The sequence below is a fragment of the Dysidea avara genome, chromosome 5 (assembly GCF_963678975.1).
Source record: "Dysidea avara chromosome 5, odDysAvar1.4, whole genome shotgun sequence".
Classification (NCBI taxonomy): domain Eukaryota; kingdom Metazoa; phylum Porifera; class Demospongiae; order Dictyoceratida; family Dysideidae; genus Dysidea; species Dysidea avara.
Window position 1 is genome coordinate 21,019,679 of NC_089276.1, and position 280,769 is coordinate 21,300,447.

Genomic DNA, 280,769 nt, shown 5'->3' on the forward strand with positions numbered 1-280,769 from the left:
CTCGTTACCTACCCCTCGCTAATACTATAAAGGAAGCAAAGGGGTGTTACGTTGCTCACTTGGTTCCGGCACGCCACTGGGCTCCAGCCAACGGCGAGATAGGTAAGTGTACTGTGGATTTCATGTCTGTTGAAAAATCCCATACTACACAACCACAAATGTTTAGCCAGACTAACAAATATTTACCTGGAACTTATTCTTTACTATCGCAGTACGGAACTTCTCAACAGGCATGAACTAGGCAGTACAGAAAATAGTGCACCTTAAAAATTGCCGTTAAATTTGACATTAAAAATTGCCCCACCAGTGGGGAATTTGACCATTCAAATTGTTTTGGAAGGTGCTATTGTTCCGGCAGCTGGACGCAACTCTCACAGGCTATTGCTCTGGCATGTCATCACGTGGTCACTTAAGTAATTAGCTAACTGTTTTTCTATGGACTGAAGAGTTAAAGACTGACATACTGGTACATTGCCTTTGTTGTTGGAAATTTTACTTACAAGGTCGATATGCAATACTGCCCAAGTATGGCTACTACGGCGTCTAGTGACCCCAACCTGATCCCCTCAGTTGCCCAATTCCATTTGTGGCTGCTGCATGAACGTTACTATTGCTTCATGTGTATCATGGCCCCAGCACAAAAAAATAAATAAATAAATTATCGCCACTTAATGAAACATTATTGCGGCCATGTAGCTAAATGTAATCACTGCTGTGAGCTTAAGGGTGCCACTATTGCATGATCTACCGAGAGTGCGGAGACTAGCAGAGTACTGTGCGATGCTCTTGCTGCTGCATGATATGCAACCTTATGATATACCAAAGCGCTGCTGCATGAATTTTATGGCTCCTGCATGTCTGCTATTACTGTTTCCACTGCTATTGAACTACAATTCTGCCGCAAGTAATTTACTTCTACTGTTTCATTGCTAGTATTGCTGCCACGGCATACATGCTCTTCGCTATAGCCTTGCGAGTTATCACTGCTTCTGCAGACAGGCATGTCCTAACTGTTACTTTCATGTAATACCATGCTTATGCGACTGCTACACTATTTAGTGATCACCTCAGTTGTCTAATCCCACTCTAATCTTACTAGCTCATGCATTATCATTAGTGCCACTGTCACTGACACCATTATACTTCCATGATTGACCTACTACAAATGTGTAACCACTCTCCAATCCCTTCTACACCAACCCCCCTCCCCCACTCTATGCTATTAATTATGTACCTAGTGGGTATTTGTATATATCCCTATGGTCAAAAGTGTTTTTTCTTTAGTATTACTATTATCTCCTTAAACATGGCAGCTCTTAGACGTGCTTGGGCTATTCCATTTCCACTTTTGCGTACGTGAAATTGCCACCCGGGTTAGTTACATTGCAGTAACTTTTTGTCAATGAACATGCATATGTGACCACTGCACTTCAGCTGTGTTACTCTCTGCAGGCTTGCTCCGTGCCCATGTATATGCAGGTCAATTGGTGGCTACAGGCAGTATCGAGGTGCGCATATCTACACCAAGGTTGCACGTCCCTTCACCGTGTACATAATAACACCTTACTATAGGGTTTCCTTTCCCTGGTTTAACAGTAGGATAGGTGTCATTGTCTAGGGCCCCTTTACAAACTTTCCATACCTCTGCAACCTATCTACGTTCTTATGCAATTAAATATTTCGTTCAGTTACTATAATGTAACTTGTAATATCTCCAGCATAGGCGGTGGAAAGGGGGGGGCTAGGTGGCTGAAGCCCCCCCCCCCTCAGAATGATATCACACCGAAATTATCTTTCTTGGAGTGGGGCTGAAAACCGTGATAAAGATCGAGATACTCTAATAGAGCAGTCACTCTAATAAAGTAGTCAGTGTGTAGCGAGCTATGTAAGGATTTTTATGTACTTTATCAGCTAGAAATGGTAGCTGGTGAGGTGGAAAGCTCTTGTCAGTTGGTTGTGACCTTTTTTTTTTTTTTTTTGGTCTCACCTTACCAAACTATAGAAATAAGTCTGGGTCAGCCCAGCCCCCCCTCATATCAACTACTTCCTCCGCCGCTGATCTCCACCAACTGTTGCATACCTATATAGCTCAATGGCTGTTGCTTTCGCAGGCATGCTCCATACTCATGTATATGCATGTTCATTGGTTACTGCATGCAGGTAGGAGGCTGGGTGCATATATCAAATAATTAATGACATGGTAGATATTAATGTGCACCAACAGTTTAGACCAAGCAACACCACAACTAGAGGTCACCATCAAAGATTTCTGCAGTTGCCAACAAGGGTAGATGCTTATATGAACTCCTTCTTTCCTTTTACAATAAAATTATGGAACCAACTAGATTATTGTATTATCCAAGCTCCATCTCTTGATTTATTTAACAATTATAAAAATTTGTAAATAAGTAGCTAACTACATATGTACGAATATACTCATGATTGAGTTTGTACATTAACAAATATATATATATATATATATATCAACATTTACCAGCTTGTTTTGGGGATACATACCTCCAATCCTCAGTTGCACTTGCCTTCGTCAGTACATAGTATCTGTGTGCACAAGAGTACTCTTGTACTTTAAACTTGAAAGCATCTGCATACAATATAAACTGCTACATGTCTAAAATCATTGCAGGCTTTTATACTACATAAGTAACCTCTTTAGCTCTAATTGCAAGTTTACTCGTGCTTATACCAATGTCTGTATGTATAGTACTTGGCTGTATTCAGACTTGGAATACAACTGTTACTGCTGCTTATGGGCTTTTACATTTTGTTCTGCTTACATGCTTGCAAAAATGCATATCAGTATTTACAAAGTCACTTAATGCTCACTGATATGTGCATACATTTGTTGTTGCATACAGGTAGTTGGCACTCGCATACAATCAATTGTCAGGCCTACTATTTACATTGCATTCATGTCATATTTACACACTCCTTTATACTTATGCTATACCTGCACACTCCTTGGTAATCACAGTCCAGGAGACACATGTACATTCACATGTGATGATGGGTTCGAAATTAGTGGTACTCAGAGTAGGACATGTCAAGATGGTGGAACCTGGAATGGTGTAGATGATACTCTGTGTACAGGTACAGTAAGTTACACTACTTGTAGATTTCAAAACAGTTAAATGCGCCAAACACTTTAAAATACACCATGAAGAAAAGATTAATTGAACAGGAAATCAAGTAACTAGGGCAGTTTACTGGCAGCAAGTGAAAATCTTTGAAATGTTATTGAGTTTCTCTATAACATGCAATTCACTTTCTATTTCAAAAAATCTTGCAATAAAATTGTCCCATTTGCAGGTTTGGTAATACTCACAGAGCTCATAATAGGCATTTGACAACCCAATTTTTGGTGTTACCTTATAGTAAATAAAATTAAATTGTACTAATTTTTGCTACAAAAGTGTGGTTATGTCCAAATGACTCAATGTTACATCCTACTACAAGAGAGTCATGACATAATGCACATGTACGTGTGTGACACACACCCACAATTGCTCCAAGTGTTTTGATATGAAGATTTTTTATTGATGTATCTTTGTTTGTTCTATTAGTTATAACATGTCTGGTACTTTCTGCTCCTGAAAATGGAATGATTAGTTGCTCACCAGGAAATGATAGTCCAGGAGACACATGTACATTGACATGTGATGACGGTTTTGAAATTAGTGGTACTCAGAGTAGGACCTGTCAAGATGATGGAACCTGGAATGGTGTAGATGATACTGTGTGTACAGGTGAATTACATGACCAGCAGATTGCAAAACTGATACAGTATAAAGCCACTAACATAAAATCAATGCCAAAGATATCATATCAGTGATCATCACACACACACACACACACACATACACACACACATGCACACGCACGCACGCACACACACACACACAGTGTTACTAATAAACTGGTGAAGTTCAGGCTAGCCAGTTATGCTTTGAAAATAGCCTGTTGTGCTTTTGAGCAGTGCTAAAAATCCAGCTCAAAATTATGCTGGCATATTTGGAGAAAGCCTGGTTCCAGGGTCAAGCACTGTCTAGTATCTGAGAGCTCTAAGCCACAATGCATTTATAGTGTATGTTGAATATCCATCTTTCTACACTGTAAACTGCTTTCAATTCGAAATTGTCAGTTTGAATAAATTTACAATAATAATGATTTGCTGTTGCTGTCTGAGGAGAATATAATCCTGCATTCACAATATCCTTAAAAACACAATTGTTTTGTTTACAGCATCAAAATAGTATAATGCTTATTTTAATATTAAATGTGAATTACATTAACAAGCTTGTTAAGTGGCTTTAAGTGCAAAATTAGATTCTTCTTCAGTGTACTGTACATTATAATTTGACTAAATGTTATATTCTGTTCATTGTAATTACATTATCACATATTGTCTTAGTTATAACATGTCCGGTACTTTCTGCTCCTGATGATGGACAGATCAGTTGCTCACCAGGAAATGATAGTCCAGGAGACACATGTACATTCACATGTGATGATGGGTTTGAAATTAGTGGTACTCAGAGTAGGACATGTCAAGATGATGGAAAATGGAATGGTGCAGATGATACTCTGTGTACAGGTACAGTAAGTTACATAACTTGTAGATTTCAAAACAGCTAAATGCACAAAACGCTTAAAAATACACCATGAAGAAAAGATTACTTGAATAGGAAATCAAGTAACTAGGGCAGTTTACTGACAGCAAGTGAAAATCTTTGTAATGTTATTGAGTTTCTCTATAGCATGCAATTCACTTTCTATTTCAAAAAATTTTGTAATAAAAATGTCCCATTTGCAGGTTTGGTAATACCCAAAGAGCTCATAATAGGCATTCGACAACTCAATTTTTGGTGTAACCACAGCACCATTGCATTTACAACAAATTTTACTAATTTTTGTTACAAAAGTGTGGTTATGTCCAAATGACTCAATGTTACATCCAACTACAAGAGAGTTACGACATAATACACATGTACATATGTGACACACACCCACACTTGCTCCAAGTGTTTTGATATGAAGATTTTTATTGATGTATCTTTGTTTGTTCTATTAGTTATAACATGTCCGGTACTTTCTGCTCTTGAAAATGGAACGATTAGTTGCTCACCAGGAAATGATAGTCCAGGAGACACATGTACATTGACATGTGATGACGGTTTTGAAATTAGTGGTACTCAGAGTAGGACCTGTCAAGATGATGGAACCTGGAATGGTGCAGATGATACTGTGTGTACAAGTGAGTTGCATGACCAGCAGATTGCAAAACCGATACAGTATAAAGCCACTAACATGCATATCAATACCAAAATAATCATCGGTGATCATCACACATACACGTACGCATGCACGCATGCACACACACACGTAAGCAAAGCAAAAGAAAAACAAAGCCTCCGGCAGCCATGCGAAACATAGCTATTACCACCCCACTGGGATGCCTGTGCACCACTCAGGCACTTAAGCCTTGTGCAGCAAATCCTCCTGGGGCAGGGCTAGTAACCCGCAGAAGGACTGTCCAGGTATCATGGAGAGAGGTTGTGGAACCTTCCACAACGACCTCAACACCACTAAGTGAGACAAGGACACTTGGGCATTTGCTTTCCCAGTTTACACCAGGTACCCATTGATGTTACAGCTGGGTGGGCTGCTTCCCCAGTTGACACCAGGCCACCAGGTCCCCATTTAAACAGCTGGGTAGACTGGAGCAATGTGAGAAAGAAAAGTTTCTTGCTCAAGGAAACAACAAAAATACCAAAGTGGTTCAAACGGGAATCGAACCTAGGACCTTCGATTACCAGGCCGATGCCCTAACCACTTGGCTATGCTGCACACACACATATACTCATGCATGCATACAGTGTTGTTCAGTATTGCACCAATTATGCTTTGAAAATAGCTTTTGAGCACTGCTCAAAAATCCAGCCTATTATACTCAAAATTATGCTTTCTAGAGTTGGCTGTTTTATTAGAGTATATCAGTGGTTCCTTACTGCATGCTGAATTAGAGTAAATGACTAGAGTATGCCAATCTCATTTCCATGAAGTGTGAATAATCAGCCAAGAAATAATAATATTGCATGCTTTCTTGATATGAAATGCAGTATTACAATGTAGTGTGTTAAGGTGTGCATTGCAGATTTTAAACAAAAATCTTGAAATCTTTAAACTTGTCCTATTATGCTGGCATAATTCCTGTTGCTTTTGATAGCCTATTATGGTCAAAATTATACCAATACAATTGGTGCAAGCCTAGTTCCAGGGTCAAGCACTGTCCAGTACCCAAGAGATCTAAACCACAATGCCTTTATGGTGAATGTTGAACATATATTTAGCCCATGTTTCTACAAAATGACCTACTATAAACCACTTTCAGTTGGAAATTGTCAGTTTGAATAAATTTACAATAATACTGATTTGCTGTTTCTGTCTCATAATACCCTTAAAAACACGATTATTTTGTTTACTGCATCAAAATAGTATGCGTATTTGTGACTGGATCTGTGAAAACCGGTCTTATCGCCCAAGACAAGAAGTTTGATTTTTTCACACAAACACAAAGCTTAATAAATGCACTATTAAATTTCACTGTCACAGAGTAAAGTGGTCTACTTTTTTTTCAAGCTCAGTGGCGAGCCGTATGGGTGGTCTGGGGTCTTGATGGAACCCTGGCCAACCAGGAGATGGCTGTGTATGGCTGTACAACTCCATGGTATTGGACAATGACCTGTGCTGTAAATTTCCTTTCATTTTAGCCAGTTCTGAGCCCTAGATGGTCCATAGCTTGGCCTAATTCATCCCAACATACTCCTTTTCAATTTTTGAACACCATCTTTCCCGCCTTCCAGGCCCTCCCTCCCCTTTTGGAGCTCACCGATACAGTCAACCTTGGTTTAAAAACTATCTAAAATGACGGGAAACTAAGCTGTTGACTACTTCTTCAGTGGATGATCTGGAAGATATGAAATTGTTGTAAAATGTGTGAAAATTTGGTATGCGTAGCTACCACCAATGGCCAGCTACAACACTCTGAATATTTAAAACCGGCATTTCTCGATACTTTTTAATGGGCGATAAGACCGGTTTTCCCAGAGACAATCACATTTTAATATTAAATACAAATTAAATCAGCAAGCTTGTTAAGTGACTTTAAGTGCAAAATTAGATGCTTCTTCAATGTGTATAATAATTTGACTAAATGTTATATGCTGTTCATCGTTATTAATTACATTTTCACTTGTTGTCTTACTGTAGTTATAACACGTCCGATACTTTCTGCTCCTGATAATGGACAGATTAGTTGTTCACCAGGAAATGATAGTCCAGGAGACACATGTACATTCACATGTGATGATGGGTTTGAAATTAGTGGTACTCAGAGTAGGACTTGTCAAGATGATGGAACCTGGAATGGTGCAGATGATACTGCATGTACAGGTGAGTTACATGACTAGCAGAATGCATAACAAATACAGTATAAAGTCATTAACAATTTAACATACATATCAAAACTTTAGTACTAATTTTACCACAAAACAGTTTTGCTTCTGTCCATGTACAACAAAGATACAAATGTGGAAAATAAATCTTTCCAGGTTGTACATTAATTTTATGTGATGAACACTCAATATGGTTTTCTTGATTTCCAGATATTGTGTCTTAATATGAGGATAATTTGAATTTGATATATGTAGCTAGCTACCATTTATCCATTCCATTAATCACAACATGTCCGATACTTTCTGTTCCTGGTGATGGACAGATTAGTTGCTCACCAGGAAATGATAGTCCAGGAGACACATGTACATTGACATGTGATGATGGGTTTGTAATTGAAGGTACTCAGAGCAGAACCTGTCAAGATGATCTGACTTGGAGTGGTTTTGATGATACTTACTGTTTAGGTAAGTTACAAAATTAACCAATTGTAAAACACAGGCAATCCCACTAGTGCATTAACATGGATAAGTAATTCAGTTTGCTGTGCTGCCCACAATAAAAGTGCTGTTACAAAATTTATTGGTGATGCATGATGAAACTGTAGTGAGTATCTGCATGCCATGCTTGTTGGCTGGGTGTAGCAGTAATATTATTATACTAATATAACTGTATAATTTGATACTTTTGCATTCAGTATTCCTATAATTATTTTAATGCTCTTTCCTTTAAAGGTAACTGTGCTGTCTTTGTAGTGATGAGTATACTAGTTTGTTTAATTGCTAGGTAGACCTAAAAAATGGTACATGTCAATGATTCAGTACCACTGCATGCCAAACTACATTAAGAGCATTTGATACTCTCTTAGTACCAGTCTGTGGTTTGGATATAACCTGGAATTTCACACAGTCAACAATGAATTCCAGTCACAACAATTTAAATTAACATCTGTAGTAGTTTACTACACAACAGTGGTGGTAGAAGTGGTTGATGTGAAAAGGGAGGCTGACCAGAGTATGGAATTTCTGGTGTAGCCATTGTGGCTTTCACAATGTCTCAAAGTTCAATTTTTAGGTACAGTTTGAAGCATTTCGACTCAAGCACCAACTTTTTAGTCAAAAAGTATTTAAAACAGGCTATTTGCAGTAATAAAACTGGTTTTTAGACAGGGATAATAAACACAAAGCATTTATAAACAGTACAAAGCAGCCTTTAGACACCTGGAAACACTTGGTGCAGTGGTAAGATAACAACTCTCAAAAGTAAGAAGTCAGTGGTTTGATTCCTGCCATATAGGCAAAAAAAATTTCATTTTTATGGAATACATTTTATGAAGCACTTTGACTGCTCTATTAGGGTATTTGAGCATTCTATTAGAGCTTTTTCATGGTTTTCAAGAAAACAATTTGGGGCGAGATATTGTGAGGAAGCTTCAGTCCCCAAGTCCCCCTCTTTCTGCTGCTTATGCTATGCAATAATAGTTATTACAATTTTCTGTACACAAAATAATGAACTATGGCTCTCACTGTCACGATACTTTATAAGGTTCCTCCCTAAAATAAATGACAACTGATAAAATACTACCTTTAAAATCCATCATAGAAATATCATACATTATGAAATCATCTTTACAGAATAGTCTTGGTCAGAGACAAATGTAACAGTCGGTCACCAGACATTTGCCGTACAAATAGCGTGTCTGACCATAACTCAGTTTGCTCAGACATGATGTCCCAGCTATCAAAAGAAAAGGGATGGAGCCTAAGGAATGTTTGGTTTATGGCTTGTACTGTTAATTATAACTACCACTTGGTTGCTAGGAGACACTACATTCTTACAACCCAAGGGGGTGGCCATGAATGTACTAGGCCTACTCCCATTCAATTAGGGCAATTGGAAACAGTGGAAACGGAAACTGTAAACGGAAAATGGAAATGATCAAATTGTCATAATTTTTTTATAAACGTACCCTAGAGTAAAACCCTTGCTTGGTGGCCACTTCTTAAAGACCACCTTCTTATAAAGACCACCTCTGTACAAAGACCACTTTGTAACTAGATCTCAGAGATGGCTAAGACATACTGACCTTATAAGACCACTCCATGGTCACCTTTTATAAAGACCACCCTCTTTACAAAGACCACCTCTCACATTGTAATAATACCTAGGTTCCAACCATCTACTTCATGACTCATCAAAACAGCTAGACTCTTACGGTCCTAGGGTAAAACCTCACTTAGTGTCACTTTTAAAGACCACCTCTGTACAAAGACCACTTCTATACAAAGACTACATTGTAATTAGGTTTTGAAGATAGATAAGGTGCCACTTCATAGTCACATTAAAGACCACCTCTTTACATGATAATATTTGATAAGCTTCAAACATGTATTTCATGACTCATAGAAAGAGGTAAACCCATATTTTGGTCCACACTTCATTCAAGTCATCTACCATTATCACTTAGTTTGTACCAAAATGTGTTAAGTCCTTAGTCCATGCAAGTGAAATGTGACTAGTACACTAACCTACTGTATCAACAAAAAATAAGGTCTCATGAAGAGATGATGACCTTAAGAATGTAGTATTTTTAGCTGACCTAGCTGTCAGTTTTGATAAGTCATGAAATATATGCCTGGAACCTAGGTATTATTCAATGTGAGAGGTGGTCTTTGTAAAGAGGGTGGTCTTTATAGAAGGTGACCATGAAGTGGTCTTATAAGGTCAGTATGCCTTAGCCATCTTTGAGATCTAATTACAAAGTGGTCTTTGTACAGAGGTGGTCTTTATAAGAAGGTGGTCTTTAAGAGGTGGCCACTAAACAAGGGTTTTACTCTAGGGTACCTTTATATGACAATTTGACCATTTCCGTTTTCCATTTCCACTTTCCATTTCCGGTTTCCGTTTCCACTGTTTCCAATTGCCCATTCAATTAGCAATGTTACAGTAACTCACAACAAGAGCAATGAATGATGTGAACAGTTGATACCAGAATTAATAACCATATACAATCTAACTATTAGTTGAAATGTTCCACTCTGTTGTACCACAACCAATCAAGCCTGTACATGACAGGACATTATGACCAGTCTACTGCAAAACATTATATCTGTATCTGGTCTTGGTGTACCTACAGTAGCATCAAATTAATATTAAAGGCCTAATATTATTTTTTTAATGCCAGAACTCAATTTTTTGTCTACTTGAAGCAGTGAACTGCCACCATGTTATGCCACAATAACAAACTCATATGTGACATATGCCTTTTCTGCTACCAATAAGTGCTTTCCTTATACCTTTTTATCTTCAGTTGCGTGGTCATCTTTTTCTTCATCAAGGAAACCATACCAAGGTGTTATTTTTGTATTGACACTTTCTTAGAGGAGGGTATTTAAACACCACAAAACTATTTGAAGCACTTATGAGAGAGTAGATGCCTATATAGCCACACTAAAAAAAAACAACAATCATGTGGCAAACCTCAGAACACACCGCAATGCTCTTAAACAATCAGATCTCGCCCCTTATAATCTAATGTAGCTGCTATCATCTGCAGTTTTTCTGTGAAAATAAGACATGGCAATCATGCCCCTTAATCTATTGTGTAGCTCACTTGAGATAAACAGTAAGATCAAGATACTCTAGTATAGAACTCACAGCCACAAGTGTATAACAAAAAAGTTAACAAACTACTGCAATTAAAATTTTTTAAATGAAGTAGCTAGAATTCCAGTGATAAAAAGTAGTGAAACTAAAACTCAACAACATAGCTATGTGGCCACTTTGGCATTACACAACATGCCAGTGTAGGGATTTTTGCACATACTGTAACTATGTTGTCAAGTCTTGTTTCACTACTATTTTAGTCCTAGAATTACTTGAATACATATGTGGTGTTGGCTTCAATCGTTTCTTTAATTAAGCACAACTACACTTTTGCTGGCCACAAAAGATAGGTTATGGATTATATGAACAAAGGCCCAGTGTCTAAACATATATATTCATCCTGTATATATATACAGTATGTATATCCATAACCATTTAATAATACTTATATTAGGTTGTATTGATATTGGAAGCATCACTGTTCAAACCAAGGCTAGAGGTGATAGAGCTACCGTAACATTTTCATCACACCAGGATGCCACTTTTACATGCCAGTTAGATAGTGGAACAGCAGCCACTTGTAAGTTGAACCTTAATTGATATGTACAGAACACATATATTATGATTCCATACATACAGGGTAGGTTAGGAATAGTAATGCATTATACTTGATAACATTGTTATACATGCCTACAACTTTCTTTAGTTAAGCAGATGAAGCTGCACAGCTTCTTTAAATAATAAAAAGTGAATGATACCAATTGCAGTAGCAACTCTTAATATACACCACATACACAATGATTTATATAATTGGACACCATTTGTTTTTGCAAGATGTAAATCATTGGAAGTAACAAAGAGCTGATTACTTGAAATCATTGAACTACTGATGTTTTTGCTAAACTCCACCCTAAACTTATAAACTACAGTACATAATGAACTGTGTATATATCTACTCTTTAAATTATATAATTTCTCTAGGCACAAGTCCTATAGTGTACACTGGACTAAGTGTTGGACGTCATTCAATCACTTTGGTGTCCACATGTCCTGGTGAAACAAAAGGAATATCCAATACATCAAATTTCAGAATCCGTGGCTAGCTAACTGGATTGATGTACTAGTAGTCTGGACTGATACTACACTTTACACTTTGTAGACACACTTAACTTTTTATGTGCTGTCTCTATGCATACGCAGCATTATACCAGTAGATATAACTTACAAAATTGTGTTGATTGTACATTGTTACAATTATACAATTGGTAGTTACAAAGTAAATTGGATAACATCCATTGATTGATATGGCATATACAGTGATGTAGTTAACATACTGTACCTATTATCATTAGATTTTTATACTTGTACAAATTGTAGTATGGTACGTGGGCGGATCAAAGACTGCTTCCAGTGTTGTATACCAGCATATAAATGGTCAACACCTTTAAGCCACACAGTCTGGCCTCTAATTGGTTCAAAGGTAACAAAAGAGATTAGCCATTCCCTTGATTTTTCTACCTTTTCATTGCACTGAGAAAAAAGAGGGATATAAGATGGTATTTCCAGTGGTTTATTGAATACAAAAAAGCTTGATATAACCTGTAGTATACTAACAATCTCATGTAAGGCTTTAGTTAATGTGTTAAACATACTGAAACCACATATGTGATGGTATAGTGTGGGAATTATATTAGATATAAGCTATTTCAGGTAATGTGGTAAATAAACTGAAACCATATATGTAATAGTATAGTATGCATTATACTAAAGTATAACATGAGTATAAAACAGGGTTTATATTAAGGCTTATTTGTATTCAATAAGCCACTGGAAATACCATCTTATATCCCACTTTTTTCACAGTGTTGTCTACTCTTGAAGAGTGCAATATTACACCTGTTGCTTCTACTAGCTTCCAAGCTAGCACATAGAAAAAGTTCAGAGGGAGTGCAAGAATCCCCTAAATTCACTTGTCTGCTGCCTACATTGTACTGTACTCAAAATGTGGTAGGCTCATTCTAATCTCATCATCAAGTTGCTTATACATATCAACTTTAAATTATAGGCACCGGTCCAGTGAACATCCTCTTGTCCAGATTATAACCAAAGTCTTGGAAGCATTGATGGGTGGTGATGACTATACAAAGGCAATTATTATGCCATTATGCCGATCATGAAGCTATAATGTCAACTTTTGCTAGACTGGAGAAACAATATACAGTGTCAGTGAAGTATATCTCTTCCTACAATCTCTACAATGTCTCTTAACCATGTCAGCATGAGCCAGTTATGTTAACATGAGTCAGCACTTAACAGTGTGTTTATATTCATTGTTGCATGGCACTGAGCGTTTTGCCAATTTTTTCTTCACCTTAAAAACAATTGATTAAGTAACATATAAAGTTACTTATATACCAAAAAGTATGTTAATATTAATTACTTGACTAACCTTTGACGTGTCCAGGGAGGTGCAGCACTGGTCGCTCTTCGCCACCGACCAACTGTTGTTGGTAGTGGTGGTTTTGGTATGTGTACTTGGTCCCGGTTGCTGGGTTTGATTTAAAGAATTTTCTGTCTTAAGATTTCTTTTTGGGATCAATTGCCTACCGGGTCTTATATTTTTATTTTTCAGATGTGCTGATACTTGGGCAGGGAAGGACTTTGGTGCCCAGAGGCATTCTACGCACCAAAGGCCTTCCTTTAAGCCATGATTGGGTCTAAATACTAAAACAACCATCCTAGAGACCAGGTACTATCACATTCCCTCTATCAGGAATGGAGATGCTGCGAATGCAGCTAGAGCTTTTAAAAAGCTCTGTTTTTCAGAATGGCGAGACCAGCATTGGCACTGGGCGGCCGAATGCTGATCTGGATTCTGAGAAGTGTGGAAGAGGCAGCATTTGCTAAGAAGCAGTGTGCTACACTCTTCGCAACGAGGGGCTGACACTGACCAGCTGTGGCAGAGCTGCGTGCCAAGACTCCTGTTGGGGGAGGTGGCATTGACTCATGAGGGGGGGGGGGGGGGGTCACATGCCAGGCACTCCCGTTCTTGTATCACATCTGTTGGGGGAGGTGACATTGACTCATGAGAGTCGCATGCCAGGCGCTCCCTTGCTTGAATTACACCTGTTGGGGGAGGTGACATTGACCCATGGAAGTCACATGCCAGGCACTCCCTGCCTGCAGTGAGCAAAGGAGTGCATCGTGTGTATCAGTAGCTGTAACAACAACAAAACAAAAAATACAGTATGCAATATTGGCTAATAACTGCAACAGATTTGGCATGGCAGAGCTGTGGAAGTTCTGGTATTGGTCCGTGATACAGTCTCCTGCCAGGCACTCCCTTGCGTTTGGCATCGCTGCTTGGTAATGGTCCATGATAGTCTCCAGGCTATACTACCACTTAGCATTGGCAGTATAATAGGTTCACCTGCAGGGAGCTAATGAGTACATCAATGCACAAGTATGATAGTATCATGTGATGACAATACAACAGAGGCGCAGTACTGGCTAGTTGTGTCACCACCAGTGTGCCTGCTCGAAGGAGTGCTACCACTGAAGCGATTAATAGAGGGTGGAGTGCAATGTATATGTATATATATGTGTGTGCTATACCCTGTATGTGGATCAACCACGTACATTTTTATTGGAATTTATTGTTGTAGGCATGATGTTGCTGTGAAAACTGGTATTTGTGCATAAGAGGGTTGGGATGGGAGGGTAACACTTGTCTAACAACTAATGCCACGTGCTACTGCGCATGTGCTAGGATTCTTATTAGTGCGTCGTTATTCTTATTAATGTCTCGTGTCTAAGAGTGAATGCTCGAGGCCGCCATCAAGTTCAACATTAACTTTGTTTAAAGGTATTTTAAACTACATTTAATATTAATTACTTGACTAACCTTTGACGTGTCCAGGGAGGTGCAGCACTGGTCGCTCTTCGCCACCGACCAACTGTTGTTGGTAGTGGTGGTTTTGGTATGTGTACCTGGTCCTGGTTGCTGGGTCTGATTTAAAGAATTTTCTGTCTTAAGATTTCTTTTTGGGATCAATTGCCTACCGGGTCTTATATTTTTATTTTCCAGATGTGCTGATACTTGGGCAGGGAAGGACTTTGGTGCCCAGAGGCATTCTACGCACCAAAGGCCTTCCTTTAAGCCATAGAAAGGTGAGCCCCCCCCCCCCCCCCTCCCCCCCACCAGGCACACAGGTGGGTGGGGGGAGAGACCTTTCAACCAAGTATCTAGATTATGTGTTTTGGAGATACCGGCTGTTTGGGAACAGCACTTATGGCAGGTGTGCATGCCAACAAATTGTGTAGGTCAATCGTTATAGCGTGAAGCCACTTTGCGGTAGTGTCAAGACAAGCACGGTAGCAACATGAAGTGACTGTACAACACTATCAATATGACATATGCAGTACTAGTAGACAGTCCTTAGTACATATAAATACACCAATTACATGCTGAGGTTGTCAAAAAGGAGTCAGTGATGACCAGCTGCGATGATCTTGGACATATTTGCTACCTCACTGGGAGGAGGTCAGATATACCTGTTAAATGCGTTGCTTTTCCAGCGGCCAAGAATTTGTATGTGAGAGTCAGGCAGTTTGGCTAGAGATGCAGACGTTGCTGCCCCAATCCGAAGGCTATGTGAGTTATAGCGGCGCTTATCGAGTTTGAGGCTGACCATCAGGGACTGGAGGCCTGCACGAAACATGGCTCCCGTCCAGCCATTTCCTTCTTCAGTGATGAAGAGTGGGCCTGGTTGTTCACTCCTTCTGCCGAGGTATGAAATCATTGCTTTTATTGGACATACCAAGCTATCTGTGGCACCCATGTGCACCTTGGCACCCTGCCTGAATGGGTCTGTTTTGGATTCTTTGAGGGACAGTTGCAGGAGACGGGGTTTCTTCCTGTTGTCAACTGCAATATCCTTGAGAGATAGGTGTCGTGATGGATCATAGGAGCCTTCTGTAGGAATTGTAAACTCGCTGACTCTTAAGAACCCAAAAAAAAGGCAAGACAGCACATAGCCCAGAGTGTGGTATTATAATAGTAAGGAGGTTTCTTTGATAGGAGGGCTTTTATGTTATAGAGCATCTGGATGGTAATCGGCAGTCGGGTTTTTCCTCAGTGCATGCCTGCTTGGCGCTTTTTGATTCCCCTTAAGATGAGATGGAGCCTAGGAGTGATTTGGCGGTTGAAGTGGTTATGAAGCCCCTTGCATACATGCATGTGTCTAACTGCTGATAGATACACCTTGATAGTTCCCTGCGAGATGTTGGAGGTAGCTAGGTGCGATATGAACAGAGTTAGGGTGCACTCGGATGTTGGGATCGGGTGAATCCTTGCCATTTTGCAGAAGTTAACATATCGTCTTCGTCCAGCCGTGTAGGTGTTTCTGCTGGATTTGGCCAGCCCATGATGTAGTAGCTTTTGGGCTTTGTTCAGTAGATTGTTGAGGTGAGTACTCCTTGGTAGGTCTACAAATGGAATTTAAGTATATATGTGTGGCCTTGTTTGCAAGTGTCTATTGGGATTTTGTAACAAGAATGGCAAATAAATTATCAACTAAGTTAATCATACAGCAATTACAATGAACAGCATAAATCAATTACACTGAACAACAAGTGTGTGGTCAATTATGTTGTAGCATTGTTTTATGTGAGCTCATTAAGTATGTGGTTTTTTATTTCTTGCAGGTGGAGACCCTTGCAGTGTATTGATGGTTCGCTTGAAGTGACGAAGAAAGGAGGGAGAAGTCCAGTCTTGTCTCCGGGGTGATATGAGCTTCAACAGTGACATTAGGATTGATGCAGGGGAGCGGCAGGTGTGAGGGTGTAGCTTTAAGAATTCTGTTGATCTGTTTCTGGATAACTGGTCTGCGGCAGTATTCGACGTGCCTGGAATATGGCAAGCTGAGATCTTTATATCAAAATGAGCTGAGAAGAACCAGAGACAGCGTAAGAGGTGCATGACCATTATTTCCTTTGAGGATCCTTTGGTAATGGAGTCAACAACACTGCTGTTGTCACGGTGGAATTCCACTCTGCTGCCTGATAGTAGTGGTCCCCAAATAGCGCAGCTTAAAACAATTGGTGCTAACTCCTTCGCCATTACGGTATGTCGATTTGTGCCCAGTCTTTTGACCATGCTAGTTGCAGCCACTGAAATCCAAATACTGCTCCACAGCCCCAGGACCCTGATGTGTCTGAGGAAATTATATAGTCTGGAGTGGAGCCGTTGATAAAACTGAGCCTGTTCCAATGTGTGATGAAGAGGTGCCACCACCTAAGATCTGCGCGGAAGCCGCTTGTGAGACGCGTAAAGTGAGATAATTTTTTGAGGCGAGCTGCTAGTCTGTACATTCTGGACACAAAGGTCCTTCCTGGTGTTACCACCTTAGTGGCATGCTGCAGCAAGCCTACCAGGGATAAGATATCCCTTTTTGGTGTTTTTCTGCGAGATAGCCAAGCTGAAACTTGGTTCTGGATTCTTGAGAGTTTTTCATCAGGTAGGCGGGCCAGCATGAGTTGAGTATCCAGAGAGATTCCCAAAAAGGTTAGAGATTGGGGAAGGGGCTTTCAACCTTCTCTAGGGCAAGAGGGTAGTTCTCTACTGTGTTAGGGTGTTGAAGAGCACAACTCAGGTTTTGCTTGACGGATTTCAATGGAGTTAATTGCTCTTTGAAGCCAATGCGAAAGCCCTCTGTGATACCGGAAATAAAAAAGTCGACCAATGGTCTGTTAGGGTGATCTACCAGCAATTTTTTCCAGTTGCTTGCATCTAGTGGTGTGTTGACTGCCCTGGCCGCAGGTGGTACTTTGACATCAGATAGCTGGTGGCTCAGGTGATTGGTCCAAGATGAGATCCAGTCACTGTAGTTACAACGCAAGTCCTTAGTGTGCACACCAATAATATGTTGTTCCGACAACACTGCGAGGGGATAAGGTGTCGATAATTAGACTGTCAGCATTGTGCATACTTATCACCACACATAATATTGCATAATATTATATTGACTAAATAGTGTTATTGCACAACAAATCATATGGAAAGAAAAGAAACTACTATCAGTATTGGCCTAAAGTCAGTTAACAAAGAAAGGAAAAAACAACAAATCAATCAAGTCAAGATTGGTTGTGCTGCCTGTCCTTCTGCCTGTATGGACACTGGGAGGCCTTGTGATTCTTGTCTTGGGCTCTGGGATTATGAACATATCGGTAGCAAATATGCTTGAAGCGGCAGGGCGACCGAGAGCATCCATTAGGATTTTCGTTCCAGTCCAGGCAAATTGGTTGGTATTGATATTGGCGTTGTGACCGTTGGGAAGGTTTGAAGCATAGGGGGTGGAGCCTGCCTGCTGACGACTCTGAATAGCCCTTTCTGGGGAAGTCATATTCCAGAGTGTAACATCTATAACAGACCATAGAGCATTCTGAGAGGCCGATGCTTTTAGGCGAAAGCGACGATCATAAATAACCCACTTGCCTTCGCGACAGTCCATTGATGCCCCAATTATTAGGCTCTGGTATCCTAGGAGGTCAGCAATTCTCTAGGGTTTATGGTGGGAAATAATTGCCATATATACTGCAAAGCACTGGATCCAATCAATTATATCTGTCACTGTAGGAAGTCGCTTGCATGATGCGACCTGCCCTTCATTAATGTTGAGGTCAGCTGAGTCCAGGTGGCTTGGCAGAAGTTCTGCCATCTCAACAAACAATCCATCCTCCACGCGCTTCATCAGTCTGGATGGGATGGGAGGGAGGCCATTACTTATTAACACTAGTGGGCATGACTTCTCCGAAGGGGATGTATCATCCGAATCATGGCTGTCAATGCTAAGGAGATCATCGGAATCTGGATGGACTTCCAACTGCCGGATATGAGGGAGTTCACAGCCATCAGTGGACTCGTCTGCAGAACAGGACACAAGAGACAATGAGAAGGGTGGGGGTGGGGATTGAACAACGTCTGATTTTTTAACATTATATGGCCTGCATTAAGTAAACATAGTAAGAGGCTTAGGCATGGTATTATGAGATACCCCTTGAATGAGGCTAGAGCATGGTGCATACTACAATTGGAAGGCTTTTTTTTTTTTTTTTTTGGAGGAACAGTAAGAGGCTTAGGCATGGCGTAATAAGGATGGCTATTAACTGAAGGCTAGAACATGGTGCGGGCTACATAAAGTATGGTGTACATATAAAGCATAGGCTTGTGCATGGTGCGCCTTACAAGAAGCCTTTACATGGTGCGCGTTATAAAGAAGGCTTTGCATAGTGCACTTTATTATTTTGTAAAACGAAACATTACACGGACATAACACGCACTACTACATGACTTACCAAAATCCTCGTGGTCGGCGTCTCCTTCGTTGGAACTGTCGTCCGTCTCAGGAGTAGGCGTTGTGCGAGTAACGCGACGACGGGTTGCTTGGCTAGGCTGGTCTGTGTTCTTCTGCTTGTGACGACTTGCTCTCTTCTGGCGTGTAGAGGAACTTGGGGTGGCCTCCCTCCGCAGACTGTGGCATGCCCCTGACCACTGCCGACACGATGTCCGGAATGTCAGCAGTTGTTAAGGGACGCGTCTTTGATCTCTTCTCTCGTCGGGCTCCGGGACTTTCAGCTTGTCTTCCCCGCTTCGTTCCTGCCTTAGCGGAAGATTCGGTGGCGGGCGAGACAGCGGATGATCTAGTTTTTAACAGGAGGCTTCTTAGGCGGGGATTTCTTCTTCTGCTGAGCGTTTTTTCCTGTTCCATTCTTTACGGACGATTTCGATTTCTTTCCTACTGCCTTCGTAGGCATCTTGATAACTTAGTATTCATTGTAATTCTAGCACTTATTGTAACTTACCACTTACTGTAATTTAGCACTAGTTGTAACCTAGCACCTATTGTAACTTAGCACTTATTGTAACTTAGTACTAATCATTATTGTAACCTAAATTATAGGCACTTATGTTATTGTAACTTAAACTAGGCACTTATGTGTACGTACCTTGTACATTAGCGTAAAAACCCTGTTGGGTGTTTGCTAATCAATAAATAAATAAAATAAAAATAAAACAATTGATAACACTTGTCTAACAACTAATGCCACGTGCTACTGCGTTTTGCCAATTTTTTCTTCACCTTAAAAGCAATTGATTAAGTAACATATAAAGTTACTTATATACCAAAAAGTATGATAAGTTGTAGAGCTGTTAGGAAGAGATACTTGACTGAGCTTGAGGCTATTGATTTCTAAAGTTATAATAAAGTTTCATAGAATTTGACATAGCTTAGAGCCATAATGGCGTAATCTTCACATCCAGTCTTGTACCACAAGTTAATACTCCCAAAACTTTGGGGAATGCTTGAACAAAACTAGATGTAGAACCACCAGATGGGCGCTTATAATAACAGACTCAAGGTAGGGTCTAGGTAATACTGTAGGTCAAGATTCATTCGTTCAAAATAGGGATGTCATGGAACTTGTGAGCCCTCTCCCAAAAACTGTCACTCCCAGTAAAGTTATCATTACAATGCTGTGACAGAATTGATGCAATTTGACAACAATGCTCAGGGACAGATAAGCCGCAGATTTAGGATTTACAAAAGGGGGGGCTAACTCAAGGTGCTAATCTCTCATGTCATGTGAAGGTATGTGAAGCACACCAGCATGCTGGAACTAGGTGCTATTTTGGAAGACATTTCCACAAATCATTTAAAGCATAGCCTTGCTCGTGCTATATGAAAAATAAAGCACTCGGCGCTTGGCCTTGTGCTTTTATTTTTCATATAACACTCGCGGCTATGCTTTAACATAATACGTATTGCCATACTTAATGACTGTACATGCAAGTAGACAAATCAGTTATTAATGAAGGCCTTTTAAATAGATCAAAGTATACTAACTGCTGGCTACTTGCACAGTGGGGGCACGGAAGGAGGGCAAGAGGCTGTTTTAAAAATTGCAAAGGAAGGTGTAGGGATGAATTAGGCCAAATTATGGGCCATTCAAGTCTCAAAACTGCAATATTAAGGAAAATGCCTACCTTACCATTATAAGACCATTGTTAGAGTATGCTGGGACCCCTATCATAAATACTTAATATAATTGTGACATCAAAAATCCAATGATGTGCTGCAAGATGGGTTATTTCCGATTATACAGTAGTTATCGTAGATATATTACACTTTAAATGGCCAACCCTATACAAGAGAGAAGACATATTAATAGATTAAGCCAACTCCATAACATCAGCTCACTCCTGCGATAAGACTGATTTATCCACATTTATGGTTGGGTCCCAATGTATTATTATGTCACATTAGTTGTCCTACATGTAAAGCAGGTATACCAATGCTTTTGTTTGTACAGCGCGTTGAAGGCACTGGTAGGGAAGATTCACTGAATAATTGAGCTACATTCCTGTCAAAACCACAGACAAACAATTAGTGTTTGCATCATTAATTTGCAGAATGGCATAAGCAAAAATTCATGTTTTTTTTTCAAATTAACATCACCATGTATGCTACAGGGTACATAGCTACTGTACATGGTGTCTTGGCCTCTGTTTCCCACATTAAAACATTTACTGTGGAGAATGTCCTGCATGTAGGGTAGGTACCAATATTAGCAATTGCACACCTCTATAATGTAGCTATTAGCAACAACAGTGTGGTGAGTGTAATGTGTCAAAAGGTTATTGATAAGGCTTGATTGCAAATATTCTTGATTGTTGGTAATAATAGAAATCAAAATGTAGGTGATGTTTACTTGAATTCTATTAAAACAAATAAAATTCCACCCTGGAACACTTTTAAAGTGTACCATGACACCTCAGTACTCAGAGAGCACCTTTGGGAGTATTGCAACCCCTTTGTAATACCTTTCAAGTGGTCCTAGAATATTCATAGGGAGTACTATGACACCTTTCAAAGGAATTTAAACAGCCATTAAAACACCACCATAAAAATGTTTGGGATACTCCCTATTTTTAACAGTATAAGGAATTGATTTGTGCTCCATATAATTATATATAAATTAATTTTCACTATGTCAAATATGGTTGTCTATACTAATAATAGATACATGATTTCACTCAAGGAATAGCATCAATTAGCCAAACTGCTTTGAATATGTGTGTGGCACTTCAAGTGTCAACATGACCACGTAAAGGATGTATCACAACCACTATAGGATGTGTCATTACCACAATCAGGATGTATTATGACCACTATTAGCATGTCCCGAATTGCATTGATAGTAAACAATTTAATCACAGGAATTACATCAATAAAAAATTACATCAATAAAAATTTACATGCATATATGCATGGTGCTATTATATGCATGTATGCAATTATATGCATGTATGCTAAAACTCATACATAACCATATCACTGGCTAATTGCACACCATATTTGCATGGAGTGTTGTTGCTGTTTACTTAGTGCAACTATTTTACTAGGTAGTTGACTATACAGTAAATTAACAAGGACAAATTAAAGATGGGAGAAGGTGCAGATCAACTGGAGCTCTTCACTCCAGGAGCTTATGCCTGCAGAGTAGTTATAGGATCCATTCCAAAACTAATAATACTGGTATGTATAACTGCTTAATGTTTATTGAATGTAGAGAGGATTCCCGATCCTATTAAAACCCCAAAGGAGTCCTCTGGGATTTTCTTTCTGCATTCCACAGATAGGGTCCGCAATCCAAAAAATCAACTTCTACAAATCAATCCCCCTACCATTGTGGGATGTTCATTGTAGTATCCCATTGCTTGATCCACCATGAAACCGTAGGCACGATTGTTATCTTCACAGAAATATTGTTTTCAGTATCTCGCAAGATGCAAACTTCATTTTTAAAATTTCGTGCTCCACACAAAGGACCGGATGAAACTTGCTACTTAGCCAAATCGTATCCAGAGTTGTTGTAGTTGAAAACTACGCACAGAAATAAGTAAATGATTTGCTGGATGCCCGGCACAGGGTTGCTTTCTTTGAAAAAACAGACAAAGAGATACGAAGTTTCGAATTCAAACTACCCTACCACCCAGGGCAAGAGAAGCCAACTCTTCCTCATAGTGTTTCGATACGGTTGGGTGCATAGTCTGTCTATGCTGTTAGTTTGGAAAAGATCTGAGACTTCTCACCATCTGGGTGACGAGTGTCAAAATTTTCTGCAGCATTAAAGGATTGTGTCACGCTTTCTAGCCATTTCCAGCGCTCCTGCAACCACAACAATCATCAATTATAAACTAAAACTATGGCAAAAGATGTCCCTGAACGTTTGGTAGCAGCGGTTGTCAATTATTATTTCATCCACGGCTTCCACGCCTCGTTCTAAGCTATGCATCAAGGGAGGCAGCAAAATCGTCCAAATTTGACTTCACCTCTCACGCTCCACAGCAGCTTCAAATCTTCACTAGATCACCCTACATCACTATTATGCTGCAAAACATCCAAAAACAAACCGAAAAAAGTACAAAATCTTTCATTTTTGATTCGAGCTGGGTGGAGCTCCTGGTGAGCTGCTGGTATACTGCATCATATGAAATCACAGAAACACCAACTACTACTACTACTACCAAACGTTTTGATCCATCATTCTAAACAAAATTAAGTGACCAGTGTGGCATCAGAAGTACTGGAAAGCGCTTTGGTACCGTTGAGAGAATCCCTTGAAATGACGCACGAAAATTTTGACGTTCTTCACCCAGATGGTGAGAAGTCTCAGATCCTTTCCAGACTAACAACATAGACAGACTATGCATCCAACCTTATCACATCACTATGAGGAAGAGTTGGCTTTCCTTGTCTTGGCTGGTAGGGCAGTTTGAATTCGAAAATTTGTGTTTCGGTTTCTGCTTTTTGAGAGAAAGCAACCCTGTGCCGGGAACCCAGTGAATCATTTGCTTATTACTGTGCGTACTTTTTAACTACATTAACTCTAGATAATATCTAGCTAAGCAGTAAGTTCTATCCCGTTCTTTGTGTGGAGCACGAAATTTTAAAAACAATTTTTGCATCTCACGAAATACTAAAATCGATATTTCTGTGAAGACAACAATCGTGCCTCCGGTTTCATGGTGGATCTAGCAATGGGATACCACAATGAACACCCCACAATGGTAGGGGGATCGATTTGTAAAAGTTGATTTTTCGGATTGCGGACCCTACCACAGAGTTTAGTTGCAAGATTTGACTGGTGGGGACTATTCTACGGAACGTAACGGAACGGAACGGAATGATGGACTAAACCACGGAACGGAACGCTTTCTCAAATTGAAGCTTGCAATTTACCATTGCTGAAACTTCCCTTATAAGTTAGCAGTGACATCTCCAGTGGGTGGTTAAACATAAGATTAAAAGAATTAACGGATCGATTGTGGGTTTTTGTTGGTTGTCATTAGTAACGAAGTATTATTGTGGGATGAGCTGTATCAGTGATGTTCATCCATACGGAAGGGAACTTTATGTGAGCTGTTTTTCTTATTTAGACTTTAGAAAACAGTTTTGGCCGGTCTTTCAAGTCATAAGTCAGTGTATAAATAAAGCAAGCAGGAAGATACTGGTAACAGGAAAGAGCCAGCTGAATTAAACTTCAAGAATTTTGTGCAGTGTGTGAGGAGCAAATATTTTGGCAGACCGCAAGGAGGGTATATTCTGCAAACATCACTGAAGTGTAAGCATGGAGTTATTTATATATTAACAGCTGGTGCAGTGGACTAATGCCGTATTCAATAGTGAGCTGATTTTATCTGTTGCACAATTCAAGGATGTGTCTGACTGCTAGCCTTGAATCAGGCTAAATGCCAAAACTCCAAGATCAGCCAAATCTCTATTATAAGCCGCATGTGAAACCATGCCCGTAGCCACCAGGCAAACGTGATTTGGACCAGGATGTGTGTGTAATTTCAATGTATCTAGTCAGACCTGAAATGGAACACTCACATTAATTACATACCACCTAAGAATCCTAGGATTTCTTAAGTGTAACATTTCACATGCTTAACTTCAAACAAAACAGGTTAAATTTGTTCGTCTATTTTCAAGTGATTCCCAGTCCAGCTGGTCCATGAAATTACAATGGGATCACATGTATTTGTTACAGTGCGGGCTGTCCTGTGTTGGATCTACTCTAGAGTTTAGATTTCAAGGTAGACTCACTGCCAATGTACTGACACTAGTACTGTTGTAGCATGTTTAAGTGGAGGACAAATGAAATAGTAATGCTAGATTATTTATGTATACAAATTTTTCATAATGAAATTGATATCCCATTTTGATTTGTACTTACACTTTGCAACATATTCAAGAGCAAGAAGCTACCACACTTAATCTCCAACCACTGTCATTAATTAACCAAGATCTCACTAGCCTGTAATCAAGACACACGGTAGTGTGTCGTGCGGCCCAAGAAGCCGGTGCGTAAAACCCGTGAGTATATTGACAGGAAGAAAGAAAACGCAATTTTCGCACCTCCGTAGCTCTGTGCTTCCTTGGTGAAACAAGACGATTTTTGCTGTGGACATTCCCTCCAACTGCAGCACTCCACATTCCAAATTTGAGCGAAATCGCTTAGCGCGTTCCCGAGATATGCGACTTCAAAAATTGGCTCAGTTTCTTCGTTTTTTTCTTTTTATTTTTCTTTTTCTTGTCGCACACTTACAAAAACTGCTATAAAACGCGAACGCGTTATCCGATTGCCTTGAAATTTGGCACACAGAAGGGGATATAAAGGCGCATCTCGGTACCAACTTTGGCTGGAATACGATAAACAGGCAAAGAGTTATAAGCGATTATTAACGAAAAATAACACCAATATGTTGTCACGCCTACAGGGTAAACCGCCTATGGGAAGAAGCTGAAAATCGGTGGGTGGATAGGTTAACTATTGAACCTCAAACCTTTTGTGGTTTGAAAGAAATCGAGCTAAAAACCAGGAAGATACAACGAAAAAACCAACAGTGTGTAACAATTACGCAATCGAGATTAGCTAATAAAAAAACGACTGCTTGTCACGCCTACCAGATAAACCGCTTAGGGTAATGCTTTGAAAATCGTTGTACAGATGGAGTAATCATCTTAGAAAGGCTCATCAATGGTGTAGAAGAATCAGACTTAAAGCCACGGAGTTATAACACGAAATCCAACTTGGTGCGGCAAGTGCGAGATCGAGATACTCTAATAGAGCAGTCATCCTAATAGAGCAGTCACCCTGAAGAGAATTCAAGAGATCAGCTAGAAATAAGAAACCTGTATAGAGATCAGCTACACACAAGTCACCCTGTAGAGAGATCAGCTAGAAGAAGTTACCTTGTAGGGAGTTCATGCAACTATGGAAAGAGATAGTTCAGCTAGAAAAAATCACCTTGTAGAGTTCAGCTACAAAGAAACCACCATGTAGAGAGTTCAGCTACAAACAAATCGCCCTGTGGAGAGATCAATAGAAGAAGTTACCTTGCAAAGAATTCAGCTACAAAGAAACCATCATGTAGAGAGTTCAGCTACAAACAAATCTCCCTGTAGAGAGATTAGCTAGAAGAAGTTACCTTGTAGAGAGTTCAGCTACAAAGAAACCATCATGTAGAGAGTTCACCTACAAACAAATCTCCCTGTAGAGAGATCAGCTAGAAGAAGTTACCTTGTAGAGAGTTCAGTTACAAAAAAACCACCATGTAGAGAGCTCAGCTACAAACTAGTGACCTTGTAGAGACATCAGCTAGAAGAAGGTACCTTGTAGAGAGTTCAGCTACAAAGAAACCATTCTTTAAAGAGCTCAGCTGCAAACAAATCACCTGTAAAGAATTCAGCTACAAATAAATCACCCTGTAGAAAGATGAGCTAGAAAAAGTTACCTTGTAGAGAGTTCAGTTACAAAGAAACCACCATGTAGAGAATTCGGCTACAAACTAGTGACCCTGTAAAGACATCAGCTAGAAGAAGTTACCTTGAGAGAGTTCAGCTACAAAGAAACCATTATTTAAAGAGCTCAGCTGCAAACAAATCACCTATACAGAATTCAGCTACAAACAAATCACCATGTAGAGAGATCAGCTAGAAGAAGTTAACTTGCAGAGAGTTCAGCTACAAAGAAACCATCATTTAGAGAGTTCAGCTTCAAACAAATCACCTGTAGAGAGTTCAGCTACAAACAAATCTCCCTGTAGAGAGATCAGCTAGAAGAAGTTACCTTGTAGAGAGTTCAGTTACAAAAAAACCACCATGTAGAGAGCTCAGCTACAAACTAGTGACCTTGTAGAGACATCAGCTAGAAGAAGGTACCTTGTAGAGAGTTCAGCTACAAAGAAACCATTCTTTAAAGAGCTCAGCTGCAAACAAATCACCTGTAAAGAATTCAGCTACAAATAAATCACCCTGTAGAAAGATGAGCTAGAAAAAGTTACCTTGTAGAGAGTTCAGTTACAAAGAAACCACCATGTAGAGAATTCAGCTACAAACTAGTGACCCTGTAAAGACATCAGCTAGAAGAAGTTACCTTGAGAGAGTTCAGCTACAAAGAAACCATTATTTAAAGAGCTCAGCTGCAAACAAATCACCTATACAGAATTCAGCTACAAACAAATCACCATGTAGAGAGATCAGCTAGAAGAAGTTAACTTGTAGAGAGTTCAGCTACAAAGAAACCATCATTTAGAGAGTTCAGCTTCAAACAAATCACCTGTAGAGAGTTCAGCTACAAACAAATCTCCCTGTAGAGAGATCAGCTAGAAGAAGTTACCTTGTAGAGAGTTCAGCTACAAAGAAACCACCATGTAGAGAGTTCAGCTACAAACAAATCGCCCTGTGGAGAGTTCAATAGAAGAAGTTACCTTGCAGAGAGTTCAGCTACAAAGAAACCATCATGTAGAGAGTTCAGCTGCAAATAAATCTCCCTGTACAGAGATCAGCTAGAAGAAGTTACCTTGTAGAGAGTTCAGCTTCAAACAAATCACCCTGTAGAAAGATCAGCTAGAAGAGGTCACCTTGTAGAGAGTTCAGTTACAAAAAAACCACCATGTAGAGAGCTCAGCTACAAACTAGTGACCTTGTAGAGACATCAGCTAGAAGAAGTTACCTTGTAGAGAGTTCAGCTACAAAGAAACCATTCTTTAAAGAGCTCAGCTGCAAACAAACCACCTTTACAGAATTCAGCTACAAATAAATCACCTTATAGAAAGATGAGCTAGAAAAAGTTACCTTGTAGAGAGTTCAGTTACAAAGAAACCACCATGTAGAGAATTCAGCTACAAACTAGTGACCCTGTAAAGACATCAGCTAGAAGAAGTTACCTTGAGAGAGTTCAGCTACAAAGAAACCATTATTTAAAGAGCTCAGCTGCAAACAAATCACCTATACAGAATTCAGCTACAAACAAATCACCATGTAGAGAGATCAGCTAGAAGAAGTTAACTTGTAGAGAGTTCAGCTACAAAGAAACCATCATTTTAGAGAGTTCAGCTTCAAACAAATCACCTGTAGAGAGTTCAGCTACAAACAAATCTCCCTGTAGAGAGATCAGCTAGAAGAAGTTACCTTGTAGAGAGTTCAGCTACAGAGAAACCACCATGTAGAGAGTTCAGCTGCAAAGAAATCACCCTGTATAAAATTCTGCCACGAACAAATTGCCCTGTAGAAAGATCAGTTAGAAGAAGTTACCTTGTAGAGAGTTCAGCTACAAAGAAACCATTCTGTAAAGAGCTCAGCTGCAAACAAATCACCTGTACAGAATTCAGCTACAAACAAATCACCCTGTAGAGAGATCAGCTAGAAGAAATTACTTTGTAGAGAGTTCAGCTACAAAGAAACCACCATGTAGAGAGTTCAGCTGCAAACAAATCACCCTGTAGAAAATAAAGCCACAAACAAATTGCCCTGTAGAAAGATCAGTTAGAAGAAGTTACCTTTTAGAAAGTTCAGCTACAAAGAAACCATTCTGTAAAGAGCTCAGCTGCAAACAAATCACCTGTACAGAATTCATCTACAAACAAATCACCCTGTAGAGAGATCAGCTAACTTGTAGAGAGTTCAGCTACAACGAAACCATCATTTAGAAAGTTCAGCTTCAAACAAATCACCTGTAGAGAGTTCAGTTACAAACAAATCTCCCTGTAGAGAGATCAGCTAGAAGAAGTTACCTTGTAGAGAGTGAAGCTACAAACAAATCACCCTATTGAAAGATCAGCTAGAAGAAGTCAACTTGTAGAAAGTTCAGTTACAAAGAAACCACCATGTAGAGAGTTCAGCTACAAACTAGCCACCTTGTAGAGACATCAGCTAGAAAAGTTACCTTGTAGAGAGTTCAGCTACAAAGAAACCATTCTGTAAAGAGCTCAGCTGCAAACAAATCACCTGTACAGAATTCAGCTACAAACAAATCACCCTGTAGAGAGATCAGCTAGAAGAAATTACCTTGTAGATAGTTCAGCTACAAACAAATCTCCCTGTAGAGAGATCAGCTAGAAGAAATTACCTTGTAGAGAGTTCAGCTACAAAGAAACCATTCTGTAAAGAGCTCAGCTGCAAACAAATCACCTGTACAGAATTCAGCTACAAACAAATCACCCTGTAGAGAGATCAGCTAGAAGATGTTACCTTGTAGATAGTTCAGCTACAAACAAATCACTCTGTAGAATGATCAGTTAGAAGAAGTTACCTTTTAGAGAGTTCAGCTACAAAGAAACCATTTTGTAAAGAGCTCAGCTGCAAACAAATCACCTGTAGAGAATTCAGCTACAAACAAATCACCCTGTAGAGAGATCAGCTAGAAGAAATTACCTTGTAGATAGTTCAGCTACAAACAAATCACGCTGTAGAAAGATCAGTTAGAAGAAGTTACTTTGTAGAGAGTTCAGCTACAAAGAAACCATTTTGTAAAGAGCTCAGCTGCAAACACATCGCCTGTACAGAATTCAGCTACGAACAAATCACCCTGTAGAGAGATCAGCTAGAAGAAGTTACCTTGTAGATAGTTCAGCTACAAACAAATCTCCCTGTAGAGAGATCAGCTAGAAGAAATTGCCTTGTAGATAGTTCAGCTACAAAGAAACCATCATGTGGAGAGTTCAGCTGCAAAGAAATCACCACTGCCCAAATTTCAAGGCAATAGCTCTTTCCAATCTGAAGTTATCAATTGTCAAAGTTGGCAAATTGGATGTGTGTGGAAGGCCCCTTTTTGCAAATCCGGTCACATATGTATTATATATATAATTTGTACATTTACTGATAAAATATTTAAAGTATATCTACTTCATCTTTACTTCTTCCTGTAGTAAAGAAAAAAAACATAGGTTAAAAAAGTCCCAAAGCTGGCCATAGGCCGGCTTTGGGGTATACAAATACAAAAAGAAATGAAATCTAATCCAAAACAGCCAAGCTGTAAAAAAGTGTGCGGCCCTCAGAAAGGCTATGGTGAAAAAAGATGTGAAATCCAAGGTGGCGGCCAAGAAATGGCTGTGATGGTAGGTTAATGGTAAAATTTTAATAACGACAATTCAGGTGAATTTTTGTGCCGCTTCACAAAATTTACCTGAATTGTCATTATTAAAATTTTTACCATTAACCTACCATCACAGCCATTTCTTGGCTGCCACCTTGGATTTCACATCTTTTTTCACCATAGCCTTTCTGAGGGCCGCACACTTTTTTACAGCTTGGCTGTTTTGGATTAGATTCACCTTACTGTAGTGATTTTATTGATTCATCTGTATGTTTTCTTCATTTTCCTTTGAAGTTGTACCAAGAGTTCATAATAAGGTGGAGAGTGTCTAACTTGAATGCATTCACCAAACACCCTGCTTAAAGTAACACCTTGGCCTTATTTCAGAACAAAGGCTTTACCATCTTCAGCAACACTAATCAACAGTTTTCTATCCCCCAGTAAAGGTGTTGATTTGATGAAAGGTGAACTTTACGCAGGGTGTTTGTACAGGCCATACTGAGAGTTAGACACTCTCCCCCACACAAATCAGTATTACGAACTCTTGGTTGTACAGTATAGGTAAACAAAGATAAGTTTCTCTCCCATCTTATTCTAGGATTTCTATTGACAAGGAAAATTCAATTATTTGTATACAGGCTCAAAATTGAGAAAATATAAAGAAAGTGAATTAATATTATACAGTCAGTTTGCTTTTGGATATTTAATGTCTCCAACCACAACAAAAATTCGATGAATCCATGCATCTCATCACTGGTCATCTGAACATTCTGAAAGTGATACCTCACTCAATCAACCATATATTCTGTTTATTAGACTGAATAAAGTCATGATTACCTAAACAATCACTTAAGTTTTATAATTATCCTATTCCATTTTCCTGGAGGTTCCACTGATAAAATGCAATTTCAGCAATGATAGCAGCTAGCCAAGCTGCAAGTTGATTCAGAAAGCATTCCATTCTGTATAATAGACCCCATCCAGAATAGACCCCATCCAGAATTCAACTCAGTACTCAGGCTGAGATATCTGACAATAGTCCACTACTCTGTTAATGAATCATTGATGTTCACACAATATAGCCTCCTTGAGGTATCTGAATGTTTGCTCCTCACACACTGCACAAAATTCCTTTAGATTCTGCTTAGACTGAGTTGATTCAGCTTGTCACCATACTTGTTTCCTTTGTAGTGTAGCTATACACATACTGATTTATGCCGATCAGAAAGGCTGGGCCTCAGACTGTACATTCTAAAGTCAAGTAAGTAAAAATAACTCACATACTAGTAAAAACAAGTCATGCATTAAGTTCCCTACTTGATATATCCGAAGATGAACACACTGAGTCAGCTATTCCCACAATTAGTACTTCGTTACTAATGACAACCAACAAGAACCCACAATCGATCCTTAAATTCGTTTTATCTTTCTTGGGGTACGTTTGATTACCTGCTGGAAGTGCCACTGATAACTTGTACAGCAATGGTAAGCTGCAAGCTTCAATCTGAGAAAGCATTCCGTTCCGCAGTTTAGTCCATTATTCCGTTCCGTTCCGTTCCGTAGAGTAGACCCCACCGATTTGACTCCCTGTGTTAACCTTCTCACAGGGACATGACTAAAACACGGAACGGACTTGGAAAACGGACTAGCAAACGGACTGGAAAGAACTTACCTGAAAAGGTTTTTTGGCCGTAGAAATTCACTGTACAGGTGCTAGAAAGAATATAACACGCAACAACGACCTGAAACAAACCTCTGAACTGCTCTGAACACGATGTCGAAGTTTGCTCAAGCCGATATTAAGCCCTGCGCTTAAAGATAGTCTGAAATTAAATTCATTTTGTGTTTAATTAAAAGCGCACTTTCGTTTCGCATGTGTAAACAAGACAAGACACAAGCTTTAAGCCTGTTAAGACACTATGTTACTTGGAATTCATGGTCTGGTTAATTGCTGCAATTAGTTTGACGGCTGATCTTCAGTTTTACAGGTGACAGCCAGTGTTGGGCAAGTTACTTTGTAAAAGTAACTAGTTACATATTACATATTACTTGCAACAGAACTATTTAGTTACAGTTACATATTACCCATAAAATAAAGTAACTGTAATAATATTACATATTATATTACTTTGTGTCCACAGCCTTAAGCTGTCACGTGTGAAACTACCACCTTATCACGTGACATGATTGCGTTGTTGGACAATGTACAAATCTTGGTTATAAGTAAGAAGCTAGTGAATAAGCTTCATTCAATAGGCCTCGTTACTCCATTGTGGTTAGGCGTTACTCAGAGGATTACTAACGAGATTAGTAACTTCTTTACTTTTAGTGATAATATTACGTCATATTAGACTCGTTACAGTAATTATATTACTTAGGTAACGCGTTACGTTTGTAAGTAAAGTATCTTGCGTTATATTACCTGTTTTCATAGCGTATTTCGTTATAATACTTTGTTACCACAAAAGTAATAATATTACGTAACGCGTTACTTATGTAACGCGTTACTCCCAACACTGGTGACAGCTCGTGACAGGTAGGCTTCGTGGCGGCCACGTTGTATTTAATCAGCTGGCAAGAAACTGGCTACTACAAATCTTTGTTTGCTTAAACTGTTAGTAGCTAACCGACAACTTCGCTGTCACAGGCGCTCAAACTGGCAGACTGGCGCTTTGTAAATTATCTCAGGGTAGTAATGGTGGATCGAGCACACGTTTAGAGGTTTGTTTAAGGCTGTTGTTACGTGTTATATTCTTTGTAGCAGTGATTTAGTGAGTTTCTATGGCAAAAAAAACGTTTTCAGGGGAGTTCCTTCCAGTCCGTTTGTGAGTCCGTTTTCCCAGTCCGTTCCGTGTTTTAGTCATATCCTTCTCACAGTGAGATAACATTCACTTTTGTTTTTCTTATTCTTAAAATTAACTTACAATTTTAAACCAAGCTAGCACATGCCCACAGCTGGCCGTGGGCGCGTGCCTGGTTTACTGAAATAGTTTTTGTAAGTGTGTGCTGTGTGTGGGGGTGTACTGTGTGTTTGTCAAGACCCTCACTGGAAAGACCATCACCCTTGAAGTAGAGGCCAGTGACACTATTGAAAATGTGAAGGCCAAGATCCAAGACAAGGAGGGAATCCCACCTGACCAACAACGTCTGATCTTTGCCGGAAGGCAACTTGAGGATGGCCGCACCTTGAGTGACTACAACATCCAAAAGGAATCCACCCTTCGCCTGGTGCGTGCGTCAAAAATGACGAACGATATGTGAACGATATATATTAGTTAAATCAAAATCAATGATTTCATGGGGTAAATAGCTAATTGTTCCAATTGCGGATCTCAGCCCACAATCGCGAATCACAAATCAACGAATCCCGAGCGATTTCACCCACGCAAATAATTAAAACTGTTTCAAATCACGTACAGATTGTAAAGCCAAAGGTGTCGTACCCCTCGTCAATCTACCCAAGTAGAAAAAAAAAAACGGGAACGGGACGGGGACCGAAAGCGGGACAAACTACGGAAAATGTCTGGTTGTGGTCGCACGAGACTGAGGTCTCATCAATATTGTAATGTATTTACATGTTTCCTCATTTAATAATGATGGTTCTCTCTCTTACATGCAGGTTGGACAGGTTAGATTTTATAGCACAATGTTTCTTAGCAACGTTGTTTGGATATTTTCGATTGAAACACTCTGACAGAGCAGTCAGCTGAATTAAAATATACTATAATAGAGCTGTCAATGTTTTGTTAACTATCCCACCAGGGACCCACATTGATGGCCTGTGAATTGATGGGCTATAGCTGTCATAGATTAGGTAGCTATCGTATATACTAAGTCATCAACATTGTGAAAGTTAGCTAGTCCTTGAAATCATAAATAATATTAAAATATTCAACCATTATCTGGTAGCAGTAGATGCAGTTTTTGTAGTCTATAATATAGCACTGTCAGTTAACTAGAGTACCTTGTGATTCAGTTTTCATCAGTATAGTGAGAAGTCATATGATGGGAGTATGTATGCAGCACTGGTATGCTTGTCAAGCTGAAGTGGCTCCCCAAGAGGAGTCCACATGCATAACTGTCCTCAGTCTCCTACTTTGGAACCATACACCTATATACACATACTGCAGCTACCACATATCCATCATGTGAATCTTTTCCTGAGGTTGCAGGTGCAGCTTCCCGCATCTATGTTCATGCAGGCACTGTCAGTTCTACCTATGTTTGTATACATATACACTACGTGAGAAAAATTATTAAATGGTAAAAGCAGCTTGCAAGTAAGAAGTAAAAGCAAAATAAGGTCTGTATTAAATTTTCACACAGGTATAACTCAACTTGAAGAGCAGCTTTGACACTTTGTTGAGAGAATTTGCAGGAAAAAACACAGTCAAACTATAAAAACAGTTCAAAAGATACGTACTTCTGTGTGTAATATGCTGTTAAAAGAGGTTTGTTTAACCATAGATCCTTTATACCCCAGATGTATAGGATCTAAGGTTTAACAAGCACTTCCTTAGCTGTGTATAACAACATAATTGAAGAATTACAAAACTTTTATGAATTTTATGAAATCCAAAATAATTATGTATTGCAAAACCAAAAAATCTATTGGCTAAAATAACATGGTAAAAATACATAGTTGGTTTATTCCAGATGAGAAAGATGGTGTCTGGTTTTTAGAAGTAGCACAACATAAATGTGTTCCTTACACTTGTAGTTTAAATTCAATAAATGCTGCGTAGATATTTCCTTGGTTAGCCCTATTTGACATTCAAAAACTGCGTGATATAGCCTAGTGACAGACTGACAGTTTCAAATAAAAAATTTCCCTCCATGGCTGCACAACCATTGATTGTGTAACTGTCGCGACAGTTACACAATAGAACTAACTGTAGAACTAACTGTATTAACTATAGTCATTTGGATACTTATTGTTGTACGCCTATCTGTAATGTACGTGCACACTACACATTAAACTTTGAGTATGACACGAGGTGGTATTCTACGCAAGTTGAATCCCTCTCTACTCCGCCAATCCTGAGTCGAACCTGGCCAAGATAGGAATGCTACTAGGCATGAGGCTATTATGCTCCAAAAATTGAGCATTATGTTTTTGAGCAGTACTCAAAAAATCACCCATTATGCTTTTGAGAATTGCCCATTATTCCCAAAATTATAGCTACCATAATTGGCTAATAATGCCAGTTCATTGCTGTATCAGGCCATTTTTAAGCTACAAATAGTCTTGAATTCTTTAGCTGGTTGCTGTATTAGAGTATTTCATTTCAATGTGACTGCTTTATTAGAGTAAATAATATTCAGTGACTGTTCTATTAGAATTTCTGACTGCTCTATTAGAGTATCTCGATCTTTTTTAACGGAATTGTGCAATCTGCAGATTTTCCTACTGTTAAAGCTTTATAATCACCTCAAAATGCTAGCATAATTCTTGATTCCCACACATACCTATTATGCCCGAAATTATGCCGGCATAATCGCCGCATCCCCAAATGCTACCACAGCATTTGGATGCTGTGACCAGATAAATGACCATGTACTATTATTTTCACTCATATAACCCCCCCCCCCCCCCCCCCCATTACAATAACTACTGGAGGCAAGAGTTCATAATAATTATCAACAGTGAATTTAATAATAATTTTTATTATTATAAGAGGGTGGATGGTGTGGTTTCGTTCAAATGGGCTAATATACTAACATCCAAGTACAGCAATCATGCATGTTTAATGCAAATCATCAGTATTAGCTATAGCCCTGCCATTAGCTATTTCAATATATATTAACATCATTGTGGCATTATAGCTATAGTCTTGTCTATAGTTTTGCTTTTAAAGGCTACTTTTATAGCTGCTTTAATTGGTATGGTTGTGTCATATAGTACTATATATTGGTGCATGGTTAATCTTTTCATTTCATTGATTTTAGGGGCTATCATTGATTATTATAGCTTATCAGGTGGAGCTGAACATGGCTGTAGGTAGGGCTGCTGAGGTTGAGCCAACAGCAGTGTGTTACTTTTTTGATGAATATGATGATTACTATGGCTACCGTATTTGTGTTAACCTGATATCTGCTGGCATGATTAACATCCTTCTGTGTATCACCTTGCTGATCATTGACCTGTTTATCCCATGTCTCAATTCTGGGGTAAGTTTATATACATTCAGCTACAGTACTGCATAATACATACCACTGATCAGCTGCCTATATAGCTACATCCATTGGTGCAAGTATCTGGATGCATGTAGCTAAGTCTTCTACAGACTGTTGTTAGTCCTTGCTGTATCTACTAGTATACTACGTATTTCTTTACAGTACACTCGGCTGTCCCAGTTGTTCATAATGATCTGGGCCACAGTCATGGCAGTCTACATGTTGATCACTAGTGCATTGATAGCTAACCTCTACACCAGGTTCTGTGATCGTGAATGTTGTGAATGTGCAGAAGAAATATATACAAAGTTCATTATATTCCCAGTTTTTGGATTTTTCATCATGGTTGTTTGGGTAAGTTAACTGTACTGTATGTGTAGTCACATAATATAGATCTGCTGCAGTGAATGTATGGGATATTATTATACTTCAGTCATTCAGGAAAAAGAACTAGTCAGTGATAAATATATACACAAATGAGCTATGTACACCTCTGCACTAAGATATGTTATGTGCATACAACTTTCTCTTGCAACTAATTAAGAAGTTTAAACATCACTTTAACCAGTGTGGCACTGGAGGGATAATTGCAGAACCTTTACAAGGTGGCCAAGTGGAAGTCTTTGAGTCAAGTGTCAGTCATGGGTATAGAGACTGATTAAGGGTTAATGTCTCCTAGTATATCTTTCAGTGTAAGTGACCTCTCGTTTCACAACTTTTTATGAAACTTAAAAGTCCCTTGTACATACTAGTAATATTTATAGTGGCAATAAATTCAAAGGAGAAAACATGGCTTGATTTCACTACAAACTTTAGCTATATAATTTACTCAATTTTGTACCATTTGTTTGTTTCCACAGAACCTTACTGCAGTGTTTGTTATTATATAGAGTGCTTCGATTAACAAGTTTATACAGGCTATACATTAACAGTTTTATCATATCAGGGGCAGCTCCAGTAGTGGGGTTTTGGAGGTTTCTAGAAACTGGTCAAGCAAAATTGAGATACCCTAATAGAGCAGTCACCCTAATACAACAATAATCTCTGGGGTACATGCTCCCAAACCAGCATGTTTCACATGTTAGTGTACTTCTCATGCTAAGGTACAAGTGTATACAATCCTTTCTACAAAATTATGTACTATAAATCCATGTAGCTATGAGCCCTGGCATCACAAAGTCTGGATTGGAAATCGGTCAAAATTCCTGGAGCAGGCCATACACATAGATATGACACTTATTGAAATTGTAAATATCAAGACACACGATAGTGTGTCGTGCGGCCCAAGAAGCCGGCGCGCCACACCGTGAGTATATTGACAGGAAGAAAGAAAACGTCATTTTCACACCTTTGTATTTCGATGATACCTTATCCGATTGGAACTAAATTTGCTACAGAGTTGTCCGCCAGCTAGGGGAGTTTACATTCCACATTTGAAGGAAATCGCTCCAGCCATTTTCAAGATACGAGCTGCCAAAGTTTCGTTTTTTTTCTTCGTTTTTTTTTCTTCTTCGTGTTTTCGCACACTTGCAAAAATTGCTATAAACCGAAAACGTGTACTCTGATCGCCTTGCAATTTGGTGCACAGAAAGGGAGTCCAAAGGTGAATCCTAGTATCAAATTTGGTGCAAATTCGATGAACGGTTCAGGATTTATTACCGATTATTCGCGTAAAACAAGATCGATATGTTGTCACGCCTACAGGGTAAACCGCTTCATGGAATGAGTTGAAAATTGCTATGTAGATGGAGTAACCATCGTAGGAGTGCCTTTTGGTGGTTTGAAAGGAATCGAGATAAAGACCATGGAGATATGACACAAAACCCAACCTATGTCACAATTACGCGATCGATTTTTATGAATAAAACAGTATAAGTTTTTACGCCTATTAGGCAAACCGCTTAGCGCAATGAACTGAAAATCGGTGTATAGCTGGAATAATCATCATAGAAAGTCCTTGCAGTAGTACAGAAGAATCGGATTACAAACCACTGAGTTATGATTTGAAAGCCAACTCCGTGTAGCAAATGCGAGATCGAGATACTCTAATAGAACAATCACCCTAATAGAGCATTCAGCTAATTTATTTACTCCATTGTAGAATTCTATTACATTGCAAGTTATTCTGTAGGGAGTTCAGCTGCAAACAGTTAATCTTATAGACAGTTCAGCAAGAAGCAAGTCACCCTATAGAGAGTTCAGCTACAAATATATCGCTGTAGTGATTCAGAACATTACAAGTCACACTGAAGAGAGTTCAGCTATAAACAAGTCATGCACCCTGTAGAGAGTTCGGCTACACTCTCTAGAGAATTCAGCTACAAACAAGTCACTGTGGAGAGAGTTCAGCTACAAAGAAACTACCCTGTAAAGAGTTCATCTATACAAACAAGTTACCCTATAGAGATCACCTGCAAACAAGTAACCCTAAAGAGAGTTCAGCTACAGACAAGTTACTTTATAGTTTATACAGTGTTCAGCTACAAGTAAGTCACTCTGTAGAGAATTCAACTACAAGTAAGTTACTCCGTAGAGAATTCAGCTACAAACAAGTCACTCTGTAAAGAATTTTGCTACAAACAAGTCACAGTGTAGAGAGTTCAGCAACCAAAATACTACTCTGTAAAGAGTTCAGCTATACAAACAAGTTACTCTGTAGAGAGATCAGCTAGAAACAAGAGAGAGCTCAGCTAGAAGAAGTCACCCTGTAGAGAACTCAGCTGCAAAGAAACCCTGTAGAGAGATCAACTACAAACAAATCACCCTGCAGAGCGTTCAGCTATAAACAAATCACCCTGTAGAAAGTTCAGGTACAAACAAATCACCCTATATACAGTTCAGCTACAAAAAAAAATCACTCTGTAGAGAGTTCAGCTACAAAGGAGCCATCCTGTAGAGAGTTCAGCTACAAATAAGTTATGCTACAGTGAGATCAGTTTGAAACAAGAGATTCCATCTACAAACAAATTAACCAGGTGTAGAGAGTTCAGCTATGAACAGATCATCCTGTAGACAGTTCAGCTAGATACAAGTCACCCTATAGAGAGATCAGCTAGAGGAAGTCACCTTGTAGAGAGATCAGCTAGAAAAAAGTTGTCTTGTAGAGAGTTCAGTAACAAAGAAACCATCCTGTAGAGAGTTCAGCTACAAACAAATCACCCTGTAGAGAGTTCAGCTGCAAACAAACCACCCTGTAGAGAGTTCAGCTACAAACAAATCAACCTATAGAGAGATCAGCTCGAGGAAGTCACCTTGTAGAGGGATCAGCTAGAAACAAGTCACCTTGTAGAGAGTTCAGGTACAAAGAAACCACCATGTAGACAGTTCAGCTGCAAACGTATCGCCTGTAGAGAGTTCATGCAGTTAGAAACAAATCACCCTGCAGAGAGATCAGCTAGAAGAGGTCACCTTGTAGAGAGTTCAGCTACAAAGAAACCATCATGTAGAGAGTTCAGCTGCAAAGAAATCACCCTGTAGAGAGTTCAGCTACAAAAAGATCATCCTGTAGAGAGTTCAGCTAGAAGAAGTCACCTTGTAGAGAGTTCAGCTACAAAGAAACCATCATGTAGACTCTGAGAGTTAAGCTGCAAACAAATCACTCTGTAGAGAGTTCAGCTAGAAGAAGTCATCTTGTAGAGAGTTCAGCTACAAAGAAACCATCGTGTAGAGAGTTCAGCTACAAAGAAACCACCATGTAGAGAGTTTAGCTGCAAACAAATTACCTGTAGAGAGTTCAGCTAGAAACAAATCACCCTGTAGAGAGATCAGCTAGAAGAGATCACCTTGTAGATAGTTCAGCTACATTTCAAGTCACCCAGTAGAGAGATCAGCTGCAAAATAATATCCTGTGGGGAATAATGGGCATGTAATTAATATATGTATATAATTTGTATAATTACTAATAAAATCAAAATTAATTGAAGTATTAAAAATCTTCTTTAAGTTCTTTTCTTCTTCCTGTGGTAAAGAAAAAAACACATGGGTTAAAAAAGCCCCAAAGCCAGCCATTGGCTGGCTTTGCAGTATACAAATACAAAAAGAAGTGATATCTAATCAAAAATAGCCAAGTTGTAAAAAAAGGTGCGGCCCCCAAAAAGGCCATGGTAAAAAAAGATGTGAAATCCAAGGTGGCGGCCAAGAAATGGCTGTGATGGTAGGTTAATGGTAAAAATTTTAATAACAACAATTCAGGTGAATTTGGTGCCGCACAAAATTCACCTGAATTGTCATTATTAAAATTTTTACCATTAACCTACCATCACAGCCATTTCTTGGCTGCCACCTTGGATTTCACATCTTTTTTCACCATGGCCTTTTTGGTGGCCACACCTTTTTTACAGCTTGACTGTTTTTGATTAGGTTATCTTAACACAAATTCACTACAATTTTGACCTACATAGCATGTTAAATGGTATTGTCATTTATAGCACCGCACATATGAACATGCAAGAGAGAATGTAAACCACATAAGACATGGGTACATATATTTTATTTACACATGTATTGTATACATACGTAAGTCAAATTCTGTACAATGTATATACAAGTGTGTTTTTCTTATATTTAGGTAGTTATGGCTATAATCTCACTGATAAGGTTGATCATTGGCAAATAAGATGTTCAATATAGACCACTACGACAAGATACAAAGAACTACTCAACTTTATATTCAGTTATTACTGCTGTATCATGCATTGCTATAATTATTTTAATTATCTGTATAGTAGCATTAATTTTGTTGACATATTGAACAACAGTATAGAAGCTGCACATGTTGTTATAACGTTTTATTGTTGTTGTAGAATAGCTACCATGGCTATTACTATTACAAAGACAGGCTCACTCTATTGACATATTTTAAAATGTGTTGAAAAATTGATTGTATTAAATTTGCTGTATGTTGAAATGATAATTAATGCCTATCAACTAATTATATGTACCTGCAGGGGAGGATCCAGGGAGATTTCTGAGGCTCCGAAAACTGGTCAAGTATATTCAGGAAATTAAAACTGATCTTGTAGTGATTTGCAAGGCTGTCAAAGGTTCAGATCGAAATACACTACAGTAATTATAGAGCAGTCAACTAACCTAATAGAACAGTCATGTTTTGTAATCTTTTAGACCTGTACCAACAGAAAAACTAATCTAAAATAATATTATTGTATCTCAGAATGTTTGTGAAAAATTTCCTAGGGGCATGCCCCAGACCCCCACCTGTATGTCCCCACCGGCATGCCCACCACCGACCCTCACCGGCATGCCCCAGACCCCTAAATTACATGTAGCTCTACCTGTTAACTCTTTAGCCTGCTCCTGATGCTGTGCAGCAGAAACAGTCTATAACTGTCAATCAATTCCTAACATATGCTTAAAAATGTCTGCTTTAAAGATTTTTAGTCAAAATTGTTACCTGATTCAATCTCAAAGTACATAAATTTTGAGAATTTCCTGGGGAAGCATGCCATCAGACCCCCCATCAGACCCCCCATCAGACCCCCCATCAGACCACCCATGGTTTAAGTGTGCATGCAACAGAAAATTTGGAAACTAGTCACCAAAATTCCTGAGCCACCCTTGACCTGTAGCTGCTGCATAATCACAGGTTATATGTAGAGATGTAGCAAGCTGGGCTGTGTTTGTGTACTCATTGGCTTAGTATCATGATATATTTGCATAGCTGTTTTATCAGCAAAAATAGGATAATTAGCATCTAGTAAAGATTTCTGAGAATTTCTGAAATCTAATTAACATAACATTATCACTAATATCATATAGTTTGGGACATGTTGCACTCACATTCATGCACATTCATGTACAGGGTGTAGGTATGGTGAAAACAGGTGAGCAAGTATGTTTAGGAAAGTGTAATAGCCAATGTGCAGTGCTGACCAAAAAAATGAAAATATGAAGCAAAAATATGCCAGTACTGGTAGAAGTCCAGTCCACTGTTTGTACCTTCCAGCTACATGTAATACTATCATACTATGTGTGGGGTGGTTTTTGTCTTTTGGGTGTAGCAGACGACCCTCCCACACAAATAAAGCAGTGCTTGCTTCTGCTGGCACAATATGTGGTGTGAGGTACAGGGATAACTGGGGCCATTCCTTAGGAAATATTTGAGATTTTAAACACCCTCAGATAGAATTGTGAACTATAACTAACTACATAGTTAACATATGTAGCTATAAATGTGACTGTTCTATTAGGGTAGTTGACTGCTCTAATTATCTTGATCTGAACATTTGCACCTCTGCAAATCAATACAAAACATATTTTAATTGCCTGAATGTACTTTACCAGTTTCTGGAAATCTCAGAAGCCCACTGGAGTTGTCCTGCATGCATGAGCTGCTCTAGGAATTTCAATAACAAGTTTCTGATGCAGATTCTTTGTAGCTATTTCCAGAGTTTATGTATGGCTACTGTGGATAGCATCAGTTAAGTAGAAAGGAAGGCATACACTATTAGTTAAGTTATAAGTAGTTAGTTGTAATTAATTTGTAACATGTGTAGTTATTTAGTACCATATATGTTATGGGCTTCGGCTCAGACCATTAATGCAGACTTGTTGCATTAAAAAGCCTTTAATATAAAACAAAAAATAAAAATACAATACTGTTAATAGTTGCATACAAATCTAGGAGGTCTGGGGGGGATGCCCCTCCTGGAACGTAATATAAAAGTTACACCCTGTGAGTAATACTACTATGTAGTGTTACTATGTTGACATTAGAATATAAACCATCATTAAAATGTTACAAAACACATACAATTACGACACACTGATGTGCAAAAAGCACAGTACAGGAAAGTATGAAATAAAAATACTTAACCACTATATACAGTAGCTACTGCACACATAGTGACACTCAAACAAGAACAAGACAAATCAAAACTTACACTACTTTAGTGTTAATCAGCCAATCTCATGCTAAAAATATTCATTAGGAGCAGCTATACTAATTGCTTTGTAAGCAGCTTCATCCCAACGTGGTTCTACAAATTTGCTGCAGACTGTTGAATAGTTGTTGTTTGTAGGGCTATATGTAACAGAGTCTGAAAGATAATCACCCAAGCAATCGATTTCAATAGACACTATAGACTAACATAGCCTAACTGAGCTAACTATGAGATTAACAGCTAGCTAATTGATATTCACTCTTTCTGAACTCAGACTTGTGTTCATGAGTGGCATGGAGGTGCTCAGCAGAGTTGAATGGACATGTAGGTTCCCACTACCAGAAAAATGCCTTTCCCTTTGCCATGACAAGTTAAATCACCCCCATGGAATGTACTATGCAAGTAATTTCATGGGATATCATCGATTGCATCAGACTTTCATGGTATTTTCATGCCACTGTAGAGATTCCATGATTACAATATCATGAAATGCTAAAATTCAGTGAAAAACCATGGGAATTTTCATAAATAGCTTGTGCCAATTTCAAATATTTGGTAGAGTATGCTCTATAGCTAATCAATTCAAAAATAGCCAAGCTATATGAAAAGGTTGTGGCCTGTGAAAAAGTTGTGAAATCAAAGGTGGCAGAATGGCTGCACTGATGTTAATGATAATAATGCCTTTGTGCATTATTAAAAATTATTATCATTAACATCGTTGCTGCCATTTCATGGCCACCACCTTTGATTTCACAACTTTTTTGTCCAGGCTTTTTGAAGATTGCACCCTTTTATACAGCTTAGCTATTTTTGCATGGATTTCACTTCTTTAAATACTGTAAATATACCCAAAGCCAACCATAAACTGGCTTTGAGGTTTGTTTTACACAAATTTTTCTTCTTATCTACAGATGTAATGAAGATAATATAAGACTTCATATAAAGTTGTATTATAGTGCCTGTATTTATTTGCAATAGTGAAAGTAAATTCCTTCCAAGTTAGGTGTACATGCATATGACTGTACTATTTGTCTAATAGGATTTAACAGTGGCTATTCTATTAGAGTATCTCAATTTTTCATGTAAAAAATGTTATAAGTTACGTACAGTTGCTCAATTTATAGCAAAGCAAGTCCTGCACCTTTTATGCTAGAATACAATTTTCAGCCTGTTGTAATACAGCAGAAAAGGCATATAGCCTGTGATCCTGCTCGTGTAATTAAAAAACTAAATCATTAAAGATAATAATTATCAAATTGAAGTTATTTTGATTCAGTCAATACTACTTCTGAATCATTGGTATGTTATTCCAAGCATTTAGCTATTGATCTTATGGTTACTTCAAACAGTTCTTTGAGCATGCAGCTTGAATAATTTGAGATTTTGTTTAGGGTTGAAATGATCATGTACTTTCTTTAGTTAATGATCAAGCACTCACGGATACTAGCTACTTGTAGTCGCCATTTTACATGTTTTATACTGACTTTAAGCAGTTAACTGCTTTTTCAAGTAACAACAATGATACACACACTGTATTGAAGTACTGATGTTTGTGTTCCTGACAAGAAATTATGCCAATCAATCTTCATTGTGTCATTACCTGATGGCAAGTGCATCATGTAAGCTGGGTCATGTGATCTTAACTGTTACAAGTACTTGATTATATACCAATTTTACTATACAAGTACCAAAATCCTTAATGAGTACTTGCAGTAATTTGTTTCAGCCCTAGTTGTGTCCTCTTGTAACACTAGACAATTGCTGGTGAAAAAACACTTTGGGCTGTAAACTGACATTGCCATGTAAATATTGTTACATCATCACAATGTCTTCAGTAAGATAGTGAAGGGATATCTGGAGCACTTTGACAATCATCACATTTTAAATTGAAAAAAAAGTTCTGGAACATATTTGATAGCTATAGCTCTTCTTTGTAGCTACCCTCTCCAACATCTGACATGCAGTCACCATTAAAAACACATCTCTGTACCATAACACATTCAGTGGTAACTCTTCTTTGTACCCTCTTTTCCTGTTTCTAGCTTCCACTTCCCTTGACAATGTCCCCGTCGCTGTTTTTATCCCATCCTGACAGGTGCTGGAGTTACCTTTTTTGGGCACACTTTTGTTGTTATATAAAATTAACAGGAATTGGTTCCATAGATTGTAGAGGGCGCTTTTGCACCCTCTACTATCTATAGAACTAATTGTCATGATTCTAGTAGTCCAAAGTTAGAGTTAGGGTTGGGATTTGGGTTCAGCTTTATCTTCTTTAATATAGGCTAGATAATTGTTTTATATTGTCTTGCATTTAAAATGGTCAAAATTCATGGAGCTGGCAGCTAGTAGTGGTACCACAATGGGTAGGACTCTGAATCCACATGAAAAGAAACGAGATCACACACAAAATTTAAAAAAAAATTTTTTTTCATGTTAAGTTAAAGTCAAAAGTGTGTCCAAAAAAATAATATGCATGGCCCAAGAGTATTTTGGGAGGCACACTTTTGATGTTAATTTAAAACCTGAAAAACTAAAATTCTTGAGAATTGGGAGCTTGATATCACCACAGATTTATAAACCCCAGGTACCTGGAGTTTATAAATCTATGATCTCTTAATACATCAGAGTGCTAACCGCTCTGCTACCGCTGCTAGCTGCCAGCTCCCTGAAATTTTGACTATTTTAAATGGAAGACAATATAAAACAATGATCTAGCCTATATTAAAGAAGATATATATTTTAAAATGTTAATTTAAAAATGAAGTAGGAATCTATGCAATAAAATGTAGTGAAACAAGAGACGAATAGTGTATGTATACATATAGGTATGTATTTTTAAATGTACGTATGTATGTACATTAGTCATGCTGTGTATAAAGCATTCCACATACTTACTATACTATATCATAAGTATGTATGTTTTCTGCAACATTTAAATTGCTTGTAATTCTATGTATAAACCAAAGTGGCCAAGCTTTTAAAAGGGTGTGGCTTTTAAAATTATTTAAAAGTTGTGAAATTGAAGATGGCAGCAAAAAAATTACTGCAACAATGTTAATGTCAATCAACTTTAATGATGATAATGGCGGTACTGTCATTGTTAAAATTAATATCATTGCATGCAGTCATTTCTAATATATGTAGTACTTCCTCCGTCAATTACAACTCAACCTTCTTCGCAGTCTATCAATGTTACTCAGATTGCTAGATTTATTTGTCGTGCTAGTGGCTACCGTATTTTGTATCAATGGAGAATTGGGTCCGGATCATTTCCTAGTAAAGTGACTGGTATAAACACCAATACCCTGGTGATCTCAGATGTGAGATCATCTGATGAGAACACATACACTTGTATAGCAAGTAATGAGGGAGGAAATGCTTCATCACGGACAGTTAAATTGACAGTTAAAGGTAAGATTGATACAGTAAGCAACTGTTAAATGCTTATATGCAATTTATTGTTCTACAAATTGCTTGTTTAGGAAATGTAGATCCTCCAACTATTTCAAGGCATCCAACTAATATGACAGTCAAACTAGAGAACAGTACTACCATGGTGTCTCTGCGATGCGAGGCAAACGGAGCAACATCATATAATTGGGAGAGACAGAGTGGTAGTATTCCATCTCGTGCCACATGGATTAATACTAATACTCTTACGATCATTAACCTCCAAATAAAAGATGCTGGTTACTACCGATGTGTAGCTATTAACAACAATGGCCAAAGATATTCTAAATATTGTAGGATAATTATTAATGGTACAAACAAATCAAATAGTTGTATTACTTGTGCATATATAGCTCCTCAATAACATTATCTCTACTTGTACAAGTAGATATTGCACTACACACAACAGTACTACTTAGCTAGTAGTATATGATAGTTTGGGGGTTAGAAAATGTAGGGGGTTTCTTAGGGGGTTGTAGTTGAGGTGAGAGAAATTTTGTGTTATTTTGAAAGTGCATTACAGAATAAGCTTCACTTCATCTAACCAATCAGGAGCATGGGTTTCAAAATGTTCAGGAAGAATTTTACACAGTGCTTTGAACATTCAGACATCAGGCCAGGATTCCGTTATGGAGTAGTACTCTTATCTCTAGTTGTTTTCCAAGTAATTATATTATTGCAAGGAACAATACTATATGATGATACCATAATAAAGCAATCATTTATCTTGTAGGCAGACTGGCCAAAGATTTATTACAAGAAGGAGAATATCTGAAGTCTTATTATAACATACTGCATAGTCCCTACCAATACTACTCAACATCTCAACATATATCCTAGAATATGTACATGTGTGATTTTAGTTGTTACCCATACTATTGTAAATGTTACTCAAATATGTATCAAAACCTATTGTACACCTGACTGTTTTGTTGGATTTATATTAGAATATCTGGTGATCCAGATCATTTTTAGTTAGCTAGCATGCAGCTGAATAACTAAGACTTTTAATATTGAGGTGAATATGTGTTATAACATCTCATGTTTATACATAGTGGCATCTCCCAAGCTGATAAAAGATAAAAGCTCCTGCATCACAACATGTTAAACTCACACAAACTGCTATATTTACATATTCAGCTACTGGTTATAGTGTTCAGTATGAATGGACAGTTGGGATCATTTCCTAATAAAGTGACTGGTATAAACACCAATACCCTGGTGATCCCAGATGTAAGATCATCTGATGATAACACATATACTTGTGTGGCAAGGAATGAGGGAGGGAGAGTTTCATCACATATTGCTCAATTGACTGTTACAGGTATATGATGGCAATATGTCAATTTAGTTTAAGTCACATTTTGGCTTTTAATTGTATAGGATTACCAGAGGTGACTGTAGAGCCATCTATCCAGAAAATAAAAGTGACACATAATGCTACATTCTTTGCAAGAACCAAGGGCATAGGCATGGAGAATTTTGTGTATCAGTGGAGAAGATCAAACCGAATCGTTCCTGGAGAAACTGATCCCACTCTTGTCATCCATAATGTTGCAATCAAGTCTTCAAATTATCATACATACTGGTGTGAAGTGAGAAATGAGTACGGGGACTCTGTGACTTCTGAAAGGGTTAAATTAATAGTCACACGTGAGTATTATTTTATTGACCTACTTATTGTGAATTTGCATGTATACAATCTAGGAAACGTACCACATTTCTCTATTCAACCACAAAGTCAAACTGTATTATTTAATCAAAAGGAAAAGTCTGTTTCTTTACGTTGTGCTGCTATTGGAGCTAAGTCATATGCGAGGGAAAGAGATGGGGTGGTAGTACTCCATATCGTGCCATTGGAGTGAACACTGACACTATCACTATTGTTAACATACAACCAGAGGATGATGGCATCTGCCGATGTGTAGCTACCAATGCTAGTGGTACTAGTTATTCCAAATATGCCACATTAAACGTTACTGGTATGTATGTCACTGGAACTGTATGGTAGCTATTGCCTTGGAAATAAGTACCATACTGTCCAATGCAGTGTGTAACTCTCACCTTTAACACAATAGTATCACTATAAACAGAAATGCATACACTAAGTATATTACAGTCGAATTCTTAGTCCTTCAGTGTCCATTTCATTATGAAGAGGCTAAATTGTACTAGTTTTCTAGCCCTTGTTTTGATACAGGTGTAGAGTACTTACTATAACAAATCACAATAGAATGTACTATTGCATGAGTATGTTTAAAGGATGCATCTACACATAATTTCATTGTTACAGTACCTGTACCGATAATCACAAGCCATCCAAGAAATGTAACAACCCCAGTTTATACTACTGCTACTTTCACCTGCAAAGTTAAAAGTTCTGTAAGAGTGAAAATTACATGGAAGAAGCACCATTCTAGTCTTCTGCCAGTAGCAGCCAGAATAAAAGTTAAGAAGTCAAGAAATGAAGTCACTAGTACTCTGAAAATTACCAGTGTTATTGGCTATTATTCTGGAGAGTATTACTGCATTGCACAAAATAAGTTTGGACGTGTCACTTCCAAATATGCCAATTTAAATGTTGAAGGTAATTTTAAAAGTGTTTGTGTGTCATGAATAGCAAGCATTGCATCCATACTCCATTTACTTACAGTTCCATGTCCAGTGCTACTTGTAGCACCAGTAAACACTACAACACTAACAGGAGGAAGTATACATCTGAAATGCTTAGCTTTTAGCCTTGGTAGTTTGAAGTATGCTTGGAAGAGGATGGAAGGCAAGAGTTTACCAGCAACTGCACAAAGGATCCCTACTATAGATGGCTCACACATTGTGGATACATTAAGCATTACAAATGTACAGCATGCTGATGAAGGATGGTACTGCTGTCTTGCTAGCAATGAATGTGCTAATATAACAGAAATATGTGCCTGGCTGGAAGTGGAAGGTTAGTGTTTATTGGATGACCCCGTTATGTAATGTAGCTAAATGCTCTTGCAGGAATATCCGTTGTTCTGCAACCAAACTCCGGAACATTTAGAGTGGGAAGCATAAATATCAGTACACTACACTTCTCTGTTGTAGAGATGGGTCCGACATTCTATCAATGGGAGAAGTATCAGTTATTTAATAATAGTTGGATAAAGCCTTCCAGTCGAGCAGTTAATACCACATCGCCTAGCTTGGTGTTTAGTGTAATCACTGAAGAAGATGAAGATGTCTATCGTTGTGTTGTTACTAATGCAAATGGTGATACAGTGGTGTCAGAAAATGCTACTATTTCTGTATTTGGTAAGACATTTGCAAAGATCTTAACTGTTAAATGATAGTGACTATGACAGATTGTATGCACTGGTTAAAATCATATGCAGCAGTATATACAAGTATAGGAATTTTAATTTCCCATAGGAGTCATCATACAGTACAATAGTACTGTACAAGTACACAAAAAACTTTGGAATTTTCAACTAGAGTAGGGATCATAGCACATCGATAAAAAGTATCGAAACAAGCTGGAGTAGTGCAAGATATTAAATCACAGTAAACAATAAGAAGTGTCATGTCCCTACTGTGCATTTCCATTATGGTATCTTGAGCACAGTAGGGATATAACACTTCTTATTGTTTTACTGTGATTTAATATCGTACACTACTCCAGCTTGTTTCAATGCCTTTTCTCGATGTGCTATGGTCCTTACTCTAGTTGAAACCTCTAATTTTTGTGCACTTGTAATGAAACAGGAGAAGTTGCCTATACACCTTCAACTATACAGTGAATGTTTTAATCCTTACTTCAGTCCTATAGCTTGTCAAACATTGTATACAGCCTTGACTAAAGTGGTTTGTAATGTAATCGTGACTGATGAACCCCATTAAAGGATCAAATTGAGCCAGACATATATATATTGATTAACAAATTACTGAAAGTGAAGTAGCTACACTGTAGTTAGCTTCATTTTCAGCTATATTCTTCCCATTATACAGCATAACAAACAAAGAATGATATGAGAAACACCTCAGCAATGAAGCAATCCAGTGACTAAGGAAATTACATACAGTTTCCATTATAAACACAATGCTCACCACCAGAAAGCCATTATACACACTACTGTGAATCAACACCTATGCAGTAGCAGAAAAAAGAATTTGGACACAAAAGAGGATAAAGGTAAATCCATGAGGCATCCATTGTAGCTGCTGCAGTAGGCAAAAGCTCACAGTTTGTGCCTAAGCAACGGTGAACAGTGAAGAAATCAAGCCTGTAGCATTACCCATAGTTGAGGTATGCTTGGCTGAAAACATAAGTTAGTTAGACAGTTATACTTAGCCTATGAGCTCATGTGACATATTCACCAAACGTTAAGTTACCAAGTAGTATTTAAAAGTACTACAAATTATGCATGCATATTCTTTGCTTTGTAAAATATGCAGGTTAGTAAAATTTTCAAAGTGAAAATATTTGAGGGAGTCAACACATAAAGTAGTCACACATATAAATGTTGTACAGTGATTAGTACCTACTGTATGTATGTACATCTAGATCCTCCTAAGCCAAGAAAACATCCCAACTATACTTCATATCATGTTAGTATTGATTCACTGGTGACACTGAATTGTACAGCAGATGGATATCCCACTCCAACCATAACATGGTATAAAGATGGCATATCAATTGCAGAACCTGAAACAGCCTATTCTGCAATAACCATTAAAACTGATCTTGTGAATGTTACAGAGTATAAGTGTATAGCTACAAATGTTGCAGGAGATATGAAGTACAATGCAGAAGTTAATATCACTGTGAATATTGAAAGTATGCGTGTATTTGTAGTATTATAAAGTCACAACCATTTAATTAAAGTATATAAATAATCAGCAACAGAGTATCCCACACATCCAATTGAAAATTATTTGGTATATTGCAACAAGCCATGGTTAAAACAACTGCAATAGAGTAGTCATTATTAAAAACATACTCTAATAGTACAGTCAGGTAAGACAATCCAAACTGTTGTACTTGATAAACTCTTTAATATAGTTAACAGGGGAAGAAGAGACACCGTTATTTAGGTGGGGAGGGGGGCTTGGGTGTAGCTAGGTTTATCTAAGGGATGACATGTCTTTTGCACACTAGCATGCCAATTTTGGGGGGGGGGGGGGGGGTCTGTGGGAATTTTGAAAATTATGCCCTCAGAGATTGAATGAATTTATCCGAATTCTATTAATATTAGTTTGACTGTCATTTAGCAATCTTGAGGTATTTATATTATCAATTATTATCCAGTGTACCTATAAAGGGGTCTGGGGCATGCCACCCTCCCTCCAGGAAATTTTAGAGATTTAGACTCTCAAAATTGAATCTGAGATTAATTTTAGCAGTCATCTTTAATATTATATGTGTTGACTGTTGTAATAGGGTAACTGCTCTATTAGGGTATATTGACCTTAATTCAAATAGAATCCAATTGATTCACTGGGATTGCGGGTAGCTAAAGCATTTTATAGTTTGGTGTAATACAATCAGCACAATTGTTCAATGACAGCTATAGATAATTTTAGTGGGGGCTAAGCCTCTCCATAATCTTTTTGACAAGGGATACAGCCCCTCTTTCCCCTTCTCTGCCACCCCTGATAGCTAATAGTTTTAAGGGAATATTGAAAAGATTAATGAAAAGTTTTTTTTTCAGCTTTTGATTCAGAATGTTTCATGCAAGGTAATTAATTTCCTGTGTTTGTAACTGCAAATAAAGTAACAATTTTCAATATTAGTTCCAGCAATTCATCTACAAAATACGTAATAGTACATAACTAACTCTCCTTCATGGTTAACTGCTACACATGACATTAGTAGTGTAATGAATGTAGATTGATTGATAAGGCCACGCAAAGTTAATTATATATTTCTGGTCCTACCAATTTCCCAAAATTGACCAGGTGACCAGATTGATTTTATTTTTGCAACTTTTTCATGTGGTACACTACATTTTGACATAGCAGTACATGGAATTACAGAGAAAAACAAAGTAATGCATAAAGTTACTGCATCTTTATAAGAAAAGGGTGTTTACAAGACATGAAAACCTTTCAACAGATATAAAATGTGACCGGGCCTGCGAAAACAGGGCATGTGGGCACAAACTACACCCAATAACTCTACAGGTGATATCTTAGTACTGGAAAAGTATATTTCCATTCTGTAACTTGCATCATGATGCCAATTAAATGCTTACTACAAGCTGAAAATTGCAATGCCATAGCATAATGGTACAAAAAGTTATGAGTGATGAAAGTGTGAAAAAGTAGGCAAAAATCATGTGCCCACATGCCCTATTATCGCAGGCCCGGTCACAAATATTACAAAGTATTGTATGGTGATTGTGCAATCCAGTCAGCAAAAATGACCAGGAAGGGAACCAGAAACATATAATTAACTTTTCATGGCTAGGGACCCGCCGATTATGTTGGCATAATAGGTGCCTGAAAGCATTGAGCATAATAGGCAGGAAACTTGTGCAATGCTATAAATTCTTGCTTATCAAAATACATAACCAACAAAAAGATCGATATACTCTAATAGAACAGTCAGTAACTCTAATAAAGATTATCAGGTAGCTGACTGTTCTATTAGAGTATATCGATCTTTTCTGTTACATGCATTTTGACAAGCAAGGATTTACAGTCTGTGCTTCAACCACTTACTGCTTTTCCATAAAATGCAAAGTTATTAGAAATACATGGGAACTGAGGTAAAAATATTGAGCATAATTTGAGCATAATAGGTAAATATTGAGCATTAATTTAAGTATAATAGGTAAATTTTTGAGCAGTGCAGCATAGCATAATACAGGGGCGGATCCAGGAGCTGGCAAGGGGAGGGGCACAAACAGGCTCAGTTATAGGTGGTTGGGGAGAGCCAGATTCTCTTGTTAGTTGCTGCATTTTGAAGCAGCAAATAATCACCTCTTAGTAGTGTCTCACAGTTGATTTTTGCCATTCTGGCCTTTTTGGATGGTTGTGAAGTCTTAAAAGCTATTTAAAAGGCTCTGAATATCTTTTTAATAGACCTTATTCATTTAGAACAGTAAGCGCCCTCTAATGCCATGTAAAGCCATACAAGGGTCCAAATTCACCATGACGATAGTGTTTTGGACGCCATTTTGACTTCTAAAACTGGGCAAGCACGACCGTTGCTATCATGTTACCATAGTTATGATTATGATTATGATTATGATTATGATTACTGAAAACACAGTTACAAACTGATATGTTCAGGTAAGGAAAAAACATTACAAATCACATAGATGAGAGTCAGTTATAATTTATCTAAAAATACTTGTAGAGATTGGGATTCTATTGTGTCAGTTGGTAAATTGTTCCAATCGCGGATAGATTTGGGGTAATAGCTGAATTTATAATGATCTGTTCTAGCAAACGGAATCTCAAAATGGAAGGGGTGGTGGTGGCGGGTGGGATATGTGGTGTTGGTGAAATAATTTGGGACTGTTAAGACTGATGAGGAGTAAACAATGTTGTAGAATACTTTTAATCTAGTCACGTATCGTCGGTGTTGAAGTGATGGCCATTGTAGATCTGCTAACATAGATGTAACACTACTGTTATATCGGTAGTCTGACTTGACCCAACGAGCAGCACGTCGTTGTACCATTTCTATACTTTGTATCTCCTTCTGCAAGTAGGGGTCCCATACTGCCGATCCATACTCCAACAGTGGTCTCACTATACTGGTGTAGGCTAAACATTTAGTTTCTGCAGAACATCTATAAAGGTTACGTTTAACAAAGTTTAGCATCCTTGTTGCTTTAGAGATAACTTGATTGATATGAGGTGTAAATGACATTTTTGAGTCTAAGAGAATTCCTAAATAAGGGTGTTGGGTAACTCGCTGCAAAAAGTAATTTCTGATAGTATAGTTGAAAGTAGAGGAGGATGTTAGTCTACTACAGGTAAGTACCACACACTTGGAAGTGTTTAATTCCATTAACCAAGTTTCAGTCCACTTTAATATAATGTTGAGGTCATGTTGTAATAATAATTGATCTTGCTGACTATTGATAGTTCGATATAATATGCAATCATCTGCAAAAAGTTTCAAATGGGATGAGATGCCACACTTGATGTCATTAATGTAGAGCAAAAACATCAATGGGCCAAGAACAGTTCCTTGGGGAACACCTGACTGAACTTGTTATGGTACTGCAAATGGCGAATTTGGCGGAGAATTGCGATGTTACCATGGTTTAGATACTGCAAATGGTGAACATTGGCGGACAACTCCTTCACAACGGGTTATAAGTGCTACGAAATTAATTCAGTGAATAAGGTCTATAGCGATGCGATAATTAATTCTAAAGGCGCTTAGTACGCACGACGGTGCTGGGTGGCAATTTACAGCTAGTTTGACTGGTGTGCTTTGGTTTCAGGTGAATTTGTAATTTATGCTAGTAATCTGTGAAATTGTGGAGAGTAAAGATGGGACACAAAGCAGTTAATACTGTAATGTACCCTTCCATAGTGTAATAAATTTCCAGCCTTGAGGTAGTCATACCGGTGAAATTTTTCAGTATAAACTTGCTATAGCGCATCATAATTAAATCATGGTATTGTATAGGTTTGACCTTACCCTTGCAAAATGTACTATGTTCTTCTCTGAAGTACCAGCAGGTAAATGTGATAGATAAACTGGCAGACGAGTCTATAGGGACAGGTACAATCATCATACAGTGTCGATGTATATACCTTATTAAGCTGTTTGTCATCAAATCCTGTAATCAAAAACAAAATGTTTCTGCACACTTCATCAATCACTGGTTTGGGGCACACTTGGGATGCTATGAAGTTGGTGAACTCATTACTGGGAAGAAATTCTGTTCCTCCAATCAAGTTGAAGAAACGCTACACACAAGAAAAGACAGTGGTTATATGAGTAAATGCTGCCACATATATACTCATATAGTGACTTACAATAAACACTTCGTTGTATACAAACTTTGATAAGGGACGAAGTGCCCCTTGGAGATTTGACATTCTTGCCACTGGTGCTAGGGCAATGAATAGTTTCACTTTGTCTGCCAGTTCTGGTTGTGTGGAGAACCCTGCAAATCCCATCATAGTTCCTTGAGAATAACCAACATATACCAGTTTCTCTTGTGCTGTTTCTTGTAGGACATAATTCAACATTGCAGGAAGATCATACTTGGCGTGCTCATCAAACCTGTAGTAATTTTATGAGATCATGTGATCAGGATAACTATGTACTTACGAGAAATCCCAGAACTCCTTGTCAGAGGGAGATAGCCGGGTGTGGTTTCTTGAGTAAGTGTTACCGCGAACGTTACCCATCCATACATCAAATCCTGCATCAGCTAAAATGAACCCTAAGCTCTGATTGGCTAAGTTGATAACCCATTCAGCACTTGAACATACAAGGCCATGTTGTAGGAAGACAACCGGCTTCTGAACTGCCCCTAATAATATTAATATAGAATTTCTCACACATGTATATAATGTCCCTTCACATACCGAGACTGCTATTATCTCCATGAGGAATTCTATGTATTGTCAATATATAACCATCTTGTGTAGTGACTTGATGTGTTTCAGCTGGGTATCCTTTACTAGTGATCAATTCCACCTATTAATATGTAATGGCCACTCCAGCACAACACTGTTGTTGACTACTCACCGTATCTCTGTTTAAGTCGGGATCTACCTCTGTATTGATTGCTATAAAAATATAGCATACATCTTTCAATTGCACAGATAATGAGCTACGCATGCACAACAACTGGAAATAACTAAGTTTTATATGCAGCACAAATCAGTATACATGCAAACATGATGGTAAACATGTACAACGTACCATGTACATTAGAAGTGACAACCAATAGCAGTACAACCACAGTGACTATCATTGTTGTAATATTCTCTTCACCAAATCTTTCTTTAACTTCAACTAATAAACAGCTACATAATATGATGTGCATTTATACACAACACACAGGAAGGCAGTGTCCTGATGTAACTTCCTATCAATTTTCCTTATAAGATCTACACTCTTGCTCTCTACAGCTGCAGCACATATGCTATTATGACCTAGTGTCATGTCATCGCGTGGTCACAGAAAATTTTACTGTTTTGGTATGTACGTAACTATTAACAGATGGGTTTACATATAAATTTAAATTAGTTATCACAAAATTATATGTAGAGCAGCATCTGTTAAACCCATTAGAAAAATTGTGCTCATTATCACATAACTCTGCACAGTTGCTTATTATACTTTTACATGATACGAGACATGATTTAGATAGTTGTAGTTGAACATTTCATGTGACATACTGAGAGTAGTCTGAAGTGATTTTAAGTAGGGCTAAATAAAGTTATTTTAAACATGTGCATAATGTAACTATGTTTGAAGTTGTAGGTTCTTCAGGGTCACCGTTTTGCAACTACACTGTACATTGCATACAACCAAGTAACAATACTATGATAGCTACTATTGAAAAAGTTGTGTTCGCAGGTAAAATGGAATGTTACATTTAGTTTACATGATTAGTTTTTATTCTCCATAATATCATCATTTTTAATTGTTTGCTTTTGATGTCAACAAGTATATCATCCATCCATTAAACAGGTGGAGGATGATACATAATTTGCTAAGTAGACTTATTATGGCTTAATATCTTCTAAAACCATGACCTAGGTTTTCATCATTAGCAGGTCCCTGATAACTGTACATTGTGTTTAATCACTAGCCAAACTGTTACTAGCCATGTTACACATTACAACTGTTCATGTTTAGTACTAGCCAAACTGTTACTAGCCATGTTACACATTACAACTGTTCATGTTTAGTACTAGCCAAACTATTACTAGCCAAAACTATTACTAGCCAACCAGAACTTATTCTTATGTATCCAGTTAATCACTGTATTACTAATAGTACAACTGTGAATTACTTGTTGATACTGTTATTATAATAGTAGAGTGTTGTGTTTTGTTATTGTCATTTTAGCTTTGTATATGCATCTAAGGGCTGTGCCCTAGACCCCCACTGCTGTGATTGCCTGTCATGTCAGAGTAGACCTCCTTGAGGAATCCTTCTTACAACCCTACATTTGTGTTACTGCGTGATAAAGTCCCCACATTATATTATCAAAGCTATTTTGTTAATTATGACATCACATTTCACCAATGGATAAGGTCCAATAGGCTATCAGTATTGTTTAACGTTTGGTCAAAAGTGAGTTACAAAAGCAATTACAGTAAAAAAATTCAGGTTTCTGTGCCCCATTACAAAGCTTATGATAAGAATTCTCTGTTGTCCTGCCACAATGTCCTGGCAAACCAAAATTGATTGGACATGTGGAAGATGGATGCCCAATATGTCCACTGTAGCATAGCAAATGAACATTATAGTGGTAAGATGTCACATGCCTTACTGCAGCTGTTATGTGGTTACAGTACACTAGAGGATTGGCAATAGTACATTTGTGGTCAATCCCTTTTGTCGTAAGAATGTATACTATCTCCTGGCAATCAAGTGACTGCTATTGCTGATAGCATGCCAGCCAGCCCTTAGGCTCCTTCCTTGTACTTTGATGGGACACTGTGTCCGGACAAATTGCATTATGGTCAGACATCTATACAATTTGACCAGATTTTGTCCGGTGTCCAGATGTTATCATAAGCTCTGCATTAAAACAAAGTCAAATTCTTTGTATAACTAGTTAGTCACTTATTATATCCTTTAAAGTTTGCACAATTAAGGTACATAGTAAAGTATTGGTATGTCATATCTAATGAGTCTAAGGTTATTGGTAATAATCAATCCATGTAGTAGCTAATAGCTAAGTTTAAAAAAATATAGCAATATCCCACCACATGACACTTGATTAACATGACACGTCAGAAAATGAATTAAGTGATATCTAGCTAGACTAATTAATCAAATTGCATTCCAAATTCTGCTAGCTCCATTCCATTGAAAAACAATTTCTTATTGCAAATATTTAATGTGAACTTAGTGCGCATATGATTCATTTCATTACTGCAGTTACAGAATTTTAGATGGAAAATACAGTAGTGTGTATAGTGCGGCAATCAAGCAAGTTGATTTTCCATAAAAATAATAAATGTAAACAGAAAATAAAGTTTTTCATTAAGAGAAAGTATCAGTTAATCAGATGAAATTTCTGTGTAGTTTCCAATTGCCATCACATTCAGCTAATCAAAACAGGTGATAATTTGTACCCTGCCTGCACTTTCACCAGTGAGTCATGGTACAGCCTCACGTAAGTTACTAGTCCTGCCTCAGGAGGATTTGCCTGCACTAATTCATAGCACCTGAGTAGTCACACCCTGTGCTGGTTCATGGGTTGGCTTAATTGTGCTAGCACGGTAGCTGAAGGCCTTGTTTTTGCTTTTTTGTGCACAAATGCATTTGGCTATTTATAAGGATGAGTCTATATTTTGCTTTTTTCCACATATTTTTTCTTTCCAGAAATTCTTTTTTATCTGAACTGTTTTGCTGAATATAATTTGCTCAACATTTACCTATATTGCTGAGGATTAATGAATATTTATTCAAAGCTCACAAGCATCTGTGACCATTTTATTAGAGTATTTCATAACTTTATTAGAGCATGTATCTCAATCTCTTTCATGCATGATGTGCTAAGTAGCTGTTCAACAGTATCCACTTTTCAACCCACCTATATCTGCCAGCAATTTGCTCATTGCTTTTACCATCCTATTTTTCTAAATAATATTATTTTGCTGGCAAAATGGGCTCTTTCCCACTAAGAAAGTAGCTAAATACCAGTGGTTTAGATAGTCTTTGCAAGAAAGTGTATTATGCCCCCTATTATGTAAGTGTTTCTAATGAATAAAAGAATCAGATCTAAAAAGGGACTCCGTTCTATGAATTATAGTTTTCGAACTGTACTGTGCACCTGTGAAGGTTAAGTTGCTTCTTGTAGATACTGTGAGTGAGTTAGACTATACTGCTTTCGTCATGTTCACTTTAATAGGATCTTGCCTGCAAACGTTTCATTGAAGTGCAGCCCAGGTATTTGTTGTAGTGGTTAAAGAATTTTTGTAAGAATACATGATAAAAAATGCATGTTGAATATGGCATGATGGGTGTGTGAGATATAACTGCTTTATTGGGAATAACCATAGGTGGCTCCAGGATTTTTGGCGACTGATTTCTGATCAAAAGCACAACTAGATTTTAGGTGAAGACAAAAAAAAAGGTCAACACCTCCTAAGAATGGCTATTCTCCACTAAATAAAATTTTTATCACTGCTAAAGCACATAAAAATCTTTATTCACAACTTCATAGTTTGCTACACTACTTCTCTGAATACTGTGACTGCTATACAGCTGTGTTAGAGTGACTGACTGCACTATTAGAATATCTCGATCTAAACATGACCGGTTTCCGGAAACCTCAGAAACCCCCCTGAAGCCATCCCTGAATAACATGTTACTAGCGGTTTGAAGATGACAACAGATATGGCAATAGCTGTCCATCTTGTATGTATGCGGTCACAAATACAATTACATGAGGAATGCACAACAGCATCTGTTAGATCCATTAGGCAGCTGGACATACTCATTACCTGTACAGCTTCTTCAGTATAGAAATGATACCTCTGATTCTTTTAATACCTATTCATATAGAGAAGATCAGAAGACAGCAAATTGTTAACACATGCACATTGCACTGTGAAGTTATCTATGTACAGTTTTTATCTGTATAGGCTCTAGACTTCAATGTTGAAGAGCTGCACAGGTCTATACTGTTGTGTTATAATAAAAATACAGAATAATATGCTACCAAGCATGCTATACCTACTGTATATTCAGCAGGTTGCATTATATACAATGTACCAAAAAAGTCAAAGTTTACATAAACAATCACAATTGATTTTTTTAATGGTCTACTATTGGCATCAACAAGTGTCAGAAGACCATTAGACAGATGGAGGATATTATATAGTTTCCTGTGTAGTTTTAATTATTAGTATACTTTTTAATGCTCTGACTTACATTGTGTATATTCTTCACCAATGTCATGTCATCATGTAGTCATAGGAAATTGTTCGTCATTTACTGTTTAAATATTTTATGTATGTATCTGTTGACAAAATTAATGGGTTTGCATGTAATTTTAAATAAGTGATCACAAAATTATATGCAGAGCAGCATCTGTTAAACCCATTAGGCAGCTGCACTAAACAATCTATGCTCACACACAACTCTGCACAGTTGCTTACACTTTTATACGTGATTGAGGGTAGTCTGAAATGGACATTACAGCTAAATAAACATGTGCATAAATGTATACCAGAGAGGTTAAAGACATATTAAAGTTTTAGGTTGAAGCTGCTATGCACGGAAACTACACTGTATACAACCAAATGCTAAGATAATAATAGTACTATGATACTATGGTAAAAGTTGTATTAGCAGGTCAAATGGTATGTCAGGGGCGGATCCAGAGTTTCGAAAGAGGGGGGGCACCTTTCTGAAAAACAGTTGAAGACCAAAAAAACTTGCTGAAAACCAGTTGAAGACCAAAAAAAAAAAAAAAAAAAGGTCACAACAATAATAGCTAGTTATCCTTACCTACTATATCTATCACGTCTGTTATGTAAAATAAAATCCTATTTGTAGCTTCATAGGTAAGCTACACTGCCTCATGAACATTGTGACTGCTTTATTAGAGTAATTGACTGCTCTATTAGAGTATATCGATCTTGTATGCAATTTCTTGAAGGGGGGGGCATTTGCCCCAAATGCCCCATCCTGGATCCGCCACTGTATGTTACATTTAGTTTACATGATTAATTTTTATTCCCCATAATATCATCATTGTTAATGGTTTGCTGGTGAAATCAACAAGTGTATCATTCATCATTGTAGGCCATTGGACAGGTGGAGGATGATATGTAATTTCCTGTATAGATTTATTAATGGCTTATGACGATAATCTTCCATTGCTGTGACTTCATTAGCAGGTCCCTGATTTACATTGTGTATACTGTAATTATAGCCAAATTGTATGTACACTGTTTGTGATCGATGCCTTAAGATACTAAGTAGACCCCTTTGAGAAATCTCTGTTAACACATCTCTGCATATGTGTTACTGTGCGATGAGGTATAACGATTTTGTCAATTATGACATCACATTTTGTCAATTGTGACATCATATTTTATTGACAGTATGTGTTAGTGGTGTAAGCATGATAATGTGTAATTTGTAGCACCAAAAGTGGTATATGCACAAAAATGTAAAATATGCTGAATTACTTGACCAGCTAAGACTAAAATAGGGACTGTTCTTGGTAAAAATACTGCCGGGCTGAAAATGACTTGTAATGATAATGAACTAGTTATAACAAAAGCTGATTGAAAGGGCTACAGTATATAGCTACGCTAGTATATTTATACAAGTCAAATTACTGGCTATTTACACACTATTTTTGTGAGTAGCTATTGTATAGGCTGCAGGTAAAATATTTGAATTTTCTGAATCATAAGAACACAAACATACCTTCATGATATTTACATACACATTTTATGGATGAACAAATTGCTTGATTTTTGCATTGTATGCAATAACGTATTTTCCCTCTAAAAACTGCACTAATGAAATAACTTATATGTACAGTTCTTGCTTGCAATAAGAAAATGGAATGGAGCTTACAGAATTTGGAATGCAATTTGGTTAATTAGTATTGATAACACTTAATTCATTTTTGACTTGTTATGCTAATGGTCAACTATGTAAACAAGTGTCATGTGACAGGATATTATTGTTATAATAAAAATTGTAACCTTAGACACATTAGATATGGCATACTATAATGATAAATTCATACTTTACCCCTTTTCTATGTACACTGTGTGCAAACTTGGAAGGATATGCATAATGATAGCAAAGTTTTTTTTCATTAAGAGTAAGTATTACTATGATTAGTCAATGGAATTTCTGTGTTGATTTCAATTGCCATCATGCACATTAAACAGGTGATGATTTGTACCCTAACATGATGTCATGTCAGTTATGCTGTTGTCCATAATTACTATTGCCTGTCATGTCAAATTGAAAAAAAAAATACTGGTTTAGGCTAACAGAGGTCTGTGGGGTAGAAGGAATATTTAACATAAACTGTGCAGCTTAATAATCAGCACGATATTAATTAAAAGCAGAGAATTGCATATTTTATGAGTATAAATGTGTTGTGCCATGGTCATGTGTAGCTATGTCTACATGGAGCTCATTGTGGCCGAAGGTGATTTGTATAATTATAGTTATGTAATAAGTTAGTATGTACCCTGTTAACTTACAGTAAGGCCACTTCAACTAAATCTTTTGTTTCTCGGGCGATATTCAGCCAAATAAGTCGGTAGGTCGGTAAAATAAAAATAGGCTATTTTGCTAGCTGAAGAGTGATATTGCGAGTCAAACAGTGGCTAAGCTACATTACGGTTGCTGTATCACTTGTGAGTAGGCAGATATATGTTGAGATATTTACTTTTTGAGAGCTTAAAGATAAATTTGCAACTCCTTCGTGGTGTTATCACTCTTTGTAAGGTGATCACGTGATTAACATAATTATTTTTGCTGAAAAATACAGGGTCGGTTGGGCCCGAGAAACAAAAGATTTAGTTGAAGTGGCCTAAACATTGTAAAATTGATACCTGGTGCAGGGGATGTCTGTGCTCATGCACACAAAACCTATCTGTAATTTTACAACATAATTGTGTTATAGTGTCGCCACCCGCCCTTTGTGAAAGGCTGGGTGGCACCAGATCTAGAAATTTTCAGAGGGGTTTCAGACTTCAGCCTAGCTGTAAGTCGAAGACCACAAAAAACAACAACTAAAAGGTCACAACCTGCTGTTCAACACCGAAATTGTGATTTCAGAGGCAAAAGTATGAAGTTTCGCCAGTAGAAAGTTCTTCTATAACACCAGAGATGTCAAGGTTCACAATCACTTAGGAGTGAGATTTCCCAGAAGAGATGTAGATTTACAATTAATGTGCAACAGAGCCCCCATTGTCATCTTAGGAAGGCTCTGCACAAGTTAGCTACCATGCACAAAGCAACATACAAGTTAATAGAGTAGTTGTCATTTACAGGATGTAATGGTGTAATGGATAATAGCTGGTAGTTCCCATAATACATAAACAAATTAATGCATCTAATATATTAGTGCAGTTGGATAGCTAAATTACTTTTCCTCAAATTCAGCTGCAGTCAGAGTCACTTCATGGCTAGCTCTCAGCTTTAGATAGAACCCATCACACAATGAATGGTAGTACTGCCACACAGTCCATCCTTGTAATCCCGCCAAACTCGATCTAATGCCTACTTTAGTGCTATTTATAACTTAAATGTTTAAAAATAGAAGCAAGCGCCTATAAGTATAATTACTGTATTCAGTTATAAGCGCACGTAGTTAGACTTGGAGCTTGTAATTGATGGCAAATGTTGAAGAAGAGTATAGCCACTCTGCAATGCATGAGATTAGCAGTTCCAGCGTGTGAGCATGAGATTGCATGCAGTTGAGTGAGACTCACGCCCAATGCGTGAGACTTGGTATGTCTGTAACACACTGTATAACTCGTGGTAATTTTATCACCCACACGACGACTCGTCAATAAATTTGTAGGACCAGGTGTCCTACAGACCTTCAACACTTGTGCTGTAAAGCCTTAATAATAATAATTTGGGGCGCACGCTATTTTCAGAGGGGCCATTGCAACCTCCTGTATCCGCCACTGCTAATTATGTTAGTGTAAGTCGGGGAAACTTTGACGGAGGTAAACTTTAGCAAATAGCCAGCTAAGTTGCACTTGGTGAAACAAGCTTTGACAAATTCATGCAGCTACATGCAGGGGCGGATCCAGGGCCCCCCCCCACCCCCTTCATATTTAGATATTTAGGCTTTACTTGATCAATATGCTGAGTATTATAATGAAATTTTGTTTTAGCATAATTATGTGATCACTAATAATACAAAATTAATACTCATAAAACCACCTTATAAACATCTTTCCAAGGTATTATCAGTGGATTTATGCTAAAGTTTATTCAACAAGGACCTTTATCAGCATTGGAGGTGTACGAGATCGAGATACTCTAATAGAGCAGTCAGCTAACTACTCTAATAGAACATTCACTGGAAACATGTAGTTGGTTGTTATGGAATTTTTCCAAATCTGCCTGCACCTATACATACAATGAAGTGCATTGGTCTGTTTAAAGGGCTTCATTCATCTACTTGTGTAGTTAATATGTATGGCAATATTTAATTCAGGTACACAATTTCCATTGAAAATGCTCTCAGATTCAATCTTGTATTGTTCAAATTTTAAAATTTTCCACTTTCAACATTCTTACTCTAACATGCACCTATTCAGTGTTGTGCAATTGTGAGAGGGGTGCATCATGTACTTGGTTGTCTGTACCTACCTAAACTTTTCCATTAGCAAAATGCTTCAGAGAGACATACCTATAATCTAAAGGCAGTATATAAAATATCTACAGGTATGAATTTTATGTGGAAATGTCTCCAAATTGCAGTATTTTAGCATCTATTTTTCAAAATTTTCCTTGGGGGGGCATACCCCCAGACCCCCCTAGTTCCAGCATGCTTCGCATTCTGGGAAGTGTGCTTCGCACACCTCTACCCAAGAGATTAGTACCTGAGTTAGCCCCCCCCCCCCCCCCCCTTTTATAAATCCTAGATCCGCCCCTGACATGTATAAAGATGCACTTTGTGCACAAAAAGTGTGCTCTGTGACACCAAAGTGTGCTATTTTGGTGTCACAGGGAACACGTTTGTGTGCTAAGCACACTTCATTTTTTACAATGCAAATCTCAGGTGCTATGAGTAATTGGAGGTTTCCTTCTATGCGGTACATAGTTTTGGCCTATACTATAGGTACATGGTAATTTAACTACGGTAGAATGGTATGATATACCAACTACACTATCTTTATTTGGTTAATAATGATAGAACTTTTCGTAATTGTACACATGTGGCACTCATCAATTGGAAAAGTACTGGTTTAGTGTATTTTGCTGCTTCACTTTTATTCTGTGGTGATGTATCTCAGAACCCTGGACTGTGCTTTCAACTCCTCCTGCACTCATGCTTATTCTATATGTCTTGTTCCTCCACAATCTACAATTCTTTCACACACTCTTTTTGTGAACACAGTATTCTTGTGGAACACTGTTCCGGCTTCTGTTTTGATGCTCAGTCCTCCAAAATTTTGTGCTGCTGTGTATCCGTTGTTTTGTCATTGTTAACTTCAGTAATTGTAATTTGTTTTAGTAACTGTAACTGTACTGTTGATATTTTTGTGTTTATAGTGTCTTGTGAAGCACCCTTGTACAGGCATTGCCTCTTGTCTTTTGACAAATCAGATAAATACCAATACATGACAGGATACTGACGTGGTTTCATTAGACTATGATCATAGTATGATGTAACATTGTAAACCAGTAAGCCTTTATCAAGGCTATGTTTGTTGGCGCCTCCTTGTGGTGACCCCTGGGTGGTGTTTTGCAGTGTTTGCAGATATTGACTAAAGCCAACAAGCCACAATTGGTGTTCTTGTGGAGTAGTCCAGAATCTAATTGTGGTTCTCTTTCTTTGGGCTTGCAATCCAAAGAAAGCACTTGTTTTGCATTAGAGTAACTTACTTTGCTTTTTGTTAGTTAGTAGGTTTACATGACTGTGAAATGTCTTAAGAAACATCATGATTTAATTGTTTGTTCTTGGAATGTTCGATCATTGGTAGAAAACACAGGTGATATCCGTATTTGTCGAAAGCAATGCTTTGGTGGTGATTTATTGTGTGATTCAGTGGATAGGAAATTAGATTTGCTGGTAGGAGAGTTACAACATTATAAGGTGTCAGTGGCAGGAATTCAGGAGACCAAATGGTTTGGAGCATATGTTTGGCCAGCTACTTGTGGGTATACAATGCTGCACTCTGGAACTGGTGCTGTTGATGTGGTTGCTCAGAGGGAAGGTGTAGGTATTGTATTGGATAAGAGAACTATTGCTGCATGGAGATCAGCTGGTGAGTAATGGAAGCCAGTTAGCTCTAGGGTGATCATGGTTAGGTTGAAGTGGACTCAACAATGGTGGCAGGGATCAGATGAAACTCTTGTGACCATTATCTGCGTCAATGCACCAACTTCCAAGGCTCCTCCTAATGTTAGGTCCCAGTTTTTGGAACAATTGCAGGATACATTGGATGATGTTCCTCAGGGTGACACCCTTGAGATGTTGGGAGATTTTAATGCTAGGGTGGGTGTGTTTGATCCTGCCAATAACTTGTGACATGGAACTATTGGTAGACATGGGATTGCAGAAAGAAACTTTTCTGGCAAAGAATTTCTTCAGTTTTGTGAATCGAATCAGCTCACTGTGATGAATACTTGTTTTGAGAAGAAGCCAGTACATCATGGCACTTGGGTGCACCCGGCAACCAAGTGTTGTTATATGATCGATTTAATAGTGATGAGGACCAGCCAAAGGAGATGCTGTTTAGACGTGCAGATGATGAGAGGAGCTAACTGCTTGACCAATCATTATTTGGTAAGAAAGACATCGTAAACTTTGAAAGAATTCAATGTCATGCCACCAAACACATCTTGAAAATTACACCAGTTGTTACAAAGACCGTTTGATAAATCTGAGACTCCTTCCTTTAATGTACATATTTGAATTACAGGACATACTGTTTGCTATCAAATCCATCAAGTTACAAACTAATCAGTTCAACATCAATAACTACATCACTTTCAACACTACTAATACTAGATCAGGTGCTAGCAACAAACCCTTGTTACCTCAACATCTTAACAACATATCAAGACATTCTTATTTTCATCGTTTACCGTCCCTGTGGAATGCCATGCCAATTCTAGACTTAAACATGTCAGTTTGTTTGTTGAAATCTAAATTGAAATTGTATCTGTGGGATCATTTTCTGAGAAACTTTGATGAGAATAGTAACATTACTTATGTCCATGTTCCAGATGTCATCAAACAAAACCTCCAATTACCAACTTTAAACACTTATAATTAACTATGTAATTTATAATTAACTGTGTAATTTAAGTAGTTAGTAATAATTGTAATTTGTTATGGCTGTTGCTTGCTACCAACAGACCTTTGGTGTTCTCACACCATAAAGCCTAAATAAATAAAGAGGCAGACTGAGAATGATGCTTCCACAGACAGCAGGTGTTAAGAAATTCCCCTACCATTTGCTGTGCATAGGTTTTGCCATGCCTGAGATGCGTGACTCTTATGCGCAGACAGTGCAGTCATAGGAGGAGAAGTTGTCTGATTGGAGCCTCTGTGAGAATACAGCCAGCAGAAGAGTATTGGAACCATCTGCAATCTTGTATTACAAGCTCTGCTGAAGAGTCTATTGGTAGAGGAGTCCACTTTAACCCAGAGTGGTTTGAGGAGAGTGTCAATGTGCTGAAAACACTGACAGAGGAGAAGAGCCAGACACATTCAAGACACTTGCAAGTTGGTACAAGATCTCATAAATGAACTTTTAGAAGACTACAACGTTTGGTGCAGAAGGCTGTTTCTAATGCAAAAAAGGAGTGGATTTTGAAAGTGGCCGCAGAAGGAAAAGAAGCTGTGAAGGATGATAGAACTAGATGGGACTGTATCCATAAGTTACAATGAGTTCATGGTGGCAGGAGGCCAGTGAGGCCCACTACAGTTCTGAACGATGATGGTCAGTTAACTAAGGGACCTGAGGAGGTACTTGATCATTGGTACCAACATTCTAAGAAAGTATTTAATGTCCAGAGTATCTATGATGATGAAGTGGTTGCTGCTATTCCTGCTCTTGAGCCAATGTTACATCTTGATGATCCCCCTATAATGGAGGAGCTGGAGATTGTCTTGTCCCGGCTGAAGGTGAGGAAAGTAGGTGGACTATCAGGGATCTTTCCAGAGATGATTTTGTGTGGTAGTACTGCTTTGCATAGCAGGTTGCTTACCTTGATGGAGGCTGTGTGGAGGGAAGGAGAAGTATTTAAGGATTGGAGGGACACTTAGATCATACCAGTACCCAAGAAGGGCAACCTCCAATTCTGTGACAACTGGTGAGGGATTGGATGTTGTAGGGAAAGTGATGGGTCAGATTATTCAGGAACAGCTTCAGGTGATTTCTGAAGAGTTCAGTGTTACCGGACTCGCAATATGGATTTCGGAGAGGAAGAGGTTGTGTGGACATGATTTTTGTAGCCAGATAGTTGATGGAGAAGACAAGGGGAACATGAGGACTCACTATTTCTTATCAGTGTTTGTGAATCTGAAGAAAGCTTATGATTCTGTACATAGGAATGCTCAGTGGACTGTCTTGGCTAAGTGTGGTATGCCTCCTACAATGCTGAATATTATCAGGTCCTTTCATGAAGGAATGCAGGCTGGAGTTAGGGTGGGGAGTGCTGTTACCAATTGTTTTGAGGTTCGAAATGGCTTGAGGCAAGGTTGTACTATGGTGCCAACTTTATTTAACATCTATTTTAACGCAATGGTGCCGGCATAGTCAGAGTGGAGAGGCTGGAGTGCCTATTTTGTATAAACATGGTAGAAAGCTGGTGGGAGAGTCACAGTTCGCTGATGACCTTGCTTTGTATTGTACGCTGTAACTCGTACAGCCTTTGAGTCGATTTGTAAGAGATTTGTACAAGTGGCAAGTTTTTATGGTCTAACTGTTAGCTTGCCTAAGACAAATTGTTTGGCATTGGGAGCTGCAGTTGGTGAGGGTGATGATTCCCCAGCGGTGGTCAAAGGTGGAGAGATTGAAATGGTGAGAGATTTTACTTATTTTGATTCAAAGTTGTCTAGTGATGGTGAGATCACTGCCAAGGTTAGTTGTAGAATTTCTAAAGCTTCCAAAGCCTTTGAGGGTACCGATCTTCCTTAATTGCACTCTCTCCATTAATGCTAAGAGAGCTGTCTATAAGGCTGTGGTGATTTCTATTTTGCTATATGGAGCAGAGACGTGGACTCTGAAAGCTCCTGATGTGAGAAGGTTAACCACATTCACAACTGCTGTGTACAAGTAATTTTGGATGTGTCTAAATTCCAACAATGGCAGAATCATATTACACATCCAAGAGTTATCTGGACAATTTGGCCTGTATTGGTCAATAGTTGATTTTGTTTTGAATCAACGGCTACAGTGGCTTGGTCACCTGGGCCGTATGAGTAATGACCGATTACCAAATCAACTTTTGTTTGGAGAGCATAGAAAAAAATGCCATTCATGGTGCCAAGAAGTGATGGAGGGATGAAGTGATGTCTGACTTACGGGCTATTAGTGTTGAAGATCAGTATGTGGTTAATCAAGATCATAAAAGGTGGTCTAACTTGTGCACAATAGCTGTTGATGTGGCACAGTATATATTTTAAAGCAGCAGTCACAAATATTATGGCATCTGTTAGATCCATTAGGCAGCTGGACATGCTCATGACCTTATATTTCTGTATACAGCTTTCATAAAATGATACTCATATGTATTCTTAGTTAGCTCTTGATACATACGTATGTATATGTGGCCAGATTTGCAAAAAGGGGTTTTCCAATTTCCACACACATCCGATTCTATAAACTTGGAAGACCATAACTTTGTGCTTAAAAAAGATACATACCTGAAATTTTATCATCTATTAACCTAAGTTGGTGCTCACTACTGACCAAATTGTACAATGCATTATTAGAAGTTGCTGAACTATCTGTACAGACTCTTCAATGTTGAAGAGCTGCACATGCAGATACCATTGTGTTAAAAATGTGTAATAATACACACTTGAGAAAGCAATTCACCAGTTAAGTATTTAGCTAGTGTCTACGTATATACCTCACAATGGTATAAATTGAAAGTTTACAGAACTAAACATCCTATGTCCACTTGGCCTGCATGCACTACAGCACTACATGGCATGCATAGTTTGGGAATAAATGGGCAGCCCAGGACATGGCCAGATGCTAGGTACTAAATGCACCTGTATTAAATGTTTACAACTTTACATAACAAAATTTCAATTCTATAATGTCAATGTTTTAATGGATTGCTGTTGACATCAACAAGTAAATCATTCATCAGTGTAAGCCATTAGACAGGTGGAGAGTTATGTAGTTTCCTGTATGGTCTTATTAATTTAGTAGTAGCTTATGATGATATCTTCTATATATTGCTGTGACTTATACTTCTTTAGCAGGTCCCTTGCTAGCCATACTGTATAGTACATTTTGAGTGATGCCACAAGATAATTCACTATTTGAAATCTATTACTAATAGTGGAACTGTGAATTACTTGTTGATGCTGAAATTGTGCAGTGCTATGTATACTGTCATTTTTGTATGTAAGACATGCAATGTTGCTGAATTCATTGTCAACATTAAAATGTTTCACCATGCATTACATAATTAATGCTAAGCATGATTTCAGCTACAAATTAACTTTCCAGGTGAAATAAAAAACTAACAATATTCTAATCTACATCAGGTACTGTATGTTTTGTATAATTTATATGTACCCACTTTCACACCTCAGATTGATTGATTATTTATTTATTTATTTAAACTCACAGTACTCGGCAAAGCCGTTCTTCCGTACTGGAGTACACAAAAGACACAACACATACATACACCCCCTGTATGTAGCAACACCATATGTACAAAACTACACACAACACTAAGAACTATAATAGTCATTAAGGTGCTGGAGCAGACCATCACGAAAATTACCAATATCATTAAATAAACTAGATGGCAATGAATTCCACCATATTGTAGCTTGGTGTCGGAAGTAACGCTGACTAAAGTTCTTCTTGTAACGAAAAATGTCTACAAATCATGGTGAACACCTAGTTCTGTACGAATATTTATGACCAAAGTGTATTAGTGGCTGCAGCAAAACACCCTCACCAAGATAATGGCCAAACATGGCAAGAATAGTTTGGTATTGTAAGACAACACTGAACTAAAGAAAAAAGTCAGTGTATTACAAATATCAAGTAAACTCATGCATCTTTATTACGAATACACATATCTCAATACACAGGTTTATTTTAAACAGCTAATGAACAGATATAGTACCATAACAGTACCATAATGGGTACTATATGCTAACAATAATAGTAAAAAAAAACTTTAGTGCTTGTTCAAAAGTTCTATTGATGTAACTAATGGCTATTGTACAAAACACAAAATGATCACAAAAATAGTTGTGGGAACAGTAAATGCTTATGTGTAGAAGTAGCAGATATCAAAAGTTGCAATGTACTTAGACACAAATTGGTGCTGCGTTAGACCATTTTCCAGCTACTCCACAATCAACTGATCTGGGTCCTTGCAGAGTGAACCCATAGTTGCAAAAGAAAATGAGGCGTTTCACAAAGTTAAAATTGCGTGGTTGTTGAGGAAGCATTACTCCATGTTTAGGAGCTTGTAAAGGAGTACATTTCCCTACACAGAATATTAACAACAACAATGTGTAAATAAATAAACACATTGATCATGCTGCATCATGCAACCATTGTGGTGTTAAAATTATGTCAATCCTAATCTACTACACTACTTTAGCAGTCAATTACAATATTAATAATTTCATGCAAAATTGCTCCAAAATAATGCAAAACTAATGTTCATAAACCTTTAATATTTACAAATGAATTGCAGATTTTAAAGTCATAATAATTATATTATGCTTACTCATTATAAAGGTAATAGAAATTGGCCAATATTGTAGATTTTTTAACAATGACAAAGTATTTTAGTATTGCAGTTATAAGTTTACTGACTGCTTTATTGAAATACTCACTTTAGGCCATGATTGCCCATGAAAAGTTAACTATATGTTTCTGGTTCCCTTCCTGGTCATTTTTTGCTGACTGGATTGCACAATCACCATACAATACTTTGTAATATTTTATATCTATTGAAAGGTTTTCATGCCTTGTAAACACTCTTTTCTTATAAAGATGCAGTAGCTTTATGCATTACTTTGTTTTTCTCTATAATTCCATGTACTGCTATGTCAAAATGTAGTGTACCACATGAAAAAGTTGCAAAAATAAAATCAATCTGGTCACCTGGTCAATTTAGGGAAATTGGTAGGACCAGAAATATATAATTAACTTTGCGTGGCCTTATCAATCAATCTACATTCATTACACTACTAGTGTCATGTGTAGCAGTTAACCATGAAGGAGAGTTAGTTATGTACTATTACATATTTTGTAGATGAATTGCTGGAACTAATATTGAAAATTGTTACTTTATTTACAGTTACAAACACAGGAAATTGATTACCTTGCATGAAACATTCTGAATCAAAAGCTGAAAAAAAACTTTTCATTAATCTTTTCAATATTCCCTTAAAACTATTAGCTATCAGGGGTGGCAGAGAAGGGGAAAGAGGGGCTGTATCCCTTGTCAAAAAGATTATGGAGAGGCTTAGCCCCCACTAAAATTATCTATAGCTGTCATTGAACAATTGTGCTGATTGCATTACACCAAACTATAAAAATGCTTTAGCTACAGTATGTGACTAACTAGCTATACAAAATATTCGAGTTTGTTTTAATGGGACATAGAAACCTGATTTTTTTTACTGTAATTGCTTTTGTAACTCACTTTTGACCAAATTTCAAACAATATAATTATACTGATAGCCTATTGGCCCTTATCCATTGGTGAAATGTGATGTCATAATTAACAAAATAGCTTTGATAATATAGTGTGGGAACTTCATCATGTATAGTAATACAAATGTAGGGCTGTAACAAGGATTCTCAAAGAGATCTACTCGGACAGGCAATCACAGCAGTGGGGGTCTATGGTGCAGCCCATAGATGCATATACAAAGACTATAGGAAACCACAACACTTTACTATTATAATAACAGTATCAACAAGTAATTCACAGTTGCACTATTAGTAATACAGTGATTAACTGGATAGATACGAATAAGTTCTGGTTGGCTAGTAATAGTTTGGTTAGTAATAAACGCATAACAGTTGTAATGCGTAACATGGCTAGTAATAGTTTGGCTAGTAATTAAACACAATGTACAGTTATCAGGGACCTGCTAATGATGAAAACCTAGGTCACAGTAATAGAAGATATTAAGCCATTAATAAGTCTACATAGGAAATTATATATCATCCTCCACCTGTCTAATGGATGAATGATATACTTGTTGATGTCAAAACCAAACAATTAAAAATATGATACTACGGGAATAAAATTAATCATGTAAACTAAATGTAACATTCCATTTGACCTGCTAACACAACTTAAATAGTATCATAGTATTATTACTTGGTTGTATGCAATGTACTGTGTAGTGGTAACTGTGCAACAACCCTGAAGAACCTACAACTTCAAACATACACTGTACAAGATCTGCAAAAAAGGGTCTTATATAGCCTTTCCAAATTTCTAAGTTTGATGAGTCATAACTCATTGTGTGTTTAATCTACTGTCTTAAACTTACATTCAGGAATAGTGCTACATATATGTTAGGAGTGTAAAGTGACTAAATTTCAGGCTGGTATCATACTCACAAGTCAAGTTATGGATTGTCAAGTACATGCAATTAGAAAGGCTATAAACCCCTTTTTGCAGGTGCAGTCACATATGCACATGCTTTATTTAGCCCTACATAAAATCATTTCAGACTACTCTCAGTATGTCACATGAGATGTTCATTTGCAACTATCTAAATCATGTCATGTATAAGCAACTGTGCGGTTATGTGATAATGAGCTAATGGGTTTAACAGATGTTGTTCTACATATAATTTTGTGATCACTAATTTAAATTTATATGCAAACCCATCTGTTAATAGTTACATACATACCGAAACAGTAAAATTTCTTATGACACATGATGACATGACACTAGGTCATAATAGCTTATGTGCTGCAGCTGTAGAGAGCAAGAATATAGATCTTATAAGGAAAATTGTTAGGAAGTTACATCAAGGCACTTCCTTCCTGTGTGCTGCGTATAAATATACAACATGTTATGTAGCTGTTTATTAGTTGAAGTTGAAGAAAGAAAGATTTGGTGAAGAGAATATTACAACATGATAGTCGCTGTAATTGTACTGCTGTTGGTTGTCACTTCTCATGTACATGGTAGGTTGTACATGTATACCATCATGTTTGTATGTATACTGATTTGTGCTACATATAAAACTTAGCTGTTTCCAGTTGTTGTGCATAACTTATTATCTGTGCAGTTGAAAGATGTATGCTATATTTTTATAGCAATCAATACAGAGGTAGACCCCGACTTAAACAGAGATACGGTAAGTAGTCAACAACACTGTTGTGCTGGAGTGGCCATTACATATTAATAGGTGGAGTTGATCACTAGTAAAGGATACCCAGCTGAAACACATCAAGTCACTACACAAGATGGCTATATATTGACAATACACAGAATTCCTCATGGAGATAATAGCAGTCTAGGTATGTAAAGAGATATAATATACATGTGTGGGAACTTCTATATTAATGTAATTAGGGGCAGTTCAGAAGCCGGTTGTCTTCCTACAACATGGTATTCTATGTTCAAGTGCTGAATGGGTTATCAACTTAGCCAATCAGAGCTTAGGATTCATTTTAGCTGATGCAGGATTTGATGTATGGATGGGTAACGTTCGTGGTAACACTTACACAAGAAACCACACCCGGCTATCTCCCTCTGACAAGGAGTTCTGGGATTTCTCGTAAGTGCATAGCTATCCTGATCACACATGATCTCATAAACTACTACAGGTTTGATGAGCACGCCAAGTACGATCTTCCTGCAATGTTGAATTATGTCCTACAAGAAACAGCACAAGAAAAACTAGTATATGTTGGTTATTCTCAAGGAACTATGATGGGATTTGCAGGGTTTTCCACACAACCAGAACTGGCAGACAAAGTGAAACTATTCATTGCTCTAGTACCAGTGGCAAGAGTGTCAAATGTTCAAGGGGCATTTCGTCCCTTATCAAAGTTTGTATACAATGAAGTGTTTATTGTAAGTCACTACATGAGTATGTGGAAGCATTTACTCATATAACCACTGTCTTTTCTTGTGTGTAGCATTTCTTCAACTTGATCGGAGGAATGGAATTTCTTCCCAGTAATGAGCTCACCAACTTCATAGCATCCCGCGTGTGCCCCCAACCAGTGATTGATGAAGTGTGCAGAAATGTTTTGTTTATGATTGCAGGACTTGATGACAAACAGCTTAATAAGGTATATACATCGACACTTATGATGATTGTACCTGTCCCTATAGACTCGTCTGCCAGTTTATCTATCACATTTACCTGCTGGTACTTCAGAGAAGAACATAGTACATTTTGCAAGGGTAAGCTCACACCTGTACAACAACATGATTTAATTATGATGTATTGTACTATAGCAAGTTCATACTGAAAAATTTCACCAGTATGACTACTTCAAGGCTGGAAATTTATTACACTATGGAAGGGTATATTACAGTATTAACTGCTTTGTACCCCATTTTCACTCTCCACAATTTCACAGACTACTCCACCAGAATACGATGTGTCGGCTGTGAATGTCAAAACCGCTACTTTTTCTGGAGGCAAAGATTGGTTAGCTAGCCCAGCTGATGTAGCATGGCTACTGCCACAAATACAACAACATGTCTTCCATAAGACGATTGATTGCTATGATCATTTGGATTTTTTGTGGGCCGTGGATATTCCAACAGTTCTCTCCCCAGATATCATCAATTTGATCAACACTCATGCTGCATAACTGAATTTGAATTCATATTCAGTAGTGAAACTTAATTGATTTTGTTTTATGATATATAAATATTGCAATTGCACTGTACACTACCTACGTATTAGAAATTATGATATCAAACCAATTCTTTGGCAGATTTTAGGTGTGCAATTACCTGAGGACATAAGCAGTGTCCAGTCCCCAGATGAAGTCAAAGTGTTCATAATAGTTGATGCTTAATTAGTAGATAAGATGAGGAATGGCGGGTAGGAGAGAGGCCACATCAGTTGTACATACAGTATGGTACTACTATATGTTAGGGATCATAGAGGTTTGGGCTTCCTTTCATAAAAATGTCACCCAGTAGCCAGCTTGGCAGTATTGGTTAGGCATAAACAAGCCCAAACTGATATCTGGTATATAGGAGATGTTTATGTTTCTGATCACTGGCTTTGATGAAAACTGAATTACATCACTGAATACCATAAATCTTTTGAATATACCTGTACATGCTATACTATAGTACCATTGTATACATGTTGCATACGTGTATACGCACACTTCATCTGGTACAACTGTTAAGAGTGCAGTACACTGAGATAACTGGACATGCAGCTTGTGATCATGTTAATGGAAGCAACTCATGTTTAACCTATATCTGTGTATATAATAGCAAAAATAAGAAATAATCATGTGTGCACACAGTACAATCATGTACAGTGTAACAAATAGCCACCAGTTTGACTTATAAATCCTAACTATACAGCTAGTAGTCGCTACACTTTGCAGAAGTCTATAAATGAAATACATGAAGTATATTAGTACAGTAGGTGTTTGTTGTGAGCTTGACTGTGGGATAGAAGCCAGCTACATAGATTGCACCTACTGTATATTACAAGGCATCTAGTTATAACTGCAACTTTTTCGTTATCCTTCTCAGGATTTTGATTAGTAGCTAATTGCAGTAATTGATCTAGTACAGCTGTATACGTAATTGTGGCACATTTTTTACTAAGCACTATCATGACAAATTCCCAAACTAGTAAAACATTCCTGATTCAGAAATACATGAACAACACGGGCTAGAAAAAGGCAGGTTCTGCCAAAATGTTGCCAGGTTAAAAATGATGCATGCAACATTGTAAAAAAAACAGATTGAAATTCACTTGTGAAGTGTAGCTGCCACAAACTTTCTATTCTTCTTTGACATACAGTAGGGCTTCAGTGAGAGGGAATTAGTTGATCAGTAATCATAAGTAAATTCAGTGGATTTATTTATTGCTTTGTCATGGCTAGGAAGAGAATAAACAATGTTCATGACAGTTAATGTAATACAGATTCTGTGATTACAAAAATTGGTTGTGCATGTATTTTGTTTGAATGACCTCATTTTTATAGTATACACAAACAAATCATCCATTTAGCAAGAGACAGAAGAATGATAAAACAAATAATATATACATATGTAGTCCATTAACCAGATGGTGAAGATAATTAATATTTATACCAGTTTCCTGTAAACAGAATATTCTATATAGCTAACATGATGTAAATGAACTGATTATAAATGTTCAAAATTTTGTCCAAAATGCTTTCAGGAATTTCCCTAAATTTTCACCTATTATGCTCTTCAGTGTTCCCATTATGCTTGCATTATGCTCCTAGGTTAGCAACATTTCTTACAATTATCTTGGAATATTTTAATCAATAAATACTCTATTATTACAAAGTGACTGGTCTATTAGAAAATTTGACCGGATTTGCCTTTTCCACACATTTTACATACCAGCAAACAAAATGTCATAACAGTTGACTCTTTATACTGATTGAGTTGTTCTTTGCATCAACATGAAGCCAGATATTGCAGCTTCATTGATGAACAATTTCAGATGATTATATACAATGATTAAAAAGTTAGGAGTTGTAAAGTTTGACAAATGGGTCAAAACTCATGTGTGAAAAAGGTACAGTTTTGTAAATCTGGTCACAAATATTGATCTAGTTTCCATATTAGGGAGTATTGATGGAAATAATCTGCTTTATAGGTTGAAATATCCACCTAATATACTAGCATTATGTTGGCATAGCACTCCAGTCTATTATGCTTTTTATTATACTGGCATATTTGATGCAGGCCTAAACAGTAATACATTGTTATGTACATATAGTATGGCTAGGAATATACACAATGTAAGTCAGAGGCCTGTTACGTCACAGCAATTGAAGATAAATTAATAAAACTACACAGGAAACTAGGTATCATCCTCCACCTGTCTAATGATGATGATATAATAATATTGCTGATGCCAACAGCAAACCATTAAAACCGTTGTTGACATCACAGGAATTAAAAAAATTATGTGAGCTTTGACTTATTTATAATGGAATTGTAATTAATTAAACTTGAATTTGACCTGCTGAACTGTTTTCTCAAGTAGATATAGTGTACTGATAGTTGCATAGCTATTATTATATAACACAGTGGTTTATCTGTGCAATTCTTCAACATTGATGAACCTGTACAGATAATATCAACAAATTAATAACTTTACTAGTACATTGTGCATGTAAAAATGTGACCGGACCTGCAAAAATAGGGCATGTTGGCACATGATTTTTGCCTACTTTTTTAAACGTCTATTGCTCATAACTTTTTATACCATTATGCTATTGCAGTACACTTTTCAGCTCTTGGTTAGCATTTAATTGGCGTTATGATGCAAGTTATAGAATGCAGATATTCTGTTCCAGTACTGGGATATGACCTGTAGAGTGACGGGGTGTAGTTTGTGCCCACATGCCCTGTTTTCGCAGGCCCGGTCACAAATTTCCTTTCTTCAGTATGTATAGGTATTAAGAGAATTATGAGTATCATTTTACGTAAGAAGCTGTACCATAATGAGGTAATGTGTATGTCCAGCTGCCTCTAATGGATCTAACAGATGCTGTTGTGTATTCCTCAAGTGATTGTATTTTGTGACCGCTAATAGAATATATTGCCCATCTGTTTATAGTTACATAGCGTCACATGCAAGACATTTACATATAGCTATGACCACATCTGTTGTCATCTCCAAACTTCCAGCAGACAGCAATATCTTCATACTTTAGTAACATGCTAGTCTAAATACAGTATGGCATGATGTGTGTGCGTGCGTGCGTGCGTGCGTGTGTGTGTACCTTCATCCCTGTGAGACATATTACAGGTTACTAGTCCTATTCCAGGAGGATTTTCCTGCACTGACTGATAGCACCCGAGTAGTGCACAGTTGTCTTCCCAGTGCTAGTTCACTGGGTTGGCATGACCATGCTAGCACGATAGTTGAAGGCCTTGCTCTTGCTTTATTCTGCACAAATGCAGCAGTGGTTATTTGCCACCACAAATATAGGTAAATACAGTAGTTTAGATACACTATGCAAGAAAGTGCATATCCTCTATTATGTAAGTGCTTGAACAAAAGTATCTAAAGGGACTCAATTCTATGTTTTCATAGTTTATGAATTGTTACTGTACATGTACTGTGCACCTGTGAAGGTTAAATTGTTTCTTGTAGATACTGTGAATGATTTAGACTATACTACAGTACTACTTTCGTAGTACGGCTGTGCATGGCCTGAAAATGCTTCATTGAAGTGCAGTCCAGCTGAAAGCATAAAACAGCCAAGAAGATAATCACTTGTGTGAATACTATTGTTTTCGTGGAACTTGTGTACTAAGGACACCTTGGGATTGAAAGAAAGTGATAGTGATTATCAAGGTGTCCTGATTTTCCAGATCACTTTACATGTGAAAGGATACTTTTGGTCCTTTACTATACAAGTGTCCAGATATTATTAATATGTAAGTGTCCTTATTTTCAAGTGTTCTGATTACCAGGATCCACTGCATTATGACTGAACAGTTCAAACACTCGATTAATGTTTACACAATCAGTTGCATAATAATAAGAAAATCTATTAATTTACATAAACTTACCAGTTATAAATGTTCTCAAGATTTAGCATTTAGCTCTGTCACACACACACACACACACACGCACGCACGCACGCACGCACGCACGCACGCACGCACGCACGCACACACACACACACACACCTCCGTTAGACATCACTAAAAGCAATAATAATCATCGTATTATGGACAATAGCACAACTTACCTGATATCATGTTAGGGTGTAAATTATCGCCTGTTTTGATTAGTTGAATGTGCATGATGACAATTGGAAACTACACAGAAACTCATAATACTCCCTCTTAATAAAAACCCTTTTCTGTTAAGCTACATCATTATGATATTACTGCAGATTTTATGAATAAACAAGTTGATCGATTGTTACACTGTCTATGCTAATGCATTTTCCATCTAAAATTCTGTAACTGCAGTAATGAAACAAATCATGTGTGCAGTTCTCATTTGCAATAAAAACGTTTTGCAATTTGGTTAATTAGTGTTGATAACACTTAATTCATTTTCTGACATCATGTTAATGGTCAACTACAAAAACAAGTGCCATGTGGCAGGATATTACTGTACCATAAAAGTTTTAAACCTAACTATTAGGTACCTATGTGCATTGTTTATTACCAGTTACCTTAAACTGATTAGATATGGCAAATCATGAATGTATACTTTTCTATGTACATTGTGTGCAAACGTTAAAGGATATGCAACTACTGTAGGTAGCTATGAAGATTCAACTTTTGCTTTAATGGTCAATAATGGGGCACAGAAGCCTGAAATTTGTTACTGTAATTGCTTTTGTAACTCAGTTTTGACCAAACTTCAAACAATGTTGATTACCTGCGGACCTTATCCACATTGATGAAGCATGATGTCATAATTGGCAAAAATAAATAGCTATGATATAGTGTGGGAACTTCATCATACAGTACGTCACAGCAATAGAAGATATCATAATAAGCCATTATTAATCTACATAGGAAATTAAGTATCATCCTCCACCTGTCTAATGGTCTACAATGATTGTATACTTGTTAACAGCAATCCATTAACAATGATGATATAATGGGGAATAAAATTTATCATGTAAAGTGTACCATTCTAAATGTAACATTCCATTTGACCTGCAAGCACATCTTTTTTCTAGTACGTATGTAGCAAACTTGTTAGCATTTGGTTGTATAATTATGTAATTGTAACTGTGCAACTTAAACCCTGAATAACCTAGCCAGAATTTAGAATAATAATGTATTTATACATATATGGATATAGTCTAACATTTTTAAAATGCATTGCTCAGTGAAAATGTGAGCAAATGATGTAATTATTGATACTCATTAGATGACCATCCTATCACTCATACATTTTGTACGTAGCCATTTGCATACTGAATAGTGTCGCTGGTCAATGGTTATACCTACTGCATTATACAGCACTGCATTGAGAGCAAGGTTGAGAGGTCACATTTGACATTGTCCACACTCAAGCTTGAAACTACTGACTGTTGTAAAGAAGAGAAGATCCCATAAATGATAGACTATAGGGTACAACTACTGTAAATAGTACTAAACACAATAGTTAATTAACTAAGAATTAGTTTGTTTGTAGACATGTCAAATAGTCAACGTATAGCTATACTAAAAAGTAATACCAAAAATAAACTAGCTAGCTGGCTAGCCATAGTCATTGAACAATATACCCCTGTTGATGTGGATAAATTGGAAAAAAATCCAGTGTAGAGCAGCCAGTGGGTCCTCAGTGATTACAACAGAACTAGCTCTGTGACACAAATGTTAAATCAACTATCTTGGCCTACCCTGTGGTCACGACGAAATATATCTAGACTGCAAATGCTCCACAAAATTCTTCATCAAGACATATCCTTATCAATTCCCCCATATTATCAATCTGTATAGAGACAAACAAGACAATATCATCCCTTGCATTTTATTCTGCCCAACATGCAAGATCAGTCAAGAATGGAATGAACTACCTATATTCATTATAGATATGACAAACTATGATGAGTATACAACTAATATACAATCACACTTTACTAACAATCAACACCACACTATTATATAATTGTACCTAATACTGTAATTTCCTTTTTTTCCTGGGCACACCAGCTGTGTTGACTGCCCAGTAATCATAAATAAACACGTAAATAAATAACTAAAAGGCATAGCTACATGACATTCCTGTACAAGCCGGTTAGCTACGTACCTAAAACTCAAGACAAAGTGCTGAAAGAAAATGGAAGACCAACGTCAACCACTTGGAAGTATGTGGTCACGTGACCTAAATATTTATGCCATTTTCGTTATAAAAGGAGAAGATGTGCAAGTAAGTTCACCTAGTGATCAAGTTAACTAGTGCTTGCATTTTGCATATGGTGTAAGCATGATACGCAAATGGACTATACATTTCTTTTTTATCATCGCGTGCTTGGTAGTGCCGCAGCACGTTTGTTCTGTTCCAATTGCTGACTTCTTTATACAGGGACAGGGATCGTTTACCACACTTGGTAAGATACGTCTGAGAATGTAGGATGTGATGGTAGATTTACAGATTTTACTGTGTGTGCTGAAATCGAGGAGTCCGACACTACCCAATAGCTAAGGCCACTCCAAATATATTCTCTGTTTCCCGTCCTGGACTCAGGCATATTTGCATGCGGGCGGGCGGTCCATTTCCATTATTTCAATGTAAGATTGGCTAGCTTTTCAAGCCATTATTTGCCTGGCACAGCCAAAAAGGCTGCAAAAAAGCATGCTTAAGCTTGTTCCTTCTTTGTAAGTTGCAAAAATAACTCATTGACAAATTTGTGCTGACTTGATAGCACTGCTGACACGTGAGCTGACACTGTTTCAAGATAGCTTTTACTGAGCCTATCAGTATGCAAGAATAACAAAAAAAAAACTTAGGTACTTTTAAAAAGTATGCAAGAATAACCGGATAATAATGGAAGAATACGGAATAATGGAATATTTAGAGCTGGCAGTAACCAGATGCGGGCGGTGGACGGGAAAAAAAAATTTATTTGGAGTGGCCTAATCGAGTTTAAGCCAAGATTCCACATCGAAATTTACATAGCTAGCTATGTAGCTACTCGCCTAGCTACCAGACCAACTGGATGACTGGTGAGGTAGCAAGTGCTTGCATATTAACTGCTCGGATTGTTGACACGTTTGCAAAACCGCACAAGAGACTTTAAAGTTCAATTTACAAGAAATATACGGAAATTATCGCAATTATAAATGAGTGGTCGAGATTTCAGAGATTCCAGGTTCTCGATTAAGATTTCAGGATTTCATTTGGTGTCGGACACCTCAATTTTGGTGGGAGCCGTTTTTAGGGAGAGCCCTACAAAATAAGGTAGCTACTGGTTGGCTTCTATAGACGGGTTGCCTATTTAGGGCGTGTCCCTTGTGTAATGCGAGCAAACTCGACTTTCCGTTTTACGCATGATTACAATGTTGGTCAAGAAGTCAACAAAAAACCAATTTTTAAAAAATAGTTTGACAAACGTTTTTGATTCTTCAAAAGTACAAGTTGAGTTAAAATCATCCAGTCTATCATTCTAAGTAGTAGCAAAGTCTTACAAAGAATGTTTTCAGCGGGTTTTATCGCTTTCCAAAAACCCGAGATTGAGAGAAAATCATCTTCTCGTTCAGCCTTCACCTTAAACGCTGGATATGTTATAGCTCGAACCTTTCTCTATAACATACTTTCTGTTCTGAAGGCTGGCTAACTCTTGCTTGCTAAAGTTAACCGAAACGTTCATTTTCTCCATTACGCCGTAAATAAATAACTACAATTTTGACTCAGCGAACTCGGAAAGTAGCTATGTGGAAAATTTACGGTAAAACGTCCACGCCTTTAAAAGGCAACTCGTCTATACTCACGTCTAAGTCTTCCTGAATCCCGCCGGGCTGCTGCAAATTTCGTAGGTAAAATTATTTTGAAAAATCACCTCTCAGTATAAATTGAAACCTTCCTTACATAATTCAAAACAATTAACTAGTAATACTGCAGCTATTAGAGGATATACTGACAAATATAATACTGTATATGTTATGAGGTGAGTTTTTTCAGTTATCGGTGTATATTATACGTATGCAGCTCAACAGTGTTGAACAGGTAAAGAGTGGGGGAAAGCTTTGAAAATGAAACTTACACATTGGCTGTGGAAAGGGTACAGAAAGCCTGCAAAATTCCCCAAACTTGAGGGAGAATATGGCCTATACCAGTATATTCCCCTTAAAAATTTCCACGAGAAATATCACCAAGCATACAGTGTATTACCATTTTTCGTGATGTTTATAGAGTGTCCACAACTGACTGCTCCTGATAATGGAGATATTGATTGTTCACTGGGAGATGATGGACAACCTAGTCTTGGAGACACTTGTACTTTCACATGTGATGGTGGTCACGAGTTAAGTGGTAGTGTCAGTAGGTCTTGCCAGATTGATGGAAGCTGGAGTGGTCCTGAGACTATTTGTACACTAGGTATGTGACTAATGATTACACATTTTAAACCCCTTGTGAATATTAACAATTTTTTTATACAGCTGTATACTGTGTACTGTATACATGTACATACATCATACTGTGTACAGAGTAGTACCTTGGATTACTCTTTTTGTGCCAGATCGTTGTTACCAAAGTAGTAATTTATGTTAAAATTTATCACACACAAGACTGGTTCTACTCTTGTGAATGCATTCAAAAAACATTAACAGCTATATTTCAGCCTGAGACACTCACAACCTGGCCTGCCCAGTAGAGTACTCATGGGATATATGAGACACTTAAATTATAAAAAGCATTCCTATATGACTTGAGACTGCAAGTTGGCATCCCATTATGATACTACTTACTGATAGAGGTACAACCAACATGTATACACCATTTAAAGTTTTCAAAAAAATGTAGGAGCTTGTGGTAGTAGTAGCTTACATTGTCGCGATAGTATATGAAAATTAGTATAATGAGATACTATGAGACAACATGTTTGTAATTTCTCTAAAAATGTGTGGTACAGAAACATATCAGATAATTCAATTATTTTTTACAGTTTTAGTAGGGAGTACAGAGACTGTTACTTTAATGAAAAGTTTTTACACTTGTAAATTATCATCCAACTGGCTTTGTGGTTGACTTGTGATGTCGCGAAGTTATATTGCTCCTTTCTTCCAAAACCTGAAGGATAAATTCCATCCACTGATCTATAAGAGCATTTACCCAGTAATTTTGCTTTTTCCTTGTATTTTACTGCGATTTGTGACCGGATTTCATATAACCTGGCTTCCACACACACAAATTCAAACTTACGTTTTTACCAGAAATGGATTGCTGGTCTAATACACTATCATATTCCACACTGTACTTCCTTCAGGACTGGTAAGTCTGGTTTCTGTAGCAGCTTTCTTCCGACCCTGTCAAAGCCACGAGTGGGAGATTGGCACCATTAGATGGCCATGGCTTTGTGATAATGGTGTGTAGTGAACTGGGGCTTCACGGAGAGCTCGCCAATAGTGTTCTCTGTCAATTTGGAGTGATTTGAGGGCCATGGAGGGCCATGGAGAGCCTAAACTTGGCCTCTGGATTCCATTCGTCTTCTTACTTCATTTTATATCCCTACCACCTGTGATATTATTACCCGTCGAAAAAAGCTGCCCAAACAGGGCAAATTTTGGGTATCAGAAATTTATACACCCACTCAGTGATAGGTAGTGAACAGATGAATAATTGGTGCAAGTTTTGTTCGCACAGCTGTAGGCACTGGGAAGTTATTACACAATGATTACTTAAAATCGCCATATCTCCTAACGAAGCTTTGTGCGTCAAAGCCTGGTTTTGTCAAATTCAGTCACATTTGTTTTAAAGAGAAATTTAAACTGAGTTAAGATGTTTAACCTAAACACAGACCAATTTTCAAGCTATTTCCTTAGGCAGTTTACCCAGCAACCATGACAGAAGCCAGTCTTTTATGCAAGTATATAATTATCAATAGTTCTATGAATTCATCAAATTTGCATCAGACTTGGTATCCATGACATACAGAGAGTTTAAAGGCACATCTTGGAACCAATAAATACAATAAACAGCTATGGAGTCACTAAGTATCATTCATGATACTGAAATAAGACCAATATTACCAGTATTACTGAATAAGGCCAATATTCATGATACTGATTTAAAGGGGAAAGAATACAAACACTTTTATATTAATGACCATAGATATAGCAAACCATTTCACTACTGTAACAATTTTGGCTATATGCAATAGTTCTTGGAATTCACACATTAGAAGGTGTTTTCAGACACAGTTCTAGGGTTTTTTGCAGCATTTTAAAACCAATAACTAAATAATTGAGAAAATAGATACACTCTAATAGAACAGTCACAATAATAATCAGCAAGAGATTACTTATTGTATGATGCGAATAAGACCAAAGCTAAAAAATTACTGACTGTACCTTTAACGAAAATTGTTTCTCTTGTGTATGGTAAGTGCCTCTAAAATAATTATCATTGTAGTATTGTTGCTAAAGTTTCAAATTGTTATAAAGATTTAACAATGATTTTACCAATTGCCAGCTAGTTAGGTTATAGATCTATGTATATAGGCTATATCTAGCGAGCTACCATGCTATATCACAGTAGAACCAAATGTCTGCTTTGTTAGTAAGGGTTGATAATGGCTATAACTTTACATGGGTAAAGCAGGTACTCTTCTAGTTTGGATTTGGAAACCAACCAGTAAACCATTCCTGCATGGGTATTTGTTAACCTTAATTATTGATTTATTCATTCTGTTCAACCTGTAGCCACCAGCCTATTATGCTTTTAATTTTGCCTATTATGCTATACTGCAGTGCTCAAAATTTTTGCCTATTATGCTCATAATTATGCTCAAATTTTTCTGCAGTTCCCATGTTTTGTTACTTCAGTCGTTCTAATGGATAATGATAAACTTTTGCTTATGAACAACTGGTTAAATGTAAAAGTTAACGCTCGTTGTGCATTAAGAATTTGGCTACATTGTAAACTATAATAATAGTCGTGTCAGATAACTATGCTCCACTGCGGCATCAACTGTTCCGTCCACCTTTTTCAGTGGCATGCATTTTTGCTTACAGTATGACATAATTATTCTACCTATTATGCTAGCATTATGCTTGATGCTTTCAGGCACCTATTATGCTCAAAATTATGCCAGTATAATTGGCTGGTGCCTATCAACCTGCTTATTTTTATAGACAATTACATCTACAGAGAATGCAATACACATAATTAAACACAAAATTGTCTCTGCTTTGGGTGTATAGAATAGTAGAAGCTACATAGTTAAGCCCATGCAGTCTATACTGCATGTATACATTTGCATGACATAATGTTTATCACTTCTCCATGATACTGTATAGAGGGGGGTTACTATTCAGTGGACTGGACTACTGGACTGGAACACTGGACTGGACTACTGGACTCAAACTATCAATTTTGCAACATCAAAATATCAAAAGTGTATTATTGGGAGAACCGGTCTTACTTCTTTCACAAATACTGAGAAATCTTAGTTTTATGTATGTGTATTGTAAGCATTCAAAGTGTTGTAGCTTGCCAATAGTCGAGGCTACATATAAGACTTGCACACCTATTACACCAATGTCTTACATATAGTAGCAAATTTCTGCCATTTTTAAATAGTTTTTTTTGTGTGTGGTTGAATGTATCAGGCAGGCTGCAATAGTAGGCACCGGCCGATTATGCCAGCATAATTTAAAGCATAATAGGTGACCAAAAGCATCAAGCATAATGCCAGCATAATAGGGGCCATGTTTGAAATTTTAATTAAAATGTGCAATACGCGCGCCTGAAAGAAAGCAAATATTCACTGTCAATAGTATTATTAGTGAATTTCATATTTAAAAACACGTAATATAACTTATTAAACTGTTTCTTTGTTGGTTATTCACACTTTGCAGAAATAAGATCGAGATACTCTAATAGAGCAGTCACTTACTCTAATACAGCAGTCAGGAAAGGCTGATATACTCTAATAAAACTGTCAGTTCTAGAGCATAATCTTGACTTTGAAAGTATAATTTTGGCTTAATTTTTGAGCAATGCTCTAAAGCATAATAGGTAAAATTTTGGGCATAATAGGCCGGAGCCTATGCAATAGTAGTATGTGGTGGTGAGTGGGGTGGCAGGGAAGCAAACAGTTACTTTGAAATTGAAAGTAGAATGCATGGACATGAATTAGGGGCTATTCATGGCGAGGATACTTACTCCACAGATTTTTACCCAATACTACAGTGCTGTACAGTTATATCCAGACATCTCCGGAGTAGGGGTGTGCGATAATGAAAATTTTATTATCGCGATAATGTACCTCATTATCATGATTATCACAATACTTGACTACACACGTAAATACCAATTAGATAGTGTAAATGTTTCTAATAAATTATCACTGTGTCACTCATTATGCAGTTGTGCATGCTTTATAGCTATATCTGGAAACTAGTATTATGACAAAAAATATAAGTATTTGTTAGAATTATACCTAGAATTGTAAAATTTTCTCATTTCATGTTGGCCACATGTAGTTTCAGAAGTATCCGGAAATTTTCTATTATCATGATAATGCGATAATGAAAATTTTTGCAATAACGATAATGAGTTTTCATGATAATTGATTATTCACGATTATCACACAGCACTACTCCAGAGGCTTCAGACTGTTTGTACAACTTGCCACAACATATTGAAAAATCAGCCAGAAAAAGCAGCAAAACACTTAAATTCATCCCTGATTCGGAAGGAGACTGGAAATCGGGTGACCTGCAGTTCAAATCTTGTGGTCAAAATAATTTATTTTCCTTTCTGTGGCCAATTTTCTGTTTCGCTTTATTGGGAGGAAAACTCAGCACATGTTGTTGTAAGATCATCAATGCTCAGACTCAGGGTTTAGTCTAGTGTCAGTATCAGTCCTGTAGTCACTGTTAAAAGGAAAAGTCAATTTGTCATAGAGGAAGGTGCTCCACCAGAAGTTGGGTGGCATGCAGTACTTGGATCGGTGTCTTTATCTTTTATTTTCTTATCAGGTTCTAGGTATAGCAAGATTGTGCAGTGAATGTTTACACATATCACATAGCTCAGAGTCAGGCTGCTCGTGATAGTAAGGATATTGATTGTTCACTGGAGATGGTACTTTAACTGAATAGGCGTTTGTGTTTACTTATGTGATGAAGGCTTTTAGCTTACAGTATGTCATAGTGGTGTGAGCTGGAGTGGTACTGTACTAGTGATTGACGTAGGACGTTATACGTAACTCCTTATACTATAATTTAAAAATACAATTGTATATAAAATGTAATTGCATGGATAGTTATAACTACTTTATGATAAGGAAAATTGCGATGTGCACCTTCATATGTTTCTTTCAGTGTCATGTCCACCACTTACTGCTCCTGGTAATGGAATGATTGACTGTACTGGTTCACTGTTTGAAGACACTTGTTCCTTCTCATGTAATAGTGGCTATGAACTGAGCGGTAGTGAGAATAGGATTTGTCAGAACGATGGAACATGGAGTGGGGACATTACTACGTGTTCACTAGGTATGTTTAATTATCTGTCTGACAAAAACTTACTCATGATATATTGTATTGCTAGAAATTTTAAAGTAACAAACCTTTGAGCTTTTTGAGGCTTACTGTATTTTAACACTAAGTTTTCATGGATACTCAATTTAGACAAAAATCCTTATGTTGTCATGACCACAGACACAGCCTAATTTGTCTATGCAATAGTATAGTCTGTGATACACTGTGATTAAGTCTGTGGAACTTTTTTTTACACATTGGAAGGTGTTTTTTAACCTTAATAATTACCAATCAAATTATTAAACCATTCTGTTGAACCTAAAAATTTTAATGCTTACGGTAGGCTCATAGAAACTAGTTATTAAGCCTATCCTATGCATGTACATATTTAGTATAAACTCTCCAGGATTAATTGCCTTGGCCCTGGACTTATTACAACTAGTTACATTATATAAGGAAAAAAACAAAGTGTACTGTTATATGCATAGGAGGTGCTAATTTTTTTGGAATTGCAAATGCAACATCAACCTGTTAATTATGTGATTTTCTTACAGACTGTGAAAATGCTGGGATAGATTTGGTTTTTGTGCTGGATCGTTCTGGAAGTATTGGATCTGCTCAATTCCAATTAATAAGAGAATTTGCTGAAAATGTGTCTGCAGCTCTTGACATAGGCCCACAAGATAGCTTAGTTGGAGTGTTAGTGTTCAGTTTAAGTGCTTCAATCCACTTTAACCTACAGCAACACACTAGTGCTGCAACTCTTCTACCAGCTATCAATCCTGGCATACCATACCCACTACTTGGAGGAATTCTAACTAACACAGACGATGCTTTAGAGCTTCTGTTATCCAGTGCACAAGATGGTACAATGGGAATAAGAAATGGACGTACTCAAATTGCTATTGTTGTGACTGATGGAAAATCTAGTATTCCAACAAGGACTGTAGCTGCTGCTAATGCTCTTCATGCAGCTGGTATCTATCAGATTTATGCTGCAGGATTGGGTGATGCTAATGTTGATGAATTAAATGCCATTGCTAGCGACCCCTCACTTGTGTTCTTTTTAAATGAATTTGACAAGGAGAGTGTTATAGAGTTGACAGAAAACTTCACTCAGGCGATTTGTCAAGAACAAAGTTAGTGTTACTGTCTAATCTGTCTTACATAGATATTTATTTGCATGAATGTCTTAAAACTAATGATACATGTTGAAGCTTAAGTTACTGTAGTTCTTCATTAAGATTATATAACACATGTGTGATGGACTGCTTCTGATTATAATATACAAGAGCCTAGCATACATAAATAATTACATATTATATTATACTGTAACATACTGTTAATATTTGGGTCTGGTAATTTCAATTTGTGTTTGAAGATGGCTAGTGATGGTGAAGAGATAGTATCTGGTTTGAGAGAATTCCAAAGCCTTATTGCAGAAAATATCAGGAATCGAACCCAAGACCACTAGAGTGTGAGTTCAGAGTGGTAACCGCTATGCCATGCCCCAGCCAGCTATGCCTGTGGTAGGAAACATTGCTGCTACTATGCTATGCCTCATGTAGGGCCACATCTTTTAATTGGAGACTAGCTAATTATGTTTACGTAAGCAATAGATGTGCCCCTGAGTAGCACCATATGTAGCATGGGCACGAGTGATTTGCCTGAAATATACGCACAAGCACGAGGGCACAGCCCGAGTGCGAGTGCGTATATTTTAGGTAAACCACAAGTGCCCATGTTACAACTAACATATTCCACTTGGGTGATTCACCTGCAAGTGTGGGGAACTGCAGGAATGCTTTGTGAGTGTATTTATATGGGACCATGTGAATTTCGATTGTGGATAATGTCATAAGAGCAATGACAAGGTGCTGCGAGAGGCCCAACGTAAGTGTATTGACACGAGCATGCAGATCGCTTCAATTGTGGGTACACAATTAAACACAGGAAACCCAAATGCGAGCTGAATAGCTAATAATGAAGCTTAAGTGACACTATAAAGTACTTACTATACTAGCCATGAATAAACTAAAGCAGTGAACATGTTTACAGCACTATAATGGCCTAGTCAATTAAACGCCATGCCCATGCAGTCACTACATGCGTGTGCATCGCGCCAGGTTTCAAAACAGCAATATAAAGACAATTCAAGTGCACTAAAGTACTTACTTTACTAGCCATGAATAAACTAAAGTAGTGAGTAATATTGTTAACACTAATGGCCAAATCAATTTAGCGCTACGCCTAGTGTCTGGCTTTGCCTGATATGTATGCCTGACTGCCCAAGGGCTGCAGACCCGAGGGCATTCATATCAGGCAAAGCCCAAATGCCCTTTGTAACAGCTAATGTGTAACACTTATCAAGCTGATATCCTGTACAGGGCAATCAATCATCCAAGCCAATACAAGTGCAGTCACTGGATGTATTATATAGCATACCTAAAATTTTCGATTATGGGTCAGCAGCTAGTACGTTCTGGTTACGTTGAATGGACATATCCTAGAGATATCATGGAGAATTTTGGTTATGTGAGTTTAATGCTTTAATCAGCACTATTGAATCGTTCACGAAAAAGGTATGGAGTTTACTAAAGGTCTAGATAGGTAAGCTTGCTTTTAGAGTGGTTACTCCGTGCAGAGTGGTAGCTTCGTGATGGGGACATGTCCATATTCGAAACTGTGCAGAAACGATCATTGAATAAGCTATAGCACTAGTTCTCACCTTTGGCAAACATTTTTCAACTCGTAGGATGGTGAGGATAGAAAAACATTCTCTGTCTGAGTGCTTTTCATAGCGAAATCCAAATCATGCATCCTAATCACGTGAGTATTAATTGATCCCCATAATCAATTTTGGCCACAATGTCTATATAATCACTTCCCAGGCTGCATTTCGGAAATCATCCAATTTCTTTGATGAAACTGTGATTTCCTCTGCTTTAACACTTCACAGGATCGATAGTGGGTTTTAGTTTTGTAAAGTGAGCCAAAGCATAGATAAGTTGTGGACTTGGAGAAGAAGATAGTTTGTTGTATTGCTGAATGAAGAAGATCACTGAAGAAGGTCACTGCAGGTTAGTTTATATTGCTGTTTTGATTGCATTCTAGTCATGTGGCAATGTCCATACACTGGGTGTAGTGCTTAATTGATTTGGCCATTAGTGTTAACATATTCACTACTTTAGTTTATTCATGGCTAGTAAGTAAGTACTTTAGTGCACTTGAATCGTCTTTGTATTGCTGTTTTGACACCTGGCATGATGTACATATGCATAGTGACCGGGCGTGGCACATTGACTAGGCCATTATAGCGCTCAGTTTATTCATGACTAGTATAGTAACTACATTTTTCTTAAGCAGCTGTTTAGCTCACATTTGGGCTTCCTGTGTTTAATTGTGTACCCACAATCGAAGCAAAATGCACACTTGTACCGATACACTTACATTCGGCCTCTCATCAGTACCTTGTTGCTCTTATGACATTATCCCAATCGAAATTAACATGGTCCCATATAAATACCTTGCAAAGCATTCCTGCAGTTCCCCACACTTGCAGCTGAGTCATCCAAGTGGATTAGTTGTAACATGGGCACTTGTGAGCACGAGGGTGCAGCCCAAGTGCTCGTGCGTATATTTCAGGCAAATCACTTGTGTCCATGTTACAACCACTACACATATTGCTAGTACAATAAGCACAACTACTGTATTATGCCATATTAATTGTTGCCTGAGAAACTACAAAAACCATCAATATGTTCTAATAGAACAGTCAGACCTACTTGGCCATTTTCTGTTTGTATACCAATTGCCCACCCAGGCACCCACCACCCCAACCACCATTCATGGTAACATGCTTGTGTTACAGATATTGCCATGAAAATGTGCTCAATATCATTGTTATGTCAGTAGCTAGCTTGCTATGAATACAAATGACCATGTTTGGCTGCATTAGTGGTCAAAATTATAAACTCGACCTTCCCTAGATTGAAACATTTAAAGTTACATATCTCACAATCTATTGATGTACTTAGATCAACTGTTTTTCCAAATTAGGTCACAAACTGTAGGTGCTCCTGATTTGAATCTGCATGGCTTTCTTTGCATCTGTAGTTTACATGCCTTTTTCTTTGAGTAACTGTTCTGTTAGAGTATCTTAATTGCTTAGTAATTATAAGCAGAAACCAAGCACATGTATACAACCATTATTCCTATCTTCCAAATGTCAAATAGATTAACTATGATGATAAAATTGTCTGCAGACCAATCTTCTAATTTTCTACTACTTCCATTAGAGGTTCATCCTGTAATCAATTGTATTTGAAACTTTATTTACAGTTTGCCATTGCTTTGTCCAATATTTATTATGCAAAATATTGATCGTAAATGAACTTTTATATGCTATTTCTATCCACCAATTGATAAGTACAGTGAATGAAACATGCAGAAATTATGATGATTTTCCTGGAATGTCAAAAAAAGCAATAATGATAAGATTGCATTTGTACTGTATGTAGATAGAAAGCTATCAAGGAAATAAGACAAAAGTCAATGGTGTAACTCAAATTTGGTATGAAAGACACCACAGTATAAGAGAATTTCTTCTGCTACATTTTTTTAGCATGCTAGAGCAATGGATGTGAGAAACTTGCATTTTTAGATTTTGCATTTTTTTGCTCCTGTATAGTACGCACCCATCTGTTGTGTGCCTGCACTGGCTTTCTTTATCTGTATAACACACTATTACCAATTATTTCATCAAGCTTGATATGTACCTTACAATTGTGGCTAGTGCATATGTGTAGTTTTAGTTATACAACGTACTCCACCTTTTCAAACGCACTTATGTAGCAACTTTAAACAGGCTGTAGGACCAGGTGTCCTACAGACCTTCAGCACTTGTGCTGTAAACTTTAATAGATATATAAATAAAATAAAAATGCTAATTCTTACTCAAAATTGCATGTTTCCACATGGTTACCTGTAGTAGCATTGCTATAACCTTTAAAAGTTCATGCTAAACTATGGGAAATACAAAACCAATAATTACAGTTTTGCAACTTTCCCCAACCTTGTTCTTCACAAGTGGCAGCTGTATTGAATCAGCCTTTGGAGTTCTTCTTGTGAAGATGCTAATAATTACTACAATATTCTAAAGTACAGCACATCTGCCTATGATTTAATACAATGACATTTTTTATTTCTATCACAGAATGTCCACCACTTACTGCTTCTGATAATGGAGGCATTAACTGTTTATTGGGAGATGATGGACAACCTAGTCTTGGAGACACTTGTACCTTCACATGTGGTAATGGTTATAAGCTAAGTGGCAGTGTCATTAGGTCTTGCCAGATAGATGAAAGCTGGAGTGGTACTGAACCTGTGTGTATAAGAGGTATGTTGCTAGGATATACACATCACACCTTACACTTGTTATCTATTTCATACAAAACTATCAATTTTATAATTTTTATCAAAACACCAATTAAAATGTATTTTTGACTGTTGCTGGGAAAACCAGTTTTATTACTTCTTTGCAAATACTGAGAAATGGCAATTTTATGTAAGTATTCAGAGCATTGTATATACATCAGCTAGCTTGCCAATTGTTTATGCTAGTATACCAACCTTGCTCCACACCTTTTACACTGATACGTTACCTTAAGTAGAGAGGCAGGCAGTGACGCAGTGAGACTAAAATTCGAGTTTTGGCAATTTTAAAAAAAAATTCTATATCCTGTAAGTGTTTTATTATTTATTTGTTGTTGTTTTATATATTATATATTATATGGACTAGTACTATTCCGTAAAGGTAATTTTGTCACGTAAAATGTCTCTAGGATGATTTTTCAAGGCGGAATTTTGGGAGGTGCATGAAATTTTCTAGGGAATCCTTACTTAAACGTTACTACCGTACTGTTTGATATGGACACTAGAAAACTGGACCTAGAAACTGAGTATTGAAGATCTGACAACAATATGTGCTGCAGCCTTGAGTTTTCCTCCTAATAAAGTGAAACAAAAAATTAGCCAAAGAAAATCCAACCCCAAGATTTGGATTACAGGCCACCCCTCATTATCTTCTTCCAGGAGGGATGAATTAAAGTGTTATTCTTTTTCTGGATGATTTTTGAACACCTAGTCGCAAGTCACACAAGCAGTCTGAGGCCTTGCTGAAACTCTGGCCAACCCGAAACTGTTTGAATGTAGCTAGCTGTATGGCTGAGTATCGTTGGATAAAGACCTGTGCAGTAAATGTCCTCCAAGTTTAGTTACACATGTTTGAGTCCTAAATAGTTCATATTTAAGCCTAATTAATGTCTATGCATTCTTCTTTTAATTTCAAGACAACTATTTGCCTTTCCCCCCCTTCCACCACCACATACCCCTATGGTAGCCTGTCCAATACATTGAACATCAGAAATAAAAACTATTGAATTAGCAGAAATTTGGCTGTTGACTGACCACAGTCGCAAGGCTAGAAACCAAACAAAACAGCACATGGCCTACATTTTATGCCACAATGACAAACCCACCAGTGGGATGTGCCTTTTGAGTGTAAGCCCTCTACGCCTTGTTTTTCTTTTATCTTCAATCAGGCTGCTTTTCTTCTTCTTCTTCATCCAACGAAACCATATCAAGACGTTAATTTTCCGAATCAACACTCTCTTTCAGCAACATATATGGAAAACCGGTCTTATCACCCATTTAAAAGTATCGAGAAATGCTGGTTATAAATATTCAGAGTGTTGTAGTTGGCCAATGGTGGTAGTTACGCATACCTAATTTCACACGTTTTACAACAATTTCTTACCTTCCTGATCATCCACTGAAGAAGTAGTCACAGCTAAGTTTCCCACCAGTTTTTAAACCAAGGTTGATTGTATCAGGCGAGCTGCAAAAGGGTGGGAGGCGAGGGCCCTGGAAGGCGGCGGGGGGTCCGACACCAACTGGAATCCGACACAAATCACTTGGAATCCCACTGTCGGCACAATGGAATCTGGAAATTGGGCAAGAATTTGGAATCTCGACAAATGTTCTATAAGTCTGATTGTTTCTGTATATTTCTACTGTATAATATCTTGTGTGCTGTGTTGCAATCAGCTTAGTCTCGTGAGCACGATGCACATGTCTCGACACATTTGTACAGGCCTCGCCAATGATCCAATTAGCCTGGAAGCCAGCTGAATGCGCAAAAAGTGTTAATATATGTGTAGCTAGCTATGTAAATTTCCAAATTTGAAATCTGAAATCGGGGAATCCGGAATCTTTGCAAAAAAAAAGGTGAAATTCGAAATCTTACACGCGATTTTTGGGTGGTGTCGGAGCCCTCAGAAGGCGGGCAAGATGGTGTTCAAAAATTGAAAAGGAACGTGTTGGGATGAATTAGGCCAAGTTATGGGCCATTCAGGGCTCATAACTGGCTAAAATGACAGGAAATTTACAGCACAGTCATTGTCCAACACCACGGAGCTGTACAGCCACACACAGCCATCTCCTGGTTGGCCAGGGCTCCATCAAGACCCCAGACCACTCGTACTGCTCGCTACTGTGCTTTTAAAAAGCAGCCAGCAAAAGCAGACCACTTTACTCTGGTCGATTGTGACAGTGAAACTTGATAGTGCATTCATTAAGCTTTGTGTTTGTGTGAAAAAATCAATCTACTGTCTTGGGCGATAAGAACGGTTTTCGTACATCCAGTCACATAATACTAGATGCCACGGGCGTTACTATTCAGTGGACTGGACTACTGGACTGACATATTTTTGGTTTTTGCACATTCTATGGATGGATTTACGGAGTCTTTTGCTAGTGAGTACCCTTACGGCACCTGCAGCCCACTTTTAAAGGTTGAAAACGAACAGTGGAATATGCGAAAGCCGTCTCTGAATTTCACTACTGTTCACTATGCCACTATACAACGCTTCCCGGTATTTAATAATGCTGCAGGTATAAGTGCAGGGAATTGAATGGGACAGCAATAGTCCACTAGCAATCAACTTGCCAGTAGACAATATCCTTCAAGATATCCTTGTTAGAGCAAACTTGAGGCGCAAGCTATATAGTCTCGCCAGCGTGGCCAAACCTCTGTCACTTTTCACCATAAAGCATTAAATAAATAATAAATAAATAAATAATTCAGTGCAGGGGCTTACCATTTAGAGAGTTTTAGTGTGGATGCTTGTAATCTTTAATTGATAATCCCAACACAGGGGCGGATCCAGGAGGGGTTCAAAGGGTTCCGTGGAACCCCCCTTTTGAAAGAGCCTTTCTTACTTGAGATACTATAATAGAGCAGTCAAATCGAGATACTCTAATAGAGCAGTCACAGTAGCCTTTTGAGGAGTAGTGTTACAGTGTAGCAAGCATATGTATCTAGTTATAAATAAAGAAATGTAGTTGGTGAGCGCATCTATGGTGAGGAGGGGCAGCTATATTGTCAGCAGGTGATGACCTTTCTTTTTTGTCTTCAACTTGCAGCTAGGCTGAAGTTGCAATTCCGAGTGGAACCCCCCCTTTTTAAAAGTCTGGATCCGCCCCTGCAACATAAGTCTGGCAGCAAGACTAGTGAGACTAGCTTGTTCCTCAAGCTTTCTCTAAGGATATCCTGAAGGAGTAAGTTGATCAAAGGTTAACTATTGCTGTCATATTCTCTGCACTGCCTGCCTGTGGCATAATGAACAATAACAAAACTACCAAGACTAGAGACAGTTTTTGCATATTCCACTGTTCGTCTTCAGCGTTTACAAGTGGGCTGCAGGTGCCCTAAGGATGCTAACTAACAAGACTCCATAAATCCAACCATAGAATGTGCAAAAACCAAAAATATGTCAGTCCAGTAGCCCAGTCCAGTGTTCCAGTCCAGTAGTCCAGTTCACTGAATAGTAACCCCCAGATGCCACAGAATCATTTTAGAGCTGGACTTCAGAAGCGCTTCAGTCCTGGCACTACTATAACACTAGATGTCTACAAGTTCGCAATTGGGATCCCGTTCGCGGGGATAGGTTCGTGACCACGCTCATCAATTAAAGATCTAGGTGGACTAATAGTGATAGAATACGGGGACCACACCTCTTAAAAATCTAGCTGTTTACTAACAATAAACAAGATGACCTCACCCCTTATTGGTCTAGCTAGCTGCACACCTTTTGGCTGACTCGAGATATACTCTAATACAACAGTCACTCTAATGCAACAGTCATGTATTATATTCTATTAGAACAGTATATTATAGCTAGCAGCAAAAAACTAAACAAACTATAGTATTTTAAAAATTGTTAATTTAAAAATGATATGCAATAAAAGTAGTGAAACAAGAGATGAAGGTATCACAGCATAGCTCAGTGGGAAAGTCCCTACTTTGACACATTAGCTATAACAATTATTTTGCTCAATGCCAAAGTAGAAACTTTTCCACTGAGCTATGGTGTCTTTCATCTCTTGTTTCACTACTTCTATTGCTGCATAGATCCCTACTTCAATTTTAAATTAACAATTTTTAAAGTACTATTAGTCCTGTAGTCACTATATAAAGATACTAATACTTAGATTAAGAGAATGAAAGTCCATTCTTCCTGGAAGGAGGTGCTTGACTGGAAATTAGGTGGCCTACAGTTCAAATCCTGGGGTGAATGGGACTTTCCTTTTATACATTTATTTACTTTGCCCCTTTTCTGATTCACTTTATCTTTTGTCCACCACTTACTGCTCCTGATAATAGAGACATTGATTGTTCACTGGGGGATGATACTTCAATAGGCTGGTGATCGATGCAGTATATGTAACTCCTATAACAATAATGCAAAAATACAATTGTATATAAAAATGTAACTTGTATGGATCAAGACACACGGTAGTGTGTCGTGCAGCCCAAGAAACCGGCGTGCCACCAGTGAGTATATTAACAGGAAGAAAGAAAATGCAATTTTCACACCTATGTAGCTCTGTGATCCCTTATCCGATTAGAACCAAATTTGTTACAGACGTGCCGGCCAGCTAGGGGAGTCTACACACCAAATTTGAAGAAAATCGCTCCAGCCATTTCCGAGATACAAGCTAACAAAATTTCGTTTTAATTTCTTCGTTTTTTTCTTCTACTTCTTCATTTCGCACACTTTGCAAAATCTGCCATGAAACACGAATGCGTGCTCGGATCGGGCTGAAATTTGGCACACTTAAAGAGCTCATTAAGGCGGATTCCCGTACCAACTTTGGTAGGAATCCGATGAACATTCACGGAGTTAAGACCAATTGTTTGCGTAAAATAAGGTCGAAGGTCTGTCACGCCTACAGGGTAAACTCCTTTTGAGGAATCAGTTGAAAATTGATATGTAGATGGAGCAGCTACATATCAATTGATATCTAGATGGAGCAGCTACCTAATAGAGAGTTCAGCTACAAAGAAACCATTATGTAGAGAGTTCAGCTCAAAAAAATTGCCCTGTAGAGAGATCAGCTAGAAGAAGTTACCTTGTAGAGAGTTCAGTTACAAAGAAACAATCATGCAAAGAGTTCAGCTGCAAACAAATCACCCAGTAGAAAGTTCCGCTATGAACAGATCACACTGTAGAGAATTCAGTTAGAAACAAGTCATCTTGTAGAGAGATCAGCTAGAAGAAGTCACATTGTAGAGAGTTCAGCTACAAAGAAACTACCATGTAGAGAGTTCAGCTGCAAAGAAACTCCCATGTAGAGAGTTCAGCTGCAAACAAATCACCCTGTAGAGAACAAACAAATATTCCCTGTAGAAAGATCAGCTAGAAGAAGTTACCTTGTAGGGAGTTCAGCTATGAACAGATCACCCTGTAGAGAGTTCAGCTACAAACAAATCACCCTGTAGAGAGTTCAGTTACAAAGAAACCACCATTTAAAGAGTTCAGCTGCAAAAAAATCAACCACTCTGTAGAGAGTTCAGCTAGAAGAAGTCACCTTGTAGAGAGTTCAGCTGCAAATAAATCACCTTGTAGAGAATTCAGCTACAAACAAATCACCCTGTAGAAAGATCAGCTATAGAAGAAGTTACCTTGTAGAGAGTTCAGCTGCAAACAAATCAATCACTCTGTAGAGAGTTCAGCTAGAAGAAGTCACCTTGTAGAGAGTTCAGCTGCAAACAAATCACCCTGTAGAGAATTCAACTACAAACAGATAACCCTGCAGTGAGTTCAGCTAGAGTCAAGTCACCCGTAGAGAGAATCCTGTAAAGAGTTCATCTATGTACAAGCAGATCACCCTGTAGAGAGTTCAGCTACATTTCAAGTCACCCAGTAGAGAGATCAGCTGCAAATTATCCTGTGGTGATTAATTGACATGTAACAAATATATGCAAGAGTTCATAATAATTATAATGAACTCTTGATATATGCATTATATACATAATTTGTACATTTACTGATAAAATCAGAATGACTTAAAGTATTTATAAAATCTGCTTCATCTTTTTCTTTTTCCTGTGGTAAAGAAAAATATATAGGTTAAAAAGCCCCAAAGCTGGCCATAGGCCGGATTTGGGGTATACAAATACAAAAAGAAGTGAAATCTAATCAAAAACAGCCAAGCTGTAAAAAAAGGAGTGCGGCCCCTGAAAAGGTTATGGTGAAAAAAGATGTGAAATCCAAGGTGGCGGCCAAGAAATGGCTGTGATGGTAGGTCAATGGTAAAACTTTTAATAACGACAATTCAGGTGAATTTTGTGCCAATTGACCAAGCGGCACCAAATTCACCTGAATTATCGTTATTAAAATTTTTACCATAACCTACCATCACAGCCATTTCTTGGCTGCCACCTTGGATTTCACATCTTTTTTCACCATAGCCTTTTCAAGGGCCGCACTCCTTTTTTTACAGCTTGACTGTTTTTGATTAGATAGTTATAACTCAAGAAAAGTTGGGATGTGCACCTTCATTTGTTTCTTTTAGTGTCATGTCCACCACTTACTGCTCCTGACAATGGAATGATTGACTGTACTGGTTCACTGTTTGAAGACACTTGTTCCTTCTCATGTAACAGTGGCTATGGGCTTAGTGGAAGTGAGAATAGGATCTGTCAGAATGATGGAACATGGAGTGGCAACATTACTACATGTTCACTAGGTGTGTTTAACTATCTATCTGACTTACTCATGATGTATCGTATTACTAGAAATGACTAAGTAAAAGAGGCTTATAATGCATAATACATTTTCATGGATACTCAAAACATTTTCATGGATACTCAAAACATTTAGACATAAATCTTGTTATTAACAATACAAATCTACTGCCATCATGATAAAAATCTAGTAAAATGACTACCGATAAAGCCTAACTGTTTCTCCTTCAACAGTTTTTGTCTATGCAATAGTACAGACTGTGATACACTCTAATTAAGTCCTTGGAACTTTACAAATTGGATGGCAATTGTGTAACCTTAATAATTTATTAAACCATTCTGTTGAGCATTTCAGTGCTTACGGTAGCCATAGAAGCCAGTCTATGCACATACATAATTCCCCACAATTAATTGCCTTGGCCTTAGGCTTATTATAATTGGTTACATCATGTAGGATTTATGGTAGAAAAAACAATAAAGATTATTATCTGCATAGGAGGTACAACATCAACTTGTTGATTTTGCAATTTTTTTTACAGACTGTGAAATTGCTGGGATAGATTTGGTTTTTGTGTTGGATCGTTCTGGAAGTATTGGATCTGCTCAATTCCAATTAATAAGAGAATTTGCTGAAAATGTGTCTGCAGCTCTTGACATAGGCCCACAAGATAGCTTAGTTGGAGTGTTAGTGTTCAGTTTAAGTGCTTCAATCCACTTTAACCTACAGCAACACACTAGTGCTGCAACTCTTCTACCAGCTATCAATCCCGGCATACCATACCCACTACTTGGAGGAATTCTAACTAACACAGACGATGCTTTAGAGCTTCTGTTATCCAGTGCACAAGATGGTACAATGGGAATAAGAAATGGACGTACTCAAATTGCTATTGTTGTGACTGATGGAAAATCTAGTATTCCAACAAGGACTGTAGCTGCTGCAAATGCTCTTCATGCAGCTGGTATCTATCAGATTTATGCTGCAGGATTGGGTGATGCTAACATTGATGAACTGAATACAATTGCTAGTGACCCATCACTTGTGTTCTTTTTAAATGAATTTGATAAGGAGAGTGTTATTGAGCTGACAGAAAACTTCACTCAGGCAATTTGTGAAGAACAAAGTTAGTGTTACTTTATAACCTGTCTTACATAGTATAATTATTACCATTTTTTTTCATAATACTCACAGAATGTCCACCACTTACTGCTCCTGATAATGGAGATATTGATTGTTCACTGGGAGATGATGGAAAACCTAGTCTTGGAGACACTTGTACCTTCACATGTGATGATGGTCATGGGCTAAGTGGTAGTGTCATTAGGTCTTGCCAGATTGATGGAAGCTGGAGTGGTTCTGAGACTATTTGTATACCAGGTACAGACTGTTTGTTCTTAGTACTACTGGTAACATTCATATAGTAGTGATTATACACACTTTTATACCCTGGTATGTAAATAGAAACATTTTTTTTGTATATGTACTGTATCATACAGTACATATACAAAAAAAAATGCCAAATGCCCACACCTTCACTGTCCCTACTATACAATGTGATACTGTATCATACAGTATCATATTGTATAGTAGGGACAGTGAAGGTGTGGGCATGACCCATGATATAACCCGTAAACCTGCCTTGATTTTACTCACAACAACATGACAGTATTGGTTAGGTAAAATCAAGCCCAAACGTGTCTTCAGATCGACTCGAAACATTTCTGTCAAGTTGCTACAGAATTTTAAGAAAAATATATTCAACGGAATTTTCTACTGCCTGCCTGCCTGACGTTTTCAGTTAAATGTAGCAGAACAGTGGCTACAGCTACAGCCCTAATTCTTTCACAGAAACGTTTAATTTAATGAAGAAAAAAACCTTTGGTATATTGATAAACATACAATGCTTGCGCTATTGTCTTACCTTTTATCCTTCTTTACCATGGCCATCAGTCAAGGTTCTCCATGCTGATAGTGTCATTAGACTACAGCAGGGCTTCCATCTACGGGTGTATCAATCTATTCGAATACATGTGGTTAGTTTAGTGTTACCAAACTTTTTGAGCACAAATGGCTTGGTGGTTTTAGAAGTTGGTAGTTGATATCGATCAGTGAGAGCAACTCACAGCCATGTGTAAGCCAATAAAATATAGTTTAGTAACAGCGTTAAAACTGAGCCGGGTCATCCAGGTCCCGTTTTACAGATTATCCAGGTCTCAAACCCAGGATTGGATCACATGCTAAATTAATTAGTGTAACGATGTGGACATGCATTAACACGTCATAGCGTATCCCTGCTTCTTTCATGAGCCATGCCCACTTATGTAAATCACTGTCTATTGGCATATGGTAGCCACGCCATTTATCAGTTTAGGTAGGCACGAATCCACATCTGTTATTGTCTACAGGTGTATGTAGAGCCATGTCTACTAATCAGTTGTTATTGTATGTGTTATAGGGAAATGCTGTACAACAATAAGAAGTGAATATCCCTACTGTGCTAAACTCAAAATGCACAGTAGGGATATTCACTTCTTATTGTTTACAGCATTTGGACATTACGTATTACTCTGATCCAGCTTGTTTTAATACTATTTATTGCAGCACATACACTGTCCCTGCTCTAATTTAAGATTCCTAATTTTTTCTTATACTGTACATGTGTCCTTGAGAATTAATTGCTGACTTATTTCAAGAAAATATTCCTAGCAATTTACTTCCCTAAAATTTGATGAGTTTCTTTCTCTTTGGGATTAAATTCTGTGCAAGATATTACGACATGATGTTTTACGCAACCCGCAATCAATCAATTTATCTACTAGTATGAATACACCCACACCATTTTCTAAGTCAGTTGGAGACCACCCACTCAGATCTTCATGGCTTTAAAAACTTCGGCTTCACCTCGGGTTTCTAAAATCACGAAGATCCTCATGGTAGGTCTCTAACTATTATGTAATGGCAAAGCTAAAACTACACAGAAAGAAAATATGTAATGTTTAAATAACAACTGTTCTGGCAGCAAAACAATTATCTACTTACAGAAACAAGTATAAGGAAAATTAAGAATTTTAAGTTCAATTAGGGATCGTCATACAGTACGATAGTACTGTGTAGTAGGGGAACACAAAGGAGTAGACATGACCCATGAAAAACATCACCCAAAAACCAACCTCAGTTTTCCCAGATGACAATGACACAGTATTAGTTAGGTAAAACTAAGCCAAAACAAGCCTTCAGATTGACCCAAAATGCTTTCAATAAGTTGCTAAAGAAGTTTTTAAAATGATGTAATGGAATTTTCTAGTGACTGACTGACTGAGCAAGTAACTGAGTAACTGATTGATGTCTTCAGACAAGCATAACTCAATAACAGCTAAGACGGGCTTGATTTTTTCACTGTTGGACGTCGTTTTGACCAGCGAGGTGCCTTTTGGCATTCCACAGTACGTACAATGCATTCTTCATGGACTTACCACTGTCCTCCTTTGTGTCCAATTCATCTTTGCTGACAGCGAAAAGTGTCGATTTGGTGGTAGCACATGATGGCTTCCCTTCATAATGGAAATCGTCTGTATTTTTCATAGTGGCTACTTCGAGAGGTGCAACACCTTTGCAATCTGTATGTGATTTTAAAGATGAAATCATTTCGTGATTTGAAACCTGATTTTCAATTTGAAATTGGATTTGTGATTCGAAACTTGATTTGAAACTTCACACATGATTGCTGTAGTGTCATTTGTGAGGTTATGACTGGGCTCTGAAGGACAATTGAAACTAGTATTGTATCACTGTGAGCTTGTATTGTTTAGAAATATGTTTTCGAGACTAGTTCTTTCAAGACAAACAATAGTGTGTCGTGTGACCCAAGAAACTGGCGTGCCACACTGTGGGTATGTTGACAAGAAACAAGGAGTAGTCACTACCAATAGTCCTGTAGAACCATCTGCGACCAGGATAAAAATTGAATCAAGCAATCAAGTATAAAACTTGGACCGAATCAAGCGATCAAGATGTGCTACAAAGTGGTGATTGAGCTAGCTCAAAAACAAAACAAGAGTCTACGAAAATATATGTTAAATTATCAAGCAATTAAGATCTATTTTCAGGTGACATCAAGCGATCAAGGTATAATTTTGTCGATCAAAAACTTTGATCCCAGTCGCAGATGGTTCTACAGGCCTATTGGTAGTGGCTACCCCTTGAAGAAAAGAAAACGTCATTTTCACACCTCGGTGATCCCTTATCTGATCGGAACCAAATTCGCTGCAGAGTTGTCCACCAGTTAGGGGAGTCCACATTCCAAATTTGAAGGAAATTTCCCCAGCCATTTCTGAGATACGAGTGGCCAAAGTTTAGATTTTTTTTCTTTGTTTTTTCTACTTCGTCTTTTCACACACTTTGCAAAAATTGCTATAAAACACAAACGCGTTATCTGATCACCTTGAAATTTGGTAAAAATAAAGGGAGTCCAACGGCAAATCCTATATCAAGTTTGGTGCAAATCTGATGAATGGTTCAGGATTTATGACCAATTATTTGCGTAAAACAAGATCGTTTTGTTGTCATGCCTACAGGGTAAACCTCTCCATGGAATGAGTTGAAAATCGGTTTGTGGATAGATAAACATTGTAGGAGTGCCTTTTGGTGGTTTGAAAGTAATCGAAATAAACATCATGGAGATATGACTTGAAACCTAAGGTGTGTAACAATTGCGCGATTGAGATTCGTGAATAAAAATACCAATAATTTTCACACCTACCAGGCAAACCGCTTAGAGCAATGAACTGAAAATTGGTATGTAGCTGGAATAATCATCGTAGAAGGTCCTTGCAGTAGTACAGAATAATCGGATTACAAACTACTGATGATTCGAAAACCAATCACGTGTAGCAAATGCGAGATTGAGATATTCTAATAAGGCTATATATACCCTTAGATAGATCACAGCTTATGTATTGTGCACCTGTATGGCGACCTTACCATTTGAAGGACATGTTTTTCATAAACTGTCTGAAAAATTCAACCCCAAGCTTGGACATCAATTCTTAATATCTTTCTCCAGAGTATTACAATATGTAACTCAGTCAAGCTACACCATAACATATCCTTTACCAACAGAGAGTGTCATTTTTATTTTAATCAAATTTGTTGACTTTGGAACTCCCTGCCAATCATCGATATTAGTTTACCTGCAGACACTATTAAAAGACAATTATAAACTTTATTCTGGAATCATTTTATCTCACACTTCAGTTCCGATGACCCACATAAATTCCATTGCCTTTGTCCTTGTGGCAGTTGTGTCAACAGTCCACCTGTCATGAACTTTGATTACCTGTAGCTATATTAGTAAATTAATATCTAATTTATTTAATAGGTTTACTTACTGTAATACTTATGTAAATAGAACTAATTTTAATTATTATAATTATTTTTGTTTTTGGGCACTGGCACAGGATGCCAGTGTGCCATCAGTGCATTATCAAATCAATTATTTGTCATTGTAATATATACATGCACACCCTTCTGTACATTTTTGCACTGAAAAGTTTTAATAAATAAATAAAATAAAGAACAGTCACCCTAATAGAGCATTCAGCTACGTTTTAACTTACTCCAGTATAGAATTATATTACATTGCAAGTTATCCTGTAGAGAGTTCAGCTACAAACAGTCAATCTTATAGACAATTCAGCTACAAGCAAACCATCCTGTAGAGAGTTCAGCTACAAATAAGCCACTCTGTAGAGAATTCAGCTACAAACAAGTCACTTTGTAGAGAGTTCAGCTACAAAGAAGCTACCCGGTAGAGAGTTCATGTATACAAACAAGTTATCCTATAGAGATCAGCTACCCTTGTAGAGAGTTCAGCTACAAACAAGTTACTTTATACAATGTTCAGCTACAATTAAGTCACTCTGTAGAGAGTTCAGCTACAAACAAGTCACTCTGTAGAGAATTCTGATACAAACAAGTCACCATGTAAAGAGTTCAATAACCAAAAAACCACCCTGTAAAGAGTTCAGCTATACAAACAAGTTATAACTCTATAGAGAGATCAGCTACAAACAAGAGAAAGCTCAGCTACAAACAGATCACACTGTAGAGAGTTCAGCTAGAAACAAGTCACCCTGTAGAGAGATCAGCTAGAAACAAATCATCCTGTACAGAGATCAGCTACAAGACATCACCTTATAGAGAGTTCAGCTAAAAAGAAACCACCATGAAGAGAGTTTAGCAGAAAACAAATCACTCTGTAGAGAATTCAGCTATGAGCAGATCACCCTGTAGAGAGTTCAGCTAGAAAAAATTCACCCTGTAGAGAGATCAGCTAGAAACAAATCACCCTGTAGAGAGATCAGCTAGAAGAAGTTACCTTGTAGAGAGTTCAGCTACAAAGAAACCACCATGTAAAGAATTCAACTGCAAACAAATCACCCTGTAGAGAGTTCAGCTATGAACAGATCATCCTGTAGAGAGTTCAGCCAGAAAAAAGTCATCCTGTAGGGAGATCAGCTAGAAACAAATCACCCTGTAGAGAGATCAGCTAGAAGAAGTTACCTTGTAACCTTGTAGAGAGTTCAGCTACAAAAAAAAACCATCATGTAAAGAGTTCAGCTACAACCAAATCACCCTGTAGAGAGTTCAGCTACGAGCAGATCAACCTGTAGAAAGTTCAGCTAGAAACAAGTCACTCTGTAGAATAATCAGCTACAAAGAAACTACCCTGTAGAGAGTTTATCTACAAACAAGCAACCCTATAGAGATCAACTACAAACAAGTAACCCTGTAGACTACAAACAAGTCACCATGTAGAGAGCACAGCTACAAACAAGTCACCTTGCAGAGAGTTCAGCTACAAACAAATCATCCTGTAGAGAGTTTAGCAACAAACAAGATACTCTATGGAGAGATCAGCTAGAAACAAGTCACCCTGTAGAGAGTTCAGCTACAAAAAATCACCATGTAACAGATCACCCTGTAGAGAGTTCAGCTAGAAACAAGTCACTCTTTAGAGAAATAACCTTGTAGAGAGTTCAGCTACAAAGAGACCACCCTGTAGAGAGTTCAGCTACAAACAAATGACCCTGTAGAGAGTTCAAGTACGAACAGATCAACCTGTAGATAGTTCGGCTAGAACCAAGTCACCCTGTAGAGATCAGTAAGAAACCAGTCATCCTGTAGAGAGATCAGCTAGAAGAATCACCTTGTACAGAGTTTAGCTACAAAAAAATCACCCTGCAAATAGTTCAGCCACAAACAAATCACCCTGTAGAGAATTCAAGTATGAACAAATCACCCTGTATAGAGATCAGCTACAGTAGAAACAAGTCATCCAGTAGAGAGATCACCTAGAAGAAGTCACCTTGTAGAGAGTTCAGCTACAAAGAAACCACCATGTAGAGAGTTCAGCTGCAAACAAATTGCCCTGTAGCTATGAACAAATTACCATGTAGAGAGTTCAGCTGAGAACAGATCACCCTGTAGAGAGTTCGGCTAGAACCAAAAGTCACCCTGTAGAGAGATCAACAAGAAACAAGTCATCCTGTAGAGAGATCAGCTAGAAGACATCACCTTGTACAGAGTTTAGCTACAAACAAATCACCCAGCAAATAGTTCAGCTACAAACAAATCACCCTGTAGAGAGTTCAAATACGAACAGATCACCCTGTATAGAGATCATCCTGTATAAATTCCAAATTTTTTTTGTATACATATAGAAATAAAAAGTAGTGAAAAGGGGAAGTTGCCTACACCTGATGATACACTAGTGGACATAAATCCCTACTTGAGTCTATACTCATGACTGAATTAGGGATTAAATAGTATACTGTATCTTCAGGTGTAGGCAACCTCCCTTGTTTCACTACTTTTTATTTCTATGATTCCTAATCAAACTTAAGATTCCTAATTTTCGTTATACTTGTTTGTTTGCTTTTTTGTACATAACATTATTATGACTGGTGAACCTGTGCATACTGTGTTAGAAGACGAATCGCACCAGGCTTATTCTGAATGTGCACCCCAACCATTGACTACTGAGCCCATTACACAGTGTTACAAACAAAGAACACTACAAGAAGGACCTCTGCAATTAATCCATTCACAACATAAAACTCAGACAATTAGTCTCATTAAGGCCTGTGCCAATTATGCCGGCATAATCTTGAGAATAATAGGTCATCAATTTCGTGAGAATAATTCCAGAATTATAGGATGGTTACAGGCATAATTTTAGAATAATCGGACGGCCACAGGAATAATCGGTTGAATTAGGGGGCGTGTCTCTTCTTGAATACCTAGAAGAAAGAGTTAAGCTACTACAAATGATATAAAGCTGACAGGAGTGCTGGCTGAAAGGAACTGAAAAGCCTCTAGAAGATCGGTATACTCTAATAGAATGCTCAAATACTCTAATAGAGCAGTCAGATCGTTTATTGTTACAATCTGCAGCCAGCATCAGGGATTTAACTGCATGATTATCTGCAATTCTGAAACTTGTACATCTTATACCAGTGTATCTTCTTCAAGTCTTTGAGCATTATTATCTACCTAACTTAGTAGCTATACAGTAGTTACAGCATATTATTTTTATAATACACTAATAATCCCCAAGATCACTAACAGGATATTAACAACTAACTCAACATATTTTATGAAACAACATCAAATTTGTAGATCTAACAATGCCACTTACCTGGGAGTAACAATAGATGAACACCTGAAGTGGACAAACCATATCCAACATGTTACCTGTAAAGCGAATTCAGCCAATGCCTTTTTGCGACGTAATATTAGCTCTCTTGCACTCAACAAACTAAGAAGCTGTGTTATCTAGCAATGGTACGTCCTATCTTAGAGTATGCATCAACTGTCTGGTCTCCATACACTAACAGTAACATCTACAAGTTAGAAATGGTCTAACGAAGAGCTGCAAGGTTTATTACAAATAATTATTCACCCTGGGCTAGTGTAACTGAGATACTAATCTATCAACTCTTGAATAGCAACGGAACAATTTGAAGCTAGTTACAATGTATAAAATGGTGCGTAGACAAGTTCACATCAATAATAGAAACTATTTAATCCCAACAGCAAGCCGAACACGAGGTCACGATCAACGGTTTTTGCAGCCACACTCCAGAATTGACTCTTACCTTTACTCTTATTACCCCTCTACAATTAAATTATGGAATAACCTATCTAGCAGTACTGTGGAATCACCTACCTTAAGCACATTTAAACAATGTATTAATTATAGCTAAGTACAATCGCTATAATTTATTCTTAATTTAATCTGTTGTACTATATACTCCATATGGAGGTTTCTGTACAGTAAACAAATAATAATAATAATAATAATTAAATACACTTGAATTATTACTATAGATAGCTATTCTAAGTCTGCTGTAACTATCATGGATAGAAAAATGATGTGTAAGGTAGAATGCTTCATATATGGCTATTAAAATTCAGACAAAACTACTTATAGCAGCATCTTGAAAACTAAGCGACTAGCCACAAATATATACTGAATGAGAAATAATAGGCTGGATACAAGAATAACAAAAAGAATAATAGAAGAATTTTTTTGGAAAGAGTAATAGGTAAAAATTTTTAGCATAATAGGCTCAGGCCTAGTCTCATTACAAATGTAGGGAGGCCATCATGCAATGCTATCACAAATTGACACCTTGGGCTGTCAGCAAAGATAAATGGGACACAAAGGAGGAGTCCATTAAGCATGGATTGTGCATATTGCGGTATGTCAAAAGGCACCTGCTGTGCTGAATCAATGCCAAACAGTGAAAAAATCAAGCCTGTAACTTTAGCCATTATCAATTTACGTTTGTCTGAAGGTATCAGTCAGTCAGTCAGTCAGTCAATCAGTCAGTCAGTAGAAAATTCCACAAATTACTTTTCGTAACAACTTTTCAGAAGTGTTTTGGGTCACATTGAGGCATGTTTTGGCTTAGTTATACCTGACCAACTACCAAAGCCATAAATGAAACCTATTAGTATTAGTGCAGATTTTTAAGGTCTTACATAAATTTTACAATAATATTATGCTATGGTCAATAAAACAGTCTTTAGCTTTGGCTGAAACATGTCAGGCCTAAAGAATGTGACAATCAATTTCTTAACACTGTTGCTACCCATTGCTGAAGATACTTTAATAGAGCATCATGTGAAATAAGTTTGTATGTGTACATCATACAAAACCAATTTTAAGTGATAATATTTATTATGCATTAAAGTAAAATGAATTGCAGTAGTACTATTACTACTACTACTACTAATATTGTGCTTTCAGTTACATTTTAGAGCACCCAGTTCAGTAACATCGGCAAGTTATATCAGGTGTTATAAATGCACAACTTACTACATATTACTGTATGTAATTTTTGGACTTCAGACAGGTAGTACCACTAATTCAAGCGCCACAGTTGTGTAATTGTCTAGGTATCAATAGCTTTTGCTTACTACACGATTATACATAATATGTTAATACTTTCAATGTAAATCCATGTGTAAAAATAAAAGTTAGTCCTTATTTAGTGACACAAGTATGTCACAACTAAAGCACTATAGCTCAAAGTAGAGAATGTGTGATGCATTCTCTTAAGCAGAATGTATTTCTTGCTTGATTCCTACTATAAGTCGTATATTGTAATTTCAATGTGTTGTATGAATTCTCTTCTTCAGTCACATGTCCACCACTAACTCCTCCTGATAATGGAAGGATTGAGTGTTCACTGGGAGATGATGGGATCTCCATTGAAGGAAGCAGTTGTATTTACATATGTGATGAAGGCTTTGGGATAAGTGGTACCATTATTAGAGAATTTCAGAGTAATGGGAGTTGGAGTGGTGATGAGCCTACCTGTGAAAGACGTAAGATGATGTTTTGTGACTCGATTACATGTATTACTTACATTGCAAATTCAAATACAATTTTTTGCACATAATGTACAATTTAATTTAAAGACAATATGCAGTACATTATATGTGACCAGATTTTACATAACCGATCCAAATCGCACATCAGGCAAAATCAAACTAACGCCACCAGTGAATAGCTACACTATCATAGTACTAGTTTTGACCACCAGTACTACTACTATTTGAGGCTGGTTTTAACAGATGTCTTTTCTGGGTGGTGTAGAGATCTCAAATCGCGGTTTCTGGCCTTGTGAAGGGTCTAGCTTGGCAAGACTCAGTGGTTTACTGGTGGATGGCCTGATAATGTTGACCAAACGTTTTTTCTGTTGATTTTGCTACATATTAGCAACTAAGGAGCCAGCACAGCCCTGTAATCTCATGTCTGGACATCAATCGTGGCCTGCCTCCCCTTCTAAAATCACTTAGTACACATGCTACAAACCCCATAAGAAATTTGGTGCTTTTATCAAAAAGTAAATGGTTTTGTGGCTTAGGTGCTGGACCATGTACACATGAGAGAAAAGTGAAAATTGTGATTCCTTCCTTTCTGTAAATAATACTCACAGTATGGCGTACCAACTTTCTTGGCCACACAACACACACTACTGTGCGTCTTGATATGTTGTATGAATTCTCTTCGTCAGTCACATGTCCACCACTAACTCCTCCTGATAATGGAAGGATTGAGTGTTCACTGGGAGATGATGAGACCTCCATTGAAGGAAGCAGTTGTATTTACATATGTGATGAAGGCTTTGAGATAAGTGGTACCATTATTAGAGAATGTCAGAATAATGGGAGTTGGAGTGGTGATGAGCCTACCTGTGAAAGACATAAGATGATGCTTTGTGACTAGATTACATGTATTACATACATTGCAAATTCAAATACAATTCTTTGCACATAATGTGCAATTTAAAGACAATATGCAGTACAGTATATGTGACCAGATTTTACAAAACTGATCCAAATTGCTCATCAGGCAAAATCAAACTAACACAGCCAGTGGATATCTACACTATCGTACTACTAGTTTTGACTAGGGTTCCACCGATACAGAAAAATAACTACCGATCCGATACCGATACCTAGAAGCAAATTTTCACCGATACAGATACCGATACCGATAATTGCTATACAATTTACAATCATCTCAAGCTGGCTATGTGTGACTGTTCTAGTAGAATATATTATTGTGCAGTGACTGTTCTATTAGAGTATTTCGATCTTTCATGCAAACATAGTAAGTAGCAGTTGCTTGATGTTTAGCAAAGCAATTCCTGCACCTTTTATGCTAGAATAATACTCAACACTATTTCCAACTTGTTATACCTCACGTTTTGCTAGCATAGGATTTATGATGATAGTTATGGTTATGACGATTGGCGCGAGTGGCTATTAATCGGTATCGGAATACCTGAATAACCGATACCGATCGATACGAAAAGCCCAATATCGGCTCCGATACGATACCGATCCGATTATCGGTGGAACACTAGTTTTGACTACCAGTACTATTGCTGGTTTTAACAGATGTCTTTTCTGGGTGGTGTAGAGATCTCAAATGGCGGTTTCTGGCCTTGTGAAGGGTCTGGCTTGGCAAAAAATCAGTGGTTTACTGGTGGGTGGCCTGATAATGTTGACCAGATTATTTTTCTGTTGATTTTGCTACATATCAGCAACTAAGGAGCCAGCACAGCCCTGTAATCTCGTGTCTGGACACCAATCGTGTCCTGCCTCCCCTTCTAAATTCACTTAGTACACATTCTACAAACCACATAAGAAATTTGGTGCTATTATCAAAAAGTGAATGGTTTTGTGGCTTAGGTGCTGGACTATGTACGCATGAGTGAAAAGTGAAAATTGTGATTTCTTCCTTTCTGTAAATATGCTCATGATATGGCATGCCAAATTTCTTGACCACAAAACACACACTACTGTGCGTTTCGATATGTTGTATGAATTCTCTTCTGCAGTCACATGTCCACCACTAACTCGTCCTGATAATGGAAGGATTGAGTGTTCACTGGGAGATGATGGACCTCCATTGAAGGAAGCAGTTGTATTTACATATGTGATGAAGGCTTTGAGATAAGTGGTACCATTATTAGAGAATGTCAGAGTAATGGGAGTTGGAGTGGTGATGAGCCTACCTGTGAAAGACGTAAGATGATGTTTTGTGACTAGATTACATGTATTACTTACATTGCAAATTCAAATACAATTTTGTGCACATAATGTACAATTTAAAGACAATATGCAGTACAGTATATGTGACCAGATTTTACAAAACCGATCCAAATTGCACATCAGGCAAAATCAAACTAACACCACCAGTGGATAGCTACACTATTGTACTACTAGTTTTGACCATCAGTACCACTCAGACTACTCGAGGCTGGTTTTAACAGACGTCTTTTCTGGGTGGTGTAGAGATCTCGAATGGCAGTTTCTGACCTTGTGAAGAGTCTGGCTTGGCAAGAATCAGTGGTTTACTGGTGGATGGCCTGATAATGTTGACCACATGTTTTTTCTGTTGATTGTGCTACATATCAGCAACTAAGGAGCCAGCACAGCCCTGTAATCCCATGTCTGGACTCCAATCGTGGTCTGCTGCCTCTTCTATTTTGAAGTCTATCTCTATGCCCATCCTCCACCCCTTTGTGAGCAGTCGTGATACTACTTCGCTCGTCCAACTACTCAGATTTTCTATCTTATTTGGCGGGAAACTCTACAAGCAGCTACAAGTACTAGAAGTGGTCTGAAAAGCAGAGACGTAGCTACAATGTAGGCAAATAGTGGTGGCTGAACTGAGAGCTACATTAGACCTTTTAGATGCATTGAAAGCTTGCATTAAAAAAGTTTATATGCTATTTAGTTCAATTTATTGTACATAGTAAGGGTCCACCCAGGGGCAGCTCCAGGGGGTTACTGAGGTTTCAGAAACTGGTCAAGCAAGATCGATATACTCTAATAGAACAGTCACCCTAATAGAGCACTCACCCTAATACAACAGTCAAGCAAATTTTTAAAATAGTTTTGATATATAAACTATTTAAATTGCTATCTTATATGTTCTAATTTTCCCAGGAGAACATATCCCAGACCCCCTGGATCGACATGTTTTGCATGCTATATTATACCAGTGCTTATAATCCTCATGACAAGGTCTGAACTACATACATAAAATACCATATGAGCATTCTTTGTAATTACCATAATAGTAGGACTAAACTTACCTCCAGATTCAATCTTGTAACTCTTAATTTTCAAAAATTTTCTGGGGGGAAGGGCATGCCCCCAGAACCCCCTATCTGGAACATGCTACACATGCTGGGTATGCTTACACGCTAAAGTGCATGCATCATTCATAAGCATTGCAAGGTCTGCCTTACCTATTTAAAATTTCTAACTACACCCCTGAAAGGTAATAGATTGATGCATCTTTTGCGTAAATTTCATATGTGTGCTTGCTATTCCTGGCAAGTTATGAGTACTTGAATTCTTTAAAACTGTTTATCTCAAAACTTCTAATGCACGATTTGCATCATTTTTCCAAAATCCAGTCACATATAGTAACTTTAGAAAACATATCAAGGAATTAATATTTTCTTCAGTGTCATGTCCACTGCTTACTGCTCCTGATAATGGAATGATTGACTGTACTGGTTCACTGTTTGAAGACACTTGCATCTTCTCATGTGGTGATGGTTATGAGCTAACTGGTAGTGAAAATAGAACATGTCAGAGTGATAAGACCTGGAGTGGAACTAAAGCTATTTGTACAAGAGGTATGCTATAATTATGCTCATGTTATGATGTCATGGATACCATGCTGTTTTCATGATGGTATATCTATACCAAAATAGGAGCAGCTTTCAAACAAGTTTAGGGTAAATTAATGGTGGCAGTCAAACTGTAAATTGATTAACTTTGTAATTTTGTTTTTATTGAACATTTCATGGTCAATTACCATACAGTGTAATATACACAGAATAATTGGTGAGTAAAATATTTTGCAACAAGAGAGAAGATTGTAATTAATATGATTTTAATTTGGTGATGCACAGATTAACTATGTTGAGACACACAAGGTGGAGCCACGACATAATATTTTATAAACCACTCAGGATTTATAGCCTTGGCCTACTGATTACAATGTGTAGAGTTTATAGTAGAAAAACAAAAAAATGCTTATATACATGTAGCTATATACATGTATACACTGTAGGAATACATGTATATAGAAAATATAGCGTTACCTGTATATGAGGTACTAGATTTTTAGAAATTGCACAACACCAACTTGTTAATTTTGCAATTGTCTTACAGGCTGCGAAAATGCTGGAATAGATTTGGTTTTTGTGCTTGATGGTTCTGGAAGTGTTGGATCTAGACGGTTCCAATTGATATGAGAATTTACTGAAAATGTGACTGCTGTCTTGGATATAGGCCTGCAAGATAGTTTGGCTGGAGTGATAGTGTTCAGTTCGAGTGCATCAATTCACTTTAACCTACAACAACACACTAATGCTGCAACTCTTCTACCAGCTCTCAATCCTGGCATACCATACCCAGGTGGATCCACTAACACAGCAGCTGCTTTACAGCTTCTGTTATCCAGTGCACAAGATGGTACAATGGGAATAAGAAATGGACGTACCCAAATAGTCATTGTTGTAACTGATGGAAGGTCTAATAATCCAACAGAGACTATAGCTGCTGCTAATTCTCTTCATGCAGCTGGTATCTATCAGGTTTATGCTGCAGGATTGGGTGGTGCTAACATGGCTGAATTGAATGCCATTGCTAGTGACCCCTCACTTGTGTTCTTTTTAAATGAATTTGACGTGGACAGTGTTATGGAACTGACAGAAAACTTTACTCAAGCTATTTGCCAAGAACAAAGTTAGTTTTTTAAATCATTTCAGGGATCAGAGTTGTGATAGTATGTGTTAACTTTATTGGTACACCAGAATCAATCTATAGGTGTAATTTGAAGCATTTTGACTAAAATACCAGCTTATTTAATATGCCATTTTTGGAAAAATTATTGAGTTACACTGTACTGTAGTTCTTTTGATCGCTACGGCCCTATTGATGAATATTCACATCAAAGCCTTATGTCTCTTATATTTTTGTGATACAGATACTGAATTGTATGCAGATATGTACAACCATCTAAAAGTTATATTTGAGAGTATAGGGAGATTGTGGACAGCTGTTACACAGCAGTCTGCAGCGGTTACAGAGAGGGTTTCCAAGGGTTTCAGGAAACCCCCTTTTAAAAATGTTGGCTTTCAAGTTTGCACCGAAACCTAACACAACATTAAGTTTGGCAGCATGAAAATGAGAACAGTATTCGGTACTCCAAAACCATTTATAATAGCATAAAACTCACATTCACCTCTCAGGGAAGGATTTACAAAGGGGACGGAGGCTTCTTTAAAAGATAGATATACTCTAATAGAGCAGTCATGTATACAGTGGACTCTCAGTTATCCAAACCCCAATGTGTCTCAGGCAATGGTAAAAGTGTTCAGATAAGTGAATTGTTCAGACAACTGAAGCCCATACATTTATATACAGAGCACAGTTGAAATACTCTAATAGAACATAATTATGTGTGTGCTCAAAATACTCTAATAGAACAGTCATTTTCAATTTTGGATAAACAAGGGTACAGATAAACAAGGGTTGGATAACAGAGGGTCTGCTGTACTCTAATACAACATTCATATATCCATGTGTTTATCAATAATATGGAGATGAATTTCATTGGTGGAAATAATGTATATAGAGAGCTAGTTTTCAAAGGGTTTTTGGGTTTCAACACCAGACATTGTTTGTAACATTACATATCTTGGTAATGAAAAAACTGTGCAACAACATACTGAGTGACCTGAGTGTGACCTCATGCTACTATAGTCTGCACTTATTTTTAGTTATGGTTTTCGAGAAGGCCACTAAAAGCTTGATGCTTTGTTTTTGTACAAAATTTTTCATGATAAAACTTTTGTAAAAATATTTCGTATGATTTACTTGAATGACTGCTCTATTAGAGTAGTTCAATCTTACATTAAAAGTTTCATGTAAGAATTTTTGTACAAGTTTTACATATGAAAATTATTTTACAACAAACAAAAGTATCAATAGACTAGTCTATGCTGTAAAACTCCCCAAACTTGAAGGAGATTATGTCCCACCACTATCCCACTTAAATTTCCATTGATTCATCACCAAGCGTACAGTATTTTTCATAATATTTATAGCTTGTCCACCACTTACTGCTCCTGATAATGGAGATATTGATTGTTCACTGGGAGATGATGGACAACCTAGTCTTGGAGACTCTTGTACCTTCACATGTGATGGTGGCCATGAGCTAAGTGGTAGTGTCATTAGGTCTTGCCAGATTGATGGAAGCTGGAGTGGTACTGAGACTATTTTGTACACTAGGTATGTTGTTAGTTTTAACATTCATCTACAAGTTTACTGTATACATGCATCGTCTAGAATTAGTTGTTGATATATTCCAACCCTGCAATCTGGTTATCTAAATAATTATAGTAGTGTTCTCCTTGTTAGGAGTGCAGACCTAGTCCTATAATATCATATTACTCTAATAGAGCAGTCATGCATTCTAATAGAACAGTAAGTAAAGTATACTTCAATATAGTAGTCATAGTTTTCTAGATTATCTGATATCATACAGTATTATGTGATACAGTAGCTTCCAACATGTGTAAAATGATCCATGCTATAACTTTGCAGAATCCAGGAGAAAGGTGAAACTAGTTATGGCTTGAAAGTGACATTGGGCTTGTAAAGTTCATACAAGCATCAGCTAGTTGTAAACAAATAGATCTAGAAAAAGCAAAATTATAATTATGGCCTAAAACTCTAATTGTGAGGGTTACAGTTCTTAAAGTGCTAATGTGCATATCCCAACCTCTTTTTTCTCCTCATTCTTCCCGGTATTTATAGCTATACTATATCTGAAAAATTACTTACATGTAATAGTTGTAACACAAGCATTCAAAAACGTGTGGAAACACTTGATGAATAAGATAATAGTACTATGCCCAGCATTTTCAACTTGTAGGGTAGCGAGGATCACAAAACGCTTTCCATCTGCATAGGTTTTGTGGCCAAATTCAACTCGTGCATACTAATCACATGAGCATTAATCCACCACCACCATTGATTTTGGCCTTAACGTCTATATAATCGCTTCCCAGGTGTAACTCAGGCTACATTTCATATGTAGCCCAGGCTGAATACAAAGTGTTTCCCGGGATTTGAGGTGTAAAAGTGTTACATGTTATTAAATACAGCTTGTACATACTGTGCTTTATTTCTACTTGCAAAATGTATTGTAAATTGCTGTAACTACTCTAACAATGATTGCAAGTATTTATCATTGTTTTAAACTGAAAACTCTTTCACTTATAACTTATTACTTCTTTTTTACTAGCTGATCTCTCTACAGGATGACTTGTTTCTAGCTGATCTCTCTACAACATGACTTGTTTCTAGCTGAACTTTCTACAGGGTGATCTGTTCATAGCTGAACTCTCTACAGGGTGATTTGTTTGTAGCTGAACTCTCTACAAGGTGACTTCTTCTAGCTGATTTCTCTACAGGGTGATTTGTTTGTTGCTGAACTATCTGCAGGGTGATTTGTTTGTACTAATCACATGAGCATTAATCCACCTCCACCATTGATTTTGCCTTAACGTCTATATAATTGCTGCCCCCAGGCTACATTTCATATGTAGCCCAGGCTGAATACGAAGTGTTCCCGGAATTTGAGGTGTGAAAGTGACATGTTATTAAATACAGACATACTGTGCTGTATTTCTACTTGCAAAACGTATTGTAAATTTCTGTAACTACTCTAACAATGATTGCAAGTATTTATCATTATTTTAAACTGAAAACTCTTTCACTTATGACTTATTACTTCTTTTTACTAGCTGATCTCTCTATAACATGACTTGTTTCTAGCTGAACTTTCTACAGGGTGATCTGTTCGTAGCTGAACTCTCTACAGGGTGATTTGTTTGTAGCTGAACTCTCTACAAGGTGACTTCTTCTAGCTGATTTCTCTACAGGGTGATTTGTTTGTTGCTGAACTGTCTGCAGGGTGATTTGTTTGTACCTGAACTCTCTACAAGGTGATGTCTTCTAGCTGATCTCTCTACTGGATGAATTGTTTCTAGCTGATCTCTTTACACGGTGACTTGTTTCCAGCTGAACTCTCTACAGTGTGATGTGTTAAGTTTGTAGCTGAGCTCTCTCTTGTTTCTAGCTGACCTCACTATAGAATTATAACTTGTTTGTATAGCTGAACTCTATATAGGTGGTTTTTTGATTGGTCGCTAAACTCTCTACGTGGTGACTTGTTTGTACTACAGAGTGACTTGTTTGTAGCTGAACTCTCTACAGGGTTACTTGCTTTTAGCTGAATTGTCTGTAAGATTAACTGGTTGTAGCTGAACTCCCTACAGAATAACTTGCAATGCAATATAATTTTATAATGGAGTAAGTTATAAACGTAGCCGAATGCTTTATTAGGGTGACTGTTCTATTAGAAGTATCTCAATCTCGCATTTGCTACACTTGGTTGGCTTTCGAATCATAACTCAGTGGTTTGTAATCCGATTATTCTGTACTACTGCAAGGACTTTCTATGATGATTATTCCAGCTGCATACCAATTTTCAGCTCATTGCACTAAGCGGTTTGCCTGGTAGGCGTGAAAACTAATAGTTTTTATTCATAAAAATCAATTGCATAATTGTGACACAGATTGGGTTTTGTGTCATATCTCCATGGTCTTTATCTCAATTCCTTTCAAACCACCAAAAAGGCACTCCTACAATGGTTACTCCATCTACATAGCAATTTTCAACTCATTCCTCCAAGGGGTTTACCCTGTGGGCGTGACAGACCTTCAACCTTATTTTACGCAAATAATCAGTCATACCTCCGTGAATGTTCATCGGATTCCTACCAAGGGGCGGATCTAGAAATTTTCAGAGGGGGTTTCTGGTTCTTTGGAATTGCAACTTCAGCCTAGCTGCAAGTTAAAGACCAAAAAAGAAAAAAAAAGGGTCGCTACGTGTGAAGGTGATTTCAAAGGTAAAAGTATGAAGTTTTGCTAATAGAAAAAGCCATAATATGTGACCAGATTTTACAAAACCGATCCAAATCGCACATCAGGCAAAATCAAACCAACACCACCAGTGGATAGCTACTCTATTTTTTTTCCACGGGCTAGATGGTCCGGCTGCTCTTGCCACCACCCCCAGCACCAGTTGGCATGTGCTGGACAACTGTTAGAGGATAAAACAGATTGGACTCAGTAGTCCCTGTGCCCATCAAAGCGGCCCATCTCTGAAGAGACATTAGCTGATCGAAGTGAGATGGACCTGCTACCACGAATGCACACTGTTGCAGAGCGCAACAGTGAAAAAGACAATGTGCACCTCATCCAGGCCAGAGTACGGCTATATGTAGTTGAACTTCGGCGGGACAGTAGGTCAGCCAGACGTCTATAGAAAACTACTGCCTCTTTTCCCATACCCCCAGTAGTAGTAAAAACAAGGGGGGTAAAAGAAGCCTGCTCTACCTCCCTAATGCGGTCTCCATATTCTCGCTTCTTCTGTAGTTCGTGGTGCCGATACAGTGATGATGGGATACTGGATTGGCAGTAACTCCGTGCGTTAGGGTGAAAGACCCTTACATCAAAAAAGGCACTTTGTCGCTGCCCCCATAATCCCCTAGCATGAATATCATCCCTAGCTTCATCCTGTCGGTTTGCAGACCTTGGCTCAATACTTTCCCCAGTAAGTGGTTGTAGAGGAGGTTCAATGGCCACATCATAACAAACCTTAGAAAGCCATTCAGCAGTGATGTTTCGAAGATCATTGTGGCGAATGAAAGTGAGACAACCATGTTTGCATATCATTGCATGGTCTAGGGAAAACATGGCCCCACAAACACAGTGACTTGGTATATTCTCAAGCTTCCAGTCATATCTCAAATGCAGGGCATCCCAAAATTCTTGTTTAGACAGATAGAACCCCTGCTCAGCTAAAGGTAGTGCTGTTAACCAGGAAGAAGCACCTGGTTCACTGTTCAAATCCATCACCCGCTGGAATTGGGCAGAAAGATCAGATCGGATCTCTGATGCTCGTACCTTGGAAGCACAGCGACGATCTTGATGAACCTGAACCTTTATGGAGTGGACATCAGGTAATGGTGCTTGTACAGCCTGGTCGAGGATAAGAGATTGAAGAGAGGCTGTAATCTTGGTAGATGCAGTAAACTGGGAACCTGCTATGTGTATAGGGTTTACTATGCCAAGGCCACCCAGACGACAGGGTAAAGAAAGAACTTCCTGCTCCAGAGCAGAACAGCAGGCACTGTGGCCAGTCAATGAAGGAATCAACTTTTAACGAATGGCATCTTCAAGTGGTTGGAACAGGAGGCCAACATCAGGAATGGTTCTCATGATATACACCCACCTACCTATCATCCCATGTGTGAAAGCACAATAGGCTGCATGTGGGCGATTTGCAGCAATACTAGCAAAACTAGACACTTCAGCAGTCCAAGTACAAACCTTCATATTCCTCTGCAAAGTCATGAGAACCCAGTGCAGCACCAAGATGGCGCTGGCCTTGATCGGTAATCTGAACATTGGTACCACCAAATATGGAATTTGCAACAGGTAACAGATGAGGCTTCACAATCAATACAGTTTTCAAAGCATTTGGAAAATATCCATAGTCTGACCCCAAGGAGGACAGTAGCTGCCACCAAGACATCAAGGCTTATAATGTTCCAACTGCAGTGGCATCATCTGTAGCTACTCTATCGTACTACTAGTTTTGACCATCAGTACTACTCAAACTACTCGAGGCTGGTTTTAACAGACATCTTTTCTGGGTGGTGTTGAGTGCTCAAATGGCGGTTTCAGGCCTTGTGAAGGACCTGGCTTGGCAAGAATCAGTGGTTTACTGGTGGACAGCCTTATAATGTTGGCCAGACGTTTTCTCTGTTGATTTTGCTACATATCAGCCACTAATTATAAGGAGCCAGCACAGCACTGTAATCTTGTGTCTGGACTCCAATCGTGGTCTGCCTCCATTTTGAAGTCTATCTCTATGCCCCACTCCACCCCTTTGTGAGCACTCGTGATACAACTTTGCTCGTCCAACTGCTCAGATTTTCTATCTTATTTGGCGGGAAACTCTACAAGCAGCTACAAGTACTGGAAGTGGCCAACAGATTGATGCATCTTTGTTGTAAATTTCATATGTGTGCTTGCTATCCTTGGAGGATTATGCTGGCTTCAATTCTTTAAAACAATTTATTTGTGCGATTTGGATCGTTTTTCCAAAATCCAGTCACATATAATACTCTTTGTAATTTTTATCACCGAGACGAATCGTAGGGGCGCACACTATTTCAGAGGGGGTTTCTGGAAACCCCAGAAACTCCCATAAAACCGCCCCTGGTTAATACTGAGATCCACCTTAATGAGCCCCTTATGTGTGCCAACTTTCAGCCCGATTGGAGCAGGCATTCGTGTTTTATGGCAGATTTTGCAAAGTGTGCGAAATGAAGAAGAAAAAAAACGAAGAAATTAAAACGAAATTTTGTTCGCTAGTATCTCGGAAATAGCTGGAGCGATTTTTTTTCAAATTTAGTATGTAGACACTCCTAACTGGCTGGCACGTCTCTAGCAAATTTGGTTTCAATCGGATAAGGGATCACAGAGCTACATACAGTAGGTGTGAAAATTGCGTTTTCTTTCTTCCTGTTAATATACTCACGGTGTGGCGTGCTGGCTTCTTGGGCCACACGACACACTACCATGTGTCTTGATCTAAACCAAAGTAGCCATGCTGTAAAAATATGGTGCAATCTCCAGTCCAGACTGAAAAAAGTTGTGAAACCAAAAGTAGCAACCAAGAAATGGCTGCAATGATGTTAATGTCATTGCAGTGTTATTTTTGTAATGTGTGTTTAGGGAAACACCCTTGTACAGGCTATGCCTTTTGGTTCCACCCTGTCATTTTGACAAATTAGATAAATAATATGATAATAATAATGCTATATGTTAATAATGCACACAGCCATTATTAGCATTAACATCATTGCAACATTTCTCAGCCACCACCTTTAGTGATTTTCACAACTATTTTCACCCAGACTATTAAAGGCTGCACATTTTTTCCGTATTGTGTTGTTTTCATCTTTAATAGTCTATATGACCCCCAAAATAGGCTGGCTTTGGGGTTTATTTTTACCCACTTCTTATATACAGACACAATGACGATTATTCAAGACTGAAGTTATAATTACATTTTTTCATTTTCATTAGACTTTTTGGTAATATTATTGTACTCTAATAGAGTGTACATTTCTTTTCTAATGAATTCTAATAGAATGCATATAGAATGTTCTAGAACAATCAAGAATTTCTATTTGCGACCAGATTTCACAAAACTGATCCAAATCACACATCAGGCAAAATCAAACTAACACCACCACTGGATAGCTCTACACCATCATACTACTAGTTTTGATCCTCAGTACTACTCAGACTACTCTAGGCTGGTTTTAACAGATGTCTTTTCTGGGTAGTGTAGAGATCTTGAGTGGTGGTTTCTGGCCTTGTGAAGGGTCTGGCTTGGCAAGACACAGTAGTTTGCTAGTGGATGGCCTGATAATGTTGACCAGATTTGTTGATTTTGCTACATATCAGCAACTAAGGAGCCAGCACAGCTATGTAATCTCGTGTCTGGACATCAATCTTGGCCTGCCTCCCCTTCTAAAATCAAATACTACACATGCTACAAACCCCATAAGAAATTTGGTGCTTTAATCAAAAAGTAAATGGTTTTGTGGCTTAGGTGCTGGACTATGTACGCATGAGTTAAAAGTGAAAATCGTGATTTCTTCCTTCCTGTAAATATACTCATAGTATGGCGTGCCAAATTTCTTGGTCACAAAACACACATTACTGTGCATCTTGATATGCAGTGTTGGGACAGTTACTTTGTAAAAGTAACTAGTTACACATTACATATTACTTGCAACTGAACTATTTAGTTACAGTTACATATTACCCATAAAATAAAGTAACTATAATAATATTACATATTATAATTATTACTTTGTGTCCACAACCCTAAGCTGTCACATGTGAAACTACCATCTTATCACGTGACATGATTGCATTGTTGGACTATGTGCAAATCTTAGTTATAGTAAGAAGCTGATGAATAAGCTTCGGCTTCACTCAGTGGATCACAAATGAAATTGGTAACTTTGTTACGTATAGTCATAATATTAGATTCGTTACAGTAACTATATTACTTAGGTAACACTTTACATTTGTAAGTAAAGTAACTTGAGTTATATTACCTGTTTTTATAGCGTATTTCATTATATTACTTAGTTACCTCAAAAGTAATAATATTACATAATGAATTACATAAGTAACACGTTACCCTCAACACTGTTGATATGTTGTATGAATTCTCTTCTTCAGTCACATGTCCACCACTAACTCCTCCTGATAATGGAAGGATTGAGTGTTCACTGGGAGATGATGAGACCTCCATTGAAGGAGGCAGTTGTGTTTACATATGTGATGAAGGCTTTGGGATAAGTGGTACCATTATTAGAGAATGTCAGAGTAATGGGAGTTGGAGTGGTGATGAGCCTACCTGTGAAAGACGTAAGATGATGTTTTGTGACTAGATTACATGTATTACATACATTGCAAATTCAAATACAATTTTGTGCACATAATGTGCAATTTAAAGACAATATGCAGTACAGTATATGTGACCAGATTTTACAAAACCGATCCAAATTGCTCATCAGGCAAAATCAAACTAACACAGCCAGTGAATAGTTACACTATCGTACTACTAGTTTTGACTCTCAGTACTACTGAAACTATTCGAGGCTGGTTTTAAGAGAAGTCTTTTCTGGGTGGTGTAGAGATCTCGAATGGCGGTTTCTGGCCTTGTGAAGGGTCTGGCTTGGCAAGAATCAGTGGTTTAATGGTGGATGGCCTGATAATGTTGGCCAGACGTTTTTTTTCTGTTGATTTTGCTACATATCAGCCACTAAGGAGCCAGCACAGCCCTTTAATCCCATGTCTGGACTCCAATCATGGTCTGCCCATTCTATTTTGAAGCCTATCTCTATGCTCATCTTCCACCCCTTTGTGAGCACTTGTGATATTACTTCGCTCGTCTAACTACTCAGATTTTCTGTATTATTTGGTGGGAAACTCTACAAGCAGCTACAAGTACTAGAAGTGGTCTGAAAGCCAGAGGCGTAGCTACAATTTGGCAAGTGAGGCAGTTGCCTCACCAAATATTGGTGAGAGCTACATTAGACCTTTTAGATGCATTGAAAGCTTGCATTAACAAAGTTTATATGCTATTTAGTTCGATTTATTGTGCATAGTAAGAGTCCATCCAGGGGCAGCTCCAGGGGGTTACTGAGGTTTCAGAAACTGGTCAAACAAGATCGATATACTCTAATAGAACAGTCACCCTAATAGAGCACTCACCCTAATACAACAGTCAAGCAAATTTTTAATATAGTTTTGATATATAAACTATTTAAATTGCTATCTTATATGTTCTAATTTTCCCAGGAGAGCATAGCCCAGACCCCCTGGATTGACATGTTTTGCATGCTATATTATACCAGTGCTTATAATCCTCATGACAAGGTATACCATATGAGCATTCTTTGTAATTACCATAATAGTAGGACTAAACTTACCTCCAGATTCAATCTTGTAACTCTTAATTTTCAAAAATTTTCTGGGGGGAAGGGCATGCCCCCAGATCCCCCTATCTGGAGCATGCTACACAAGCTGGGTATGCTTACACGCTAAAGTGCATGCATCATTCATAAGCATTGCAAGGTCTGTCTCACCTATTTAAAATTTCTAGCTACACTCCTGAAAGGTAATAGATTGATGCATCTTTTGCGTAAATTTCATATGTGTGCTTGCTATTCCTGGCAAGTTATGAGTACTTGAATTCTTTAAAACCGTTTATCTCAAAACTTCTAATGCGCGATTTGAATCATTTTTCCAAAATCCAGTCACATATAGTAGCTTTAGAAAACATATCAAGGAATTAATATTTTCTTCAGTGTCATGTCCACTGCTTACTGCTCCTGATAATGGAATGATTGACTGTACTGGTTCACTGTTTGAAGACACTTGTATCTTCTCATGTGGTGATGGTTATGAGCTAACTGGTAGTGAAAATAGAACATGTCAGAGTAATAAGACCTGGAGTGGAACTAAAGCTATTTGTACAAGGGGTATGCTATAATTATGCTCATGTTATGATGTCATGGATACCATGCTGTTTTCATGATGGTATATCTATACCAAAATAGGAGCAGCTTTCAAACAAGTTTAGGGTAAATTAATGGTGGCAGTCAAACTGTAAATTGATTAACTTTGTAATTTTGTTTTTATTGAACATTTCATGGTCAATTACCATACAGTGTAATATACACAGAATAATTGGTGAGTAAAATATTTTGCAACAAGAGAGAAGATTGTAATTAATATGATTTTAATTTGGTGATGCACAGATTAACTATGTTGAGACACACAAGGTGGAGCCACGACATAATATTTTATAAACCACTCAGGATTTATAGCCTTGGCCTACTAATTACAATGTGTAGAGTTTATAGTAGAAAAACAAAAAAATGTTTATATACATGTAGCTATATACATGTATACACTGTAGGAATACATGTATATAGAAAATATAGTGTTACCTGTATATGAGGTACTAGATTTTTAGAAATTGCACAACACCAACTTGTTAATTTTACAATTGTCTTACAGGCTGCAAAAATGCTGGAATAGATTTGGTTTTTGTGCTTGATGGTTCTGGAAGTGTTGGATCTAGACGGTTCCAATTGATACGAGAATTTACTGAAAATGTGACTGCTGTCTTGGATATAGGCCTGCAAGATAGTTTAGTTGGAGTGATAGTGTTCAGTTCGAGTGCATCAATTCACTTTAACCTACAACAACACACTAGTGCTGCAACTCTTCTACCAGCTCTCAATCCTGGCATACCATACCCAGGTGGATCCACTAACACAGCAGCTGCTTTACAGCTTCTGTTATCCAGTGCACAAGATGGTACAATGGGAATAAGAAATGGACGTACCCAAATAGCCATTGTTGTAACTGATGGAAGGTCTAATAATCCAACAGAGACTATAGCTGCTGCTAATTCTCTTCATGCAGCTGATATCTATCAGGTTTATGCTGCAGGATTGGGTGGTGCTAACATGGCTGAATTGAATGCCATTGCTAGTGACCCCTCACTTGTGTTCTTTTTAAATAAATTTGACGTGGACAGTGTTATGGAACTGACAGAAAACTTTACTCAAGCTATTTGCCAAGAACAAAGTTAGTTTTTTAAATCATTTCAGGGATCAGAGCTGTGATAGTATGTGTTAACTTTATTGGTACACCAGAATCAATCTATAGGTGTAATTTGAAGCATTTTGACTAAAATAACAGCTTATTTAATATGCCATTTTTGGAAAAATCATTGAGTTACACTGTACTGTAGTTCTTTTGATAGCTACAGCCCTATTGATGAATATTCACATCAAAGCCTTATGTCTCTTATATTTTTGTGATACAGATACTGAATTGTATGCAGATATGTACAACCATCTAAAAGTTATATTTGAGAGTATAGGGAGATTGTGGACAGCTGTTACACAGCAGTCTGCAGCGGTTACAGAGAGGGTTTCCAAGGGTTTCAGGAAACCCCCTTTTAAAAATGTTGGCTTTCAAGTTTGCACCAGAAACCTAACACAACATTAAGTTTGGCAGCATGAAAATGAGAACAGTATTCAGTACTCCAAAACCATTTATAATAGCATAAAACTCACATTCACCTCTCAGGGAAGGATTTACAAAGGGGACGGAGGCTTCTTTAAAAGATAGATATACTCTAATAGAGCAGTCATGTATACAGTGGACTCTCAGTTATCCAAACCCCAATGTGTCTCAGGCAATGGTAAAAGTGTTCAGTGTTCAGACAACTGAAGCCCATACATTTATATACACTGTTGAAATATTGTAATAGAACATACACACGTGCTCAAAATACTCTAATAGAACAGTCATTTCCAATTTTATATAAACAAGGGTACAGATAATGAGAATTGGATAACCAAGGGTCTGCTGTACTCTAATACAACATTCATATATCCATGTGTTTATCAATAATATGGAGATAAATTTCATTGGTGGACATAATGTAGGGAGTTAGTTTTCAGAAGTTTTTTGAGTTTCAACACCATTGTAACATGTAACATTACATATGTAGGCAATGAATAACTGTGCAACAACATACTGAGTGACCCGAGTGTGACCTCATGCTACTATAATCTGCAGTGATTTTTAGATATGGTTTTTGAGAAGGCCACTGAAAGCTTGATGTACTGTAATTCGCTTTGTTTTTGTGCAAAATTTTTCATGATAAAAATTTTGTAAAAGTATTTTTGTATGATTTACTTGAATGACTGACTGCTCTATTAGAGTAGTTCAATTTTACGTAGATTTTCGTGTAAGAAATTTCATGCAAGTTTTGCATATGAAAATTATTTTATGAGAAAAAAGAAAATTATGGTACCAATAGACTAGTCTATGCTGTAAAACTCCCCAAACTTGAAGGAGACTATGTTTTCCACTTAAATTGCCATTGATTCATCACCAAGCTTACAGTATTTTTCATAATTTTTATAGCTTGTCCACCACTTACTGCTCCTGATAATGGAGATATTGATTGTTCACTGGGAGATGGACAACCTAGTCTTGGAGACTCTTGTACCTTCACATGTGATGGTGGTCATGAGCTAAGTGGTAGTGTCATTAGGTCTTGCCAGATTGATGGAAGCTGGAGTGGTACTGAGACTATTTGTACACTAGGTATGTTGATAGTTTTAACATTCATCTACAAGTTTACTGTATACATGCATCATCTAGAATTAGTTGTTGATATATTCCAACCCTGCAATCTGGTTACCTAAATAATTATAGTAGGGTTCTCCTTGTTAGGAGTGCAGACCTAGTCCTATAATATCATATTACTCTAATAGAGCAGTCATGCATTCTAATAGAACAGTAAGTAAAGTATACTTCAATAGAGTAGTCATAGTTTTCTAGATTATCTGATATTATGTGATACAGTAACTTCCAACATGTGTAAAATGATCCATGCTATAACTTTGCAGAATCCAGGAGAAAGGTGAAACTAGTTATGGCTTGAAAGTGACATTGGGCTTGTAAAGTTCATACAAGCACCAGCTAGTTGTAAACAAATAGATCTAGAAAAAGCAAAATTAATTATGACCTAAAACTCCGGTAATTTCGAGGGTTACAGTCATTAAAGTGCTAATATGCCTATCCCAACCTCTTTTTTCTCCTCCCCACTCTTCCCGGTATTTATAGCTACTGCATCTAAAAAACTGCTTACATCTAATAGTTGTAACACAAGCATTCAAAACATGTGGAAATGCTTGATGAATAAGATAATAGTACTATGCCCAGCATTTTCAACTTGTAGGATAGCGAGGATCACAAAACGTTTTCCATCTGTTTTGTGGCCAAATCCAACTCGTGCATACTAATCACATGAGAATTAATCCATCCCCACCATTGATTTTGGCTTTAACGTCTATATAATCACTACCCAGGTGTAGTTCAGGCTACATTTCATATGTACCCCAGGCTGCATATGAAGTGATTCCCAGGATTTGAGGTGTAAATATGTTACATGTTATTAAATACAGACTGTGCTTTATTTCTACTTGCAAAACATATTGTAAATTGCTGTAACTACTCTAACAATGCTTGCAAGAAATTATCATTATTTTAAACTGAAAACTCTTTCACAATGACTTATTACAGAAACAATATTTCATATCCTATAGTTCCAACATGTCCACCACTTACTGTTCCTGATAATGGAGATATTGATTGTTCACTGGGAGATGATGGAGAAGCTATTCCTGGAGACACTTGTACCTTCACCTGTGATGATGGTTATGAACTAGGAGGTAGTACCAGTAGAGCATGTGGAGATAATGGAAACTGGAGTGGTACTGACACTACTTGTACAAGAGGTACTGTATGCATCAAATTACATTATGGGTATCACATGAGGTTGGCTCAGTCTTCAATGATATAGACACACCCTCATATAGTGACCAAATGGCTTTGACAGATGTGCAAACCTGTGCAGTGCTGATTGACAAAGAGTATAATTATGCTTTACACTAGTTTGGTGGGTTCATTACTAAGACTGCATCGATACCACATTTTACCACATTTTACATCCAATATCGATATCTAATATTCTATTGTCCATTTATGAAACAGGTTATGAATGAACCAATATTAAAGATATAACTGATGCTTGAAAAGTGTGACTATGGCTGTACTAAATATGCTTCCAACAATGTGATTCATTTACTGTACAGTGTTTGTAGCTTCTGTACCTATGACTGTTCATAAAGTGTTTTTAATCCACACTTATCTGTTTGTCAGTGCAATGTCATGGAATGAAAAATGAAATGCCAAAAAGTGGCACAAACCTTTCAGAAGCAAACAAAAAAAAAAACCTAGGGATTCAAAACCCTGCCAATCCATGCTAGCCAAGGGAGTTTGCCATTGTTACTAGGAACATTGCAGCATGTTTATAGTACTTATACTACTTTTCATATATGTAATATTCAAGTGAAATACGCATAGACTTGCAATTGATTGATACTGATACTTACAATGTAATCAAAAACAGCCAAGCTGTAAAAAAAATAGTGCGGCCCGCAAAAAGGCTATGGTGAAAAAAGATGTGAAATCCAAGGTGGCGGCCAAGAAATGACTGTGATGGTAGGTTAATGGTATAAATTTTAATAACAACAATTCAGGTGAATTTTGTGCCAAGACCAAGCGGCACCAAATTTACTTGAATTGTCGTTATTAAAATTTTTACCATTAACCTACCAACCATCACAGCCATTTCTTGGCCGCCACCTTGGATTTCACATCTTTTTTCACCATAGCCTTTTTGGGGGCCGCACTCTTTTTTTACAGCTTGGCTGTTTTTGATTAGATATCACTTCTTATTGTACGTATTTGTATACCCCAAAGCTGGCCTATGGCTGGCTTTGGGGCTTTTTTAACCTATCTTTTTTCTTTACCACAGGAAGAAAAAAGATTTAATCATAATCAAGATTTAAAGCAGATTTTTTAATGCTTAAACTATTTTTGATCTTATCAGTAATTATACAAATTATATAGTTATATATATTTATTAAATGCTGATTATTTCCTACAGGATAACTTGTTTGCAGCTGATCTCTCTGCTGGGTGACTTGAAATGCAGCTGGACTCTCTACAGGGTGATTTGCATGTAGCTGAACTCTCTACAGGATTCTCTCTACAGGTTGACTTGATTCTAGCTGAACTCTCTATAGGGTTATTTATTTGTAGTTGAACTCTCTACAGGGTGATTTGTCTGCAGCTGAACTCTCTACAAGGTGACTTCTTCTAGCTGATCTCTCTACAGGGTGACTTGTTTCTAGCTGATCTCTCTACAGGATGACTTGTTTTTAACTGAACTTTCTACAGGGTGATCTGTTCGTAGCTGAACTCTCTACAGGGTGATTTGTTTGCAGCTGAACTCTCTACAAGGTGACTTCTTCTAGCTGATTTCTCTACAGGGTGATTTGTTTGTACCTGAACTCTCTACAAGGCGATGTCTTCTAGCTGATCTCTCTACTGGATGAACTATTTCTAGCTGATCTCTTTACATGGTGACTTGTTTCCAGCTGAACTCTCTACAGTGTGATGTGTTAAGTTTATATTTGAGCTCTCTCTTGTTTCTAGCTGATCTCTCTATAGAATTATAACTTGTTTGTATAGCTGAACTCTATATAGGGTGGTTTTTTGATTGGTTGCTAAACTCTCTACGCGGTGACTTGTTTGTACTACAGAGTGACTTGTTTGTAGCTGAACTCTCTACAGGGTTACTTGCTTTTAGCTGAATTGTCTGTAAGATTAACTGGTTGTAGCTGAACTCCCTACAAAATAACTTGCAATGCATACAATGGAGTAAGTTATAAACATAGCCGAATGCTCTATTAGGGTGACTGTTCTATTAGAGTATCTCGATCTCGCATTTGCTACATTTTATTGTTAATCAGCAGGACCCTCCAGGGGTATAATGCTGATGTGCAATTACATGTGTACAATTTCAATTAGTTACTTAACTATATAAGTATGTACAATTACGACAAGTTACTTAATTATATACATATGTACAATTACGATAATAAACTATAAAAATATATACAATTCCGATAAGTTACTTAACTATATACATAGAAGGGGATAATTTTTGCTTAAATTCTTCAACACAGTCAGTCTCAATAATCTCATCATCTAATCTATTCCATTCTGGTACAGTTCTTGGCAGGAAGGAATATTTATATACATCAATTCTTGGTTGGTAAGGTACTAGTTGAAAGTTGTGTGAGTGTCGGGTCCGTAATACAGTAGATTTAAATGGGAGATAACAGTTCGGTATAATTAATAAGTCATGTAGTACTTTATATAGTAAAACTAGTCTAGCTGATTTGCGACATTCTTGTAGTGTAGGCCATTGCAAGTTTTCAAGGATGTTAGTGATGCTGTCTCTATTATTTCGTCTCCATGGTTGACCTGTGACAAAACGAGCAGCTCTATGTTGTACCATCTCTACTTGATTTATGTTGGTTTGGTGATATGGATCCCATATTGGGGAACAATACTCTAAAATAGGCAAGACAAATTGTTTATATGCTAGCTCACGTAGATGGCTAGGACAATGCTGAAGATTTCGTCGCAAAAAACCAACAGCTCTGTCTGCCTTATTGCAGATGTAATCTATATGTGGTTTCTATGAAAGTGTACATGTAGTTGGCTTTCAAATCATAACTCAGTGGTTTGTAATCTGATCCTTCTGTACTACTGCAAGGACTTTCTATGATGATTATTCAGCTACATGCCGATTTTCAGCTCATTGCACTAAGCGGTTTGCCTGGTAGGCGTGAAAACTAATAGTTTTTTATTCATAAAAATCAATTGCGTAATTGTGTCACAGATTGGGTTTTGTGTCATATCTCCATGGTCTTTATCTCGATTCCTTTTAAACCACCAAAAAGGCACTCCTACGATGGTTACTCCATCTACATAGCAATTTTCAACTAATTCCTCCAAGGGGTTTACCCTGTGGGTGTGGAAGACCTTACGCCTTATTTTACGCAAATAATCGGTCATAACTCCGTGAATGTTCATCGGATTCCTACCAAAGTTGGTACTGAGATCCACCTTACTGAGCCCTTTATGTGTGCCAAATCTCATCCCGATTGGAGCATGCATTCGTGTTTATGGCGGATTTTGTAAAGTGTGCGAAATGAAGAAGAAAACACGAAGAAATTAAAATGAAATGTTGTTCGTTCATATCTCGGAAATGGCTGGAGCGATTTTTTTTCAAATTTAGTGTGTAGACTCTCCTAACTGGCTGGCACGTTTCTAGCAAATTTGGTTTCAATCAGATAAGGGATCATAGAGCTACATAGGTGTGAAAATTGTGTTTTCTTTCTTCCTATTAATATACTCATGGTGTGGCGTGCTGGCTTCTTGGGCCACACGACACACTACCGTGTGTCTTGATCTAAACCAAAGAAGCCATGCTGTAAAAATATGGTGCTATCTACAGTCCAGACTGAAAAAAGTTGTGAAATCAAAATTAGCAGCCAAGAAATGGCTGCAATGTTAATGCTAAATGTTAATAATGCACACAGCCATTAATTATTAGCATTAACATCATTGCAACATTTCTCAGCCGCCACCTTTGATGACTTTTCACAACTATTTTCACCCAGACTATTAAAGGCTGCATTTTTTTTCATTATTGTGTTGTTTTTATCTTTAATACTCTATATGACCCCCAAAATAGGCTGGCTTTGGGGTTTATTTTTACCCACTTCTTATAAACAGACACAATGACGATTATTCAAGACCGAAGTTATAATTGCATTTTTTCATTAGACTTTTTGGTAATATTATTGTACTCTAATAGAGTGTACATTTCTTTTCTAAGGAATTCTAATAGAATGCATATAGAATGTTCTAGAACAATCAAGAATTTCTATTTGCGACCAGATTTCACAAAACCGATCCAAATCACACATCAGGCAAAATCAAACTATATAACACCACCACTGGATAGCTACACTATCATACTACTAGTTTTGACCCTCAGTATTACTCTAACTACTCGAAGCTGGTTTTAACAGATGTCTTTTTGGGTGGTGTAGAGATCTCGAATGGCGGTTTCTGGCCTTGTGAAGGGTCTGGCTTGGCAAGTATCAGTGGTTTACTGGTGGATGGCCTGATAATGTTGACCAGACTTTTTTTCTGTTGATTTTGCTACATATCAACAACTAAGGAGCCAGCACAGCCATGTAATCTCATGTCTGGACACCAATCGTGGCCTGCCTCCCCTTCTAAAATCACTTAGTACACATGCTACAAACCACATAAGAAATTTGGTGCTTTTATCGAAAAGTGAATGGTTTTGTGGCTTAGGCGCTGGACTATGTACGCATGAGTGAAAAGTGAAAATTATGATTTCTTCCTTCCTGTAATTAATACTCATGGTATGGCGTAACAAATTTCTTGGCCACAAAACACACATTACTGTGCATCTTGATATGTTGTATGAATTCTCTTCTTCAGTCACATGTCCACCACTAACTCCTCTTGATAATGGAAGGATTGAGTGTTCACTGGGAGATGATGAGACCTCCATTGAAGGAGGCAGTTGTATTTACATATGTGATGAAGGGTTTGAGATAAGTGGTACCATTATCAGAGAATGTCAGAGTAATGGGAGTTGGAGTGGTGATGAGCCTACCTGTGAAAGACGTAAGATGATGTTTTGTGACTAGATTACATGTATTACATGCATTGCAAATTCAAATACAATTTTGTGCACATAATGTGCAATTTAAAGACAATATGCAGTACAGTATATGTGACCAGATTTTACAAAACTGATCAAAATCGCACATCAGGCAAAATCAAACTAACACAGCCAGTGAATAGCTACACTATCGTACTACTAGTTTTGACCATCAGTACTACTCAGACTACTCAAGGCTGGTTTTAACAGATGACTTTTCTGGGTGGTGTGGATCTCGATTGGCAGTTTCTGGCCTTGTGAAGAGTCTGGCTTGACAAGAATCAGTGGTTTACTGATGAATGGCCTGATAATGTTGACCAAACGTTTTTTTCTGTTGATTTTGCTACATATCAGCAACTAAGGAGTCAGCACAGCTATGTAATCTCATGTCTGGACACCAATCGTGGCCTGCCTCCCCTTCTAAAATCAAATAGTACACATGCTACAAACCCAGCCCATAAGAAATTTGGTGCTTTTATGTGGCTTAGTGTAGGTGCTGGACTATGTATGCATGAGTGAAAAGTGAAAATGTGACTGAACCTGCGAAAATAGGGCATGTGGGCACATGATTTTTGCCTACTTTTTCAAACTTCAATTACTCATAACGTTTTATACCATAATGCCATGGCCATGCAATTTTCAGATCTTAGTAGGCATTTAATTGGCATCATGCTGCAAGTTACAGAATACAATTATTCTGTTCCAATACTGAGATATGACCTGTAGATTGTGCCTATATGCCCTGTTTTTGCAGGCCAGGTCACAAATTGTGCCTTCCTGTAAATATACTCATGGTATGGCGTGCCAAATTTCTTGGCCTCAAAACACACACTACTGTGCAGCTTGATATGTTGTATGAATTCTCTTCTTCAGTCACATGTCCACCACTAACTTCTCCTGATAATGGAAGTATTGAGTGTTCACTGGGAGATGATGGGACCTCCATTGAAGGAAGCAGTTGTATTTACATATGTGATGAAGGCTTTGAGATAAGTGGTACCATTATTAGAGAATGTCAGAGTAATGGGAGTTGGAGTGGTGATGAGCCTACCTGTGAAAGACGTAAGATGATGTTTTGTGACTAGATTACATGTATTACATACATTGCAAATTCAAATACAATTTTGTGCAAATAGTGGACGATATGCAGTACAGTATATGTGACCAGATTTTACAAAACCGACCCAAATCGCACATCAGGCAAAATCAAACTAACACCACCAGTGGATAGCTACACTATCATACTACTAGTTTTTACCATTAGTACTACTCAGACTACAAAAGGCTGGTTTTAACAGATGTCTTTTCCGGATAGTGTAGAGATCTTGGGTGGTGGTTTCTGGCCTTGTGAAGAGTCTGGCTTGGCAAAAATCAGCGGTTTACTGGTGGGTGGCCTGATAGTGTTGGCCAGACATTTTTTTCTGTTAATTTTGCTACATATCAGCCACTAAGGAGCCAGCACAGGCATGTAATCTCGTGTCTGGACACCAATCGTGGCCTGCCTCCCCTTCTAAAATCATTTAGTACACATGCTACAAACCCCATATAGTAGAGCGGATAAGCAACAAATTTTGATGAAATCGTTCACTTTATGATAAAAGCACCACATTTTCTGTGGAAGTTGAGTAAGGTATACTAAATCATTTGAGATACGGTGCCACGTCAAAATCATTGCCTTAGGGCATGTTTTAAAACTTTAAAACAAGGTTACAAGCCCATTTTTAGCTACTCAGGAAACCATACAAGTGCACCCAAATCTTTGCTTTTGCTTATGTCAAGGGCAGATCCAGAGTTTGGAAAGAGGGGGGCACCGGACCTTGCTGAAAAAAGTTGAAGAGCAAAAAAAGAAAAGGGTCACAGCAATAATAGCTAGTTATCTTTACCAAATATATTATGTCACGTATGTAAAATAAATCCTTATTAAAGCTTCATAGGTAAGCTACACTGCCTCATGAACACTGTGACTGCTTTATTAGAGTAATTGACTGCTCTATTAGAGTATCTCGATCTTGTATGTAATTTTTTAAAGAGGGGGGGAACATGCCCCCTGTGCCCCCCCTGGATCCGCCACTGTATGTAGCATGAATTTATCACAAATTTACAGGTGTAATTAGAAAGTCTTTCAAAATGTGGTAATATAACTTGTTTTAAAACACTTTTAATGCAGCCATATTTCAGTGTCAAAAGTACAGGCATGATCCAATAGAGATAATGTATTGCACATCTATGGCTTCATATACCGTGACCCTCCGTGCTTCTTAACATGGGAACCTAATGACCTGGATGGACACCTCCCTTGATCAGATTTTGGATATGACCATCCCTTGCTTGTCAATTAAGATGCAAAGTATCAGTATATTCACTATTGAGCCAGCTCAGTGTACTTTTATGGCTTCCCCAATACATTTTCTACTGATTTTACTTTTGAGCATGATATGATTGGTAATTTTAATGGCACCATATTTAATATGAGATAGTATGAATTAAGCAAATGTTGTACCAAGTTTGGTGCTTTTATCAAAAAGCGAACAATTTTTTCACTTATTTTATCAAAAAGTGAACGATTTTTTCACTTAGCCACTGTACTAATAAGAAGTTTGGTGCTTTTATCAAAAAGTAAATGGTTTTGTGGCTTAGGTGCTGGACTATGTTCGCATGAGTGAAAAGTGAGAATTGTGATTTCTTCCTTCCTGTAAATATACTCACGGTATGGCGTGCAAAATTTCTTGGCCACAAAACACACACTACTGTGGGTCTTGATATGTTGTATGAATTCTCTTCTTCAGTCACATGTCTACCACTAACTTCTCCTGATAATGGAAGTATTGAGTGTTCACTGGGAGATGATGGGACCTCCATTGAAGGAAGCAGTTGTATTTACATATGTGATGAAGGCTTTGAGATAAGTGGTACCATTATTAGAGAATGTCAGAGTAATGGGAGTTGGAGTGGTGATGAGCCTACCTGTGAAAGACGTAAGATGATGTTTTGTGACTAGATTACATGTATTACATACATTGCAAATTCAAATACAATTTTGTGTACATAATGTGCAATTTAAAGACAATATGCAGTACAGTATATGACCAGATTTTACAAAGCCGATCCAAATCGCACATCAGGAAAAATCAAACTAACACCACCAGTGGATAGCTACACTATCGTACTACTAGTTTTGACCATCAGTACTACTCAGACCACTCGAGGCTGGTTTTAACAGACGTCTTTTCTGGGTGATGTAGATATCTTAAATAGCGGTTTCAGGCCTTGTGAAGGGTCTGGCTTGGCAAGAATCAGTGGTTTACTGGTGGATGGCCTGATAATGTTGACCAGATGTTTTTTTCTGCTGATTTTGCTACATATCAACAACTAAGATTTTGCTACTGATTTTGTTACATATAAGCAATAAGGAGCCAGCACAGCCATGTAATCTCATGTCTGGACACCAATCGTGGCCTGCCTCCCCTTCTAAAATCACTTAGTACACATGCTACAAACCCCATAAGAAATTTGGTGCTTTCATCAAAACATGCCTTTGGTGCTTATAAGTTCGTGACGGGGTCTAGGTTATTCTTTTCAAAAATGTTTTAAAGACTTGAATGAATAATTATATTACCTTGAAATTTAGTACAAATAAAGAGTGGATCCATGTACCAAGTTTACAAGGAATCTGAAAAGCATCCACTGTGCTATGAATGTTTACTCCTGTAAAAAAGATCGAACTTCTGTCATAGCTACAGGGTAAGCTGCTTACAAGAACATCATGAAATTTGGTGTGTACAAAAGGTAGCCATTGTAGCAGTGCCTTTTGATGGTTAGAAAAACAAACAACAGAGATACAAAGCAAAAACCAAACAACTGTAAGTTGTGGGATCGGAATACTCTAATAGAACAGTTATTGTGGAGTAAAAGGTGCATAAAAAATCTCAAAAGCACTTACCAGAATTTGAACCAGGGAGCTCCATGCTAAACACTCAAATCCTTAGGAGCTACGCAAGTATAAAATCACATTTTCTTCCTTGTAAATATACACAGCAGATATGACATACCAACTTTCTTGGTCACATGACACACTACCATGTGTCTTGATGTTATATTATCATCAAGCGCCCATCACTAGTGAGGAAAGACAGCAGGACCAACTCGTGTAGTGTGAGATTGGGAGGCAAACAAGCAAGTGGGCTGTGGGCTAGTTTGTACACAATATCCTCATACAAGGGTTGATGGGAACCTTACATGGACCAATTTATATTGTGCTTGTATATATACTCACAAAAAGCAGTTAACTGCTGTAGCTACCCTAACAATGCATCATTTAAACTGACAACTCTTTCACAATGGCTTAAATTACAGTAAGCAATACTTCATATCCCATAGTTCCAATATGTCCACCACTTACTGCTCCCGATAATGGAGATATTGATTGTTCACTGGGAGATGATGGAGAAGCTAATCCTGGAGACACTTGTACCTCCACATGTGATGATGGTTATGAACTAGGAGGTAGTACCAGTAGAACATGTGGAGATGATGGAAGCTGGAGTGGTACTGACACTACTTGCACAAGAGGTATTGGTTGTTTAGTGTGTGTAAGCATCCACATTATAGTACTGTAGTTCCAGCTAAACTGCTTCATGTATTTGTACCATAGTACAGTAGCAGCAAACACTACCAGAAACCAGAGACAGCCTATAAATGAAAATTCCCATGGCTTTTCCTATGAAATACAACCTTTCATGGGTACTGTACCCATGGAATCTCTGTAGTTAGGGGCCTGCCGATTATGCTGGCATAATTATGAGCATAATAGGTGCCTGAAAGCATTGAGCATAATGCTAGCATAATAGGAAAAATATTTGAGCCATACTATAAATCTTTGATGGTGATTTGAGTGAGTGATTTATATATTTAACCTCCGAGCAATCGGCTACAGCCGTTCTTCCTAGCCTGGAGGGTCACATTACAATACATAAATAGTACACACAAAACTAAACAAAACAAGGTATAACCGATACAAAGACAACCAAAGTAAACAACTTACAACACACACAAAAACAAAAACATGCATACACATGTAGTAACGTTACAATCATATTAATATTATCAAAGGAGTGAGTCACAGTGCTGCTTAAGGACATCCATGTACTCATAAAATGGAGAATTAATACAGTCAGTTACAGATGATGGTAATGCATTCCACCATTGAATGGTTTTATAATGAAAAAAACGTTGAGTAAAGCATAAGCGGAACATAGGTATGTTCGCAAAATATACTGGTGTCCTTGCACTATAAGAAGTAGTTCCACCAAAAACAATTGGTGGTTCAAGTGGAATACATTTAACTTGGTGGTACTGGTAGTACATTAAACACAGTGAATTAAACTGGATAAAATAAGGCAGTGGCAACCATTGTAATCAATGATAAAATTCAGACACATGATCGTATTTCCTGAGGTCATAACACAACCTTACTGCACGGTTCTGCATCCTCTGAAGTCTTTGCAGTAGAGTGCTTCCCAGTGATGGTCCCAAACTATTACACAGTAAGACAAATGAGACAATACCAGGGATTCCAATAACATCTTCATCAAGCTATTGTCAATAACATGTTGATGAGACCTAAGCAAACGTAGATAGTACGACATTTTACAGCACACATTAGCAATGTGATGGATCCAAGACATAGTAGAGTCAAAAATAAGTCCTAAATACTTCTGTTTCTCAGTCACTTGTAGAACAACACCACCAACAGATATAGGAGCATGTGTAAACTCTGTGGAACAATTGGAGGCTTTAAACCACATAACCGGAAGATTTTTTAAAGTTAATTTCCATTTTACTCTGACATTATGGTGTTCATAGCTCTGAAATATCTCATGATACCCCATGAAATGACTTTCATAGGACAATTTCACTTTCATGGCAAAGACATAAAGACATTTCATGGCATACTTTTCAGGTAGTAAAAGCAGATGTGCATTTCTATAAACTGGTGTTTAAAGCAATCTGGTTTTTATGATTATATGGTAGGTGGTGAACATAAACCATAACCATATTCAAAAGGGGTTGAAATTGGAACACTTTGAGCCATTAGTTATTATATATACTAAGCGTAATCCTAAATGTCTTTTTTGTTTGTTTGTTTTCTTTTGTTTTATTTTGTTTCTGCCAATAGTTCCAACATGTCCCCCACTTGTTGATGCTCCTCGTAATGGAAATATTGATTGTTCCCTGGGAGATGATGGAGAAGCTAATCCTGGAGACACTTGTACTTACACATGTAATGATGGTTTTGGACTACAAGATGGTAGTACCACTAGAACATGTCAGAATGATGGTTCCTGGAGTGGAACAGAGCCTAGGTGTAGACGAGGTATATTACTGGTACTCACTATTGTAGAGTTCTTCTCCTAGTCACTTTTGCAAGTGCATAATTTTTTTTTTGTATGCACTATACTGTGCCCTTGGAAATACATGTTTTTATTTAGACTCAATGATGATTAGAACTTACAATTGTATGATTGCATATATGTACTGCATAATTTTCTAATAAAACACACAATTTTTGAGGATTTCTAATGCAACACAGATTGGATTTTCATTTTCATTAGCAAAGTTCTCAACTTTACTATTGTGCTAGAACTCTCAATCACAAGGTAGAGAGACGGCAGTGGTTCAGAGTTTGGTTGTATGGTGTAGAGAATCCTATCTGGTCAACTTTTGTGGTGACTGTTCTAGCATCTCAACCTGTGATTTTAACCACATGTTTGGTTTTTTCTTTGCAATGCTGTTTAGTTGTTATTCTAATTTCCTTAAAGGCATTGCTACAATAGTTAATTCATGTACACACCAAATTCTGAGTTGCGTTCATATGCTGTGTAAGATTAAGTTTTATTTATTAGTGTGTCTGTGCCGTGTATTGTTTTTATATACATACATGTAAAAAATATTGTAGCCTTCATTTGTTTGCATGTAGTTTGGATAAAACAAGCCTCTAAAATACAAAACCCACATTTTGGTGTGCAATAAATAGATGTGAAATCCATGCCAATACAACCTAGCTGTAAAAAAGGTGTAGCCTTCAAAAAATATTAATGGTTGAAAATATTGTGAACACAAGGAGTTAGCTGCAATGAAATTGTTAATTATACTGTTAAAGACATTTCTTGGTCACCACTTTTCACAACTTTCAAAAGCTAGACCTGGTGCTTTAAAGTCTTAGTAAACAGTGCAAGCAACATGAGCAATAGTATATCTATTGACTTTTAGTAGAGATAGCTTCAACTTTGTAAAGCTTATTGAAATCATATGTAGATGTAACAATACATTTTTAGATAGGGGCCTCTATTCCAAGCCAAGTATATACAGCAGTGTGCAATTTTTGAAGCAAACTCAGCATGATCTTTCTAGGAGAGTCTGGTGACATGCTCCCACAGGAACATTTTGATTTTTAGCCTTCTGAGGAAAATTTTATGTGCTGACTGCTCTATTAGAACAATTGACTATACCATTTAGAGTATTTCGATTTTTTTGCAAACTAAAATCAAATAATTACTAAGGGGGCTCCATTCCAGTACCCCTTGCCACCTGAGTTGCTATGCCATGAATCTGAGGTTGGAGGGAGATTATCACTTAATTTTTAACATTATGTTTAAGCCAGTAATGTGTTCGTTCATTGTATCTAAAGTAGGCAAATGCATGGTATATGAACACATACAGTTATGTGCACATACTGACATCACATGTCCCGTAGTAAGTGTAACTAATTATTCTGTATTGTATGCACTGTACCTGCTTGTAACCACATGCACTACAGCGTAACAGTAATATGTGTATGTGCACATACTAATCTATTACTTGGTTGTATACAATGCAACCATTATGTCTGTTACTGTTACTATTCACGAAGTGTTAAACTCAGCATCAATATACACAGATACAGTAATTAGAAATTCTACTACTGTACTTAATATGCATTATAAATTCTTTATGCTTTTATTTATAGTGTGTGACCTTCTTACTGCTCCTGATAATGGAGATATTGATTGTTCACTGGGAGGTGATGGTGCTGCTAATCCTGGAGACACTTGTACCTTCACATGTGATAATGGATTTACATTACGTGGCAGTGCTATGAGGGAGTGTCAGTTTCAACGTAGTAAAGGAACATCATGGAGTGGCAATGAAGCCAGTTGTGAACCTGGTATGCACAGAATGTCTTGTGAAGCATCATCAAACCAATAGTTTAACCTGCAGTTCTCTGATAAATGCTTATCCTAAAAATGGACACTGTAAAATCTTGTAATCAAATGTGGCAGCTAAGCAATGCTGCACCACTACACTTATACTCCTTTACAAATATACCCTAACAGCGATGATTATGAAGATTTATTATAAACTTTACTATTATTAATGAACATATAATGCACTACATATGGTTATGTAGTGATTGTTGAGATCGCTGTCACTACTGGAGATTATACACCACTAAGAGTTAATATGAATTCAAACATGCACCAGATGATATAGTTAAATCAACTTAATCAACTTGACCACATTTAGCTTAATTTTTATATTTTGATGCAGAGTTTAACAACAGTAACATAAAAACTTCATAGCATTAGATGGTCTGTTCTTGTTCATAGGACATGTATGTCCACCACTAATGGCACCAGAAAATGGAATGATTGACTGTTCACTGGGAGATGATGGAGCTCCTACTAATGGAGATACTTGCACTGTCACATGTAACGATGGGTTTACTCTACGTGGTGATGCTACAAGAACATGTCGAATTACACGTCGTCGGATAAGGTGGCTTGGTGATGAAGCTAGTTGTGTACAAGGTATGCATGAAACATTAACCACTACACAGCAATACAACTTACGTAGACAGTATAGTAAGTTATGCAGCCCAAGAAGCTGGTAGGCCACACCGATGTGTTGTTGAGAAATTTGTTTCTTTTAAGTTGAGTAGCTACTTTACTTGAGCCTAAACATGACTTTCAGTTTGGTTTCATGCTAATTGATCAACTACTTATTGGCGGGTCAAACTCTAAAAGCTCGTCCAAATATTTTTCTTAAAGCATTATTCTGTTAGACACAGACTAACCACTTCTGGGGGGGTACAGCAAATTCCAGAAACAGCCAGCTTAAACAAAGGCACTCTTCAGAACATTTAAGCACTTCTAAAAATAATTAATACTTCAGCAATCTGTAGGTGGTTTTACTTGTAGCTAGCTAATAGCTACAACTTGTAGTTATATCTCTGAGAATGGAACCTTCTTCTCCATAATTATGTCTGGATTTGCCATTGTGTGGGTTAATTAACCATAACAATGACAATGTTTAGAAACCAAAATTGTGGGATGCCAAAACCACATCCTAGTTAATCGGTCATCTACCTTGTTGGAACACACATAAGTCATATGTACAATATATACCTAATCAATGTGTAATTCATAAAGTATGCATACGTAGCTCAGCCTACTAATGCTCCATAAAGGTACCAACTTATCAAAGCCACTGGCATGCATTGGTTCTTCATTGTAATGTTGAATAGTCCCCAGATGTCCACCACTTACTGCTCCTGATAATGGAGATATTGATTGTTCACTGGGAGATGATGGTGAAGCTAATCCTGGAGACACTTGTACCTTCACATGTGATGATGGTTATGAACTAGGAGGTAGTACCAGTAAAACATGTGGAGATGATGGAAGCTGGAGTGGTACCGACACTACTTGTACAATAGGTATGCATCAAACCAATAGATGAATTTCATAGCAAACAAAAGTTACCCCTAGCAACCTCAATTTTACAATATTTGTATAGGGCTAAAGTAACGTCACCAAGTTTCAAAAGGGTAGTATGTATAGATCATGAGATACAACATTTGAAAGTTTCATACACTATCTATTGTAGGGGACAACAGTTTCCCTTTCTGGGCAATCATATAGATAGCCTATATATGGAAAAAACATGAATTCAAAAAAGTCATATCTCAATTGGTAGGTGTGAATGTCCCTATCCAAGTTTTAATATATGGATCATGATATATGACTTTTTTGAAATTGTGGTTTTCCCATACATTATCTCTATATGATTGCCTAGAAGATAATAATTTTATGGGAAAATTGCAAACTTTATAATGTCATATCTCATAACCAACAGTACACATGGCATCCTTTTAAAACTTTACTTTAGACATTCACCCTTCCAAATGTTGTAAATTCAGGTTGCTATATAGGGGCAATGGTAAAATTCACATTATGAAATTCATCACAAATAGCAGCTGTAACCATGCAATAAGTAATCATCATATTGTACATGAAAGTACTTTTTAATAAAATATTTGGGCTTTCCTGGCTAAAATATCACCCAAACCAGCCTCACAATACCTTTGTGGCATCTTGGCAATATTGGTGATGTAAGCCCAATTTAAAGTGTCTGCAGATCACCCAAATAACATATTAGATAAGTTGCTATGAAATTTTATTCGGCAGAATTTTCTACTGATTGACTGACTAACTGTCTGCCTGCCTGCCTGATGCTTCAGACAAACGTAACTTGACACCTGCTTAGGCCATGAGCCTGATTGTTTCACTGTTAGGTGTTGCTTTAGCCTGACTGGTGCCATATCTCTAACAAGTAGATGGAAAAATTAGAGATTTCAAGTTGGAGTAGGGATCAAGAATAAAAAGTAGTGAAACAATGGAATAGCTAAAAGGTGTGAAACAAGGGAGGTTGTCTATACCCACAAAAATGCTAATAGACATTATTTTAATCCCTATACTTCAGTCTGTAACCATGACTGAATTGGGGTTAGACTAAGTATAAGGAATACATGTCCATTAGTATATCTGCAGCCTCTCTTGTTTTGCAACTTTTTAGCTGTTTCGCTACTCATATTTTTCTTTGATCCCTAATCCAGCTTTGAAATTTCCAGTTCTTCTATCTACGTATACATAGTTGCAACACAGTTACAAGTATGAGGTATATGACTGAAACATCCGCATGATCCTGAGAACACGCAGCGCTCAAGGGAGAGTGCATATGTTTTAGCCATACCCAAGAAATTGTGTTATGTAGTAGTTGTAACATGGGCATGAGTGATTTGCCTGAAGTATACAGGGCGCAGCCCGAGTGCGAGTGTGTATATTTCAGGCAAATCACAAGTGCCCATGTTACAACTAATATATTCCACTTGGGTTAATCACCTGCAAGTGTACATGGAAACTGCAGGAATGCTTTGCGAGTGTATTTATATGGGACCATGTGACTTTCGATTGTGGGTAACGTCGTAAGAGCAACGACAAGGCACTGCTGAGAGGCCGAACGTAAGTGCATCGTCACGAGCATGCAGATCGCTTCGATTGTGGGTACGCAATTAAACACAGGAAGCCCAAATTTGTATTTGTATTTGTATTTGTATTTTAAGGATAAAGGCTTATGCCTGTACATCCATAAACAAAATTAATAATTATTATGTACTTAGCTATTCTAATTACTATACAAAATCAAATAAGCAATTACTGTAGTGTCTGTCCAGCAGTGTTTTAAAATCATTGACATAGGGAGAATCAACAATAGATTGGGGTAATGAATTCCAGTAATTGATTACTCTGTTACTATAAAAATTAGATCTTGTATACGAATTAGTGTGATGTTTGAATAATTTCCTTGTGTGACCTCTTGTTACAGTAGAAGTGGATGGGGTAAATAAATGATTTTCTATATCATAACTGCCTTTGAGAATTTGGTACAAATATATCAAATCACCCCTTCGTCTGCGGTGTTGTAAAGATGGTATGTTTAGATACGAGCTGAACAGCTCATAATGAAGCTTAAGTGCACTATAAAGTACTTACTATACTAGCCATGAATAAACTAAAGCAGTGAATATGTTTACAGCGCTATAATGGCCTAGCCACACCCAGTCACTACGCGTGTGTGACATCGCGCCAAGTGTCAAAACGGCAATGTAAAGACAATTCAACTACACTAAAGTACTTACTTTACTAGCCATGAATAAACTAAAGTAGTGAGTACTATTAACACTAATGGCCAAATCAATTAAGCGCTACGACAAGTGTCTGTGGGACATCCCCAAGTGACTATTGAATCAGGGGCGGATCTAGGATTTATAAAAGGGGGGGCTAACTCAAGGTACTAATCTCTTGGGTAGAGGTGTGCAAATCCCAGCATGCAAAGCATGCTGGAACTAGGGGGGTCTGGGGGCATGCCCCCCAGGGAAAGTTTGAAAGATAGATGCTAAAATACTGCAATTTGGAGACATTTCCACATATTAAAATTCATAATATTTTCTGCCTGTAGATATTTTATATACTGCCTTTAAATTATAGATATGGCTCTCTAAAGCATTTTGCTAATGGAAAAGTTTGGGTAGGTACAGACAACCAAGTACATGATGCACCCCTCTCACAATTGCACAACACTGAATAGGTGCATGTTAGAATAAGAATATTGAAAGTGGAAGTTTTGAAATTTGAACAATACAAGATTGAATTTGAGAGTAGTTTCACTTGAATGGAAATTGTGTACCTGAATTAAGTATTGCCATACATATTAACTACACAAGTAGATGAATGAAGCCCTTTAAACAGACCAATGCACTTCATTGTGCATATAGGTACAGGCAGATTTGGAAAAATTCCATAACAGAACCAACTACATGTTTCCAGTGAATGTTCTATTAGAGTAGTTAGCTGACTGCTCTATTAGAGTATCTCGATCTTGTACACCTCCAATGCTGATCCGGGTCCTTGTTGCATAAACTTTAGCATAAATCCTCTGATAATACCTTGGAAAGATGTTTATAAGGTGGTTTTATGAGTATTTGTATTATTAGTGATCATATAATTATGCTAAGACAAAATTTCATTATAATACCATAGATCCTATAAAGGTATAAAGGATCTATGATAATACTCAGCATATTGATCAAGTAAAGCCTAAATATGAAGGGGGGGCTTCAGCCCCCAAAGCCCCCCCCTGGATCCGCCCCTGTGAATGTAACATGTTTAATATAAACTAACCTGTGACCTTCTTCGTAATAGTTAGACACTCGCAATAGGTGTCTTCGAGGATTTAAAAACCATCGGTGACGTCAATAATTACCGAGGCGCAGCCTCGGTAATTATTGACGTCACCGATGGTTTTTAAATCCTCGAAGACGCCTATTGCGAGTGTCTAAGTGTTTTAGACAATGGCGTAGAAGCAGTGAGTTAGTATAGAGAGTTCCCATTGTAAACACCTAGGGTATTTCAGCGAGCAAAAGATGTGAGGTCGCGCAAGCCATGAAGCGCGACTAACTTGGCTGAAGGTTTGTAAAGTCCGAGGTAAAGTCGATAAAAAGTATGTTTGAGGCATTATGGATACGTGTGAATGGCAGCAAATGGGAATAGCCAGTGCCAACATGGCTGTCTTGGTCTACAGAGCGTGCTTTAATATGGCGAAGGCCACAAACTGAATTAATGGCTTGTACCACGACGGTCTATAAATCCACTGAGCTACCCACGATAACAGCGTACCTGAGTGTAATTTCTTTGTAATAATCGGCTCGCAATCGGTTGGTGTTTACTGATGTGCGAAATACTAATTGTCCACAAAAGGCTAATTGTATTACTGTAGGCCACATTGTGGTTGTAAACAACTGTCGGGTGTCTTACCAGTATGACACCTGATACCAGGTTTCTTCGCAAATAAGAGACCTCCACACATCAAACGAAACGCTGCATGCCATTGTCTAAATTCAGTAAAACAATGAACTATCTTTTTCCCCAAGTCCATGATCTATGCCTTGGCTCACTTTACAAAAACTAAAACCCACTCAGTATCGATCCTGTGAAGTGTCGCTATATTAAAGGAGAGGAGATCACACAGTTTCATCAAAGAAATCAAATGATTTCTGAGAATGCTTGGAATGCATTAATGAGAATAGGAGGTGGTATATACAAGTTATATCACTCCTAGGAGGGATATAACTTGTATATACTACCTCCTATTCTCGTTACTGCATTCCTGAGCACTGCTAGCAGTGCTATTATACCACTTATACACCTTCTCTTCCCTTTGAAGTGAGGTGTGAAAGTGGTATATTATATAGTTATACAACGGCCACGAGTGCTCTGCCTGATATAAACGCACGAGCCTGAGGGCCGTCAGGCCCGAAGGCAAGTGCGTTTATACAGGCAGAGCACGAGTGCACGTTGTATAACTGTTATGTACCACTCACCTAATAGGTGGGGAGAGTCTCACAAGACAGCTGTAACACTTATAAAGGCCAGGTTTCTAACATCGATTTCGAGTAACCAAGCCGGACGTTGCGATGACGTTCCCCCTGCCACTTGAGATATCGAAAGCTAGTACGCTATGGGTTATATCACTAACCTGCATTCGCTGTTCGACTCTCATCATGTAGTGCTCAGCATGCCAGCGTGCCATATAGACTAAGCACCAGACTAATCGCCATAGTGATTCTCTCGAGTGAAAAAAAGCAGCTAGATAGGTTTAAGTATACAAAACCTAACTACTAAACAATACTAGTCTAATTCTTACTATTCACACTGGCTAAACTCGAATCTGGTGGCATGACAAAACTGGTTACCACAATCGAACATAAAGGTTAGTATTATTTAGAATATATTTGTTTTATTGAGTCATTGTTGAAGTGGACTACAGTTTAATCTGGGCTAAGATGACACCTAGTAAGGTGTATAAGTAAGTTTATATATATGTAGACTAGAGTTGTGGCCACCTGCATTGGCTTTTTCGATCGCCATTGGCTGCTTGTAAACATTATACGTATTGGTGACGTTATGGCCCACAATCGACCTTTACATGTCAGACTATAAAAGAATTTGAGTGATCTGTGAAGCGTCTTTCCACCTATTAGGTGAGGTGTCGTAGTGGTCTTCGCCACCGGCACTTGTGCTATGCTGCACAAAACCGCAGCCAGTGCAATATCTGTATATTACACTGTGGTCGGTGCATTATAACATATAATGCACTCGTTGTGGTCTACAAAACCGCAACCAGTGCGTTATAAGTTATAATGCACTCGCTGCGGTCTGCAGCAGTGCAATATACGAATTATGGCACTGGCGGTGCCTTTGAACTGCCCACGCAGAGTGGTACATAACTGGTATATTCTACACCCCAGTAGATGAAACGATCAGAAATAGCAATTTATAGTGAAACAGTACCTGTTAGTAATTGAAATTGGTAGAATCATTGATGGATTAGACATCTGAGAGTCTTTAGTGATGCCACACCCATCTACCCGTGATTACAGAGTTAATGAGACAAGAGTTCGTAATCCTCTCAGCAACCCAGATAAATAATTGTTGGTTGGTTTACATGTCGGTGCTTTTACTGTAGAGACTTGTTTACTGTTTATAGGCAAAGATTTCATGGAATGTGTCAAATTAATGGTAAGAATAGCCACGAATCATAGTATATCACTGATATACCATAGTTTGCCAGTTATATGCCACTGCATGGTGCTTTTTATTTTCACAACAATTGTAATGCATACATACATGCATATGGCTACCTGCTATCTGAATTAAGGATAACAGTTGTGAGTTAATTAAAAAAAGAAACATCAGTGTGTACAGTGACTTTACCAGTGAGGGGGTACAATTACCCATAATTAATTTGTGTGTTTATTATTACACTTGATAAACGTTGACTGTTTGAATGTTACATCATCAAGCCAGCATGTCTCAGGAGTAAACACCTTCCCTGTTGTACTAAACAACCTGTCTACTGGACATGATGAGGTAGGTACTGCTAGAACATCTTTGGCTAGTCTTGATAATGAATGATACTTCTCTTCATTGTCCTGCCAAAACTTTGCTGGGTCTGTTGATAGTGGCACGGTTGTGGCTTCGATATAGTCATCCACCGAGTCTATGGGCAGGCTTTGGGAGAGTGAGTATTCTCCATCATACATAAAAGACATGAAACTAAATGAGGATTTCTTCTTCTTCGGTGGAGGTTCACCATTGTCATCAATTATAGCTGTATTTGACAGCTGTGAGATCATTCTTCCTAGTGCTGATTTTAATATACTCACTGATTTTTGCTTTTCATCATTGTCAAAACACCAACGAAGCTTGAAACGAGGATCAAGCATAGCAGCCAAAATGTATGTCTCATTTTGTTCATAGTAAAGCATCCGTTTCTTGAGAGATTGTTGAAGACTGGTGGCCAGTACAGACTGGTGTTTAGACACCATACTTTGCATATGATGATGTAGTCCACGAATACATGGTAAAACATAGCCAGTTGTTGGACTACAACCAGCCTGGACAAAATCTGCAGCTTCTTCAAATGGTGTAAGGATCTCCAAAATATTGCAAAGGGTGTTCCTGTTATCAGATGTTAGTTTAGGAGCATTCTCTACCTGAGTAAGGGTAGATTCTGAGATTGATAACACTGACCTTATTGTTTTCAGCTGAGAGCTCCACTTACTTGTGGCTAGTTTACCACCTTGCCCTGTAGTCTCCTCCCTAAGGACATCAGTTGCTATAGTAGATCTCTGCATGAATGGTACCATACTGGAACACTTTTTAATCACTGTACCAATGCAATCAGCTGTTGCCATTCCATCTTTCACTACCAGCTCCAACATATGCTCAAAACAGGTGTGATGTTCAAAGATTTTGTCGTACTCAAGAGAAAGACTGATACAATCTTGTTTCTCGAATTCTTCATTACTTGTCGTATTGTCTTGAATATCTTCAAAGTCTGGCAGTGTCAGGTAAGTTGTGTTTGTTCTACAGTCAGTGATTATGTGCTGCACTTTTTCACTAATGTTGAAGTCAGAAACAATTCCCTCATACCAAAGCTTCAATTTGTCAGCAGTATGTCTCCCTGTAACTTGACTACACCCTAACATAACTGACTCTAAGCTCCACTGGTCTGAAATGTAGTGACCCGCAACACTAAGGTATGATCTGTTTAGATGATTTGACCAGATGTCAATTGTCAGGTTGATGGTGTTAGTCTCTCTCAACTGATCACACAAACTTCTTTTGAGTGACTCATACTTACTTTTGAGTAAAACTGTAGAGAAATGTTCATGGGTTGGTAACTGATACTGAGGATCTAAGGCACCTAACAGTGCTTTGAAACGAGTACTGTCTACCACTGAAATGGGAACTAGATCATCTGTAACAAAGTCAACCAGAGCATTTGTAACTAAACTTTGTTTAGGGCGTTTTGAATCATATTTCTTTTGGGGTTGTGTGATTGTCGATTGTGATCCAGCTTCATTCTGTTCCTCATCCAAGATTGTGGAATGAACTCGTCTCTATAAATAAAAAGGAATTAAGCTAATTAGCTATCCCATGCAATTGTTTCTTACCAAATGTTTCCACCAGTTTGTTGTGGCCTTAGTTGATCCTGTAATATCTTTCTGGCAGTAGTTGCATTTTGCCTTGAAGTTTCCATCTGGTAAGATTTCTGGTACTTCATAATGCTTGAGTACAGATGGAGATTTCTGCTTCTTGTCTGTCATTCCTGTCTACTTGTAGTTAAACACTTGATACACACTTGATATAGATTATTAACACATAGTCCATGTGTTATTGATCAAGAGTCACCATCTTTACACAAACTCATCTACCACATCACATGAGGTCCCACTACAGTTTCTCCAATGGTGAAAGTGTACTCAGTGTACTTTAGAGGTACTTTAAGTATTCCAGGTACAAGCACTTACGTAGTACTTCGGTACAAGCACTTAGTACTTCGGTACAAGCATTTAGTACTTAAGTACAAGTACTAATGTTAGGAATGTGTACTAGAGTGTACCATTATAGTCACTTAGTCTATTAATAGTAGTGTCATGTGACAAAGTTTATGGCTTCTCTAATCATATTTTATTGCCTGATTACACAAACATGTACTTTTCCCATGACTATATTCAACCAGTGTTCTAGCTATTGGTCTAGTAATAATTTGCTTTTCTCAGTAGTTCTAGATGTATCTTGAGAAGTCAGTTCATAGTGCTAAGCTATTATTACTTCCACTACCTACACATCATATACAAGTGTCATACATTCTTGTTATACAAATGATGTATTTTGAGTAGCCCATCCACATTCCATTAACTTTGATGGGTTAAATGTTGACAAAAATCAAGGAGTCATAGATCTAAACATGTACTTTTAAGGTACATATACATGTAGACATTTGACTAGTTACTGTAAAAGTTGATGAATGTAACTGATTTGTCAAATTTGCTAACTTTCTTTTGTCAAAATTTCCTGTTATACGTTATCATACAGTACAATGAGTACTGTTTAGGGATCATGAAGGTTTGGGCTTTTCTGATCAAAAATATCACCCTAAAACCAGACTCACAATACCTTCATGGCACCTTGGCAGCATCAGGTATGCATAGTCAAGCCCCAAAAGTGCCTTCTGTGCGAGCTACAATACAAAACTTTTAAATTTCAGTGAAATTTTCTGCTGACTGACTGACTGATTGACTTACTGATTGACAACTGACTGACTTCCTGATTCCTTTAGACAAGCATAACTCAGTAATGGTTAAGACATGTGCATATTTGACTTTTCACTGTCAAACGTTGCTTCAGACTGACAGGAGCCTTTTGACATATCACAGTACATACAATGCACACATCATGGACTTACCTTTGTCCTCCTTTGTGCCCCATTTCTCTTTGCTGACTCCTCAAGGTGTCAATTCGTGGTAGCACATAGTGGCTTCCCTATGGGAATCATCCATATTTTTCATAGTGGCTGAATCGATTGCAGAGGTGCTTCTCAAACTGCTAATGTTACATAATGAGCAGAACATAGCTGAAAACAAAGCATAATGGCCACTTCACTTTTCCGTAATCGATTGTTGGGACATACGTGCAGATGTAAAATCAATTTAATGGCTTACCTGGAATCATTCTTCCTTTTGATGTGGTATGCAAGAGTTCATTAGTCATAATCATGTTGTTAAAAGTAAGCAAACAAGTACAAGGAAAATTAGGAATTGTTTGTAAGGGATCACAGGAAAAGGTAGTGGAAAAAGAGGTTGCTTATACCTGCAGATACGTTAGTGGAAATTTAATCCCTATCTCCAGTCTATAATAGCTATACCCATGACTAAATTAGGGATTAAATCTCCACTGGTATATCTGCAGGTATGGGCAACATCTCTTGTTTCACTACTTTTTAGCTATTCCCTTGTTCCACTACTTTTTCCCTATGATTCCTAATCTGTCTTAAATTCCTATTTTTTCCTTTCACTTGTCTAATTAAGAACTGTTTTACAATGTCTTATTACAGAAACAATATTTCATATCCTATAGTTCCAACATGTCCACCACTTACTGTTCCTGATGATGGAGATATTGATTGTTCACTGGGAGATGATGGAGAAGCTAATCCTGGAAACACCTGTACCTTCACATGTGATGATGGTTATGAACTAGGAGGTAGTACCAGTAGAACATGTGGAGATGATGGGAGATGGAGTGGTAATGACACTACTTGTACAAGAGGTATGCTTCCTTTGCTGTACTGTACAATGTGTTATACCATAAAGATATTGAGAAACAAATAATTACCTTGTAGCTAAACATAACCTGGTTGTACAAATAGGCTGTGTTCACAAAATTAAAACAATTTTTTGGAAGATATCTGTTGTGGTGAAGAATGAATGTTAATGCTCTTACCACTATAATAATGATTACATTGGACCAACTCATCTTTTGATGCAGTTTTGCTGCATTCCTGATCATAGCCACCATATAGTAGAATCAACTATAAGTGCCCATACCACATTACTTTTTAAGTGTTTTGTAGCTTCTGTTGTTTGTCTTAGTAGCTACTACATTTATCCTTGTCTGGTGATGCCCTTAAGTTAATGGTAACAGGAATAAATAGTCCCACTTTACTATAGCTGGTAGAATGATGTCATTGATTAGAATTTTTAAAGCAGTGACACTAAAATTTAATTGTTCATTGTGTCTGCTAGTATCTTCCTTTTTTCATAATGAATTTTGTTGGTAAGTGTTAAACACACTTCTTCTACATAAGGTCCTAATAATTCTAGACTGGATGGAGCAAAGCTACGCTACACAAGTATAAGTAAAAATTAAGAATTTTAAGTTCAATTAGGGATCAGAGAAGAAAAGGTAGGGAAACAAGGGAGGTCACCTACACCTGTAGATATACTAGTGGACATTGTTAATCCCTACTTCGGCCTATACCCATAACTGAATTAGGGATTAAATGTCCAATAGTATATCTGCAGGTGTAGACAACCTCCCTTGTTTCCCTACTTTTTATTTCTATGATCCCTAATTGATACTTGTTTAGTAACATTATTAGGACTGGTGAACCCATACATACCGCATGACAAGAAAGGGTGGTGCCAGAGTTGATGTTTTTGTCTGAACGTGTACCCCAAGTATCAATTACTATTTGAAAGTGAAGCAGCCATTGCGCTTCACTATCAGCCATGTTCGCCCCATTATACAGTGCTATAAATGAAGAACAGTAGGAAAAGAACCTCTGCAATCAATCCAGTCACCATGAAAAAGATCAAGCCCCAACTACTTGAGATTGAATGGTGGCCATTTGCTTTCCTTTCACCTATTTCAGTCCATTACATAGCATTACAAATGAAGAACAGTACGTACAAGAAGCATCTCTGCAATCAATCCAGTCGCTACGGAAAATATGGGCGAGATACTAACACAGCCACAGGGAAGCCTCATCATACTATTGCAAATCGTCACTTTGCGTTGTCAGCAAAAAGAAGTGGAACACAAAGGAGGACAAAGGCAAGTCCATGATGCGTGTATCGTATGCACTGCAGTTGGCAAAAATGCACATCTCGGGACAAAGTGACATCGAATAGTGAAGAAATCAAGCCCGTAGCTATATCCATTGTCAAGTTATACTTGCCTGAAGGCATCAGTTAGTTAGTCAGAACAAAATTCTGTTAAATAGAAAATTTTTTTAAAATTCCATATGAATAGAAACTTTTTGGAAGGGTTTGGCATTGGTCTGATGAGATTTTTGGCTTGGCTGTGCTTAACCAATACTGCCAAGTTGTCATGAAGGGAAATTTAGGCTGGTTTTAGGGTGATATTTTTGGCTGAAAAAACCCAATTCTCCATTATCTCTAATATACAGTGCTACTGTACTGTATGATGTACGTAAGTAGAACTCAAATCCCCACAATTACTGTAGTATGCTATCTGTCTTTCTTCATTACTACATAGCTAACTACTGTATTGTAAATTAGGAATCATGAAGGTTTGGACTTTTCTGACCAAATATATCACCCTAAAAGCCTAACAATACACCTTGGCAGTATTGGTTAGGTATAACCAAGCCAAAACATGCCTGCAGTATGACCTGAAATACTGTACTTAAAAAAGGTTGCTACAGAATTAATATTAGTCGAATTTTCTACTTCCTGCCTGACTGACTGACTGACTGACTGACTGACTGACTGACTGACTGACTGACTGACTGACTGACTGACTGACTGACTAACTAATGCCTTCAGACAAGTGTAACTCGATAACGGCTAAGGACATGGGCTTGATTTTTTTCACTGTTCGACATCATTTCAGCCTGACGGGTGCCTTTTGGCATACCGCAGTACATACAATGCATGCTTCATGGACTTACCTGTGTCATCCTTTGTATCCCATTTATCTTTGTTGATGGTGTGAGGTGTTCATTTGTGGTAGCACCATGTGATGGCTTCCCTATCTTTGACGGGAACCGTCTGAGTTTTTGTTGTGACTGGATTGATTGCAGAGGTCCTTCTCCTAGTGTTCTTCATTTCTAATGCTGTGTAACTTAGCTGAAAACTGCCACTTCACTAATTCAGTAATTAATGGTTGTGGTGTGCATTCAGATGAAAGCAAGAAACTTGGCACCATTCCTTCCATTCTAATATAGTAGGCTTGGGTTCACCAGTCATAATAATGTTACAAAAAGTATACAAACAAGTTTATGAAAAATTCAGAATTTTAGGGATTGTAGAAAAAAAAGGGAGATCGCCTACACTTGAAGATATGCTAGTAGACATTCAATCCCTATTTCAATCATGGGTATTGACTGAAGTAGGGATTTAATTACTATTATCATCAATTTAAACAATACACAACAAAACAGAACAAAAAGTGATACCAAAGTAAATATGTCAATTACTATCTTCAAGGGTATGTAACAGTATAGTGTTGCAGAGGAAAGTTGTTTTGACAAAAATGAATATCTCCGAGAGTTGATGGTGGACTGTAGAGGGACTAGTGAAAGATGGTGACTTCTGGTAGATGCTATGAACAGAGACTATTAAAATGATAGATGTTTGCTGGTGGTATATGTCATTGAGGAAATTGACTGAAAGGAAATTTCGCCTTGACTGGAGAGAAGGAAGGTGGAACTGGGAGCAACAATCGTTCAAGGAAATGGTCCAAGACCTGGTAGATGAACACCAGTGACTCCCACAGATCCATTGAGCTTCCCGCTTTTGCAGGGACTCTATTAGCCGGATATCTCCCAAATTATGGGAATTCCATACAACTACAGCATACTGTAGTATTGGTCAGATGATAGCTCTGTATGCAGTACACTTAGCTGCACGGTTGTAACAAAACATTAATCTACCGATATGTAAATAGTTCATCAAAGATTTGGTTCCCTTGCTGGCTTTTTCTTAGACCAGTTTAACTTGGAATCTACCTGCACACCAAGATACTTTACAGGATTACTCCATGAAATAAGTATATGGTTAATGGAGTAGGTAAATGAAATTGGTTTGTGTTTGTTAGTGATCATCAAAGCTTCACATTTTGTGGGATTTAACTTTAGCTGCCAACAACCATCCCAAGAATAAAATGGCAGTGAGGTCATCTTAATGGAAGAACAGTCCTTGAGAGTGTTAGCTGGAGCATAAAGTAAAACATCATCAGCAAACAATTTACGTATATACTGTAGTAAATTTTCAGGTCCCTTGTTTCATTACTATGTATGATCCCTAATCAATTTAAAATTCTTATACTTGGTAAATTAAAAGGTTGTATAGAGTATAGTTGTGACCTTATGCATACTAACTTACTTTAAGTGCAATACAAATGTTTATTGCTTGTAATAAATCTATAGTTTAATATTGCCTTGCTTCTCTTTCAACATCTCATGTTGTCATTTTTCTGCAAATGGTAGTCTTGTCCCCAGCCATTTATGAACTTGATTGATTGCATGGGTGGCTGGGGACAAGACTACTCATATGGCAATTAGGTAGGAGTGGCATTGAGACTGTGTGTACAGTAGAAGTAACATGGTGATTGTTTACTAAGTATACCACTTGATGATGCACAAACACTGTAAGCTAGTCATCTCAATTGAGAACTCTTCAATGGCTTATTACAAAAGACAATAGTTCATTACTCTTCATATCCCATAGTATGTCCACCACTTACTTTTCCTGATAATGGAGATATTGATTGTTCACTGGGAGATGATGGAGAAGCTAATCCTGGAGACACTTGTACCTTTACATGTGATGATGGCTATGAACTAGGAGGTAGTACCAGTAGAACATGTGGAGATGATGGAAGCTGGAGTAGTACTGACACTACTTGTACAACAGGTATGCTACAAGCCAATTTACATATACCCCATGTGCTTTATCTATTTCTGTTCACATAAAGTATTGCAAACTGCTGTAACTACCCTAACAATGCTTTCAAATATTTATCATTGACATGACAAACTGAAAACTCTTTCACAATGACTTATTACAGAAAGCAATATTTCATATTCTATACGTAGTTCCAACATGTCCACCACTTACTGCTCCTGATAATGGAGATATTGATTGCTCACTGGGAGATGATGGAGAAGCTAATCCTGGAGAAGCTAATCCTGGAGACACTTGTACCTTCACATGTGATGATGGTTACGAACTAGGAGGTAGTACCAGTAGAACATGTGGAGATAATGAAAGCTGGAATGGTACTGACATTACTTGTACAAGAGGTATGGTGTAAGTATCCACATTATAGTAGTCCCAACTAAACATGGTTTCTGTACTTGTAGTGTAGTACAGTAGCAGTAAACCAGATGTGTATTTCTATGCTTAAAACATTTTGTTTATGATTGTATGTGAATGTGTAACCATCTGCTATTAATTTGAAAAGAGTTTGTTAATTTGAAAAGGGTTAAAAATTTTTTTTTGAAAACTTTGAGCCATGATATACTACAGTAATCAAAATCTGCTTAAATTGTAGAATACTATTAATGAGGTATACGGTACATCAAATCATTGATAATTTGCTATCGATGATTTTGTTCCATTAATGATTTCCTTGCAAAGTTTATCGACATAATTCCCATCATTAATTGTGAAAGCAACTTATATAAATTTTCTAAGTGAAAAGGGTTTACAATGTGTACTAAACACCAAAACTGATTTTTTATTTTGTTGCTACCTATAGCGATAACATGTCCCCCACTTATTGATGCTCCTCGAAATGGAGATATTGATTGTTCACTGGGAGAAGATGGAGAAGCTAATCCTGGAGACACTTGTACTTACACATGTAATGATGGTTTTGGATTACAAGAGGGCAGTACCATTAGGACATGTCAGACTGATGGTATCTGGAGTGGAACAGAGCTTAGGTGTAGACGAGGTATAGTACTTGTACTCACTATTGTGTTATGAATATCAGGACACACGATGGTGTGTTGTGCAGCCAAGGAAAGCCAGGTGTGCTACAGACAAGTAAAATGCAATTTTCATGCATTCATAGCTCAACAATGGCTAAACAGAAATAGCTCATTTTTAAAATGAAATGTTCCTTAGAGTAGAGCATATTTAATACCTAATCAGTCCAGCCAGCCTTGTTTGAGATTTGTGCCTTCAAAAATCCATCCAATTGTTTTCTTTGTATTTTTCTTCATCTTTCATTTTTTAATGCCACTTACAAAAATTTCCATAACTATTGCAAACCTTATTGGATTCTTTATTGGATTCAAGCCTTACATATGTGACCCAGTCTGAGAAAACTGGTTTTATCGCCCATGTCAGCAGATTTGATTTTTCACCCAGGACACAAAGCTACATGAATAAACTATCTAATTCCACAATCAAAATCAGCTAGACTTGAGTGGTCTGGTTTTGCTGGCTGCTTTTCCAAAGCCCAGTGGCGATCTGTAAGTGTGGTGTGGGGCCTCAATGGAGCTCTGGTCAGCCTGGAGATGGCTGTATGTGGCTGTACAGCTCTGTGGTATTGAATAAGTGCCTCTGCTGTGAATTTCCTTTCATTTTAGCCAGTTTTGAGACCTCAATGGCCCACAACTTGGCCTAATCCATCCCTTGGCCTTCCTTTTCAATTTTTGAACACCATCTTGCCCGCCTTCCAGGGCCCTGATACTGTCAACCTTGGTTTAAAAACCATCTAAAATGGCGGGAAACTTAGTTGTTGGCTACTTGCACAGTGGATGCTCTGGAAGGTAAGGAATTGGTGTAAAACGTGTGAAAATTTGGTACACATAGCTTCAACCATTGGCGAGCTACAACACACTAAATACTTAAAACCGGCGTTTCTCAATACTTTTAAATAGGTGATAAGCCTGGTTATGCCAAACTGGGTCACATATACTCTAATTTGTGGTATATAGAAATGGTGCAAAGATATAATAGATTTAAAAAAATTCAAAATGTGATATTTTGTCTCATCTGCAAACCACTGACAGAAACAAATTATTGTAAAATGGCATTATAGATTGGCTGACCATCGTAAAGTACTGAGAGTATTAGCTTAGGAGATATAAAGCAAAGATCAAACATGCAAAACAAGCACAATCGAGATACTGTAAAAGAACAATCACTGGGAAGTAAAAATGTACAAGAAAAATGTTGTTCAGGGTTTGAACCAGGAACACTCCACACCTATATGCCCAAACCCTTTATCACCTTGCCACCACTGTTAGTTGATCATCTCACTTAATTTCTACCTTATACATGAATGAAAGTTTTGTTAGGTTTGTAATTTCATAGATTTATATTCTAGATTGTTTTAGAATATTCTGTGTGCACTACATTTGAAGTGCTCAGAAAAAAATTGTGTGCTCTATTAGAGTATTACAATTATATTAACCAATAATAAACAATTCAATACAAGTATTACTTCAGTCTTCAATAGCCATCATTGTATCTGTAGAAAAGAAGAAATGTGGGCAAAAACAAATCCCAAATCCAACCCATGGTTGGATTTGGAGCCCTGATAAGTACAAAAAAAAATGTAATCCACACAAAAGCAGCCAAGCTGTGAAAAAGTGCAATTTAAAAAAAAATCCTGGGTGAAAAAGTTTTGAAATCAAAGATGGCGGTCAAGAAATGGCTGCAGTGATGTTAATGCTAATAAATTTAATAATGCACAATCATTAAAATCATTGTTTGATTTCACAACTTTTTCGCCCAGGTTTTTGAAGGCCACAGCTTTTTCACAGCTTGGATGGATATCAGATAATATGTACTAGAATTTAAAATGCTATTAAAATTAGCTGGCATGGATTATGAACTCTTTATGCTTTATTTAAAGTGTGTGATCCACTTGTTGCTCCTGATGATGGAATGATTGTTTGTTCACTGAGAGATGATGGAGAAGCTAATCCTGGAGACACTTGTACCTTCACATGTGATGATGGGTTTAGATTACGTGGCAGTGCTAAGAGGGAGTGTCAGTTCCAACGTAGTAAAGGGACATCATGGAGTGGCAATGAAGCTAGATGTGAACCTGGTAGGCACAGAATGTTTTGTGAAGCATATTATCACTACACCAATTGTAATCTATGAACTTGCTAGTCACAGAAAGTGGCCACCGTACCTCTGTAATATTATCTTATAGTCAATTTGGCTGCTAAGCAATGACTTTAATAAATATTTATTCAAAATTTATAGGAATATGAACTTTTATACCATGTAAAATTGTTTGCTCATGTAGATGTAGGTGAAACAGATTCACAGACATACACACATACAATTCCATGATTTACTCAAAGCAGTGTTAGGAATTTATTAATATGTCTGCAGCTGGTCTACAGTCAGTTGTGTGTTCCTAATTTATATTCTGATCAATCAGTGATTTAGAATTTTGTTTCGATAGTAGGAACCAGATTACTGGTTTTCTTTACTTTACAGACTGATTGGGCTATATTAATAGCTACATTGGAATGTTCAGCTGTACAGGTTGAATGCAGAGAAGATTCTGGATCCAAGGCTATGTGGCTTCTCAGGCACTTGCCTAAACTGCAAACTGTATGTAGATCAAGTCACCACCTGGTCTGGGATTTCTTCTGCATTCAACAGAGTTTTAGTAACATGTTTCTGACTCTCTGCTACACAGGCTATCAATAGCCTTCTTGTGGGTCCCTATAGTGCTAATAAACAAAACATTGTGTTTTACCCCTTTCTAAATAAAATCGTAGGCATTTTTCACCTATATACAGTTACTATAATTCAAACTACTATTAGCTTACAATACCAGATCACAAAATATAACTTAACCACGTTTAGCTAAATTTTACTGAGACAGTCACACTATTTAGTGTTAGGGACCCGCCAATTATGCTAGCATAATAATGAGCATAATAGGTGCCTGAAAGCATTGAACATAATGCTAGCATAATAGGCAGGACACTTGTGCATTACCGTAAATTCTTGCTTATGATATACATATCACAGAAAAGATCGATATACCCTAATATAACAGTCAGAAAATAATCAGACAGTTGATTGTTCTATTAGAGTATATCGATCTTTTCTGTGACATGCAGTTTGACAAGCAAGGATTTAGAGTCTGTGCTTCAGCAACTTACTGTTTTCCCATAAAGTGCAAATTTACTAGAAAAACATGGAACTGAGGTATAAATATTGAGCATAATTTTAGCATAATAGGTAAACATTGAGCATTAATTTAAGCATAATAGGCAAAAATTTTGAGCAATGCAGCATAGCATAATAGGTAAAATAATGAGCATAATCGGCGGGTCCCTATTTAGTGTATGTAATATATATTTTTTTTATAAAATGATCTTCTGAGTATAGAGAGTGACCATAATGTGAAATGATGCTTCATCGTATGTTTTTGCTATTAGGTCGTGTATGTCCAACTCTAATGGCACCAGAAAATGGAATGATTGACTGCTCACTGGGAGATGATGGAGATGCTACTAATGGAGACACTTGTACCTTCACATGTGATAATGGGTTTACACTACGTGGTAGTGTTATGAGGGAGTGTCGAATTAATCGTCGTAGAATGGATTGGAATGGGGATGAAGCCCGTTGTGTGCCAGGTATGGATGAAACACTTGTAAATACCACTACACTAACTACAGTAAAAGTTAATTGGTGTATCTTACACCAACCTTTTTGCTGCTGTTTTATTAAACTGATTTTAATCAGATATCTAGTTGACATTTGCTCTGGGAATAGAATTTGGGTTCAATATTGTGGTCTTCACATCAAGCAAAACTTAGTATACTTTGTACATACGTATAGTCACAAAATACAGTGAATCAGTACTGGCTATAAAGAATCCAGCAAAAAATATATATTTTACACAGCCTATTTATACACAATTCTAAGGGCAGTTCTAGAAAATTCCAGGTTCAACCTTTTACACATTCACTTTCAATGTTTACTGTTTTCTGTACAACTCAGTTTATTATTTGTCTTTATTCCATTGCTTAAGAAGCATATAAAAACACCTGTGATAACTTTACACATTGTTTGCACAGGCACCCCATAGACACAATGAAATCAACTAATAAAAAATTTTACTTCCAGACCAATTAGTATTATACATGCATCACCTCATATCACAGGTAGTTAAATGGGGCAAGAGGGATCATGGAGCCACTCCCTCTTCCACTTTGTTTGTCAATGTTTGTAACAAAAATCAAGACACTGTAATTGAGCAGTCAACCACCCTAGGAGAACAATTACATTTTAATTCTCTTCAAAACCTTTAAGTAGTTAATCAATTTACATACCTAGTACCTCAGAGCTTCTAAACGTTTCCTAAACTAACTGTGAGGGCAATGAAAATGACTAGAATTAAAGTTTCTGTACAAATTAAATGTTTATTTAATAGTCACAGTATTAAAGGCAGTAAGACACTTGGCACTTGAAACTTTGTGTAGGTTATCGCACAAATCCAGGTATCTTCGCTATTTTAGAGACCTGAGGAATGGCACAATAATCACAAAGGATGAAGCCCGAGGTGATTATGTGCCATTCCTCAGGTCTCTATAATAGCAAAGATACCGTGGATTTGGGTGATAACCAATTTAGACTATGGCTCGTACGGCTCTGGTCACTGCCAATAATGGCAGCTTCCTGATCGAATTAGTGTTACAACAACTCACTGGTAGGCTTCCTAGATGAATACAATCATCTCTATTATCCAGCGATGTTTTCTTCACACTCTAGTGATGATTTCTGATGGCTGTTGTGGCTGGAATCCAGCTAAACACATGACGCATGTGACAAAAAATTTTGTCACGGGTATCTAACCAGTTTAGATACCTACCCACAGGTATCTATTGGATTTTAAATACCTCATTGACGACTAAACTTCAAAGCATACTAAGCGTACCATAGTCTAAGAACCAAATACATAACTGTATGTCTGGATTCTTTTAAAGTAAACAAATTTTTGTGCAATTTTCTTGCTCCTATACAATGAATAAAAGTATCTACCTAAATAGTCACACTTTCTCAGATGCCCTTCTGTACCTGTCAGGATATAATTTGCACAAGGGCGAAGTGAGTGCATTAAATTTAAAGGGGGATTTCTGAAACGTTCCTATAAATTTTAGGTTCCTAAACAGCATGCAGTGAAACACAACAGTTCATAGTAACATAGAACTTACATTCATCTCTCAGTAAAGGATCTACAAATGGGAATGACTCCTCGTGAAACTTGCTCAAAAAAGGAGATAATGTACTCTAATAATGTAGCCAACTATACACCTAATATATGTGTAATAGGCCCTACCATCACAACAATCTGGACTGGAAACCGGTAACAAAATTCCTGGAACTGTTAATACAGTTCCAGGAATTTTGTGTTACCCATCTTTGGAAAAATTGATAATAATAAAAAATATATATATACCATCCATAGCAGATCACTGCTTCCTAACAGTAACAGTTGACACATTTTAAAATTTTTGAACCGGCTGTTAGTTGATATATTATTATTGTGTGCGTGGCTAGGACCACATTGTTAATGTTGAGCTACAACAAAAAGTAAGTTCCAAATGACTATTCTAAATTTACGGGGAGAGCATAATTATCTAGACATTAATTCTTCATGATATCTTAGAGTGGTGCTCCCAGAGTCAGGCCTCAAATATATACCTAATTAATTGCACATAATGTGATATGTGCATTCTTTACAATTGATATAAAGTACGTATGACTTAAAGTTACCTCCAGATTCAAACTTGTGACACCTAATATCCTAGGAGGCATGCCCCCCAGAACCCCATAGCTGGCACACTAAAGTACATGCATCATTTCATGGCCCAACATTAGTATAGCAAGGTCTGCCTTACCTATTTAAAATTCTAGCTACACCCCTGGTGTTAATAATTCAAACCATACAACAGATGATATTGATTATATATATTTTTTAAATTATAAAAATAACACAAATTACTACACAGTATGAGATGGTCTGTTCTTGTTCATAGGACGTGTATGTCCGTCACTAAAGGCACCAGAAAATGGGATAATTGACTGTTCACTGGGAGGTGATGGAGCTGCTACTAATGGAGATACTTGTACCATCACATGTAATGATGGGTATACTCTACGTGGTGATGCAACAAGAACATGTCGAACTAATCGTCGCATAAGGTGGCTTGGTGATGATGCCCATTGTATGAAAGGTATGTATGAAATATTAACCACCACTACAGCAATAGTTAAATAAAATAATTGTGAACAATAAAATGAAATAGGATTTGCACCTATGGATATGCTTGTTGATTCCAGAGATTATACATATCAAATACTTGTTTATTGCTTTTAACTAAAATTTTGACAATTACCTTAATTTTCATACTGATGTGTATGTAAGCACAAATACTCACATATATACTAGTGAACTGTCTAACACACATGCCTCACATGGTTTATACTTTCTTTCACAAAGTGACTGTTATGCCCATCATCTGTCACTTTGAAGTTCCAACATTATAAGAATCCTGAAGTTATTTTGGTTGTGAGAATGCCCATAGTATGGTGCTGCAAATGATATCCTGAGCAGTGACTGTCTTTTGTATTCCTATGTATGCATACCCTTTGTGTAGTTAACAGAAGTGACTATGATATTATTTTAAAGTCATACTCCACCACATGTGTGTGACTAATTGTTGAAGTCACTGTTACTAGGTTATCGTATCAAAGACAGAAACACTTCTACTAAAACATAACACAGGGATGTAGGAAGCATTTTTGACATTGGCCAGGAAACTCTATATATCCTAGATAAGATACATAGTCCTTAATCATACAATACGATAGTACTGTATAGTAGGGACTACAAAGAAGTAAGTGTGGCCCACAAAATAACATCACCCAAAAACAGCCTCAATTTCCCCTGATGATGGTGAGGCAGTATTGGTTAGGTAAACTAAACCCAAACAAGCTTTCAGATGGACCCAAAACGTTTTCAACAAGTTGCTATGGAATTTTTAAAAAATCATTTAACAGAATTTTCTACTGACCGACTGACTGAGTAACTGACTGACTGATACCTTCAGACAAGCATAACTCGATAATGGCTAAGGCTACAGGCTTGATTTTTTCACTGCTCGACGTTGCTTTAGCCCGAGAGGTGCCTTTTGGCATACCGCAGTACGTACAATGCATTCTTCATTGACTTACCAGTGTCCTTCTTTGTGTTCTATTCATCTTTGCTGACAGCGAAAAGTGTCGATTTGGTGGTAGCACATGATGGCTTCCTTTCGTAACAGAAATCGTCCGTGTTGTTCATAGTGGCTATTTTTTTAGCAGAGGTGCTTTTCAAACAGTTCTTGATTCATACTGCTATGTAACAGGTTGAACATAGCCAACAATGAAGTATAATGGATGCTTAACTTTTCAGTTGATATAACTGGGGCACGTGGCAACATTTCTTTCGGTATGTAGAGGTGCTTTTTGAACAGTCATTGATTCAAAATGCTGTGTAACGGGTTGAACATAGCTGACAATGAAGCATAATGGATACTTCACTTTTCAGATGATAATTAATATAGCTGGGGGGCAGCGCCATTTCAGATGCGATATGCGTGGGTTCACCAGTCATAATAATTATTTACAATAAAAGTCAGCAAACAAGTACACAAAAGAAATTGGAATTTTCAACTAGAGTAGGGACCATAGCACATCGATAAAAGTACTGAAACAAGCTGGAGTAGTCCATGATATTAAATCACAGTAAAACAATAAGAAGTGTTATATCCCTACTGTGCATTTCCATTTTGGTATGAGCACAGTAGGGATATAACACTTCTTATTGTTTTACTGTGATTTAATATCATGGACTACTCCAACTTGTTTCAGTACTTTTTATTAATGTGCTATGGTCCCTACTCTAGTTGAAAATTCCAATTTCTTTTGTGTACTTGTTGTTATAAGCCAGCTATCCTAACACTTCACAAGTATTAGTCTGTGAGTTGCTCGACCTATTCCTAAACTCCATTAACATTGTACAGCAGAAAAATGCATATCAAATACTCAATGATGATCATAACAGCATAGTTAGTGTCTAGATTAACTATTAAGCACCTCTTATATGTTTACAGTCGCAGGAACTTCATGTGACCCTCTGTCTGCTCCTGATAATGGAATGATTGATTGTTCACTGGGAGGTGATGGAGTTCCTACTGCTGGAGATACATGTAGATTTACTTGTAATGATGGCTTTGAGATAAGTGGTAGTCAAGCAAGAAGGTGTCGAATCCGAAATAATAGAGGCAGATGGACTGGCAATCAAGCTACTTGCAACATGGGTATAATACAAAGTTTTGTTTTATCATGTATCTATGCATCTATATTAAATACAATAAAATTAATACAATCACAGTTTACTATTACACTGCATGGTTCAGTACCCCACATGACAAAGGGGTACAGTTTGTACCCACATCCCAGCTTTAGCCCAGTATCCTACATTATATCCATCACAATGCATTTACAGCATATGTTGCATATAATCTAGCCCACATTTCCACAAAATGATTTAAACCACTTTCTATAGTTGCAGTACGGTATATATTCACTTCAGTTTCAACAAATTTGCTTCGTGACTATATATATAATATTAAACCTGTAGTCATAAAATAAATAACTACAGTGATCCAACCATCTTGGCACAAATGCAAGATTTGACAAAAAATGGATAATCATAGCCCATTCATGCATATACAGAGCCCTATTTAATTACTCTAATAGAATGCAGACTTTGAACAAAATACTCTAATAGAACAGTCATTTGTACTGCTTGGATAACCGAGTGTTCAAAGACTAGATAGTCGATGTAATATTTGTCCACTAAAATACCACACATACTAATTTTTCACTTATCGAGTTTGTTAATTTAACTTGTGTTTGAATGCTTCCTCTATGTGTGTTATAATTTTACTATGCCATTCAATTTTGTTGTTTATTTACATTTTCACTGACTGCATTAGTTACGACATGTCCAGTACTTTCTGCTCCTGATAATGGACAGATTAGTTGCTCACCAGGAAATGATAGTCCAGGAGACACATGTACATTCACATGTGATGATGGGTTTGAAATTAGTGGTACTCAGAGTAGGACCTGTCAAGATAATGGAACCTGGAATGGTGTAGATGATACTCTGTGTACAAGTGAGTTACATGACTAGCAAATTGCAAAACAGTACAAACCCACTGATGTATCATATCCTAGTCTTCTACCAGTTTCTACTGCAAAATAGTTTATGTGGCCAGTATACTGTGGGAAAATTGATTTCAGTACAACTCCCATTTATATATATGACGCATGTTCAATCAGGATTTCTTTGACTGTCATACATGCAGACATGGTGATTTAATGATATGGAGTTAATATGTTTGTATGTAGCTGACTTTTTATTTACTCTATTAGTTACGTGTCCAGTACTTTCTGCTCCTGATAATGGACAGATTAGTTGCTCACCAAGGAATGATAGTCCAGGAGACACATGTACATTCACATGTGATGATGGGTTCGAAATTAGTGGTACTCAGAGTAGGACATGTCAAGATGATGGAACCTGGAATGGTGTAGATGATACTGTGTGTACAGGTGAGTTACATGACTAGCAGATTACAAAACAGATACAGTTTAAGCCCAACAATGTATTAAAGTCTTATACCAACCTCTACTGTATGTTATAGTTGTTTAGGTCAGTGTACAGCAATGTTTCAAGCATGGGGAAACTAATTCCATTAAAATGGTTATTTAGCTGACAGACATGATATGAAATTTTTGATGTAGCTACTGCACCTTTTATCTATTCCATTAGTTACAACATGTCCAGTACTTTCTGCTCCTGATGATGGACAGATCAGTTGCTCACCAGGCAATGATAGTCCAGGAGACACATGTACATTCACATGTGATGATGGGTTTGAAATTAGTGGTACTCAGAGTAGGACCTGTCAAGATGATGGAAATTGGAATGGTGTAGATGATACTCTGTGTACAGGTACAGAAATTTACACAACTTGTAGATTTCAAAACAGCCAAATGCACCAAACACTGTATATCAGGGTGACCTTCTAGGGTGTATTGTTAGTGAATGAGTGTCACTGTAGCACCGAGTGCTGTCGCAGTGTTTCATGGTACCTTATTAGTGCTTAGAAATGCACCATGAAGAAAAGATTAGATTGGATAGGAAATTGAGTAACTAGGGCAGTTTACTGGCAGCAAGTGAAAATCTTTGTAATGTTACTGAATTTCATGTAATTAACTTTCTTTTTCAAAAACGAATCTTGCAATAAAAGAATCTTCCATTTACAGGTGGTAATACTCCCAAAGAGCTTATACCTATAGGCATTTGACAACCCAATATTTGGTGTTACCACACTACTATTGCTTTTATAGTGAATAAAATCTACAAATTTGTGGTCATGTCCAAATAACTCAATGTACATCCAACTACAAAAAAGTCATGACATAATACACACCCACACTTGCTTCCTTTTGACTGCCAAGTGTTTTAAAATTTGTTATTGAGGTATATATGATACTGTGTGTACAGGTAAGTTACATGACTAGCAGCTTACATAACAGATACAGTTTAAGCCCAACAACATATCAAAGTTTTATATCAACTTCTATTGCATAATAGTTATTTAACCTATTGGCCCCGAACACCACTTTAGTGACTTTGGTTCTGAAAAGCAAAGCTTGTTTTACGTAAAATATGCGTTTTGACATACAACACCTGGTAATCAATGTAAGGACCACCTATTCCTCTGTGGTTAGCACTAAACTACTCACGAAGGATAGATCTACAATATCATATAACTTTTACTAATCTTTCTTTATTTCTTCTGTCCATTGTGACAGGTAGTATCATCGTAATTATTGTCTTAGAAATGACCAAAAAATCATTCCTGTGCATTATCATGCTACAACATTCAGATAAAGCTTAAAATGGTCATTAACCACAGAGTAATGTGGTCCAAACTGTTTATTTATAGGATATTCTGTTTATGAGATATAAGCCTTTGATGTATACGTGTTGTGAGAGCCACTGTATGTAGTGTATGGCATTTGTATTTAACAAAACCCTTTTTGTTAACTTTGGGGCCAACGGGTTAAGTCAGTATGTAGCAATGTTTCAAATGTGGGAATATTGATTCCAGTAAAATGGATATTTGGCAGCCAGACATGGTGTCTTAGTGATATGAAGTTTTTGATGTAGCTACTGCACCTTTTATCCATTCCATTAGTTACAACATGTCTGGTACTTTCTGCTCCTGACAATGGACAGATCAGTTGCTCACCAGGAAATGATAGTCCAGGAGACACATGTACATTCACATGTGATGATGGGTTTGAAATTAGTGGTACTCAGAGTAGAACCTGTCAAGATGATCTGACTTGGAGTGGTTTTGATGATACTTACTGTTTAGGTAACTAACAGACTGTAAAATCACATGCAACCCAACCAGTACATCCACATGGATATATTTAATGTTTAAACTTGATATATAAACAAAGTTAATGGAGGGAGAAAATTGGCATGTGTTTTGTGTAGTAACACATTGCTAGCAAGCATTAGAGAGTATACATAGGTAACACACCTGCATACAATGCTAGATGTAGTATAGAACAATAAGTGTTACATTATGAATGCATGCACAGGAAAAATACCGCGTGTATAAATTATTCCAAATTCGTAACAGGGTGGAATAAAAGTCAGTCCCCTCCCAAAGCCACCCCTAGGACCAGGAGGCTAGAGTACATACAAACCAATTACATTAATGTGGTTATAAGAATGATAATAAAATAACAAATTTTATAAAAGAGAGGGGATTAACTTTATGGTATGGGATTATGGGATTATTCTATCAGGGGAGGAAATGCACAGACATTGAAGGGAGTCTTGTGTGGTAGACTCGATTACCCATTCCACAAGTAGCTCTTCCATCCCAAGACTAGCTTGGGATGTGATAGTGCAGGGTTTCATTAGAATTGTTAGAATGGCCTTAGAAATCCATATGGCTTCAAAGCTGGATATCCCCAGGTATTTTGCCCCAAGCCACATGCAATTGGGAAAATCACTGGTCCTATTGCATAATCGTGTAGGAGAACCATGGAACCCTGCACACCTACCAAAACTACCACCATCATCGGACGACAGTTGACAAGTGAACAATATCAGCTTGAAACAAGTAGCTGATTGTTTGTGGTTCTATTATTTAATGATGTGCAATTCAGGATGCATTGCCACAGTCAAAGTACTGCTACAAAACTTATTAGTAATGTATGTGTGCATGAAGACACTGTAGTGAGTATCTGCATGTCATGCTATTGAGTTACAGTCATTGTTAAAATCATAATAAATGCTGGGTCTTGCTTGAGGAACTGTTTGATCATTAAACCATATGAATTAACATCAGCAACAAACCCAAAGGCAATGTTTAGTTTACTATTGTTTGATATAGGAATTTTAATCAATATAATTATGAGGTGTTGTTTGTTACATTTAGAGTATCTTTGCTGTCATTTTTAGTAATGACCATACTAATTTAGTTAACTACTAGTTTGAAAATTGTGCACACCAGTTATTTTAGTACTAGTACATTCCAGTCTACATCAATAGCATTTGATACTCTCTCAGTACTAGTCTGTGGCTTGGCCAAATCAAGTGGTAACTTCACACAAAAGTTCCAGTCACAGCAAGGCTAAAGCATACCTTTGTAGTTTATTTGTTCTTGCTGGTTTCTATAGAATTTTAAATCCTAAATATGAATGTATGTAATTATGGCACTAACTATCACAATGATATATTCATTAAAAATTGTTTTGTTTATTGAATATATATATATAATATTCTTGTTGCTAAGACAATTTACAGTATAATAAGTTCATTTGTATTTGGTGGTCAGTACTTAACTTATGCTGTAGGTTGTTTTGATATTGGAAGCATCACTGTTCGGACCGTTACAAGAGGTGATAGAGCTACCGTAACATTTTCATCACACCGGGATGCCACTTTTACTTGCCAGTTAGATAGTGGAACAGCAGTCGCTTGTAAGTTGAACCGTACATACAGGGCACATTCATATAATGCCACACATTGGTTAGGAATAATCATTATACTTAAATTATGCATACCTATGCATAATTTAATCCTTGCCTCTTTAGTTAAGCTGGTAAAGCTGCATAACTTCTTCACGAAGTTAATAATAACAATTGTCAGTAACAACTCTTAAGGGTGCTCTGTACAGTTGCGCGTATGGCTTCCCGTACATTATATTTTCTCCTATAACTTACGAATGGATTGAATTATTCTGCTAAACTCTTTTTATTTGCAATAAGCTATCATTACTGCACATTTTAGTTCGAATCCCATGTCTTAACTCACTGTAGAAGGTGACTTATAAATTTTCGCTTCAAACTAGAACTAGTCCCACAGTTTATGCAGTGGCGGATCTAGGAATTTATAAAGGGGGTTTCCAGTTTAGAAGGTGGAGATATATATTGACATGAGATACGCAAACGTTTGCACTACATCGTCTGGTTTGGTAAGGTGAGACCAAAAAAAAAAAAAAAGGTCACAGCCTAGTAATAGTACATAAAATATATTAAAAACTTCCTACACACTACTTTAGTAGCTACTGTGACTGCTCTAATTACAGTATCTCGATCGAGACGCACGCCGCGATAATTAAAACATTTAATTGTTACGCAATCATTTTTCAAAGGGGGTTTCCGTGGAAACCAATGAAACCCCCCTGGATCCACCACTGTTATGCCCTAGAGACTTGATTCTTTAAAAATACATTATTGAAAACTGTACAAACAAACGTGCGTTTCTATTTTTGTTCTCTGGCTTCTCAGTCATCAGATACTCTTCTTCCGCTTTTGTGCTGGTACTAATCAGTCTTCTTTACCTCCACGCCATTCTTCGCCAGAAAGAGCTATCAAAAAACGACAAACGCTCTTTTAATGCATAAATACCATGCTTGCCCATCTGACATTTTCATGCCTATCGGGTCTAAAATGACGAACTAGTTCTAATTTTAGTATCAAGGTGTAGAAACTGGGCGCCCGCAGCTGTTCTGTGGCCACAGTTATTGTTTCTTAATTGCGTAACCGGAAGATAGTCGGTAAATTACGGATCGCTATATTCATTAGACCACGATGAAGAAGATACAACACTTACTTCGCTTCCTTCATGTATATCGCTCTTCTTCTTCGTTTGTGGCAGGTTATTTCATCATAAAAGACATTTTCTTGTTGGGCGCGCCACGCGATAAACAAGCCACAGACTAATTAGACAATTACTGGTGACCATGGGAATCCATTAGTAAACTCCATTAATGTCATCTACAGTACCTCATCTCACTGTGCCTAATACTGCCTATCACATGACCAACATTAGGACTGCATAAACACCCAATGGTACATAGTTAATTAATAGATGGAAACTGGTTAAACTTCTTGCTAGTGGGAAGTAACAAAGAGCTTGAGATCACTGTATCTAATCCAAAATTCACCTGAATTGTCATTATTAAAATTTTACCATTAACCTACCATCACAGCCATTTCTTGGCCGCCACCTTGGATTTCACATCTTTTTTCACCATAGCCTTTTTGAGGGCCGCACACTTTTTTTACAGCTTAGCTGTTTTGGATTAGATTTCATTTGTATTTGTATACCCCAAAGCCGGCCTATAGCCAGCTTTGGGACCTTTTTAACCTATCTTTTTTTACCACAGGAAGAAGAAAAGATGAAGTAGAAAAGATGAAGTAGATGTACCTTAAATATTTTATCAGTAAATGTACAAATTATATATATAATACATATATTGATTACAGAAATCTCCATGGTGGTTTCTTTGTAGCTGAACTCTCTACAAGGTAACTTTTTCTAGCTGATGTCTCTACCAGGTCACTAGTTTGTAGCTGAGCTCTCTACATGGTGGTTTCTTTGTAACTGAACTCTCTACAAGGTGACTCCTTCTAGCTGATCTTTCTATAGGGTGATTTGTTTGAAGCTGAACTCTCTACAAGGTAACTTCTTCTAGCTGATCTCTCTACAGGGAGATTTGTTTGTAGCTGAACTCTCTACAGGTGATTTGTTTGCAGCTGAACTCTCTACATGGTGGTGTCTTTGTAGCTGAACTCTCTACAAGGTAACTTCTTCTAGCTAATCTCTCTACAGGGAGATTTGTTTGTAGCTGAACTCTCTACATGATGGTTTCTTTGTAGCTGAACTCTCTGCAAGGTAACTTCTTCTATTGATCTCTCCACAGGGCGATTTTTTTGTAGCTGAACTCTCTACATGGTGGTTTCTTTGTAGCTGAACTCTACAAGGTGATTTCTTCTAGCTGAACTATCTCTTTCCATACTATAGTTGCATGAACTCCCTACAAGGTAATTTCTTCTAGCTGATCCCTCTACAGGGTGACTTGTGTGTAGCTGATCTCTATACAGGTTTCTTGTTTCTAGCTGATCTCTTGAATTCACTTCAGGGTGACTGCTCTATTAGAGTATCTCGATCTCGCACTTGCTGCACCAAGTAGGATTTCGTGTTATAACTCCGTGGCTTTAAGTCTGATTCTTCTACACCATTGATGAGCCTTTCTAAGATGATTACTCCATCTGTACAACGATTTTCAAAGTATTACCCCAAGCGGTTCATCTGGAAGGCGTGGCAAGCAGTCGTTTTTTTATTAGCTAATCTCGATTGCGTAATTGTTACACACTGTTGGTTTTTTCGTTGTATCTTCCTGTTTTTTAGCTCGATTTCTTTCAAACCACAAAAGGTTTGAGGTTCAATAGTTAACCTATTCACCCACCGATTTTCAGCTTCTTCCCATACGCGGTTTACCCTGTAGGCTTGACAACATATTGGTGTTATTTTTCGTGAATAATCGCTCATAACTCTTTACCTGTTTATCGTATTCCAGCCAAAGTTGGTACCGAGATGCGCCTGTATATCCCCCTTCTGTGTGCCAAATTTCAAGGCAATCGGATGTGGCGTTCGCGTTTTATAGCAGTTTTTGTAAGTGTGCGACAAGAGGAAGAAAAATAAGAAAAAAAAACCCGAAGAAACTGAGCCAATTTTTGAAGTCGCATGTCTTGGGAACGCGCAAAGCGATTTCGCTCAAATTTGGAAAGTGGAGCGCTGCAGTTGGAGGGCATGTTCACAGCTAAAATCGTCTTGTTTCATCAAGGAAGCACAGAGCTACGGAGGTTCGAAAATTGCGTTTTCTTTCTTCCTGTCAATATACTCACGGGTGTTACGCGCCGGCTTCTTGGGCCGCACGACACACTACTGTGTGTGTTGATCTATCTACTGATGTCTTTGCTAAAATCCAGTATCATATCAGTTACCTTAGAAATATGTGCTGCATACACATACTCTACTTTGTATTAACTTATATAATTTCTCTAGGCACAAGTCCTCAAGCGTACACTGGACTAAGTGTTGGACATCATTCAATCACTTTGGTGTCCACATGTCCTGGTGAAACTGAAGGAATATCCAATACATCAACTTTCAGGATCCGTGGTTAACTAACTGGATTGATATACTAGTAGTCTGGACTGATACTGCACTTGTTATTTAGTTGTAGAAACACATTTTATTTGCTGACTCTATGCACACACAACTTTGCAGCTGTAGCTATATCTATGAAATTTTGTTGATTGTACATTGTTACAATTTTTACAATTAGTAGTTGCTAGTAAATTGGATAACATCCAATGATTGAGTTGGTACATAGTGCAATGTATAGCTACTGTATACAGTATGGTATCATTAGATTTTATGTCCTGTATACTTGTACAAAATAATATAACTAGGTAAATAAAATCCTTCATTAATGGTACCCTTGTATATACTTTGGTCACTAGCTACTACAAGTACGAATTTAATAACATTAGCTTAATAATATTATTATGTTAGTCTCTTACGTATATACGTAGTTACATAGAAACCATGTTTTGCAAGTTTGCACTGAAATTAGCCACATTGGTGAATATGAGCTTTGATTTACAAATTTAATATTAAGTTTATGTTAATAAAAATAATGTAAGACAGAATCAAAATCTATTAAGGAAACAAATTATCAACTCAATAACCGCTTTCTGTGAATGAATTAATAAAGACATGCATGACACCATTTAAGTTGCAGTATTGACGCATGAGCAATTGCAAAATTTTTAACCATTCAATAGACAAATTTCATAAGTAAAAATTAACTGTTGCCCCTAGCAACCTAATTTTTACATTGATTTATTTTTTGTTATGCAAGACTCAAATGTGAGTGTAGTACATTATCAAGTTAACGTACACTTAATAAATGAATGTAAGTTAGGAACTGTTTCTTCAGACAGAGAGTGGTTCCATAGTCGAATAGCTGTGGGTAAGGAGTGATAGGTGTTTCTTTTAGCAGCAATAGTCATAAAACATCAACCTGAGTCCCCTTATTTAGGGCTTCTGCCAAGTTATTAACAGTCGCTACAAGTTGAGTCTCACATGACCTGTTCTAAACCCATGTTGTTCATTACATAATATATCTTGTATTTGTTAAGGTGATCATAAATAGATGATGATACTATAATGATCTAGAAATCTAAAGCAGTTTACTATGTGCATGTAAAACTCTAGAACATATTATGTTCTAGAGTTTTACATGCACATAGTAAACTGCTTTAGATTTCTAGATCATTTGTCCAACTGTACATGGTCTATAACACTTGTGACGTGTAGCCAATCCTTTGCACTTGCGCTTATAAATGGATCGTAAGCGCTACTCGAAGATCATGTCTGGGAAGACTACTGTACAGAGTAACGTTAAATATGAAAAATTAACTGTTGTGTAGATGTTAAAAGTATATTTTGAAAATGTCCGTGTCCGCCCATATCCGCATTTTCCAACTACCACACGCAGCGGACTGTCCTTGATTGCACGTTTGCAAGGACAAGCTTTGCCTTTTAATAGTACCGGTGCAACTCAGGGCAAACTTACTTTGTTCCTTTCGTCGTCACCTTTGGCTTGGCTGGTTAACAGACTTCGACGTTTTTCAAACCGCCGGCATTACTGTACATCGTCAAAACGTTTCTCCGCACCAATGACCCTTGTGGTCTGCCACGTCCCTTCTGTGCTTCAAGTAACACATGACTTCAGTAATAAGAAACTAAGTAGTCTTCACGGATGCTATATGTAAGAAGGTCCCCATAAGGTATTATTGTATTCCACAATTGGGTGGACAAGGGTTGTGTACAACTTTACCAATTTAATCATGACAATCTTTACCTCGAACTTTATACTAGCCATTACGTACAATATGTTACCATTTCGTTTTTTATCGTAATTTCACGTAATTTTGCTCTTAGTCTCGCTCTTACTGTGTTCCTAGAGTTAGAAAACCACCCCTAGGATTAGGAGCAGCGTCCCTAGGATTAGGAACAGCACCCTTAGGATTAGGAACAGCACCCTTAGGATTAGGAACAGCGCCCTTCAGTAGGATTAGGAACAGCGCCCTTAGGATTAGGAAGAAGCCGGTGTGAGTAGGATTAGGACAACATTTTAAAACATTATGGGTAGTGATTTACATTTGTAACATTTAAATATATCAAAATAAGAACAGTTGTCAGCTAGCACTTGTGGTTATAATGTTACAGTAACATACTGTACCTAATGGATTTTGAATCTTTACACTCAAATGACTTGCCCAAAATTCGATAAGCCTTGCCCTTATCTTCAACTACTGTGCCTGTGTGGAAATTTCAGTTTGAATCAATTTGTATACCAAGATCCCAGAGATTATCAAATAGCTCCAGAACTAATGCACCAGTTAGTATACAATGGATAGGCAAGTGGTTATATAACTCGAGTAAGCAGAAAATATTGTAGCTAGCATGCAACTTTACAATTGTATAAGAGCAAACAACTGAAGTGGACATATCACAATGATCCAACAGTACTCAAGGAGGCATTAGGGACCTGTAGCATAAGTCTGTGATTACAGGGAATCAGCTATATAAAACTGTAAAATGCAGCAGACTTTGAAGTGGTTTATATGCAATTTATAGTATGTTCACGTTGAGCTGAATCCTGAAAAACAGCTAAAAATTAAAAGTGGATTTTTTCTCAACAGAGTTAACATTTCAGCCAACCAGATGATTATTGGGAACAGCAAAGGTGTCAACAACAGACATGTACGGTTTGGCTTCACTACAAATTTGGGAAAGGGCTGTAATGGACACTGTACTTATATGGCTTCTCCATAGGAAATGTATTGTGAAAATTTTGATTGGCCGTAAATATTATGTCAAACATTTGAACAAAAAGATTTCAAAATATTTTTAGCGGATCAAGCAGTACTACAAATGAGCCAAATTTCAAGATCATGTGTAATTGCATCCATGAGTTATTAAATGTTTTTGAGGATTCAGCTCAACGTGAACGTACTATAGAGTTGGTAACACACCTATCAGAAAATTGTCATAGCCAAAAAATTGACTACCCAAGGAACATAACTACCCACTTTAATAAAGTTAACAAGCATTAATGAATACCTAGCTACATCTACATGTATAGTTTCAAAGTCTTCTGCATACCTCACAAGTATTTATAGTACTTTGTGTGGGAAAGATCAAAGCAAAAGTGTGCTTTATTTCCATAATGCACTCAAGTGTGCTGTATTTTTCATTTGCATCACAATAAAGTACAGGTGTGCGTTGGTTTGGAAAACAAAGAACAGTTATGGAAAATATTTACGAAAACAAGATCACGTGTGTAACATTTCTAATCACCAAAAGTAGCCAAATAATACTATTATTTGTTTTACTACTACACCTTTATCACTCACATAGACACTTACCGATTGTCTGATGACTGACAACTGACGTGGTTTGAGTTCACGAAATAAACACTCCAAATAAGATGACAAGACAGCACTTTAAACCAGTTAAAGCACTGCTACGCTTGTAATATATGAAATAAAAGCACTCAGGCATGGTCTCGAGCCTAATATAGCACTCAGCTTCGCGTCGTGCTATATTAGTCTATCACCCATGCTCTGGTGCTTTTATTTCTATAATGCAGCTATGCATGCATGGTGGTGCTTTAACTAGTATAATATTATATATACCACTTTAATGTGGGTGTTCAAAACCAGTTACAATACAAAACGCTTTGACTCATTTTATTGAGCGACATGGAATGTTTTATTGTGGGTTTTAGTTTACACATTAGGCAAGGCTCAGTGTAGTTGCTAAGTTAATTTTAACAGTAACTAAACTATATTATTAAGACGAACGATCTGTAAAATGATCGCTTGGGTGATGCATGGATGAGTATTTCTACCCACTGCGTGGGGACATGTCAGCCATTGAGCAGACCATGAAACAAGAAGAATATGACAACTAGGTGAGCAGTATATAGTGCTAAGTACTTAACTTAATGTATTAACTTACTTACTGCCACAATAGTGAAGGTTAATGTAGTATTAAAAACTTTACATCCCAAGAATCAATCCACCACACCTGTATACACTACATAGACACTCACTGATTGTCTGATGACTGAAAATCGATGCGGTTCGAGTTGAAATGAGTGCTCCAAACAAGATGACAAGATAGCACTTTAAACCAGTTAAAGCACCACTACGCTTGTACAATATGAAAATAAAAGCACCCGGGCATGGTATCGAGCCTAATATAGCACTCAGCTTCGCCTCGTGCTAAGTAAAACAAATAAATACTATCTTTTTGGCTACTTTGGCGATTAGAAACATGTTACGCATGTGATCTTGTTTTTTATAAATCTTTTCCAATCAATGCATAACTGTTCTTATTTTCCAAACTAATGCATAACAGTACTTTATTGTGATGCAAATGGAAAATATATTTAGCACTCTTGAATACGTTACAGAAGATAAAGCACACTTTTTGATTTGATCTCATCAACGCAAAGTACTTTAAGTAATATTTATACCATGGCTGTGAGGGATATTGTTGATATATACACCCGAATCCCGAGGCGTAAGGGTGTATCAGCAAAATCCTGACACAGTGACTCAGGGCACACTCACCTGATAGGTGAAAGAACTACAAATCACTCACCACATTTTGTTTTGTACACTAGCATCTGATGATTGATTGCGGTTTCAATTGCGTGGACAAATAGCTCTCATAACGTTATCCTACGTCATTATGTTTCAACACACGCCAGGAACTATTGAATGTGTATTAGTCTCTTGCCCACATTCTCATGCTTTTATTTCCATATTGTACGTGTGGCGTTGCTTTAACCAGTATTAAAAGGATTCAAAATGACGTGTCCTCACATGAAACTCACTTAGAAGTGACCAAAACTAAGGTTGTCACAATGTTCAACATGTTGATCATGACAAACCCCATACAAGCTTCACCAATTTTCATATTCATGGGAGTTCAGATGATGGAGCAATCACAACTTATACATACTGTATATATAAGTGTGCATTTATTATTTTGTGCCAAGGGCCCCAAGTTCTACTGTGAACATATGGAGAATTTTTTAATTAAGGAATGGTTACTATAAGAAAGATTTAGTAGCACTGACAATACATACATAATAGAGGGTAAGTATAGTGTTGACAAGAAACCACCGTTATTTAGCTGTATAGCACTATATTCTTCACACACACACACACACACACACACACACACACACACACACACACACACACACACACACACACACACACACACACACACACACACACACACACACACACACACACACACACACATGCACAGGTCAGTTTTGGATGGATTTATGTGTATAGGTACTGAAGTACCATGTCTGTACCACCTTTACAGTGTTTACCATGAGCATATAGTGTATACAATAACGTACTGTATAGTAGGGACCACAAAGGTGTAGGCATGGCCCATGAAAAAAAAGATCACCCAAAAACCAGCCTCAATTTTCCCTGATGACAATGAAGCAATATTGGTAAGTAAAACTAAGCCCAAACAAGCTTTCAGATTGACCAGAAACACTTTCAACAAGTTGCTACGGAATTTTTAAAAAGATTATTAAACAAATTTTCTACTGACTGACTGACTGACTGCTTGACTGACTGATACCTTCAGAAAAGCGTAACTTGATAACGGCTAAGTAGTGATATCCAGCCTAGTATTGTTTGCACAGGGCTGTATAATCATGTTTTGTGACATTGTGATTACATTTCTTGATATCACAAAACAAAATAGCTGCCGTAGTGAGGGGACTTTGTACAGGGACGTATTGGGCGAGGTAGTGTCTGCTATGATAACACTCAAACAAGGGAAAAGGTGAGGCATACTGTATATACTACAAATGTGTGTATTTGCGCATGCTTTGAAGAAATTTGTCTCCTTTGCCCAATGAGCCCGTTTTGCATCACCAAAATATGTTTACTACATCTTACCTTTATTATTCCTTGGTTCCAGCTGTAAAAAACTATAAACTATAAACAATGTTTATTTCAATTTCTGTGCAACAAAGTCTCTAAAGTCCCCACACTAAGACGTCAATTTTTTTCAATTATGACATTATGCTACAACAATTTCATCATTGTGGATATCGTCCATTGGAAACTGCACAGAAAGATTCCATTAACATCATGCAACCTTGTTTGCTGTTTACGTTTACATCAATTTTGTATATCCCCTTTCCAGTTAGCATTAAAAGTTTAAAATGTCCTGCCACATGGTACTTGTTTACATAATTATGACACGTCAGAAATTAATGAATCTACTGTTTTGTTATCAACAAGTAGCCTAATTACAGTCCATATCAAATTTACAAGCCACAACTTCATTCCGTAAGTTTTATTCCATTCCATTGAGAACTATTTCTTTATTTCAAACAGGAAGTACATACATGAATTTATTTCATTAAAGAAGTTACAGAATAATATTCCAGATGAAAGCATAAAGTGTCGTGACTTCATTTATTAGCCAAACCGCTATGGTAACACACAGTTAACTACGTATGTATAGTGTTTTTCTTATGATTTAGACAACTGAATAATGGAAACAACTCAAGAATCATGTTCTATAACTACACACTGGTCACGTAACAATAGCCACCATATATAGTAGCTTGTAAATGCTAACTACAGCTACAGTGGGTTGCCTTTCACTGTTGTTTTCCAACCATCCCACTATCATTATAATACAATCTAATCAAAAACAGCCAAGCTGTAAAAAAAGGAGTGCGGCCCTTGAAAAGGCTATGGTGAAAAAAGATGTGAAATCCAAGGTGGCGGCCAAGAAATGGCTGTGATGGTAGGTTAATGGTAAAAATTTTAATAACAACAATTCAGGTGAATTTGGTGCCGCTTGGTCAATTGGCACAAAATTCACCTGAATTGTCGTTATTAAAATTTTTACCATTAACCTATCATCACAGCCATTTCTTGGCCGCCACCTTGAATTTCACATCTTTTTTCACCATAGCCTTTTTAAGGGCCGCACTCCTTTTTTTACAGCTTGGCTGTTTTTGATTAGATTTCACTTCTTTTTGTATTTGTATACCCCAAAGCCGGCCTATGGCCAGCTTTGGGGCTTTTTAACCTATATTTTTTCTTTACCACAGGAAAAAGAAAAAGATGAAGCAGATTTTATAAATACTTTAACTCATTCTGATTTTATCAGTAAATGTACAAATTATATATATAACGCATATATCAAGAGTTCATAATATAAAAAGAGAGCAGATATTTATTACATGTCAATTAATCCCCACAGGATAATTTGCAGCTGATCTCTCTACTGGGTGACTTGAAATGTAGCTGAACTCTCTACAGGATGATCTGCTTGTACGTAGACGAACTCTTTACAGGATTCTCTCTACAGGGTGACTTGACTCTAGCTGAACTCTCTGCAGGGCTATCTGTTTGTAGTTGAACTCTCTACAGGGTGATTTGTTTGCAGCTGAACTCTATACATGGTGGTTGCTTTGTAGTTGAACTCTCTAAAAGGTGACTTCTTCTAGCTGAACTCTCTGCAGGGTGATCTTTTCATAGCTGAACCCTCTACATGATGATTTCTTTGTAGCTAAACTCTCTACATGATGATTTGTTTGTAGCTGAAATCCCTACAAGGTAACTTCTTCTAGCTGATCTGTCTACAGGGTGACTTGTTTCTAGCTGGTCTCTCTACAAGGCGATTTGTTTGTAGCTGAATTCTCTACAGGGTGATGTGTTTGCAGCTGAACTCTCTACATGGTGGTTGCTTTGTAGCTGAACTCTCTAAAAAGTGACTTCTCCTAGCTGAACTCTCTACAGGGTGATCTTTTCATAGCTGAACTCTCTACATGATGATTTCTTTGTAGCTGAACTCTCTACACGGTGATTTGTTTGTAGCTGAAATCCCTACAAGGTAACTTCTTCTAGCTGATCTTTCTACAGAGCGATTGTTTGTAGCTGAGTTCTCTACAGGGTGTTTGTTTGCAGCTGAATTCTCTACATGGTGGTTTCTTTATAGCTGAACTCTCTACAAAGTGACTTCTTCTAGCTGATCTCTCTACAAGGTGATTTGTTTGTAGCTGAACTCTCTACAGGTGATTTGTTTGTAGCTGAACTCTCTACAAGGTGATACTTCTAGGTGATCTCTCTACAGGATTCCTTGTTTCTAACTGAACTCTCAACAGGGTGATCTGTTCATAGCTGAACTTTCTACTGGGTGATTTGTTTGCAGCTGAACTCTCTACATGGTGGTTTCTTTGTAGCTGAACTCTCTACAAGGTAAATTCTTCTAGCTGAATTCTCTACAGGGTGACTTGTTTCTAGCTGATCTCACTACAGGGTGATCTGTTCATAGCTGAACTTTCTACAGGGTGATTTGTTTGCAGCTGAACTCTCTACATGGTAGTTTCATTGTAGCTGAACTCTCTACAATGTGACTTCTTCTAGCTGAACTCTCTACAGGGTGACTTGTTTTTAGCTGATCTCTCTACAGGGTGAATTGTTTCTAGCTGAGTTCTCTACGGGTGATTTGTTTGCAGCTGAACTCTCTACATGGTGGTTTCTTTGTAGCTGAACTCTCTACAAGGTAACTTCTTCTAGCTGATCTTTCTACAGGGTGATTTGTTTGTAGCTGAATTCTCTACAAGGTGATTTATTTGCAGCTGAGCTCTCCACAAGGTGACTTCTTCTAGCTGAACTCTCTACAGAGTGATTGATTTTTTTGCATCTGAACTCTCTACATGGTGGTTTCTTTGTAACTGAACTCTCTACAGGGTGATTTGTTTGTAGCTGAACCCTCTACAGGGTGATCTGTTTATAGCTGAACTCCCTATAAGGTAACTTCTTCTAGCTGATCTTACTACAGGGCGATTTGTTTGTAGCTGAGTTCTCTACAGGGTGATTTGTTTGCAGCTGAACTCTCTACATGGTAGTTTCTTTGTAGCTGAACTCTCTACAATGTGACTTCTTCTAGCTGAACTCTCTACAAGGTGACTTGTTTCTAGCTGATCTCTCTACAGGGTGACTTGTTTCTAGCTGAACTCTCTACAGGTGATTTGTTTGCAGCTGAACTCTCTACATGGTGGTTTCTTTGTAACTGAACTCCCTGCAAGGTGACTTCTTCTAACTGATCTCTCTACAGGGAGATTTGTTTGTAGCTTAACTCTCTACAGGTGATTTGTTTGCAGCTGAACTCTCTACATGATGGTTTCTTTGTAGCTGAACTCTCTACAAGGTGATTTCTTCTATAGCTGATCTTTCTACAGGGTGATTTGCTTGTAGCTGAACTCTCTACATGATGGTTTCTTTGTAGCTGAACTCTCTACAAGGTAATTTCTTCTAGCTGATCTTTCTACAGGGTGATTTGTTTGTAGCTGAACTCTCTACAGGTGATTTGTTTGCAGCTGAACTCTCTACATGATGGTTTCTTTGTAGCTGAACTCTCTACAAGGTGATTTCGTCTATAGCTGATCTTTCTACAGGGTGATTTGCTTGTAGCTGAAACTCTCTACATGATGGTTTCTTTGTAGCTGAACTCTCTACAAGGTAATTTCTTCTAGCTGATCTCTCTACAGGACAATTTGTTTGTAGCTGAACTCTCATATGATTGTTTCATTGAAGCTGAAATCTCTACAAGGTGATTTCTTCTAGCTGATCTTTCTACAGGGTGATTTGTTTGTAGCAGAACTCTCTACAAGGAAACTTCTTCTAGCTGATCTCTCTACAGGGAGATTTGTTTGTAGCTGAACTCTCTACACGTGATTTGTTTGCGGCTGAATTCTCTACATGATGGTTTCTTTGTAGCTGAACTCTCTACAAGGTAATTTCTTCTAGCTGATCTCTCTACAGGGTGACTTGTTTGTAGCTGAATTCTGTATAGGTGATTTGTTTGCAGCTGAGCTCTTTACAGAATGGTTTCTTTGTAGCTGAACTCTCTACAAGGTAACTTCTTTTAGCTGATGTATCTACAGGGTCACTAGTTTGTAGCTGAATTCTCTACATGGTGGTTTCTTTGTAACTGAACTATCTACAAGGTGACATCTTCTAGCTGATCTTTCAACAGGGTGATTTGTTTGTAACTGAACTCTCTACAAGAAAACTTCTTCTAACTGATGTCTGAACAGGGTGAATTGTTTGTAGCTGAACTCTCTACAGGGTGATTTGTTTGTAGCTGATCTCTATACAGGTTACTTATTTCTAACTGATCTCTTGAATTCTGTTCAGGGTGACTGCTCTATTAGGATGACTGCTCTATTAGAGTATCTCGATCTCGCACTTGCTACACCAAGTTGGATTTCGTGTTATAACTCCGTGGCTTTAAGTCTGATTCTTCTACACCATTGAAGAGCCTTTCTAAGATGATAACTCCATCTGTACAGTGAATTTTAAAGCATTACCCCAAACGGTTTATCTGGTAGGCGTGGCAAGTAGTCGTTTTTTATTAGCTATTCTCGGTTGCGTAATTGTTACACACTGTTGATTTAGTTGTTGTATCTTCCTGGTTTTTAGCTCGATTTCTTTCAAACCACAAAAGGTTTGAGGTTCAATAGTTAACCTATTCATCCATCGATTTTCAACTTCTTCCCATACGCGGTTTACCCTGTAGGCGTGACAACATATTGGTGTTATTTTTCGTAAATAATCGCTTATAACTCTTTGCCTGTTTATGGTATTCCAGCCAAAGTTGGTACCGAGATGCGCCTTTATACCCCCCTTCTGTGTGCCAAATTGCAAGGCCATCGGATAACGCGTTCTTGTTTTATAGCAGTTTTTGTAAGTGTGCGAAAAGAGGAAGAAAAATAAGAAGAAAAAAAAACGAAGAAACTAATCCAATTTTTGAAGTCGCATATCTCAGGAATTCCTGAAGCGATTTCGCTCAAATTCGGAATGTGGAGTACTGAAGTTGGAGGGAATGTACATAGCAAAATTCGTCTTGTTTCATCAAGGCAGCACAGAGCTACGGAGGTGCGAAAAGTGCGTTTTCTTTCTTCCTGTCAATATACTCACGGGGTTGCGCACCGGCTTCTTGGGCCGCACGACACACTACCGTGTGTCTTGATTAGCCCTACGTCACTAACAACCAGGCAGCCTTTCAGCAAAAAACTGACTCTTTTCTAGTCCTGATACTGTCCATGTAATCTAGTAAATACTGTCTTTACTAATTTTTATGAGTTTCCCAGCACAATAGTGCATAGTCAAATGTGTGGCTACAATCATAGTAGCTACTAGTCATAATTAAACTCCATCATGAGGACTGAGGATATCATTGTTAATAATCCAAGGCTGCTGTTATAATAACTAGATGCCATGCAAGTTTATATATGTGGGATCCAGTTGGCTTCTTAATGTAGCCACCTCATTAATGGTGCATTTATTTTTGGTCCCACAGGTGTACCCTTTTCATAGTTTACATTTTGTTAAAGAATTACCTTTTGCACTGACCTATATACTAATATGCTTCAATTCTAATATTTAAAGGCTTCTGCAAGGGATTTTCAGTGCTGGAGTTTAGCTACCATATACTCCTGATGTAGAGCTTCAGTGGGATAGAATTGGATATAATATTGGTAAACTCATCAGTAAAATCAATGGATTATTGCATTTGACCTGTCATTCAACCATGTACATGATCATGACAGCTAATTTATGTCATTACAAATTGGTTTTGGTTGCACTTCGTCATGATGACCTCAACTTTATAGTATGCACAAACAAATCATCCATTTAGCAGCAGACAGAAGACTGATAAAAATAATTATCAATATGTAGACTGTAGTCCATTAACCAGATGGTGAAGATAATTATATAAGGAAACATTATGAGTTATTATTTATACCAGTTTCCTGTACTCTGAGGAGTCACACTCATTAATGGGTATGATGCAGGATGAGCAAGCTATAATGCCATATATGGATGACTTACTTTCACAGTTCTTGTCTAATAACATTTTAATCAGTCTCACCATTGAAAATTATTTTTGGGTTGCATATACACACATACATGTAGTAGAATTACAAAACGACAGTAAAACACGACACTCCATGGTTTACAGCATGCATCATCACCATAAGTAATTCAGGATTGACCAGATTCCTATAAATAGATTCTAGAATTATCTTGTGGCATCACATATAATGTACATACATACACAATGTAAGTCAGGGATCCGCTAATGAAGAAAAAAGCAATAGAAGATATCATCATAAGCCAATACTAAATTAATAAAGCTACACAGGAAACTATGTTTCATCCTCCTCCTGTATAATGACCTACACTGATGAATGATTTACTCGCTGACGTCAACAGCAAACCATTAAAAATTAACCATGACAATAAGTGGCTTTTAGATTATAGCTACCATTCTAATGTAAGACCTGTTGAATCTGATTTTTTAATGTGCAACCATACTCCGTTGCTAGCTACAAGAGCTCACAAATTTACACTCCACTTTTTCTCCACTGGATTCCATTACCAGTATAGGACAGACTATATATATACATCTCAGTCTTCACCATCTGTAGTCAACATATATTTAAACGGTGTGTTTCAAAGGGTGTAAAGAAATTCTAATAGTCTTAAAATATTTATCATGTTACACAAGTAAACTCTTTCTTATGAGACCAAAAAGGAGACACAGATTCCCTCTCCAAGGGCACACGAAATAGCTGTACTAACTTATTATGCATAATAACTAATGAGTCTTGATTTGCTGAATAACACCCATGGCCAGTGGTGATTCTATACCTGACCTACAATGGGGGCCAAGTAGGGAACAGTATGACTATTGTGTAGTAAAAACATGAAAAGTGCTAAAAAATAACAATGCCAATCTATACTGCAACTTTTCCTTAAGATTATTTAAAAGTTATATTTCAGGATGGGGCATGGGCCATGCCCTACCTTAGAATCGCCTATGCCCATGGCCACTGATGCAGTGTCATTTTGACAGTACAGAGTAATAAATCACTTACAACACATGCATAAATACAATGGATTTCACTACTTCACTGAAATTTATTAATACTATAGCCAAGTTAAGGGGAATATAATATGGCATGATGGTATGAGTGAGATACTATTAGCCTTGAGAATATTTTGTGCTATACTATATCTTGGACGTATTCCACCTGTCATCAAAAGGTGGACATGACTTTTCCTGTACTGTTATAGGCCAAAATGTATAGTAGCTTCACCCTTCTATAGCTTACTAGCTTCAATGTTTCATCATAGCTAACAGTACATGAATCATTCAGCACATCATCACAACTAATGCAGATGTCATAACGTGAGCTAGCTCGTATGCTGTTTGGAATGTGCTAGCTGGCTTGAGGATATTAAGGCACATCTTGGCAAATGCACCATGTGGATGCATATTCTGCACATCTTTTGAAGCTTGAATTACAAGAAACATAGACTCAAAATATATGACCAGATCTGCAAAAGGGGGTCTCATAGCCTTTCCAAATTTCCACGTTTGCTGAGTCATAACTCATCATGTGTTAGACCCATTGTCTTACAATTACATCCAGGATTAGTGCTATGTTAGAAGTGTAAGGTGACCAAATTTCAGGCTGGTACCATATAAGTTATGGATTGCCAAATACATGCAATTGGAAAGGCAATAAGACCCCTTTTTCACATATGTAGATTAGTTTGTAGACATCCTTCCAGGTATTTGTCCCATTTCACTTTAGTGAACAATTTTCACTTAGGTTCCTTGGCTCATGGTAAGCACCTTGTACAGGCTTTGCCTCCAGTGTTTGCCCTCAGTGCCTAACTGGTAAACCATGCAGATAAAATGCACATCTTTAAAAGCTTGAATTGACACGGTGAATTACAAAGTTCTAATTGTTTCACGTGTAACATTAAGACTTTATTTACAAAATCCAATCACAATTATCTTTACCAACCTAAAATGCACATCTAACATATTACAGACTAGCTACCGTCTTGTGGTGGATTAGAGATAATTAGCCACAAACATATACATAATTATAACTATGTATTCTGCTGGCTAAAGTACCATTACTGTAATCATTATCTTCTAATGTATATTTAGCTAAATTCATGATCAAGTTCAACAATGTATGTTCTGCAGTTATGTAACTTCAATCCTCTAGTCTTCATCACCAACATGTACTCTCACAACTTTATATGTAACAACTTTAAACAGGCTGTAGGACCAGGTGCACTACAGACCTTCATACTTGTGCTGCAAAGCCTTAATAGATAAAAACAATGTACCACAATACAGTAAGTTTACAAATGAAGTTTATGTGATTTTCTGTGCCTTTTGGATACTTACATCTCTTCCTACAGAATATGGCCCAACTTGTTATACTATTTATTCTATTGTCCATCATGCACTAAATTAAGAATGTCTAATTATGTGACCCAGTCTGAGAAAACTGGTCTTATCGCCCATGTCAGCAGATTCAATTTTTCACCCAGGACACAAAGCTACATGAATAAACTATCTAATTCCACAATCAAAATCAACTAGACTTGAGTGGTCTGGTTTTGCTGGCTACTTTTCCCAAGCCCAGTGGCGATCCATACGTGCGGTGTGGGCCTTAATGGAGCTCTGGTCAGCCTGGGGATGACTGTATGTGGCTGTACAGCACTGTGGTGTTGAATAAGTACCTCTGCTGTGAATTTCCTTTCATTTTAGCCAATTTTGAGACCTGAATGGTCCAAAACGTGGCCTAATTCATCCCTATGCCTTCCTTTTCAATTCTTGAACACCATCTTGCCCACCTTCAGGCTGGTACCATATACACAAGTCAAGTTATGGATTGCCAAATACATGCAATTGAAAAGGCAATAAGACCCCTTTTTACATATGTATAGATTAGTTTGTAGACATCCTTCTAGGTATTTGTCCCGTTTCACTTTAGTGAACAATTTCACTTAGGTTCTTTGGCTCATGGTAAGCACCCTGTACAGGCTCTGCCTCCAGTGTTCGCCCTCAGTGCCTAACTGGTAAACCATGCAGATAAAAACAATATTCTGCACATCTTTAAAAGCATGAATTGACACGGTGAATTGCAAAGTTCTAATCGTTTCACGTGTAACATTAAGGCTTGTTTTTTCCAAAATCCAATCACATTACCAAACTAAGTACACCTAAAATGCACATCTAACATATTACAGACTAGCTACCGTCTTGTGGTGGATTAGTGATAATTAGCCAAAAACATATACATAATTATAACTATGTATTCTGCTGGCTAAAGTACCATTACTGTAATCATTATCTTCTAATGTATATTTAGCTAAATTCATGATCAAGTTCAACAATGTACGTTCTGCAGTTATGTAACTTCAATATAGAATCCTCTAGTCTTCATCATCAACATGTACTCTCACAACTTTATATGTAACAACTTTAAACAGGCTGTAGGACCAGGTGTCCTACAGACCTTTATAATTGTGCTGCAAAGCCTTAATAAATAAAAACAATGTACCACAATACAGTTACTGTAAGTTTACAAATGAAGTTTAATAAGTGACTTTCTGTACCTTTTGGATACTTACATCTCTTCCTACAGAATATGGCCCAACTTGTTATACTATTTATTCTATTGTCTAATTCGTGGTACCATATATTTCATACATGCTTATTATATTTGTGACAAGCTTTGAATAATATATATAAATATGCATATATGTGACTGATTGTATGCAAGCATATTTAAAAAGTTCTCTATACTCAAAAACTAAACCGTTGAATGTGATGAACAAGAAACATGACTATCATGCAGTGTATGTATAACTAACTGTCCATTGTGTTGTATAATGGTGTGCTAGCTAATGGTGATAATGATATTTGTCTACATGTAATTAATAATTTTGTTGATGGCTTGTCTATTACATTTTTAAGGAAAGTACATATACACTTCAAAGATATCTTTCACCCACATGCATCTGTTCAGTGTATACATGGTAGTCAGAGGCGGGCATTCAACTGTACAATTAATTATTTTTATCACATGTCTGGCACCATTAATTCTTTCCTTTGCCATGTGGTAAGTGCTGGTTCACCAGTCATAACTACATTACAACTACAAACAAGTGTCAACAGGGAAAATATTAGAAATTTAATTATAGTAGGAATGGTAGAAATCAAAAGCAATACAAGGGAAGTCATCTAGCCACACCTGCAGCTTACTATTGGACATGTAATCCCTATGGCTACGCTATTGACAGGCTGTATATGACTGAGGAATTAAATGTCCACTAGTATAGCTGCAGGCTTATATTGCAATGGTCACGGTAAATTATTTCCATATTTTGACACTATAACCAAAACATGAAGAATAGTAGCATACATACACTATGCCAAATAAAATACCATAACACATTAAAATGCAAACCTGATGCGACTCAACCTATCAGCCTATAGTGCAGTTAGCTCTGGTAATGAGAGCTGAAGCTCTAAAGGATGGCTACACCACTGGATTTCCTTTCGATATGTGCATACAAGTTGCAAGGGAAGTGCATAACTAAGCTAGGTACATGACAACATGCACGTGCCGTAATGTTTGTACAAAATCCCTTGGTTATAATCTTAGTTCTTTTAATGGTGTACATGGAATGCATACGCTGTACTTAATAAATTCTTACCCAATAATCTTTAAGCATGTTAGCTTTTACCAATGTGTGTATTGCAGTGGAAATAAATTGAGCAATCATACGATATAAGCCTCTCTGATCCTCTATTATATTAACTCTTGATGTATGAAATGACATAAACTTATCAGTAGAGAATAATATTAATTTTAGGTTTGTCTAAGGCAATCCATACAAGAGGAACATCAGTGGTCAATTATGTAAGCAGCGTAAATCTGACAAAACAAACACTGTCTACATTTCAATAAGGTTATGACCATTTTCCAGCAATAATGCGGGATGTGATAATGCACATTGCCCACACATTAGGAAGTTATTGTATAGTCTGTAATATAGTCATAATCAATTCCACATGCTTGTTAATTTTAATTTCATGACTCTGTATTGACATTAATTTTGTGTTTTCTGAGTCTACAGTGGAACCTCTCTTAAAGAACTCCCTGAATTAAGGACACAGTATCATACAGTACAGTAGTATGGTATATTTTATTATTATTAGGCATCATGGAGATCACACTTTCTTGCAAAATTTAACCACTCACAATACCTTCATGGTACCTTGGCTGCATTAGTAAATCAGAGTCAAGTACAAAAGTGTCTTCAGAATGGCTAAAAATGCTTCCAATAGGTTGCTATGAATTTAAAAATATATATTTAGTGTACTGACTGACCTGATGCCTTTGAAGCATAATAGCCACTTCAGTTATTACAGATTGGGGCATGCATTCAGACATGAAATCACTATTATGATAAGTCTGGCATTATTCTTTCTTTTGGCATAATAAATTATGCAAAACTTCATCAGTTGTAATCATGTTATAAAAAATAAACAAGCAAGTACAAGAAAACACCACAAATAGATAGTGGTAAAAGAGGGGGGTCACCTATACCTGCAGATATGTCATCAATATAAACTGAAGTAGAAATTAAATGTCCAATAGTACACTTGCATGCAGCGGCTTCCCTTGTTTCAGTACTTTTGATCCTTAAACCTTTATAGAAAAAACCTTCAGAAAAAGGACCAAGTTCTTGTCCCCAAAAGAGTCTAGCTCTATACATATTTACATCTCAAAAAGTTGTATTACATACAGCAAAGTTAACATATTATAGGACTAAATTCTGAGTCTCAAAAGTGTCTGTATTATAGAAAGGTTTATTGTACAATGTACCACTTTCACACCTCAGATCAAAGGAAAGCCAGTGCATATATATCACATATCGCACTGACTCAAAATGTTAACGAGATATACGCACTGCTACCAGTGCATATATCTCATTAAGGCAGTGCATATATCTTGTTACACACTGCCTTAACGAGATATATGCACTGCCACCAGTGCGTATATCTCGTTAATTTGAGACATTGCATACCTAATAGGTGTGCACACTATATCCAGAAATCATTAGATTTCTTTGATGTTATACTGTTATCCTCTTCTCTTATATAGGGAATCAAGCAAGCTGTGATTGTGCATGGGATTGAATTCTGCTAAATAACCTGTGATTGTGGGATTCAATTTTAATACATCAACAGTAGTTTGTTTTTTACTTTTGTAAATGTAACAATTAAAGTAACATAAATAACACTAGTCTCTTAAAACTGTATTTGCAATAATAAAATCAAACTACTGTTTGATGTATTAAAATTGAATTCCACAATCACAGTTTGTTTGGCAAAATTCAATTCCACAATCACGGCTTACTTGGTTCCCTATATAAGAGAAGGGTATAGCAACTGAAGATTTTGCCAATTAGGTGAGTCTACATGCTAAAGTAGAACATATTAGTTATACCACAGGCACTCATGCTTTGCCTGTATATACGCACTCGCCCTCGGGCTGCGGCCCTCAGGCTTGTGCGTATATATCAGGCAAAGCACTCATTCCTGTGGTATAACCATTACGTATACTAACTCGTGTGACTAATTAAATGATGTTGATCAGACAAAACAAACATTTCCTGCATTACTTATTATATTTGCAGATAGTAATGGAAGGAAGTTAATGCCAATAATGGAACTTTTTTCCCACACACATATTATTTAATTGTGTGGGTGGTTATCATTTGGGTATTAAGTAACTAACACAAAATCTTAATGGATCTACTAAAGTGACAGGATTTTTATTGTTGCAGATATAATACATCTCCTCAGTACCTTGCATGGTATAATATACTTTCACTAGTCACTACAAAAAGTGTGAATCTAGAGTTACCTAATCACTTATACAGCTACATATAAAACATGTACAGGTATTGCAATTACTTTCTCAATAAGGCTGCACTGCATGGCAACCATACTAATGTTGTTTAAACTCAGGGTTGTTGTTAGAATCTGCTAGATCAGAACTTATAATATCCATTATTGAGATAAAATAGATTGTTTCACTGTTCCATGACAAATACATAGGTAATTATAGTGATGGAATCATAAAATACAACAAGAAAGTGTCTAATTGAAATGTTATGTCACACTTGAGCTCTAACAATGCAAATCAAGATATTACAAGTGTGTTGGAAAGTTCAGCACTGCACAAACTATTTGTATAAACTCTACCAATATTATAGAAACCACACAAAAATGTTATTATAGTAGTCTACTTGTGGTTCAAAACAGGATATCACTGTGGTTTACTAATTACTCCTATATACAGTATAGATGCTTTTTTAGTGGTGGGATGTGATTTTTGTGGAACAAATGTTTTTGTAAGTATACTAACATTTCCTCGCTGCGAATACAAGGAATACAAAAAGGTATTGCAATAACCAACACCATTTTATGGGCATCCACAGCATTCAGCTGTTAGGTCATACACAATTAAGGTCTACAAATGAACTGGTCTTTATTCCAGTTCAATTAAAGACCTTAAAATGCATTATTAGTGTTAATAGTGTAAGACATAAAATCAAACTCTTACTCTAGTACTCCCATCCAACTCCATTCTGTTGTGACCTATTTACCCATTACAAATATGACTTTATAATGCACATAATATATAAGTCATCTACTGTATGAAAGACTCAACTAAACCAGTGTACCTACTGACCTGGATCTGAGACATATCAAGGGCACTCCATACTAAGTAAACAGGTAGCTATAAGGTAACTCAGTAACAATCAATTAGTGGCTGTGGTTCTGCATAAGCATCTTGTATTAAGTGAGCATGACACTGTGTATATTTACATACCTCAACACGCCTTGTTGATAAATGGAGGTGGTTCAACATATGTCTATGACAGTAAAAATTGAGGTGGTTCAACATAATTATGTCTATGGACAGTAAACAGTCCTGATAAGTGAGTGTGTGGCTAACCAATTAAAGTGGATCACATAAATTATGACATGTACATACACCATTAATGGTCGATTAGTATGGGTGTGCCTCCATGTCAGGACATGGCTCCGTGCATACCTACATACTGCAATATAAGTTGCTGTTGAAGAGGTGTAGCTCCACGAATGCATTTGAAAAGTGATGTGGACACTGTGCTTCGTTTTCAGATATGTTCAACCCACTACACAGTGTTATAAATGAAGAACACTTTGAGAAATTCAACCTGCAATGAATATGGAAAATATGGACTCCAACAATTCCATTATGAAAGCCTAGGGAAGCCATCATACACTAGCTACCACAAATTGACACCTTGTACTGTCAGCAAAGATAAATGAGACACAAAGGAGGACAATAAATCCATGATGTGTGCATTGTATACTATGCAGTATGCCAAAAAAACACCTGCATGTCAGGCTGAAGTTACATTTAACAGTGAAAAATCAAGCCTGTAGCCATAGCTGTTACTGAGTTACTCCTGTCTGAAAACATTGGTATGTAAGCAAGCAAGCAAGCCAGTTAGTCAGGAAGTAGAAAATTTCTCTAAATAAAAAAATTGGAAGTATACCAGGTCATATTGCAGGCATGGTTAAACCTAACCAACTGCCATGGTGCTATGAATGCATTGTCAGGCTGGTTTCTTGCCAATTCTTTTTTGTGGCAAAGTGCATAATTTATCTTCATGATCCTTATTATACAGATACAATCGTACAGTATGATATAGTGGGTCAGGTTCATAAAGGCAGTATGGAGCCACGTTGCGTGAAAATTGTGTTATTGTTCTTCCTGTCAATAACACACTGGTATGATCAAGTGATGTACCAGCTTCTTGGGCTGCATGACACACTGCCGTGTGTCTTGATAGACATTGAAAAACAGGAACATAAGAAATGCTAGCTAGACTCTTTGTATGCCATGCAATATTGTACACAGGCATAGGAACATTCTCAAGTCAGTACACTTAGCCCTTCGAATTTCAAAAACTCCTACTGCAAGAAAAGAAGTACATACCCATGCGGCCATGCCCCACCACATTAAAAATACTGTAGTAATTTTATTGTAGCTACAGTAGCTACAATAGTATAGTCACAATCCTATTGGAGAGATTGCGCAAGATTTCAGTAAATGGATACAAGGAGATCTCTACTCTTACTTATCTCTCAGAATATCATATTTGGGGTCAGATAGTAGATATATACATATAAGACGTATGGTTGCAAAACATGCTCATTTCAGCCCACACTTGATGACCTACTGACGAGAAGTACATTACCTCAAACCTCAAGCATGTAGAACTAGATGTGCGAGCTCAGTCAGCATATCAAAGATACCATAGAAACTGTCTTACCTGGTGGGTGTGAAGAGACCATATGGTCAATCAACCTCAAGAGCTTGAAGCTAACCACAACACCAAAAGAATGGGCTTTGTTAACTGCACACATCCTGCATCTGCTATTTTAATATCGTTTTGGTATAAAAGTTTATCTTGTTGGATACCTCACTTCAGTGCTTGCATTCTTTATGAGGTGCAAGAATGATAGGCAAAGCAAGTGGAGTTTTCTTGTTGTGCTTGCTAAAGCACGCTGTCTCTGTTCCAATGAATGACTTCTTTATGCTTGGAACGGGAACGTTCTCTACACTTGGAGATGCTGAAGAGTCAGAGTGTGTACAGGGTAGTCAAAGTATTGTCTCCGAATATTGTGGCGACCCCTTTGATACAATATGCGTAAGTTAAAAATGCCTCCTCAGTTAAAAACTATATCAAATAATACTATCAATGTCTAAAAGTCTAGATAATAAAGTAGCTATCTAGCATAGCTGCATGACTGTTATAAGCTATCATGTGTATCAGTGTATATGCTATAATTGTTGGGCAATATTGGCTGATAGCTGCATGTCCTAGAAGACTCAGTCACTGATATAACCTCCACGTACATTGTAGCTAGTGACAAACATGAAAGGATTTCGTGTGGCTGAAGTGACCTTTGAAAGCCACTGCATAGCTGCCAGCTTATTCGGACAACGTCATGTGCAGGATTCGATTCTAGCTACCTTTCCAATACAACCAGAGAAAACCACAAATTTTGACCACCATCACATCAGATGTGATATTGATAGTTCACATAGAAGATTCCTATACTCTTCTGGAGAGTTCTATACTGTAGATTAGGTATTGCATGCAAATTTTCAGACTTGCAGCTTCCTTTGTGTGGCTGTACTGAGGAGAAGCAAAAGTGACCCGTCCGCAAAAAAAAAAAATGGTTACTGAAGTGAAAGTTTTTATTTTCAAGAATAACACAAACTACTCTACAAGGGGTAGTCACTACCAATAGTCCTGTAGAACCATCTGCGACCAGGATCTAAATCAATTCAAGCAATGAAAAGGTAAATTAGTACTGAATCAAGCGATTAAGACATCCTTGAAAGTGGTGATTAAGCTAGCTCACAAACAAAACTAGAATTTCATTAATCAAAACCTTGATCCCGGTTACAGACGGTTCTACAGGACTATCATTAGTGACCTCCCCTTGCTCTAGTACTCAAGCACACTAGTTGTATGAAGGTAAGAACTCTTCTTACTATAATTATAGCATACATGTTGACTCCTCACATTTATAGGAGTAGCTAAAAAAATTTCTTGGGAAAGTGGGCAGCTAACACTGCAGGTTTAGCAGCACTATTAGTACCCAGGGTTCAAGCTAGGGTTTTTTTTCGCTTCGTTTTAGCAACCTTAAGTTTTACTGTCGATTCAAATCATAGCCAGTAGCTAGCTATACGTTATTGAACCCGAAAGTCGTCTATTACCTTCAGTGCTGGTCACTGTAAAGCATTAATACAATAATACAATACAATATTATAGATCAGTGCTATCCGTTTACGTCAAGCTGTCTCGTTTTAAGTTAGTAACGGTTACTAGACACCATGTTTTTAATGCAAAAATCAATGGGACCCCATGCGAGAAAATGAAGTGATTTTACACAATTTTAAAAAAATATTATTTTTAAAAAAATTATTTATTATTATTCCGGCCCTAATAGAACTCCCATCTTCCTCGATCTCTAGCTAGAAGTTAAACCTAATTTAATTTATAAAAGACAAAAACAGCTAAATTGAAGAAAGACTTGGGGGGATTACTACACCGAGCGAGGGGTCGCCAACGAAAACTTATAAATTGTGTACGAGTCCCAATATTTAAGTATTTCACCACGTAGCTATTTCTGTATTATTTCATGTATTTATAATTGGATTTCTCAGATAGTGTACGAGAGTCCCAAGACGTTAGCTACCCCTCCACACCGAGTGAGTTACTTATAGTAAGGCCACTCCAAATAAATTCTCTGTTTCCCGTCCTGGACTCGGGCATATCTGCATGCGGGCGGGCGAATCATTTCCATTATTTAATTATACTGAAGATTAGCAGCTTTTCAAGCCATTAGCTATTTGCCTGGCACAACGTTACAAAACTACATAAAAGCATGCTTAAGCTTGTTCCTTCCTTTTTAAGCAAAAATAACAAAAACGTGCATTTGTGCCGACTCGATAGCACTGCTGATACTGTTTACAAGATGGCTTTTACTGAGCCTGTCAGTATGCAAGAATAACCGGAAAATAATGGAAAATACGGAATAATGGAATATTTAGAGCTGACAGTAACCAGACGCGGGCGGTGGACGGGAAACAGAGAATTTATTTGGAGTGGCCTAATAGCCGAGTGAGTTATAGCCGGCCAATTGAAGAGCGCGAATAAAGGGGACTGGGTTAATGCAGCGGTACAAGCCAGCGAGCAGCTGGGGTTTAATGGCCCTGTTTCTTCCAACTGCGAAGCGATATTACTAAGCAACAAATATAAAAGCTTTCTTATTTTCACTAGCGTTATTCGGCTTGTAACCCACTCTTGCTTCACGCATTCACGAAGATACTGAACCTGTAATTATACGGAAAATATTTAGTGTGACGTCAAACGGATAACCTCATTATAGAACGGTACCTATTATGAACTTATTTATTTTATTTTTGACTTACAGCATACAGAATTACAATGCTACATGGTTACAGATTAGTGGCTACAGGTATGCCGAAGGTCCACTGGAAACCTGTGCCAGTGGCCTAAAATAATTACAATTAGCTAGTTATAGTTATATAGTGATTAGTTAAGGGGAAAAAATAGCTACTTAGTGAGCTGTAACAGCAAACAATACAACATTTACAATTCTTTTCTTCTGTTTCTACGAGGATTTCTATTGGTAAGAGGGCTCCAGCTAGGCCAAGTGAGCTAGGCTCTAGTGGACATTCGGTGTGACGAATAGAACAAAATAATTATTATTATCAAACACCTTGATAACTTCTCACCACAACAACGCACATATTTCCGGTTAGGACCTTTCTATAGAGTGATCTTTGTTCTTCCTGAGTCCCAAGTTTTAAGTAGCATGAGTAGCCGGCAGCCGAGGCTAGAAACCTCAAAGCAGTGGGGTAATTCCCTAGTGAGTAATGTACCTTATGCGCATTGACGTCGTAATGCACTTATCAATTTCATGCCCCACCCCCCACCCCCGGGCGTCCCCACACCCCAGGTGGGGATTTGACATTGCTTCTTGTCCCCACCCCTGGGGCAATTGACAGTTGTCCAATTCACTGACCGATTTTCGGTAGTTGCATTTCTAAACGATAAAATCGCACTTGCTATAATTTTACTAGCTACAGGGCAGGTTTATTACTAGTTGCATGCATGAAATATATGCGCTTGAGGTGTTGTCAAATCCCCTACTTTAGGGGTGGGGATTTGACAGCCGATTTTGCCCCAGTAGTGGGGAATTTGACACCACGATTTGTCAAATCCCCTGTATTCCCCCACCCCCCGGGGTGGGGGGTGGGGCATGAAATTGACAAGTGCATGTTAGTGTGGGGACTTCGTCACGTTTTCATTCGTAGTAACTAAAGTGAGCCTTGTTTTCGGCTTTAACAACATGGGAACATTGGATAATGAAGGTAAGAGGCTAGTTAGCGCGATGTGGCGATGCGAAATGCCACCAGGCGAAATCAGACCCAAGTTTTGAAATGGTGCGCATTCGTCTTGTAAAGAAGTATGTATGCCTCACCTTGCCCTTTTTTTTCTTTCTTTTTTATAAAAATTTTTTAACCCGGGCTTGATGGACTGCCCTTACCTACCACCCCCAGCACAAAGAAAGGAACGTGCTGGACAACTGTAAAAGACAATTAATAGAAAAACAGATTAACGCAGCGTCGCAGCCAGCATGTTACTCTTGTTGCTGTATATTAACATTATTATATTATAGCAAAATGCCACCTCTCCCAACACAACCCTGTATTTTTACGTTGTGATATCATTGCGGGATAACTTTTACGTCACAAAATTACGTTTAAAGTGTAACCGCAACTTTCGTGGGGAGGTGGCATTTCGATGGCATGGCCTGACTCCTTCAGGAGGCTACAACTCGGCTTCTGGTAATTCATTCCACATGAAACTTACTCAGGACATAGAACAGAACTTGAAAAGATGATGGAAAACGTTTTTTGGCAATCAGGTTGGTTTTACCCAGTGTATAAGGTAAGTGCGTCTAATTCCAGAAGGTTTTTGTTTTCGGTGCTGTATCTCCGCCATGCAAGCGAATTACTTAAACCTTAAAGTATGGTGATAAAGCCTATCCTATGGTGTATCAGTCCTGCAAGTTTTATCAAAATATGTCCATCCGTCGAAATGCTGTAGACAGTTTTAGAGATATCACGCCAAACACTTGAGGGTCCGGAGTTAGGATCTGTCCGGAAATAGGCGCACTTATCTTAACGAGTTTTTTTTGTTTAAAAAAAAAAATTATTAACGTTTTACAGCACATAGGTACTGAAAGCCAATGGCAAGTACTGCCAAAGGCTAAATTACACTAACATAAAAATAATTAACTACAAAATTTTGGACTTAACTTGACTCCGGAAATCGATTGTCATCAAACAAAACTTCAGTGACAAAGAATGATCAATAATGAACTATTGTGCGTTGATTTGTCTATATAGTTCTAAACGTTGTGGGACTTTTCTATGTTACTTTTGAAAGTGTCAAAATCCTTGTGCCCACGCATTTTTTGCCAATTATCAGCCATAACTCGCCAAACTAACCTGCACCACTTGAATATTTGTTATACTACTACAGCCTCGACAAACCTGAGGCAAAGTAAAGTTTTTTTGGCAGTGGATACTGAACCAAAAGTCAGTTTAATAAGCATATTGAACTGACAGTGAAACTTAGACAAAAAAGGGTCAATAAGGGGGCATCTCCAAACTGATTTTGGTATGCTTAACATCATAATGATGCTAACTTCAGACCCCCCCCCCCCCCCCCCCCTTCTTAACGTCACACTATGAAAACAATGCATCGGCAATAGAAGCACAAAACGTTATATTCTTTACCTGAAAACAGTCTACAAACAGTATAGCTGCTTAATCACATCACTTTCTCTGTTCTATAGCTGTTTACACTATAACTGCTTTAATAAAAATTAATAACGTCATGGGCTGAACCCACCTCCCCCCTAACATCATTATGACGTTAAGTGTACCAAAATCAGTTTGAAGATTCCCCTTAAATGGAAAAAAAAACAACACAAAACCACAAAATTCAGCTGAGGCTCGAACCCTGGACAACTGGCGTAGTGGTTAGCAAGCTTTAGGCAAGCATGCTAACCACTGTGTTACCGCTGCTAGTTACCCACCTCCCTACTTTTCTATCTTATAAATGTTAGTTACTCAAGTAGTAGTCTCAGTATATAGTGAGAAGAAGGTAACCTAAAGGTGAAGAAAAAGCCAAAGCTGAACCCGACTAATGCTAATACTACTTTTCGCATCTCCTAAAGTCAAATGCTTGGGGCAACTACTAGACACGAAAATAAAAACCTTTCAGTTCAGTAACCACTTCCTTCTTTTTTTTGCAAAGTTTAGTTGTGTGGCTCCAATAGCATGTGTACATTTGCTGCCTCACATGAGTGATTATGTAACTACTGTGACATCGGGTGTTACCACTCTATTGGAATGTGCAAACTGCAGTCTTGCGTGGTGTCATCAGATCCTTTATCAATTATTGCTTTACAACACCAGATACAAAATTAGCTACAAAATTAAAATGAATTGTGCAAAACATAGTAGTGATTAAGTAATAAGATTCTTGGTGTTAATCTGCTTGCTAAGGATTTTAAATAACTCTCAATTCCTTGAATTACATTAAAAAATTTAAATATTTTAAAACTGGACCCTGCACTAAACAGCATCACCCAATCATTAAAAATGTAATGGTTTCATGCATATGATGGGAGTTTGAGAGAGCTTGCTTCTCTCCTCTGGTTTTTTCTGCTTGTGGAGGTATGGGACCAACTGCAATCATGGTATATAAGTAACTAGCTTTCATGTTGGCTGACTAGCGGGAAATCAATTATAGTCACTATTTGTACTGGTTGAGATGTAGACTTTGCTTTTCTATATTAAGGGTCAGCCATTATGTGCTTGAGGGGTTATCATTCTTCTGCACGTCATCCTACATCTGCCAGTAGGCTTGAGCCAATTATACTTTGAAAATTGCCTATTATACTTTCAAGCAGTGCTCAAAAACCCAGCCTATTTTGCTCAAAATTATGCTCTCAAAATTAAGATTATGCTCGAGGTCTGACCATTTTATTAGAGTATATCTGCATTTCCTGACTGCTGTATTAGAGTAAAAGACTGCTCTATTCGAGTATCTCGATCTTATTTCTATAAAATGTGAATAATCAGCCAAGAAATAGTAAAATAATAATACTGCAAGATTTTTTGATATGAAATGCACTAACAATGTGCAGTATGTTCATGTAGTGCAGTATTTTTTGGTGAGCGCATTGCACATTTTTAATGTTCTTGAAGATCGTCCTATTATGCTGGCATAATACTTGATGCTTTGGCTATGCTTGATGCTTTTGCTAGCCTATTATCCTCGTTGACTGGTTTTTACTTTAGCTATATCTCTCTTAGCTAATACTCTCAGTGCTTTCAAATCACAAAAGGTTTTCACTACGATGGTCAGTCTATCCACATAGCAAATTTTAACTCACTTGTTTCTGTCAGTAGTTTATCCTACAGGCGTGCATAAAATTTTTGACAATATCACTTGCTTGTGTGGACACCTAGTGACTTGACCTCATAAGTCACAACATTGAAGGTCAATTACTTCCTTCACATTAGTTTGTCCAGCATTTTACCATCTATGCTGGGGGGCTGTTTCGGATTGTATAATAAACCTGCACTAGCTACTTAATGTTTTTTTTACTACTCTCTTTCCTTGCTCCTGATAATATGGTCAGATTTAGAAAAACAGTTTCAACAAATCTGCATGATGCATTGCACTACAATAGAATGTGTACACGAATTTCTGCCCCATGAAAGGTGTTTTTGCTCTATGAAACAAGGGAGGTCATCTACACCAGTAACTCTATACCAGCAACTATGCTAGTTGACATTGATTTTACCGTATAGCGGGATATTTTTGAAATGTTACATTTTCGAAAAAGAGTGCTTGATTGGAAATTCGAAAAAAATATTTTCGAAACAATGTTTCTTTACCGCGCCGCACCGTAGATAATTAATTCACGGAGGAAGCTAACAGATCACATACGTACATAGCTAGAATTTTCTGCTTTGATTGTTCAGTACAGCTAGATAAACGTTCAATCTGACTTTGATAGAATCGCGTCTAGCTATCCTAGGGTCTTCCTTCGTAGATTGAACCATGTTGTTCGAGCCATAGCTAAGTACATGGCGTTTTTCAGCCCATATAGATGTTTACTGATAATTATAGTCTTTCCTAGTAATTTCTGGTCTCTCGAGCTCTTATGGGCTTCAAGACTCGTGGTGTCATTCGTGCTTGCTCATATGCGCGCGCGCGTGAAGGCGTGGTCGTTTTACCGTAAATTTTCCACATACTTTCCGAGTTGGCTAAGTCAAAAATGTATTACGGCTAATGGAGAAAATGAACGTTTCCTTTAACTTTAGCAAGCAAGAGTTAGCCAGCCTTCAGAACAGAAAGTATGTTATAGAGAAAGGTTCGAGCTATAACATATCCAGCGTGTAAGGTGAAGGCTGAACGAGAAGGTGCTTTTCTCAATCTCGGGTTTTTGGATAGCGATAAAACTCGCTGAAATCATTCTTAGTAAGACTTTGCTACTACTTAGAATGATAGACTGGATGATTTTTAACTCACCTTGTACCTTTGAAGAATCAAAAAACGTTTGTCAAACTATTTTTAAAATGGGTTGTTTGTTGACTAAATGGTGCATAGACAAGTTCACATCGATAATGGAACCTATTTAATCCCAACAGCAAGCCAAACACGAGGTCACGATCAACGATTTTTGCAGCCACACTCCAGAATTGATTCTTACCTTTACTCTTATTACCCCTCTACAATTAAATTATGGAATAACCTATCTAGCAGTACTGTGGAATCACCTACCTTAAGCACATTTAAACAATGTATTAATTATAGCTAAGTACAATCACTACAATTTATTCTTAATTTAATCTGTTGTACTATATACTCCATATGGAGGTTTCTGTACAGTAAACAAATAATAATAATGACTTCTTGACCAACATTGTAATCATGCGTAAAACGGAAAGTCGCGTTTTCTCGCGTTACACTAGAGATACGCCCTAAATAGGCAACCCGTCTATAGCTATATCGCTAGCTACTTGTGTGTGGCCCAGTGCCTAGCTATAATACATTAAGCCTATAGCTAACTGATCAGAAAGCTATGCATACGTGCACTCGCAAAAATCATTTATATATACCTAGCTATACTTTCTTTGATTGTCACTTCAAAGCCGGGATGTACTATTTTCGAAAAAATATTTTCGAAAACATAGTTATTTTCGAATTTTTCGAAAATTTCCTGCTATACGGTAATTCCTACTTCAATTGTATACAGCTTGTCAATAGTATGACTGAATTAGAGCTAAGTGTGGTCCACGGTATAGCTAGATGAGATCCCTCTCCTACTCAAATTTAAAATTTCTAAATTTTCCTACACTTGTTTGCATAGTTCATTTCTGGTGAACCATCACACAAAAGCTTCTAGCCAAAATTTGTTCAACCTGGACTATCTGTGGTTAGCTAGGCATCTTTTGCAAAAGTTTTTTTCTTTAAAATTTACAAGTTCTCAGTATAAACACTATAATGTAGAAGTGTTGGAAGATGTCACTATAGTAATGGGACATCCAAGTAATACCTGTAGATAGAGAAGTAAATATATCATTTCTGGATGATAACTTCTCAAAGTAACTTTTACGAACATAATTTTATGACATAATATCTGCTCTATTAGAGCATTTAAATGTTTTATTTGAAACTCTTTTCAGTCTCACATTCAAGAATATGATTTTGACCAACTCTCATTAGCCATCAATGGAGGTTAGACTTCTTTAAGCAACCAAATGGACTTCAGCCCACTGGCTATATTTCTTCCATTTGCTATGTCCTATGATGCTGATGTATCACATATGTACAAAGTGCCATTATAAGTTGTAAATATATACTACTGACAGGGTTATAAAATTAAGCAATGCTAACTTGTTGATTAGAGATGCATATGGTTGATCACATGTATATATAGCTAATTTGTTTGTTGTAGGTGACAAGAGATGGTGGCCTCCAACTGTATGATGGATTGTTTGGTGGACCAGCAATAGGAGTGCCACATTCTGCTGGAGCACTCGAAGATGTGGGACCTTCCATGGTTGCACCGTATTGGTGTGATAGTTCTAATGGAGAGGTTACATATGGATCAGTACGTATGGGTGTTGCTGGTGCAGATGTACACCTTCGAAATGCTGATGACTGTGTGAGAAAAGGATTTCCTTTGAAAGCACCAGCCTTTCAGAGTGATGCATTATTTATTGCTACATGGACTAATGTTAGACCTCCTGGTGGTGGTCAGGTAAATACTGTGTCTTGTTGTGGGGACTTTGGTGGAGGAACACTTTACAGTTGCATTTCCAAAGTTTAATACAACATTAGCTACATACATTCTCACAAATCATGAGATCTCTCTATGTTTGCTTTTGATATTCTCAAACTTCTCAAATACTCACATGTACTAGTTAATAATTTTAAGTTCAGTACCTTGGTGTTACGTGGATTAAATATTATTAAGAGGGGAAGAATCTGTTTATGGTTCCTTGCTATACGGAATGTAAAAAAGAATGTACAAAACCATGCTATCAGACTTGATTAGATACAACTAGTCTTAGAGTATAGCATCAGTGGTAATAATAGTGGGGAGGAGAGTGTCTAACACACTCTCCTCTCCACTACTACTAACTCTTAGAGGTATGGTTAGCACAATATCAGTTTAGTGTTGTTCTAATTCTCAGTACTGGAACTAAAATTCCTTTACCAGTAGCTCTAGTACAGTTTTCCTCAATACTGGAATTAGAACTGGAAGATATCAGTACTGGAACTGGAATTGGTCATAATTATTGTAGTAAATTACAATTAGGCAAGACCAGAATTAGTGTTCTGTGAAAGGCAACAACTGATAAATAATGTTTATTAGAATAGAATGATCCAACAGGTTGTATAGCTACGATCACTGGATTGGACTGATGAACCATAGACTACTAGACTTGTACCTTTTTGTTTGCTATTTGGGCTAAGAGAACCCATTATGTTGTTGGAGTTAATTCTTCCTCCAACTTCTATTTTCTCAGGACCTAAATGTCCATGCTCTTAAGTGTTGAACTTAGATACACTGATAGAAAATAAAGGATATTGATATAATGATTAGCAAAATTTTAATAGTATATATGACCGGCTTGCAAAAATAGAGCATATGGGCATTCCTACATTTTCAGACTTTCACATGTTATCATTTTTGCAGAATTTTGGTATGGCTATGACAATTTCAGCAAATATTCAATGACTTGTAATATTGTCTAACAGTTTATTCAGTGTGTGTTCTTTGTAACATTGTAATTACAACTTTTTTTTCATTACAGTCTAATACTTTTCAATCAGTTATTGCAACAAATGCGGCTGAAGATGAAACTTATGTAATAAACCAGTATCTTGACAATGGTATCAACTGGGGCCAGTGTAATGGAATTAATGCACAAGCTGGAGTCACTTCAGCTACAGGCTCTTTAGGCCCTCCTTCCTCTAATACAGCTGGCATTGTTAATGTAGAAATGGGAAGTAATGTTGGTGAACCAGGCAAATATGTTTATTGTGTACACAATCAAGACAAAGAAGAACCAGTCAGTAAGCAACTTCATATTTGTTTTACACTAGTTATTCTGCTTGTTGTTTACCAATAATTCAACGTGATTATTGTATTAGAGTTAATAACTGTGTAGCTGCTCAATGAAGGTATCTCAGGCTGTAGGACCAGGTGTCCTACAGACCTTCAGCACTTGTGTCTTAATAAACTGAGTTCCACATGGGGTACTGAGAGATAATAAGTCACTCTAGTAGAGTTTACAAATACACAAAATTGACAGAAAACATCCTGACCAACTGGCAGACTCCTGTAAGCGTTCGAGAGTAAATTGGATGGCTGTAGGTTCAAGGCTTCCCAGGTCTAGTCATGGATTTTTTTCTCCTTTCTTCCCCTTTTCAAATGTACTTAATATATCTTCTTTAAACAGGCATTAGGACCAGGTGTCCTACAAACCTTCAGCACTTGTGCTGTAAAGCCTTAATAAATAAATAAATTATGACCACCTTATTAGATTCTTTTAAAGCACATAATTCAACCTAGTGTCATTTAGTCAAGTTGGTCACCTTAATGGTAGTTACACTACTATTAATTGTGGAATTGGATAATAAAAGCGGAAAGGAGAATCCACACTTAATGTATTTTCAGTTTTTACCATGAATTCGTTGCTATTTCCATGACCAAAGAAGGAAGTGAATTTACATAACCAGCCACTGGATAAACAGTAGATGCTTTCCTTTGTCTTTTTAGAGTTTCTTGGCACAGGTCAGGGTTGTTTCAAGACATTTGTAACAACCGGTCTCTTCAGTTTTATAACCATGTGGGTTAATGTTACTTGTATTAGTGAAGCTATTTTTCTAGTGCACATTAGAACACATTATTATGTATATAATATGGTTAATGTTTTACTGCAGCTTGTACTAGAAATGGCATACAGTACCAAGTTAATGAAGAAGTAGTGACCAATTGTGCAGAAAGATGTACCTGTCAGGCCTCTGGAATGTTTACATGTGTACCACAAAGGTGTCCATCGATTAATGGCCCAACCTGTACTGCCAGTGGTGATCCTCATTATGTAAGCTGGGATGGACGCAGATTTGACTTTCAAAGAGAATGTGAACATGTCATGGCTCAATCTTGTGGAAGCAATGACTTTGTGATTTCAGCAAATAATGATAATTGTGGAAGAGGTGTCTCATGTGTTAGAGGTGTGAGGATCAGTATTCCAGGTAGCAATCCAAGTGAAATTTATATTGACCAGGGATCAAGATTATTTTTCAATGGGGTACAACAGTCAGCTCATGATCAGACATACCCTTCTGATGTTGATGTTAACATACGACGTACTGGTGGACGTGTACATGTTATCTTAAGACAACACGGTGTCTATGTTTATTATGATGGAAATGGTTATTTAAAAATTCAGGTATCAACTGATTATCGTGGAACGAATAGGCTGTGTGGATTATGTGGCAATTACAATGGCAATCAGAATGATGACAGAACTACAATAGGAGATTTACGTTGTCCAGGTGGAAGAGGAAGAAGAAGTGCACAAGGAGATGGTACTGATCAATGTGACAATAGTGCAGGTACTCAAGCAGCAGCCAGGGCAGAGTGTCGTGTAATGAATACAAGTAGTATATTTACTGTCTGCAATGCTGCAGTTGATCCTGGTCCATTTATTAGAGACTGTGAATTTGATTACTGCTGTGGTGACACTAGTCTCCGTGAAGAGTATGTCTGTGATGCATTTTCTAGTTATGCTGCTGCATGCGCTGAGGCAGGAGCTCAGCCATCAAACTGGAGAGCAGAATTTTGTCGTAAGTTTGTAGAGAATTCTTAATGTTGTATATAATCTACTAAATCAAGTGTTTTTTCGATGATATACATGTAATACTTGTGATCTTCATGGTATACTGCATTTATTTAGTTAAGCACTGCCCCTTGAATAGTAACCACCCTTGAGTAGTGCCACAGTCAGTTATAAAATAATTATTATGAGCTTAAACATCATTTTTGATTATCTAATATTCAAGTTCGATTAATTGCCCGATCAGTTAATAAATGCCACAGCATCTAACCAAGCATATATGTATATGTCTAAACTCCAACACTTTTTTTACATAACTAAAAATGTTTTTTACCATTGTTACTATTTCACCAATCAAATATAAATAGAGCTGACAGAAGCTAGAGCTGACAGAAACATGTTAGAAGATAAGTGTGATTGATGCTACATGGGTTGTTGGAGATAGTGTGTTTTACTGTTTCACTATTCAGTAATATGAATCACTTACATATGTGAACTATGGAAATACACATGCAGTACTGCAGTACATTACATGCCACACTGAGCATCCTTGATCCTCAAATGTGTGAATGTATGTACATTCCTAAGGACCATAATATGATCTTATATGATTACTTTATAGATTATTGGATCTTTGTGTTGGCAAGAGTATTATTTTTCTTTACACCATACTGCAACATTTCTAGTCGTCACATTATTTTATTATGGAAAGAAATTGTTTTCATCAGCTTTGTTAATAAGCATTGTAAACAGTGGCATTATATCTATGTACTTTAATGTACCTGTGATTTCCTTTAGCTGCAAGTTGTCCAGATGGAATGATATTCCAACAGTGTGGCTCATTCTGTCCTAAGACATGTGAAGAGATGGACTCTGATGAACTTTGTGAGGGAAGATGTGCTGAAGGTTGTTTCTGTCCTCCTGGTCAGTATCTACTTGATGGAAGATGTGTGGATGCTGAAATTTGCACAGGTAATTTTAGTTAATGGCTATTGAATTAAATTGCACTGAGTGAGCAACAGCAGTAGCAGCAGCACATATTAATGGACTTCTGTACAGTATCAAGCAGCCATGCTGATTTTATAGAATTGCATATGCATGTTCCACACCCAAGCTTTTGCGTGTGTATACACTGCTCAAGGAAAGAACAATAACTACACCAACTGGGTATCAAACCTAGAGATTTTCAATTACTAAGCTAACGCTCTTTTGATTTGGCTATGCTGCCTAGATTCTGGGTTTACTACCCAGTTTTGAAAAGTTTGGTGTTGTTGTTGTTTCCTTGAGCAAAAAAAATATTCATGGTGGCTCTACCCAGCTGTAAATGGGTACCTGGTGGCCTAGTATCAAGCATCCCACCCAGCTGTAACATCAATGGGTACCTGCATGGTGTTAACTAGGGGAAGAAAATGCCTGTCTTACTTAGTGGTTTTGGTAGAACTTTGGGTTCTGTGGTTTCTCTCCATCAAACCTGGACAGTTATCCAATGGGAGATACTAGGTCCTGCCTCAGGTGGATTTGCCTGCATAAGACTCAAGTGTACATCCCTGACTGGTACACAAGCATCCCAGTGCTGGTTCACTGAGCAGAATTAGCTGTGTTTCATATGACTGTTGGAGGCTGTGCTTACATGTGTGAATGTGTGTGTGGGGGGAGGGGTGTATGTGCATGCATTATGCAAACCACTAATATTTCTTATATTATAATAATTACTATTATGTTATTTTGTTATTAGCATGTGAGCTCAATGGAGTAACTGTACTTGATGGCCAGCAGATACAACCAAATTGCTCCAGCAAGTGTACATGTCAACGTGGAACATTTGTATGTGAAGCACAAACTTGCTTACTTGATGGACCTACCTGTGTTATTGCTGGTGATCCTCACTATCAGACTTACGATCTTCGCTACTTTGATTTCCAAGGAGATTGTGAATATACAGTATCTAAGCCATGTAGCAGTAATGAGTTTGATATTTCTGTTCGAAATGAAGCACACAATGATAGAGTATCATGTGCTGATCAAGTGACTGTTACTGGTGGAGGTCTCACAATAGTACTAGGCAGAGGTAATGGAGGAACGATCACCATTGATGGTGCACTACAGGCTAACGAAGGTGATGGTATAATTAGGGAAAACAGCGAGGTGCAAGTTCTACGAACTGGAGGACATCCTAATGTATTATTCCCAACACATGGAGTTAGAGTGTCTTTTGATGGACTATATCGAGTTGAAGTAACTGTATCTACAAAATGGAGAGGCCAGCTTTGTGGACTATGTGGTAACTACAATGGTAATGATGCAGATGACAACCAGAGCCCAGGTGGAATGGCACGGTGGAATGGCACTCGGAACCATTGATTTTGCTAACAGTTGGATTGTTGGTAACTCAGCTGGTTGCAATGCGCCTGATACTGATGTAAGATGAATCTGTCCAAGTACACTTCGAGTTGGAGTAGCTCGTGCATGTGGTGTATTTACTGGTGACTTCTTTAGTGTTTGCAATGCCTTGGTGGATCCTACATCTTATCAATCGAATTGTATTTTTGATACATGTGGCTGTAATGAAGAAGATCGAAAGGAATGTTATTGTGAGAGTTTGGCTGCTTATGCTGCTGCATGTGCTGCTAAAGGAGTACCCTTGCCAGACTGGAGAGCAAAATATCGCTGCCGTAAGTATGCATATTACAGCAATAAATAATGGTCTATATTAATGTTAGTGGAACTCTTGAACAATATAAATTTATTACCTATTAGCACCATTACAAGGCATCATTAGTTTTACAAGGCATAATTATACAAGTACACAAAAAATTGGGAATTTTCAACTAGAGTAGGGACCATACCACATCAATGAAAAGTACTGAAACAAGTTGGAGTAGTGCATGATTTTAAATCACAGTAAAACAATAAGAAGTATTATATCCCTACTGTGCTCAAGATACCATAACGGAAATGCATAGTAGGGATATAACACTTCTTATTATTTCACTGTGATTATTATCATGCACTACTCCAACTTGTTTCAGTGCTTCTTATTGATGTGCTATGGTCCCTACTCTAGTTGAAAATTCCAATTTTTTGTGTACGTATTTAACTTTTTTTTGTAAACAATTATTATGACTGGTGAGCCCATGCATACTGCATCAAAAGAAAGAAATGGTGCCATGCACCACAAGCCCCAGCTATATCAATTATCATCTGAAAAGTGAAGTGTCCATTGCGCTTCGTTGTCAGCTATGTTCAACCCGTTACACAACATTACGAATCAAGAACTGTTTGAAACGCACCTCTACAATCCACACATACCAAAATAGAAAAATGATTTCACACGCCCCAGTTATATCAATTACAGTATCATCTGGAAAGTGAGGTAGCTACTATGAAAAATACGGACGATTTTCATTACAAAGGGAAACCATCATCACATGCTACTGCCAAATCGACACTTTTCGCTGTCAACAAAGATGAATGGGACACAAAGGAGGACACTGGTAAGTCCATGAAGAATGCATTTTATGTACTGTGGTATGCCAAAAGGCACCTCTCGGGCCAAAGCGATGCCGAACAGTGAAAAAATCAAGCCCATAGCCTTAGCCATTATCAAGTTACGCTTGTATGAAGGCATCAGTATGTTACTCAGTCAGTTACTCAGTCAATCAGTCAGTCACTAGAATTTCATTTTTTTTTTAAATTCCGTAGCAACTTGTTGAAAGCATTTCGGGTTGATCTTAAGGCTTGTTTGGGCTTAGTTTTGCCTAACCAATACTGCCTCATTGCCATCTAGGAAACGTGAGGCTGGTTTTTGGGCAATGTTTTTTCATGGACCACGTCTACCTCTTTGTGGTCCCTACTATATACAGGGGCATACTGAGGGGGGTTTCCAGGGGGTTTCAGGAAACTCCTTTGGATTTTACACACTACCTGAAACATTAAGAAATTAAAACTTCAGGTTTCCAGAATCTGGAATCCATCATGGAACAGGATACATTTTGAACTTTTATCTTAGTTAAATAATAGTTTCTCACCTGATAGCAACACTTATAGCTTATGATTTTGGTGAAAAGATCGAGATACTCTAATAGAGCAGTCAGGCAATATAAACTACTCTAATATAATAGTCACTTAGCTGTTGTGGAAACCCCTTTTCAAAATTCCTGCGTACGCCCCTGATATAGTACTATCGTACTGTATGATAACAATGACACAATATATTAGAAAAGCAATTACTCAGTATGTGTAGGGTTGCATGAGTTATTAAGCTAATTTACAGCTGTTGCAATTAATTTTGCAAAAGAAATGTAAGCACATGATAAAAAAAGCATTGGCCTGTATAATTGTAATACTGTATACTAACAGACTGTTATAACCACCCCATACAATTTAGTTTCTTTAACTTGTCATTGTTAAGTTGAAGGAGGTAAGGTCCATCTCTGACAATACAGAATAAATTTTCCTATGAGTTATGTGGATATTTTAACAGTAAAAATTATTTTACGATTTCGTATGCATATGATATCAGGCACTTTGACTTGTGTTTTTTGGAGCAAAAATGCACAATTATTATATCATCAACTTCCTACCCTCCTTTGTGTCCTATTTATTTTTGCCTCTAGTGAAAAGGTGTTAAAGTAGTTGGATGGCCTTGTGTGGTGATATAATTATGGAATAAAACAAAGTAATTTTTAGTGATATGCCTCCATATGTGTTCAAAGTGAGGGGATTGATTGTGAATGAGCATACCATAGTGTTCTCTATACTGTAACAAATAGAACATATGTAGCTGATATGTAGCTGACAACTAAGTAAAATGTCTACTAAAGCTTGTCAGTATCTAGTATTTGAGCAGCATACATATAATTATTGTTATACAATTCACAGCCTATTGATACAAATGCCTGGTACTATTATTTTCTTGATGTGTTATATACACTCCCTGTACATATTTGGTTATGTTACAAAAACTCAACAAACAAATGTGAGGAAATTATAGTCAACATAAAAAATGATACACGTTGATATTGTGCTACTTCTTATAGTTAATCCAGATGCCTAACAATTATTAACATGCAATTGAATAAGCATTGATCATGTGAAATTCAGAACAAACAACTAAACACAATTACACAAGGATTCACATAGGTCAGCTGTTTTTCTCTTATCCTGCATACTTAAACAAGACTCTTTGACTTAGTGCAAAACTCACTAAAGTGACACCTTAGCCTGAAAACCAGGCCCATAGTACCAGCATTAGTTATTGCTAAGTTGTGCCTGTCTGACTGACTGCATTAGCTGGTGAGTCATAAAATTGTAATAATAATTTTTAAAAATTCATAGCAACTTCTCAGAACATTGAGGACAAGTCAATTTGAGGTAATGTTTGAGTGTGAATATTCCTGCCAAGACATTGTGAACTTAGTATGAGACTAGTTTCTGGTCTATACAGTGTATTTTGAAGGGAAACAAAAACCTCCATAATTCCTACTGTTTTAAGTATATACTGTGTACAATATGTCTATCATGCAGCACTTTAGCATCATTTCAACTATTTGTCACTTTTTACATTGATACATGTATTTGAATTGTGTGGATAATAACTGTTATTGTTCTATTGTAGCTGTGACATGTCCAGCTAATATGGTATACCAGCAGTGTGGTTCTATCTATCCTCGGTAGACCAAGAATTAGTGGATGTGCTCAAGGTTGCTTCTGTCCTGTTGGACTAGTTGTTGATGACAATGGAAGATGTGTTGAACCAACAACCTGCCCTGGTTAGTTGTTGAGCTATACATATATAATACCAGTATGCAGAATTATTTTATACTGTCGTTTGCTGTGAATTACGAATGCATTATTTTGTTTGGCAGCAGTTAGCTTTACCACAAAAATCTTTCATGGATTTAAAAATGTATTGACTGACTGTATACTGGTGAAAGTGCTACATTGTATTATACTGTTAGCACACACACACACACACACACACACACACACACACACACACACACACACACACACACACACACACACACACACACACACACACACACACACACACACACACACACACATCCACACACACACACACACACACACACACACACACACACACACACACACACACACACACACACACACACACACACACACACACACACACACACACACACACATCCACACACACACATCACACATACGCACGCACACACACACACACACACACACATGCACACACACACACACACACGCACACATACACACACACACGCACACGCACACCCACACGCACACACACCCACACACATTACACATACGCACGCACACACAAACACACACGTGTATAGGATTGTTTGCTGGTTTTCATGTTTATATTACATATACTATGAATCATCAGAGCATGTTTACATTGGAACCTGTTAATAAGGACAATTGTGAGGAGTCTGAGGACACCTGCTGAACACTTGATGGTCCCAAAGTATCCCTTAGCATGTAAACTTACCAGGAAAACCATGATATCTTGATCAGCAAAACACTATTGGTTGACCTTAATACACAAATTTCACTGTATTCAAGTATAGTAATGTTACTGCAAATTCTGACAAATGTGTACCTTTCAAGATTTTAAAACTCAGTATGTGTAATGATCAGAGCTTTAACAGAATGCTGAGAGTGATAATATTAGGCTGAGTTTGAGAAAAACTTATCATAGAGCTTACGATTATATGGTACATTATAGACAACTTATTGGGAAATAATCAAGAGTCGTTTATTACCAAAGGCACATGATATTATAATCAAGGATAGTGGACATGAGCTTATGCAGCATTAAATTATGCATGATCTTATAGTTATTTCATTATTGAAGGAGCTTGCTGTATTATGCAGTGACTGTGTGAGTATGTAATGCTAATTTCACTCCAGATCTTTGTTCACCACTTACTGCTCCTGGAAATGGAATGGTCGACTGCTCAAGTGAAGGCACCTGTGTTTTCACATGTAACACTGGTTTTACACTTAGTGGTAGTGCTGTTAGAAGATGTCAAGAAGATGGAACATATACTGGGACTCAGCCTACATGCATACAAGGTATGTTATATAATGTTGCAGAAAAATTGAGTTTGTGTACATATTAATTTTAATAGAAGAGTTTATGTTGCTAAATCAGGTTAGGGAAACTGCATTTTAATATAATGACTCAGCTTGCATGATGTAAGAACTACTTTTAACATGACGATTGTATGATTTATTGATTGAAAAGGTATACACAATTCAAATATGCATTATTTCCTACACTCCACACTGAGCTTTTAGTGGGGTTTTACACACAAAAGCTACAAGAAAACTAATAAATTGAAATCATCATGTTTAAGTTTGTCCTGTAGCTTGTAGTCTAGGGCCACTGTGGATTTTCAATTCATCTTTTACCATCTTGGTGTGCTGTGACTGACATACTTGTACCAGTGGAGTGGGGGCTACTTCTTAACTTGTTTATGATGTGGAGAATCGGTTAATGAAGCGATAATTGTGGACCAATGTATTACTGTGTTGGGTGCAGATGTGATACTGACAGTGTGGTCCCACACTTGTGACCATGTCATATATTTTGTCCTTTGGTTTTATAGTGCTATGTTAGATCGAATTCAGATGCTTGAAAGTGTATAGGCTGTTTGGCTTTAATGTTTGGCCGCAACTTGCTGAGTTATTATCGCAGCTGTTTTCATCCTTTGTGATGCTTCGTTGCCACTCTAGAGTAAATTAATGGCGGTTGGCTGCAGGTTGTTAGGCCATATAATTTCTGTTCTGGTGATAACCCATCTTTCCTCAATAGTGCATTCCTGTAATGCAGTCGGTCTTTGCACATAGTTCTAGGTATCTGCCACCCTATGTGGAATGAATCAGCTTCTTCATCAATTTTACTGCAGATTCTGCTCTCCCATTACTCTGGGGATAGTGTGGGGTGGTACCTTATCCAGTACCTCTAATCGGCACCAGGGAATCTGTCAAGTAGTTAAAAGGATCTGCTGAATTGGTTTTCATGTCTCCAGTTGTTATAACTGCTTGTGGCACCATGTTAGAACTACTGTTATTTATTTACTGCGAAAGACATACACAATTGAAATATACATCATTTTGTGCACATGATTCTTTGCAAATTATTAATAACTTATGGTATAGATGTAAGTTTACACTCATGTGCAAGTGGCAATTAATGCAGCCACTCAATACAAATTGGAACTCAATGTTTACGAGGCTGTAAGTGTTTTCCAGCAATGCATCACTTTATGAGTGTGTTGCAGTTATCAAGTATTATTGGTGGTACTATAAGTATGTGCATAATTATATGGACAACAAAAGCCTAGTTTCCACTACTGCACCTCCAATTTCACAAAGCGTTGTATGTTGGATAAATTGGCAACAGATTACAGTCCCACAACCGATATAATCTGCTGTAGGTGTTACTAAAAAGGATTGATTCAACTTCTTTGATTTTGTGCTGTGCTTGTGATTATTGGAGCTAGTTACTAGCAACAGATTTTCCTTCATAAAACCATAAATAATACATGATATGTGACTGGATTTTGGAAAAACAATCCAAATCGCACATTAGAAGTTTCGAGATAAACGGTTTTAAAGAATTGAAGCCAGCATAACTCTCCAAAGATAGCAAGCACGCGTATGAAATTTACACAAATGATGCATCAATCTGTTACCTTTCAAGCCACTTCCAGTACTTGTAGCTGCTTGTACAGTTTCCCGCCAAATAAGATAGAAAATCTGAGCAGTTGGACGAGCGAAGTAGTATCACGAGTGCTCACAAAGGGGTGGAGGCTGGGGGGTGGCGGGGAGGGCAAAAGATAGATAGGTCTCAAAATGGAGGCAGACCACGATTGGAGTCCAGACACGAGATTACAGGGCTGTGCTGACTCCTTAGTGGCTGATATGTAGCAAAATCTACAGAGAACACGTCTGGCCAACATTATAAGGCTGTCCACCAGTAAACCACTGATTCTTGCCAAGCCAGGTCCTTCACAAGGCCTGAAACCGCCATTTGGGCACTCCACACCACCCAGAAAAGACGTCTATTAAAACCAGCCTCGTGTAGTTTGAGTAGTGCTGAGGGTCAAAACTTGTAGTACGATAGTGTAGCTATCCACTGGTGGTGTTAGTTTCATTTTGCCTGATGTGCGATGTGGTTCGGTTCTGTAAAATCTGGTCACATATATGGATATTCCTGTATTAAGTACATATTTACAGAGTGATGTCATGAGTCACCCTCATTTGATGGTGCAAAAAGTTTATGGCCTCCAAAAGTTGAACATTTTTTAACCTAAAAATTGGTGTTTGTTGTTTACAGTTGGGTTTGTTACCACCTACACTAATTGGAGGCTGGACAGGTAGGGATGCTGGCAAGTAGCATAATAAAAGTCAAGTTTTAAAAATATGCTGATTCATAGTAATTGTGAAAAAATTCCTGAAAGTGCAGTGTTGTTTCTTTGCTATTTTTACACCACTTGTAGCAGGTAGAGTGTAACTAATCAACTAACTAACTTGATATTTACTATTTTGTTGTACATATCCACTGTTTTGGTAAAACGACAGAAAAACAGACACCACTTTGTGCAATTGATTAGGTCAGTGAACATGACTTTGGCTTAAGAATTATTTCAGTGTATTGCTTTGAAGGTGATGCAAAGTTGGCTAATTGTACTGCTGCTGAAATATTTGCTGATGTGTACTAGGGGTGCAACATTATATTGATATATCGATATATTGTAATACTTTCTATCAAAATACAATAAAATGTGTGTGATGAAACATATTGATATATTGCATATTTTAATATATTAATATATTGCATAATATTGCAGGGTTGTAATTGACTGTGGCTTGTGAATAATTAGCCTATTCAGCTGCCACCCTCCTGGAGGGTGGGAATCAAAGCCACCAGAATGTAATTGTTGATGTTTTAGAAGCCACATATCCGAAAAAAATAGTACTGGTTGTAGTACTGCCTACTTGTACTGTAATACCTATTTAATTACTGTTGGCCATTATAAGCAGCTTTTGACTGGTGGGTATATACCACATGACACTAATGCTATCTGCTGTATCTTATGAAGCTTAAATCCATGAGTTATTTACACAAGTATAGCACTTTAACATCACCAAAGGCCCTAATCCAAATATTGCAATACAGCAATATATTGCAATATTTTTTAAGGCAATACGCAATATGGTATTTACCCGTATTGTTGCATCCCTAATGTGTATCTGCTAATGTCCACCTGTCGCAAATGATATTCCCCCCACGTCCACAGACATGGTGTTGTCTTGTTCAGTACACAGTGCAACATACTAAACAAGGAATGTCCACACCATCAGACAAGACAGAGAATTTAAATCAAACAGCCTGTCAGTACATTTCAACATATTTCTTAGTGTATTGGCACACTGCAATTAGGATAGTTAAATAATTTAATGGGAATTTCCAACCCATTCGGAATGCACATATTATCTGTGTTTTAAGCTAACAACTGCTTTTTGAGTGGGATACTGGTGATGAGTAAACCAGCTGAACTCAACAAATGTAGGCAAATATTCAATCTGAGGGTCCAGAAAATTGTGAGTTGGAATTAAGTTCTGAGCAGTACCACCTCTGAGCAGTACCACATCTGAGCAGTACACATCTGAGCAGTACTGCATACTAGCCCATCTTGCATGTACCTTCTTTGTTACTATGGATAAAAAATAATATAACATTCTTTGAGCTTTCTGTCTTTATTTCCCACCAGATCCATATATTAGAAGTGTATGGTAGTTATTGCCTGAACTACAACTACATTATAGTCCATGAGATGTAGATGTTGAACTCAAAGATAGTTGTCAAAACACAGTATCAGATCCCAGCTACATTACTGAAGTCAGAAGCCTTAGTGGGACATAAGCTGGTTAAATCAAAATAACATGCAGTAATACATCTGAGTTATTGACACTTGTTTATGGTGTAACCTCGGACTTGTGTCAATAACTAAGATGTTCTATTCCTATTGCACAATATGTATTACATGTTTTTCTTGCTAATTAGGATGTACTCACAATGGAGGAACAGTTGAAGAAGGACAACAAATCCAACCAGATTGTTCTATGAGGTGTACATGTCTTGGTGGAAACCTTCAGTGTGAACCACAAGAATGTCCAATTGATGGTCCAACCTGCTATGCTGTTGGTGATCCTCATTACAGAACATTTGATAGCCACTTTTATAACTTTCAAGGAGGATGTAGTTATGTTTTAGCTCAACCATGTGATAGTGATGACTTTTCTGTGATTGCTAGAAATCTAGCACACAATGAAAGAGTGTCTTGTGTTGACCAGGTGACAATTTCAGTTCCTCGTGAGAACAACTTTACAGTGGTACTTGGAAGAGGCGTAGGAGGAACTGTGACCATCAATGGTGATTTACAGACACATACTGGTGATGGAGAAATTTATGCTACAAGAGATGTTCGGGTACTTCAAATTGGAAATAACCTTCATGTAATCTTACCAACAATTGGTGTCAGAATATTCTGGAATGGACGGTCACGTGTTGAAGTTACTGTCTCAAAACAATGGGCAAACAGAGTGTGTGGAATGTGTGGAGACTACAATGGTAATGCCGCTGATGACTTTCAGGATCCAGATGGCAATGCATTGGCTACTCCAAATGAATTTGGTGAAAGTTGGGAGACTGATGACACCAGGCTATTTTGCACGCCTACTGTAGAAGCAATGTGTTCTCCTGAAGATGGAGCGCGAGCAAGAGAAAGATGTGCTGGAATGAAGTCAGCAGTTTTTAGTGCTTGCAACAAAGTGGTTGACCCTACTACATACATAAACGACTGTGTTGTTGATGGATGTAATTGTGAAGAAGAAGATAGAGAAGAATGTTTCTGTGAAAGTTTTGCTGCTTATGCTTCTGCTTGTACTAGTGCTGGTGTTCCAGTGCCAGGATGGAGGAATCTACTTGACTGCCGTAAGTGTGCATATTGTTATATGTGTAGTTCCAGCTGCTATGTATATCATTGTAGGGCCTGTACTATGTACAATACTGTTGCTATTTACTTTATGTGTATACATATTATGTGTATGTATCACACAGTACAATAGTATTGTATAGTAGGGACCACAAAGGAGTAGGCATGGCCCACAAATTAACATCACCCAAAAACCAGCCTCAATTTCTCTGACGACGATGAGGTAGTATTGGTTATGCAAAACTAAGCCTAAACAAGCCTTGAGATCAACCCGAAATGTTACAACAAGTTGCTACGGAATTTTATATTTAACGGAATTTTCTACTGACTGAGTAACCAACTGACTGACTGATGCCTTTAGACAAGTGTAACTCGACAACGGCTGGGGCTACGGGCTTGATTTTTTCACTGTTCAACGTTGCTTCGGCCTGAGAGGTGCCTTTTGGCATACCACAGTAGGTACAATGCATTTTTTCATGGACTTAAACAGTATCCCATTCATTTTTGCTGACAGCGAAAGTGTTGATTTGGTGGTAGCACGTGATGGCTTCCTTCGTAATGGAAATCATCTGTATTTTTCATGATGACTACTTTGATTGCAGAGGTACTTTTTGAACAGTTCTTGATTCGTACTGTTGTATAACAAGTTGAACATAGCCAACAATGAAGCGTAATGGATACTTCACTTTTCAGATGATAATTGTTATAACTGGGCCGCACGTGCACCATTTCTTTCTATGCATGTATTACAGAGGTGCTTTCAAACAGTTCTTGATTTGAAATACTGCATGACGGGTTGAACATAGCTGACAACGGATACTTCACTTTCCAGACAATAATTAATATAGCTGGGCGTGCAGCACCATTTCAGATCTGGTATGCATGGTTCACCAGTCATAATAGTTATTTACAAAAAAGTTAACAAACAAGTACACAAAAAATTGGAATTTCCAGCTAGAGTAGGGACCATAGCACATTGATAAAAAGTACTGAAACAAGCTGGAGTAGTGCACGATATTAAATCACAGTAAGACAATAAGAAATGTTATATCCCTACTGTGCTCCAAGATACCATAACAGAAATGCACAGTAGGAATATTACTCCAGCTTGTTTCAGTACTTTTTATCGATGTGCTATGGTTCCTACTCTAGTTGGAAATTCCAAATTGTTTTGTGTATTTGTGTCCATTTATCTAGGGGGGGTCGGGGGCATGTCCCAGAACCCCTAAATAAAGCATGCTCTGTATGCTGAGTGTGCTTTGCACCCTGTCACTAGTTGTATATCAACCAGTTACCACTTTTTCTTATTCCCACAAGCATAGTTGTCTCTAGCTTAGCACACCCCTTGAGAAATCCTAGATCTGCCTTTGTATATGTACACCTTACTGGGCTGTATAGGCAATAACTAACGTACAATTCCTGTAACCTCTTTGACTCATGGATTTAATGGGATATATATGAAGATCATATCATCTTAGTGAGATGTGCATAAAATTGCAGACTTAAATTGGTTCCCTTGGCTGCACAAAAAAGCTACTGTGTGCTTAAAATAAATGTATGTGTAAGATTAATTCATGACACTAATATTAACTATACCATCAATGTACATCAGCTACTTAAACTTTTATGAATGTACAATTATTTAGCATTGCCGTGTACTGGAGATCAAACATTCCAACAGTGTGGTTCTCTCTGCCCTCAAACATGTGAGAATATTGGTGCCACCTGTACTGGAGGATGTGCTGAAGGATGCTTCTGTCCACTTGGACAAGTGATCAATCAAGATGGAAACTGTGAAGATGCATCAACATGTGAACGTAAGTTATTAGTCAAATACTGTAGTAGACAGCTTCTATGTATCATACAGTACTGTATAATAACTAGTAGGGATCATGGAGGTTTGGGTTTTCTTGCCTTTCAATGTCACCCAAAAACAGCCTCACATTTCCTTCAAAACAACTTGGTGGTATTACATAATTTTACCTATTATGCTTTTGAGCATTGCTTAACAATCAAGCCTATTATGCTCAAAAGCATTTCAATATCAAGGTTATGCTTGAGAAATGACTATTTTATTAAAGCACATTAATGTTTTTTGACCATTGTTTTAGAGTAATTGACTGCTCTATTAGAGTATATCAATATTATTTTTATAAAGTGTGAATAACCCACCAAGAAACGAAGTAAGTTACTATATCTGTTTCTAAATATGAAATGTGTACTGGCAGTGATCATTTGCTTTCTTTCAGGCACGCACATTGCATATTTTAATTAAATTTTCAAATATATTATAGTATTTCGTGGGTGCCTGGTTTTTAGAAACAACACAACGTCAACTTGCATAAATAAAACTGACATACTATTCAAATTTGTGTGGTTTACCCATGCCTACTATTCAAAACTGTTCTGTACCTTCCATATAACATTTTCTTTTTATTTTCCATACATAACCCTTGCTACTTCATGTGAAATAAAGCACACTATAGCGCTTTGAACCTCCTATGTAAAGTTTAATGTCTTTAGAGTATGTAAATATTCAATAATTACTGTATGTACTTTGTTTACATTCAATAGCTATATGTCCAAGAATCTTTGCACCTGTTGATGGTACAATTTCCTGCCAATTGGGAGCCAACAATGTTGCTAATCCTGGAGAAACTTGCCAGTTCACATGTGATGATGGGTTTACACTAACTGGTAGTTCTAGTAGGACTTGTCAGAATGATAGGACTTGGAGTGGCACTGAACCCATGTGTGGGACAGGTACGATTTGCTCAATTAATATACAAGTAGAATTTTGAGTCACAGTAGTGATAAGATGTAGCTACCAGTGAATGGGTATTAAATAGAAGAAGTACACTGTACAAACTTTCTGTGTTTATCATTATCAACACAGTTATTTGCATGTTGGCTACATTCTGTGCTGTATCATTAGTTGAGATGTGTGTGCGTGCGTGCGTGCGTGCGTGCGTGCATGCGTGTGTGTGTATGCATAATGTCTTTGTGTACATGTATTATTTCATCACTACACTTCCATTGCTTTTCTTTACAACTTACTACACTTTCCATATCTCTAATATATAGCCTTTATTTCTTCTAACAGAGAAACTGTTGTAATCACAGAACACAGTATAGTGAGTTATGCAGCCAAAGAAGCTGGTAGGCCACACTAGTGTGCTATTAATCAACTTATTCATCACACGTTGAATAGCTACACTGTACTTCACTAGAGCCCAAACGTGTTCTTTGAAACTTCCAATTTGGTTCCATCCTAATTGATCAACCACTTCTTTGATACTGTATTATGATGGGTCAAACCTCTAAAAGAATGTCCATATATTATGCTAAAAGCATTTGATTCTGGTAAATAGAGTAGCCATCAGGCACATATCTAGAGGGGTTTCAGTTTTTGGAAACTACTCAGTTTTTTGAACTCAAAAAAGCACCTTTCAGGGAATTAAGTGCAGGGCCGGCCTTAAGGGTAGGCAGGGTAGGCAGCTGCTAGGGCCCTGGAGCTAAGGGGGCCCCCAAAGCTCTAAAACTAGGGTCCCAGTTCTCAAAATACAAATTCAGTGTATAAAACTAGATAGTTCTTACTTTTAAGAAGATAGAATCATAACATATAACTCGTCGCTCAAGGTGCGCATTGACATTAAATATGGATCACGTGATATTCTAGCAATGAGCAATATTAAAGCAATAATTAATACTGGAATGTGTTGGTGGTTGCACATGATATTCATTGCACTTTGCACTAGGATGCAACCATACACATTAGGAACTAATTAAATGTCATTAGCTTTCTACTAAAATGGTTAATCAGGCAAGCAATCATGTGACTGTGTTTATTTAAATCACACAAGGGAAGTCAGGTCTCACTGGAGTGCATGGTGGTCATTTGCTTTCAACTGCTCAACTGTGATGATGGGTGGTTAAGTAGTCACTTTATACACATGTGAGTTGAATGCATGCACTAATTTTCTGGGGTGCACTGAAATAATTATAATAATTGACCTTTGCATAGAGTGGGTCTATGGCAACCATGTTGGCTACTTCGTTTTGGCTTTGTGCTGAACCAGGCACATAAAGTTGGAGATCTATTGAATAGAGTCCATTAATATCTATAATATTGCATAAGTTGAGACTGCTGGATGGAACAATCATGAGATCAGACATTGCCAGGTGAGCTATTTCGTGTGCAGGCTGTGGTTTGATAACTGCTTGAAGTAGTGGCAAGACTCTGCAAAGATTGAAGATGATCATAATAGTACAATAGCGTATAACTGTAAGCTTTGATTTTACACAATCACATTTAGCGTAGTTAACTGGAGATAGGATACACTGCAGAAACAGCAGTATGTGTACACGTAGCTAGCAGCTATTATTACAACAGCCAATGCTTAGCTTGTATAGATATTCTTTACACAACAAGTATATAAATGTATGTTATGCATAGCCCTACATGGGTTAAATGTTTTTTGTGTAGGATGGAAGGAAAGTGGTTAAGTACCACTTCCTCTGGGGGGCCTACCCAGTCGTTGCCTAGGGCCCCAGAACATCTAACCTCCGCCCTGATTGAGTGCCTCTAAAATTAATTAATGCTTTACTGCTAGTAGCTATAACCTGTAGTTATATCTGAGAGTGGTACCTTCTTATCCATGCATCTGAATTCACCGCTACATCACAGTAAGTCTCTGACCTCCAACTCTGGTTGAATACACCTTGTTGCTATGTTTTATATGCAATGGTTATTCATATGTTGAAATACGTATTGCTTATTGCCATACTGAATAGGCCCAACATGTCCACCACTTACTGCTCCTGATAACGGAGATATTGATTGTTCACTGGGAGATGATGGAGAAGCTAATCCTGGAGATACTTGTACCTTCACATGTGATGATGGTTATGAACTAGGAGGTAGTACCAGTAGAACATGTGGAGATGATGGTAGCTGGAGTGGTACTGACACTACTTGTACAAGAGGTATGCATGGTGTTATGGGTCAGGCTCACCAGACTATACGTATCACTTCAGTGTACCAATTCATAAGTTTATAATGATATAAATTGACTACACTGCTATATATAGTACAATAACTAGTTCCCTTATATTCAATATGTAATGATCACCAAGAGTCTATTGTTATAATGAGAAGCTTCTTACACAATGGCTATTATTAGAAAACTGATATATATATTGCATAGCTAACTGTCTTGCCTTTACAAAACATATGTTTTTAAATGAAAAAATTAAATATGTTACGATTTTATATGTGATAAGAAAATGTCCAACTACATATGGGTAGCTGTGTTCACATTTACATCAGTTCCTATTTTGATCTACAGTAGTAACATGTCCACCACTTACTGCTCCCGATAATGGAGATATTGATTGTTCACTGGGAGGAGATGGAGAAGCTAATCCTGGAGACACTTGTACCTTCACATGTGATGATGGTTATGAACTAGGAGGTAGTACCAGTAGAACATGTGGAGATGAAGGGAGCTGGAGTGGTACCGACACTACTTGTACAAGAAGTATGCTCTCTTTGCTGTTTAGTGTGCTAGTTGCTAATAATTATTGCAAACTTCTATGATAAATTTTTGCTTTCTGGCACTTTCCACCAAATATTGTGAAGTAAATAATTCCTATGCAACTTAGCTGTACAAATAGCCTGTGTTCATGAAAGTAAAAGTTTTTGGGTGGATATCTGTTGTGGCCCAAATTAATGTTAATGAAATTTGCTGTGATTAATACAAGGTTTACATTGATGTTGTACAGTTATTCTTGCTACATTCCTGATTAACTCAGTACCATAACTACCTAATTTTATTGGAGTCAAATGTAAATACTCATGACATAAGTGTTCTGTAGCTTCTGTCATGTACTTTGTAAGTGTTCTGTAGTTTCTGTCATGTGTCTTAGTAGCTACAGCACTTCTCTTTGACTGGTAATGCTTCCAAGTAACTGGGAATAATTTCACTCACACTAAATCAGGTAGAATGATGTCATTGATAATCAGTCTTAGACAATTCTTCAAAGTAACGATGCTAAAACTGTGCACTGTGTGTGGTAGTAGATTATTTATTTAAGCATTGAAGTCCATTGAACACATTATTTGAGTGCAACATCACTAGTACATAGCGAAGCTACTCTATATGTAAGTAGGACTCACATCCTCACATTTAGCTAGTATATTATGTCTTTCCTCATTAGGCCACTCCTAGAGAATTCGTTGTTTCCCATTTCCCACCCGCTTGCAGATTCTCTTCCCACATGGTCATTCATTATTGCTGTCAATATTCATTATTTATCCTGTGACTGCATAGGCAGCATAGCAGTAACTAGTTTAACATTCAGAAAACCCTTTTAGCTAGCTTTTCACTGTTAAAGTTCTTAGTTTAAATATTTCTACTGTATTCTTACTTGTAAGTTAGTTTTGAATTTCGAAAATTAGTGGAAATATCTATAATGAATAATGGATAATGAACTGCCCACCCGCATGTATTTTTGAGGTCAATGAAATGGGAAACAAGGAATTTTGTTGGAGTGGCCTTATAAGCTGCTTTGTTAAAGTAAAAAGTAATAATTATAAAGATGTTGTGACCTTATGCATACTAGCTTATTTATATAAAAATTATGGTAACTGCTGTGCCTATGATTACATAAAAATGGAATTTTCTTGGTTCCATAAAATGAGTGTGTCGCCTGCCCACACCAGCTGTACTTGGCCACACGGCACACTTGATATAGGCTATTTTCATTATTCTATGAATTATCCAATTATCCATATTTTATCCTCTTATCCATCATACATCTGAATTCGCCACTGTTCAGTCAGAGGGTCAGCCATGCACAATTTAGGATGTGTTAAACCATCGTAATAATATTATACTCACTTCATTACAGTGAGTTTGCTCTGACCTCCAACTCTGGTTGAATACACCTTGTAGCTATGTTTTATAATGCATAGGTTCTTCAGGTTGTCGAAATATGTATTGCTTATTGCCATATTGAATAGTTCCAACATGTCCACCACTTACTGCTCCTGATAATGGAGATATTGATTGTTCACTGGGGGGTGACGGAGAAGCTAATCCTGGAGACACTTGTACCTTCACGTGTGATGATGGTTATGAACTAGGAGGTAGTACCAGTAGAACATGTGGAGATGATGGAAGCTGGAGTGGTACTGACACTACTTGTACAAGAGGTATGCATGGTGTTATGGGTCAGGCTCACCAGACTATACGTATCACTTCAGTGTACCAATTCATAAGTTTATAATGATATAAATTGACTACACTGCTATATATAGTACAATAACTAGTTCCCTTATATTCAATATGTAACGATCACCAAGAGTCTATTGTTATAATGAGAAGCTTCTTACACAATGGCTATTATTAGAAAACTGATATATATATATTGCATAGCTAACTGTCTTGCCTTTACAAAACATATGTTTTTAAATGAGAAAATTAAATATGTTACGATTTTATATGTGATAAGAAAATGTCCAACTACATATGGGTAGCTGTGTTCACATTTACATCAGTTCCTATTTTGATCTACAGTAGTAACATGTCCACCACTTACTGCTCCTGATAATGGAGATATTGATTGTTCACTGGGAGGAGATGGAGAAGCTAATCCTGGAGACACTTGTACCTTCACATGTGATGATGGTTATGAACTAGGAGGTAGTACCAGTAGAACATGTGGAGATGAAGGGAGCTGGAGTGGTACCAGCACTACTTGCACAAGAAGTATGCTCTCTTTGCTGTTTAGTGTGCTAGTTGCTAATAATTATTGCAAACTTCTATGATAAATTTTTGCTTTCTGGCACTTTCCACCAAATATTGTGAAGTAAATAATTCTTATGCAACTTAGCTGTACAAATAGCCTGTGTTCATGAAAGTAAAAGTTTTTGGGTGGATATCTGTTGTGGCCCAAATTAATGTTAATGCAATTTGCTGTGATTAATACAAGGTTTACATTGATGTTTTACAGTTATTCTTGCTACATTCCTGATTAACTCAGTACCATAACTACCTAATTTTATTGGAATCAAATGTAAATACTCATGACATAAGTGTTCTGAAACTTCTGTCATGTACTTTGTAAGTGTTCTGTAGTTTCTGTCATGTGTCTTAGTAGCTACAGCACTTCTCTTTGACTGGTAATGCTTCCAAGTAACTGGGAATAATTCCACTCACACTAAATCAGGTAGAATGATGTCATTGATAATCAGTCTTAGACAATTCTTCAAAGTAACGATGCTAAAACTGTGCACTGTGTGTGGTAGTAGATTATTTATTTAAGCATTGAAGTCCATTGAACACATTATTTGAGTGCAACATCACTAGTACATAGCGAAGCTACTCTATATGTAAGTAGGACTCACATCCTCACATTTAGCTAGTATATTATGTCTTTCCTCATTAGGCCACTCCTAGAAAATTCGTTGTTTCCCATTTCCCACCCGCTTGCAGATTCTCTTCCCACATGGTCATTCATTATTGCTGTCAATATTCATTATTTATCCTGTGACTGCATAGGCAGCATAGCAGTAACTAGTTTAACATTCAGAAAGCCCTTTTAGCTAGCTTTTCACTATTAAAGTTCTTAGTTTAAATATTTCTACTGTATTCTTACTTGTAGTTGTAAGTTAGTTTTGAATTTTGAAAATTAGTGGAAATATCTATAATGAATAATGGATAATGAACTGCCCACCCGCATAGGTCAATGAAATGGGAAACAAGGAATTTTGTTGGAGTGGCCTTATAAGCTGCTTTGTTAAGTAAAAAGTAATAATTATAAAGATGTTGTGACCTTATGCATACTAGTTTATTTATATAAAAATTATGGTAACTGCTGTGCCTATATGATTACATAAAAATGGAATTTTCTTGGTTCCATAAAACGAGTGTGTCGCCTGCCCACACCAGCTGTACTTGGCCACACGGCACACTTGATATAGGCTATTTTCATTATTCTATGAATTATCCAATTATCCATATTTTATCCTCTTATCCATCATACATCTGAATTCGCCACTGTTCAGTCAGAGGGTCAGCCATGCACAATATAGGCTGTGTTAAACCATCGTAATAATATTATACTCACTTCATTACAGTGAGTTTGCTCTGACCTCCAACTCTGGTTGAATACACCTTGTAGCTATGTTTTATAATGCATAGGTTCTTCAGGTTGTCGAAATATGTATTGCTTATTGCCATATTGAATAGTTCCAACATGTCCACCACTTACTGCTCCTGATAATGGAGATATTGATTGTTCACTGGGGGATGATGGAGAAGCTAATCCTGGAGACACTTGTACCTTCACGTGTGATGATGGTTATGAACTAGGAGGTAGTACCAGTAGAACATGTGGAGATGATGGAAGCTGGAGTGGTACTGGCACTACTTGTACAAGAGGTATGCATGGTGTTATGGGTCAGGCTCACCAGACTATACGTATCACTTCAGTGTACCAATTTATAAGTTTATAATGATATAAATTGACTACACTGCTATATATAGTACAATAACTAGTTCCCTTATATTCAATATGTGTGACCGGATCTTGGAAAACCTACCTTTTGGGCACAAGCAAACTTTTTGGGAAAACTCAAATGAAAATTTCAATGATTTTTTTAAAATTGATTTTTTTGCACATTTAGATAAAGCAACTATTAAACCTTCTTGCTGTGAAGTTTCACACCCATAGCTTCTTTTTCCTAGGAGATATGGATGATTATATTAGACCATGTAGTAATTTTACATGCGTGGGACAACAATTAACTTACAAATTAGGTGATTTGTTCAGGTGCTGGAATGTCTAAAACTCAGTCTTAGACAATGATACATGGCATTTAATGGCAGAAAGTACCAAGAATACTTCATTAAACTATCAGAAATGTCTTTTAAGGTATTTTAGATGATAAGAATGGAATTATTGCTAAACAAAGTGATTTGTCACCATTTGTCACCCTTAATCACTCACAGAACTCAATACATTACCATAAAAGTTAGTTTGTAATGTACAGGACAGCAAATTGGCCATATCTCAGGAATGCTTAAAGATATTAAGCTGAAATTTTAACACAAGATAGATGAACACCCAGTACCTCATTTAAGCTATAAAACAGAAAATTGACCAATGTGCCAAAAAGGTAGGTTTTCCAAGATCAGGTCACATTTATGTAACAAACACCCAACACTATAATTAACAAACACATAGCTAAATTAGCTGCATTGTTTGTAACTACATGTTACTACACACATACGTGATAACTAATGATTATTATCTATACCAAAACAGCTAAGCTGTGATGAAATGGTGCGGCCTCTAAAAAGACTTGGGTGAAAAAGTTGTAAAATCAAAGGTGGCGGCAAAGAAATGGTTGGAATGATACTAATGCCAATCATTTTTAATAATCACACCACAATGTTCACTTAACCAACCTTTTAATGTTAATCAAATTAATGTGGAAATGTATTTTTGTGCTGGTGAGGGCTCTCAAGGAAATATAATTTAACATGGAAATGTACTAATTTTGAGCCATAGCTAAATGTGTACCTCTCATCAGTACTCTTCAATCTCTCCCACTGTGTGTGCAGCAACATCAATACACTATTAGATGGTTTCACAGTCAAAATCAACTGGTCTACCTTTGCTTGATGTTATTTCTACACTATGTACTGTTTTTTGGATCTTTAAAATTGGATGACAATGTGTACTGTAAAATTTAATTTGGCTTTCAGCCTTTATTTATCCACAACTTGGCCTACAGTAATTCTTGACTATGCTACAGTATCCTTTAAAAACAAATCAATGCTCGCACTGCTAATTCCCAATCAACCACCACTGAGAAGGATTTGCATGACACCTCAAACTCCCAAAATATTGGGTAATGTTCACTTGAGAGTGAATCCCTAGGAAGCTAATTAGTGTAAATCTGGCAAGCATAGATAACATTACAATTATCTCATGGCTTCAACAATTAGCTAGCAAGCAACAACACCCTGAATAATTAAAATTCTCAAGCTATAGTTCTAGATGATAATATAAGATAGTTTGAATACCAGAGGTGCCTATAGATTAAACACATACCTCGTGTACACACAGTGTCAGTACCACTCCAGCTTCCATCAATCTGACATGTCCTATTGTTACTACCACTTAGCTCATAACCATCATCACATGTGAAGGTACAAGTGTCTCCAAGACTAGGTTGTCCATCATTTCCCAGTGAACAATCAATATCTCCATTTTCAGGAGTAGTAAGTGGTTGACATGCTGTGAGTAAACAATGAAGGATGTATGAAAGGTGTGATGTAGTTTGAAGATACACCAGTTAAGTTTCTGTGTTAAGTTGCTATATGCACAAGTGTAGGTCTACAATGTACTCAGTTATTGCAAATTAGGTCTACATACATATCATTCTGTTAAGTTACTGAGTGCTATGTAGACCTATATTTACTACAAGTTTAATTGCAATATTTGATTAGAAATTGTGTAACATGCGTTACAACCAACCACCACTTGGGTACACAAGATTTAGTAAACATTAAATTCAGAGTATAAAAGTTTGTCAGTGATAAAAGATATATCAATCAACAGATACATCCTCTCGGTTTCTTGATGATGATAACTGTCAAAATTCTGATTGACCATCGGTCCAATTTGAAGATAAATGCTTTACCATAATGGTATGTGTATCATATCAGTAAAAGTCATTGCCATTATAAAGATCATTGTCAAGATTATTGGCTTTGTTTCTAGTGCTTGGCATAAAGGTTTATTCTACTAGGATTTCTCCTTTGGGGGTCAGAAATTTGAGGGGTAACTGAGTAAAAGTCTATGGGTAGCTTCCTATAGTTATCCTTTTCCAAGTTCACAACCATTCAACTGTCTGACATTGGATATGTATTTTGACCATTATGTGTGTCATTTTAAGAACAAGAATAACCTAAGTACAGTGAAGTTGTCCCTCACAATTATTTTTAAGTAGAATCTGAAATATTTGGAAAGTATCCCTCCTCCTACCAGCTCTAGAATAAATATACTGCTTGGTATGCAGCTCAAATGTTGAGAATAGCAGCAAAGAAATTAAACCCTGTGTTATCAGCCAAAAGTCTTTGTGCAAAATATCTATTCATTCTAACATGGTGTGAATATTAAGCCATGTGTATTAACTACTTTTGACAACTACTGCTGAGCAGTTTTGATATTTCATATATAGGCAGTATGATATTGTTACTTGATATTGTGTTGTAACTATATCATCGGCATGCCTTATATAGTTAGATGTCTTTCTGGACCTCTACTACAAGATGCAGATACATCTAATCATTTTCACTTAAGACAGAATTGTGTTGACAAGCTGTTTGTAGTATATTATTATCCACACAAAAACAGCCAAACTGTGAAAAAATGGTGCGGCCTTAAAAAGCCTGGGTGAAAAAAGTTGTGAAATCATAGGTTGCGGCCAAGAATTAAAAAATTTGTAGTTAACCACCAACCAACAATTACACTTTAAGACATTAAAATATTGAAAGCTGTAACATCCTAATAAAAGCATGGTAGTTACAGTTGTGCAGGAGAAGTATTGACTGTACTTTGGTTTCTAGCTATAATAATTATATCATTCTAACCCTTCTTCTGGAATTATTCATACTTGCAAGTGCTTGCTTGCATTGTTTTACTATTGCTTATGGACTAACTTTCTTCTTTGCATATCGTCTGAGTGAAGTTTTCTGTTAACTCAATAACAGTGTCCATATCAAACTCATCTGTGAAGAACACAAGTGAGGGGTCACTAGCAATGGCATTCAGTTCAACAATGTCAGCACCACCCAATCCTGCAGCATAAACCTGATAGATACCAGCTGCATGAAGAGCATCAGCAGCAGCTGTTGTCCTCCTTCGATTATTAGATCTTCCATCAGTCACAACAATAGCAATTTGGGTATGTCCATTTCTCACTCCCATTGTACCATCTTGTGCACTAGATAACAGAAGCTGTAAAGCAGCTGCTGTGTTAGTTCCTCCAGTGGGGTATGGTATACCAGGATTGATAGCAGGTAAAAGAGTTGCTTTACTGGTGTGTTGCTGTAGATTAAATTCGATAGATACACTACCACTAAACACTATCACTCCAACTAAGCTATCTTGTAGACCAATGGTCAGAGTATCAGATACACTTTCAACAAATTCTCTTATCAACTGGAATCGAGTTGCTGTAATACTTCCAGAACCATCCAATACAAAAACCAAATCAATGCCAGAATTTTCACATTCTACAAAAAATAATTTCAGGGTGTACATACAACCTTGTAATCTATTGAACATTTCACAAGCAGTTTAATGTTAAACACTATCCCACCAGGGTCCCATAAGAAGACTGAACCTATTACTACTAGGAGTCAGATTTGTATCAGAGATACTTCACTATTGATATTGATACAAACAAACAAAATATTCATGTCACACTTATATTATTTACATACAATGTAAATTTTAATAGGCACTTATAAAGAAAGTGAAATGACATGACATTGGCTAACACATTAATGGACAATTAGGTTTGTTTGAAGTAATTCTGTAAAAAGACCTGAAAGTTAAGAGGAGTACTTATAAGCAATCAGGAGCGTATACTGTATTTAGTGGAATATGCAGTCTATCATTTCAACCATTCATCACAACAGTCGTTATCGTCTAATGATTAGGCAACTTTGTGTGAATAGGATCACTAGGTACCCGCTGATTATGCCGGAATAATCATGAGCATAATAGGTACCTGAAAGCATTGAGCATAATGCTATGTAGCATAATAGGAAGAATATTTGAATCATACTACAAATCTTTGATGGTCAAAATACATATCACAGAAAAATATTGATATACCCTAATAGAATGGTCAATAATTCTAATAGAACAATCAAAGAGCTGATTGTTCTATTAGAGTATATCGGTCTTTTCTGTCAGATGCATTATGAAGAGCAAAGAGGTGCTTCAGCCACTTATTATGTGTCCATAACTACAAAAAACATGGGAAATAAGGCATAAAGCTTGAGCATAATTTGAGCATAATAGGTAAAATTTTTGAGCAGTGCAGCATAGCATAATAGGGGCCATGGAACTATGCATGCATGAAAAAGCTGTTTTCTTTCTTCCTGTTAATATACTCACGGTGTGATCGCCAGCTTTCTTGGCCGCATGACACACTACCATGTATCTTGATAGTTAGACACCAATACCAAGGGAACTAAGTGATTTAGTAACCCCGATGGCCCGAGGCTGTAGCGTCCGGGTATCACTCTTTTCACCCTATTTCATATCCCTATATAACTTATACAAAAAATGGTAACCAAAATGGCAAAAAAAAAGAAAGTGCAATCCTGATGGGGGATCAAACCCGGGATCCCAGTGTGATAGTCCAGTCTGCTACCGATTATGCTACCACTGCTAGCTCCCTTGATTCCCTTCTTTTCTATCTTATAAATGTGACTCACGAAGTAACCTGTCTAAAGGTGAAGAAGAAACCAAAGCTGAACTCCAACCCTAACGCTAATGCTACTAGACACTTCCCCTAAAGCCAACTACTTGTGGCAACTACAGGATGTATCCCCTAAAGCATATATTATCATTATTATTATTATTGTTAATTAGCAAAGCCCTCTAGGGCCAACACGCTAATGAGCATTACAATCACATATTATATTACTTACTAGATCTATTGTGTCAATGTCAGGAATTTGAAGGGAGTTCCATCGAATAATTGTTTGAGGGAGGAAGGAGTATTTGTACACATCAACTCTTGTTTGCAATTGAGTTAGCTTGAGAAGATGTTGAGCATGGGTGTAGGACATTGGGGTTGGTGACAGTAAGCAATGATGAGGTATTACTATATAATAAGTTCTTGACAATCTTGAAAAGCAAGGTGAGTCTAGCAATTGTTCTTCTGTTTTGAATGTAGGCCATTTAAGACTGGTTAACATTTCTGTGATGCTATCATGGTTTTGGTTAGATCTGTTCCAGGGTTTATTCAAAACAAAGCGAGTGGCACGGTGTTAAATCATTTCTAGTTTACTAATACTATTGTGATGATAGGGGTCCCAGACAAGTATTCAGGATTGGAATCATCTCACGTGAGCTCATTGACTGCAATACAAATGCGTTTGCTGGATCATTGCTACCCCCTTCAAAAAGGGTGGGATAGTGAAAGACGCCATTCACAATACGTTTCTGTAAAATGTCAATATGTGAGAGTGTTTGTTTAGTTGGTGGTAAGCCTTCCTCGCGAAAGGGGATGGTTAATTAGCACTAGGGCCTATTTTGTAGGTGTGTCTCTTGATGCAGCTGGCAGATACATAGCCAACATTATCAAAGAAATCAGACTTATAATGCACGGCAACTAACTATTAATGTTTTAGGAAGTAGTCAAAAGAGTAGAACTAGTCTTCTGTGTGATAAATTCAAAGATATTGCTACTTCCGGTAACAATGATCCGGCACAAAAAACCAGATGATTCCAATCCCGGGTACTTGTCTGTATATCTATGCCTACAGTTGACTACTCGTGGCAACTACTGGACGCATCCCCTAAAGTCGACTACTTGTGGCAAATACTATACGCGTGCCCTAAAGTCGAAGAGAGAGAGAGAAACAACTACAGTTAAGAAGTCTGGATGCTTTTGAGCTTAATATTACGTAAGGGTTATGAAAGGTGGTGAAAAGAGTAAAACCCTGTAGGGTCCCGAGCGCAGCAAGGGCGATACTAAGGGCCAGAGGGGTTACTAAATCACTTAGTTCCTGTTGGTCGCAGTGTCTAACTTATTTAGACTATGGTTTAAAAGTACGTACCTTTATAGCCAGAGCATGAATGTGGGGTGAAAGAGCAATGCAGAACAATGAAACAGTTTCTTCCTGAAGTCCTTACAGCGCCCACAAAAATAATTATTCGACCAGTAACCAAAGTAACAGCTAGAGTATATATGGCTAGAGCTACAGTACATATGCTGGTTTAGCCTATTATTTGTCCAGAATTATTTGTGGAACATGGAGAAGAAGAGTATTATACTATTATCAAGTACTGCAGTGTGCCTTTTGTGTTATAATTATTTATCATGTACAAAATTGCTTGAGGGCGGGTTACTAAATGAACATGTGTAGGTGACTAAATGAGCGTGTCAGGTGACTACATTGTAAGTGATTTAGTAACCCTGTAAATGAGTCGTATCATAGTCTAATTACTGATAAAATCAAAAATAGTCAAAGTATTAAAAATTTGCTTTAACTCTTTTTCTTCTTTCTGTGGTAAAGCAAAAAAAAAGACAGGTTAAAAAGGCTCCCATTTTGGTGTATACAAATACAGAAAGAAGTGATATCTAATCCAAAACAGCCAAGCTGTAAAAATAGGTGCAGCTCCCAAAAAGGCCATGGTGAAAAAAGATGTGAAATCCAAGGTGGCAGCCAAGAAATGGCTGTGATGGTAGGTTAATGGTAAAAATTTTAATAACGACAATTCGAGTGTATTTTGTGCCAAGACCAATTTTTACAGCTTGGCTGTTTTGGATTAGATACATACAACAGCCATGTAAGATATTCTAATAGAACAGTCACAAGTTACATTGTAGCTAGCTATGCTAAAATCTAAACAAACTAGTATTTTTAAAAATATATTTAATTTAAAAATGAAGTAGGGATCTATGCAATAAAAAGTAGTGAAACAAGAGATGGATGATGCATGCTATTACAGCGTAACTCGATGGGGAAGTCCCTACTTTGGCACATTAGCTATAAAATTATTTTATTCAGTGCCAAAGTAGTGAATTTCCCATCAAGCTATGCTGTAATACCATCATTCATCTCTTGTTTCACTACTTTTATTGCATAGATCCCTACTTCATTTTTAAATTAATAATTAAAAAAAAATACTAGTTAAATTGGCTTGGTACATACCTATTGTACAAGTAGTGTCAGTACCACTCCAGCTCCCTTCATCTCCACATGTTCTACTGGTACTACCTCCTAGTTCATAACCATCATCACATGTGAAGGTACAAGTGTCTCCAAGATTAGCTTCTCCATCTCCTCCCAGTGAACAATCAATATCTCCATTATCAGGAGCAGTAAGTGGTGGACATGTTACTACTGTAGATCAAAATAGGTATCAATGTGAATGTGAACACAGCTACCCATATGTAGTTGGACATTATCTTATCACATAAAATCATAACACATTTAATTTTCTCATTTAAAAACATATGTTTTGTAAAGGCAAGACAGTTAGCTATGCAATATATATATATCAGTTTTCTAATAATAGCCATTGTGTAAGAAGCTTCTCATTATAACAATAGACTCTTGGTGATCATTAATGATGAAACAGCAAAAACATGATCTAACAATAACATTCTCTTTAGAGTAATTACTTTAGTACTGTGCAATCACTCTAGCAGGAAACCCAGCTTTAACAGTCCTTCTTCTTGAATCTATGCATTCATACTATAGTAAGTCTTGGTGTTATTGCAAGTTACTGCGAAATACTTGTTATTATGCTTGAGAGTTTGTTTGATAAATGGATGAGTGACTACATGTTATGTAGTATAATCAATAGCCACAGTAGAATACATACAAAAAGCAGCATACAGAAACTGCAGTAGCAGCAGTAGTAAATCTGTAGAAACACCGAACAACTCACTATTATATACAACACAATCATACTAGACTGTATACTTTCACACATGTGATTGCGATTAGCAGTTAAAACTGGCTATAGGTCTTAGCTTGCTCATTTTGAAACACTGATAGTGGTATAGGTAAAGTAATCGCGAGTCTTACTGTGAAGTCAGTACTGTCCGTGCACTCATGCTCATCCTCACTTTTTCAAGTTGCAGATGCATTTCTTTCTAGTTTTACTTTAGCTCAAAAAAGTATGTAATATAGCTACTACTCACTCAAGAGTGGGGTGTTATGTTAAAGCAGTATTGTATATAAATATGTGCAACTTAGAAACAATTGAAATTGTATTATTATACAGTATGGTACTACTGTATATTAAGGATCATGGAGATTTTGGCATTCTTGCATATAAGTATCACTCAGAAACCAGCCTCACGACAGCTTGGCAACATTGGTTGGGCATGGCCAAACCCACAAATGTGTTCAGACTGACCCCAAACCCTTCCAACAAGTTTTTGTGAAATTTTCATTTTTTTTAAAAATTATATAACTGATAGGCTACATGATTGATTTCCTCACTGTTCAATGTTGTTTCATCCCAAGATGTGCCTTTTGCCAACCACAGCATGTACAATACACACATCACAGGACTTATCTTTGTTCTCCTTTGTATCCCAGTTCTTTTCACTGACAAAGCAAGACGTCAATTTGCAATAGCATGATATGGCTTCCCTGTGGCTATGATGACTAACTATCATGCTAAATATCTGTACTTCCTTAGCAAGTGGATTGATTGCAGAGACACTTCTCATACTGTTGTTTGTTTGTAACACTGCATAATGTGTGGAACATACTGTCAATTTCATGGGAAATTGCATATTGTGTAAAAGAAGAAATTTTATGGTGGGATTTTCAATGGAGATGAAATTCACAGTAGCTGAAAATCAAGTGTAATGGACACTTTACTTTTCAGTAATTGATTGGGCACTTGTTCAGACACAAAATTAATTTTAAGGCATCCCTGGTGCCACACTTTAGACCTTAGGGAATTATGCTCCAAATTCATTATTCTATTCTAAATTTCTCGGAAAAAGTTATCATTATGCTCTTATTATTCCCAAATGTATCCATTATTCTCAAAATTATTCCCAATTTTTATAAAAAATGTTCAACTTTTGCAATTTATGATGTTTAGCAGGATTTTGGTATAGTAATTATGTTGTTCTATTAGACAGGAAAGTTAGCTTTTAGCTGCTAAGATGCTTAGTTGCTGTTACAATACATACAGTAAAGATTACTCCGCTGACTGTTCTAGTAGAGTATAGTTGACTGCTCTATTAGAGTATCTAGATCTCAACTTATGTGAAATTGCATATTATGCCAATTTATGATCTTCAATCACTTCAAAATTCCAGAATAATTCCCTATTCTTTTACCCCATCATTATGCTCAAAAGTATGCAGGCATTACTCCCAGATCTCCAGTGCCATTCTTTTTTTTGATGCAGGTTCAGTAGTCATAATTGTGTTATAAAAATTAAACATCTAAAAAGGAAAAATTAAGAATTTTTAAGTTAGATTTGGGATCAAAAGTGAAAAAGTTGTAATAGCTAAAAAGTAGTGAAACAAGTGAGGTTGCTATAGCTGCAGATTTACTAATGGACATTTAATACCTAATTCATACAATGTTATTGACTGAAGAATGTCCATTACACCTCCAAACTCTCCACTTGCAGTCAAAATCAGAGACTTTATTTTCCTATATACTTCAATTCTTGCTGCTAAATTAGACCAATGATTCATGTGAAAGAGCATGCACATTGGTTATAGATTACAGCTCCATTGGGCACTTGTCGTAATATTAACATGAATTAAACTTGCAAATAATGAGGTGCAATATATCACACCATCTGTGTTATTTAGTTACAATTATATGTCACTTAAATGATTCTGATAGTAGTAGTAGTAGTAGTATAAGTTTCATGGTGAAAAGGTTTTGTGGTTCATTTGAGAATTGACTAATATGTAGCTGTGAGATACGTGTACTGCTGTGTGCATATGCAATCATAGGAAATTCATTCAATCTTGCAAAATCTATCATCTGTTGTAGTTATATTGAAATTAGTTTTATGGTATTCAATGTGTCTGTCATCAGTTTTGAAGCAATAAACCAATGTACCATAACCCAGAAAATTTTGCTTGAGATATTTCTATTATATTTTTGCAGGCTGCCTATACTATCAGCAAAATATTTTATCAGAAACTTTAGCAACTATTAAAATGCATTTCTATCACTTTGATGCTGTATTTTAAGTCAGTATGCTGCTCTCTGCACTATAGAATATTGTTGATCCCTAAAGCTCACATGTGTCCTTACAGTCTTGTGCACCATGGCCTGGCATAAACAGGAAGATTCATTCTACACATTCTATGCTTTGTTACAGGCACTGTGTGCCGTATATAGTGAAGAACTGGGTGGTGGTTGTGTGCATGTTCATAATAGCAACTGAGCTACAAGAGTAGGATTAATGGTGTGATAGAGAGAGCTATGCAATGATTAAGATACCTCTGACTCATCCTCTACTGGAGGACCTAGTATGTATTTTTTTCCAATCTAAAGTACACTCATTCCTTCACTCCAACTGTGTAATATAATATTATGGCCTCCAAAAGTGCTAAATCTATGACTATTTTCATTAGTAGACTACATTTCTGTGTACAGTGTCATGTAAGATGACCAAAGCAACCACGAAATACTCTTGCTAGTTGATATCACCCAATCTACATAATTAAATACCTTAAAGATTTAATTACATTCTAAACTAGCTCTTTTTATTTCTACTACTATAGTGATAACGATAACATGTCCCCCACTTGTTGATGCTCCTCGTAATGGAGATATTGATTGTTCACTGGGAGATGACGGAGAAGCTAATCCTGGAGACTCTTGCACTTACACATGTGATAATGGTTTTGGACTGCAAGATGGTAGTACCACTAGGACATGTCAGAATGATGGTACCTGGAGTGGAACAGAGCCTAGGTGTAGACGAGGTATAGTTGTACTCATTATATGTAGGGATGCAGTTAAATATCATCACAGTAATAAGTATTTTTCTCCTAGAAAGTACATAAATTTTATTAGTATGTACTGTGCATACTCAGATAATAAAATGGAGGTTTCCATATTTTTTGATTATGTACATATTCAAAACATGAGACAGGCATACAGACAAATAAAATACATTGATTTTCCCACTGTTATGGGGTAAACAGCTTATGGAACAGTTTGAAACATTGTAACAGTACCTTTAACAGTACCTTTTAAATTAGCAACTACAGAGCTACAAAATGAATAGCAAAGACGTATTAAATCATGGGGTTGAGATACTAGAGCAATCACCACTGGGTAGAAAATTGTTGAATAATGCTAGTTACAACCAAAATTTCATTTATTGTAAAAGCTGTTCAGTTCAATGAACTTCATACTTAACTCCCAAATCATTAACCACTGAACAATTGCTGTTTCTACGTTATAAATGAGAATTCTGGCTTAGTATTAAAAGTTTGTAGATTTATCAATTGAAATTGTGTGCTTGAGTACTTGGAGTATTGCAATAGTGTTAATTGAAATATGCAACTTCTCTATTAAATAATCATCATTGTATTTAATTAATTAAATAAGAAAATGTGGGTGAAAACAAAGTCCTAAAGTCTTTAGCGTTTTTAAAAGACAAAAAGAAGTAAAACCCATACCAAAACAGTCTACAGTAGCTATGAAGAAAGGGAAAATACCTGGGTTAAAAATTTCGTGAACACAAAGGAGGAAGCCAAGAAACAGTTGCAATAATGTTAACGATAATTTATCAAACAGTATGGTAGTACTGTTTAAGTGGGATCCCCCAAATGTGACACATGCCGCCAATATTGCTGCCTTTTAAAATCATCCTAGAGAAATATTACATGACAAAAATCACCTTTGCGGAATAATATTAGTCCATCTAACATGAAATTCAGCATTGAAAACAAGAAAACACTTACTGGTGACCGGATAAAGATTTTTTTTAAATCGCCAAAACTCAAAATTTAGTCTGCCTCACTTCCTGACCACATTTGCAAGCCTAGAGGCAAAACAAAGTAGCACATGACCACCATTTTACACCACAATAACAAACTGACCAGTGGGATGTGCCTTTTGGGGTTCTGACGAGTGTGTTCTCTCTGCACCTTATCTTTCCTTTTATCTTCAATCAGGTTGGTTGTCTTCTTCTTCAAGCATCAAAACCATACCGAGCCATTAATTTTTCATATCAATACTTTCCCTGAGCAGCGTATTTAGATGCCACAAAATTTGTTTTAGAAAGCACTTACACTGCTGAAAGAGTGGGGTGCTTATAGTTAAGGCTGCTGATACAGCAGCTAGGTTGTCACTTCAACTTTTGCCCTCGCTTTTGCCAACTCCTGGACTGCACTTGACAAAGAGATTTATTACTTAATAGATGGACTGATACTCGATGGCTTGTTCCTCCAAACAAACTGACTTAGCCACTTGCTGCCGAACGAGATTAGCGAGTGATTGGATAGTCTATTAAAATTAATACTCGACTAGCTAGTTTTTCTGACGAGAAGATTTTATTACTTCATCCTGTTACTCAAGACAGCTGAAAGGGCCTGTTTGTTCGAACAACTTCCAGCTCGGGTGAATAGAGTGACCATCCCTCAAACTGAATACTAGTAGCTGCTCAGTCATACTGAGACAAGTCATAGATCTGAGTACCACTGCTACTACAATCAGAGGTGAGTTATGCATGGTACTACGGCCCTATGCACTTCCAATTTTGTCACAGTACATACTTAAATAAGCCGGTCAGGAGCTTAATAGCTAGCTATATAGTTTAAATTTTATGTGTGAATACTGTGATCAGAGTGAACATAACATAACATGAAATGATACTTCTTGCTATTAGGTCGTGTATGTCCCACTCTAATGGCTCCTGATAATGGAATGATTGACTGTTCACTGGGAGATGATGGAGCTGCTACTAATGGAGACACTTGCACCGTTACATGCAATGATGGGTTTACTCTACGTGGTGATGCTACAAGAACATGTCAAATTACACGTCGTCGGATAAGATGGGTTGGTGATGAAGCCCGCTGTGTATCAGGTATGCCAGAGTAATGGTTTAATTGATGTATCTTTTAACTAAGAAGGCATCACCTGAATTGTCACTATTAAATTTGTCATCGATTAATTAATTAAGTAATAATTTTGGTAAAACTTTGCATACATGGTAGACAATCGCCAACTCTTAATTTACAGAAATCAAAATGAAACTGTTGCCAATGTTCATAAAGTTTTTTTCTTGAATAGAAAAGATTAGGTGACTGTACTACGTATGTCTCTTGGGAGGCTGTTCTAATCATTGACTACTCTTTGAGAAAAGCTATATTTCCTGGTGTTTAGATGACTATACTGTTTATATAGTTTAAATCCATTGTTTCTTGTAGACATGCAGTTAAGAAATTTTTAAAGGAAAATCCACTTATGCCTCAAGCCATCTTATACACCATTATCATATCGATTCTGCTTCTTTTGTATATATAACAAACTTGGTAGATTAAGAGTGCTCAACCTTTCACTATATAGGGCATTCTTGAGTTGCAAGACTAGTTGTGTTGCTCGTCTCTGTACCTGCTCTAATAGATGTATATCACCCAACTAGTAAGGGTTCCAAATCACTGACTAGGTGAGAACGAATTAAACTCGTATACAATGTTCGCAGCATGGACACTCAAATGATCTCTTTAAAATTCCAGTAAGAGCATTAGCCTTATGAACAATATTTGAGATATGTTTATGAAACTTTTAATCAGGTGTAAGGAAAACACCTAAATCTTATTCCCCATATGTCCGTGTAATAGGAACAACACTATCTCCAGTAGGTCATTGTATATTATTTGCAAGTGTCAGAGGAAAGCCCTATAGACATAGTGAAGCATTAAAGAACAACTGCAACACCACATTTGGAAGGTCATTAACAAAACAGGTAAGAATAGGTCCCAGTACACTACCTTTTGGTACACCACTAGTAATATTTATTCACTCTAAATGGGATCCCCAGATATTGACTCTTGGCTTTCTGTTATCTAAGAAATGTTTTATCCAATCTGCCAACCTTCCTTCTAAACCGTTATGATTCAATTTACGTAAATATTAATCTACCATGAGGAACTCGATCAAAAGCTTTTTGAAAGTTAAAATAAATTATGTCAACCAACCCACCTGATTTCATAACACTAGTCCAGCCTTCCATCACATTTAGCAGTTGGGTGACACAAGAATGTCCAGGCCGAAATCCATGCTGGCTTATACTTAAAAAGTTGTTATTTGTAAAATGTATCATTTCTGCGTCTTTAACACACAATGGATGTTAAACTAACTGGTTGATAACTTGTGGGAAGATATCCAGACCTTTTCTTGAATATTGGTGTCACGTAAGCTTCTTTCCATGCAGTACATAATCGACCTTCCTCCAATGATTTCTTAAACATTAACTTACCATCACAGCCATTTCTTGGCTGCCACCTTTGATTTCACATCTTTTTTCTCCTTGGATTTTTTGTGGCCACACCCTTTTTCACAGCTTGGCTGTTTTGATATAGGTAAAACTATAATTATTAATATGAATTCAAACAACTAGCTTACAATGTCAGATAACAAATATAAGTTGACCACATTTTAGCTTTCTATATTTTGATGCAGAGAGAATAAGTGAATAACCATAACTGACTGACTGCATTAGCTTTACTGAGACAGTCACAATGCTATGTGTATGTATATATGAATACTGTGATTATCTGAGTATAAAGTGAACATAACATGAAATGATGCTTCTTGCTATTAGGTCGTGTATGTCCAACTCTAATGGCTCCTGATAATGGAATGATTGACTGTTCACTGGGAGATGATGGAGCTGCTACTAATGGAGACACTTGCACTATTACATGTAATGATGGATTTACTCTACGTGGTGATGCTACAAGAACATGTCGAATTAATCGTCGTAGGATGGATTGGAATGGTGATGAAGCCCGCTGTGTATCAGGTATGCTTGAAATACTTGCTACCACCACAGTAATAGTTTAATTGATGTATCTTAACTTGAACAATTAGTTGGATTTGTGTGTACTGTAGCAGACACTAGCAGTTAAAGTGTCTTACACACAAACTCTTTAACCAGCACTTCATCAAGCTTTGCTTATAAACACAAAAAGGTACTAATGATAGCTTTACACAGACACCCCAAGTCTGGGCACAAATAAGAAAGTTTAACTTCCTGACCATTCAGTATTATAAAGCCTCATACACTTGTATCATAGGTCATGGGAAGCCATTCCTCCTTCCCTTTTTATTTGTCAATATCCTTGTAACAAAAATTGAGGTACCCTAAAGGGCAGTCCACCACTCTAAAAGAACAATTACATCACTTAAAATGGTAAATACCTACCTAGTGAAAAAGTATTAAGAGCTTTAAAAGTCTCCTGAACTAAAAAAAAGCCAGAGTAATAGTAAATAATTAGAATTACAGTCAACTAAATACCTATCGTGTGACTTCTCTATTAGATTTCACAGCACTTGTATAGTGGTACAGTTCTGTACAATTTTGATGTTTAATGCTTATTATTTAAAAGCTACAGTAATTCCTCAGATTCCCTTTTGTGTTTGTCAGGATAACCTGTGTATTTTGTGCATGTGACTTTATTGCATAATATGCTCCTTTACAAATACTATATCAAGACACATACACAGTAGTGTGTCGTGCGGCCTATGAAGCTGGCACGCAACATCGTGAGTATATTGACAGGAAAAAAGAAAACGCAATTTTTACACATTCATAGCTCTATGCTTCCTTTACAAAACAAGACGATTTTTGCTGTGAACACGCCCACCAATGGCAGTACTCCACATTCCAAATTTCAGCAAAATTTCTTCAAGTGTTCCCGAGATATGAGACTTCAAAAATTGGCTTAGTTTCTTGTTTTTTCTTCTTTTCTTCGAATTTTTGCACACTTACAAAAATTGCCATAAAACATGAATGCAATATCCGATTGCCTTAAAATTTGGCACACAGAAGGGGAGTATAAAGATGTATCTTGGTACCACGTTTGGCTGGAATACGATAAGCAGTCAAGGAGTTATTTGTGATTATCCATGAACAATAAAACCAATATGTTGTCATGCCTACAAGGTAATCCGCTAATGGGAAGAAGCTGAAAATTGGCACGTGAATAGTTTAACTATTGATCCTCAAACTTTTTGTAGTTTGAAATAAATTGAGCTAAATATCGTGAAGATACAGCAGCAACCAACAGTGTCTAACAATCACGCAATTAAGATTAGCTAATAAAAAAAACATGAATACTTGTCACACTTACCAGACAAACCACTCAGTGGAATGATTTAAAAATAGGTGTACAGATGGATTAATCAACTTAGAAAGGCTCTTCAATAGTTTAGAAGAATCAGACTTAAACCCACAGAGTTAAAACACGAAATCCAACTTGGTGTAGCAAATGACAGATCAAGATACTCTAATAGAGCAGTCATCCTAATAGAGCAGTCTCCCTGAAGAGATATCAGCTAGAAACAAGTAACCCGTATAGGGATCAGCTACAAACAAATCACACTGTAGAGCTACAAACAAGCCACCTAGGTATGTATGTATGTATGTATGTATGTATGTATGTATGTATGTATGATGTGTGTATGACCTTCTGAGTAATAAAAATGTAAAATGATTACATACCATGAAATGGTCTGTTCTTGTGTATAGAACGTGCATGTCCACCACTAATGGCACCGGAAAATGGAATGATTGACTGTTCACTGGGAGACGATGGAGCTGCTACTAATGGAGATACTTGTACTGTCACATGTAATAATGGGTTCACTGTACGTGGTGATGCTACAAGAACATGTCAAATTACACGTCGTCGGAACAGGTGGCTTGGTGATGAAGCCCGTTGTGTACAAGGTATGCATGAAGTAATAGTTTAATTGATGTACACAGGATTTGCATCTGTGCGATAATTATAGTTGTTGATTCCATAGATAATAACTTATACTGTTTATCTCAATAATTATTAACCATTTCATACTGATAATAATGTGATTATGCCCATATCAAGACACACGGTAGTGTGTCGTGCGGCCCAAGAAGCCGGCGCGTAACACCCGTGAGTATATTGACAGGAAGAAAGAAAACGCAATTTTCGCACCTCCGTAGCTCTGTGCTTCCTTGATGCAACAAGACGATTTTTGCTGTGGACATGCCCCCCAACTGCAGCACTCCACATTCCAAAATTGAGCGAAATCGCTTCGCGCGTTCCCGAGATATGCGACTTCAAAAATTGGCTCAGTTTCTTCGGGTTTTTTTTCTTCTTTTTCTTTTTCTTGTCGCACACTTACAAAAACTGCTATAAAACTCGAACTCCATATCCGATTGCCTTGCAATTTGGCACACAGAAGGGGGATATAAAGGCGCATCTCGGTACCAACTTTGGCTGGAATACGATAAACAGGCAAAGAGTTATGAGCGATTATTCACGAAAAATAACACCAATATGTTGTCACGCCTACAGGGTAAACCGCGTATGGGAAGAAGCTGAAAATCGGTGGGTGAATAGGTTAACTATTGAACCTCAAACCTTTTGTGGTTTGAAAGAAATCGAGCTAAAAAACAGGAAGATACAACGAAAAAACCAACAGTGTGTAACAATTACGCAATCGAGATTAGCTAATAAAAAAAAACGACTGCTTGCCACGCCTACCAGATAAACCGCTTGGGGTAATGCTTTGAAAATCGTTGTACAGATGGAGTAATTATCTTAGAAAGGCTCATCAATGGTGTAGAAGAATCAGACTTAAAGCCACGGAGTTATAACACGAAATCCAACTTGGTGCAGCAAGTGCGAGATCGAGATACTCTAATAGAGCAGTCATCCTAATAGAGCAGTCACACTGAAGAGAATTCAAGAGATCAGCTAGAAATAAGAAACCTGTATAGAGATCAGCTACACACAAGTCACCCTGTAGAGAGATCAGCTAGAAGAAGTTACCTTGTAGGGAGTTCATACAACTATGGAAAGAGATAGTTCAACTAGAAAAAATCACCTTGTAGAGTTCAGCTACAAAGAAACCGCCATGTAGAGCGTTCAGCTACAAACAAATCGCCCTGTGGAGAGATCAATAGAAGAAGTTACCTTGCAGAGAGTTCAGCTACAAAGAAACCATCATGTAGAGAGTTCAGCTACAAACAAATCTCCCTGTAGAGAGATTAGCTAGAAGAAGTTACCTTGTAGAGAGTTCAGCTACAAAGAAACCATCATGTAGAGAGTTCAGCTACAAACAAATCTCCCTGTAGAGACATCAGCTAGAAGAAGTTACCTTGTAGAGAGTTCAGCTTCAAACAAATCACCCTGTAGAAAGATCAGCTAGAAGAGGTCACCTTGTAGAGAGTTCAGTTACAAAGAAACCACCATGTAGAGAGCTCAGCTACAAACTAGTGACCTTGTAGAGTCATCAGCTAGAAGAAGGTACCTTGTAGAGAGTTCAGCTACAAAGAAGCCATTCTTTAAAGAGCTCAGCTGCAAACAAATCACCTGTACAGAATTCAGCTACAAATAAATCACCCTGTAGAAAGATGAGCTAGAAAAAGTTACCTTGTAGAGAGTTCAGTTATAAAGAAATCACCATGTAGAGAATTCAGCTTCAAACTAGTGACCCTGTAAAGACATCAGCTAGAAGAAGTTACCTTGAGAGAGTTCAGCTACAAAGAAACTATTATTTAAAGAGCTCAGCTGCAAACAAATCACCTATACAGAATTCAGCTACAAACAAATCACCATGTAGAGAGATCAGCTAGAAGAAGTTATCTTGTAGATAGTTCAGCTACAAGCAAATCACCCTGTAGAGAGATCAGCTAGAAGAAGTTACCTTGTAGAGATTTCAGCTACAAAGAAACCACCAAGTAGAGAGTTCAGCTGTAAAGAAACCATCATGTAGAGAGTTCAGCTTCAAACAAATCACCTGTAGAGAGTTCAGCTACAAACAAATCTCCCTGTAGAGAGATCAGCTAGAAGAAGTTACCTTGTAGAGAGTTCAGCTACAAACAAATCACCCTGTGTTAGATCAGCTAGAAGAAGTCACCTTGTAGAAAGTTCAGTTACAAAGAAACCACCGTGTAGAGAGTTCAGCTACAAACTAGTCACCTTGTAGAGACATTAGCTAGAAAAGTTACCTTGTAGAGAGTTCAGCTACAAAGAAACCATTCTGTTTAGAGCTCAGCTGCAAACAAATCACCTGTACAGAATTCAGCTACAAACAAATCACCCTGTAGAGAGGTCAGCTAGAAGAAATTACCTTGTACATAGTTCAGCTACAAACAAATCACCCTGTAGAAAGATCAGTTAGAAGAAGTTACTTTGTAGAGAGTTCAGCTACAAAGAAACCATTTTGTAAAGAGCTCAGCTGCAAACAAATCACCAGTACAGAATTCAGCTACAAACAAATCACTCTGTAGAGAGATCAGCTAGAAGAAGTTACCTTGTAGATCGTTCAGCTACAAACAAATCACCCTGTAGAGAGATCAGCTAGAAGAAGTTACCTTATAGAGATTTCAGCTACAAAGAAACCACCAAGTAGAGAGTTCAGCTGCAAAGAAATCACCCTGTAGAAAATTCAGCCACAAACAAATTGCCCTGTAGAAAGATCAGTTAGAAGAAGTTACCTATTAGAGAGTTCAGCTACGAAACCATTCTGTAAAGAGCTCAGTTGCAAACAAATCACCTGTACAGAATTCAGCTTCAAACAAATCACCCTGTAGAGAGATCAGCTAGAAGAAATTACTTTGTAGAGAGTTCAGCTACAAAGAAACCACCATGTAGAGAGTTCAGCTGCAAAGAAATCACCCTGTATAAAATTCTGCCACAAACAAATTGCCCTGTAGAAAGATCAGTTAGCAGAAGTTACCTTGTAGATAGTTCAGCTACAAACAGATCTCCCTGTAGAGAGATCAGCTAGAAGAAATTACCTTGTAGAGAGTTCAGCTACAAAGAAACCACCATGTAGAGAGTTCAGCTACAAAGAAACCACCATGTAGAGAGTTCAGCTGCAAAGAAATCACCCTGTAGAAAATGCAGCCACAAACAAATCACCCTGTAGAGAGATCAGCTAGAAGAAGTTACCTTGTAGAGAGTTCAGCTACAAAGAAACCACCCTGTAGAGAGATCAGCTAGAAGAAGTTACCTTGTAGATCGTTCAGCTACAAACAAATCACCCTGTAGAGAGATCAGCAAGAAGAAGTTACCTTGTAGAGAGTTCAGCTACAAAGAAACCACCATGTAGAGAGTTCAGCTGCAAAGAAATCACCCTGTATAAAATTCTGCCACAAACAAATTGTCCTGTAGAAAGATCAGTTAGAAGAAGTTACCTTGTAGAGAGTTCAGCTACAAAGAAACCATTCTGTAAAGAGCTCAGCTGCAAACAAATCACTTGTACAGAATTCAGCTACAAATAAATCACCCTGTAGAGAGATCAGCTAGAAGAAGTTACCTTGTAGAGAGTTCAGCTACAAAGAAACCACCCTGTAGAGAGATCAGCTAGAAGAAGTTACCTTGTAGATCGTTCAGCTACAAACAAATCACCCTGTAGAGAGATCAGCAAGAAGAAGTTACCTTGTAGAGAGTTCAGCTACAAAGAAACCATTTTGTAAAGAGCTCAGCTGCAAACAAATCACCTGTACAGAATTCAGCTACGAACAAATCACCCTGTAGAGAGATCAGATAGAAGAAGTTACCTTGTACATAGTTCAGCTACAAACAAATCTCCCTGTAGAGAGATCAGCTAGAAGAAATTACCTTGTAGAGACTTCAGCTACAAACAAACCATTCTGTAAAGAGCTCAGCTGCAAACAAATCACATGTACAGATTTCTGCTACAAACAAATCATCCTGTAGAGAGATCAGCTAGAAGAAATTACCTTGTAGATAGTTCAGCTACAAACAAATCACCCTGTAGAAAGATCAGTTAGAAGAAGTTACTTTGTAGAGAGTTCAGCTACAAAGAAATCTCCCTGTAGAGAGATCAGCTAGAAGAAATTACCTTGTAGAGACTTCAGCTACAAAGAAACCATTCTGTAAAGAGCTCAGCTGCAAACAAATCACCTGTACAGAATTCAGCTACAAACAAATCACCCTGTAGAGAGATCAGCTAGAAGAAATTACCTTGTAGATAGTTCAGCTACAAACAAATCACCCTGTAGAAAGATCAGTTGGAAGAAGTTACTTTGTAGAGAGTTCAGCTACAAACAAATCTCCCTGTAGAGAGATCAGCTAGAAGAAATTACCTTGTAGAGAGTTCAGCTACAAACAAACCATTCTGTAAAGAGCTCAGCTGCAAACAAATCACCTGTACAGAATTCAGCTACAAACAAATCATCCTGTAGAGAGATCAGCTAGAAGAAATTACCTTGTAGATAGTTCAGCTACAAACAAATCACCCTGTAGAAAGATCAGTTAGAAGAAGTTACTTTGTAGAGAGTTCAGCTACAAAGAAACCATTTTGTAAAGAGCTCAGCTGCAAACAAATCACCTGTACAGAATTCAGCTACGAACAAATCACCCTGTAGAGAGATCAGCTAGAAGAAGTTACCTTGTAGATAGTTCAGCTACAAACAAATCTCCCTGTAGAGAGATCAGCTAGAAGAAATTACCTTGTAGAGAGTTCAGCTGCAAAGAAATCACCACTGCCCAAATTTCAAGGCAATAGCTCTTTCCAATCTGAAGTTATCAATTGTCAAAGTTGGCAAATTGGATGTGTGTGGAAGGCCCCTTTTCGCAAATCCGGTCACATATGTATTATATATATAATTTGTACATTTACTGATAAAATATTTAAAGTACTTCATCTTTTCTTCTTCCTGTAGTAAAGAAAAAAAACATAGGTTAAAAAAGTCCCAAAGCTGGCCATAGGCCGGCTTTGGGGTATACAAATACAAAAAGAAATGAAATCTAATCCAAAACAGCCAAGCTGTAAAAAAAGTGTGCGGCCCTCAGAAAGGCTATGGTGAAAAAAGATGTGAAATCCAAGGTGGCGGCCAAGAAATGGCTGTGATGGTAGGTTAATGGTAAAAATTTTAATAACGACAATTCAGGTAAATTCTGAGGGTCGCACACTTTTTTTTACAGCTTGGCTGTTTTGGATTAGATCTGATTAACAGTAGTAGTGACTTTGATATAATTGAATGTCATACACCACCACATGTGTGTGAGTAATTGTTGTATTTATTATTAAATGTAGAAACTGCATGCAGGGGTGTGTAGGTAGCATTTTCAACATTTTGATCAGGCAACTTTATACGTTCTATCTTTAATTGTTATGAGCACACATTCACTGTTACAGTGGTACAGAAACACTAACAAAGCAGTCTATAGTGTATTGTACCTTAAAATGTAGCTAGGACGTCTCTTCATAAAGTTTCTTTATCACTGGATACAGCTAGTGATTAGCTACATTTGATAGTTTCTTGGTAAGCCACACTCAATTATATACTTCAAATTGCAAATGTTGCAAGTGTGAATTCTGGAGGGTTACATATGTCAACATGTTCAGTGTCAACGTGATCAGCAGCTGCCAAATAGAAATGTCTTTGAGAATACTAATCATAGCAGTATACATGACTACATTAGCTAACTGTTAATCACTTTGCATCCCTTTAGCTGAGCCTATGTGTCGACCACTTACTGCTCCTGACAATGGCATGATTGATTGTTCACTGGGAAGTGATGGAGTTCCTACTGTTGGAGATCGCTGCATATTCTCCTGTGATGAAGGTTTTGAGCGAGAGGGTAGTCGAAGAAGGGTTTGTCAACTTCAAAATGGTAGACCTGTATGGAGTGGCCGCAGAACTACCTGTGTTGAAGGTATGATAAAATTTTTTTTTTGCTTATGCATTTCATCTTCATTAATTTTTATTTGATTAAATTTTGTTCAGTTGTATGTTTGTTTATTCACTATTTCCTAAATTCCATTAGTTGAAGTAACATGTCCGGTACTTTCTGCTCCTGATAATGGACAGATTAGTTGCTCACCAGGAAGTGATAGTGTAGGAGACACATGTACATTCACATGTGATGATGGGTTTGAAATTAGTGGTACTCAGAGTAGGACCTGTCAAGATGATGGAACCTGGAATGGTGCAGATGATACTGTGTGTACAGGTAAGCTACATGACTAGCAGATTACAAAACAGATTCAATTTAAGTCCAACAATGTGTTAAAGTCTTCTACCAACTTCTACTGGATATAATAGTTGTTTAGGTCAGTATACAGCAATGTTTCAAACGTGGGAAAATTGATTCCATTAAAATGGTTATTTGGCTGACAGACATGATACGAAATTTTTGATGTAGCTACTGCACCTTTTATCCATTCCATTAGTTACAACATGTCCGGTACTTTCTGCTCCTGACAATGGACAGATCAGTTGCTCACCAGGAAATGATAGTCCAGGAGACACATGTACATTCACATGTGATGATGGGTTTGAAATTAGTGGTACTGAGAGTAGGACCTGTCAAGATGATGGAACCTGGAATGGTGCAGATGATACTGTGTGTACAGGTAAGCTACATGACTAGCAGATTACAAAACAGATTCAGTTTAAGTCCAACAATGTGTTAAAGTCTTCTACCAACTTCTACTGGATATAATAGTTGTTTAGGTCAGTATACAGCAATGTTTCAAACGTGGGAAAATTGATTCCATTAAAATGGTTATTTGGCTGACAGACATGATACGAAATTTTTGATGTAGCTACTGCACCTTTTATCCATTCCATTAGTTACAACATGTCCGGTACTTTCTGCTCCTGACAATGGACAGTTCAGTTGCTCACCAGAAAATGATAGTCCAGGAGACACATGTACATTCACATGTGATGATGGGTTTGAAATTAGTGGTACTCAGAGTAGGACCTGTCAAGATGATGGAAACTGGGATGGTGTAGATGATACTCTGTGCACAGGTATGCAAATTACACACAACTTTTAGATCACAAGGCAGTTACAAATACGGTGGATATGGTGTAACAGGTTGACCCTTTAGGTAAGTGTCACTATAGCACTCTAGAGAGCTGTCACAGTGTCTTGGTGGTGCTCACATGACACCTAGGGTGTCATGTATAGCATTGTCATAGCACTGACAAGAGTCAATCGCATTACACTTTGCAATCAGGGGTGTCATGGTAGCACTCCATTTTAGGTATCATAAAAGCTCCTTTTTACACCTACAGGATGTCAATAGTGTTTGATAATGACTTACTACTTTAATCCATCAACCCTATATTTTGTCTATGTGTTTATAAACTAGCTTTCTTTAGTTACTTATATGATTGTGGATTTCGCCAGAGATTTTGTAATAAGTTGTCCACTCAATAGCCAATAATTGTTTAGGTAAAACTTTTTATTTTGCATTGGCAAAAAAAGGGATAGACAAAGGTGATTTCCAGATTTGGTAGTGAGCCACAAATGTTGGAGACATTAAAGTTAAATTTTATTAGATTCATAATTACATAGATATCTCAATAAATTCTTGGCTCCCTTAATGTTAGATATGGCATTTAGGTGGTCATGAGATTGCTAGTGGGGTAAATCCAAATGCATATCCAAATTCTCCCAATAAACACTAATAATTATAGGTAATATGGAAACCCTCCAATTATAGTAGCTAGAAATTGTGTTTTCTATTATGGGTATCTATCATTAGAACAATTTTGACTGCCTTATTTGACTGCTCTATCAGAGTATGTTGATCTTATTTCACCACTATCCCACAATATAACGTGACTTGTAGGAAGTCCATTATCTTTGTAAAGGTTTCTTCCTTGACTTAACCTATACTATATACTCTTGTTCTTGTTTCATCTGCTTATATAGAATCAGTGTAAGTTTTGTTGTAGCAATACTGCACTGCAATGTTCATGTCTTCTGTAGCTTATTAAAAAAAGGGATCATTCGCAAATTTAATTCTTAATAGCTTGTATAATTAGTAATAAACTAGTGTACTAGTAATAAACTAGTATACTAGTAGTATAATAGTAATAAACTAGTATACTAGGGATTTGTTTATGCACATTTTATGGTAAGTAGCATTTAAATTTTTCTAATGTTTTCCTTACACTTGTTTGTTAACTTTTTGAGCATAATATCGCATTGACAGGGCAATGCCATATGTATGAGGCTGTAATTGTGTGACAAAATATGCGTCCCTAGTTATACTACTAACAAAGTAGCTGTTTTGATTCATTTTGATTATGAGCTGCCTATTACATAGTCCTACAAATGGAGTATGATACATGAAGCTAGCCTAGAATCAATCTAGTTTGACTATGATTCAGAAATTACAGAAGATTTTATTATGTGATAGATGACTTACAGTACAAAACCGTGAACATGCTATCTCGAATCAACCCCTTGTGCTGTCAGCAAAACAGTGGAAAACAAATGAAGACTAAACCCATGATACATGTATTTCGAAAGGCACCTGTCATGTGGAAGTGTTGACTGACTGTGGAAAAATTAAGACCATACCCTTAGCCGTCATTGAGTTATGCTTGTCTGAAGGTAGTCTTTTAATTTTAAAACTTTCTAGGCAACTTATGGAAGCATTCCATGTTGCATTCAAGACATTTTGGCCTTAAAATTATACCTAACCAATACTGCCAAGAAGGGGCCGTGAAGGTATTATGAAGCTAGTTTTTGTTCGATATTGTTTGTGGGAAATGCAAACCTCCATGATCCCCACTAATGGACTATGTCTAAAGAAGGCCATGTTGTATCAAAATACAAGAGAGTCATGACATAATGCACACGTACGTATGTGACACACACCCACACTTGCTTCCTTTAACTGCCAAGTGTTTTTATATGAAGTTAAAAATTTGTTATTGATGTATCCTTTGTTTGTTCCATTAGTTATAACATGTCTGGTACTTTCTGCTCCTGATGATGGACAAATTAGTTGCTCACCAGGAAATGATAGTCCAGGAGACACATGTACATTCACATGTGATGATGGGTTTAAAATTAGTGGTACTCAGAGTAGGACATGTCAAGATGATGGAACCTGGAATGGTGCAGATGATACTGTGTGTACAAGTGAGTCATGGGGATAGATAGACCTCCAGTACTTATATCACATGGGTTCACAAGTTGCATCCTTGATAGCTTTAATTGTATGAAAATCGAAAGTAATGATTGTAGCCTCATTAGCTAGCTATTCCCCAGGGGTTATATATACAGTTGGAGGCTAACTGATTTGTTATCACATTATGTGCAGTGTACTAATTCATACATGAAATATTATAGCAATCTTTAGAGTTTTAAACTGTTACATAGTCAAGATCTCTCACCCCCTGACTTCTGCATCTGTTACTCCATGCTTGATTGTGCAATGTAAATATCGCTGTGTTTTGTGGCTATTTGCCACCTGGGCCTCATCAGTTTATCTGACTGGCCAGTACAATCATTAAATCTACTGCTGTTGGAAATCCTCTTGACTACACCCGTGCTACTTAATGTTTAAATTTTAGTGCACTAGTCACTATAATTTTCCACCAGACAATCACATGACAACTCTTAAACATGTTTTCAAGTCTGCTGTTATAGGTGTTGCTATGGTATTCTTGTGGTACTTCCCCAAGCTCTAGCACTGAAGCTTTTAACACCCCAATATACAGGGTGTTACCACTACATCACTGTTTTGCAGTAAATTATGAGCAATTTCTACTACACCAATGGCCTGCTTCTGTTCAAATGTGGTCCCAAGTTAAATGCAAATAGATAAAAAGTATATTACACATGTGATGCATACTTCTTCCTTGATGTGAAATTAATTGTTATTGATGTGTCTTTGTCTGTTCCTTTAGTTATAACATGTCCGGTACTTTCTGCTCCTGAAAATGGACAGATTAGTTGCTCACCAGGAATTGATAGTCCAGGAGACACATGTACATTCACATGTGATGATGGGTTTGAAATTAGTGGTACTCAGAGTAGGACATGTCAAGATGATGGAACCTGGAATGGTGTAGATGATACTGAGTGTACAGGTAAGTTATACAGCCTGCATGCGGATTACAAACAGCAGGAAATGCACATAACACTGTAAATGTGGTGTATCAGGGTGGCCATCTGAAGTGTAATATGAATTAGTGCTACTGTAGTACTGTAGTCACAACATGTCATGGCATTGTATTTATGCTCACATGATACTTCAAAACATCTACTACTTCTTCTACTGAAATAAATGTCAAAAGTGTTCATTAAGTTTAACTTTTGAATGTAAATGTCTACAATTGAACATTTTTTTACTGAGGATATGACAACATTCAAACATTCATTAAGAACATTCAAATGTTAATATTTAGCAGTCATCCATACCCTAATTTGAAACATTTTTATAGTCAACATTTATAATTTTCTAACCCATTTTCAAAGAGGTTATCTCTATGAGAGTTCTATAATATAAATGAAGTTTTTATTCCTTTTTAATTACTGACTGCTGTATTAGAGGGTCTCAATAGATATTGTCCATGTGTTTATACCCTTACCCACTTCTGAGGAATTAGTATAAGCTACTGCGCCATTCATGTCTTCTTCTGTACCTTTGTGCTGCCAAAATTTAGTAGTTTGGTATACCTAATGCAAGCCCTACAAGTAAAAGGGGTTTGGAAATCCTCTTCTGTGTGTGTGTCGTGTGTGTGTTGTGTGTCGTGTGTGTGTACATAAATTGAAACTTGCATGTGCACTATGTAAAAAAAAACAAGCAAGAAAAAAAGTGATCACTTTGTTTTTTGCACAAAAATATTATGGTGAAAAACAAGTACTGTATGTAGATAATATGCATTTCCTCATTATTACACATTTTCCCTCAAGCATGACTTACTGCTAGGTATTTTGATATGATCTAAAGTGTTCATTATTATTGATGCATCCTTTGTCTGTTCCTATAGTTATAACATGTCCGGTACTTTCTGCTCCTGAAAATGGAACAATTAATTGCTCACCAGGAAATGATAGTCCAGGAGACACATGTACATTGACATGTGATGATGGGTTTGAAATTAGTGGTACTCAGAGTAGGACCTGTCAAGATGATGGAACCTGGAATGGTGCAGATGATACTGTGTGTACAGGTAAATTACACAATTTACTCGCTATGGCAAAAAAGTAAACAGACTAGATAATTTTAATATGAAATGGGGATACCAGTGATAAATGTTAGTTAAACGAGACATTCAAATTATGGTGTTATAACATAGATATGTGGGAGAAATAATATACTGCGAAGCAGGGATTTTCCTATGTAACTATGTTGTACCATTCTTGTTTCACTAGTCACTACCTTTTAGTGCTACTCAGAGGTATAGGAGGGAAGTTCCCAAGGGTTTTAAGAAACTAGCACAAAACATTCATCTCTCAGAAAAGATCTATAGGTTGAAAAAATTTTCAAAGAATACTCTAATAGAGCAGTCAAGGATACTGTAATAGAGCATCAGCATTATAAATATGAAAAGGAACTGGAAATAATGGAGAGTGTTGAATTTCAAGTTTTCTATTTCCATTTGGGAGGGAATATTATAGACTAGATATTAAAAATTTATATAGGTGGTGAAACACAAAGTGTGAGCTGCTGGTCTGCAGTTTATTTAGTCACAGTGATAGATAACCTCCTGAATTATAATACCACTTGGGTGTACAAGCAATACACTTAATAGAAATCAAGTATTATTCCATTAATTTTATTGTAGCCCTATTAGCTAGCTGTTTCCCAGCAGTCATGCAAATGATAACTAACATCAAGACACAAGGTAGTGTGTCGTGCAGCCAAGAAAGCCAGTGCACCACACCGTGATCAAGACACACGGTAGTGTGTCGTGCAGCCAAGAAAGCCGGCACACCACACCATGAATATATTGACGGGAAGAAAGAAAACAGCTTTTTCACACATGCATAGCTCCATGACCCTTTCTCCAAAGCAAACCATTTTTGTATTATAACTCTCCGCTAGGTAGGGTAGGCCACACAACAAATTTGATTAGATTCGCAACAGCTATTTGCGAGATATGGCCGTTCAAAGTTTTGTTTTAATTTCTTTGTTTTTTCTTCTTATGCCGTACGGGGGCTTTGGTTTCTTTTTGCACACTTCGCAAAAATTGCTATAAAACGCTAACATGTAACTCAATTGCCTCGATCTTTGGTACAAATGAAGAGCGTGTAACGGTGGATTCACCTACCAAAGTTGCTATGAATCTGAGGAATCTCCAAGGAGTTATGAGAGTTTATTCATGTAAAATAAAGAACAAACTTCTGTCACAGCTACAGGGTAAACTGAGTATAAGAATAACTTGAAAATTGGTGTGTAGATAGGCTGATCATCGTGGCAGTGCCTTTTGATATTTGAATAGCAATAGATTTACAGCGACAAAGTTATAAAGCAAAAACCAAATAAGTATAAAATTGCGGGATCGAGATACTCTGATAGAGCAGTCACCACTGGGTAAAAAGTGTACAAAAAATGTCGAAAAAAATCTTACCAGAGTTCAAACCAGGGACCTCCATACCTAACACCTGCATCCTTAACCACTGAACCACTGCTATCTTTGCTGATCATCTCCCTTAATTTCTGCTTTATAGCTAAATGAAATTTCTAGTTTAAATCTGCTTATAATTAAACATAATGTAATTTCATAGATCTACCAATAGAAGTGCTAGATTGATCTAGAACACTCTATGTTTGTTCTATTAGAAGTCCTCAAAAATGTGCACTCTATTAGAGTATTAATATTGAAGTAAATCATGCAATGCAATACATTTATAAGTCTGTCCTCAATAATCAACATTGTGTCTGAATAGGAAAAAAAGAAATGTGAGTAAAAACAAACCTCAAAGTCAGCCATAGGCTGGTTTGGGGCCTTATAAAGTACAAAAAGAAGTGAAATCCATACAAAAACAGGCAAGCTTCCAAAAAATGGTGTGGCCTTAAATAGCCTGGGTGAAAAAAGTTGTGAAATCAAAGGTGATGTTAATGCTAATAAATTTTAACAATGCACACAGCCATTATTAAAATTTTTTTAGCATTAACATCATTGCAGCCATTTCTTGGCCACCACCTTTGATTTCACAACTTTTTTCACCCAAGCTTTTTAAGACTGTACCATTTTTTGACAGCTTGGCTGTTTTTGTGTGGTTAATCTTAACAATGTACAGTGTTGGAAAAGTTACTTTGTCAATGTAATATATTACATATTACTCTTTACGTTTGGGCAATGTAATAAGTTACAGTGACATAATACTCCAAATGAAAAGTAACTCAATGTTTTACATTAAGTTACTTTTGCCCTGACCATACACCTTTCCTTTACACCTTGCATGTTAGTTACTGGGCTAGCATATAGTAAACACTCCTGTAAACTGGCTTCTTCCACCTGTGTAGAGATGCTCATTGTTTTTACCACTTCAGCCATACCTAAACATTGCTGGCAAATCACTTGACCAGTTGTCTGAGGTGTGAACTAATATGGATAAATTTATTATAGGGGACCGGGACAGTAGATTATTTCAGCCACTAAGCTTTTGAGTAACATTAATTAGTTAGTAATGGACCTGATAATGTGTTATGAATATCGTTACACCGCTAACGAACTGTAATAGCAATGCATATGCAGTAACACATTACTTTTGTTACTAATTAATATAACGAACTATGGGTTTCTTGAAAGTAACTTAAGTTATATTATTAGACTATGATAGTAACACATTATATTATTTGAAATCACAAAATTCAATAACTATTACGTAACCCCAACACTGACAATGTACTACATGTAATTCATGCATGAAATACAGCAACCTCCTGTCTACATCAATGTTATACTTCATTCTTTTAGTTCAGCATACTAAGTTTTACTGTACTAGTCACTGTAATTCCCCATCAGAATATGAAAGTTTTTCAAGTTTCCTATTACAGATGTTATTGTAACACTTCTCTGGGGTATCATAAGTGCTAAGTGGTAATGCTACCCCCAAGGGCTGTTGCTAGCATACAAGCTCTTGACAACCCAAAACAATGTTACTACTACACCACTGCTTTGCAGTAAATATATGCATTCTACTACGACAATAGCCTAGCCTGCTTCTGTCCAAATGTTACATACAAATAAATAACAACCACATTTCAGTACAACACATAACATTATGTGATGCACACTGGCTTCCTTTAACTGCCAGGAGCTTTAATTTGATAATTGTTGTTGATGTATCTTTTGTCTGTTCCATTAGTTATAACATGTCCAGTACTTTCTGCTCCTGATAACGGACAGATTAGTTGCTCACCAGGAAATGATAGTCCAGGAGACACATGTACATTCACATGTGATGATGGGTTTGAAATTAGTGGTACTCAGAGTAGGACATGTCAAGATGATGGAAATTGGAATGGTGCAGATGATACTGTGTGTTTAGGTTAGTTACGACTTGCAGGTTGCAAAGCAGATACAGTACAAAACCACCAACCTACAATATCAAAATTTTAATACCAATTTCACCACAAAACAGTTATGTTTTTGTCCACATAATTATGACCCAGTTACAAATAGGCACAGTTATGTGCCCAAACTGGTTTTCTTTGATTACCAGATGTTATGTCCCAATATTGTATGAGGATAATTTGAATATAACTACCTTTTATCGATTCCATTAGTTACAACATGTCCAATACTTTCTGCTCCTGACAATGGACAGATTAGTTGCTCACCAGGAAATGATAGTCCAGGAGACACATGTACATTCACATGTGATGATGGGTTTGAAATTGAAGGTACCCAGAGTAGGACCTGTCAAGATGATCTGACTTGGAGTGGTTTCGATGATATTTACTGTTTAGGTAAGTTCACCATTTACAGACAGCAAAATGCATAAAAGACAAGGATCTCTATTGTGCAAGTTTAGTATAGATATTTAAATACTATAATGATTATATTTGAGAATTAAGGTTAGATTGATAGCACCTATTAAAAATTGCACACATATGTAGAAGTAACATTGTAAGAGCACTAGAAGCCTTATCCTCTGTGTGTGGCTGCACTGTACATTCAGAAGTACGTGTGAAGTTTATACTTACACTGTATCTCCTGTGGTCACTTAGTATGTAGGTCGTCCTTCATGAGGTACACTGTCAGTTCAAATCTGAGTATATAATTTCAGTAGGAATAGTATTCAGTCATAAACTTAATGTAGTTGGCATGTGCTTGCAACCACAGACATTTGACACTATGAAAATTATGATGCAATGGTACTGGTTAATTAATTTCAGGTACTTGTGACACCAAAACTGTAAATGCTCTGTACCATTAATCATAAAACATACGGGTACAATTATGTACAGTCATAAAGTCATAAACAAAGGAGGTGTAAGGGGATGATCATGATTTATAGAGATAGTGTATCTACCGTATGCACATACTGCTACCACTTTTGGTAATGGTTATAATTTCTGATGAAAGAGGACTTCTACTATTTATGCTGGAATTGCACAAGTGTAACATTGGTAAGAGCACCACAAGCCCTTAATATACATCAAACTGTCCTATGCATACACACCACAAACTCACACAGGTCCATGCATGCCTACGTATACTGTCAATATATGATGAAGTATTGCCAAAAAACTGTCAACATTGGGGGATATAACAAATTCTCAAAAGTATACAATCTGTATGAAAATGTCTTGTGCATGCATGTTGTCAGTATTGACGTTAGTACATGTGTATTGTTTTATAGGTTGTTTTGATATTGGAAGTATCACCGTAAGCACTGTCACAAGAAGAACTACAGCGACCATAACATTTTCATCGCACCAAGATGCCACTTTTACGTGCCAGTTGGATGGTGGAGCTGTAGAGCCTTGTAAGTATAATAAAGACTGTATAATTATAGGCTTTGCTTTATTAAGTCATACTTAATGTTTTATCTCTGTATTTCAATTTTCATTGCTCTAGGCACAAGTCCTAAAATGTACACAGAATTAAGTGTTGGACGTCATTCAATCACTTTGGTGTCCACATGTCCTGGTGAAACAAAAGGAATATCCAATACATCAACATTCAGGATCCGTGGATAACTGTATTGATATCCTACTAGCTAACTGAAACTGGACTAATTAAACATTTATGCTAATTAGTTGTAGAAAATACATTATTTGCTGCATTTATAGATACATGCATACCTCTTTTTTGCATTTGTAGAAACATAGCTCTACTGTTATGCATGTAATTTTGCTTGTATACATTTGCTATTAAAATAGTTCCTGCTGATATACAGTATAATGAGTAAGATTCAATAAATAATGCACATTGTATAGCCTGTTGCTTCACTGCTGACACACACCATGCATCCCTCTTTGCCACTGTGGTTCAAATTTATGTAGTGGTGCTGGCATCAAAGATCAATCTGGCCTTTATGTTTTTAATCTATGCTGCAGTGCTCAAATGTCTGTCTATTTTGTCCAATATTTATACCTATACTGGTATTTCCATGCTTATATACTCTCTGAATGGATTGAAATCACTTTCAGCTTGTGATCAAAAGTAAAAATTATTATTGTCCATGCGTAAACTGTTCCTTTAGCAGCTTTAAAACAAGGGTGGATTTAATGGAAGTACATGGAATTGCTGAAGCACTCCCCTCCACTACTGTATATTATAATATATATTATAAATATGCTAGCTAGAAGGCTAATAGAAGCTACATTGCATCTAAAGTATACATGAGCAATGAAAAGACGGAAATAAGAGAGAGCAAGAAGAGAACAGCTAATCTCTTCTAGGAGACAGTCAAATCTCAAATTATACAAGTAGACAGAAAAATTTGGAATTTTCAACTAGAGTAGAGACCATAGCACATTGATAAAAAGTACTGAAACAAGTTAAAATTGGAGTAGTGCATGATATTAAATCACAGTAAAACAATAAGAAGTGTTATATCCCTACTGTGCTCAAGATACCATAACGGCCGGAAATTCACAGTAGGGATATAACACTTCTTATTGTTTCACTGTGATTTAATATCATGTACTATACTCCAACTTGTTTCAGTACTATTAATTTTATTGATGTGCTATTGCCCCTACTCTTGTTGAAAATTCCTGTGTACTTGTATATATAATACATAAAGAACTTTGCGTGGGAGGATCAAAGCAAAAAAAGTGTTCTATATCCGCCATAAAAGCACAAGTATTCCATATTGGATAGTTATAGAACACTTTATAGACCCACAGTTCTATATCAGGTATTGTAGTTATAGAATTGCCAGGCCTATTTGCAGGCTAACAATAGCCTGCTTTTAGTGAGTGACCACTCACTGTTGGCCAGTACAACCAGTCAATCAAGCCGGTCTAGGCTGAGAGCCTGTACTGCGCTGACTGACCAGTCAGCCCAACCAGTAAGAGGAGAAATTTATACCGTAATTTCATTTGCTTTTTTTCGTTGTACTGAAAATAATTTTCCAATGCAAAATTTGTACGAAAATTTCTTGCACGAAATTTTTTATACAAGATCGAACTACTCTAATAGAGCAGTCATTCACGTAAACCATACGAAAATATTTCTACACGAAAATTTTTATCACGAAAAATTTTAGCACGAAAATAAAGCAAATTACGGTAAACATACTTGAAGGTTTCAATGATATAATCTATAAGGAATATATAATCTATGCTTGTGGTCAGCAGCAGTGAACGTTCTTACTACGTTACGCTTGTCTGAAGGCACTGAAGTCAGTCAGTAGAAAATTCTGTTGAATTTTTTTTTTTTTAAATTCCGTAGCAACTTGTTGAAAGCGTTTCGGGTCGATCTGAAAGCTTGTTTGGGCTTAGTTTTACCTGGGCCACGCCTACTCCTTTGTGGTCCCTACTGTAGGGACCACATAGGAGTAGCTATGCGGTATGCGTGGGTTCACTAGTCATAATAATGTTACAAAAAAAGTAAACAAGTGTCAGGAAAAATTAGGAATGTTAAGTTCGATTAGGGATCATAGAAAAAAAAGTAGGAAAACAAGGGAGGTCGCCTACACCTGCAGATATACTAGTGAACATTTAATCCCTAATTCAGTGTTGGTCTTGGGTATAGGACTGAATTAGGGATTAAATGTTCACTATTATATCTGCTAGGCGACCTCCCTTGCTTCTCTACTTTTTTTTAGCTATCTATGATCCCTAATCGAACTTAAAATTCCTAAAACTTGTATGTATATATACACAAAACCGCCTTCGCCACTATAGACATTACTACAGATGTGACAAAGCTAACACAATTATGCATAGGGTATAGTTACAGTTATACAAACCAGGGGCGGCCGTTTTAGGGGGGTTTCTGGAGTTTCCAGAAACCCCTCTGAAACAGCGCGCGCCCCTACATTCGTCTGGGTGATAAAAATTACAGAGAGTTATACATACTGTATTATATTATGGCTCTTTTTCAATTGGCAAAACTTCATACTTTTACCTCCGTCTGAAATCACCTTCATAGCGTTTGCGATCTTTTTTTTTTTTTCTTTTCTTTCTTTTTTTTTTTTTGGTCTTCAACTTGCAGCTAGGCTGAAGTTGCAATTCCAGAGAACTAGAAACCCCCGTCTGAAAATTTCTAGATCCGCCCCTGCAAACCTATAGTCTCTTGCCCAGACCGCTTTTTTTCTTTTTGTGTGGGGGCGGAGAAAAAAAGGGTCTGGTGGATCTCCAATACATTTTTTGTGCAGCCGGATCTACAACTTTTGGGGATCGTTGATTAGTGGTGATGAATAGCAAAGGTTTGTTAACGAAGCGACAATAGGAAATACGGCGCGCGTTTGCTTAGCAAGGCTGCATCCTTGGGTACGCGCGCCGTATTTCCTATTGTCGCTTCGTTAACAAGCCTTTGCTATCCATCACCACTAATCAACGATCCCCAAAAGTTGTAGATCTGGCTGCACAAAAAATGTATTGGAGATCCACCAGACCCTTTTTTTCACGAGACTATATACTGCAAACCATGCATAGATAGAATAACGCTTACTGGAATTGGAAACGGAAGCATCCTACGTCATCATTTGTGTACAAAATCTCCAATAATTTTACATCACAGCCCTTTGATGTTAGCTATCCGTGTTTCACCTATATGTGGATACTCCTGATGTAGAGCTTCAGTGGGATAGAATTGGATACAATATTGGTAAACTCATCAGTAAAATCAATGGATTATTGCATTTGACCTGTCATTATTATTTATACCAGTTTCCTGTACTCTGAGGAGTCACACTCATAGATGGGTATGATGTAGGATGAGCAAGCTATAATTCCATAATATTATATGGATGACTTACTTTCACAGTTGTTGTCTTATAATACTTAAATCAGTCATCACCATTGAAAATTATTTTTGGGTTGCATATACACATAGTAGAATTACAAAATGACAGTAAAACACGACACTCCATGGTTTACAGTATGCATCAACATAAGTAATTCAAGATTGACCAGATTTCTATAAATAGATTCTAGAATTATCTTGTGGCATCACATATAATGTACATACAGAATTATACACAATGGATCCTAATGAAGAAAAAAGCAATACTTACTAAATTAATAAAACTACACAGGAAACAACGTTACCTGTCTAATGGCCTACACTGATGAATGATTTACTTGCTGACGTCCAACAGCAAACCATTAAAGATTAACCATGACAATAAGTGGCTTTTAGATTATAGCTACCATTCTAATGTAGGACCTGCTGGATCTTTTTTAAATGTGCAACCATACTCTGTTGCTAGCAGGAGTGGATCTAGGGGGTGGGCTTTGGGGGCTGAAGCCCCCCCCCCCCTTCACTTTTAAGCTTTACTTGATCAATATGCTGAGGATTATAATGAAATTAAAATTTTTGTCTTAGCATAATTATATGATCGCTTATAATACAAATACTCATAAACCCACCTTATAAACATCTTTCCAAGGCATTATTAGTGGATTTATGCTAAAGGTTATGCAACAAGGACCTGGATCAGCATTGGAAGTGTACAAGATTGAGATACTCTAATAGAAAAGTCACCTAACTACTCTAATAGAACATTCAGTGTAAGCATAAAAGTTGGTTCTGCTATGGAATTTTTCCAAATCTACCTGTGCCTATACATACAATGAAGTGCATTGGTCTGTTTAAAAGGCTTGTTAATTTACCTGTGTAGTTATTACTGGTACCAGTATACTTAATTCAGGTACACAATTTCCATTGAAAATGCTCTCAAATTCAATCTTGTATCATTCAAATTTCAAAATTTTCCAGTTTCAACAATATTATTCTATCATGCACACAATTGTGAGAGGATGCATCATGTGCTTGGGTGTCTGAACCTACCCAAACCTTTTCATTAGCAAATGCTGCAGAGAGCCATATATATATATATCTAAAGGCAGTATATAAAATATTTACAGGCAGAAATTATAAATATGCATTTATGTGGAAATGTCTCCAAATTGCAGTATTTTAGCATCTATTTTTCAAAAATTTCCTGATTGGGCATGTCCCCAGACCCCCCTAGTTCCAGCAAAGCACACCTCTACCCAAGAGATTAGTATCTTTAGATAGCCCCCCCCCCCCCCCCCCCTTATAAATCCTAGATCTGCCCCTGGCTAGCTACAAGAGCTCGCAAATTTACACTTCACTTTTCCTCCACTGAATTCCATTACCGGTATAGGACAGACTATATATACATCTCAGTTTTCACCATCTGTAGTCAACATAATTTTAACAGTGTGTTTCAAAGGGCTGCAGTACAGTATAAAGAAATTCTGATAGTCTTAAAACATTAATCGTGTTACACAAGTAAACTCTTTCTTATGAGACCAAAAAGGAGACACAGATCCCCTCTCCAAATATGCAAGGACACATGAAATAGCTGTACTAACTTATTATGCATAATGAGTCTTAATTTTGCTGAATAACACCCATGGCCACTGATACAGTGTCATTTTGACAGTATAGAGTAATAAATCACTTACAACACATGCATAATACGTATAATGCATTTCACTACTTCACTGAAATTTATTAATACTATAGCCAAGTTAAGGGGAGTATAATGTGGCATGATGGTATGAGTGAGATACTATTATAGCCTTGAGAATATTTTGTGCTATACTATATCTTGGACATATTTTACCTGTCATCAAAAGGTGGACATGACTTTTCCTGTACTGTTATAGGCCAAAATGTATAGTAGCTCTACCCTTCTATAGCTTACCAGCTTCAATGTTTCATCGTAGCTAACAGTACATGAATCATTCAGTGCATCATCACAACTAATGCAGATGTCATATGGTGAGCTAGCCCGTATGCTGTTTGGAATGTGCTAGCTGGCTTGAGGATATTAGGCACATCTTGGCAAATGCACCATATGGATGCATATTGTGCACATCTTTTGAAGCTTGAATTAAATAGTATTACAAGAAACATAGACTCAAAATATGCGACCAGATCTGCAAAAAAAGGATCTCATAGCCTTTCCAAATTTCCACGTTTGCTGAGTTATAACTCATCATGTGTTTGACCCATTGTCTTACAATTACATCCAGGATTAGTGCTATGTTGGGAGTGTAAGGTAGCCAAATTTCAGGCTGGTACCGTATACACAAATCAAGTTATGGATTGCCAAATACATGCAATTGGAAAGGTAATAAGACCCCTTTTCACATAATTATGTAGATTAGATTTTAGACATCTTTCTAGGTATTTGTCCTGTTTCACTTTAGTGAACAATTTTCACTTAGGTTCCTTGGCTCATGGTAAACACCTTGTACAGGCTCTGCCTCCAGTGTTCGCCCTCAGTGCCTAACTGGTAAACCATGCAGATAAAAACAGTATTCTGCACATCATTAGAAGCTTGAATTGACACAATAAATTGCAAAGTTCTCACATGTAACATTAAGACTTGTTTTTTCCAAAATCCAATCACAATTATCTTTTACCGAACTAAGTACACCTAATGATGCACATCTATAACATATTACTAACTAGCTACTGCCTTGTGGTGGATTAGTGATAAATATATACGTCATTATAACTATGTATTCTACTGGCTAAAGTACCCGGGGGGGGGGGGGGGGGGGGTCAAAGGGGGCTCTTGATCCCCCTTCAAAAATTTTTAGTATATCAAGATCGAATAGAGCAGTCACTCTAATAAAGCAGTCACAGTATTAGAGCAGTGTGTAGTGGGCTATTCAAGGATTTTTATGTACTTTATCAGTGATAAATATGTAGTAGGTCACTGTAGGTGAGGTGGGCAGCTATTGTCAGCTGGCTGTGACCTTTTTTTTTTGGTCTCACCTTACCAACCCAGACAAATGTAGTGCCTCAGTTCATTTTGACCCCCCCCCTTTCCATAAGTCTGGTCCTGTCTGGATCCGCCCCTGAAAGTACCATTACTGTAATTATTATCTTCTAATGTATATTTAGCTAAATTCATGATCAAATTCAACAATGTATGTTCTGCAGTTATGTAACTTCAATATAGAATCCTCTAGTCTTCATCACCAACATGTGTACTCTCACAACTTTATATGTAACAACTTTAAACAGGCTGTAAGACCAGGTGTCCTACAGACCTTCATACTTGTGCTGCAAAGCCTTAAATAAAAACAATGTACCACAATACAGTAAGTTTACAAATGAAGTTTATGTGACTTTCTGTGCCTTTTGGACCCTTACATCTCTTCCTACAGAATATGGCCCAACTTGTTATACTATTTACTCTATTGTCCATCATGCACTAAATTAAGAACGTCTATTCGTGGTACCGTATATTTCATACATGCTTGTTATATTAATTTGTGACAAGCTTTGAATAATAGATATTAATATGCATATAAACTGATTGTATGCAAGCATATTTAAAAAGTTCTCTATGCTTGAAAACTACACTGTTGAATGTGATAAACAAGAGACAACTAACTGTCCATTGTGTTGTATAATGCTAGCTAATGGTGATAATGATATTTGCCCACGTGTAATTAATAATTATTTGTTAATGGCTTGTCTATTACATTTTAAAGACTTCAAAGATATCTTTCACCCACATACATCAGTGTATAACCCTTGACCTCAAAGCTGTTGATTTAAAAAATTCATGTTACGTAAGTGTTAATGGATACATAATGGATTGTGGTACTGTAAGTGTATACCAGAAATTATTACTCATACTGTAGCTACTGACAACATACTATAGCTATTATAACAATTCACCACATCAGAAAAGCTTAAAAGTTTACTACGTTTGATTCTGTCATCATGTACATACGAAGCTATACTGCTAACATACAGTAAGGTACAGTAGTACTGTATAGCTAGATGATGGTTTGAGCTTTCTTGCCTATAAATATCACAACCTCATTCACACCAGCTTGACAGCATTGGTTAAAATCTTCCAACACATTTTTAAAAACTTTAAGACTAAACTACTGCTGGCATAACATAACTATGATGTGCCTTTCACCAACCACAGCAACTGCAACGCATGTATCATGTCTCTGCATTTCCTTTTCCACTACGATGTAGCCAGGTGTTGATTCAGGGCTTCAATGCTGGCTACCATAAGGATCATTTGTAATTTCTGTTGTGGGTAGACTGATTGCAGAAGCACTTCTTGTACAATTCTTTATTTGCTACACTGTACAATGGGTGGAACATAGCTGAAAATGAAGTGGAATAGCTACTTTGCTACTCAGTAATTGATATACCTACCTGTAGTAGGGACGTACATTCAATCATAGCTAGTTGCTGGCAGGATTTATTGTAGAGGCACTTCCTATACTGTTCTTTGTTTAATGTTGTATGGCAGCAGGAACATACCAGAAAATGAAGTGCAATGGCCACTTCACTTTTCAGCAGTTAATAGTCAGAGGCGGGCATTCAACTGCACAAATAATTATTTTCTGGCACCATTAATTCTTTCCTTTGCCATGTGGTTAGTGCTGGTTCACCAGTCATAACTACGTTACAACTACAAACAAGTGCCAACGGGGAAAAATTAGAAACTTAATTATAGTAGGAATGGTAGAAATCAAAAGCAATACAAGGGAGGTCATCTAGCTACACCTGGCTATTGGACATGCAATCTCTATGGCTATACTACTATTGATAGGCTATATATGACTGAGGAATTAAATGTGCACTAGTATAGCTGCAGGTTTACATCCATTGCTTATATTGGAATGGTCAAGGTAAATCATTTCCATATTTTGACACTTTATAACCAAAACATGAAGTAATCAATTGCAAACCTGATTGCAAAAACACCAATACATACACTATGCCAAATAAAATAGCATAACACATTAAAATGCAACCTGATGTGACTCAATCTATCAGCCTATACTACAGTTAGCTCTGGTAATGAGAGCTGAAGCTCTAAAGGATGGCTACACCACTGGATTTCCTTTCGATATGTGCATGCAAGTTGCAAGGGAAGTGTATAACTAAGCTAGGTACATGACAACATGCACAGTACATGCCATAATGCTTGTACAAAATCTTGGATATAATCTTAGTTCTTTTAATGATGTGCATGGAATGCATATGCCGTATTTGATAATTTCTTACCCAACAATCTTTAAGCATTTTAGCTTTTACCAATGTGTGTATTACAGTACATGTGCAATGGAAATAAATTGAGCAATCATACGATATACATGTAAGCCTCTCCGATCCTCTATTATATTAACTCTTGATGTATGAAATGACATAAACTTATCAGTAGAGAATAATATTAATTTTAGGTTTTGTCTAAGGCAATCCATACAAGAGAAACATCAGTGGTCAATTATGTAAGCAGCATAAATCTGACTAAACAAACACTGTCTACATTTATGACCATTTGTCAGCAGTAATGGATGTTAATGGTGATAATGCACATTGGCCACACATTAGGAGGTTATTGTATAGTCTCCAATATACAAACATTAAAGAAACCTATTTCTTTTTTATAAATGAAAAATTGAAGTAAGAAGAATATGTGGTATAATGGTACCCAAGGATCCACAATAGAACCACAAAGGTCATAATCATTTCACATGCTTGTTACTTTTAATTTCATGACTCGTATTGAAATTTGTATTTTCTGAGTCTACAGTGGAACCTCTCTTAAAGAATTCCCTGAATTAAGGACACAGTATCATACAGTACAGTAGTATGGTATATTTTATAATTATTAGGCATCATGGAGATCACACTTTCTTGTGAAATTTAACCACTCACAATACCTTCATGGTACCTTGGCTGCATTAGTAAATCAGAGTCAAGTACAAAAGTGTCTTCAGAATGGTTAAAAATGCTTCCAATAGGTTGCTATGAATTTAAAAATATATATTTAGTGTACTGACTGACCTGATGCCTTTGAAGCATAATAGCCACTTCAGTTATTACAGATTGGGGCATACATTCACACATGAGATCACTATTATGATAAGTTTGGCATTATTCTTTCTTTTGATGTAATAAATTATGCGAAACTTCATCAGTTGTAATCATGTTATAAAAAATAAACAAGCAAGTACAAGAAAACAACACAAATAGAAAGTGGTGAAAGAGTGGGGGGGACCTATACCTGCAGATATACTTAACAGTCATCAATATAAACTGAAGTAGAAATTAAATGTCCAATAGTACACTTGCATGCAGCGGCTTCCCTTGTTTCAGTACTTTTGATCCTTAAACCTTTATAGAAAAAACCTTCAGAAAAAGGACCAAGTTCTTGTCACCAAAAGAGTCTAGCTCCATACATATTTACATCTCAAAAGGTTGTATTACATACAGAAAAGTTAACATATTATAGGACTAAAATTCTGAGTCTCAAAAGTGTCTATTATAGAAAGGTTTATTGTATGATACTGACCTGTGTGACTAAATAAATGATGTTGATAAGACAAAACAAACATTTACTACATTACTTATAATATTTGCAGATAGTAATGGACATTAATGGAAGTTAATGCCAATAATGGAACTTTTTCCCACACACATATTACTCAATTGTGTGGGTGGTTATCATTTGGGTATTAAGTAACTAACACCTAATCTTAATGGATCTAAAGTGACAGGATTTTTATTGTTGCAGATATAATACATCTCCTCAGTGCCTTGCATGGTATATACTTTCACTGGTCACTACAAAAAGTGTGAATCTAGAGTTAGCTAATCACTTATACAGCCACATAAAAAACATGTACAGGTATTGCAATTACATATACTCATTATGGCTGCAGTGTATGGCAACCATACTAATGTTGTTTACACTCAGGGCTGTTGTTAGAATCTGCTAGATCAAAACTTATAATATCTATTATTGAGATAAAATAGATTGTTTCACTGTTCTGTGACAAATACATAGGTAATTAGAGTGATGGAATCATAAAATACAACAAGGATATATTATGTGCCTAACTGAAATGTCACATCACACTTGAGCTCTAACAATGCAAATCAAGATATTACAAGTGTGTTGGAAAGTTCAACACTGCGCAAACTATTATTTTGTATAAATTCTACCAATATTATGAACTCTACCAATATTATAGAAACCACACAACAACAGTTAAAATGTTATTATAGTAGTCTACTTGTGGTTCAAAACAGGATATCACTGTGGTTTACTAATTACTCCTATATACAGTAGAGATGGTTTTTTTTTAGTGGTGGGATGTAATTTTTGTGGACCAAATGTTTTGTAAGTATACTAACATTTCCTCACTGTGAATACAAGGAATATAAAAAAGGTATTGCAATGACCAACACCATTTTATGGGCATCCACAGCATTCAGCTGTTAGGTCATACACAATTAAGGTCTACAAATGAACTGGTCTTTATTCCAGTTCAATTAAAGACCTTAAAATGCATTATTAGTGTTAATAGTGTATGACATAATACCAAATTCTTACTCTAGTACTCCCATCCAACTCCATTCTGTTGTGACCTATCTATCCATTACAAATATGACTTTATAATGCACATAATATGTAAGTCATCTACTGTATGAAAGACTCAACTAAACCAGTGTACCTACTGACCTGGATTACCTGGATCTGAGGCATGTCAAGGGCATAGTAAACAGGTGGCTATAGGATAAAACTCAGTAACAATCAAATATTAATAGTGGCTGTGGTTCCACATATTAAGTGAGCATGACCTTGTTTTATATCTACATACCTCAGCACACCTTGCTGATAAATGGAGGTGGTTCAACATATGTGACCAGGCCTATAAAAACAGGGCATGTGGGCATACCAAATTTTCAAACTTTGATGTGTCGTAACTTTGTATTTCGTTATTGTGTGGCTATGAAATTTTAAGCCCTCATTAAAAATTTAGATGGCTTTACTTTAAAGTATAAGTTTCAGAATAATATGCGATCCCAAATCTGAGATATGAGATGCTATGCGTTGGGGATGTAGTTTGTGCCCATATACCCTGTTTTTGCAGGCCCTGGTCACATATGTCTATGGTAGAAAAATGGAGGTGGTTCAACATAATCATGTCTGTGGACAGTAAACAATCCTGATACATGTAAGTGAGTGTGGCTAATCAATGAAAGTGGATCACATAAATTATGACATGTACATACACCATTAATGGTCGATTAGTATGGATGTGCCTCCATGTCAGGACATGGCTCTGTGCATACCTACATACAGCAACATATGTTGCTGATGAATAGGTCTAGCTCCACAAATGCATTCAGATAGTAGTAATACACAATAGCAATGAGTTGGCATGGCTTACAACAGAAACTGGGCTACATTATTCTATGTACATACTTTGCTACATTGTCAAGCTAATTAATTTTCAAATCAGACACTTATATTGTACAAATATACAAGGAAAAATTAGGATCATAAAACAATGAAGGTCACCTACATTTGCAGATATTAATCCCTAAATTATCTATACTGAATTAGGGACTAGTATATCTGCAAGAGTAGGCGACCTTCCTTGTTTCACTATATTGCTATGATCCCTATAGCTATTGAACCTAAAATTCCTATTTTTCTTGTACTTGTTTGTTTACTTTTATTTATAACCATATTATGAATGGGAACCAACGTATACTGCATCAAAACAAAGAACTTATTGTCATGTGAATGCACACCCAAACTATCAATTACCAGCTGAAAAGTGAAGTGGACATTGTGCTTCGTTTTCAGTTATGTTCAACCCATTACACAATGTTACAAATGAAGAACACTTTGAGAAATTCCCCCTGCAGTCAATATGGAAAATACGGACTCCAGCAATTTCCGTTATGAAAGCCTAGGGAAACCATCATGCACTAGCTACCACAATCAACACCTTGAATAGTACTGTCAGCAAAGATAAGTGAGATGCAAAGGAGGACAATAAATCCATGATGCATGTATTGTATACTATGTAGTATGCCAAAAAGAACCTGCACGTCGGGATGAAGCAACATCTAATAGTGAAAAATCAAGCCTGTAGCCTTAGCTGTAACCCATAGCTGTAACTGAGTTATGCCTGTCTAAAAACATTGGTATGTAAGCAAGTAAGCAAGCCAGTCAGTCAGACGGTAGAAAATATCTCTAAATAAAAAAAAATTTTATTGGAGGCATATCAGGTCGTATTGAAGGCATGGTTATACCTATCCAACTTGCCATTATTGTTGAAATGGAGAAATTCATATTGATTAATTAAGCATCTGTAATTTATCTGCTATACAAATCTTTCCTGCTGTTCCAACTGTCCAGCACTATAACTCCAAGGCTATTTAACACAACAGGCTGAAACTTTGGCTGTCCACTCCTTTGTTACTATAGACAACAAAGAAGCAATAAATTGTGAACAATGTGCAAAAATGATGTGTTACTGCTGGTACTACCATTGGGGGCTCCATTACATTCTACTGCACAGTTAGGCATCTTTG

The 280,769-nt window shown here is 37.3% G+C and overlaps 12 protein-coding genes and 2 long non-coding RNA genes across 15 annotated transcripts; 10 read left to right on the forward strand and 4 right to left on the reverse strand.

Moving 5' to 3' along the window:
* The first annotated feature begins 7,752 nt into the window (after window positions 1-7,752).
* LOC136256187 (uncharacterized) lies at window positions 7,753-12,281 on the forward strand. The gene is made up of 3 exons (XR_010701360.1): window positions 7,753-7,937; window positions 11,531-11,656; window positions 12,058-12,281. It is a non-coding gene; the product is annotated as an uncharacterized lncRNA (long non-coding RNA).
* A 10,195-nt stretch (window positions 12,282-22,476) lies between these two features.
* LOC136256179 (uncharacterized) lies at window positions 22,477-41,613 on the forward strand. The gene is made up of 4 exons (XM_066049131.1): window positions 22,477-22,673; window positions 36,469-36,690; window positions 36,859-37,050; window positions 41,264-41,613. Exons 1-4 carry the CDS (start codon window positions 22,581-22,583, stop codon window positions 41,309-41,311), a joined length of 555 nt encoding a protein of 184 aa, XP_065905203.1. The 5' UTR covers window positions 22,477-22,580; the 3' UTR covers window positions 41,312-41,613.
* LOC136256186 (uncharacterized) lies at window positions 31,303-32,134 on the reverse strand. Its single transcript, XR_010701359.1, has 2 exons — window positions 31,837-32,134; window positions 31,303-31,770 (listed from the first exon to the last, which is right to left on the reverse strand). It is a non-coding gene; the product is annotated as an uncharacterized lncRNA (long non-coding RNA).
* Window positions 41,614-46,495: 4,882 nt separating the features above from the next.
* LOC136256177 (protein sax-3-like) lies at window positions 46,496-47,924 on the forward strand. The gene is made up of 3 exons (XM_066049129.1): window positions 46,496-47,006; window positions 47,078-47,356; window positions 47,779-47,924. Exons 1-3 carry the CDS (start codon window positions 46,715-46,717, stop codon window positions 47,883-47,885), a joined length of 678 nt encoding a protein of 225 aa, XP_065905201.1. The 5' UTR covers window positions 46,496-46,714; the 3' UTR covers window positions 47,886-47,924.
* Window positions 47,925-48,206: 282 nt separating this feature from the next.
* LOC136255104 (roundabout homolog 1-like) lies at window positions 48,207-52,165 on the forward strand. Its single transcript, XM_066047822.1, has 7 exons — window positions 48,207-48,369; window positions 48,429-48,640; window positions 48,865-49,027; window positions 49,339-49,632; window positions 49,699-49,992; window positions 50,046-50,336; window positions 51,586-52,165. Exons 1-7 carry the CDS (start codon window positions 48,207-48,209, stop codon window positions 51,882-51,884), a joined length of 1,716 nt encoding a protein of 571 aa, XP_065903894.1. The 3' UTR covers window positions 51,885-52,165.
* A 3,334-nt stretch (window positions 52,166-55,499) lies between these two features.
* LOC136255105 (gastric triacylglycerol lipase-like) lies at window positions 55,500-57,205 on the reverse strand. The gene is made up of 8 exons (XM_066047823.1): window positions 56,926-57,205; window positions 56,749-56,789; window positions 56,586-56,697; window positions 56,326-56,530; window positions 56,028-56,277; window positions 55,803-55,958; window positions 55,687-55,758; window positions 55,500-55,637 (listed from the first exon to the last, which is right to left on the reverse strand). Exons 1-8 carry the CDS (start codon window positions 57,047-57,049, stop codon window positions 55,500-55,502), a joined length of 1,098 nt encoding a protein of 365 aa, XP_065903895.1. The 5' UTR covers window positions 57,050-57,205.
* Window positions 57,206-69,266: 12,061 nt separating this feature from the next.
* On the forward strand, window positions 69,267-77,015 carry LOC136255106 (gastric triacylglycerol lipase-like). The gene is made up of 11 exons (XM_066047824.1): window positions 69,267-69,619; window positions 69,684-69,782; window positions 69,857-70,007; window positions 75,395-75,463; window positions 75,515-75,626; window positions 75,688-75,886; window positions 75,936-76,185; window positions 76,251-76,406; window positions 76,450-76,521; window positions 76,576-76,644; window positions 76,701-77,015. Exons 1-11 carry the CDS (start codon window positions 69,267-69,269, stop codon window positions 76,935-76,937), a joined length of 1,767 nt encoding a protein of 588 aa, XP_065903896.1. The 3' UTR covers window positions 76,938-77,015.
* Window positions 77,016-118,078: 41,063 nt separating this feature from the next.
* Window positions 118,079-129,906, forward strand: LOC136255107 (E-selectin-like). The gene is made up of 6 exons (XM_066047825.1): window positions 118,079-118,439; window positions 119,804-119,990; window positions 127,104-127,292; window positions 128,738-128,911; window positions 129,453-129,813; window positions 129,891-129,906. Exons 2-6 carry the CDS (start codon window positions 119,951-119,953, stop codon window positions 129,904-129,906), a joined length of 780 nt encoding a protein of 259 aa, XP_065903897.1. The 5' UTR covers window positions 118,079-118,439; window positions 119,804-119,950.
* A 37-nt stretch (window positions 129,907-129,943) lies between these two features.
* Window positions 129,944-179,167, forward strand: LOC136256169 (sushi, von Willebrand factor type A, EGF and pentraxin domain-containing protein 1-like). The gene is made up of 25 exons (XM_066049115.1): window positions 129,944-130,028; window positions 131,382-131,564; window positions 132,569-132,760; window positions 137,421-137,609; window positions 138,520-138,708; window positions 140,433-140,621; window positions 142,024-142,215; window positions 143,822-144,019; window positions 145,652-145,849; window positions 146,292-146,492; window positions 147,209-147,400; window positions 157,008-157,199; window positions 161,126-161,311; window positions 161,494-161,700; window positions 162,159-162,356; window positions 164,271-164,468; window positions 165,826-166,026; window positions 168,433-168,630; window positions 170,551-170,757; window positions 171,439-171,621; window positions 171,881-172,060; window positions 172,281-172,463; window positions 173,716-173,898; window positions 175,397-175,522; window positions 178,896-179,167. Exons 1-25 carry the CDS (start codon window positions 129,983-129,985, stop codon window positions 179,015-179,017), a joined length of 4,533 nt encoding a protein of 1,510 aa, XP_065905187.1. The 5' UTR covers window positions 129,944-129,982; the 3' UTR covers window positions 179,018-179,167.
* Window positions 153,096-155,425, reverse strand: LOC136256175 (zinc finger BED domain-containing protein 4-like). Of its 2 annotated transcripts, XM_066049125.1 has the most exons (3): window positions 155,042-155,425; window positions 154,116-154,987; window positions 153,096-154,043 (listed from the first exon to the last, which is right to left on the reverse strand). In XM_066049125.1, the coding sequence occupies exons 1-3, from the start codon at window positions 155,192-155,194 to the stop codon at window positions 153,323-153,325; spliced, it is 1,746 nt and encodes a 581-aa protein (XP_065905197.1). In that variant the 5' UTR covers window positions 155,195-155,425; the 3' UTR covers window positions 153,096-153,322. The 2 variants fall into 2 exon arrangements, with proteins under 2 accessions (XP_065905197.1, XP_065905196.1); XM_066049124.1 differs by having other exon boundaries at window positions 153,096-154,987.
* Window positions 179,168-200,449: 21,282 nt separating the features above from the next.
* Window positions 200,450-215,337, forward strand: LOC136255108 (zonadhesin-like). Its single transcript, XM_066047826.1, has 7 exons — window positions 200,450-200,641; window positions 202,171-202,215; window positions 209,580-209,885; window positions 210,946-211,207; window positions 212,078-212,986; window positions 213,775-213,948; window positions 214,712-215,337. Exons 1-7 carry the CDS (start codon window positions 200,450-200,452, stop codon window positions 215,335-215,337), a joined length of 2,514 nt encoding a protein of 837 aa, XP_065903898.1.
* Window positions 215,338-218,677: 3,340 nt separating this feature from the next.
* LOC136255109 (P-selectin-like) lies at window positions 218,678-234,549 on the forward strand. Its single transcript, XM_066047828.1, has 11 exons — window positions 218,678-218,747; window positions 219,895-220,059; window positions 224,060-224,989; window positions 226,637-226,807; window positions 227,565-227,753; window positions 229,785-229,976; window positions 230,339-230,530; window positions 232,015-232,206; window positions 232,571-232,762; window positions 234,245-234,436; window positions 234,542-234,549. The coding sequence occupies exons 2-11, from the start codon at window positions 219,930-219,932 to the stop codon at window positions 234,547-234,549; spliced, it is 2,388 nt and encodes a 795-aa protein (XP_065903900.1). The 5' UTR covers window positions 218,678-218,747; window positions 219,895-219,929.
* Window positions 234,550-236,048: 1,499 nt separating this feature from the next.
* Window positions 236,049-244,491, reverse strand: LOC136255110 (matrilin-3-like). Its single transcript, XM_066047829.1, has 5 exons — window positions 244,362-244,491; window positions 241,967-242,158; window positions 237,728-238,303; window positions 236,115-236,300; window positions 236,049-236,056 (listed from the first exon to the last, which is right to left on the reverse strand). The coding sequence occupies exons 1-5, from the start codon at window positions 244,489-244,491 to the stop codon at window positions 236,049-236,051; spliced, it is 1,092 nt and encodes a 363-aa protein (XP_065903901.1).
* A 587-nt stretch (window positions 244,492-245,078) lies between these two features.
* Window positions 245,079-268,117, forward strand: LOC136255111 (P-selectin-like). The gene is made up of 16 exons (XM_066047830.1): window positions 245,079-245,169; window positions 245,539-245,742; window positions 247,656-247,856; window positions 249,597-249,797; window positions 251,526-251,726; window positions 257,470-257,673; window positions 257,785-257,970; window positions 258,191-258,373; window positions 258,594-258,776; window positions 260,725-260,907; window positions 261,678-261,860; window positions 262,764-262,946; window positions 266,092-266,274; window positions 266,513-266,695; window positions 267,592-267,717; window positions 267,810-268,117. The coding sequence occupies exons 1-16, from the start codon at window positions 245,079-245,081 to the stop codon at window positions 267,929-267,931; spliced, it is 2,817 nt and encodes a 938-aa protein (XP_065903902.1). The 3' UTR covers window positions 267,932-268,117.
* The last annotated feature ends 12,652 nt before the right edge of the window (window positions 268,118-280,769 follow it).

Excerpts from the sequence above, each read along its gene's own strand:
- LOC136255107 (XM_066047825.1), top strand. The coding sequence starts at position 119,951 with ATGGAAGCTGGAGTGGTACTGAGACTATTTTGTACACTAG. Across the intron at positions 127,293-128,737 it reads TGAGCCTACCTGTGAAAGAC|TGTCATGTCCACTGCTTACT; the intron begins GTAAGATGATGT and ends TATTTTCTTCAG. Across the intron at positions 128,912-129,452 it reads TAAAGCTATTTGTACAAGGG|GCTGCAAAAATGCTGGAATA; the intron begins GTATGCTATAAT and ends ATTGTCTTACAG.
- LOC136256179 (XM_066049131.1), top strand. The coding sequence starts at position 22,581 with ATGGGAGAAGGTGCAGATCAACTGGAGCTCTTCACTCCAGGAGCTTAT. Across the intron at positions 36,691-36,858 it reads TCCCATGTCTCAATTCTGGG|TACACTCGGCTGTCCCAGTT; the intron begins GTAAGTTTATAT and ends ATTTCTTTACAG. Across the intron at positions 37,051-41,263 it reads TTTTCATCATGGTTGTTTGG|GTAGTTATGGCTATAATCTC; the intron begins GTAAGTTAACTG and ends TCTTATATTTAG.
- LOC136256169 (XM_066049115.1), top strand. The coding sequence starts at position 129,983 with ATGGAACTGACAGAAAACTTTACTCAAGCTATTTGCCAAGAACAAA. Across the intron at positions 164,469-165,825 it reads TGAAGCTAGATGTGAACCTG|GTCGTGTATGTCCAACTCTA; the intron begins GTAGGCACAGAA and ends TTTTGCTATTAG. Across the intron at positions 166,027-168,432 it reads TGAAGCCCGTTGTGTGCCAG|GACGTGTATGTCCGTCACTA; the intron begins GTATGGATGAAA and ends TCTTGTTCATAG.
- LOC136256175 (XM_066049124.1), bottom strand. The coding sequence starts at position 155,194 with ATGACAGACAAGAAGCAGAAATCTCCATCTGTACTCAAGCATTATGAA. Across the intron at positions 154,988-155,041 it reads CAAACTGGTGGAAACATTTG|AGACGAGTTCATTCCACAAT; the intron begins GTAAGAAACAAT and ends TTTTATTTATAG.
- LOC136255111 (XM_066047830.1), top strand. The coding sequence starts at position 245,079 with ATGGCCTGGCATAAACAGGAAGATTCATTCTACACATTCTATGCTTTG. Across the intron at positions 247,857-249,596 it reads TGAAGCCCGCTGTGTATCAG|GTCGTGTATGTCCAACTCTA; the intron begins GTATGCCAGAGT and ends TCTTGCTATTAG. Across the intron at positions 257,674-257,784 it reads CAGAACTACCTGTGTTGAAG|TTGAAGTAACATGTCCGGTA; the intron begins GTATGATAAAAT and ends AAATTCCATTAG.
- LOC136255110 (XM_066047829.1), bottom strand. The coding sequence starts at position 244,491 with ATGAATCATTGGTCTAATTTAGCAGCAAGAATTGAAGTATATAGGAAA. Across the intron at positions 242,159-244,361 it reads AATAACATTGTATGAATTAG|TAGTAACATGTCCACCACTT; the intron begins GTATTAAATGTC and ends TTTGATCTACAG. Across the intron at positions 238,304-241,966 it reads TGACACTACTTGTACAATAG|AATGTGAAAATTCTGGCATT; the intron begins GTATGTACCAAG and ends TATTTTTTGTAG.
- LOC136255108 (XM_066047826.1), top strand. The coding sequence starts at position 200,450 with ATGATAGGCAAAGCAAGTGGAGTTTTCTTGTTGTGCTTGCTAAAGCAC. Across the intron at positions 200,642-202,170 it reads ACCCCTTTGATACAATATGC|ATAGTGTACGAGAGTCCCAA; the intron begins GTAAGTTAAAAA and ends TGGATTTCTCAG. Across the intron at positions 202,216-209,579 it reads TAGCTACCCCTCCACACCGA|GTGACAAGAGATGGTGGCCT; the intron begins GTGAGTTACTTA and ends TGTTTGTTGTAG.
- LOC136255105 (XM_066047823.1), bottom strand. The coding sequence starts at position 57,049 with ATGCACATCATATTATGTAGCTGTTTATTAGTTGAAGTTAAAGAAAGA. Across the intron at positions 56,278-56,325 it reads AAGGAGTTCTGGGATTTCTC|GTTTGATGAGCACGCCAAGT; the intron begins GTAAGTACATAG and ends AAATTACTACAG. Across the intron at positions 55,759-55,802 it reads ATGACAAACAGCTTAATAAG|ACTCGTCTGCCAGTTTATCT; the intron begins GTATATACATCG and ends CTGTCCCTATAG.
- LOC136255106 (XM_066047824.1), top strand. The coding sequence starts at position 69,267 with ATGGGTCAGATTATTCAGGAACAGCTTCAGGTGATTTCTGAAGAGTTC. Across the intron at positions 75,887-75,935 it reads AAGGAGTTCTGGGATTTCTC|GTTTGATGAGCACGCCAAGT; the intron begins GTAAGTGCATAG and ends AAACTACTACAG. Across the intron at positions 76,645-76,700 it reads ATTTATTACACTATGGAAGG|ACTACTCCACCAGAATACGA; the intron begins GTATATTACAGT and ends ACAATTTCACAG.
- LOC136255104 (XM_066047822.1), top strand. The coding sequence starts at position 48,207 with ATGAATGGACAGTTGGGATCATTTCCTAATAAAGTGACTGGTATAAAC. Across the intron at positions 48,641-48,864 it reads ATCATACATACTGGTGTGAA|GGAAAGAGATGGGGTGGTAG; the intron begins GTGAGAAATGAG and ends GTCATATGCGAG. Across the intron at positions 50,337-51,585 it reads TGCTACTATTTCTGTATTTG|ATCCTCCTAAGCCAAGAAAA; the intron begins GTAAGACATTTG and ends ATGTACATCTAG.
- LOC136256177 (XM_066049129.1), top strand. The coding sequence starts at position 46,715 with ATGCAGTCATTTCTAATATATGTAGTACTTCCTCCGTCAATTACAACT. Across the intron at positions 47,007-47,077 it reads AGTTAAATTGACAGTTAAAG|GAAATGTAGATCCTCCAACT; the intron begins GTAAGATTGATA and ends TTGCTTGTTTAG. Across the intron at positions 47,357-47,778 it reads TTGTAGGATAATTATTAATG|GCAGACTGGCCAAAGATTTA; the intron begins GTACAAACAAAT and ends TTTATCTTGTAG.
- LOC136255109 (XM_066047828.1), top strand. The coding sequence starts at position 219,930 with ATGGTCGACTGCTCAAGTGAAGGCACCTGTGTTTTCACATGTAACACT. Across the intron at positions 227,754-229,784 it reads TGAACCCATGTGTGGGACAG|GCCCAACATGTCCACCACTT; the intron begins GTACGATTTGCT and ends CATACTGAATAG. Across the intron at positions 232,763-234,244 it reads CAGCACTACTTGCACAAGAA|TTCCAACATGTCCACCACTT; the intron begins GTATGCTCTCTT and ends CATATTGAATAG.